The 288,358-nt window shown below is 34.1% G+C and overlaps 1 pseudogene across 1 annotated transcript; it reads right to left on the bottom strand.

The window, feature by feature from the left end:
* Nucleotides 1-70,729: 70,729 nt before the first annotated feature.
* LOC308616300 (small ribosomal subunit protein eS26-like) lies at nucleotides 70,730-246,847 on the bottom strand (annotated as a pseudogene). Its single transcript has 2 exons — nucleotides 246,453-246,847; nucleotides 70,730-70,930 (listed from the first exon to the last, which is right to left on the bottom strand). The product of its transcript is annotated as a small ribosomal subunit protein eS26-like (transcript).
* Nucleotides 246,848-288,358: the final 41,511 nt, after the last annotated feature.

Genomic DNA, 288,358 nt, shown 5'->3' with positions numbered 1-288,358 from the left:
GAAACCTCTTTCAAATTGGGAAGAAACAGTGAATCAGGGACTGAATTTCTGACACAGTTTGATTGCCTTTGATTCTATAAAGTAATTATTAATATTCAACTAAATATCTTAAGAAATTCTATGTCATTATTATCTAAACATTTCAAAAGATCTGATAAGAAATCAGCAATTTTTAGAAAGAGTTGGAATCCTGGAAACAAGCCATGTAGATCACAATTTGTCCTTAAGTCATCCTGAAATTTTATCTGATGTAAATTGGTATATTTTCACAGTAAAATAATATATTTCGATCTCTCAAGATGTTAATACTTGATGTATACCAGATGTGAAGCCCTTGAAATATACTCGAAATCAATGTTAGTTACTGACAGTAAGAAAGTCATTATATTACAAGTATTATTTCAACCATCATTTCAAAACTCATATATGAACTTTGAGGAGTAGTGGACTTGAGTGAGAAAAACAAGAGTTCTTTATTGATTGTCCCCATTTCTCTGTCTTTACTTCTTTATTTTTTACAGCACATTGAAATCATATACAACCAATGATTGTAATTTACACTTTTGAACAATGAATCAAGGTCAGGGAGCAAATTATTGATAATTAACTCTAATGAATATAAAATAGTGTGTGGAGTCACATGTAGTCATTAACACATGTATTTTCCTAACAACAACTTTTATTGCTACACTTGTCTCTGGTATATTAATACATAAAAGAGTACTCTCTACGTTCCAGTTTACAAAATCCTGTATCTCTAATTTTCTCTGTAGAGAGAATATTTGGCAAATATTTTTACTCAAATATTTACCACTACCATACCAAGCATTTCATGTTCAGGGTCTCATCAAGCTCCAAGCTTTTTCATGAATACAGTCTAATTTTTTTCTGTCATAAGGTATGACATTAATATCATAGAACCACAATCATGTCATTAGACAAAAGAATTTTCCCTAGTCTGAGAAAATTTGTCATAAATTTTCAACTCATTTTATGAGCCTCTTACCATAACTGTGGCTTTTTCCCATTTTCACAAAGGAGAGAACAACTTTGAATGATAGCCCCCTAATTTTCTTCTATTTCTCTTCTTTAGCTACTAAACTGAATGCTTATAATAAAAATCATAGTTTAACTCTTACCTTAGGAAAATTCAATAAATTAATGAGAGAGAAGTTTTGTTTGAGAATTAGGAAAAATCTGAGGTTGCTTCTATAAAAACGCCTGTCATTTCAGACTTATGACAAGTCCTAGGGTCACTTTTCCAGTAAAATTTGTTTTTTAAATATTCACAGTATTTGCATATTTTTCTGCTTTTTCAACATCTCTTTACTAGCCAGTTCAATCATCCACCAATTACAAATTTGCTTTTTGTCATATTTTAACCCTGTTTATTTTTACAGTATGTTATAATTTAAGTAAAATTTAATGATAAATAATGCTTTATTTCATTGACTTTAAGATGGTATTTAATGTAAAATTTGTCACTACCTGAGAAAAAGTACTTCCAGTTAAACATATACAACCTAATTTCATAAATGTTAGCATGATATATGGATCAAGAAACTCTTAAACTATGATCTACTTATAATTAATATTCAGAACATTGATCGTATTTCTGAAAATACAATTACTAGTAACAAATGAATAGCACATTTTAAAAAATTCCAATAATTGAAATAACTAAGAAGGAAAGCTTCATTAAATAAATCTACAGAGATTAGCTGAAAAACACTGTTCTTCTAAGAACTTTTTCAGTCTTGAAGATATTTATGTTTGATATGAATATTCTGAGATTTCTATATAAAAACCTCAATTAATCTTTCATTTCAAATCTGTGAACTGTATAGAAACAGAAATACCAGATTGCTTGCAGACTGTTTTCAAGTCTACCACTGATCAATAGTGGGCAGTCAGTAGTGGATCCTAAATTTGAACCCCTAGTAATAGAGCTGAGAACATACCTAGCTATTCACTAAACTTGTTATTTGCCAATCCCAGAAAATACAGGTTTTAAAAAGGGATAGTCCCTATCCTCAAGAAATTTAAATCATGATAAGAACATTGAAAATAGAGCAAGTACCTCTAGGGAATTTATCTCCTTAGTGTTCTGGGTGTTTGTATGTTGAGTAGCTACATGCCATCCATAGGTCCAAATGGAAAAAAAATGTGCAAGGGGAAACATTTTAAGAGGTTTTGATACTTTTGTGTATAATGAAATAAGATATTCAAAGGAACAAGAAAGCAAGTTATGAAGTGTAGTTTGGAGAAATATGGAGCAAGATTAGAAAGTTGGTGCAACATGAATGAATTAGGACTTTTTCTGTGAGTCGTGACAATAAAGTATTTTTTTAGGTGCATCATGGGCATTTTTTTCTGCAATTTAATTGCAGCCTCTCATCACTGAAGTCAAAGGTTAGTGAAGTTAGCCTAAGAAATAATGGCTCTAAGTTGTAGACTTCCAACATGCCATAGGTGAAATTGTCCTAAGTGACTTTACGAACCAAGTTAGAGGTTCTTTCATATATGTGATACTTGATTGCTAATATAAATATACATGGGTATATATGAGAAATAAGACAGTTTTATTTTTAATTTGCTATGACTTCTTTCCGTTAAGCCATTTCATTTAGTTGGTTTTAAATATTATTTATAAACATTTCTCATCTTCCCAACAGTTATCTAAAAATAAATGGGAGGGGTGCATTTTGTCTAGTTCTTGTATCAGTATTCAGAATAAAGTGTTTAAATAATCTTGGGAAGCAAGGAGAGACTTACAATAAGTAATAAGCTGTGCCATACCAGGAAACATTATAACTAAAACTTTCCTTGTTATTTTGATAGATTAATAGGTGTATTCCCATTTTCCATTTTGAATAATAAATTGACGTTTCACAATGAATTTGTGTATTGGCAATTCCAAGCTTGGCATTTGGGAAAAACATATGCTTAGAAAGGGGCTTGGCTGAAAGTCAAATGTAAGCTTTTCTGAAATATTAGAGTCAAGGGATCTGATCTAACATATAAAGTGCTTATGGGAAAAAAACATTCAAAATAAATATCCCAAGAAGTGTGGGAAGGTTAAATGAATCTCCTTGAGTGACCTATCATGGGAGTATACAAGTCATGGTTTTGTAGAACCTGAAAAGTATCAAGGGGAAACTAGAAAACGGTGAAGAAACAAAGAAAAAGAGGATTTTGAATCCCAACATGAAGTCCAAGTTACAGTATCGAAATCAGTTGTGCATGAAGCGTTGTTATACATTTTTTTAAGTTTCATGATGTGTAAAAAAAGTATTGATTTTGTATTTTTGCTCACTTGCCAAGTAAAACCAGGTGAATTGTTTTAAGGGTTAAAAATTATAATTTATGTGCATTTCAAACTGAAATATCAACCACTTGTAGACTACCAAAGATAATACTCTTAACTTTATATCACTATATATATGAAATATTTTATCAATATACTTTAGTCATAAATTTCCAGAACTATAACTTTAAAAGTATTTATATTAACATTTTGATTGCATACAAATCAATTACTAATTTCACTTGCTATTGCATTTCTCTGAGTATAAGTACTATTATCAATACTTAATTGAAAAAGTTCCACATTTGTGAGAATGAAGATATGCCTTTAACTCAAAAAAGTTAAAGGGTCAGTTAACTAATTGATCAATAGTCATTCATTTAAGACATTTAAATTAGGTGAATATAGTTCAAATTATTAGAATAAAAAAACAGGAAAAAATTATCAACTACACATTTAAATTAAAAAAATGCATAGAAGCAGAGATAAATATTCAAACCTGAAACTTCTATGGGTATTCAACTACATGTATGAGTTATATGAAATTCAGACTGAAAGATCTTCTACTTAATGACTTTGTTATGAATATTGAAGAAGTGTTGAGAATTGTTTTATATAAGGTCATATTATAAAATAAAACTTTAAAATTGTACAGAAGATGATGATGGAGTCTCTTTCTGCTTCAGCTGCAACAAATAGGAAATTTATCTCTAAAGATTGCAGAGGATTCAAGCATGTTTTCTGCATGTAGACTGATTTAATTTGCCTAAGCTAAAATGCCTGTGAACTTACAAGCACATGAATTACCTAAAAATTCAGACTCTTTAATCAATGAAAATACTATCACCATACACAAACCATCCCTCAGAGAAAGTATCAAGTATGTCCTCTTTTGATATAGAAACAGGGTAAGAGCCTTAGTGAAATAGAAGATGAAGTATAAAATGACCAACGTTGGGAAAATCAGAACAAAACAAAGTAGGTGTTATTGTATCCTCTCTGTTTGCCATGTTTTCTTATTGTAAGAGTTCTAAGTATGTATCACTGTAATTTTTATACAGAACCTCATATAGGTTGGTAGCTTGACTCACTGTCCTTATATTCTAGTGTCCTATGGTAATTTTAAAACATGCCTGCAAATTGAAAATCCCCACTCCCAAACCTGGATAGATTTGAAACCAGCATAACCAATAGAGTATAAGGAAAATAACACAAAAAAGGATTCCCAAGTCCAGGTTAGAAAGGATCAGGCTGCTTCAACCTTGTTTATTTGAATATTTGATCTGAAATAAGCCAGTTGCCATATCAGGAGGAGTCTGACTGTCCAGCTTGAGAACCCATGTGCTTCTATTACATCTTCTGGATGAAAGCCAGCAACAATGTCGCCATGTTGAGTAAGTGATCCTAGGTATCCAGCCCAAGCTAACCTTCAGATAACTGCAAACAGCTGACATCTGTCTGCACCCTGCACCACAGGAGAGACCCAAACAAGTAAGAACTGTGCAGACAAGTTCTTCCACAATTCCAGATTGTTGGAGACAGAATTCTAAAGTGGTTCCTAAGCACATCCACTCTGGAGTACACACCCTGTATATTCTACTCCTTCTGAGTGTAGGCAAGAATTGTGAATATGATAGGATATTCAGTCCCCTGAATATACCATGTTATATAAGACAGAATAAGATAGTCACTCTTGTGATTATATTACATTTTATAAAATTCTGTGGTAGCATAGCAGAGAGAGATTTCTTCTGCTGGCTTGGAAAATGGAAGCTGTCTTGCTTGACCTTGAGCAGGAACCCAGTTATTTCATGCCCAGACTCCTGACTCACAAGAATTTTGTGATAATAAATGGCTGTTGTATAAAGCTTCTGTTTCTGATAATTGCACAGTAATCAAAATGAATACAGTAGTCCACAAAATTATGAGAAACATAAACTAGTTGTTTTAGGCTGTTCAATTTTTGTAATTTGTTACAACCATTAGTAAACAGATTGAATTTGGAATGATTTGTCATGCAGCAATAGTAAAAAGGAGAATTTATTTTGTTAGACTTTTCTTCCATTGACAAAAGTAGAAATAGGTCATTCACCAGTCTCCAACACTAAGGGAAAAAGGGATAACTTGGAGTACTGCTGTAAGATTCAGATTCATTCACGGAACTATAACATAAAGGTTAACGCAGGAGAAAAATGCAAGTCACATATTTATCTATGTATTTGCCATAGAAATTCCTGAAAATATCTTCTGAAAGTTTATGACCAAGAAGGCAGAGTTCCTTAACTCAGGGATTTATGTCCTCTAATTCCATCAGCTCTGCCAAGTATCTCTTGCACTTTGTACATACAATGGCAATCTCTATGAGGATATGGAGGTCCTAGAGATTTGCCATACCAGAAAAAGCAGCTTTCTTCTTCTCCCATTTCTGACATAATCTCATTATTTTTCCTCTAGACTTGCCGCAATGGGCTGCTTCCACAACTTCTGTGCTCAAAGCAACCTTGTTTTTATCCTCATCATCACAAAAGTGTGTTTGGTTATCAAGCAAAATCTCATCAGGCTTTAAGCAAGTATCTATTCAACAAATAGGCTGATTAATAATATGTGAGAGATGTATATTATCTCAGTGGTTTAAATAGATAAGGTTGTAGGATATTTTAAAAGATATTTGAGTTGAATTAACATATCAAAATTTGTACTTATCACATTCTTTCCTACGGCAGTTATAACAAATTACTGCAAACTGAATGGCTTAAAACAGAATAAATGTATTCTCCCACATTTCTGATGTTGGAAGTTCTGAATCAAGATGGCAGAGCCTGGCTCTCTCTCTAAAGTCTCCAGGAGAAATTGTTGCGTGCCTTTCTTTCAGCTTCTGCTGTTTCTGACAACCTTTGTCTGTAGATACATCATTCCTGTCTCTGCCTTCATTGTACACTGACGTTCTCCCCGTGTGTTCACATTGTCTTCCCTCTGTGTCTCTCTTTTTTTATGACTCCTCTTCTTCCTATAAGGGCACTAGTCATATTGGATTAAAGTTCCACCTTACACCAGTATGACTTCATCTTAATTAATATCTTAATTACACCCACAAAGACTCTGTTTCCAAAAATGTTCACACTCACAGGCACCAGCGGTATGGATTTTAACATACCTCTTAGGGGGATATAATTCATTCTGTGACCCATGTAACCATTAGACATGTTGCTAGTTGAAGGGCAGTGTTAAGGCTTAGACAACACTTTGAATAAATGGTCTGTACCTTCAATGTAGGGGAAACTTGATAACTGGAAGATAAAGGATACCAGCAGCATTTTAATTTAATCAGTACTACCGTCTATCAAGTACATATCCTCTCACCAGGGAGCCCTCTCTGTTCCTCCTAAGGCTGCCCCATAAGGTCATTTGTATAGTATTAAATTTCACTCATTACTGATTTCCTGAGAAGTCATGTATAATTTCTGACTATAATTTCTTGAATATACTTTTGAAATTTCTACAATAAAGTAGGGAAAAGCAGCAGAGTGCATGGTAAAATGGGCACAAACTGTAATGACAGACATGTATATTGATGTACTCTGCTAAAGGAAATACACATATTTATTAATAAAGAATGCTATACTCACTTTAGTATATATGAATTTTAATCCTTTTAATTATTGTCATAATTATTAGTTCAAATTCTCATTATTTTGAAAGAAATATTTTAATTCATGACAATAGTACATATACAAACATGCCATTAAAATTTCTCACTTTGTGCATTTTCTTAAATTTTTCTGAAATTAAAATATTTGAAAATATGGAAAGTATGTATACATGAGATCACTGGGTAAGTCTTAATTTCCTTATGGTGGAGTTTGTCAAGTCAAACCACTCATTCTGAGCCAAAGAGAGGGAAATAGAGAAACAGTGCACATTAAATTCTAACAATGGTACCTGGATAAATGCCTGGATTGTGTGTGTTTCATACACCAAGGACTTCAGCAGTTATGGGTTAGTGCCATTTCTCTTGTCAGAAATATCCCTGCTTGCCTGAGGGAGCCTTGGCTAATATATAGTCTGGTGCTCCATGACTATTTTTGGATATGAAATGTTTTATACCAAAGGAAAAGTGTGTTAGTTGATGTCTGTTTATTTAAAGTGGAAATGCAGAAATACATAATTTAAGCTGACTGGGATGTTTTGTGTGTGCCCATAAATATTTGAGAGGAAACTGTCTTCTCATCCTTATGCACAAATATACACACAAAACCACAATATGTAAATAACTTGCTAGAGTTGTTGCCATCTTTATGTTATTGCTAATCTTTTCAGGCCATCTTTTTCATGGTGTCAAAGTTTGTCTTGACTTTACAGCTTTAGCAGGTGTTCCGTCTGCCACCTTGTGTTATTGTTCTTTGAAAGCTGCAATCATAATTATTTTTGAAGCACCTTCCCTTATGAAATCTGTGATGGAAAAACAAATTGTATTTACTTCAGTTGTATTCTCTTCTATTAACATTTCAAGCTGTTAAATCTCTGATAGAGCTCAACTTTTAAAACCTACCGAAAGCAGTATTTGAAAAACAGCTTTTCCTTTCCAAAGTGCTGCTATGGTATATTAAAGAAGTAAGCTCACTTTTAGACAATTGAACTTTAAATGTTAGATGGAGCCATCATTTTTTTTTTCTAGAAGGAAAGGCTATGTTTTTCTTCTTCTTCTTTCATAATGATTACTGCCCCATCTTTGCACAATTAATGAGGTTTTACTCTGCAGCTGTTATGTGTATTGATTTAAAAATATTTAAATGCTGCCTGTTAAAACAACGAAGGTGACATTTCTTTTCTCTTTCTTCCATGTTTTCTTGCCTTGTATCTACTCCTGAATAACGATTCCACACAAGATGATGGATGACTCTAAAATACACTACGTATTAAAATTAGTGGCATTTTGTCAATATAGATTACCTCCTTGTTAATATAAGAACTATGAAAAAATGACTATCTTAAACATGAAACAATGATCCAGGATCAGATATAGAACTAGTTCTATTCAATCTTTGATCAGAAAGTATTTTTCTTGCCCGCTCCCACAGAATTAATTTTTCATGCTCTGATTTTGACTTTTTTGTTGTTTTTGTTTGCCTGTTTTAGTAATGGGGGCATAAATATCTTATGGATTTATTATAAAATAGGGAAAACCAAACTTTAGTAAGGTATTTTTCTTTTGCATTCCACTTATTTGGTAGAATGGAGATAGGAAGGCAGAAACTAAAAACTGTAAGTTTTCTTTTTGGTGTATTAGAGGGAGAAAAAATCAAATTCCCTTTATTTCCTTGACCAGATCATATTTTCCTGTCTATCCTGTGTCACATCCTCTTAGTAATTTATCTTCCTTAGGATTGGAGGGCTTCATTCTATAGTTTAACTAATTACAGTACCAACTGGAGTGGTAAAAAATTGCATTGATCATAGACCTATCCATCATCTTAACCTTTCTTTATGTTTAAATTTAGTTATTTAACAATCATTTGGAGGAAGGGCCACATAATTTTTTTGCAATTTTGAAAATAACAGTATCATAATTTTTAGATTTTTTTTGGTAATTAATTTTTTAATTGAAAGAATTGGGTTTGCCTTCTAATGAATTAAGATGGCTTTGTGGGGAGGACCTTCAAGATGGCAGAGGATTAAGACGTGGAGATCACCTTTCTCCCCACAAATACATAAAAAATACATCTATATGTGGAACTGGCAGAAGACCTCATACCTCCAAAAAGGCAAGAAAATTCCCACATACCTGGGTAGGGCAAAAGAATAAAAAAGGACAAAAGAATAGGGACAAGGAACTGCACCCTTGGGAGGGAGCCATGAAGGAGGAAAGGTTTCCACACACTAGAAGCCCCTTCGCGGGCGGAGACTGTGGGTGGCAGAGGGGGGAAACTTCAGAGCCGATGAGGAGAGCGCAGCCACAGGGGTGTGGAGGGCAAAGCAGAGACATTCCTACACAGAGGACCGGTGCCAACCCGCACTCACCCGCCCAAGAGGCTTGTTTGCTCGGCCGCCAGGACAGATGGGGTCTGGGAGCAGAAGCTCAGGCTTCAGAGGTCAGATCCTAGGGAGAGGACTGGGGTTGGCTGCGTGAACACAGCCTGAAGGGGGCTAGTGCGCCACGGCTAGCCGTGAGGGGGTCTGGGAAAAAGTCTGGGCCTGCCGAAGAGGCAAGAGACCATTGTTTTGGGGTGCGCAAGGAGAGGAGATTCAAAGCACCACCTAAAAGAGCTCCAGAGACAGGTGTGAGCTACGACTATCAGCGTGGACACCAGAGACGGGTATGAGACACTAAGGCTGCTGCTGCTGCAGCCACCAAGAAGCCTGTGTGCAAGCACAGGTCACTGTCCACACCTCCCCTTCCAGGAGGCTGTGGAGCCCACCACTGCCAGGGTCCAGTGGTCCAGGGACAAGCTTCCCGGGAGAGCACATGGTGCACCTCAGGCTGGTGCAACGTCATGCTGGCCTCTGCCAATGCAGGCTTGCCCCACTTTCCAATTATAACTACTGTACACTTCCCTCCCACCAACATGAGTGAGTCAGAGTCCCTTAATCAGCCGCTGCTTTAACCCCATCCTGTCTGGGTGGGAACAGATGCCTGAGGGTGACCTACATACAGGGAGGAATCAAAACCAAAGCTGAACTCTGGGAGCTGTGCGGACAAAGAAGAGAAAGGGAAATTTCTCTGTGCAGCCTCAGGAGCAGCAGATTAAATCTCCACAATCAACTTGTTGTACACTGCATCTGTGGAATACCTGAATAGACAACGAATCATCCCAAAATTGAGGTGTTGGACTTGGGGTTTGCTGTCTGCAGCTGACTTGTTTCTGATTTAATATTTATCTTAGTATAGTTTTTAGCACTTGTTACCATTGGTGGATTTGTTTATTGGTTTGCTTGCTCTCATTTTATTATTATTATTATTTTTTTTTAAATTTAATAATTATTTAAAACTTTATTATTATTATAATTATTTTTAATTTTCTTTCTTTTTTTCCTCCCTTTTCTCCTGAGCTGTGTGGTTGACAGGCTCCTGGTGTCAGGCCTGAGCCTCTGAGGTGGGAGCACTGAGTTCAGGACATTGGACCTCCAAAGACCTCCCAGCCCCAATCTATATCAATCAGTGAGAGTTCTCCCAGAGATCTCTGTCTCAACAATAATATCCAGCTCCACCCAATGGCCAGCAAGCTCCAGTGCTGGATGTCCCATGCCAAACAACTAGCAAGAATGGAACACAACCACACCCATTAACAGTGAGGCTGCCTAAAATCATACTAAGTTCACAGACATCCCAAAACACACCATCAGATGTGGCCCTGCCCACAAGAAAGACAATATCCAACTCCACCCATGAGAACACAGGCACCAGTGCCCTCCACCAGGAAGCCTACACAAGCCACTGAGCCAACCTCACCCACTGGGGGAAGACACCAAAAACAACAGGAGCTACAAACGTGCAGACTGCAAAAAGCAGACACCAAACACAGTAAGTTAAGCAAAATGAGAAGACAGAAATATGCGGCAGATGAAGGAGCAAGGTAAAAACACACCAGACCAAACAAATGAAGAGGAAATATGGAGTCTATCTGAAAAAGAATGCAGGAATGATAGTAAAGATGATCCAAAATCTTGGAAATAGAATGGAGAAAATACAAGAAACGTTTAACAAGGACCTAGAAGAAGTAAAGAGCAAACAGACAATGACGAACAACAAAATAAATGAAATAAAAAATTCTACAGAAGGAAACAATAGAAGAATAAATGAAGCAGAAGAACAGATAAGTGACCTGGAAGATAAAATAGTGGAAATAACTACAACAGAGCAGAAAATTTAAAAAAAGAAAAGAATTGAGGATAGTCTCAGAGACCTCTGGGACAATATTAAATGCATAAACATTCAAATTATAGGGGTCCCAGAAGAAGAAGAGATAAAGAAAGAGTCTGAGAAAATATTTGAAGACATTATATTTGAAAACTTCCCCACCATGGGAAAGGAAATAATCAAGTGCAGGGAGAGCAGAGCGTTCCATACAAGATAAATCCAAGGAGAAACACACCAAGGCACATATTAATTAAACTATCAAAAATTAAACACAAGGAAAAAATATTAAAAGCAGCAAGGGAAAAGCAACAAATAACATAAAAGGGAATCCCCATAAGATTAACAACTGATCTTTCAGCAGAAACTTTGCAAGCCAGAAGGGACTGGCAGGACATATTTAATGTGATGAAAGGGAATAACTTACAACCAAGATGACTCTACCCAGCAAGGATGTCATTCAGATTCGACAGAGAAATTAAAACCTTTACAGACAAGCAAAAGTTAAAAGAGAATTTGCACCACCAAACCAGCTTTACAACAAATCCTAAAGGAACTTCTCTAGGCAGGAAACACAAGGGAAGGAATAGACTTTCAAAAACAAACTCAAAACAATTAAGAAAATAGTAATAGGAACATACTTATTAATAATGACCTTAAATGTAAATGGATTAAATGCTCCAATCAGAAGACATAGACTGGCTGAATGAAAACAAAAACAAGAGACCCACTTCAGACCTAGAGACACATACAGACTGAAAGTGAGGGGATGGAAAAAGATATTCCATGCAAATGGAAATCAAAAGAAAGCTGGAGTAGCAATTCTCATACAAACAAAATAGACTTTAAAATAAAGACTATTACAAGAGACAAAGAAGGACACTACATTATGATCAAAGGATCAATCCAAGAAGAAGACATAACAATAGTAAATATTTATGCACCCAACATAGGAGCACCTCAATACATAACACAAATGTTAACAGCCATAAAAGGGGAAATCAACAATAAAACAGTAAGAGTAGGGAACTTTAACAACCCACATTCACTAATGGACAGATCATCCACAATGAAAATAGATAAGGAAACACAAGCTTTCAATGACAAATTAGACAAGGTGGACTTAATTGATATTTATAGGACATTCCATCCAAAAACAACAGAATACACTGTCTTCTTAAGTGCACATGGAACATTCTCCAGGATAGATCATATTTTGGGGCACAACTCAAGCCTTGGTAAACTCAAGAAAATTGAAATCATATCATGTACCTTTTCTGACCACAATGCTATGAGACTAGATATCAATTACAGGAAACAAACTGAAAAAATACAAACACATGGGGGTTAAACAATACACTACTTACTAACAAAGAGATCATGGAAGAAATCAAAGAGTAAATCAAAAAATACTTAGAAACAAATGACAATGAAAATATCTAGAAACAAATGACAATTTAGTACTGCAGCAAAAGCAGTACTAAAAGGGAAGTTTATAGCAATACAATCCTACTTCAAGGAACAAGAAACATCTCAAATAAACAACCTAACCTTACACCTAAAGCAATTAGAGAAAGAAGAACAAAAAACCCCTGAAGTTAGCCGAAGGAAAGAAATCATAAAGATCAGATCAGAAATGAGAAAGAAATGGAGGAAACAATAACAAAGATCAATAAAACTAAAAGCTGGTTCTTTGAGAAGATAAAAAAAAATTGATAAACTATTAAAACTATTAGCCAGACTCATCACGAATAAAAGGGGAAAGACCCAAATCAATAGAATTAGAAATGAAAAAGGAGAAGTAACAATTGACACTAAAGAAATACAAAGGATCATGAGAGATTACTAAAAGGAATTATATGTCAATAAAATGGACAAACTGGAAGAGATGGACAAATTCTTAGAAAAGCACAACCTTCCCAGACTGAACAAGGAAGAAATAGAAAATACCAACAGTCCAATCACAAGCACTGAAATTAAAACTGTGATTAAAAATCTTCCAACAAACAAAAGCCCAGGACCAGATGGCTTCACAGGCAAATTCTATCAAACATTTAGAGAAGAGCTAACACCTATCCTTCTCAAACTCTTCCAAAGTACAGCAGAGGGAGGAACACTCTCCAACTCATTCTACGAGACCACCATCACCCTGATACCAAAACCAGGCAAAGATATCACACACAAAAAAGAAAATTACAGGCCAATATCACTGATGAACATAGATGCAAAAATCCTCAGCCAAATACTAGCAAACAGAATCCAAGAGCACATTATAAGGATCATACACTATGACCAAGTGAGGTTTATCCCAGGAATGCAAGGATTCTTAAATATAGGCAAATCAATCAATGTGATACACCATATTCACAAACTGAAGGATAAAAAACATATGATCATCTCAATCGATGCAGAAAAAACTTTCAACAAAATTCAATACCCATTTATGATAAAAACCCTCCAGAAAGTAGGCATAGAGGGAACATACCTCAACATAATAAAGGACATATATGACAAACCCACAGCAAACATCATTCTCAATAGTGAAAAACAAATAATTTCCTCTAAGATCAGGAACAAGACAGGGTTCCCCATTCTCACCACTATTATTCAACATAGTTTTGGAAGTTTTAGCCACAACAATCAGAGAAGAAAAAGAAATAAAAGGAATCCAAATCAGAAAAGAAGAAGTAAAACTGTCACTGTTTGCAGATGACATGATACTATACATAGCAAATCCTAAAGATGCTAACAGAAAACTACAATACCTAATCAATGAATTTGCTAAAGCAGCAAGATACAAAATTAATGCACAGAAATCTCTTGCATTCCTATACACTAATGATGAAAAATCTGAAAGAACAATTAAGGAAACACTCCCATTTACCACTGCACTGAAAAGAATAAAATACCTAGGAATAAACCTGCCTAAGGAGACAAAAAACGTGTATGCAGAAAACTATAAGACAGTGATGAAAGAAATTAAAGTGGATATAAATATATGGAGAGATATACTGCATTCTTAGATGGGAAGAATCAACATTGTGACAATGAGTATACTACCCAAAGCAATCTACAGATTCAATGCAATCCCTATCAAAGTACCACTGGCATTTTTAACAGAACTAGAAAAAATTTTTCACAATTTGTATGGAAACAAAAAAGACCCCAAATAGCCAAAGCAATCTTGAGAAAGAAAAACAGAGCTGGAGGAATAAGGCTCCTTGACATCAGACTCTACTACAAAGCGACAGTAATCATGACAGTATTGTACTGGCACAAAAGTAGAAATATAGATCAGTGCAACAGAATAGAAGATCCAGAGATAAACCCAGGCACATATGGTCTTCTTATCTTTGTTAAAGGAAGCAAGAATATACAATGGAGAAAAGAAAACCTCTGCAAAAGTTGGGCTTGGAAAACTGGACAGCTACATGTAAAAGAATGAAATTAGAAAACTCCCTAACACCGTATACAAAAATAAACTCACAATGGATTAAAGACCTAAATGTAAAGCTAGATACTTTAAAACTCTTAGAGGAAAACATAGGCGGAACGCTTTATGACATAAATCACAACAAGATCCTTTTTGACCCAACTCCTAGACAAAGGTAAATAAAAACAAAAATAATCAAATGGAACCTAATGAAATTTAAACGCTTTTGCATAGCAAAGGAAACCATAAACAAGATGAAAAGACAACCCTCAGAATGGGTGAAAATATTTGCAAATGAAGCAACTGACAAAGGATTAATCTCCAAAATATACAAGCAACACATGCAGCTCAATATCAAAAAAAAAAAAAAAAAAAAAAGAACAACTCAATCCAAAAATGGGCAGAAGACCTAAATAGACATTTCTCCAAAGAAGATATACAGATTGTCAACAGGCACATGAAAGGATGCTCAAATCACTAATCATTAGAGAAATGTAAATCAAAACTACAATGAGGTATCACCTCACACTGGTCAGAACGGCCATCATCAAAAAATCTACAAACAATAAATTCTGGAGAGGGTGTGGAGAAAAGGGAACACTCTTGCACTCTTGATGTGAAAGTAAATTGATACAGCTACTATGGAAAACAGTATGGAGGTTCCTTAAAAAACTAAAAATAGAGCTGCCATACGACCCAGCAATCTGGGCATATACCTGGAGAAAACCATAATCAAAAAAGAGTCACGTACTACCATGTTCATTGCAGCACTATTTACAATAGCCAGGACATGGAAGCAACCTAAGTGTCCATCGACAGATGAATGGATAAAGAGGATGTGACACAGTATATATACAGTGGAATATTACTCAGTCATGAAAAGAAATGAAACTGAACTATTTGTAGTCAGGTGGGTGGATCTAGAGTCTGTCATACAGAGTGAAGTAAGTCAGAAAGAGAAAAACAAATACCGTATGCTAACACATATATATGGAATCTAAAAAAATGGTTCTGATGAACTTAGGGGCAGGACAGGAGTAAAGACACAGAAGTAGAGAATAGACATGAGGACATAGGGAGGTGGAAGTGTAAGCTGGGACAAAGTGAGGGAGTAACATGGACATATATACATTACCAAATGTAAAACAGATAGCTAGTCAGAAGCAGCTGCAAAGCACAAGGAGATCAGCTCGGTGTTTTGTGACCATGTAGATCGGTGGGATAGGGAGGGAGGGAGGGAGGGAGATGCAGGAGGGAGGCGTTTTGGGGATATATGTATAGATATAGCTGATTCACTTTGTTATACAGCAGAAACTAACAAAACACTGTAAAGCAATTATACTCAAATAACGATGTTTTTAAAAAAAAGAAAAAAGAAGAAGGCTTTGGGGGATAATTTGGATGATCCTGAGTTTATTTATTTATTTATTTATTTATTTATTTATTTATTTATTTATTTAGAAGTATAGTCAATTTGCAATGTCATGTTAAATGTGTACAGCCTAATAATTCAGATAGATAGATAGATAGATAGATTCTTTTTCAGATTCTTTTCCATTATAGGTTATTACAAAATATTGAGTATAGTTCCATACGCTATATAGTAGGTCCTTGTTGGTTATCTATTTTATATATATTTGTGTGTATCTGTTAATCCCAACCCCCTAATTTATTCCCCTCTTTTCTTTCCCTTTTGGTAACCATAAGTTTGTTTTCTATGCCTGTGAGTCTCTTTCTGTTTTGTAAATAAGTTCATTTGTGTGTGTGTGTGTGTGTGTGTGTGTGTATATATATATATATTCTTTTTCTTTAGATCTATTATTAATGAGCAATTGGTTTTCTCACTTTGAGCTACTATAAATAAAGCTGCTGTGAATATTTATTTTGGATATATGTGCAATTTTTTTAGGTAAATACATAAAGATACAATTGCTGTGTTATTATTATTATTTAATTTTCAGCTCTATTAGAAATTGCCAGGTTATTTTACAAAATGGTTATAATCGTTTCCACTCCCTTCCCCATTCCTACCCCACCTCCAGCTAGCGGTGAGAGCTTTAGTTTCTCTACATCCTAACCCATCATAAAATATAACAGATTTTGCTTATCTGCTATGTGTTGTAGTAGTTCATTGACGTTTTAATTTATATTTCCCTATTTTTATTAAGGTGGCACTTTTTCATTAGTTCAAAAGCAACTTAACTCTTTATCTTTGGGAAGTTCCTATTCAAATCTCTTGATCATTTTGACGTGTCTTTCTCATTTTGAATTGTAAAAATCTGTACATTGTGCTTATTATTGCCTTGTCAGCAATATATGTGCAAATTTCTTAATTTCTGGTGCTTGTCTTACCATTTCTTTGTGAGTTCCACTCCTAATACAAGAGCAATCTTCCTCGTTACTCCACTCAGTCTCTGGATCTTCAACATTGTATCTACTCTATAAAGTTTTCTTCATTTAAGTTAGCCATTCTCTTATGCATAATTATTCTCTTCCTTTTTGATGAATCATTTCTTCAGTTTTCAAACATGTTGCAATATCAGGATCTTTTCTGGTCTCTGTTGAACCTAGTAGAACATGTAGAAAAATGTTTCATTTGAAATGGTTTCTGTCAATTTCTTTAGAAATTAGATTGTGGCTAATGTACTCATGCGATATTCCTTCTTTCTCATCTATTTAGATATGTTTTTGTCATTTTTGTTGTTGTAGGTTTAAACCTGAAAGTGAATATATAAAATTTGAAAATCTCATATTGTTGCAAGAGTCTAAAGTAAATATACTTGTGTATGAAAAATATCGCCTGCCATAACAGTAAACAAAGGAATTTGCAACCATCCAAGCCATCACATTACAGCCACCAGAAGGTGAACCCTGAGGGAACTGAGGATTAAGGCAGGACCCGCCCCATCTAGCAGTCAGCCATTGCAGCCACCCCCAACAGTTCACCTGAGGAAACTCAGAGTGAGAAAACAGGATGCTGGCCCCAGATAGTCGAGGTGCATATCAAAAGAATGTTTTCAATGAGCCCACACTCTTGTGTCTTCCCATACACAGAAAAGTACTAAATTCCTTAACTTGAGATGGTTGATTTTTTTTTTTAATTAACAGTCATCTTTTGATGTTCTACTTGGTCTTTGTTGAAAGAACTCCTATATATCCTGGCCCCCACTTGTCTCTTTGGAGTGGTCCTTCAGAGCGATCTGAGGTCCTGTCTCCTGGGCTTGAAGTCCTCAGAATGTCCACTGAATAAAACATAACTATCAACTTTTAGGTTGTGCATTTTTTTTCAGTTGGCATACTGAATTTCATGAGATAACAGAGAAACAGTTACACTTAGTGTTATATACATTTTTTTTTCTGGGTAAGAATACAAGGTATCAGATTGCAGGGTCCATCTTATTCATTTTTTTTCTTTTTTAGTATATTAGAGAATTTATAATTGACTATCTATCATTTGTAAACAGTGTGCTTAAACTTTGGGAATGTGAAAATAAAGATCACACCATCGTTTGCCCAGAGAGTTGCAGTTTAGAGGATAGAGAGACTGTGGCTAACAGAAACTGTGGGATAAGAAATTACGTAAAGGGCTATGCACCAAAAACTATAGGAGTCGGGAAGCTGGAGAATCTTCGGAGTAAGGAAAGACGTTCTGCAAGTGAGAGCATCTGCAAAGTCTAAATGATTGAGTTGAGGAATTTAGATGAGTAAAGATTGCAAGGCTACTTCAGGTAGAACAAAACAAACAGTGTAGGTGCAAGAAGCATGAGTCTATGAAGTGTGTGTATGTGTCCTAGATTTTATGTTGTAGAATAACTGTTCTCAGACTTGCGACTACATTAGAATCACATAGACAGCTAGTAAAAAAAAGACTCTGGATGCCATTCCTGGGGTTTCTAATTTGATGGGTCTAAGATAAGGCTTGAGGTTTTCATCTCAAGTAATTTCCCAGTTAACTATGGTACTGCTGGTCTGTAGACTTACTTGAGATCCATTACTGCCTTTTCTTTTTCATTTTATTCAGCTCAATCTGGCAGTGCTATAAAATGTGGATTTGAAGGAGATAAGGGAGAGAGGGTGGCGCACTCAATCTGAATTGTTGCAAAGGGTCTGGAAGAGCCTGAGTAGCATCAGTAGACATGGAGGTGGTAGAATGGATTGAGAAGTGGAAGGGATAAGAAAAAGGAATTCTGGCTGGTAAAAAACAAGGATGAGAGAGAAATCTAGGATAATCTCAAAGCTTCTGCATTTTATGTGCAGATAATTGTGCCACATTCTAAAAAAAAATGAAATAAAGGCAACTGGCCCATTTCAGAAAGAAGATGGTGAGTTCAAACATAAGTGTATATATATAGAAATGTGTAAGCATATTCTCGGTAACCATGCCCTTCAGGCAGTTGGATATTAAAATTTAAAGTTCAAGGACATCATGGGAAGGAATTAAATATTTTGGAGTGATAAGTAAAGATGGTACTTGATAATTACCATAAAGAAGAGGGGAGGTGAAATATTTTTAAAGAGTTACAATAGAAGTGGAAACTTGAGGGAGACAGAGAAAGCTTAGAAAAATAATGAATGTCATTGAAGCTAAATGAGTAAAGAACTCCACATCGAATGGGTAGTTTCAAAGTATAGGAATATAGTGGTCATTGCTGAAATCTTTAGAACAATTTCTGAGGAAGTAAGAGGAGAAGTCAGTATTTGGAAATAAGGAAGAAGAAAGAATTGGGAGAATCTACTAAAGGTCTATGACTGTTAAGGAAAGCAGAATACAGCACAGAGATATTCTTCAAAGAAATAGAATGGTTCTATAAAATATTAGGTGTTCCCTCTCTACTGTATAAATATCTGGTATGGTGGGTGTTCAAAGGCTTGTCTTTAAGCAGAGGCATACTGAAAATCAGGCTCAAGATTCTACATTTGATATTGCATACATTTCTCTATTTATGATGAATTTGCATGCAAAATACTTGCAACAATCAGCCTTCTGAGAAACTCGAGTACGCATGTTGCAAACGCCAAACACCAGAGTGATTTCCATACAGTCTGCAACAGATTACTCTTCGATTTCATTCAATTATGTTAAAACTAAATTGGTTTCTTTCCAATTTGAGATTCTTCTGGAGGTATGCTATGGGAATTTTGATGATGTCCTTTACATACCTACTTTACCTCCCAGAGATGGTACATCAAGGTTCTTTGCTTATCTTAACATTTAAAAAGAATATATATATTTCCTACATTTGATTATGGCAATTTGCTCACCCTGCTTTGACTCACTTAAGCAAAATTGAGAAGGATGACAGGGAGACCAGAAAGAGGTAAGTCAAAGTTGTATTTATTTTTGCATGTACATCTTCAGTAGCTCTGTTGAAGCAAAATAAGCTATTTGTACAAATTGATGTCTTTGTTTTACTTTGTAGTTACTTTTATTGTTGCCAAAATCCTCGAGATGCTCAAGACTTCACTAATTTCTAGGAGTCCAATCTGCACTTATGTTTTACTGTCACCAGGTGTTACAGACACAAGTGTTTTTCTAACTGTCTAATAACCCTGGAGACACTGGGATTTGTTTGGCCCAGGTGCATAGAGATTATATAATTTAGAATAAAATCATCTAAACCCTATGCAGTTTATGTAAAAATTAATAAGCTAGGTAAGAGAGGTCTGTGTAAATTACTCAGGCTATCAAATCACAGTATAGGAAGAGCATGCCAATTTAATAACAGCAATTATTGTCTAATTAAAGGACATTTTATTAAAGTTCTTAAATATTATTACATGCAATATATTTTTATTTGCCAATGAAAAAAATTGTGAAGAGAACTCGGCAAAAAGTATATAACTGTTCAATCAATAGAAATATATTTATAGGGCTTCCCTGGTGGCGCAGTGGTTGAGAGTCCGCCTGCCGGTGCAGAGGACACGGGTTCGTGCCCCGGTCTGGGAGGATCCCACGTGCCGCGGAGCGGCTGGGCCCGTGGGCCGTGGCCGCTGGGCCTGCGCGTCCGGAGCCTGTGCTCCGCGGCGGGAGAGGCCACAGCAGTGAGAGGCCCGCGTACCACAAAAAAAAAAAAAAAAAAAAAAGAAATATATTTATAAATATATTTCTAATTTGTATATAATGGATGTGCATTGTTTAAAATCTGAGTTGCTTCTATTTTAAAATTCTTTTTTGTTCAACTTGAATAGAATAATGTGTAGCAAAACTTTGCCCTGAAATTATATTTAAAATAAGCTAATATTAATCATTTTTTTTTCCTAAAGAAGACCTGACATAGGAAACCAGTTGATTGGCCATGTTGCATTCTAATAGAATAGAGGTTATTTGATTCTTTGCTCTTGGTTGAGCAACTATCATGGTATTGAACATCTCAAGACATTGTTGAGAGGTTATTTTAATGATAAAAATAAATGATTTTAAGGAAATTTATATTTTGTATGAGTTTGTGACAATTTCAGTAGAGGCAATACTAAGAAAAATAAAATTTAAAGTGTACAATATACTTAGTAGAACAATGAAGAACCAAAACCAAATATTGACTCATTATTCATTAGACTGATTTAACCTGTATTATTTCCTTACAGTTTGAGCCCTGTTCTACCCAATACTCCATTACAGAAACTTTAAACACCATTTCTTGTATGGGGCACTGGAGATCCTATGGAAAAAAAGATATTCTTTGCCTTGTTCATGATATTTTCATGACATTTGCAAGCTAGTAAAGAAAGACAAAAGAGTAAATGTATAATTATTACACAGTATGATGGGCTTTCTGGTAAGAATAATCATGGAAAGGGGGGCTTAGCCCAACAAATTAGAAAGACTATGGGATCTTTCACATTTCTAGGACTAAAAAAGGTTTTCTGAGACAATGACTAACCACATTCTGCTCTAGTCCAAAACTGAGTCCAGAGGATGATAATACAAGGATGAGTAGTGTGGGCTAATCAAGTCCTTCTCGGGAGTTAGAGAAACAAGGCTTTGGCTTGTCTGGAGGGTCTCCATGGAAGCTGTGCAACTTCTAAGACAGAAGGTTCAGCTTGGTGTCTGGATCATATTCACTCACTGTTTGAAAAGAAATAGTCCTTTTGGACTAATTCATTCACTTCATAGATAAGGTAGAGGATCCAGATGAAAGAAGAGATCCAGGACTCATCTCTGATCTTTTCATCCCAAACACATTGCTTTTTTCCCACTTCATAATCCTGTCCTTGCATTTCTGATTATCTCAAAAAGAAAATATGTCCAAGTTTGTGAATTATTTTAACTTATTACATTAATCGTGATAAAGGTAAAATGTATTTAATTCCTTTTTTCATCCTAAGGAAATGTGTTGTAATAATAACAGCACTCTTAGTAATCATACAATTATCAGTATAACATGAGTTCTGTGAGGAGGATTTTTTTCTGTAATATTCACTTTAAACACTTTTTATACATTGTATAAAAATGAAATGAAACAAAAAAGTCTTTACATGTAGCTACCAGTACTTAGAATATTATTTTATTCAAAATGGAGTCATAAGTATCCAGGATGTGCACTATGCTGTCTATACAGTTTACACAAACATTTTATACCTAAGATGTGAATTTTCCTTCTTTGCCTATTACTTTGTCAAATATCTTAGTAACAGGACCTGTTCAATATGTCTGTTCTTGTAGTCATAGAAACATGTTTCATTATTCATTTTGTTGTCTTAACACATTCTTCTCTTTTCTCCACATAACAAAAAGACAAGTAAATAAATGACTTCAGTTTATCATAAACAGTTTTCCTTTTATATTTTTTTCTCACATAGGCTTCTTGTAAATATTTTCTTGAAAAAAGTAAATATGTATGGAATAAATCTATTGAGTTTTTAAGATTACTGAAAGCACTATAATTTCAAAACATGAAACTGTTTTTTAGATTTGTTACCATTGTTCCCCTTAAGGTAGTCAACAAAACAAGAATAAATACTAAATCTATGAGTGCTGGGCTGGGAAACTATTCAGAGATCAATTTCCATATGTTCATGTAATTTTGCTTACAATCTGGTGGACTTGATGCGATTGGCACTTGTGATTTGAGTAAAGTCATGGCTGCCTGTTAAATGATGGAAATGTCATTGAACAAGAAAATATCAAAACTGCAAACATACGTGTTATACAGAGCTTGGGTAATTATGAATGATGAGCTGTACAAAGATGTGTGTGGGGTGCTGATGTAAGTGTTCCACAGAGCCCTTGATGATAACCAGTTGTGATGATTCTTTTAGATAGAAGTAAATGACATCTGATAATATTTCAGAAAAATATAAAAATAGAAACCTACCATCCAACAGTATCCAAAGGATGTGGTCCTCCAATTTCATGTAACAGAAGGGGAGTCATATCAAGATTCTAACAAGTAGTCTGTTCTAATTGTTCACCAGACAAATTCCTGTTTAGTGCGTGTATCATAACCCATATTCTTATAACATTTTCCAGGATGAATGAGCACATGTTGAGGCCTAAATCTTGAAGTCAGTTGCTCTTGCCAAGTTCCTATTGGATTAAGTGATCTCCAAGGGCTGGGCTACATTCTCTACATTAGAAATTTGATTTTCTTAAAACAGAATCTAATGATAAAGAGATTTATAAACAGCTGCTGGCCCTTTGTTTGTGTAACTGGAACACAAGAAAGTATCTAAATATCGAATAACTTTGTTCCCTTTGTGGACTTTTGTTGACTGACATAGATAAAGTTTGCTTCTAGCCAGAATTCTTAAAGGTTAAGTGGGGTCTATATTCTACCCATGTTTTTTTAATGAACTACAGAAGAAAATTAAGGTGTATCCAATACAGAGTTTACTTTGTGCAGTCCTGTTTTAACTAGAGGTATCTGTATTTCAGCAATTATTTATTAAGTCCCTATTGTGTTTTATGCTCTATCTGTGTGGTAGGGTAATGGAAAGATGATTACAACATAATGTGTGTTCTAAACTAAAACCAAATGTCATATTAACCTGAAAATACCAGTTAAATAATATATATAATAATCACAATAATATTTGAGGTCTCTTCAGAGACAGAAACACCATCTGTTAGCGTTCTTTGGCCAGGTAAATTACAGAATACATGATAGTTATATCAAGAGGCTTTTAGTTATTTCTCTTAATTATTTCACCGATATACTTTTATTATTTACAATGAACAAGATACTGAAAGAATCATGCTGCGCTTAGAAATACATTTTAGTAAATAATGTATTATTCAGGGAACTTGTAGTCTTTAAGGAATTTAGCTGCTTAAACAGTAAATCCTTTGAAAAAGCTCTTGGGTCACAAAAGCATTGGGTCTTGTGTTGAGATTTGTTGTGACCTGATGAAATGATTGTATCATAGTGTCTTCCTTCTAGATTTTTCATTTGAGAAGTAGAGTGCATAAGTATGATATTGAACAAAATAATATCTTTATTGCCAGTACAGCTGACTAGAAAATGTTGTTTGGACCAAAAATTAAGATGGACTTCCTATATATTTCCCCGTGAATTGAACTTGGTTACAGCAGCTCATGCCTTATAGATCTTGCCTCAAGGGAGAAAGGAGAAGACAGGAAGTCAGAGAGAAGGAAGATCAGAAAGAAAGCACACTCTGACCTAGTCGTGGCAAAGCACAACTTTTCCTATGGAAGGATATTCTAGGAAATAACTTCATGACAATAGATTAGGATAGGAAGAGAGAATTTTCTGCTAAGAAATAATCTACACCGTTAAAGCAAGATAAAGCAGAAAACCCGAACCAAATACTAAAAATTGTAGTAGTAAACAGCAAGAGGTCACAGGAAAGAAAATATTATGGTTGTTATTAGTTACTGACCCAACTTTAATGAAATACATCCTACATTAGGAAAAGAATGACAGAATATACTCTGAGAATAATCAGGAGTGTTATTTCTCTGCATTCTAACTACATGCTCCAAGAATACAAATAATTTCTTTAATTTAAAAGTCTTTCAACAATGTCAAATAGTTCAATTACTTAAAGGTATAAATGTTTTTTTTTAAATGTCAATTTGTAGGGACACTGACAGAGATAAAATATCGCTCATAAAATCTATTTTAAAAAATAATTTACAATTATATAACTTTACAACTAGAACTAACCACAAACCAACATATCTAACTTAGTTCTGCTCTTCATTTAAAAAATATAAAATTTTTAAAAATCTACCTGAAGAGGTTAAGTTACCCCAAATCTTACAACCAAGTTTGTAGAAAATTTAGGTTAAGCCTTGTTCAATAGCTTTTAGATAATAGCATGCTGGATATTTAACTTTTAAAGATGTTCTGAAAATTCACTTATACATATATATAAAAAAATTGAAAAATAAAGAAAAATGATGAGAGGAAGGAAAGTAGAGAAAAAGGGAGAGAATGAAAGAGAGAGTAAAGGAAAGAAGGAAAGGAAGAAAGAAGAAAGAAAGAAAGAAAGAAAGAAAGAAAGAAAGAAAGAAAGAAAGAAAGAAAGGGAGGGAAGGAGAAAGGGAGGGATGGTGGAAGGGAGAGAAAGATAACTAATGGCACATGAGTTGTAGAAAAGACAAAATATAAATGATTTTTTAAGGGAAATAGAATACATAAAATCTCTTCTACACCTGCATATATCAAATGATGATCCCTTTCCCATGGTTATGTCTACCATTTGAGCTCAGTGAGATGGAATTCCAGAAGAGGCAGGGATGGAGTTCTTCTCTAAAATAACTTAGATTTACTGAGTCGTATGCAGTTGCTCAGCTCAAGAAACCCTGAGTTATACACCAGAAAGAAAGCATCAAAATAACTTTGATTTATGAACCCTAATGTTGCCTGATAACTTGTTATGCTAACTCTTCAAAGATAACTTGTGTTGATATCTAGAACATAAAGGAACTGCTTCTTCAGTGACCAAGAAGGCAAGAAAAAGATATTAGAATCCAGTTGTTCTAATTTCTTAGTAGTGTGACCTTTTGGACATGTCACTCAAATTTTGAACAAAAACTGTTTTGTCTTTGTAATGGAGAGTATTATAATACTTAACGCAAATTCGCTGTGATAATCAAATAGAAAAATATATGGGTAGCATGAGAAGGTGGGCTACCTGAAGAGGTTGCATAAGAGGTTACATAAGATTTTAGTGCTGAGAGATGAGTTTATAAAGGAAGTATGATCTAAATTCTGTATGGTGGAATGTGTCTTCATGAAAGGTTTGATTTACTACCAATACAGTAACTAAGGATCATTTAAGATTTTACTTAGACTAGTAAAGTAATTATATTTTTGTTTGTTTTAGAAATGTTTGCTGTTTGTAATTTGTTGAATATTAGTGAAAGCTAGAATAAAGAAAAACCAGGAATGAGGTGGTTACAGATATTTTATGTTGATATTAAGTCTATTTCAGTTTAGATTATTATTTTGATCCATAGATATTTTCCAGTGTTTTTGTGTCTGATATTTGTTAAAATAAGTTAAAAATAAATGGGAAAATAAGCTCTGAATGTCATGACCTCACCATGACAATTGGTTATTGATTTTATGCTGCATCATTCTAGTAATAATACAAAATAAAGGAGAGTCCACTTATGGGGAAAAACAGAGAATATAAAATCATTTTGACAATTTCATATTGTATACTTTGCAATTGACTCTATTTATACCATAGAAAATAAAGGAAACACTTTAATTTTAAATTCTAACTAAAACATTTAACCTTACATATCAATATTTACAACAAAAATGAATTGAAGCTATAATAAATGCTTTGCAAATCTTAATACTTTTTAAACTTAAAAATCATATTTTAATTTTCTAATTTAAATACAGTATAATAAGTTGATTACACTCCATAATTTTGAAGTTAAATGCCTTTTTAGTAGGAGAATCAGAAATGAGGAATCTGATTATGTTTATTGACCTGAAGAAAATTATGTTAAAGTTAAAAATACTACTTTGTAGTTTCAGAGCAAGCACATTAAACTAGATACCTCAGGGACAAGAAAATGTTAAAATACCTTTATTCCCTTTGAGGAATCATCCTAATGGAGTTTTGCATACACTAGGATTACTTTGTTGCAGAAAAGGTAATGAAATATAAATTAGAATGTAGAATGTATCACTGAAAAGCAGTGTTTTCATGGCATATCTGATATGCTGTAATGCTGTTATCCTTCTGATACTAAATCTAAAGAGAAATAAACATGCTTTTTGGTATTTGGTAAGTGTTTGGACATAGTTTTTCCTAAAAAAATATTTGAGGCAACTTTTTAGATGAAGTGATGGTTTGGTCTATGAAAATAGAAGGTTATTATCTTGCTACAGGATTTAAAAATATAATCTACTTGCATTGACATTGATGGCAAGATTCACCATTATAAAGTCTAGTCCCAAAGAGCATTATTCCATTTTACTTAATAATCCTCAACCAAATTAGAGCTAGAAAAATTTAACTGAGGATCACATCAATTAAAAAATCTAGCCAGCTGGAATTCTCTGTGGCCCATTGCAACCAAACCTGATAATACTTTCACAGAGTATGTGGCATCTGTCTAGGGCTACTCCCAACAATCTTAAGAGGTTAGTGCACTGTTTTCCTTTTTTCCTGATGTAGTTGCTAATTCTTATACTAGGATAAATGACTTTGAAAAAAATCAAAACCATCCTCAGTTATAACTCAACCTAACCTGAATTTAGTTATTTATTCCATCTAAATCCAGTCTTGAAAATTCCGCAGATGAATAGTATACTCACAAGTTCAATTACTTCATCACTCAGGCTTGTTTGCATTCTATATTTGCATTGTGTAATTAGACACTTAAAATTTTATCCTAATTAGTTAAAAAAATAATTCCACTCAAAAATGTTACACAATAGTTCTTGGCAAACAGGGAGTTCCCTTCTTACAGATTTTTTCATATATATATATTTCTGTTTATTTTATCACATTCCATAGAAATGGTGTACCAGTGTGCAAGAGCTACAATTCTCATGGCACTATTGAGAATACATAGAAAAAAATGAGAATGGGATAAATTAAAATGTAGACAAAAAATGTGAAGAGGAGGAGTATAGATTTTTCAATGAAGATTTGAGATAATAAAATAAGGAGGTTATACTCAGGATTTGAAATGTGTTCTGTAAATAGCTATAAAGCATAAGCAAACCCCCTCAAAAATGTGTGCTTGAGATGGCTTGACTCTTAATCTGCATATAAAGTAATCTTGGATAAAGATACATGCACAATGCAATACTGGGTATAGACTTGATAATAGCTAAATTAGATAGTTAATAATTTTATATTTCACGTATTTTGGGAGTCCATGGATCACCAGGAGACAGGGAACACCCAAAGTGAGTCTGGAAATTCCTGGACTTGAAAATGGATGCTGAAACTGGCTAAACATAATAATCAATACATACCCCACGCATTTTTTCACCAGACTCTTACATGTATCATTAATAAAATAGAGGTTGAAATTAATTACAAGCATTCATGAAGTTAGTGAATTTAAGTAACATAAGTTTTGGTAAACATTCAGGGACACAGTATGCTATTACATGGAAAGAAGTGATGGCCAACACATTCAGTCTACGGCAAGGTTATTGGTGGCAGAGTCATGGGTGACAATTTTTGAGCTATTTTCCCTGTGAGGACACGTTTCTGTATTATTTTTTATGACAGAGAAAGAAAACTCAACTCCTTGCTTCCCCCAAACAGGATTTCAGGGCCTTAACGGCTTTAAAGGTTTTTATAATCTCTGGGTACTTGTTTTGAGTGTTCCTAAATATATTTTTATTAGTTATAGTTTATGATGACATTCCTCCTTTGTAAGTCATTTAAGCTCCAGATTTCGCCTTCCCTCATCACACCTCCAACCCTCCCCCCCTCAGCTTGAACAGCAAAGGGGGTTGTATTAATAATTACACTAGGAGTCAACCTGGTCAGTCTCACCCACTTTCCTGAGAGATCAGAAGGGTGTTATAAGGTCTGGAAAACTCCAAGGCACAGCTTCCCAAAACAGCTCTCCTAGCACAGGGGCAGATTCATTCACAAGTTGAGGTCTTGCAGCAAAAGGAGAAGAAAATACCCAGATGTAGGTCTCTCTGACATATATATATATATATATATATATATATATATATATATATATATATATATATATATATATATATATATATATATATATATATATGTAAAACTTTTCCCCTCTATCTACTTTTACTGTTTACAGTTAGCTAGACCAACACTATTGCACTCCAGCAGTCAGAATAAAAGCTTATATAAATCAGGTGATGAACAGTCTTTTTGCCCAAGTAGTAGTTGTCACAGTGAATCTTTGAAATCAAGATTGTTCATTTCCTCAATTCTTGTATCTATGGTTAAAACAAACATTTTCAGCATTACAGGATTATGGCAGAAGTCTCAAAGTAGTCATGGTAGAAAGGACAAATAGCAGACCAGATCCTTATCAAAATAGTAAATGAAAAACTTTATCACACTTTTCAAGGAATTATAGAGTTTGCAACTTATCAGATACTTGGAAAATGCAAGGTGAGAATTATTATCACATCATAATATAACTAGCATACTTGATAAATTCTAGGAAATGAGAGTAGAATATTGTAAACCAAATCATTATTGGTTATAATTGTAAATATTGTTCTAGGTGTGAACTTCTTCCAAAGCAGATCAAAAGAGAGCTTGATACTTGTATGCAATCCTAGGGCATTGTTCTTTCTTTATATCTGTTAGCAAAGACCACAAACAAACATTTGATTTAACCAAACGGATACAGCCAACTCTTGAACCCTCTATAATAATCTGGTCTACAAGAGTTTTGATTATCCTCTTGTACACATGATACCATTGTAGTCTTCTATACTAATGATATCACTCTGTTGGACTTGATGAATAGGAAGTAGAAAATACTGTAGATGCTTTGAAAATACTCTTGTATGCCAGTAGATAGAATAAACATGTAAAATTAAGGAATCCATGACCTGAATGATATTCTAGGGATCATGAGGTCTGAAATGTCTTGAGACTCCAAGGTGAAGTATAAATGCTGTCCTTTCACTAAAAGAGTACACATCCTAATGGGTCTCTTTGAATTCTGGAGGAATATATCACATTTGGACATACTCCAAAAGCTTTATTTATTTGTTTTGTTTTTTTCCCAGTTATCCATAAGGTTGCATTTTTGAGAGGTGCCAAGAGGAGGGAAAGGTTCTTCAACAGATTTAGATAGCATGGAAGTATAAAGCTCTAGAAGGCTGCACTAGGAAAATCACAGTTTTGGAAATGACTACTTCTGCAGTTAACTGTTCATATTTTGGAGGAAAAAGCAAAATTGAAGACATTTCCTATATTGCTATATACATCTGAGGCATTACCACAGAAAACCATGAGACTTGAGCTCTGCATTATTATTTGGATATTATTTGACTGACTGAGCTATCAATTTGGGTGATCATAGAAAAATTCCATCCTTAAAGGAAATTGGCATGTATGACATAGAGCTTGAGCAGGTTCTGAAGGCAAAAGTAGAAAGAACAAGTGACTTAGACTCCCATGACTTTGCTGCTATATTGACACCTCTCCTTTCACCCTGACTCATGACCTTGTCGAGTTCTCTACTGTCAGTGCATTAAAGAAATAGAATAAAAACATGGTTGATTTACCAGTGATCCCACACGCATTCAAATATCATCCAGAATGGGAAGGCGGCATCGTTACAGCTCCATACAAGCACCTCTCTGATGGACAATGAGGTAGGGAAATAACCTCATGGGCTGTAGTTATGAGTGGTGCATTTGATTATTCACTTTGCCTTAGGGAGAGAAAGCAGCAGTTACTTCTGGCCGTCACTAGACACTTGGCTGAATAATCAGTAATCCAGAAAGGACAAGATAAAATCGGTAACACCTTGGAAGTCTAGGAATAAAATTTGTGGATGAACCTCTCAGAATGAGTGAGGGTAAAAGTGTCCTTTTGTCCTGTGGGAATCTCAATATGGCATTCATTTCAGTGAATGTTCTCCATCATTAGGAATTCAAAATGACCTATTCTGTGGGTATAAGGTAGCTTCTTTTCCCAGGCATTCCTGTTTTTGCCTAAAGACCATGTGTATAAGGTGGCTCTGAGGGCAGATGTACAGGTAATGCATAGTGTCAGCAATATCTGATCTGTCCAGCTGTAGCAGAGACTGATCCCTGAACCAGTCATCACGCCTAAGAGAACAGTCAGCCTCTCGGTGGCAGATTAATTACACTGGATTCCTTCATATTGGAAGGACAGTGATTTATTTTCCTTGAAAAACATAATTGTTCTGCATATAGATTTGTCTTTCTTCCTTTCAGTTCTTTTGCCAACACTCCTCCCCATGAACTAAAAGAATGTCTTATTCATTGTCATGTTTTTCCACACTAGGGGACTTATTTTACGGAAAGAAAGTGAAGTGTAGACTCATACATTCTGTCTTTATCTCCATGTATTAGAGAGATTTCAGACTGAGTCTTATGAACATATATGTTTCTCTCTCCCTGATTTTGACCTTAGCCATAAATAGAAGAGTGATTATGAGAATAACAAGATTAAGACTAAGTGAATCTCTATCTACATTATTCACCTTCTAAATTCTATGGAATTTACAGCTCTTCAGTTAGACTGTCTTTAAGGAGAGTTTGGATGTTTAACAATCTGGTACCAGAGTAGATAAAAGATAAAATTAGTTTTAAGTGCCATTTTCTGGCTAATAAACTGAGTGAACATTATAAATTGTTGTTCATAAAATATTGACTCAGTCAGTTCCTCTGTTAAGACTTTCTTAAATTTTTCACCTTCTTCCCTTCCCATATACAAAGATATAGTTAGGAGCACAATGACCTAGGGTAGAGTGTCTGCCAGTTTTGAATTGTATTATATAAACCTCTATGATCCTCAATGTACTCCTGTCTAAAACAGACCTGTTGTAGGAACCATGCAGAGTAGAAACCAAAATATATACAGCTCTTATTAATATTAGAATTTTACACACCAGAATAACATGTCTAAACATATCATGCATATTTCTATCTTACCATGTATAATAATTTGGAGATTAAAATCATTTTATTCTTAATGCTCCATGAACACCTCCTTATGTTATAGAATGCATCATATATTTTCAAAAATATTATTTTCTGGCTTAAAATATTATTTATAAGTGTGAAAAATACATTGATATACACAAATAAAAAAGGTAACCACAACAAAATGCTGAATTTAATTCCAATTAAAATATTGTATTATAGCTGCAGTACCTTACAGATAACTCTAAGTGTGTTTATATATAATTGTTTCTTTCTTCTTTCCTTTAATTTTCTTTCTTCCTTCTTTGTTTTCCTTTTCTTCACTTCTTCCTTTCTTTCTATACACACGTGTGTACCTTACTTTTATCTGTATTCATATCTAAATCTATCTATATATGTATATTTTGATCCACATAGAAAATAATATAATGTTTTATGTATTTAAAAATGTATAAATATATGCAGATATAGCTCTGCACATTTATTTAATTGGATCATTCTAGTTTATAAATGAATTTTCTCAATGCTAGGCACTTTACTTTAGCTGTAAGTTGGAAGAGTCACCCCTAACCTAGTGACTGTATTATAGTAAATGCTTAAGAACTGTTATTCAATATACTGTTGCTGTTGTGATGTCTATGCTGGTATTTATTAGGATTATTTTATTATACTAATGCATATCAAATATTTCTAGATAAAATGGTATCCCTATAATATGGTAAATTATCAATATTTTTCTCAAAAATATGACATATATTTATGTTTTTTAAAGGGTTATTACCTTTAAAATTTTTATATTATCTTTATGACCATGTTTTTAATTGCTTTTTAATAGTATTTGTTTAATTTAGATTTTATGATATTTTTCTTTATTTTTAGGGACTTTCTAATACTGAAATCAAGTGAACATTTCTACATTTTTTTCTGTTAATTGCAAACATTATTTAAATTTCTCTATTTTACATGAAGCCTTGTTCTACTTATGGTAGGAATCCACTTCAAAAGATGGTGAAATATGTATTAAATGGAATGGTAATAAATAAGAAGAAAATATATACAGAGAATTCCATATAGTATATTTAAGAAAAAAAACACATGTACAGTGGGCTGAATGTTTGTGTCTCCCAGAAATTTGGATGTTGAAACCCTAACTTCCAATGTGATGGTTTTGGAGATGAGGATTTTCAGGGTAAGTTAAGTCACGAGGGTGGAGCCCTCATGGATGGGATTAGTGCCCTAATAAAAGAGAGCTCGCGTACACTCTTTCTGACACATGAGGACACAAGGAGAAGCCAGGCTTATGACTGAAGCAAGGAGAGCTTCTCCCCAGAACCCCATCATGCTAGCACCTTGATCTGAAACTTCAAGCCTCCAGAACTGTGATAAATACATTTCACTGTTTATAAGCTATCCTGTCTTTGATAATTTGTTATAACAACCAAAACTGACCAAGACAGAGTGCAAAGTTAAATTTCAAATTCTAACAAGTTATCTTTTCTTCCCCCATGCCAGTTTTATTGAGGTATAACTGACAAAAATTTTATGTTAAGGTTCAATGCACTGTTTTTACATATGTATACATCATGAAATTTTTATTACAATCAAGCTAATTAGCATATCCATTACTTTACATGGTTGTGATCCTTTTATGAGTGGTGAGAACACTTAAGATCAATCCTCTTAGGAAATTTCAAGTATACAAGAACTTATTGACATTTTGATCAATCATTTAGGCATCCAAATTTTATCAACCCTTACCTCATGCTATAGAAAATAGTTAGTCTTAGATGAAATGTCTATCTAAATATAAAAGGTAAAGCAATAAAAAATCCAGTAGAATATATAGGAGAGTATTTCCATCGCCTTGTGTGTGTGGGCGGGGTCACAAATTCTAAAACAGGAAGAAAAAAAGAGATTTAATCTTTCATCTTTGGATGATACTAAGATGAAGATTTACTTTTTGTCAAAAGATATAATTAAGGGAAAAAAAATCTCAGAGTGGAAAAAGATATTGCAGCAAGATATATAACTAAGGACTTGCAACCAGATAATAAATACACAACTACAAATCAATAAGAAAAATTCTGAAAATCCTGTAGAAAGTGGGCAAAAGTCTTGAGGCAATTTACAAAAAATATATTCAAATGGACGAAAACCATATGAAAAGTTACTCAACTTTGTTAATCATCATGGAAATGCACATTAAAAACACAATGCAAAACAGCTACACAGACATCAAAATGATGAAAATAAAAAAGGAATACAGATGGTGGTGTAGGAAGATGCAGAGTTAGCACCCCCACAACTAAGATGCCTGCTGGTCCTTGATGGGGGACTCTGACTCCCAAGAAGACAGGAGTAACACCAAAGTGAACAAGTAGGAAATAAGGGTACTGATGTGGGGGAGGAGAAGTGGAGGCCAGACAGGACCAATGCCCCTGAAACAGGGAAGATCAGGAGAGGCAGCTGGGAGGGGCTCTCTCAGAACACAGGAGCAGGAGAGGAGAGAAGGGCATTTGCCCCACCCAGTAAAGCCCAGAAAGCCTTCTGGGCTCCCAGGGGAGGTCTGCTGCCTTCTGAGACCAGGGATAGGGGGCACACCTGGGACCCTTCTGTTCCTTGAGCCTAAGCTCCAACTTCCACAGACCCCAGGGCCTTTTGCAGCCCTGTGGGTCCTGAGCATTGGTCCGGCCCACCACCAAACCTTGTGTTTGCTTAGACCTCGTCCTCCACAGCCAAGGTCACCCCCCCCTTTTTTTTTCTTTTCCCTCCACCTCTTTTTTACTATTGTGGTACTGATGTACATTCTAATTGTTGATTCTTCTGTATTTTTATGTTTATATTCTTCATAACATATCTGTTAGTTTCCTAGTCTTATTTTATTTTTAACTTTGTTATTGTTATTATTATTATTATTATTTTGCTGCCTCAGGCAGCTTGCAGGATCTTGGTTCACAAACTTAGGGTTGGGCCAAAGCTCCTGTGGTAGGAGCTCTGAGTACAAACCACTGGGCTAAAAGAGAACCTCAGACCCAGGGAGTATTCATTGGAGAGGGGTCTCAAAGTGTTCCTCATCTCTGCACAAAGACCAAGCTCTACCCAATAGCCTACAAACTCCAGTGTTGGAAGCCTCAGGCCAAACAATCAGTAAGACAGGAACACAGGCTTACTCAAAAAAAAAAAAAAAATGAGACAGCAAAATAATATCTCACAGATGAAGGAGCAAGGTAAAAACCTACAAGACCAAATAAATGAAGAGGAAATAGGCAATCTACCTGAAAAAGAACTCACAGTAATGATAGTAAAGATGATCCAGAATCTTGGAAATAGCATGGAGGCATGGATTGAGCAAATACAAGAAATGTTCCTCAAAGATCTAGAATGAAAGAACAAACAGAAGTGAACAACACAATAACTGAAATGAAAATTACACTCAAAGGAATCAATAACAGGATTACTGAGGCAGAAGAATGAATAAGTGAGCTGGAAGAGAAGATGGTGGAAAAAATTGCAGAGGAGCAGAATAAAGAAAAAAGAATGAAAAGAATTGAAGACAATCTCAGAGACCTCTAGGACAACACTAAATGCATCAACATTCAAATTATAGGGATTCCAGAAGAAGAAGAGAAAAAGAAAAGTTCTGAGAAAATATTTGAAGAGATTATAGTGGAAAACTTCCCTAACATGGAAAATAAAGTAGTCACCCAAATCAAGGAAGCACAGAGTCACATACAGGATAAACCCTAGGAAAAACACAAAAAGACACATATTAATCAAACTAACAAAACCTAAATTCAAAGAAAAAATATCAAAAGCAACAAGGGAAAAACAAAAAAATAACATACAAAGGAATCCCCATAATCTTATCAGCTGATTTTTCAGAGGAAACACTGCAGGCCAAAAGGGAGAGGTAGGATATACTTAAAGTAATGAAAGAGAAAAACCTACAACCAAGATTACTCTACCCAGCAAGGATCACATTCAGATTCGATGGAGAAGCAAAAGCTTTTCAGACAAGCAAAAGTTAAGAGAATTCAGCACCACCAAACCAGCTTTACAACAAATGCTAAAGAAACTTCTCTAAGCAGGAAACAAAAGAGAAGAAAAAGATCCACAAAAACAAACCCAAAACAATTAAGAAAATGGTAATAGGAACATACATATCAATAATAATTTTGAATGTAAATGGATTAATTGCCCCAACCACAAGACTGGCTGAATGGATACAAAAACAAGACCCATATACATGCTCTCTACAAAAGACACACTTCAGACCTAGGGACACATACAGACTGAAAGTGAAGTGATGGATAAAGGTATTCCATACAAATGGAAATCAAAAGAAAGCTGGATGGGGCTTCACTGGTTGCACAGTGGTTGAGTCCGCCTGCCAATGCAGAGGACACGGGTTTGTACCCCAGTCCGGGAGGACCCCACATGCTGCGGAGCGGCTGGGCCCGTGGGCCATGGCCACTGACCCTGCACATCCAGAGCCTGTGCTCTGCAACGGGAGAGGCCACAGCAGTGAGAGACCCTTGTACAGCAAAAAAAAAAAAAAAAAAAAAAAAAAAAGAAAGAAAGCTGGAATAGCAATACTTGTATCACATAAAATAGACCTTAAAATAAAGACTGTTACTAGACTGTTACTAGAGATAAGGAGGGACACTACATAATGATCAAAGGATCAATCCAAGAATAAGATATAACAATTATAAATGTTTATGCACCCAACATAGGAGGACCTCAATACATAATGCAAATGCTAACAACTATGAAAGGAGAAATTCACAGTAACACAATAATAATAGTGGACTTTGAAACCCCACTTACAACAATGGACAGATCATCCAAACAGAAAATAAATAAGGAAACACAAGCTTTAAATGACACTACAGATCAGAAAGATCTAATTGATATTTATAGAACATTCCACCCAAAAGCGACAGAGTACACTTTCTTCTCAAGTGCACATGGAACATTCTCTAGGATAGATCACATCCTGGGTCACAAATTGAGGCTCAGAAATTTTAAGAAAATTGAAATCGTATCAAGCATCTTTTCTGACCACAACATTATGAGATTGGAAATCAATTACAGGAAAAAAACTGTAAAAAACCACAAATACATGGAGTCTAAACAGTGCACTACTAAATAACCAAGAGATCACTGAAGAAATCAAAGAATAAATAAAAAAATACATAGAAAAAAATGACAATGAAAACAAGATGACCTAAAACATATGGGATGCAGCAAAAGCAGTTCTAAGAGGGAAGTTTATAACAGTACAATCTCACCTCAAGAAACAAGGAAAATCTCAAATAAAATATCTAACCCTACACTTAAAACAACTAGAGAAAGAAGAACAAGGAAAACCCAGTCAGTGGAAGGAAAGGAATCATAAAGACCAGAGCAGAAATAGATGAAATAGAAATGAAGAAAACAAAAGCAAAGATCAATAAAACTAAAAGCTGGTTCTTTGAGAAGATAAACAAAATTGATAAACCCTTAGCCAGACTCATAAAGAATAAAAGGGTGAGGACACAAATTAATAAAATTGGAAATGAAAAAGGAGAAATCACTACTGACACTGCAGAAATACAAAGGATTATAAGAGACTACTACAAACAACTATATGCTAATAAAATGGACAAAGACATGGACAAATTCTTGGAAAGGTACAACTTTCCAACACTGAACCAGGAAGAATTAGAAAATACAAACAGACCTATCACAAGTAATGAACTTGAAACCATAATTAAAAATCTTCCAACAAACAAAAGTCTAGGTCCTGATGGCTTCACAGGCGAATTCTATCAAACATTTAGAGAAGAGCTAACACCTATCCTTCTCAAAATCTTCTAAAATATTGCAGAGGGAGAAACACTCCCAAATTCATTCTACAAAGCCACCATCACCCTGTTGCCCAAACCAGAACAAGATATCACAAAAAAAGAAAATTATAGACCAATATCACTGATGAATATAGATAGAAAAATCCTGAACAAAATGTTAGCAAACAGAATCCAACAGCATATTAAAAGGATCATACACCATGATTAAGTGGAATTTATCCCAGGGATGCAAGGATTATTCAATATATGCAAGTGAATCAATGTGATACACCACATGAACAAATTAAGGAATAAAACTATATGATCATCTCAATAGATGCAGAAAAAGCTTTTGACAAAATTCAACACTAATTTATGATAAAAACTCTCCAGAAAATGGGCATAGAGGAACCTACCTCAACATAGTAAAAGGCATATATAACAAACCCACAGCAAACATCATATTCAATGGTGAAAAACTGAAATCATTTCCACTAAGATCAGGAACAAAACAAGGATGTCCACTCTAGCCACTCTTATTCAGCATAGTTTTGGAAGTCCTAGCCACAGCAATCAGAGAAGAAAAAGAAATAAAAAGAATACAAACTACAAAAGAAATAAAACTGTCACTGTTTGAGGATGACATGATACTATACATAGAAAATCCTAAAGATGCCACCAGAAAAGTACTAGAACTAATCAATGAATTTGGTAAGGTTGCAGGATACAAAATTAATGCACAGATATCTCTGGCATTCTTATACACTAGCAAAAAATCAGAAAGAGAAATTAAGGAAACTCTCCCATTTACCATTGCAATAAAAAGAATAAAATACCTAGGAATAAACCTGCCTAAGGAGGCGAAAGACTTGTACTCAGAAACCTATAAAACACTAATGAAGGAAATCAAAAATGACATAAACTTATAGAGAAATATACCATGTTCTTGGATTGGAAGAATCAATATTGTGAAAATGACTCTACTACCCAAAGTAATCTACTATCAAATATTCAATGAGATCCCTATCAAACTACCAATGGGATTCTTCACAGAATTAGAGCAAAAAAAATTACAATTCATATGGAAACACAAAAGACCCTGAATAGCCAAAGCAATCGTGAGAAAGAAAAATGGAGTTGGAGGAATCAGGCTCCCCAACTTCAAAATATACCACAAACCTACAGTAAGCAAGACAGTATAGTACTGGTACAAAAACAAAAATATAGATCAATGGTACAGGATAGCATGCCCAGAGATATACCCATGCACATATCGGCACCTAATTTATTTCAAAGGAGGCAAGAACATACAATGGAGAAAAGACAGCCTCTTCAATAAGTGGTGCTGGGAAAACTGGACAGCTACATGTAAAAGAATGAAATTAGAGCACTACCTAATACCATATGCAAAACTAAGCTCCAAATGGATTGAATACTCAAATGTAAGACCGGATACTATAAAACTCTTAGAGGAAAACATAGGAAAAACACTCTTTGACATAAACCACAGCAAGATCATTTTTGACCCACCTCCTAGAATAATGGAAATAAAAACAAAAATAAACAAATGGGACTAAATTAAACTTAAAAGCTTTTTCACAACAAAGGAAACCATTAACAAGACAAAAGACAACCCTCAGAATGGGAGAAAATATTTACAAATGAAATAACAGACAAAGGATTAATCTCCAAAATATACAAACAGCACATGAAACTCAATATCAGAAAAAACAAACAACCCAGTTATAAAATGGGCAAAAGATCTAAACAGACATTTCACCAAAGAAGACATACAGATGGCCAAGAGGCGGATGAAAAGCTGCTCAACATCACTAATTAATAGAGAAATGCAAATCAAAACTAAAATGAGGTATCACCTCACGCTAGTCAGAATGGCCATTATCAAAAAAATCTAGAAACAATAAATGCTGGAAAGGGTGTGGTGAAAAGGGAACCCTCCTGCACTGTTGGTGGGAATGTAAATTGATACAGCCACTATGGGAAATAGTATGGAGATTCATTAAAAGTCTAAAAATAGAACTACCATATGACCCAGCAATCCCACTACTAGGCATATACCCTAAGAAAGCCATAATTCAAAAAACACATGCACCCCAATGTTCATTGCAGCACTATTTACAATAGCCAGGACACGGAACCAACCTAAATGTCCATTGAATGGATAAAGAAGAGTGGCACATATATACAATGGAATGTTACTTAGCCACAAAAAGAAATGAAATTTAGTTATTTGTAGTGAGGTGGATGGACCTAGAGTCTGTCATACAGAGTGAAGTAAGTCAGAAAGAGAAAAAACAATACTGTATGTTAAAGCATATATATGGAATCTAAAAAAAAAAAATGGTACTGATGAACCTAGTGGCAGGGCAGCAATAAAGAGGTAGACACAGAGAATGGACTTGAGGGCATGGGGTGGGAGGGCGAACCTGGGACGAAGTGAGAGTAGCGTCGACATACATACACGACCGAATGTGAAATGGTTGGCTGGTGGGAAGCAGCCGCATAGCACAGGGAGATAGGCTCGGTGCTTTGCGATGACCTAGAGTGGTGGCATAGAGAGGAGGGGAGGGAGGCTCAAGAGGGAGGGGATATGGGGACATGGGTATGCATATGGCTGATTCAGTTTATTGTGCAAGCAAAATTAACACAGTATTGTGAAGCAATTATACTCCAATGAAGATCATTTTTTAAAAAATGAAAAGGAATACAATACCAAGTGTTAACTGTAAAAGTGAAGTCACCAGAATGCTCAACTAGTGAGGATATAAACTGCTATAGTCTCTTGAAAACTGTTCAGCAGTATCTAATTAAACTGAATTATTCATAAACTAGGACCCAGCTATCCACTTCTTGTAATACTCAAGAGAAGTGCAAACACATGTTCAAAAGAATCACATACAAGGAAGTTCATAGAAGCTTTATACAAAATTGTCCCCAGATGAAAATAGCTAAAAGTCCATCAACAGTGAAATGGTCAAGAAATTAGGTGTGTTCACACAGTGAATCCAAAACAGCAATGAAGGGGCTTCCCTGGTGGCGCAGTGGTTGACAGTCCGCCTGTCAATGCAGGGGACATGGGTTTGTGACCCGGTCCGGGAAGATCCCACATGCCGCGGAGCAGCTGGGCCCGTGAGCCATGGCCGCTGAGCCTGCGTGTCCGGAGCCTGTGCTCCACAATGGGAGAGGCCACAATAGTGAGAGTCCCGTGTACCGAAAAAAAAAAAAAAAACAAGCAATGAAACTGTATGGGCTATAATAACACAGAGGCATATGGATGAATCTCACACACTATTTTTTAAGGAGTGTGAACTGAGAATATAATATACTGTAAGTTTCCATTTATATAAAGTTCATTAATGGGCAAAACTAATCTATGTAATCAGAACTCAATGTATTCTATGTAATAGGAACTCAGTGTACAGTTTGCAACACACAGTGATGATGAGAGGGGACCTGTGGAGACCTCCAGGGACCGGGGATATTCTGCTACTGACCACACATTGTCACTTGCTGAGAATTCTTCAAGAGGTACTCTTCAATTTGTACAATTTTTGCATATATGTTATGATTCATTATAGAGATAATGAAATAAAACATTTGATGCAGCAAAGTCTGAGGGATGAAACTATAAAAATAAACCTTTGTTAGGAAAGTGATACGCGTTCTTCCCATGCCCGTTAAATGTAGCAGAAACAGTGAAAGGAAAGTGATATTTCCTTGCTTTAAATAACAGTTTTAATATACTACCAAATGTTATTTGGTATGTAAAATGGGAAGGGGTTCTTGGCTATTTTTCTCACAAAAAAACTGATTTTTCACTTCTATAATTTTCTCTAGCTGAATGCTATACTATTCAACAGGTAAATTAAATGTATTCTGATGAAAGACAAATATTTAATGATCCATTTCAGGAAATCATCTGCATGCATTTCTGAAAGATAATGCACAATCAGCAGTTGTAAATTAGTATTAACAGAATTGAAAAGGAAAATATACATACTAATCATATTACAGAATTGCCCTTCACAGGCTTTAAAACAAAGCTAATGTGTAATGTTCCTGAGACCTAAATAATGTGCTTGTTCAAATACTTTAAAATAACACAAACAAGTATCTTTCACTCTCTAGGACACTTGGCATGTTGAAAGAGAAACTAACAGCGGTTTGACTTAAACATTTTTGATATTTTTCATGTCATCAGTACATTGTGCCCCTCAAGACATGCTCTGATAAAGTAGTTTGCCAAAACATTTTGTATTATTGGAGTATTTCTTTGCAAACTGCTCTAGAATACCTACTGCAAAGAAATCATTACTACTAGGCTTCAGGCCAGTATTTTTGTGTGTGTGTGGTACGCGGGCTTCTCACTGTTGTGGCCTCTCCCGTTGCGGAGCACAGGCTCCGGACGCTCAGGCTCAGCGGCCATGGCTCACGGGCCCAGCCGCTCCGCGGTATGTGGGATCTTCCCGGACCGGGGCACGAACCTGTGTCCCCTGCATCGGCAGGCGGACTCTCAACCACTGCGCCACCAGGGAAGCCCTGTACCACACTTTTTATCCATTCATCTACTGAAGGACATCTTGAGTGCTTCAAAGTTTTGAAAATTATGAATAAAACTACAATAAACATCCATGTACAGGCTTTTGTGTGGACATAAGTTTTCAACTCCTCTTTGTTAATACCAAAGAGTGTGATGGCTGGATCATATAAGAAGTGTATGTTTAATTTTGTTTGAAACTGTCAAACTGTATTCCAAAGTGTCGATTTGCATTCTCACCACGTTGCTTTTGAAATAATTTTTTTCAGTATTAATCATATTTTGTTTTATTCAGATTGCCTCTTCTCCATCTAAAGGTTATAAGCATCCTAAAAATTATAATATACATTTTATTTTTTTACCTTTGTGTATCCTGAAACTGTTTGTGTGTCTGCAGCATAGTAAGTACTGAGGATTTATTTGCAGCTTAACAATTGTCTTATCAATAAAATTATGCTTCATATCAAATGGAAAAACAATGCTTTTCAGTATTTGTCAGATTTCATAGTTAAGAAAAGGTTTTGCCACACAGTGATATAATTATTTTTATGAGTCACTTCAATGATTTCATTATGCATCAGACTTTTTACCCTAAATGGAGTCATAAATCAGATCCATATCATATTACTAGATATAACACAATTCCTTCAAAATAATCCAGATTATAATTTTCAAAAAATTGTTTAAACATTGCATTTTTTCTTTCAAAGTAATTATCCTATTTCCAAGCGCTTTTTAAATGCCAAAATCTCTTTAAGATAAATGTATCTAAAATCAATAATTAATGGGACATTGAAATATACTACTGTTGTCTTTATTGTCTAAATTATCCTTTCTTTTATGACTCATTTCTATAACAGTAGTATATACCTGAATCACAGTTATTCTTATGTAGTTAATTTTAACCTCCTTGCATCTTTCTGGTCAAGCTTGATTTTAATTTGACTTTCCTCAAATCACTTCTTTGTTTTTATAAGTCTTCAACAATTCCTACAGTGTTTCTTCAGATATCTCATTTAAATTAGATCTTTTCACCTACTGTCATACTTTATAAATGTTATTTATTCCACACACTGTATATATTCCATTGACCTTCTAATGAATTCTTTAAAATTTTAATACAGAAATAAATTAGATTGAATTTTTTACATTGATGCTTATTTTATATGAAACTATAAAATATATTAAAGCCAGACGGACAAATTGGCAGTGGACAAAAATATGAGACCATTTTTATCATCAACATCAGCATGTCATTTCCAAAGTGGGCAAACAGTAGGAATTCCTTCTCCACGGCTCCATTAGCCAAAATAACAACAGGATCAGAGATATATAGATATGTGAGTGGAATGACACTAAAATAATTCCAAGGTATGAAGTTCAAAAAATTGACTGAGTTGTCAAAAGCATAAGACCTTCGTAGCGGGAATATAAACTAAAAACGTTCATGGTTGTTTTCTAAGTAAAGGTTGAAAGAGTGCTTTCAAATATATTTGCATTCTATACAAAAGTGGCCTGTTAAAAATTTAGCAAGAAGATAGGTGGGAGAATAAGTTATTGTCTGAAAATCAATATAAAGAATGCTTCACGGTGTGCTATATAGTTTTAAATATAGAAAGATCATGGCAATCAGCATATATCCTTGTCTTTAAAATATTGTATTGTTTGTTTTCTACCAGATTACAGTTCTACATTAATAACTACAGTATATTCATAAGTATATCCATATCACTCTTAAGTGTATGTTATATGCTATTTTCTTGTAATTTACAAATGAATCTAAAATCAATCTATTGACTATTTATTTGACATTGAGCATGAATAAATTTAGGTATTGTTGCCTTTGGTCATCGATTTGTTATTCACATCAACGAATATATTAGTTAACTGATGGGAGATACTTGCCTCTGTGCCTGGGACTGCAAGAGTTGAAAGAAAGGTAGCACAATGACAATTATGAGCAAATATTTAATGATAGTTTTCCTTGTCTCCACGTGAACTAATATCAGAATACGTTTTATTAACTTTTTGTCTCAGTAACCGATATTATGCATTCAGACCTTTTCTGCTTCACTGTTGTATACAAAGTGTGTTGATGAAAACTCCCTCAATGTATCTACTGGACATAAGTGAATGAAAGCTCTGCTACGAAGTGATTTTGCTTAGCAGTTCCCGTCAATACCAGGAAAAAAAGGATAGAAATCACTCTAGGCAGGGTAGAAACCTCACTGCCCATTGCTGGGTTATGGAACAGCCTCTGATATGAGAACTAAAATACTGCCTGCCATTTCAGTAAACAAAGGGTGTTGCATCACATTATAGCCATCCGGGCTGCGAGCCCTGAGGGAACTCAGGATGGAGACAAAGGGGCCACCCACTGCCAAGTCCATGTAGCAGTCAGCCACTGCAGCCACCCACAGGGATGCATCTGAGGAGACTCAGGATGAGAAAACACAGGTTACTGGCCCCAGATAGCTGAGGAGCATATCAAAGGAATGATTTCAGTGAGCCCAGACTCTCGCGTCTTCCTATACACAGAAAAGCACTAAATTCCTTAACTTACCTGGTTTTCTTTTATTAACAGTAATCCTTTTCCAACTACCTGGTCTTTTGTTGCAAAAACTTTTATATATCCTGGCTCCCCACTTGCGTCTTCAGAGAAGTTCTTTCAGAGTTATTTGAGATGCTGCCTCCCGAACTTGAAGCCCTAAGAAAGTCTGCCAAATAAAACATAACTCTCAACTCTAAGTTGTGCTTTTTTTTTTTCAGTCGACAGATAGCGTGCTTTTTCAGGATAATGACAATCAGTAAGGAAAGGTCCAAAAGATCAAGTGGGATTTCCTGTTCTGCACCCATGGTTCTGAACAAGGTCTGCATTCCCATTTCTGTGACTGATCCTAAGAGACCAGCAATGTAGGAGAGTCCATGGGGGAAAGGTTTACCTACAGTAAAGGCTTAAAGAAATGGTAAAGACTTGAAAATAAAAATTTAAATGTGTTTATCTCTGATTGTGACATTCTGAGGCGTGAAAACAATTAGCTGGGAGGATTTTTCTTTTTTAATGATAAGAAGGCAGAAATAAAGAAGGAAAGGAAAAGACAGAGAGAGCAAGGAAGATAGAATAGTTAGCCATTTTTTGTTTGTTTGTGAAAATACTCTAATGATAGAGATTAACCAGGAGTATACACACAGTGTATTGTGTTTTATAGTCATTTCTCTATTTGGTTTTAGTTGTATATAAAATGAGTAGTTAAAGATAGTGTAATATGCTGAGTTATATAGTCCATTTTAATTTGCTTGTTTAAACTTTCTAAAGCAAGATTTTATTTTGAAGCATAATATTTCAAACAAAATGTGTGAGTTTTAAAACTACATTGTGTAGAACAGGATGCTCTTTTTGACTATTTAAGGGTGGTTGAAAGACCAGTTTAACTATTCTGATATCCTTTTTGGAAATGATTCCTTAGATATTTTTCTGGGTGTCTTCTACCTGTTTGCTATCTAACTATCTATACATGCCCTCTTCTGAAATATCTCTGCGATGTTCCAAAATGTTAAAATTTGACTTTTTCTTAGTTTAAGTGACTAGTGATAAACAAATTTTGGAAACAACGGTGCTAAGTGTATCTTCAGAGAGGGTTCTCTTCTAAGATTCTCTGCAGAGAAGCACTGTGATGTCTTGAGTTCTTGTGCATCACCTTAATACAATAATAATAATAATAATAATAATAATAATAATCAAACAAATAAAAAAATACCTTGAATTGTATGGTGTGATGTAACAGGTCAAGCACCAGTCTAGAGTTAAGAGATCAAAAGTCCTTGCCTTCTTTGGCACCAAGTAGCACTGTATTATTCAGGAATTTTTTTAATTTTATCTGAACTTAATTTCAATTTTTTTTTTTTTTTTTTTTGCGGTACGCGGGCCTCTCACTGTTGTGGCCTCTCCCGTTGCGGAGCACAGGCTCCGGACGCACAGGCCCAGCGGCCATGGCCCACGGGCCCAGCCGCTCCGCGGCATATGGGATCCTCCCAGACCGGGGCACGAACCCGCATCCCCTGCATCGGCAGGCGGTCTCTCAACCACTGCGCCACCAGGGAGGCCCTAATTTCAATTTTACAATAAACTTTTTTTAGATTACTAACCCTTATACCCCAACATTCTTCAATAATACACTAGCAGTTTTGAGACACAGAGAGAACATAATCACAGAGGCAATAGTAACCCTGAAGATGACAAACCACTTGAAACTAGAAAATGTCGATTCTGGATCCATAACTTTGAACCCTGCACTCAAATTCCACAGAGTGTTTCCCATTAGGGAAAGAAGTAAAGTGCTTGTACTCCAGATCCCTGGCTCCACTGAATGTTTTCTTCAGCCATCATGAGCCCAGATGGGCTAGTTAAAAATATTTTCATTTTTGTATCTAACACATTAAGATTGCAAGTCAGAAATTACAACAATGCTTTCTTAATTTTGGCCCTTCCCTTTTAAATACTTGTATGGAAATAATAATAATGATCAAATATGCAAAGTACCCTCTTCCCACACCTTCAGATAATTCACAGATTTTGTTCAGAATATTTATACAAAATACTTTTCCATGAGACTCTACTTCGTAAAACAAAAAGTTCCAGATTTGTACAAGCCATTTTTTGTTGTTATTGTTTTGTTTTTTTCTCATTAAATATGAAAACTGCTCTGATTTCATTCTGAATTAACCAGTTACTAGCCAGTTAGTCTTGAATACAATACTTCAGACAGATGTTGAGAATAATATAAGAACATGTTTAAACTGACTCCGTTATATAAACTTTGTGTTTCTTTGCTGCTCTAAACATTATTCTAAATTACAATTCAAATATAAAAAATATTTTAAATGTAAATGTGAATAAACCTATATTTTAGATCACTCTAAATGGTGTGCCTTCTATAACTTTGAATAGAAAATTAAGACTAGAATGTACATAGGGTTTCCTAAAGTGTGAAAGAGATTAGAGTATGAATGAAGCTGGGAAATGGAGAATTCTATCACCAGGAATTCTTTGAGAAACTGGTTCCATATGGAAGTCATTTACCCTATGGGAAACATATGAGTTTTCATTTATGTCTAAGAAAGAAATTACAAAAATTTAAGCTATTTTTATCATATATTTATTTGGTTTTAAAAATATACTTATTAAAGTAGTAGTATAGTATATAAATATAATATAAAATACACACACATTTTGAGTGTTCAGTTTTACTTATTTTGTGAACAATCAAAATATTGGAGAACTGTTGGTAACCCACCCTAAATATACCATTACTTTCCCCTATGTACCCTCAATGTCCAGCCACTGTCTGCCATATATTAGATAACTAATAATTAATTAATTAATTATTCTAAATGAAATTTCTGGAGCTGAAAATTTTCAGCAATAAATTATTGTAATCCTATTTGAAAGTTAGGTATTACTGAAAATCCTTCACCATGCATATTTTGCCTAGAATATCCTGTATTTCCTAAACAACTCAGGGATGTATATTTTAGAAGACATGAACTTTTTCAAATCTATTGCCCAATATTCACATATATACCTTTTAGACTATTCAAACACTTGCCACAAACTTGAAAAAATGTCTTGGAATTAATTATTGTCTATGTGCTTGAAGAAATACTTGGAAGGTTGAAATACCATAAATTTGTCTTTTCACATATTTTCCAACATTTCAAACCATGCTATATTCATATACCAAAAATTATTAAGATATTTTATGAAAACGTTTTCTTTACCCTGAGCTTACAGAAAACACTAATACTTCATAAGATAGCAGGAATTGAATATTGCATTCATTTTATGGCATGAAATCATAATTATAAATGTTTATCATGAAAACTACAGTGGGGAATAAACATATGTGTACTTAGACATTTTTAAAAGAGAATCTGAGGTTAGCTATGAGCTGAACATAACCTGGTATTTTAATTAAAAGAAGAGACTATAAAGTCATTTATAAAAGAAGTATTAAGTTAGCAGTTCATTTAATTTTAATTTCATGTTACTTTTCTCACTATGCCTTAGGGATTATTTTGAAAACTGTGCTTGTCATTTTACCATAGGAGATAATATAATATATTCCAGGAAGATGCTCTTTGTAATAAAATTACAAAAAAGTTGTTAGCATTTTAATGAAACATACTATAGATTTATCAACCTCAGTTCCATCTGAATTCAAGTTTCAACTGCCCTTGGTAAATGGTATGCTATTTTCTAATAGAATACCTTTTTCTATTTCCAAAAATAGAAACATTACCAACTTAATGTTATTGGAATGTCTCTATGTAAACTGGCTGAGAGCAATACATTGGTGTTAAATGGGAACACTGTATTCCTATAACTTGTGATAACAGAGTTTTAAAATATTAATTTTCATTACTTAGTTACCGGCTTTTGTATGTTGTGTATATTATACTCAGTCATGACATATCAGACCCTAAGAGCCTATAATGTGCTTTTGAATATTGTCACAAATTATAAATGACCATACAATATCCATACTTGATAGTTCTAAAGTATATATTCAAAATAAGCAATAGAGATTATACGAATAAGCATTAACATTAAAAATAAACAATAGTAAGGGGACAAATGGAATATTTCACTATCTAAAATAAGTACCAAAAGAAGGTAAAATTTTGCATTCCCAATGACTTTTTTTTTTTTTTACTTTGAGTTATCAATAAAAAGGAGTGGATTGTCTGTATAAACAGGCTGAAAAACAATATCCTACCAAGTTATTAATGAATAATTCATCCAAGGGAAAAACTCACCTATGTACTAAAACTTGATTTAGGCAGTGAACCTATTGGCAAAATATGAAAGATATTTCTTATTTTGGTGAAGGAAAATGCCAGCTTACAAAAGAAGTTTTTAAATAAACTTTTTAAAAAGTAGTTTTAAATTTACAGAAAAATTGAAAATAAAATACCAAGAGCTCCTCGATGCCACATACCTAGCTTTTCTTGCTAGTATGGTGTATTTGTCACATTGAACCAATATTGATACATTGTTTTTAAGTAAAATCTATACTTTATTCACTTTACCTGGTTTTTGCTAAATGTCTTTTTTTTTTTCCTGTTCTAACATCCCATTAAGGATATCACATTACATTTAGTTGCCATATCTCTTTAGCATTCTCTTGGCTCTAACAGTCTCCCAGAATTTTTTGTGACTTTGACAGTTTTGTGGTGTACTTGTCAGGTATTTTGTGTACTGTCCCGATAGTGGGATTCGTCTGATTTTTTTTTTCATGATCAGACTGTGTTACGGGGTTTTGAGAAGAAAGAGGTTAAACGTCATTCTCATTATACCATGTCAAGGGTACAAGCTATCATCACTGTTGACTTTAACTTTGATCAGCTCTCTGTGGTAGTGTGATAGTTTTTACCAGGTTTCTAGACTATAAAATTATTCTCTTTCCCCCTTCCTATCCTTCACTGTTTAAAAGGAAGTGGTGGGTTTTCCTGGTGGCACAGTGGTTAAGAATCCGCCTGCCAATGCAGGGGACAAGGATTCAATCCCTCGTCCGGTAAATGCCACATGCCACAGAGCAACTAAGCCTGTGTGCCACAGCCACTGAGCCTGCTCTCTAGAGCTCACGAGCCACAACTACTGAACTCACGTACCACAACTACTGAAGCCCGTGTGCCTAGAACCCATGCTCCACAGCAAGAGAAGCCACCACAATAAGATACCTGTGTCCCTCAATGAAAGAATAGCCCCTGCTTGCTGCAACTAGAGAAAGCCTGCACACAGCTACGAAGACCCAACGCAGCCCAAAATAAATTAATTAATTAAATAAATTTTAAAAATTAAAAAAACAAATAAATAAAAAATAAAATGAAGTCACTATGCCCAGTCCACAGTTAAGGAGCTGGGTGTAGTTCAAAAGTCTTTGCATCACCTGCAAAGTATGTACATATTTAATAACACTCTGCACTTGAAATTTGTCTATTCCTTCCATTTCATTTATATAGTTAATCACTTATTTGTATCTGTATGAACTCATAGATATTTTATATGTCAGGTTATAATCCTGACATCTTCATTTGCTACTCAAATTGTTCCAGAGTGGACCATTGGAAATATGTTCCATTTGGCTCCCTTTGTCATGCTGTCGTGTGTGCGTGTGTGTGTGTGTGTGTGTGTGTATGTGAGAGAGAGAGAGAGAGAGAGAGAGAGAGAGAGAGAGAGGGAAAGAGAGAGGGAGGTTGGGAGGGAGAGGGAGACTTTTTACTTTTGGTACTACAAATCTATATTTCCTGCTCAATCCTAGCATCAGCCTTTTACTGAGGATTCTCGGTACTTTATTATGGGAAAATAGTACTAGAAATAAGGTTTGGGAACTAAATGTGTTTGTTGCTACTGAGGATTTGCTGCTTATAAGTTCTCTCAGCCAACAGAGCAAGGCCACATTTGCATACCAACCTGTGTATACACATATATCTACAAATACTTCTATGTGTAACCATATGTATCTATATTAAGTTAAACAATACTTTATACTTATGTCTCCAACTATAATCCTTTACTACTTGGTTATCCTAGCTTTTCCTTCTTGCTTATCTATAACTTCCCAAATCAACATGAGAAAACTGGCTCCCATCACATGCCATCTATTTATTTAATTGTTCATTTCCAGTATACATTCTGCATTCCATTCTAAGAATCCCTAACCTCCTAAATGCATATACACATTTCTAAATAAATAAGTAAATAAATGTATATTGATACACACACACACACACACACACACACACACACATATATATATATATATACATATATGCATAGTGGTCAGCAATAATTAGACAGAGATTTCCTTAAATGTCTGGAATTGATCATTCTCTCCCAGAGTTTGCTCCATATGTCTGCATGTTGGGTCATAACTTCAATGCTCAAGCAGGCAGGACAAGTTATTTGTACTGAGGTTCTGAGTCAAGACAAATAAAGAGAACCCTGTGCTGAAGAATTCAGCAATTCCTCTTCTGTTAATGATTTTTGAAATGTCAGAAAGGCAGATGAGCTAGGAAGAGGATAAGCTGTTCTCAGATTCACATACCTGCACAATGAAAATGAAACAGATGATGGAGACATTCCTTAGAGTTTTGTAACTCAACGTGCCTTTCAGATACAGGTTTGAGAATATGATGTGGATACAGCCCAAACAGATGAGCAGGTGATGAATCTCTCTTACTTAAAAAAATCTGCTGGGAATTATCCAATCTGAAATTATGGGAGTGGGTAATAAAACAACAAATATGGAATGAAGAAAAGAAGGAGACCAGCAATAATTCAAGTACTTTCTGGAGACACAGAGGGCTACAAAAAGGCAATGGTCTAAAATCATGAACTGTAGAAACATAAATAAATGAATATTGGGAATATATAATTTTATATTTGAGATGTAAAAAGAAAACAAGTCATAAGGTAGTTTAAAAACTGAATATAAAACAGAATGTGTGTAGCTGGAAAAGGTAATGAAAATGTAAATAAAGATTGTAAGAGAACTCAAAAACTATAACAGAATTTAAATATGCTTTTAGATTAAATATGTGTCACATATAGAGACCAGATTCTCCCACATATTTCCACACTATCTTTACCTAAATTATATTTTAAATATGTACATTCACAAATACAAAAAGAATCATGTACAATTTTAGGAAGGCTATGATAAAATATATAATGTTTCTAGAAAGAAGTATAATGTTAAAATTGACTATGAGTAAATTACCATTAATTTATCAAGCTTAAATTACTATCATGGCAAACCACCTATTTTCTTTTCCCATTTCTAAAATTATGGCATTTAGAAGATTTCTTTTCTTTCAAAGTAAAACTTTGCCATCTTTTGTAAACTATAAAACATTTACAAAAAGGGCTTTTATCTGTGGCTGTTAAGAGAAGCTCAAGTAATGTACCCTGATCTCTTTATTCACATAGATGTACCATACAGAGTACATTTTAATTAAAGAAAAATAATGATACTTGAGTTGAAGTTATGCAAATTAAACGTGTTATTCTATAAGTGAAGAAATTGCTTTAGTGCCTCTAATTCATAGAGACACTTTATAATGTCAGCTGTAAATTTTGTAGTTTCTCAAGGGATATTATTTCATGTGCTTTCCATTAGTGTTATCAGCAGTTGGATTGCAGAACTTTAGTTTCATGCTTTAAAAAGGTATTTTCAATTAAGATTTTGTTGTCTGATATTAAAGACATACTTTTAAAATGGAATTAATTCTGACCCTTAGTTTAATAGTTTCTTCTTTAGGTAAAGAAAACCATACAGAATGTAGCTCTATTTGTATACACACCAACTAGGGTGTTTAGTCACCTTAATAAACCAAGAAGGGAAAATCTTGGAGGTGTGTTATAGATATGAACCTATGTAGACATTCAAGGCATGTAGAGAGCCTCCTATTAACTCTTTGGATATAGAGTAGGGTTTTATTGTTGATTATGATATATTTTTGATTATTATATGTGTTTTATTGATAAAAGCCTCAAGAGAATATATAAATTTGTGACATAATAATTTCAATGGCTAGAGAAAAATATACCCTTATTTTGAAGGACAGTAGATAAAATTATGTGAAAATCAAGAGACACTGGCTTCTCACAATAAAACAAATACAATTTACTTCATCCAAGAGTTAATTGCCTTGCATTGAATGATGTGAACAACTCAAGAGCTCAGTTTCACCACGCCTACACTCCTGTGAAATCCATCCCAATACATATATTTCCAAAAATCTATTTCATCAGGCACCCTCACCAGATAAAGTGTATTCTTCGCATAGAATTGTAACATATTATTGAATATGCATGATCCCCATCATTTTTTTAATATATTGAAATGGTAAGAAATGTTAACATTTAGAGAACAGAGGTCTATGCCTGACTCTGTCTGTTGCTGGGTCCATGACCTTGAACAACTTACCAACCTTCATCATTTGCAAACTATTACAAAATAATTGTACATATTTAATAGAGTGTTATGAAATTTAAACAATATGAGTAACCTGTCCTGAAACGTGACTGGCACATAGTAAGCATCATGATGTTATTTTATGATCAGATTATTATTGATATAATCATCATTTAGATAATAAAGTCTAAATATAATGTTGCATTACTCATCTTTTTTTATTATTAACATGTTACAAAGTGCTTTGTATACATCACATGTTAAAATAGATTTATTTAAATACAAATTTAAGACAACAAATATATATTAAGAAATAAGGGCTTCCCTGGTGGCGCAGTAGTTGAGAATCTGCCTGCCAGTGCAGGGGACATGGGTTCAAGCCCTGGTCTGGGAAGATCCCACATGACACGGAGCAACTAGGCCCCTGAGCCACAACTACTGAGCCTGCGCATCTGGAGCCTGTGCTCTGCAACAAGAGAGGCCGCGACAGTGAGAGGGCCGTACCCCACGAAGAAGAGTGGCCTCCGCTTGCTGCAACTAGTGAAAGCCCTCGCACAGAAATGAAGACCCAACACAGCCAAAAATAAATAAATAAATAAATAAATTTTTTAAAAAAGAAATAATGCCAACAAAACAAAAAGTTATTTTTGATTATAAATCCTTTGTTTAGAAATTTAAGAATCCTTCATGATATCATGACAGAAATTAAAATAAATTTAAGTTAGAACAGCTTTAGAGAGTATTCCATGCATAATATGAACATGTTTGCAGATATTAATTTGATCTAAAAATTTACTTTAAATATTTTAAATAACTTCTTATTTAAAATTAACATTTGTACATTTCATTCAGCTATTTCCTAAAGTTGGAATTTCCCGAGTATGTCCTCTTTTACATTCTGAAATTCTGAATTCAGTTACTCTAATTTTGGAACCCACTACTTTCATGATTACGACAAACAGACCCAACGATACAACATCCTAACAATTTTGACGTCCTGCACACTGGAATTATAAATATCTAATAATATGTAGAATATTTAAATGTGCAAGCCATGACCTCAAAATCAACCTACACTTAAATCAGTTATATGATATTAATTTCATTTTCTGCCACTCCCCAATACCATTGTGTCATCAGTTATTCATTCACAAAATTTTGATTACTTCTCCTTGCCCCCAAATCGAGTCAGTTACCATGTACGTTTATGTCTTCTTTTATAATGCCCATCATCCGGACCTTTATTGTCATGCTAGGTGAATGCTAACTAAGAAGAAGATTTCAGTAAAACATCTCCTTTCAATTCCAGAAAATTAAAACACACAAGATCACATAAACTTTGCTCTAAAAGTTCAGTTTTTACTCTAAAAAGTTCTATAATTATCATTCATGGTAGACAGAGTGAGCCATTCCATAGATACTTTCTCCAACAATAAAAATAAAGTGTGTCATTTTGTCTGCATGACTTTAATCTTTTTAGGACTATAGTAGCTCATTTAAGTCTCTCTCAATGGTCTTTTGTTATGATCTGTGTATGCAGGTGGAACAGACTATAAAAATTACTCAATTCAATTATTTTAAAAACGTTCCAGTATGATAGAATTAAAATTTGACACTTTAATCAGTACAATTCTCTTTTTTCCTGTCTTTCCAGTATAGGTTGGTATTCTTTTTGACAGCTGTATTCTCTCTGTCCCAATCAGTGTTCTATGTGTGCTATGGTAAGACAAATGACTTTCAAAACCCCCTTGACATAAAATAGATCACTTCCTACTTGGAGTCAAACCAGCCCACAGATCCCTGTGAATAAGACCCTGAAAGGTCAAAAATATTTCTCTTGACAATAATAGACATTTCTTTTTTATTCACATTACGTTCAAACTCACCTAGTGGTCTCCAAACTTGGTGGTGTATGAGAAAGCTCTGAGATGATTTTACAAATAACATTCAAAATACCCATCTAGATCTATTAAAATCAAAATCTCAATATTGGTGTCTATTAATGTTGTAATTAAAAAATACACCACCAATAAACTCTATTTCAACCAATTTTTGCACCATATTGAGTATACATTGATTTCAAAATGCCATGTGCAATAAAATAATAATTTCCAGCAAAGAATACAATAAAATACATATTTCCTTGAGACAGCATGCATGTAACAATTTTATACAGTGAATTGAAATATGCTTAGTTACTGCAATGGTATAATGATACTACAGATTATCTTATACCCAGATTTCAGCTCACACCAATAATCTACTATTTTCCCCAGGGTTTCTGCATATTATTAAGTGCTTAAAGATCTCAGTTGTCCTCAGTTATAGTGTCCACAGAACTCAGAATGTATTTCTCACTATATGCCTACACAGTTCTTATCTCTTTGATCCATGCCAACCACACTTGAAAATCAATCTCTAGTCTTTAGTAGTTTCAATGTGAACAAGTAAGCAAACATACCCTAACAAAATTTTCGTTTTATAGCGTGCTGGCCTATAAAGCAAATTTTACCGAGGGTTTAGTAGATAGAGGAGCTTACATTGCAGTTGTTCAAATAGCATAAAATTGGATAATAGATCACTCTTTGGTTAGCATATCAGCAGGAATTCCTTTCCACCACTTTTTGCCACACGTCTAAGCCTCTTGCCTCATTGCCTGAGACTGCTGCCTCTGTCACTCCCTGTCTCTTCTCCTCCCTGCCACACCCACAAAGTTCTGATGTTACATATGTAATAATTTACTCCTTGTTTCTGTTTTATAGTCTTCTTATAACACATGCCCTTCTGATCTCATTTGGAAACAAGAGGTGGATAAACTACAGCTGGCTGACCACATACATCTCAGCACCTGTTTGTTCGTTTTTTTTAAATTTAATTTAGTTTTATTTTATTTTATTTTTAAATTTTTATTGGAGTAGAGTTGATTTACAATGTTGTGCTAGTTTCAGGTGTATGGCAAAGTGAATGAGTTATACATATACATATACCCATATGTGTACTTTTTTTTTTTGATTATTTCCCATATATGCCATTACAGAGTATTGAGTAGAGTTCCCTGTGCTATACAGTAGGTTCTCATTAGTTATCTGTTTTATATATAGTAGTGTGTATATGTCAATCCTAATCTCCCAGTTTATTCCTCCCCCCCCATCCTGGGATAACCACAAGTTTGTTTTCTACATCCTGACTCTACTTCTGTTTTGTAAATAAGTTCATTTGTACCTTTTTTTAAAGTTTCTTGGAAAACAGCCATACCCATTAATTTATGTATAGCCCATGACAATTTTTGTTGTAAAAGTGCTAAGTTAAGTAGTTGCAACAGACATGGTATGGATGGCAAGACTGAAATATTCATTCTGTGGCCCTTTACAGAAAAGGTTTGTCAACCACCTTACTAAAGGATTTCTAGAATAGTTTGCTAAACAGAGACTCTCCAGTCCTTAACAAGACTTATGGGCCAGATGTTGCTATAATTATTTTCCCACCCATTTCTCTCTCTCTCTAGGGAAGTATTTGCAATTTCTGAACGTAGCATCTGTCCCCCAAATTCTCCCTCCATGTGCCTCATGGAGTAGGATAAAACATATAAAAATGTGTTTAAACCTCAGGTACTTTCTCCATTTCAGGTTGTTGGCTGTATTTATTTCTTTTCCAACTCAATGCTCAACCACACATTCATTTCTCCTGGTGAGAGGCGAAAGCAGCACTCTGAAAGTTCGACTTGTAAATATTGCTTTCCGACTGTGCCCTATGTCCTGGATACTTAGGGATTTTTTTTGGGGGGGGTGTTTTTTGCTTTTTTTTTTTTGCTTCTGTCAGGGAAGCTGATGCTCCACACCAAATCTCTTCAACTCTCTTCAAAGCCAGGTTTTCTCTAATACCCAGGGACAGTAGGTCAGGTAGATTTCAGAGGCAAGTCTTGGATGACAGGGGAACGCGTCAGTGTCCTTGGCTTAAAATTACTGACATGGAGATTTAATTTTGACTGAGAGGGAAGGCTGTTCCTCTAGACTACATATTCTGTCAGTCCTCTTTGCCACTTCCATATTTCTGAGACTCACAACTTAGAAAAGAGTATTATTAAGAAGTATGAAGAAGTAAAAGACTCCTAGAGACCTTCTATAGTGCCTGAAATTTCCAGGAGTAATTCATTATAGTCATCGCTTCTATGTTCCAACTAAACTTGGATCATCCCCCTGTGCTGAAGAAAATCTTTCAGAATTGCCCTTAGACTAGAAGTTTCTTTACCTTTAACCGTATGCAGAATTGTCCGCTCCTTCTTGTAATACATTGCAATAATTAGCATAAGCAAGTAGAGCACTATGGACTTTAACGCATATAGACTTCCGTAACGTCTTATGGAAAAATCCGAACGAACTTTTTGGCCAGCCCAATAGCTTATAGAGGTTGAAATGATCTGTGTGTCAGTTCAATACAATACTTACTTTATTTGATAAGAGCAAAATGAAGGTTTTAAAAACTCACACAGTATTTTAGGAATGATAACTAAAATTCGCTGTTGTATATGTATATGTTATAAATATTTATGTGATAAAATAAACTACTTAAAATTAGTTTTTTTTTTCATTTTTGCTTCTCAATTAACATATAAGCCAAACCTTATCAACTTTAATTTTCATGAAGAAGGAGCTTCTTGGTCCAAGTCATACTACTAGAAAATTGCATATTCTGGACTATAAAAGTGTATACATTTCATCTCTTAGAGCTGATGGTGTGGAAATTGTGTTGTATCTTCTGTTAATCACAGCTCCTGGAAAGGTGGCAGGTGACAGCACTAGTTCTCAGACTCTTCAGGAACTGTCTGAAGAGTTCTCCTCATCCAAAGGCATGTGTTTTCCCAGTGCATTCTGCAACAAATTACCTGTCATCTCTGGTGCAAATCCCAGTATCCTAGCTCTACCATGGAACATTCTGAAAGGTCACTTCATCTTCAGAGCTCACTACGGGGTGGCTGAGGTCTTTGCAGAGACTGCATTGAGACCAACTTCTCACTCTGCCTAATGGTGTCCCCTTCAAAATGTTGATCCTGAGAGCATGCTCTATTAAACACTCTGCACGGTAGTCTGGCTTAGAGTCTGCTTCTTAGCAATGCAACCTTCCAAAGAGTATTTACACACCATCTTCATGTTATTTTTGTACCTGCAGAGGCTTTGTGGACATCTCCCTACTGAAATCACCAATCTTACTAAAAAAAAATTGGCAAATTTGGATTGATTTTGCGTGAGGCAGCACACCCTTTTATGATAGTTCAAACGTCTTGAATATGGGACCATACATCATATACATAATTCCAGCACCCTCTGAGTGTAGGTGTTTGACATGTAAAAATTATTGCTGAAATGATGTTTGTAAACATTATTTAATTTGTGTTATCTAAGGTGTCAATAAAATATTTTTCTTAACTTCTTGGTGTATGGAGTCTAGTTATTTTGTACAAGGATGATATAAGCATTATCATGCCAATGTGTCATTCAGAATTTGGATTTACTAATCCATATTTTCAGAGCTGTTTGCCAACTAATATGGATAAATATTAATGAAAATAACTAATATTAATAAAATATTTTCATTTTGCAAAAAAAAAGTTCATTATTTTCAGACACACTTCTGTGTTAAACAGCTTCTTCAAAGTAAAAGACTGTTTGTAGATGTCTTGCTTAACTCAGCACTTCTTTCTCATTTACATTCATGGCTTTTTCAGGGTCTATGTAGTTAAATCTCAGAATCCTGAGTCACAACCTTATTTCAGAAGGAATCATTTCAATCCATTGGTGAATATTGAAGTCTGAAGTGACATAATTTAAGGGTATCCTAGGGCATAACATTGCTCTAAAAATATAGAGAATTTGGACTCAGTTCTCTATTGATAGTCACGCTAAGAAGGTGTTTTAAAGATTTGCCAGTCTACACTTTTATGAATATGAAAGGCACTTTTACAATTGACTGTTATTAACCACAAGAAAACTACCAAAATTGTAATCCTTTTACTTTTCAAAAAATGCACAATAAGCTGCCAGCTAATTTATTCATGTATTAAAGAGTAATAAAATCTTAAATTGATATGTAAATATATATATATATATTTAGTAATGTATTAAAATTCATGTCTTAACATGTATCTACATACTTTCTCTGTCACAAATAATTGGAAATAGTTAACCAAAATAGTCTAAAAAATAAAATGTCTATTGTTAGTCATTGAGTAAGAATTACTTTGTTTAAGTATAAAATATGATTTAGTAAATATATAGTGATTTAGTAAATATATTTAGTTCAATAAGGAACTTTATGTTATTACATAAATAACACACATATTATTTGATTTTTAAAACATAGGTATTTTCATATCCAAGCCAATATTCTTTATTGTATAAATAGTTGATGATGCTATGTACGTATGGTGCTATACTATGATCCAATATTTCTCTAACAATTTCCTACTCAATTTTTACATTCTACTCAGGGAAAAGACATATTAGTCTCAGCTTCTGCTTAGAGCGTATGAATTCAGTATGACTTCAACCAGCAGACATCTGAATGAAAGGATATCATACACCAGCCAGTTCATTATCTAAGAATTTTTGTAATGAAACATTTATTTCTATCATTGTGATGGACATTGACAGATGTACCTGGCAAAGTAATGTCCGCTTAACTGGAAGAAATACATTTTCCAATGTATATATAGCAGAAAAATAAAATGGAAATAACACAAAATGTTCACATGGAGTGTCTTTAGACTCAAAATAAACTGATATGCACACATTACTGCTGTTTTATTCTAAACTTCCCAACTCCTGGTATCCTCTCTTCCTCTCTTTCTCTTGCAATGCCTGCCTCTGTAGTCCTTACAATATGGACCACTTCACTGTTCCTGCACCCTTTCTTTAAAGAGTCATTACTAGTCAATCACAGGCATTATTCATGGTCAATAAAACTGTATGCATAAGGATAGCACTGCTCATCCAACCTTAAAGTGGAAAATAAGAGCTGAGAGCTTCTGGCAATGCAGACCATCCTGAAAATACGACTTTAAAATCTTCTGCAGTGAGAAGTACATAAAGTGCCTAATTTCCATCCACCACACCAACAAAAGCCATACTATTAATTTAGTGCCATATTTTTCAAGAGCATGGGAGGTTATCAGGGTTTTGAGTTCGCTATTCAGGGGTACATTTCTGGCACTTAAACTTGTCATCCAGACACACATTTGAAATACATTTAAAAATTACTAAATATATGAAAGCTATTTATAGAGCTCTATCAAGTCCCCTTCTTCCCCACCATATACAGCTGGCTGGAGCTTCTAGGGTAGTGGGTTCAATTCACTTATGGCCCTTCACTCCCCTACCCCCTCATCTTACCACAAACTCGTATTGCATCAACACTATTTTATAAAGCACCCAAATGTTCAACTTAAAGACAAAGCCCTTGTTTTTCTACCTTTGTATTCTCTGTGCCTGCCACTTGGACTTTACTGAATATTTTTGGTAAAAATAATTAATTGGGTTACAGATAACTTGATATAGGAGCCAGCTTTTAATTAGGGCAAATATATATTACACATTTTTCCTTTTCTATCTAACAAAAAATTCCAAATAATTTTCAGTTGGAATCATAGTTTTGACAAACCATTATATCAAGATATTTTAACATGGCCAACTAAGAAATTAATTTGTGAATGTATTTTATTTTAATTAGTTAATTTTTAGTGTAAATTACATCACTATATAAAGCTCCTGGTTACACTATTAAATGGTTTACTTCTAGAAAGTCAGAGAGAAAAAAGTATTTCCACCACTGAAAATTTGGTAACTGAGGAATTATAAATAAGGCATTGACAATGGAGGTCATAGAAAAAAATGAACCAGGAAAAATTATTAAAAAATAAATAAAAGAGAGAAAATAATTTCTTAATGATTGAATCCCATAAAAATAATTTTTCTTTTAAGTATTCAGAAGGGCAGTTAAGTTTCTTATTAGCTGTCCAGAAATCATCAGATGCCCATTGGCCTGTGATAAATATAAAACCACCAACATAATTAAAAATGACTTATTCAAAATAGATAGCTCTCAAAAGAAGAGAAAATAACTTATTTCTTGGCCACTGTTTAAAGCAAAAGATTCATTTAAATGAATTTTCACCTTCTAAACAATTAAAATCATGACCATTAACTCAAGATATTATTTGAGTCTTAATCACAGGGCTTCATGTAGTAGGATTTGGTAGAGTGCTGTGAAGTCACATAAAATTTCCTTTATGTCTTTCAGTTACATTCATTACACTTAAATAAACAAAAATGTCTTAATCAAAACTTAAAAGTATAATTAGACAATTTTTAAAAAAAAATACAGTTATTTTTAGTCACTATAAATTGCAAATTACTGTGATCCATCATTTGAGGGAGAAAACTCAGTTTAAGAAATAAAATTTAACCCCTAAGTAAATTTGGTAAAGCCATCAATAAAACCCTAAACAAATAAATATTTAGCACTGTTGGATTTTGAGGTGGAAAGTTTAAATGTAATACCTAATTACTAATCAAGTTTTGGCATCCAAGACTCTCCATCTTGGATGATAAATTTAAAAATAATAGTATATATAGGATGGATAAACAAGGTCCTACTGTATAGCATAGGGAACTATATTCAACATCCTGTGATAAACCATAATGAAAAATAATTTATATATGTGTATAACTGAACCACTTTGCTGTACAGCAGAAATTAACACAGCATTGTAAATCAACTATACTTCAATAAAATATATTAAAAACCTAACAGACAAACAAACATCAAAAAGAAAACCTATGCATGGCATCCATTAAAAAATAGGTCATGAGAAAGTTATAAAGCAATATGTCAGTCAATAAGAGGATGTCATTATGGAAGAGTATGAAACATCTTTAGCCAAAAAGAGCTTCAGAAATATTTGCAGTTGAGACAGCTCTTTCACCACATGGATGAAAAAATATGCCCTTCCTACAGGCATTGCATATCGTTAGAGAAGGATTCAGAAGGTGCTACACTATACACTTTTCATTCCATTAATAAAATCCTCTAAGTCAGGCCCTCCTGCCTTGGGAAAAGTTAGAGGGAAAGATGAACCAAGAAAGCAACTCATAAAAATGCTACCACTTAGAGCCACAAGGCCAGAGAATTAAAGAGCTTCCATCAAGACAGGTAAGGAAATCAGATAAATCTTGTTAGCATGTTGAATAATTTCTAAGATGTTATTTAAGGTGTTCACTAAAAGCTGATATTGAGTTATCATTTTTCTTTGTTAACAAAGATATTCTGGTGTTGGATAGTGAAGGGTTATCTTAGCCCCAGGCTTTTTTTTTTTTTTTAATATAGGGTTTTCCATCTTTACAAATTGATCTAACATTGGACATCAGTATTACTCCAACCAAACTATTTTGAATGAGGCTTTGTATCAAAGTAAATAAATAAAAATCAATTGTGTCATGGAAAAAGAAACAAATATATTATCTAAACATTAAACTGTCTAGGGTTCATTGAAAGCAGAGATTATTCTAAGATTTTAAACTTTTTTTTTTGCTGTTTACTCCTCTTTCCTTTCTTCACCTTCCTTTCCTTTCTCATCCTCTTTCTCTTCACCATCCTTCCCTCCCCTCCTGTCTCCTCTACTCTCCATTTCTTCTTTTGTCTTTCTTCTCATGTTCTCTCATTCCTTTATTTCTCTTCTCTCCAATTTGTCACTATCTTTCAAGTACACACAGACTGCAATTCATAAATAGAGTTTTCTGAACAGGACAGAAGAACCACCCTGTGTACCTCCTTACTTCAATTCTCAAAGAGAACTTTGGCAGATAATCAAAGGGAATCACTGACAGGAGTATGTCATCAGGCTTATCCCCAAACTAACCCATAACATATAATGTAGCCAGAATTATAGCTTGAGCTATTTACTTTCTGAATGGCCCTCAGTATCATTTCTTTCACGTTTTCAGCTTTACTCTGTGTCCCGCAAGTTTGATCTTTATGAACTCCATCACCCAGGTTCTTTTGCCTTCTGTATCACTTGGATTTGACCAAGGAAAATAACAAGCAGTAATTTGAAGGGAGGGAACAGAGACAGGTTAGGATACTTTATTCCTTCTTTCTCCCTAAGGGGCATCAATTCTAATGGTGTTAAATTGTTCTGTCTATGACCAGAGCTCTTTTCTTGTGAGCTTGCTTTTCTTTTCCAACGGTTACAGCTTTTGCCAGGTTCTGGCGAACCTACTTCCCCTATCCAGATCCAAGGAAGTTCTTAGTCCCATGGCTATTCACCATTCCTACTTGGTTCCCTTAGGTATGTCCATACTTCTCTAAATAAGTCTTTCATTAATTTACATACAACAGTTTTTATAGTTATGTCACCTGTTTCCTTATGAGACTCTAATATAGTGATTTAACATAGATTCCAGAAATGATATCTCAAAATGGATTTTGGATCAAGTTGGTCATATATTTGATGAGCAAGAGTTGGATACCCTCATTATCAGATGAATATGAGACACTGGACATAGGTAACCTACAACATGAAAATGATCCTCTACTATAGTATGGAATGGAATAAAGGAAAAACATTGAGAGATAAGTGGCCATAGAACAATAGTAGCTATAAGACAGTCGTGATTTTAAAGATTATGGGAAGTTTTCGCTTTTTTTAACTCCTCCAAGGAGCATACACAATGTAAAATGCAAATTTAAACATTCTATTCTCAGTTCAAAGAGCAAGAAGGGAATCATAGAGTCTCTCTCTCTCTTTCATTTTAATGCAAACTAAACTATTACCTTCTAGCCAAAGCCAGATAGGGTTGTTACCTCTTTGTGAATGCCCTGGAGGCTAAGAAATATTTTTTTATATATTTAAATGGTTAAAAATACAAAAAAATAATACTTTATGATGCATGAAAATTACATGAAATTTTAATGTATTTGGCTATTAATTCAATTTTATAGGAGCAGGGACATGATCATTAGTTTAAGTGATGTTTTTGCTGCTTTTGTGCTACAATGGCAAAGAAAATAGTTGTGACAAAAAACATATTACTCACAAACCTAAAATATATACTTTTAGAAAATGTATGCTGACTTGCTTTAAAGGAATCCCTTTCTTCTATTACAGGAAGAAAGGGAAAGCTGAGGATCAGGCCTAATGCATGCATATGGTTTACATAATTGCAATAACTCTGGTTACTCAGACTTGGGTATTTACACAATATTGTCTTTGAAATTAATGATGTAAGCCTGTCACTTACAAAAAGAAGGAGGAGGAAAAAACATTCAATGTTTATTGTTGCCAAAGACAAAATTTGAACTATTAAAGCAAAATTAAGTTTTGGAAACTTGTATCAGCCATTGTAACTGTTGACTGATTCCCAATACTTGACTTTTCTGACAAGACAGGGGCAATATTAATGAATGTGATTTAAAAACAAATATTTTATATTGAAATGTGTCAACATATGAAAGAACTGAAATGCTCAGTGATCCAGTGTTTTCTGAATTAGCAATAAATAAAGTTACAAAATCATGCATGAGCAGAAGAGCTATTCAAAATACAAAATAGATCAACGGATTTTAATGTAACAGAGTGCAAAATGTTTACTGATATGGTTTCCAATTCCACAGTGCAATTAACTATTAAGAAATTACAATATGTTGCGTTTTGCTGTAGTAGCACAGAAAAATTTCCATTATCTGAAAAATCTATCAAAATACTCTTTTCTTTACAACGAAATACCTGTGTCAGATCAGATTTTATTTGCATACTTCAAAAAACAATATTGAAACAGACTGAAGGTAGAAGCACACATAAGATGTCCACTACCATCGATTAAACAAGCATGAAGTATATTTGGAAAAATGTAAGAAAAAAGATGTTCTATTTTTGTTACTTTAAAAAATACAGTTATATAGCATAATACATACATATATACCATGTATGAGTTTAATTTCTCAAAAACTATTTCTATCTTACTTTTTATGTCTCCTTTTATATTTATATGTGAGTCTTGTCTTTTTTCTTTAGTATACTATCTTTGTGTTTTAGTCTCTATTTTTATATTATCAGGTTTTCTTACATGTACACTGACACTCTTGTGTTGTTCATTTAAGACTGGGGCTTTAAAAATTTGAGTATCTCCACTGACTGGTGATATTTCTTTAATAGTTCAGTAATAAACTGGGGTGATTTGATGATAGAATTCCTCATGTCAACTTCCACAGGTGTGGCTTCCATCATTCTGGGAGTTCTGTTGGAGAAGTGGATTGAGAATTCCACCATCTGGTGTATAAGAATTGACTTCTCTCTGCATTTTGTGCTTGGCATCCTCATTCTCAGCTTCCCCTTTATCCGTTGATTCAGAGAGCCTTTGCTTTACCAAAAGCTAGATACATTAAACCTTCTGTCTTTTATTGTACTGGGGAAGGGGCACGGTAGAGATGGTGATAGAACCTGGGGATTTACTGAATTTACAGTTCCTCAGTATTTTAGGCACTCCCGTCACACTTCTTTCCTGACATACCTGGAACCACTAAATTTGAGTCTAAGGAATTATAAAGTGAAAATCAGTCTGTTTCTCTGAGATCTTTACCAACAATTTTGGTTACTATGCTGCCTGACAATCCAAAACGTCTTTTATGTTTTTGGTCCTTAGTTTATTGAACTCTATATTTTATTCTCCCAACCTACCACACAACACAGCATAATAATTAAGTTATAATACACACATACAATGCATAGACACTTCTTAATAGGTTCAGGAAATATGAGCTGTAGAACATAACCTTTACTAGGTCAGAGTCATAAAATCTGCCATTTATCCCTGAGGACTACTCCTCTTATATCTACATCCTTTCCCACCAAGAAATTAGTGTGTGATGTTAAAATTCTTCCTGACAACAGAGAAAATTATATTATTATGAATCCTGAGAAACAGCAGTAAATATGTTTATGAGCTTAATTATATGACAATAAATTAAGAATAATTTCCTCTTTTGCCTCTGGCCAACTGGTAGTCTAATATTTCACATAAGCATGGATTTAGGTAATTATTTTAATTAATTTAAATCCTGTCTCTCCTGTGGCTTCATTATGAAAGAAAAATAATTTTACTTTTAGCAGTATGTGTCAATGTTCACCACTGATTTTTCCTAAGTAGAAACTTTCTAAACTTCCATGTGTCTATTTGCTAATATATTGCCACATACAATGGTTCTGAAATTTAATGATTCGTATTACTGAACGGTTTATTTTTTTTAAAGTAACAATGGTCTAAAACTTGGCAGTAAAATATGTATATAAAGTATTAACGCTATTTTCTTTTACTATTCAGGGAAAAGAAAGAATGTAAAAGTATAGGTAGCATAGGACTATAGAACAATGCATATTTTTCTTTCTTTTTGGCTGAAAACTATTCTTTCCTCTTCAAATTTTCAGGGTTATACAAACAGCCCTTGGAAGGGGTTACTGGAAGGGATTTTGTTGCTGAGTGCAAGAGCTTATTGAACCCGTGACCATGGAATTCACGATGCTGGAGACCTGGAATGATCTATATTTTCAATTAGCTAAATATTGACAGATAATCAAAGATATACTCTTATTACCAGATCCAAGCACCATACAAAGTATATGTGAAAGGAGGGTTGAGAATTTTTCTCACTCTAAACAACAAATATCTTTTATCCTGCTCTCCAATACGATTCATGAATATGTAAAAGTGAAAGAATACAGTTGATTTAAAAGCAATATAATACAAGCAGTGGGATAGTACAAGTTGGAGTCAAAAGGGAAAGTCTTGTATAGATAGTTTAGAAATTCAACTTATGTAAATTTGGAGGAATATGAAAAGTCCCTTCAGTTCATACAATATCTTCATATTAAGATATATCTATCAAGAGAAGGTAAGATCAATGAAATGAACTAACAACCCTAATGAAACCTATCCAGAAAATGCCTCAGATTTTTTTAGCAGCTGTCATTTGCTCACACGATTTGCTAGCCCTCAGTGAAGAATATGTAACAAGAATCACATTTGTGAAAACTTTTATAAACGACTAATTTATTTATTGTAAAATGTTTCCTAAAGTTTATTACCAAATTATTTAATTTTGTATATTTTCCAACTTTTGAATTTAAGGAGCTTTGTTTGAGGGTACTAAATTATACATTATTTAAAAAGGAATATTATATGGAGTGACTTGTATATAAGAAGTCTTGTTACTTCTCTAAAATTATGCCAGATGTTCCCTTTTCAAATGACTGCTTAGAGAAAAGCACATGAGACATACTCTTTGATATTTATTTGAAACTTTTTGACAGCCCAATCTGCTTGAACGTACCTGTGCTCCTTAAATCTTTTTCTCTCTCTCGTTCTTTCTCATGAATCACTAAATCTGTGTAGCTCTCTTTTTAAGAATGAGTGAACAGAAAAATCCTTTGAACACATCATCAAATATGTTCAAACACATGATTTGCCTTTAATTGCTTTAAATATTAAATCATGTTTATATTCATTCAGTACCACTTTTATAAAGATCAAATTAAAACTATTGATTCATAATAGTCTCTGGAAGGTTTTAGAAAATTATACAAATTTTAATATCCTTAAAGTTTACTATCATCTCAGTGTAGGATTTAGTTACTTATCTTATTTAGTATTCTTTAATCCATTAAATGTGAATTCTTCCATCTTTCTGTCTTAATAATTCTTTATAACTCTTCATTCAAATACTTCTGATTTTTTTCTCCCCTTTGTGGACTAAATTTTATAATAAGTGAGAGCTCCTACCCATCATATAAATGTTGTCTCTTCTATTTCTGTCTCCAATGTCTTTTAACTTTACTTACATACATTTTCTATCATTATCACTTTATGGCTTGTGATAGAGCTCCCCAACCACATCTTCCAGCTCAAGTATATGCTTATCAACTATCTGTTTTGATACTTAGCTCACCTATGACATTTTACTTTCACCTGTTATATTGTTCGTACCTAGAATTTGAGTTTGATTCAGCATTATATCAGGTATTACTGATTTCTGTTTACATTATCATTCCATAATTTTTGTGGGTGTTTATGTGCTTACGTAAGAATTTTTTTCTCTGTGTTACTTTTTTTGTTTTGTCTATTATTACTTTTCTTGGTGTGTTTATTCATCTTTAATGGCCACTGTGGTCTCCAGAAAACTAGTATGGTTCTCCTGTGAGCTCAAATTCTCTTCAGCTATCAGCTAAATTAGCAGGTGAAATATACAAGAAGAAAGGATCAGCCACTCTTAGTTAGTACGGACAAGTGAGAGGTCCTCCTGGGCAAAGACTGCCCAACTCAACCACATTGTGATGGTTAATATTACTTGTTAACATGATTAGGTTATGGTACCCAATTTTTGGTCACACACTAGTCTAGATGTTACTGTGAAGGTATTTTTTAGATGTGGTTAACATTTATATCAGTCAACTTTGAGTGAAGCACATTACCCTCCATAATGTGGGTGGACTTTTTCTAATCAGTTGAAAGCCTTCAGGGAAATAAAACGAGGTCCCACAAGGAAGAGGGAACTCCACCTTCAGGCTAACTTTGGACCCAACCTGCAATATCAGCTTTTCCCTGGGCCTCCAGTGTGCCGGCCTACAGATTATAGACCTCTCCTCTTATAAATACCCTACCTCACTTTACTCATACCCATCACAGGGATAATGAATCGAAACCTCATTTTTTTCTTAAATAATAGAAAGTATGAGAAATCAGGTTGGCTCAGAAAAACATGGAAAAGAAAGGTGAGCACACATCAAGTGCTATCCTCCAAATTATGTTGTCTTCTCTCCCCTCACCAACTGCCCACTACTGTCCTCACACCGCAGCCCTTAGCAGTAGCCTTTGCACCTTAATGAAAGCCACAGATGCTTTCATCATTTAGAGCTGTTTCTTAGTTTTGTGTAAATAGAAGATCTCCAGGGTTGCGTATTGGGAGGGAATTTGTGAGGCACTATGTGATATTCAGTTACTCATCCTGTCATTCAAGAAAGGGCAAATCATTTTATCTGGTTTATGACAATTTAAAAAAAATCTGACTACAACTTTAAATGTCTTTTTTTCCCACTCTTTTCTGGCAATTTAGTATTACCAGTATTGCCAGTATAAATATCATGAATAAAAATGCTCTCAGAGTATTAGAAACGCCCTTCTGTTGTCTTTACAAATAAACTGCATATTCATGTATTACTTTTAAAAGCAGATATATCCATTTCTTCATTATTAGGAGGACAATACATTATTAAATAAAACACTAATTTGAAGTGCAAATTTTTAGGAGTTACAGGTCACAATCACTAGTATCATTCATTTAAGTACAAGTCCCTTAAAAGGCATCTTTATACAAATAACTCCTTTAGGACAGTTTGACAATAGCAAGAAGGATAAATATTCATTCTGTTTGTCTTATTACATTGCTATTTCAGTTTACAGTGAAACTGAGCATATCCAATAACCAGTTAAGACAGATCAGGTGACTACTTAACAGATGCTTAAAATCCGAGGTTTTAAAATGGACCCCAGTCTGCTCTTTCTATTTCTGAGGATAACAGAAAAGGTAATGTCCTTCATAGAATTTGTACCATAGCAAGAAAAGTTACAATTATGACAGAGATTGTATAGGTGTTGGAGAAACATTCCTCCAAGTATTTTATGAGAAACAAATTAATGTAATTGATGTTTTATATAACATAAAACTTTATTCACACATAGTCATTTGAACATCAATTGTTTTATTCTTGCTATTTAGTTGAGAGCTCATTTCTTTTTTATTTTTTTCCTTTTTTTCCAGTTTGAACATTTATTCACCTCCTAGGCTAGTACCCCAAGAGCTAGGAGTGGTCTCGGAAATGTTCTAGAAGCCAGGTGAATGCTTCTGAGGGTGGGAGAATGGAGAGATGGCTGGTCTCAGGGCCAGTCACTTGTCAGCCAGAGGCTTCATTGGCCTCTTCCCAAAGTACCTCCTGAAGAAACTTCCCCAGGGTCTGACGGTGCTGGTGGAACTGAGCCCCCAACAGCTTGATCCCAACATCAAAGAGGGCGTTGAACTGGATTCCCATCTCATTTTCTGGGCCTTCCACCTGACTTCTTACCTCGGAGCTGAGCCAGCTTTCCAGGGACCGGGCCTTCAGTTTGGCTGCTGCCTTCTTGTGTTTTCGAGCCCAAGTTCGCTCTGCTCGCCTCATGACAGGCCAATAAAACGGAAACAGGTGTAGAGGCAGGGAAGACGACTTCATTAGTAAAGCCTGAAGACCTAGAAGACGGCAGACTACAGTCTCAAAATAACCATCTTATCAGGGTTTGGATGCCAGTTTCTTTTATAGCACAGAGAAGGGGAGGAGATGCGGAAGTAAAGTAGGAAGGCCATACATTTTGTAAATATCCCCTGGAATGGCCAGCCTCGGGGAGGGGATGTGTTATTTCCTTCTTTCTTGTAGCCGTCCACATGTGGACAGGGTCAGGATGCTTCCCTGAACAAAGGCCCTTCGGTTTAACATTCAGGCAGAGGGGCAGGGTTCCCCGAGGCAGGCCATTATGTATAGACGGTATCCTTTTAGTGAACCAAAGTAGCGGGAAGCAAAGGTTAAAGTAAAAGAAACAGATCCAACATGGAGTCAGTTTTGGCTCTTCCCTGTTACACTTGAACTCCAGTCTCTGCTGCACGTTCTGGGGTTTGGGATTCAGGAAGCTGGAGCCCGCCATGGTCAAGTCCACCCAGAGTACAGTGACAAGCGGCCAGCTGCAGACGGTGCCCGGGGAGGGAGTGGCCTCGGATGGCTGGGGACTGAGGGGTCTGAGATTGCTGGCAGGGGTGGTGCCTGGTGGCCGTCTGGTCCTTATATAGGCAGTTTTGTTTGTTTTAAACCAGCAACTCAAGGCAGCCCACCCTCCAGGGGCTGATCGACATTCTTTGGGAACTAAAAATGCTCACGTCATCCTCTGGGTAGAAATTACCAGCGGAGGTCAAATGAACTGAAAGATTGCTAAGCTGGCTTGGGGAGGCCGAGTGGGCTGGCCATCTACGCCTCCTGTCCCCAAGTACGCCTGGCCCTGGTTTATGAGGGAGGGAGGAGAGTGGCGCCGGGTCTGGCCCGGCTTGCTGCTCTGTGGCCTTGGCTTACTGGCCTTTCTGCCACTCCCTCCCTCCCGGGATAGAACGAGGTATCCTCACCCGATCTCAGATCTCAGAGCTTGTCCTGTCCTGGCCCTTGCTGCTCTCCTTGAGGGATGCTGCTCTGGCTGCCACAGACCTTGAGTGCACGGGACCTCAGCTTATGGAATTCTCATGCCTCCCTGAAGGAAGTCCCATTTTTCAGATGAGGAAGCAGGGGAGCAAGGCAGGGACAAACTCCAACAGGGGCTGAGCTCCAGTCCTTTCTTCTGGGTGATGGTGATGGCTCTGCTAGGCTTGAGACCTCTATTTCTTAAAGAGTCACGTTCTTTGTAGATATGCAAAGTGACTGAGGTAAGCAAATTACCATGTCAGGAAAAAGTGTAAGCTAGATGTAAGCATGTAAACTAGATCATGAAATTTAATTTGTTATTTAAAAGTACTCATGTTGTGTGGGAAAATATGAAAATTACATAAAAATCCTTCTATTTTAATAAAATACATCACTCTTTTGATAAAATCTGTGTATCAAGAGTTAAATAGTTTTAAAAAGTAATTTTTTATTCACTCATTAGTACCTCCATGGCAATATTTCTTTGCCATCCAAAAAATTAGGAGGGTTAGTGTACTTTTCCCTCTGAAGTAGGCAATTTTCTAAGAAAGCTAATAAATTTGAGCTTTCCTATAATCATATTAGCTATCTACTTGCTAAGCAAAAACACTAATAATTGGACTGTGGAATAGTAAAATCCATTAGAAATCATTCAGAATTTGTAAAACAGAACCTTAAATATTTTGTTATTGCCATTTGGCTGATTTTCTCCTATGTGTAGATAATTAGGGTGTAATAAAATATTTAGGTATGTGTGATTAGGCCAACCTAATCTATGACAAAGGAGGCAAGAATACACAATGGAGAAAAAACAGTCTCTTCAATAAGTGGTTCTGCGAAAACTGGACAGCTACATGTAAAAAAATGAAGTTAGGACACTCCCTAACACCATGCACAAAAATAAACTCAAAATGGATTAAAGACCTAAATGTATGGCCAGACACTATAAAACTCTTAGAGGAAACAAAGGCAGAACACTCTTTGACATAGATTGCAGCAAGATCTTTTTGACCCACCTCCTAGAGTAATAAAAACAAAACCAAAAATAAACAAATGGGACCTAATTAAACTGAAAGTCTTTTCCACAGCAAAGGAAACATAAACAAGATGAAAAGACAGCCCTCAGAATGGGGGAAAATATTTGCAAACGAAGCAACTGACAAAGGATTAATCTCCAAAATATACAAGCAGCTCATGCAGCTCAATATCAAAACAACAAACAACCCAATCCAAAAAATGGGCAGAAGACCTAAATAGACATTTCTCCAAAGAAGACATACAGATGGCCAACAAACACATGAAAATATGCTCAACATCACTAATTATTAGGGAAATGTAAATCAAAACTACAATAAGGTGTCAACTCACACTTGTCAGAATGGCCATCATCAAAAAGTCTACAAATGATAAATGCTGGAGAGGGTGAGGAGAAAAGGGAACCCTTTTGCACTTTTAGTGGGAATGTAAATTGATACAGTCACTATGGAAAACAGTATGGAGGTTCCTTAAAAATCTAAAAATAGAACTACCATATGACCCAACAATCCTACTACTGGGCATATACCCAGACAAAAACATAATTCAAAAAGACACATACACCCCAGTGTTCATTGCAGCACTATTTACAATAGCCAGGGAATGGAAACAACCTAAATGTCCATTGACAGATGAATGGATAAAGAAGATGTACATATACATAATGGAATATTACTCAGCCATAAAAAGGAACAAAATATGGTCGTTTGTAGAGACGTGGATGGACCTAGAGACTGTCATGCAGAGTGAGGTAAGTCAGAAAGAGAAAAAATATACCGTATATTAATGCATATAGGTAACATCTAGAAAAATGGTATACATGATCTTATTTGCAAAGCAGAAATAGACACAGACATAAAGAACAAACATGTGGATATCAAAGGGTATCAGGGGGTGGTGGGATGAATTGGGAGATTTGGATTAACATATATACACTAATATGTATAAAATAGATAACTAATGAGAACCTGCTGTATAGCACAGGGAACTCTACTCAATGTTCTGTGGTGACCTAAATGGGAAGGAAATACAAAAAAAGAGGAGATATATTTATATGTACAGCTGATTCACTTTGCTGTACAGTAGAAACTAACAGAACATTATAAAGCAACTTTACTCCAATAAAAATTAACAGGTCAAAACTAAAAAAAAAAAAAAGTAAAGGGGTCAAAAGCACAAAAGGTATTAATTTGATGTATGAATTTCTGAACAGACACCTCATGTTATACACTGAAATTGTCCTGATAGAAGTCTGTCTTATTAGGAAACATTTCCCAATATTGCTTTAGTAGCATTTATAGAGTCTAGCAACTGTAGCTCAACATGACATGTTATTCTATGGAGGTAAAAAGAGATTATATTTTAAGATAAAATGTAGCCGTTTTATGAAGAGCCAGGCAGCAGATAGTCTCAGGTAATCTGAGAAATTAATATTTATCTGATACACTATGGCATTCTCCATTACATGTTTTTGAATTGGGTGATTGAAGATTTTTGCACATTACAAAGAATCAAAGCATCAGGGCTTCCCCAGGGTAGACTAGTCAAACTCATTTTCAGAAAGGTCATATTGATGTAGTAACAGCTGTACACTGAAAAATATTTTTACCCAGGCTTATCTTTGGGCTCTTAGAATGTAGATTTTCACAAAATAATTCTGTTTGTGGAATGATACATCCAGAATTTAACTAGAGCCAAAATTGTTGCTTGTTTCAGCTGTTCCCACTGGGGTCATTCATGGGAATATCACTTTGTGCCTTTCCATTGCATTTTAAAAATTGCATGTCCTAAATTGAATCTGGCATTTCATTTTTGAATAGGTAGGCGGTATATATATATATATATATATATAACAAACTGTTAAGGGAAAAAAAACACAACAAAATGAAATTACACAAAATATATAAAAATGTTTACCTTCTCAAATGATCACTTTCATATTACTATTTTAAATAAAATATATTATATTAAGTATAGTAATTTTTATTCATTTTATTTTAAAAGATATATATATATATATATATATATATATAACAGGTTTTTTATCTTTTAACTTCTCTTAATTTCTTTTAGAATAATAGAGAGAGGAAAGTATGTATAGGTGGCAAAATTCTAGGGGATAGGGCAAGAGAAAGTTCAAATTAATGATTAAAGGCAACAATTTATAAATATATTAAACAAAAATTCTAAATATCATTTATATCTGAGAACTTTCAAATATGATGAAAACATAAATTGGATTTAGATCTTGAAGTTATCTATAAATATCAGTAGAAATGTAAATGGAGGACGTGTCCAATATGAAATGATTAAAAGTATTTTTTCAGAAATATTGTTCTCACTTTATTCTGTGTGCATGTGTGTTAAGTGTGAGATGAGAATCACAATTTTAAAGGCCACACATCTCTTGAGTCTGCTTGAGAAGAGATTGGTACATTAAAGTATTCTATATTAAGGGAAAACACAGAAGGATTTAGATTGTATTGTCATTCATTAATTAGAGAGTTAGTCTTTGTTTACTAAAGTTTGAAAGTAAATGATAGTAAATGAACTTGAAAAAATTAACCCTTTGAATTTTCCCTCTTTCTCAACTCATATAAAGATAATAGAAAGATTTTCAGATTATAAAATACTGAGTTCTTTTCACATAATATTTGTCTTCTATCTAGAAGTTCTGCATCTAAGAAATTAAAGTGATTATTTGAAGATTTTTCAAAAGAAAATATTAATTTGATTAAGAACAGTATTGTCTATATTTATTGGACCTGTTTTGTTTCTTTTACATACATTTAGGGATAAGTTGAAATTTTTAGCATTAAAATAATAAAGTTCATTCTTAAGACATGAATCTTTCAACAATTTGTATAGGATGTATCCCAAGTTAAAGTAGAAATGTGTCTAGGGTCTTGAGTGAGGTGATGGGACAGAAGTGACATAGGAACAGAGGGAATTCTGGGAATATAAAGCACAAATTCTGCTTCTAAACTCCTTTCTGCCAACTCTGTGATGTCAGATCCCTAGAGCCAAGTGGCTCCTGAGACCCAGACATCTGATTGTCAGTGAAGCTGTGGTCTTTCTCTGCATCCTATTTAAGGGGATTTGCCCACAATTTTCACTTCATGGGCTGAGGAAATCCTAGATAACAGTGTCAGAAAGGGGTGGGTACTGGGGAGAAGTTGATGATTTGAGTCTGATGGATACCAAACTCATTCCCATAAAAGTTTTAAAATATCATGTGTGCTAGGGATTTCTGGCCCAGAAAGACTAAGAATGTGATCATCAAGCTGAGTCTTTCTTCTTTTGGAGCTGGAAGAGAACAATCAGACCAGAGAGGAAAGGTCTTTTGACCAGTTCACATGGCCTGCCACAGTTTATATCTCATTGCCATGGTAATAAAGACTACATTTCTCTAATAATTTGTGGAAATTTTGTTCTTTAACATTTTCTTATAACCAGACCTTAGTAAAAAACAAAAAAAATTGAACAAGAACAAGAAATTGAAAACTCAATTAAGGGAACCCAGAACACAGAGGTAGAATGGTTGAAATTCAGACCCAGGAAACAGAACTGCCAGAGTAAATTTATGAAAACTTTAATTAAGAAGTCACAGCACATATTGGCTTTTGTGAATACTACTGCAATGAACACGGGGTACAAATATATCTTTGAGATCCTGGTTTCATTTCCTTTGGATAGACACCCAGAAGTGGGATTACTGAATCATACAGTAGTATTTTTGTGTTTTGAGGAAGCTCCTTACTGTCTTCCATAGTGTGTTTACCAATTTACATTCCCATCAGATGAGTGGAAAAAGAAAATGTTCTGTGTGTGTGTGTGTGTACACACAGAAGGATATTATTTAGACAAAAAAAAGAGAAGGAAATGCTGCTGTTTGTGGCAACATGAATGAACTAGAAAGACATGGTGCTAAGTGAAATAAACCAGACACAGAAAGACAAATACTGTATGATCTTGCTTATATGTAGAATCTAAAAGAAATTCAAACTCATAGAAGTAGAGTAGAATGGTGGTTGCCAGGGTCTGGGATCTTGGGTAAAATGGAGAGATGTTAGTCAAACAGTACAAACATTCAGTTATAAGATTAATAATTTCTGGGAATCAAATGTGCAACATGGTGACTGTCATTAATAATATTCTATTGTATACTTGAAATTTTCTGAGTATATAATAAGTGTTCTTACCATATACACAAAAATGGTAACTATATGAAGTGATGGATGTGTTAATTAACTTGATTGTTGTAATCATTTCACATTTTATACATATATTAAACTGCATTGTACACCTTAAAAATGAAAATATCATGTTATACAACCTAAACATATACAATTTTAATTTGTCAATCATCCTTAAGTAAAGCTGGTGAAAAAGAATAAGAACTAATTAATTAAATGTTAGAGCACTAAGACTGAAGGAAAGTAATAATTTATAAAAACAACAATAAGAAGAAATGGTCCACATGTATTGCTTATCTATTTTTTCTTAACAAAGGACTCCAGAAAATAACATGTATTATTATCTCACAGTTTCTGTGGGTCAGGAGTTTGAGCACAGCTTAACTGGGTCTTCAGCTCAAAGTCTTACAGAACTTCAGTCAAGGCATCTGTTGGTATGTGTTCCTTCCTGGAGCACAGTATTTTCTTCCAAAATTGAGTGGCTGTTTTCAGAATTCAGTTTCTTGTGGTTGTAGGACTGAGGTGCCCACTTTCTTGATGGTTGTCAGCTGGGATTTTTTTTTTTCAGCTCCTAGAGGCTGCCTGCAGTTCTTTCCCACATGCTATGCCATATACTATTGGCTAAAAGCAAATATCAGTTTGCACTTGCTCTAAAGGGGAGGGAGTTATTGAAGGTGTTATTCATGGGGTTACCCTAGGGTGTGTTTCTCACTCATCAATTAAATATCTGAGATATTGCTTTCCCTTCATTTTCCAGACCACGAATCTAAGCATAAATCAAAAACTTGAAGAAATGGAACTCAGTAGACAGAAGGTGAAAAGACTAAGATATAAAAGAAACATGGCATAAAAATATAAAATATAACTGATGGAGGAAATAATGATAAAATAAGGAAAATATTTTCTTTTTTGAAGTAAAGTAGTAAGATTTAGCAAATAATTCAAACTCATACATTTCATTACAAAGTCATGAAAAGAAAAGTAATCTACAAATGTGAATGAAAAACAATTTTCAAATTTACATGGGAAACTTTGAAATGAAAAGCAATGTTATCTAACTAGAGAAATAGGAGAAAACAATGGAACAAAATAAGCTTGTAAAATCACAGCATAGATGTTAACACTTATACGTTGTTGTTCTAAACATTCCCCTATGACAGATTATCATGAAAAAATAATATGTGATAACCAGCAAAATATTTATGACTCTTAGAATAACAACATATTTGCAATGAATTTAAAATAAGTTGAAAATAAAGAGGCAAATAAAGATACACAGGCAAATTCAAACAAAAAGAAGGAAAAAGAAACATTAGAAGTCAAACTAAGGGAACCTGAGAATTATCATATGCATGACTAAGTATAAATGATTGAAAGGATCAGTACTTGTTGTAGGAAATGTCACAGAGTAAAGCCTTTTGCCATATTTATTCATTACTGTGTGGAAATTATAGAGAGTATTTGAGTGTATGAGGATTACGACAATTGAGAGATATGATTGGGAGGAAGAACTTGTGTATTTGGCCTTCCCAGGTTCTACTCATTACTAATTTGCGGATGGTATCATATGTTATATTGGTAGCAGACTCTGTAATAGAATCTGGGGGTCTAGAGGTGAACACTTAAATGAAAAGTGTTTCAATTCTCCAAGCATTAACTAAAGGAATAGTCTTATTTAAAATCAAGAAAATGGTGCTCTGAATTATAGACACCTTAGTAAGTCTTAGAAAAAAAACACTTATTCTTGGCAATTAATAAATTGAAATTTGGTGTATAGAGTAAATGTTGGCCTGTTTGTTTATATATTCATATTATCTAAAATCATAACCAAGTGTCTATTCAACCTTGAATGAACTACAAGAACTCTAATTCCCCTACCTGCCTCACTGGATATATCTGGAGAGCCATCTACCTTGCTCTTATATTAGGAATTTCTGTTTCAGTTTTATTTAACTTCAGTACTTGTTAGATAGACAATGATGATAGATAGATGACTAAGAGATAGGTAGAGAGATAGATAGATGGATATGATAGACAAATATAGAGATACATAAAACGTTTAAGAGATTGAAAATAATATGATTTTTTCTACTTATATACACAGTTAACATATGTAAAGATTTGGTATATCAAAGTTTTGTTCAATTGTTTTTTAGTGAACTGGTATTCACTAAATTGATGAGGCCAAATAAGTCCGTTTCACAGGATTTTGCACACACACCCATACACTCAAACCACCACGCTTACAGCACTAGGATAACTCAAATTTGGAGGTGTGAAGTGAGGTGCATTGCAAATATACTATGGTCTATATTCCTAAAATGCCAGTTATTTAAGAGTGTAAGGTTGTTCCTTCTAACAGTAGAGAAAATATGTATTCTATTCATGCTCTGTCAGGCGTAGGCAAAGTTGTCTTGGGAACGTGAGGAGCAGAGAGACAAAACCAAGTCATTGGCTGGAGAGACCCAACCAATGGGCAATTTCTAAAGAGAAAGTTCTTAGTTTTGAAATTATTTCCAAATAATTGGTGTAACAAGGAAAACATGTACCTCCTCATATGCGGTTGGCGGTAGGGCGTCAAGCACTGTCTCCTATGGTATTCTAATAATTTGATCAAGTAAGTACTGGGCACTGAAATAAGCAGATGAAGAACACAAGTAGTCATTGAAGAACTTTTTTAAAAGGTGACTTTTCTGGACCATTAATAATGCTGCTTAATTCCAGGAACTGCAGTAAGTGCAAACTGTCTTATGGTAAAGGTGAAGTTTTATGAGTTAATGATAGTGATGAATTTAAGAGTGGTATTAGAAAACATTGAACATAAAATTGAAGACACATCTAATAAAAAAAAGTAATGTAGCAATGGTACACCTGATTGTATAACATAACTACATTTTCAATTTACAGAGTTAAATTTCATCACCAATGTATTTGAAGATTTTAGAGCATGTGCTATCTAATAACAGTGGGAGTAAGGACATGAGTATTTTTTATATAATAAAGGTCATAATTTAGTAATATTTATTACTGTACATTTTAAAATATATTTCAAAATTCATTTTTGTCACTGGCTAAATTGTCCTTACATGTCTCCTCTTTTTCAGGATTTAAATAGGATGAAAATTAAAACTGATTTTTTTTCTGGTATCTTTATTACTTATCTATACTTGTAATCTAAACAATTGTATGAAAAGAAAAAAACATGAACGAAAGTGGCTGATTAGAAATTGCTTTTATGCATATTTAAAAAATAATAAGAACTAAATAAAAATCCATACACAAAGCTAATGAACTATAAAATATTTGGTAACTTATGACAACTTAATTTATTAGTCAGAATAAACTATGGTGAGCTAAACAAAACCAACCAACCAAACAAACCAGTCGCGCCACCCACTTTCGGGCACTTATAATGACAAAGATTGCCATCTTACTCTTATTGTTACGAAAAGGCCAAACCTGACAGTTGTACTATTTCACGATGTTTTTCACAACTGCTGACTCATTAAATGGAGCATAGAAATCAAAGCACTGGATCATAAATATTTTTGTCTACATGAAATGTGCTCATTCTAGTTACAGACGATTGGTCAGTTAGTAGTTATACAGCATAGCCTACCTCCTCAAGCCTACTGAGAAATGCAGGGAACACATCGTTTCATCAGTAAACATTATCAATCTCTGAAAGAGTCTTCCCCCCTGTTCTTTAAATATCCTTTTGCATTTTTTTTAAAAACATAGAACTGACTATATCCCTGCCAAGGAAAGCAGCCCAAAAGTACCATTCCATCTACTATAGACAATGTTTGAATCCCCCTAAAATTGATAGGTTAAAACCTAATACCCAATGTGATGGCATTAAGAGGTGAGAACTTTGGGAGGTACTGAGACCCTCATGAATGGGATTAATGCCCTTTTATAAAGGAGCCCTGAAGAGAGTTACCTTCCTTTTTTCTCCATGTGAAGACATAGGGACAGAAGGCTGTCTGGGAACCAGGAAGCAAGTCCATTTGGTGTCTACACCAAATCTGCCAGTACCTTGGACTTGGACTTGCCAGCCTACAGAACTGTGAGAAATAAATGTTGGTTAAGCCACCCAGTCTATGGTATTTCATTATAGCAGCCTCAAATGCATCACTGCATCCAGCTTAATGTCTAGGATTTCTGGTTGTTGCACGGAAGTTTCTACATCCTGTCTCAAACTTCCTTTTCTTAATTTGGAAGCTATGAACTAGTAAATCAAGTTATCTTATCTCTAGAATACACATGCACACACATACACACACACATGCACACACAATTTTGAAGTAGGAAGCAGTGAAGACATAGGGCCATGGTAGTTCTTAATCATTTTTATCACATCTGGAGATGGTCCAGATGTATGGTTCTGAAGGTATGAACATTCATGAGTAGGCAGTCATTCTATTCTCTGGAAGGAAGATTCTTGTCCCTCATTCTCCACGGTCATCTGAATCCACATCTGGTCTAGGAGATTCTGCCTGTTTATTACCCTCTTTGGTCCCACAGGAAGAGCATTAATGAGCTAAGTCCTCCATAGACTGTATATGGTTTTCCCAGACTGTTTCCCTTCTAGAGAGATTGTATGCCTAAGGATAAAAACAGTATTTTCTTTTACCAAGGTCTGTGGTTTCTTAAGCAGTACAACAGTCTCAGAACCATAGACATCTTTTTATCTATTTAACTTCTGTCATCTCCACGTGTTGGTAACAGCACATAGTTATTTCAACAAATTGGTAATTAAAATTATAACCTTCATATCTCTAGTTTATTAAAACAAATGCAGGGGCTTTCCTGGTGGCGCAGTGGTTGAGAGTCCGCCTGCCGATGCAGGGGACACGGGTTCGTGCCCCGGTCCGGGAAGATCCCACATGCCGTGGAGCAGCTGGGCCCATGAGCCATGGCCGCTGAGCCTGTGTGTCTGGAGCCTGTGTTCCACAACGGGAGAGGCCACAACAGTGAGAGGCCCACGTACTACAAAAACAAAAACAAATGCAAGGCTATGACATCTTAATATGTATACCAGCATATAAAAAAGGAAAAGCATACACTATTTAACATTTAACTAACTGTAATCTATGGCTCCCATTGAACTGATATCATATTTAAAATGTTTCAATTGATGTAAATGCTATGTTGATATAATTGCTTCAGTTCAATGTTGAAAATGCCTTGAACTTTTGCATTGTTGGTAAAAGCTAGAAGGAGTTCAGATTTACATATGATAAAATGAAATGCTTTCAGTCATCCACAAGATAAAACATGAGTTATCTAACATTCATAATGGATTCCTACAGAAAATATTTTTTGAAAAAATGAAAACAAAGGAACATTATATTAATAATTAAAAATGCATGAAATCAGTTCAGCTTAAACATCTGAATAGACCATCAGGTTAGTTTTGTAAAGTTATTTGATTATTTAGCATTTTATGTGGGTTTCTTTCTCTTTGTTCTTCTTTCAGAGTAGATTGTTTCGAGGGGGAAAGAAAAGAATCTGCTTCTACTATTGATAGAACTTGACTTCTACCCTAAGATGCCATGTTTTCAGATGAATATTCTTAAGTGTGCATATTGTTTTTGTACTCCATGTTCTATTCATGGTTAAATATTACAGAGGTTATGAGTGTGTTTCCATGGAAGTTAAGTATTTAGGCTAAGAAAAGGATTTTTTTTAAAAGGGATTCATTCATATATATATATATATATATATATATGTATATATATATATATATATATATATATATAAATATATATATATGTCAAATGAAATAATCAACTAGAGAAAATCACAAGGGCCTAGCTTGTCCAGTTTCAAAGACTGGGGTAAATGACAACTATTACGGTGCTTATGTTGTTTCCCACTAGTTTCCTACTAAACCATCAAATAAGCAGTGTATTGGATTTATGAGCTAAGTATCCCTGGAAGCTCACAGGTATAGAATAATATTTGTACAGAGGAGGCACACTAGAATATGACTAGAAAGTCATATCCACAAAATACATAAAAATTTTAAAATAATATTTCAAGAACAGTTAAATATATTAATAGAATGAAACTACAAAATACAAAATAATTACAAAATATTAGAAATTTTAAAAAATTAGCCAAAAGAAAGCCTTGAAAAAATCTTACTGACTCATAAAAAAAATGAAAATTAAAGAAAATATTTATGCACAAAGATTAAACTAGAAAGAATACAAGAGAAAAAAATCCAATGTACAATACCATAAAAATAGAAAAAAATTTAAAACTAGAAAACATGAAAACATTTCAAAATTATGTGAATAAAATTAATTTGGTATGCTTAAAATAAATTTTATATGAAGAAACACTAAGAAAACACTAGTATAGGTTCTCAGTTTTAATCTCACTATTATTTTCATTTGGAGACCATGCAATCAGTGTTAAAGTACTAACCGCAGGCAAGGAAGGTGAAAAATGAATGTATAATAGTGTTCCCTACATTAAGTTTCAGACTGATGTTACCTCTAAAACGAGTATTTCATTCTTAGCTTATCTATGGTCAAATAGATATAATATATACCCCAAAGTTTTCCATGAGGTCCTTATATCCAAGGTTACATCAAAATAACCTAAAATATTTTGAACACAGAAACCTCTAAAATTATATTTAACCATAAGACAAGGAAATCATCTCATGAACAGCACATTTAAAATGGGAATAAGTTATTTACTTAAAAAAAAGCAAAACAGAGCTTTAGTTATTGTTATGGAAAGTTTCTGAGATATACATATGTATAATAGTAAAAATTAGAGTATAAAGAGTTCCCATCCAACAAATATCAACACATAGCTATTCTTGGATCATCTCTACCACTCACACACACTTATTAATCACCACTTGTAAAAATGAGGACCTTTTACTATTGCTCATGTTTCCAAGAAAATACAGGTTGCTAAAGTTTCGGGGGGAAAATTCTATAGAATGGCTTAACCACAGAAACATAATGACAGATTGCTGCTTGACAATATTGAAATTTTATGTTTGTTTTGAAGGGAGTATAGCAATAAATATTTTGGTATTCTGTGCTTGATTTTCAAATATCAAAAACAGTGTAACAAATATCATAATATTTAGATTATAGTCAATGCCAAAAAATAATAATAATCTAACTATAATACATATACCATTAGAATGTGAAATTATATTTTAGGAAAAGGAACTGAAACAAACCTATAGTTACCTTATATTTGGCCTTACAGTGCATTAGTAAATCTGTAAATAAATAAGGCATAAAAAGTTTTTTGGTTTTGTCAAAATAAAGATGGCTCTATGTTGAAATAAGAAAATAATAAATTGGATTCCTGTTAGAATTACTAGGCTTTAATTACTTGTAATGACTAAAAGGAGTAATTGATAGTTTGATTGCTACCTGTTATAAATCACATGACTCAATAGGAAAAAAGAGTGTCTTCCTGATTAAAAAAATATTTTGTAATTTCAAACAGTGACTGATTCTATTATTACTACAATCTACCTTTATTATCTTACTATACATTTAAATAGATTCAGTACTAATTATTTAGGTATTTAAATTTTAAAAATGACCAAATTGTCTGTTGAGCTACATAAGAGGTTCAGCTAATCTAACACCATCTCTCTGCATGTCTTGAAATCTTGAGGTAATCATGAGATTGCTAAAGTTTAAGGAGAAACATTCTACTGGATTGCTCATCTACAGAAATATATTGGCAGATTGCAGCCCTGACAATAATGAAATTGTATATGTGGTTTGAATGGAGCATGACAATAGATATTTTGGTATATTGTGCCTGATTTTCAAACACCAAAAATGATGTAGCAAATATAATATTTAGATTATAATCAATGCCAAAAACCAGTAAAAATCTGGACTTCTTGAGTGAACTCCATATTCTTACAGACACAAGATGATTGAAGTGAAAACTTATACAATTTTTCTATACTGAATTGCTGTAGCAGGAGCTGTCAGTACCGCATTCAAATCCTTTGGTCTTTACCATTCTAATGATCCTGTCTAGTTTCCAAGAGTCAGCATCTGGATGTCTTTGCCTGATAACTTTCTCCGTTCACCAGTGCTTGATTAGCTTTCATACACACTATGCTTGCAATGCTGGCAAGCTAATAACCACCATCCTGAAACCCTGCTCCAATAGCTATCAAAAAATGACTGACAAGAGTTAATGAATAAATCATTCTATTGGAGGTGGGATTACCTTTAGGCAAGTGTTTCTATACTGGATTTTAGAGTTCTTTTATTTTATTAAAATTAATTTATTTAATTTTGGCTGTATTGGGTCTTCATTTCTGTGCGAGGGCTTTCTCCAGTTGTGGCAAGCAGGGGCCACTCTTCATCGCAGTGCACAGGCCTCTCACTATTGTGGCCTCTCTTATTGCGGAGCACAGGCTCCAGATGCGCAGGCTCAGTAGTTGTGGCTCACGGGTTTAGTTGCCCTGCGGCATGTGGGATCTTCCCAGACCAGGGCTCGAATCCGTGTCCCCTGCATTAGCAGGCAGATTCTCAACCACTGCGCCACCAGGGAAGCCCAATTTTAGAGTCCTTTAGTGGCAATAAGCTCCAGTGATTGATAAATGAAATTCATTGATAATGCACAGATTACTGTATGCCCTCCGATTTGTGTCATACTTCCTTATTTTATACCAGTGGTTCCTAGAATTAACTACTAAATAAACTACTTCTACTTGAAACCTTGTTTTGGGTTATGATTTGGAGAGTTTAAACCAAGACAACTGGTAACAGACATTGTCCCAGGAAACAGATCCTCAGGATGGGATCCTGGCTTTGGATGCTATGCTAGCCAAATGGCAACCAGGGTCCCTTTGCTGGTTTGAAGTAGGGTGGTGTACAGCATCACAATTTCTAAGACTATCAGGTATTGTGGATTAGGATGGCATCGAATTGGAAGCCTTCACTGGTCAATGCAATATTCACAGTGCTTGGGATGCATAAAAATAAGTATAAGGACTGTAGAGTTGTTGGGTTTTGCAAAGGGCCACTGTGCAAATAATAGGTGTAGGTTAGGCAACTAGGAACTCATGGTTTGGGGTGAAAGCTAGAAGGCATCTGCAGCAAGGTGCTCATTTCCTTGAGCTAGGAAAAAACCGTGCTGATAATCCCAGGATTTGATTGTGTATCAGTTACAAAAAAAAAAAAAAAAAAAAAAAAGAAGGATAAATATGCAGCAGCCTATGTTTTATTCTAGTGGGGGTCTGATAGGGAAGTTAGGGGAGCCTCAAACCAGAATGCTAGTATCAGAGTGGATGTAGTTTCAAACTCCAGATTTCCCTTGGTCCTTACCACTCTTGTCCTTAATTTTGTAATCATTGGCACCCAGTGTCCTGCAGTCATTATCTGTGATAGAAAAAATACTCCTTTCACTTTTGCTAGGGGTAGCAGAATGGAAGGCACATGAAGACTTCAGTTGTAGTATGTGTCTCACAAGGTGATATTTTATACCCTTAAAATTTGCTCCTGGGGTTCCCAGGTGACACAGTGGTTATGAATCCACCTGACAATGCAGGGGACATAGGTTCGAGCCCTGGTCTGGGAAGATCCCATGTGTCACAGTGAAACTAAGCCTGTGCCTCACAACTACTGAGCCTGCACTCTAGAACCCATGAGCCACAACTACTGAGTCCACATGTCATAACTACTGAATCCCACGTGCCTAGAGCCCATGTTCCACAACAAGATAAGCCACTGCAATGAGAAGACTGTGCACTGCTATGAAGAGTAACCCCTGCTCATTGCAACTAGAGAAAGGCTGCATGCATCAACACAGACCCAATGCAGTCAAAAATTAATAAATATATAAATTTATTAAAAGAATCTGCTCCAATTTCACCTTGATAATTAATTATTGAAGGATGAATCAGTTGAATCGATTAAGGAAATAGCATCTCTGTTTAAGAAGGACGGAGATTACTCACCATAATGACTTCAGAACCTAGCCAAGGTAGAGTCTTGTAAACAAGAAACAGGGAAAATGTGTGGGGATGAGTTTTAATGATAAGGAACTTGGAAGTCTAGAATGTAAGCCGAGTATATAAGAACATTGGTGTAGGGGCATGCTCCCATAACTCAAATAACTCAGGATATAAAATTCTAAGAAGGACATCTAGAGCTAGTCCTAAAAAGGTTCCATTGCAGGGGGAGAGGGTGGCTTAAGGCAACAGACATTTATTTCTCACAGTTTTGGAGACTGGGGGAAGTCCAAGATCAAGGTGTGGACCGATTTGATTCCTGGTTGAAAACAACTGTCTTCTTACTGTCTCCTCAGAGGTGTGTCTCCATTCCTCTTTTTATAAAGCCACTAATCCCATTATGAGGGACCCACCCTCATGCCCTCATTTAATTCTAATTACCTTCCAAAGACCCCATCTCTAAATATCATCCACTGGGGCTAGAGCTTCAACATATTAATTGGGGAAGGGGGTACAATTCAGCCCACAGCACCTGGCATTTCTCCTCTAGCCAACTCACCAGCAAGTAATTGTGCTGCTTCCAAACCCCACCTGCTATACCTACCAGACACTCACCCTTTTTCTTCTGCTCATTCTTCCTCAGGTGGAGTAGCCTTGACTCCACACTTCTCTGCCATATCCTGGTCAGCTTCTCTTTATATTATGGTAGCTGTTGATATTGATCACCTGTGCCGTGCTCTACCCTGTTCAGCTCACCCAACTGGTTATCTATAAACTGGCAGTAGGCAACAGGTATAGAGCCTCATGTCAGTCTCTGCAATTCTTTATGCTCTCAAAGGAAATCTTGCAATTTGCAACATAAATGGGCCTTGAGGACATTATGCTAAATGAAATAAGTTAGAGAGAAAAAGAAAAAAAATACAGAGAACAGATTGGTGTTTGCCAGAGAAGGCAGGGGTTGGACGTGGGGGAAATGTGTAAAGAAGGTTGTTCTCCACATGAATTATATGATTAAACATGAATCATATAATTATATTATGCACTTTGTTCTTTAATATTTTTCCAGGTGCATTGATGTCATTTGTGAGTTTTGTTTCTTTTGTTTGTTTTTTTCTTTTTCTCTAATTCCGTTCTCTTACATGGCAACATACATTTTTCAGGGGTTCTCAGAGTCACTTTCTAACTCTTTCTTCTATTTATACTTACCACAGTAGGTAGAAATCACTCTTATTTCAACTAGAAATGAATTAATAAAGTTTTGGAAATACTTTAAAGCATTTAAATGGATTTTTGTTATTTTAACTTTTATTTTGAAAATCTCCAAATCTACAGAAAGGCTTCAGAATAGTACAATAAAAAATGGATTAACCTTTACTTAGGCTCATAAATTTCTAACATATCTTTATTTTTCCTACTGTTTCATAAATCTGAACATACAGTAGCAATTTTTATTTATATTAAAGCATGTCAATTTAAATGGTAGATAACAAGATTCTTCACCCCCAAAATACTTTGTATGAATATCTTAGGAATACAGAGAACATTCCCTTATGAAACCTAAGGGCTATCATATTCAGGAAATGTATCATGGATGCAATATCTCTTGTATAATTCATGTTTAAATGTTGTCCATTGTCTTAATAATAAAGACATTTATAGCAATCTTCCCCAAACCAAACTCCAATATAGAAACATATTTTGCCTTTAATTATAATGTCCTTTTAGTATACCTTTTTTCTGAAACAATTTTTCAGGCTTTCACAACATTGATATTTTTGAAGTATAAAGGTCAAGAATTTTGCAGAAGGTCCCACAAGTTATGTTTCCCTGAATATTTCATCATAACTAGATCCAGGTAATGAATTTTGACAGGGGACTAACATATGTGAAATTTTGTCATTTTCATAGCATTACATCAGAGTGCATCTGGTATCAGTGTCTTTGGTATTTATACCTTTATTGCATCTGGTATCAGTTTAGCCTTTATCAATGTGGTAACTTTGATGTGGCGGAGCCTACCAGATTTCTCCATTCAAAGGTTTCTTTTTTCTTTTAATATTTAGTGAGTAATTTATGGCCAGCAATTTTGATCCTGTTTTCAACAAACTTTCATCTAATGGTTGAGCATCCATCAATACATATCAAAATCAATCACTTTTTATTTTGATGATTCTAACTATCATTTCCCCTATATAGTATATTAGTTGGCATAACACCTTAAAGAAGAGTTTTATTAGATCAAGAAGGATTTGCTTTTATTTTGTGATCCTATAAATTTGATACTTTTTGAAGAGTGAAAACATCTAACAAAAACAGCCCACTATACATACACTAAGCAAAATACTAAGATGATCTCCAATGTAACAAGATCTAGTCTCATAGCAAATTTGAAGGCTGTAATACAGTATTGTTGACTTTACTTACAATGTCGTGACTTAGATCTCCAGAATTCATTTTCTAAATGAATTTAGAGAATTTGTACCCTTTGGCCTACATCCCTTCAAATTCCCCCACCTCCCAGCTCCTGAGAACCACCACTCTAACTCTTTTTCTATGAGTTTGTCTTTATTAGATTCCACATGTAAGTGATATCATATGTATTTGCCTTTCTGTCTGACTTTATCTCACTTAGCATAATGCCTTCAAGGTCCATCCATGTTGTTGCAAATGGCAAGATTTCCTTCTTTCTCATGACTGAATAGTGTTCCATTGTGTGTGTGTGTGTGTGTGCATTATACATTTATCCATTCATCTGTTGATGGACACTTAGGTTGTTTTCATAGCTTAGGTATTGTCAATAATGCTGCCATAAACATGGGAATGTGGATATGTACCCTGAAGTGGGGTTACTGGATCATATAGTAGATCTATTTTTCATTTTTTGAGGAACCTTCATACTGTTTTCCACAGTGGCTGAACCAATTTATATTCACATCAAGTGCAAAAGGTTGTCTTTTCTATGCACTCTTACCAACTTATCTCTTGTCTTCTTTATGATAGCCCTTCTAACAAGTATATATAAGGTAATATCTCAGTGTGGTTTTGATTTGTACTTTCCTAATGATTAGTGATGTTAAGTACTTTTCCATATACCTGGTGATCATTTGCATGTCTTCTTTGTAGAAATACCAATGTAATTCCTACCTAAATCCCAATGACATTTTTCACAGAAATAGAAAAACAATTTTAAAATTCATATATAACAACAGAAGACCCAAAATAGCCAAAGCAATCTTGAGCAACAAAAACAAAGCTGACATTGTACTTCCTGATTTTATATTCTATTACAAAGCTTCAGCAATCAAAACAGTATGGGACTGGAAAAAATAAAGACATATAGACCAGTGGAACAGAATAGAGAATTTAGAAATTCACCCATGTATAAACAATCAACTAATCTTCAACAAGGGCACCAGGAATACAAAATGGGGAAAGAATAGCCTCTTTAGTAAATGCTTTTGGGAAAACTGGATATTCACATTAAAACGGAACCTTATTTACACCATACATAAAAATCGACTCAAAATGGGTTAAAGATTAAATGTAAGACCTGAAACCATAAAACTCCTAGAAGAAAACATAAGGAAAATGCTCCTTGACATTGGTCATGGCAAGGATTTTTTGGATGTGACAATGAAAGCACAGGAAATAGTAGCAAATAAACAAGTGGGACCATGTCAAACTAAAAGCTTTCCATACAGCAAAGGAAACAATAAACAAAATTGAAAAACAACCTATGGAATAGGAGAAAATATTTGCAAAGCATATATTTGATAAGGGGTTCATATCCAAAACATATTGAAACCCCTATAATTTAAAGGCTTCAAAGAAAATAACTGGATTTAAAATGGGCAGAGTTTAAAATTTCTTTACCCAAATTTCATATACCTGTCTCAAAAGCAGTTTTAAGAGGGAAGTTTATAGCAATATGATCCAAGAACAACAACAGCAACAAAGAAAAAAAAAACCCACCAAGTTAGTAGAAGGGAAGAAATGATAAAGATCAGAGCAGTAATAAATGATAAAGAAATTAAGAAAATGATAGCAAAGATCAACAAAACTAAAAGCTGGTTCTTTGAGAAGATAAACAAAATTGATAAACCATTAGCCAGACTCATCAAGAAAAAAAGGGAGAAGACTCAAATCAATAGAATTAGAAATGAAAAAGAAGTAACAGCTGACACTGCAGAAATACAAAGGATCATGAGAGATTACTACAAGTAACTCTATGCCAATAAAATGGACAACTGGAAGAAATGGACAAATTCTTAGAAAAGAACCACCCAAGACTGAACCAGGAAAAAATAGAAAATATGAACAGACCAATCACGACCACTGATATTTAAACTGTGATTAAAAATCTTCCAACAAACAAAAGCCCAGGGCCAGATGGCTTCACAGGCAAATTCTATCAAACACTTAGAGAAGAGCTAGCACAGATCTTTCCCAAACTCTTCAAAAACATAGCAGAGGGAGAGACACTCCCAAACTAATTCTACGAGGCCACAATCACCCTGATACCAAAACCAGACAAAGATATCACAAAGAAAGAAAACTACAGGTCAATATCACTGATGAACATAGATGCAAAAATCTGAAAATTTTCAAATGTGTTTTGTTTTGTTTTTGTTTTAGTTTTACATTTTACATGTAAGTCTGTAATCATGATGAGTTAATTTTTGTGTGTGGTGTGAGATATGCCCAAATGTCTTCACACCATTTGTTGCAAAAGTTGTATTTCCTCTGTGGAATTGCTTGTTCACTGTTTTCAAAATCAGTTGGACATATTTGTGTGGGTCTTTTTCTAGATTGTCACTTCTGCTCTGTTGATCTATACTTCCAATATAACACAGTCTTGAATACTATAGGTATATAATGTCTTGAAAAAGTATGACAGTTTCCTCCTACTTTATTCTTCTTTTTCAAATGGTTTTAGCTCTTCTAATTATTTTGCTTTTCTATATAAATTTTAGAAGAATATTGTCTGTATCTATAAAAATACTTCTAGGATTCTGACATGAATTGTGTTATATCTGTATATCAATGGAGGAGATGTAGCATCTTTACCATGGTGAGTGTTACAATTCTTGAGCACGGTATGTCTTTCTATCTATTTAGATATTCTTGAATCTGTTTAATCAACATTTTATAGTTTTCAATGTATAAGCCAGTTACACATTCTATTTACATCTAAGTATTTCTTGCTGTGTGGGTAACTGTAAACGGTACAGTAATTTTAATTTTAGTGCCCATGTGATTTTTGCTAGCATATTGAAATACAAAATATTTTTGTAGTTTTATTTTATATTCTTTGACCTTGATGAACTCATTTTTTGGTACATTCCTTAAGATTTTCTATGGAGACAGTATGTTATCTGCAAATAGTTACAGTTTTTATTCTTTCTTTCCAATCTGTGTGCCCCTTTTTTCTTGCCATACTAAATTGTTTAGAATTTCTAGATCTAAGTTTATTGAGAATATTGAAAGCAGACACCTTTGCTTTGCTGCCACTCTTAGGGATAATACATTCAGTCCTTTACCATTAAGTCCTTCATCACTTGATATAATGTTACCTATAGGATATTTGTAAATATTCTAGCAATTTGAGGAAGATCCTCTATTTCTATTTTTCTGTGTTTTTGTTCATGAAAGAGTGGTAATAATGTCAAATGCTTGTTTTATTTATTTATTTTTTCAAATACTTGTTTTACATTGAGTGATATGACCACGTCATTGTTTCTTCTTATCTTTGCTAATATAAGGTGAATAAAACTGGTTTTTGTGTATTCACACAACATTGCATTCTTGGAAATAAACCTCACTTGGTCACAGTGAACAGTTTTTTATGTACTCCTGAACATTTTCTGATAATATTTTGTTAATGATATCTGCATCTATTTTCATTTGGGATATTGGTCTGTAGTTTTTGTTTTGGTAGTGTCTTTGTCTGATTTTAAAATTAGGAGGATACTAACTTCCTAAAATGATTTGGGAATTGTTTAATTTTCTGGGTTATATTGTGTAGAACAGATGTTAATTCTCTTTTAAATCTTTGTGGAATTCTTTGGTGAAACAATATAGGTCTGGATATTTCTTTTTAAGAAGTTTTTGTTTATTTATTAAATTTATTTATTTATTTACATGATTTATTTATTATTATTATTTTTTTAAGTAAGTGTCTTATATACAGAGTATGGTTTGGTCAATTTTTAAAACCCACTTTGTCCATTTGTCTTTCAATTTGTATACTTGGATGGGTTATATTTCATATGTTCATTGATATTTTAAACCTTAAACCTGCATTTTTTTGTTTTTTTGTTTTGTTTTGTTTCATGTTTGCTGAATTTTTTTTTCTGCTTTTTGTGTGCTTCCTTTTTAAAAAATCTTTATTAGAGTACAACTGCTTTACAATGTTGTGTTAGTTTCTGCTGTAGAGCAAAGTGAATCAGCTATCTGTATATATGTATCCCCATATCCCTTCCCTCTTGCATCTCCCTCCCACGTTCCCTATCCCACCCCTCTAGGCGGTCACAAAGCATCAAGTTGCTCTCCCTGTGCTATGAGGCAGCTTCCCATTAGCCATCCATTTTACATTTGGTAGTGTATATATATCAGTGCTACTCTCTCATTCATCCCAGCTTCCCCTTCCCCCACCCCATCTCCTCAAGTCCATTCTGTATGTCTGCATCTTTATTCCTGCCCTGTCAATAGGTTCATCAGTACCGTTTTTTTTAGATTCCATATATGTGCGTTAGCATGCGGTATTTGTTTTTCTCTCTCTAACTTACTTCATTCTGTATGACAGACTCTAGATCCATCCACCTCATTACAAATAACTCAGTTTCATTTCTTTTTATGGCTGAGTAATATTCCATTGTATATATGTGCCAAATCTTCTTTATCCATTCGTCTGTCAATGGACATTTAGGTTGCTTCTTTTTTGTTTCTTGAGTATGTATTTTTAACATTCCCTTTTGATTTAACTGGAATATTGTTAAGAGACTTTTTTATTTTATAAGATTATAATTTTTGCTTCCACTAACAAGAATAATTTAGACAGTTCAAGAAGAAATCAAGCACCTATTGTATTTGCTCATCTTTTACCCACTGTGTTCTTTTCTTCTTCCTAATAGTATTAGTTTCCTGTTACTGCTGTAACAAATCACCACAAACGTATTGCCAAAAACAACACAAATTTATCATTTTACAATTTTGGCAATCAGAAGTCCAAAATAGGTCACCAAGTCTATGTTTCTTCTGAAGACTATTGGGAAGAATCTGTTTCCTTGTGCTTTCCAGCTTCCTTAAGCTGCCCACATTCTTTGACCCCATTCCAGAAATGACATTTCTTCCAATTCCACTTTTGACACACACCTCCTGCATCTTTCTTCTATGGAATCTTATGATACTATTGGGTACAGTCAGACAATACAAGATGAGACTAACATCCTTAACTTAATCACGGATGCCAAAGTCCCTCTTACCATATAAAGTCATATATCCATAGGCCTCAGGATTAGGATATAAACATCTTTGGAGGTCATTATTGTGCCCTTTACATTGATGTTGCAAGATATTTTTCCTTTGTCTTTAGTTTTCAGGAGTTGATTGTGATGTATCTTGGTATGGATTTCTTTGACGTTATCTTGTTGAGAGTTCACTCAGTTTCTTAAATCTGTAGTTTTATGTGTTTTGCCAAATTTAAGAAGTGTTCAGCCATCATTGATTTGATTAGTTATTTAGCCCCACCTCTTTCTTCTCTCCTTTAAGGACTTTGTTGACATAAATATTTGATTTTTTGTTATAGTCCCATAGGTCTCTGAGACTCTGTTCATTTTTTTTTTCTGTTTTCTTTCTACTCTTCAAATGGGGTAGTTCTAATGTTCTGTCTTCAAGTTCACTGATTCTTTTCTATATTCTTTCTACTCTACTGTTGAGTCCATCCACTAGGTATTTTTTTTTCCCTCTGTTCTTGGATTATTTGGTCTGCAAAGCTTGATTTTTTTTCTTGGTAATGCCATCTATTTTTAGAGAATCTTTCACCTATTTATTTGCCATAGATTTCTATATTTCCATTTTTTCAGGGATGTAATTGCATATTGAAACTTTTTTATGATGTCTGCTTTAAGGTTTTGTTAGATAATTCTAACATCTCTGACATCTTATTATTGGCATATGCTTATTGTCATTTGTTGTTCAGTGTGAGATCTTCCCAGTTCTTGGTGAGTGATTTCCAATTGAAATTTGGGCAACTTGGTTGTTGCTATGAAACTCTGGATCTTATTTATTACTATCTTATTTTTTAAACCATGTACATGCACATGTTTCAATACTTGAATGATGTGTAGGTTCTTGTTTAAAAATATAGAGTGATTTATCTAAAATATTTATATAAATCATTTTTATATTTAAATGAATATATATATATAAGATTTGATAGAGAAGTTAGAATTTTTAAATAAATGCTTTTTATTACATTTTACACATTAATCTATGTTCATTTTATATTCATATTTTACAACCTGCTAGTTTATGAAGGAAACAAAAATAAGGAAATTTTTCCTAATGGGATGTAAATTGATACTTCATTTGCCAGTTGAGTAAATATTTTAAACCTATACACAAAGAAATGAATATATCATCTCGCAAGAATTTATTTATTTATTTATTTATTAACATCTTTATTGGAATATAATTGCTTTACAATGGTAAGAATTTAGAAACTTATTGAAATTCACTGACAGAACTGATTTAGTTTTACTACTGGAATTTACATATCCACTTAGCATAATTACCTCCACCCTTTTATGAGCTTCTGTAAAGAAATAAATCATCTTTTATGTAAGTATCAAGGAACACATAAACAACATATGATTTCATTTATTTCATACTCTAACAGTGATGAGAAAGGATCATTTGACAATAATGTAATAAATTATCACTATTTTCTAAAGTAATTGCAAAGCTATTATGCAGAAAAAGAAAGATGTATAGAGTAGGAAGGTTGAATTATATTCTACAATGAATAGTAATAATGATAGTATACTTGTTATTATGTGAGAATGACTTGGTAATTTACATTTAACTAGAAAATCATCCATTTTCTCAGTTTGCAAAATTTTCACAAAAATATCATGTGGTATTATGGTTTTATCTTAAAATTATTGTTTCTTTTTTGTTTGTTGTGTATTTTTGCATATTTTAACTTTATCCTTAATAGGAACAATTTCTAACAGGAATGGAATTTTTTATAACACAACTATAACAGCTGCATAATATTTACATGTATAGAATTAACATTTTTATACTTTTAATTATCCAATTGTTTGACACATTATATTTACTACTTGCAAAATTTGTGGTATTTTAATATATTTCAATGTTTCTGCATTTTCTTAGGTAACTTTTAGGAAGTTGAATTGCTGGCTTAATGGTATGAGAGTCTTTAAGGGTTTTAAAATAGACTATACCATAAGCAAATTGTGTTTCTTACAATCTCTATAGCATTTTAAAAGGTGGTAAAATTTATTTTTAGAGAAAATTAGAGTATTTTTAACCGTTCTGCTCTTTTTGACACAGGATTTTAAATGTTAAGGTTGTGTTTGAATATTTTATCATTATTAACATATTACTGGTAATTCCTTCTGGTAATATTACAGGAGCAAACTTATTGGGCTAGATCTTATGAACATTTGTAATAATCTTTATACAAATTGTCAAAGTGTTTTCTAGCATTATATTAAATTTTCACAAATTATTATAATTAAAAACAAAAGTATTAATTTAATAGTTAATATATTAGGATGTCATTATTATAATTTGCAATGACATGGTACTGAGGTAAGACATTTTTTTTCAGCATGTTGAAACATGTTAGTGTTTAGACCTTCTTCTTCCACAAATGTTTATGTCATGGGAAACAAAGATTTAATAACACTGTAGTAGTTCCCTTTCTCCCTCCTTGTGGACTCTGAAGGAATGATTGAGTCAAACAGATGGACCTCTTTGTAAACATACTAATAATACTCGCTGGAGGAACAGTACTGGAAAGTTGTTATCTTTAAAAAATAGATATTTACAAGGACATATCCAGTCTGTTTAAAAGGTTAATACTTAATACACCTGTGATTCATGGTATGTCTAGTGTAATAACTAAAATGAGGATGAATGAGGTCTTTCGTGTTAATAGTATTCTATTTCTAATTTATGTGCTCATTATATGGATGAGGTCAGTTTGTAAAATTTTGGCCAGCTGTACACTTTATTTTGTGTTCTATTGTGCATTAATATTATATCTGAATAAAATAATTTTATTTAAAAGAGGTTTTTTTTGGTTTTTTTTTTTACTTTCCAAGAGATGTTTTAGCTACCAACCTCTTTCCCACAGACATCTTGATTTGCCCTCACTCATCTTCTCATTTACCTATCCATTCATTTAACATATATTTATTCAGTACTTACTGTGTATTCCAGACATTTGTGAAAAGACTAGAACAAGAGAGAAAAGTGTACACTGCTTGCCTAGAGCTTACATTCTACTGGAGATGAACTATACAATAAAATAAGTGAATATATATCTATACATATCTATATCTATCTATCTATCTATCTATCTATATAAAAGATCCAAATAAATGTTGTCTACAGTAGACACTATTTATTTTTTAATTCATGTATAGTTGATTTACTATAACTTTACTAAACTTTGAGTTAGTTTCTGCTGTACAGCAAAGTCATTCAGTTATACATGTATATACATTCTTTTTATATTCTTTTCCATTATGGTTTTCTTGTTTGTCTGCTCTGTTTCTAGCCAACTTTTTTTTTTTAATTGGAGTATAGCTGCTTTACACTACTCCATCAGTTTCTGTTGTACAGCAAAGTGAATCAGCCATAAGTACACATATATCCCCTCTTTTTTGGATTTCCTTCCCATTTAGGTCACCACAGAGCAATGAGTAGAGTTTCCTGTGCTATACAGTAGGTTCTCATTAATAACATATTTTATACATAGTAGTGTATATATGTCAATCCCAATCTCCCAATTCATCCTCCCCTTCTCCCTTGGTATCCATACATTTGTTCTCTATGTCTGTGTCCCTGTTTCTGCTATGAAAATAAGGTCACCTCTACCATTTTTCTAAATTTCATATATATGAGTTAATATATGATATTCTTTTTCTGACTTACTTTGCTCTGTATGAAAGTCTGTAGGTCCATCTATGTCTCTGCAAATGACACAATTTTGTTTTTTTTTATGGCTGAGTAATATTCTATTGTATATATGTACCACTTCTTCTTTATCCATTCATCTGTTGATGGACATTTAGGTTGCTTCCATGTCCTGGCTATTGTAAGCAGTGCTACAATGAACAATGGGGTGCATGTATCTTTTTGAATTATGGTTTTCTCTGGGTACATGCCCAGTAGTGGGATTGCTGGGTCATATAGTAGTTTTATTTTTAGGTTTTTAAGGAACCTCTATACTATTCTCCCTAGTGTCTGTATCAATTTAGATTCCCACCAACAGTGTAAGAGTGTTCCCTTTAATGAATATATATATTTTCAAAGTGAGATCAGCTCTGACTGTCTTGGAACATATGAAGGTATTTAACAAAGGGGTTTGGGCAGCCCTTTCCAAGAGGTGAACTTAGTTGTGAATCTAAGCTCATGAGAAGGAGCCAGCAATGTGAATGACCAGGAAAGGATCTTTGAATTGAACAAAAAGGTCCTAAAGTGATCAACTTCTTGGTAGATATTTGGCATAGAGAAAAAGTCAGCATGATAGAAAGTGTTAGTATAAATGAAGATTAGAGAAATGTATTGGCCAGGATCCCCTGGGTCATAGTAAAATATTCTAAGTACAAGAGAAGTGAGATGAAGAGTTAGGAATTTATACTTTTGACCTTTTTCTTGGAAAACAGTCTTCATGCAAAACCATGAATTATTTTTTTCCTTGTGCTATTGCAGTCTCGAAATTATGTTAACAAGTTTCAGTAATGCCCTTTTTATCAGATTATAAATAATCTGTGGAAATAACTACTTTCCTAAATTGATGACTGTCATACACAAAAATCCATACCACAACACAAAATTTTCATAAGATTTCTGAACTGGTGAAGAAGGTCTCTAAAAAATTGCTTAGGTAATGGAAAAGACCTGGGTTGAGGGCATTTTTTTACTCTAAACACTTCCTAGCAAGCTGCTACTTGGAGGTTTAGTACAAAACAACAGAAAAGTATTCAATCAAATTCAGGGTAATTAGGTATAATGCAGATTATGGTGTTGAATTTATTCAACACACACAAAAGGAAAAGAAAGAGAGAGAAAGAAAGAAAGAAAGGGGAGAGAGAGAGAGAGGAAGGAGGAAGGAAGGAAGGAAGGAAAGAAGGAAGGAAAAGTAAGGTGATTTCTTAGCCAAAAGTTAAAGATAATATTTTGTCTTAATTGGGGTGGGAGTATTTAACAATAGGCCACAGTAATATATTTAACCTTCATTTCAATGAAATGGAAATCATTCTAAAGGAATCCCACACACTAAATAGGCCATGGAGCTAAGGAAGTGTCTGTCTGTATCTAATACAAACTTTTCATATTGGATGAGCCGTCAGCAGAGTTTATTACTCTTAAATAATGTAAATATATAGTAAATTATGATAAAGCTCATAATAAACATTTTATTAAAATGTACATAAAAACATACACATAAAACGTGTTTGTGTATATATCTTTAACCTCATAAAATAAGTGTATGTCCTCATGTTCTCTAATGGAAAAATGTTTGATGATCTTTGTCTATCTACCTATATGGATATCAATAATCATATATTTCCTAAAAAGTATTAAAAAGGTGAAAACCTATATAATGAAAATACAAAGACTCTCATCAACTAGCTTTGTTTCTGGTTTCCTGTCTTTCTTGTCTTGCCTTTTGTTTTTTAAACTCATCTTATGCACACTTTTATGGTCAAACTTGTACCTTATATATTTAAATATTTATATTACACATGCATTTTATTAATCCATATTGTTACCCACTGCTCCGTAAATGTCATGAGATGTATTTATAAAGCATTTACCATGTGTCATCTTTTACTCCACTGGTTATTATGCTGTAATATACTATGGAAATATGTTCCCTCAGTGTGAGTTCCTGCTATAGCTATTAACAGGTTTTCAGCACAAGAATATATCAGGTAACACAGTCATTAAAATCAAGATATAACATTGACAGGGATATATTTTGTCAAACATCTGTCCTCCAACCATTCTAAAGCATAATACACTTTTCCCTAAATAGTTACTAAGGAGAAATTAAACTGGTCAGAGTAGATACTGTAATATCAAGTGTTACTAAGTTTTCTTTATTTTTGACTCTGAGGAAACACATCATAATCTAGTAATTATAACAAAGAAATATGAAAGAGTATTTGTTGGTCGAAAACATACGGGTGGCTCTCACTAAGAGAAAGATGGAAAACCTACTAATATCCTTCAATATTATCTCCACTGAGATGATAAATGGGATATGTAACTAAAAAGAAAATCTGAATTATTACTTTTTAAAAGAAAATGAAGTTCATCATAATAGAAGATATCTTAGAAATATTACATAATGAATCAAAATGAAGGCAGATTAGACTAACATGTGATTTTCTGCATATGTGGGAAGTTAGTGGAACATTCCCCTGCAAAAGCAATAAACTCAGAGTGTCAAGGGCTGGAGGTTAAAATTCAGAGTTGGGGCTCATTATGATCCCTACAGCATCTCTAGGAAGTATACGCAGACTGCAGGGTGGATATACTCATGATAGAAAAAGTGAGGGCTGCCAGGGTAGTCAGAACTGGGAGTGGAAATGTGGGATGTCTAAGATTGTTTGATAATGATTAGAGCAACTGTGATAAGCCAAGAATGGCAGCTCTACCCACGTTAATCCACATCAGCTATAAAACCAAGGAAAATAAACTCTTCAAGGGAGAAAGAAACCATACTGATTGCGATTACCTCCTTTCTAACAAGCTGATGGATATCTGAAATGTTATAGCCTTCTTCCTTGTTCTACACCTGGAAGCAGGGAACCACACTAAGTCCAAGAAAGAGTGCTTTGAATATTAATAACTGATTAACTTAACTCCTGCTCTCTACATATAAATTAATAAGAAAAATGTAGATACAGTGTTATTATTATTATATTATGATTGATATTTACTGACTAATATTGAGGTTTCAACCACTGTAATAAGAAACTTGCCTGCATTATCTCTTACCTCATTTAATTCTCACAAAACATTATGGGTGCCCTATTTTTAATATGCAGAAAGAGAGAACAGAGAAATTTAGACATAACCACATTAACTAAGATGATCAAGCTAGAAAATGACATGGTTGGTATTCAAACATTGGAAATATATGAATCCAAAGCCCATGGTATTAGTAAAGCTGTTCTATAGTTTGTGTTGCACAGAATAGTGTTGCTGCTTTCAAATAAAATAACATGAAGAGGGGGCTCCCCTGGTGGCGCAGTGGTTGAGAGTCTGCCTGCCGATGCAGGGGACACGGGTTCGTGCCCTGGTCCTGGAAGATCCCACATTCCGTGGAGCGGCTGGGCCTGTAATCCATGGCCACTGAGCCTGCACGTCCGGAGCCTGTGCTCTGTAATGGGAGAGGTCACCACAACAGTGAGAGGCCCGCGTACCACAAAAAAAAAAAAAAAAACATGAAGAAGAAAAAATAGTGGGTAAAATTCATCAATGCATTTTAATGAAAAAAAGTAAGCAAAATATAAACAAATAGAATCCAGCACTAAGTGTCCAGCACTAAATGAAACAAGCAATATGTCCTGAATAGGATTGTTTCAGGAACATTAGGAAACTTCACAATTGGAAGATATTTTAATTTCATTATTTTCATGTTTGAAATTAAAAATACTTTATTTTACCAAATGTGCTGTACACACAACAAAACTAAAAAAATCAATATAAATGAAATAAAAGGATATTTATTCAAAGTGATTAGAAATATAAAACTCAAAATAAATATCATATATAAAATATATACAGAAGCATAATTTTGATATAAATAATCACATATATGGCTATTTTTTCCAAAGCTATTTTTTAGGCTTTGACTTAAGCTGTATATATTGAAACAAAAATATTGTATTGTATGAAGATTATCTACATTGAAAACTTTAGGACATGTATTACATCATCTGGATTTCAGTAAGGGCATTGTTTTTTAAAATAAATAAGCAAAAATCAATAGCTTCAATGTGTAACAGAAATTATCAATTAGGAAATATAATGAAAAACAAATTTCAGTCACAAAAGTCATAAAACTTTAAATTATGTAGAAATCGACTTTATAAGAAATTAGAAAAGTCCATACTCAGAAAATCATAAAAAGTTTCACTCTTTTAAAATAAGAATAAATGGTGACACAAAACACATAAAACAGGCCAAATAATAAATAAATTTCATGTAATTAAAAAGAAAAGAAGTATCAACATTCTCCTTTGGGTGGGAAATTGGCAAATTAATTTTAAATTCCATGGAGAAGAATAAATATGTGAGAAGATCTAAAATATTTTCTAAAGATGCTTAATTATATTATATTCCATTCGATTGTGCTACAAGACTATAGTAGTTAAAACTGGCATGTTTCTTCACAGGGAAAAAAGAGTGAATATATATAACAATAGCAAATATAAAAAGACAATTGAATAAATATACAAGTTTTTATTACATGAAAAATGTAGTATTTTTAAATCTACCAGAAAAGGGGTTTGAACTTTAAGTTATGAATTTAGAAGAAAAATATTTCATATCTCTTCTTCACATTAGCTATGAAACTAAATTCCAAATGACTGAGTTTTTAAAACAGTAATATCTAAAAAAACTTCCCTTTAGAACACACACACAAAATATTTTATTAGTTGTGTAAGAAATAGCTTTTCTGTCACAAAAAAGAACAGAACCTGTAATAATAAAAAAGAATTGGCTGAATAACTTGCATAAAATTATAAATCCATATACGCTAATTTTAAAATATAGACAATAACAAAACTGGAAAATATGTGCGATCCATATGAATATTCAAAAGAATGTTTCAGAACAGAAATGAAGGTGAGTTACTGGAGAAGGCAAGGATTTTATATTAAATATTATTGCAGTAGGAGGCAGTGAGGAGTAAGAGCTTTTACTGAACAAGGACCAGAGAGGAAATGTACTGGGAGAACCAGTTCACTGACCCAGATGGTAGGGTGGTCATACATCATGTAATTTTTCAACAATTCCTATGAATTTGTGACCAGCCAACTCCTGTTGAGGAGGGTCCATAGAACCTGTTTGCAACCATCTGCTCCTTGGTATTTATTGTTTCTCAAAATATGTAACAACTAGTTGCTTTTCTCAGTTCTCAAACTGGTCTTCTGTGAAGAAGTTAAAGTTTCTATGTGGAAAGGTGCAGCTTCTGAAAAATGCTTAAATTTATGATTTGTAATTTAGAACCAAATTAAATTGGCTTAAGCAATAAAGGACTTCTGTCCCCAGTATAATCAAAATGTTGTGCCTCAAATAAGACTTCAATTTAAGTTTTTTTCCCTCTGGGGGTCTTTATTCTGTAATCCTCTCTGTGTGTTGACTCCATTCTCAGACTGACTTGGTAGCTACCTGACTGTTAACATCTGGAGTGATCACATGTTTCTTATTCACATTCAGAGATGTGAAGATGGCATAAGTTACCAACAAGTTAAGGGTATAATTCCTGGGCTTCCCTCTAATTGGTCCAAAGTAGGTCTCCTTCTTACCATTAAGCATGGGTCTTCTCCTCCAGGGTGTGAGTATATATTACCAGTAAACAATGGTGGATCACATTTGTTCCATGCTGGTTGGTAGTGTTTGACCCCCGTAACTTTAGGATGAGAATTCCTCACTCTCCAACAGGGTGAATAGGAGGTGATCAAAATAATCCCCATCCTAACTCAATTAAACTCAAAATTCGTTAATTTAGGAGCCTGCTATATAACTCCACAGATGTCTGCTAAGCATTTCAAATGAAAAACTTCCAAAACTGGGTTACAATAATCCCAGTACTAGCCCAAACCTTGGTACACTGGGCAATATGGATTGGGTCAATGCATAGAAACACAGGTTAAGAAGGAAATATATTACTTATACATACTCACAAGTATATTTAAATACAACTAAGCTGTTTGGCAAGGATTGAAATTTTTCTCTATTTAATATCCATTTAATAGTTATAGATGTGTGTATTTGCATTTTGCATATGCTTGTTAACATACAAATGTGTATGTATGAATGTCTTTTTAGTATGTCGTATTTGATTTTTCTTATTTTTTCACTCTAATATAAACAATTCTGAATGATAATTTTACTCATAGTATTTGTCCATGGCTTTCCTTTGCCAGTGTTGATTATGGCATCAAATAAGTTCAGATTTGCCACATACATTTGGGCAAGGTTAGTATTATACAATTTGGCCAGGATTTTATTTCACTGGATTTCACTAGAATTTCAGAGTAGTTAATTAACCTATTTTATATATGCATATAAAAATATACTTTTAGTTCATTTCAAGAAAATAAATAAATATAGGATATTTAGAATATAGAATATTTAATAACATTGAAATTATGTTGGGAATTGAAAACATATAGTGCACGGAGAAACAGAAAAATAGAATCAACTGTAAAAAGCCTTTCTATTAAGTCAACGCTTGCAAACTCTTCCTGTAAAGAGCAAGACAATAAATATTTTCGGCTTTGTCTAGCAGACCATGGTCTGCTGAACTCTGTTGCTAGTATTGAAATTATGTTATTTTTATTGTTCATTTATTACACTTTTCTAAATGTTCAAATTGATGGTCATAATCAGATACTGGTTTTCTAAGAAAATATTAAAAATTAGTAATATTTAGATCATACATTCTCTTTATGATACAAAGATAAAAGATTTATTATTTAGCTCTTAAAAATTAGTTAATATACAACATAAATGATCCCTTCTTTCATTTTTGAGGGCATAATTCAATGATGCATTTGAAAGTTGTTTCTCTAGCCAAAAAAAAAAAAAAAGTATTTCTCACTTATTAGCACCATTTAGTCCTTTTGGCTCTCACAAAACCCATTTTATCCACACATAATTCTACTGTTCATGTTATGCAAAAATTTGGAATGCATTTTCATGTGCTAAATGCACTTCACATGCATTCTTACAGTCAATCTAGGATGGATCAGTAGTATTGGAAAGAGAAGCAGATGTGGAGAAACGGCACATCAGAAGTGATAATCTCTCTGAAAGCTCATGAATTTTCTCCTCAGACAGAGCTTGTCAGACAAACCTTAGTTCATACAGTGAACATGATACTTCCTATAAATGTGACATAGACCTTACCTAACTTTCCTAAGCAGCAGTTTTATCAGAGGCAAGATGGTGATTGTTGTCCCCACCTCATGTATTTGTTGCTATGATAAAAATGCCATTCAACTCTCCTTGCTGAATTTCTAGCATGACAGGCATACACCCTAAATAACATGGTTTAATACTTCCTTGTCTCTTCTCTTTTTTCAGTTCCAGATATATTTCAGGGCAAATTTAGACACTCACACTATAATGTTCTTTCATTTCATTAGAATTCTCTATTAACAGTTCACACTAAAGTTTTTAGTACAATCGTCTCCAAGTCCACTCATCAATAGTCTGTAAAGTAATTTAATCTATGGGAAGAGGCCAGCCCTACTGCTCCCCATACACACACTCCAGATAACAGTCAGTTTTTAAAAATTAGTTTTTATTAGAATATAGTTGCTTTACAATGTTGTGTTAGTTTATTGCTGTACAACAAAGTTAATCAATCATACTTATATATTCATCCCCTCTTTGTTAGATTTCCTTCCCATTTAGGTCACCACAGAGCATTAACTAGAGTTCCCTGTGCTATACAGTAGGTTCTCATTAGTTATCTGTTTTATACATAGTAGTGTATATATGTCAATCCCAACCCCCCAATACATCCCACCCCCTCTCCCCCCTTGGTAACCATAAGTTTGTTCTCTACATCTGTGACTCTATTTCTGCTCTGCAAATAAGTTCATCTCTACCATTTTTCTAGATTCCACATGTAAGTGATATTATACAATGTTTGTTTATCTCTTTCTGACTTACTTCTCTCTGTATGACAGTATCTAGGTCCATCCATGTCTCTGAAAATGTTATTTCATTCATTTTTGTGGCTGAATAATATTCCTTTATATATATAGTACCACATCTTCTTTATCCATTCTTCTGCTGATGGACATTTATGTTGCTTCCATGTCCTGGCTATTGTAAATAGTGCTGCAATGAACACTGCATCGCATGCATGCTTTCGAATTATGGTTTTCTCTGGGTACATGCCCAGTAGTGGGATTGCTGTGTCCTATGGTAACTCTATGTTTAGTTTTTTAAAGAAACTCCATACTGTTCTCCATAATGTCTGTACCAATTTACATTCCCACCAACAATGTAGGATGGTTGATAACAGTCAATTTTAATTAAAGTATGCAGAAAACTCACAGCCTAAAACCTACAAGTCAGAAGGCACCTGCTTTTAGTTGGTAAACCCTTTCTTTGCTTCTGCATCAAGGTGCTGGCTTCTATTCCTGACCATTGCATTGGTTCAGTCAGAACGACTTAGTTTTTGCTTTCACTCCTGGCACCTGTCCCACAGCCATGAACAATCTGCCTCCCATATGCCTCCTCTATCATCCAGGAGTTGACCCTGCTCGCATAAACCTGACCACGGCCTGGTACCCTCTGCAAAATGACTCATCATATAGAATGACCCGAGAGCTATTCAGCCTGATGACAAATACCTATAAATCTACTTCTGTGTGCTTACTCACAGGCCTGAGTCGAATTAAACAATAATGGCCAAATTCTCTACTACCATTTGGAAAAGAAATATCCAACTTCTAGAAGCATGTCTGCCTGGGACCATTTTCTCCAACCCATATCTTGCCCATTCTGATTTATGGCCCCTCCATGAAACACTCTCATTACAGGTTTTACTAAGTAATCACCAAATAATTTCTCTGTCATTTCAGAATAGATCTATTGAGCAGTATGAAAAAAAAAAGAAGACATCTAGAGGACTATGAGTGGTCCTGCCATTTTCTTTCCTTCCATTTTCTTTCCCTAGTATTTTAAAAGTTCCTCTCTCATAGAAAAAGAAGTGTTTTAGTTATAAGGGTAATAATGATAGCTGACATGCTTTCCATGAAAGGTATTACTATTTGGACATGGTTCTTGTCCCACTTTTTATTTATGTGTTTGAGGAAGAACAAAATACTTATGACACAAACTATAACTTAAAAAACATGATACAGATAAATAAAAAGCTACATTGCTATGAGAGTTACTCTAATAGAAAATACATATTTTTTAAAACCTGTCCCCAAGAACTGAAATTACAGCCAGAATAATTTAAAAATTGCATGTACCCATGTTTTTCAGAAAATTGAGTTTGATTTTAAAATCAATCAGTCCCAACTCAGCCATGACATTTTCTAACTAGTACTATTTGCCAAGTTTTTCTTTACATTTAAAAACCCTAATATAAATGTGAAAATAATAAAGGCCACATAACAGGACTGTTGTAATCATGAAATTAAATAGGTAGTTGTGCTGGTTTCTATATACCTATATCTCACTATATGATATATAGTAAGTGTACAGTAAAGGATAATTTTCTACCTTTGTTCTAGTTCACTCGAAGGTTCCTAGATAATTTCAAATGTTTTATGACAAGTTCCTCTACTTGGTCATTTGAAACGATGGTGGAGTGTCGTTTAAGTAGATACAATGTCTATGAAAGTATACTGAAGTGTTATTGCCAATAGCCAGCTTTATAGAGTTGATCCACTTTATTCTATACCAGGTGAAGTCACTGGGTGAGTTGTTTCAGGTGTGTAGACTCAGTGAATTATAGTAATCAAATCTAGAAATTATAAAGCTAAGAACATCTGTGGCTTGCTCTGCATTACTGGGATGAGGTTGTGACCTCTATGTCAACTGCAGGTGCAGATTTATTCCATTTGCTCCAAAATGAAAATTGATTCTCTCTTTTCCCATCACAACACATCATGTAGCAAATTACGTCTTGACTTAGAGTTGGGTTGAGTCAGAATTTTCTACTAATATCCACATCTGAGGGAATTTATGACAGATGACTAAGTTGATGTATCTCTATTGGAAAAGTAGAATTTAGGACTCCACTCAGGAAATGTAGCACAGTTTTGAGCATTACAACGGTTTGCACTTTGAATATATTCCTTAGTTATAGCAACAGTCTATAAAATTTGACATTGCTAAATAATATTATTGGAGATAATTTTTAAAATCGTTTTATTATTTAAATATAGAGTTCTTTTACTGAAATTTGTGGATTTATTTCTCACATGGAAATGTTGTCAAATTTATATGTAATTTTGGTTCTCTTCTTACTTCTAGAAGGAAAATTTTCTACCAGAAAGTATTTTCAAATAATTTTAGATTATATTCTCAATACTATCATCTGATTTTTAAAGTGATAATTTTCAAATGAGAGTTGGCATTTATGACCGAAACCAGGGCAGATGTCTATTTGGGCATCTTTTTGAAACACTCTGTGAACAATTCTGTCTGAATCCATATGTTTCTCTCCTCTCTTTTTCTCCATTTGATTTCAAAATTATTCTCTTTTTCTTGAGTCTTGATGAGTTTATTCTCTGTCATTCAAAACAATGATGTTGTTAATGTCAACATATGTATTCATTGATTCATATATTATTTCTTGTATTCATTCAATCATTCAACATTTATTAAGCAATTACATCATGTCAAGGGAAGACCTAATGAATATGGAATTAAAAGATGAATATTCAATATTTTGCCTTAAATAAGTTTATGTTTGAGCCTGTGAGCAGAGTTTTTATTTAAATAATGTGATCCTGAAATACTGCTGATGTTGGTTTCCAGATAGAATGAAACAAGAAGGACTAAATTTACCCTCCAACCTTAAACAATTAAAAAGTTTACCAAATATATGACACAAAGTTTTCAGAAATTGGAGAACTTGCAAACCAGACTGTTACCCCTGAGACACAGGAAACAAAAATATGAGGTCTACAATTGCCCCAGATTAAAGATTGGAGTTTTCAAGCCACAACATAGGGAAATAAAGAAACTTAAATTAAGGCTAATAATTCTGTTGAGTAGAGGAAACAGTTACATACCAGCAGAGGGAAGGTAGCCAGAATCATAGGCTGAGTACTAAGGAAAATGCTCTCTGCAGAGAGAGAGAATTGTACAGAAAGATCTAGAGACCTTGAGAGAGTGTCCCCTTGAGTGTTTAGTTGAATACCTATCAGCGTGTGCATGTGAAGAAACTATTGGAAGCTGAGGAAAGAAGCACCAGAAAGAAGACAAATGGTGTTCTCTAGAGCTTACATCCAAGACCTGTGAGTTAATATTAAACATCATGTACATAATATATGTATTAGCTCATTGGAATCAAATACATTTCATCAAGAGACCCACACATATATGATCCACTTATCTTGACTAAGATGCTCAAGAAAATCCAAGGAGAAAGGATAACATTTTCAACAAATAAAATAAGATCAGTTTTATAGTGATATGGGAAAAATACCTTCCCAATAAACAATAGACATAATATTCAGACATTCCACAAAGGAAGATATACAAGAGGCCAATGAGCCCATGAAATTGTGTTCAATGTTATTCCTCATTAAGTAAATGTCAATAAATCTTTAAAAGCTCATCATCCCTTCAGACCCACTAGAATGGCTAATACTGAAATGACTGATGATACGAAGTATTAGCAAAGATATTGAACACTGATCTTTTCACACATAACTGGTGGGTCTGCTACAACAACATTGGAAAATATGGGTAATATTTAAAGCTATCATGCTGAGCAAAAGAAGCCAGATTCAACCAGTACATACTCTATTATTCCATTTATATGAAACTTTAGAAAAATCATCAGTAGTCTGGGCTTCCCTGATGGTGCAGTGGTTGGGGGTCTGCCTGCCAGTGCAGGGGACACAGGTTTGAACCCTGGTCTGGGAAGATCCCACATGCCGCGGAGCGACTGGACCCGTGAGCCACAACTGCTGAGCCTGCGTGTCTGGAGCCTGTGCTCTGCAACAGGAGAGGCCACGACAGTGAGAGGCCCGTGCACCACGATGAGGAGTGGCCCCCGCTCGCCGCAGCTGGAGAAAGCCCTCACACAGAAACGAAGACCCAATGCAGCCAAATAAATAACTAAAATAATTTTTTAAAAAATCATCAGTAGTCCATAATGACAGAGTAAGAAAAGTGGTTTCCAGGAGTTGAGTGGTGAGTATGTTGGGGTTGAATTTTGTCCCCCCACTTCAAAGATATGCTGAAGTCCTAACTCCTAGTAGTCATGCATATGATCTTACTTGGAAATGGTATCTTTGCAGAAGTAATCAAAAAAAGATAAGGTCATACTCAATTAGGGTGAGGCCTTGTCCAATAGGACTGGCGTCCTTGAAAGAAGAGAAAACAGAGACATATGAAGGAGAATGTCATGTGAAGATACAGAGGCACAGAGGGAAGATGGCTTTGGAAAGATGAAGGCATAGATTGGTGTTATGCTGCCACAAGCCAAAGAATGTTTGGGGCTACCAGAACCTGGTAGTGGCAAGGAAGGATCTTCCCCTACAGGTGTTGAAGAGAGCATGGCCTTGACAATACCTTGATTGCACAGTTATACTCTCCAGAACAGTAAAAGAATACATGTATCTTGTCTTAAGCCACCAGTTGTAGTACTTTGTTACAGAAGCCTATGAAACGAATACAGACTTGATTGCCTAAAATGGAGCACACGTATCTTTTTACTATTTTTATTTTTCTAAGTTGAGGTGAAATGCATATTACATAAAGCTCACCATCTTTACTATTATTAAGTGTACATTGCAATGGCACTAAGTACATACACATTGTGCAATTTTCACTGCCATTCATCTCTAGAACTCTTTTCATTGTGCAAAACTGAAACTATGCACATATAAACTACAAATTCCCATTGCTTCCTACCCCCTGTCCCTGGCAACCACCATTCCCCTTACTGTCTATAAATGTGATTACTCTAGGTATCTCTAGGTGGATTCATACAGTATTTGTCTTTTTGTGACTAGCTTATTTCACTTAACATAATGCCCACAAGGTTCATCCCTGCTGTAGCATTTGTCAGAATTCCAGTTCTTCTTGAGGCTGAATAATATTCTGTTTTTTGTATATACCACATTTTAAAAATCCATTCATCAGTTGTGAATGGGTTGCTTCTACCTTTCAACTATTGCAGATAATGCTGCTCTTAACATGGGTGTACAGATATCTCTTCAAGACCCTGCTGTCAATTCTTCTGGTCATGCATCCAGAAGTGAAATTGCTGGATCATATGGGGACACAGGTATCCTTCTGTAGTGACAAAATATTCATTCTCTTGATTTTGTTTGCATGTACAGAGTTGCATATGTTTGTCACAAATTAATAACTGTCTTAAAATAAGAATCCTTCATTTTATATCAATTGCAAAGATTTGATTAACAGAATGGCAAACAAATTTGCAGAGGATGTGAGGCAAATGTATTCTCACACATTGCTTGTGTGAATATAAAATTGTTAGTAGAGTTTGGAAAAAAAGTTTTGCTCTTTCTAATTAAGTACTGCACTTAAGCCTACCCCATCACCCAGATATCTCACTTTTAAATATATACTTAAGAGAAATGGGCTTCTTTCCCATAAACACAGCTCATCCTGAACTCTCTACCGACTGGCCTGTAACTTGCAACATTGTGCCTTCTAGAATTCCAGTTCCTCTAATATTCCAGAGTAAATTAAAGTTCAGAAACCCCATTAAAGGCTCTGGCCAAGAGTTTCCTCTTGCTCCTGTATTGCAACCCAAACAAAACCTGAAGCATCCTCTGTGGCCGTGTATGGCATGCAGTGATTCTCCTCTGGAATCTTGTGGCTGACAGGGTCTGGGTGTTCCAGCTGGCTGTCAGGCCTGAGCCTCTGAGGTGGGAGAGCTGAGTTCAGGACATTCGACCACCAAAAACTATCCAGCCTCACATAATATCAATTGGCAATCACTCTCCCAGAGATCTTCCTCTCAACACTAAGACCCAGCTCCACTCAATGACGAGCAAGTTCCAGTGCTGGACACCCCATGCCAAACAACTACAAGACAGGAAAACAACCCCATCCATTAGCAGAGAGGTAGCTTAAAGTCATAATAGGTTCAAAGAAACCACTAAATAATCCACAGGATGTGGTACTGCCCACAAGAAAGACAAGACCCAACCTCATCCACCAAAAGACAGACCCCAGACCCTTCCACCAGGAAGACTACACAACTCACTGAACTAAACTTACCCACTGGAGGCAGACACCAGAAAACAACAGGAACTACGAAACTACAGCCTGGAAAAGGAGACACCAAATACAGTAAGTAAAGCAAAATGAGAAGACAGAGATACACAGCAGATGAAGGAGCAAGGTAAAAACCCACCAGGCCAAAAATATGAAGAGGAAATAGGCAGTCTACCTGAAAAAGAATTCAGAGTAATGATAGTAAAGATCATCAAAAATCTTGGAAATACAATGGAGAAAATACAAGAAATGATTAAAAAGGATCAAGAAGAACTAAAGAGCAAACAAACAATGATGAACAACACAATAAATGAAATTAAAATTCTCTAGAAGGAGTCAATAACAGAATAACTGAGGCAGAAGAGCGGATATGTGACCTGGAAGATAAAATAGTGGAAATAACTACCACAGAGCAGAATAAAGAAAAAATAATGAAAAGAACTGAGGACAGCCTCAGAGACATCTGGGACAACATTAAATGCACCAACATTCAAATTATAAGGGTCCAAGAAGAAGAAGAGAAAAAGAAAGGGACTGAGAAAATATTTGAAGACATTACAGTTGAAAACTTCCCTAATACGGAAAAGGAAATAATCAAGTACAGGAAGCACAGAGAGTCCCATACAGGATAAACCCAATGAGAAACATGCCAAGACATATATTAATTAAACTATCAAAAATTAAATACAAAGGAAACATATTAAAAGCAGCAAGGGAAAAGCAACAAATAACATACAAGAAAATCCCCATAAGGTTAACAGCTGTTTTTTCAGCACAAACGCTGCAAGCCAGAAGGGAAGGCAGGACATGTTTAAAGTGATGAAAGTGAAAAACCTACAACCAAGATTACTCTAGCCAGCAAGGATCTCATTCAGATTTGACAGAGAAATTAAAACCTTTACATACAAGCGAAAGCTAAGATAATTCAGCACCACTAAACCAGCCTTACAACAAATGCTAATGGAATTTCTCTAGGCAAGAAACACAAGGGAAGGAAAAGACATACAAGAACAAGCTGAAAACAGTTAAGAAAATGGAAATAGGAACATACATATTGATAATTACCTTAAATGTAAATGGATTACATGCTCCAACTAAAAGACATAGACTGGCTGAATGCATACAAAAACAAGACCCATATGTATGCTGCCTAAAAGAGACCTATTTCAGACCTGGTGACACATACAGACTGAAAAAAGAGGGGATGGAAAAAGATATTCCATGTAAATGGAAATCAAAAGAAACCTGGAGTAACAATTCTCATATCAGACAAAATAGACTTTAAAATAAAGAATGTTACAAGAGACAAAGAAGCACACTATATAATGATCAAGGGATAAAACCAAGAAGAAGATATAACAATTGTAAATATTTATGCACCCAACATAGGAGCACCTCAATACATAAGGCAAATGTTAACAGCCATAAAAGGGTAAAACGACAATAAAACAATAATATTAGGGAACTTTAACTCCCCACTTTCACCAATGGACAGATCATCCAAAATGAAAATAAATAAGGAAACACAAACTTTACATGACACATTAAACAAGATGGACTTAATTGATATTTATAAGACATTACATCCAAAAACAACAAAATACACTTTGTTCTCAGGTACTCATGGAACATTCTCTATGAGAGAGCATATCTTGGGTCACAAACCAAGCCTTGATAAATTTAAGAAAATTGAAATCATATCAAGTATCTTTTCTGACCCCAATGCTATGAGACTAGATATCAATTACAGGAAAAACACTGAAAAAACACAAACACATGGAGGCTAAACAATATACTACAAAATAACCAAGAAATCCTGGAAGAAATCAAAGAGGAATTTAAGAGATACCTAGAAACAGATGACAACAAAAATACGATGGCCCAAAACCTATGGGATGAAGCAAAAACAGTTTTAAGAGGGAAGTTTAGAGCAATACAATCTTACCTTAAGAAACAAGAAACATCTCAAATTAACAACCTAAACTTACACCTAAAGCAACTAGAGAAAGAAGAACAAAAACCCCAAAGTTAGCAGAAGGAAAGAAATCATAAAACTCAGATCAGAAATAAATGAAAAAGAAATGAAGGAAACAATAGCTAAGATCAATAAAACTAAAAGCTGTTTCTTTGAGAAGATAAAAAATTGATAAACCATTAGTCAGACTCATCAAGAAAAAAAGGGAAAAGACTCAAATCAACAGAATTAGAAATGAAACAGGAGAAGTAACAACTGATACTGCAGATACACAAAGGATTATGAGAGATTACTACAAGCAGCTATATGCCAATAAAATGGACAACCTGAAAGACATGGACAAATTCTTATAAAAGCACACCCTTCTGAGACTGAATCAGGAAGAAATAGAAAATATAAACAGATGAATCATAAGCCCTGAAATTGAAACTGTGATTAAAAATCTTCAAACAAACAAAAGCCCAGGACCAGATGGCTTCACAGGCGAATTCTATCAAAGATTTAGAGAAGAGCTAACACCTATCCTTCTCAAAATCTTCCAAAATATAGCAGAGGGAGAGACACTCTCAAACTCTTTCTATGAGGCCACCATCACCCAGATACCAAAAACAGCCAAAGATGTCACAAAAAAAGAAAACTACAGGCCAGTATCAGTGATGAATATAGATAAAAAATCCTCAACAAAATACTAGGAAACAGAATCCAGCAGCACATTAAAAGGATCATACACCATGATCAAGGGGTGTTTACCTCAGGAATGCAAGGATTCTTCAACATACGCCAATCAATCAACATGATACATCATATTCAAAAATTGAAGGATAAAAACCATATGATAATTTCAATAGATGCAGAAAAAGCTTTTGACAAATTTCCATACCCATTTATGATAAAACCCTCCAGAAAATAGGCATGGAGGGAACTTACCTCAACATAATAAAGGCCATATATGACAAAACCACAGCCTACATCATTCTCAATGAAAAACTGAAACCATTTCCACTAAGATAAGGAATAAGACAAGTTAGCCCACCCTCACCACTATTATTCAACAAAGTTTTGGAAGTTTTAGCCACAGCAATCAGAGAAGAAAAAGAAATAGAAGGAATCCAAATCAGAAAAGAAGAAGTAAAAGTGTCACTGTTTGCAGATGACATGATACTATACATAGAGAATCCTAAAGATTCTACTAGAAAACTACTAGAGATAATCAGTGAATTTGGTAAAGTAGCAGGATACAAGATTAATGCATAGAAATCTCTTGCATTCCCATGCCCTAATGATGAAAAATCTGAAAGGGCAATTAAAGAAACACTCACATTTACCATTGCAAAAAAAAAAAGAATAAAATACCTAGGAATAAACCTACTTAAGGAGACAAATGAACTGTATGGAGAAAACTATAAGACACTGATGAAAGAAATTAAAGATGATACAAACAAATGGAGAGATATACCATGTTCTTGGATTGGAAGAATCAAGATTGTGACAATGACTATAATACCCAAAGAAATCTACAGATATAATGCAATCCCTATCAAACTACCAATGGCATTTTTCACAGAACTGGAACAAAAAGTTTCACAATTTGTATGAAAACACAAAAGACCTCGAATAGCCAAAGCAGTTTTGAGAAAGAAAAATGGAGCTGGAGGAATCAGGATCCCAGATTTCAGAGTATACAACAAAGCTACAGTCATCAAGACAGTATGGTACTGGCACAAAAACAGAAATGTAGATCAGTGGAACAGGATGGAAAACCCAGAGATAAACCCTCACACATAGGTTCACCTTACCTTTGATAAAGGAGGCAAGAATATATAATGGAGAAAAGACAGCCTCTTTGATAAGTGGTGCTGGGAAAACTGCACAGCTACATGTAAAAGCATGAAATTAGACCACTCTCTGGCACCATGCACAAAAATACACTCAAAATGGATTAAAGACCTAAATGTAAGGCCAGACATGATCAAACCCCTAGAGGAAAACATAGGCAGAACACTCTATGACATAAATCACAGCAAGATCCTTTTGACTCACTTCCTAGAGAAATGGAAATAAAAACAAAATAAGCAACTGAGACCTAATGAAACTTAAGAGCTTTTGCACAGCAAAGGAAACCATAAACAAGGTGAAAAGACAGCCCTCTGAATGGGAGAAAATATTTGCAAATGAAGCAACTGACAAAGGATTTATCTCCAAAATTTACAAGCAGCTCATGCAGCTCCATCTCAAAAAAACAAAAACAAAAACAAAAACAAAAAAACAACCCAACCCAAAACTGTGCAGAAGACCTAAATAGACTTTTCTCCAAAGGTATACAGATTGCCAACACACACATGAAAGAATGCTCATCATCACTAATCATTAGAGAAATGCAAATCAAAACTAAAATGAGGTTTCACCTCACACCAGTCAGAATGGGCATCATCAAAAAATGTACAAACAATAAATGCTGGAGAGGGTGTGGAGACAAGGGAACCCTCTTGCACTGTTGGTGGGAATGTAAATTGATACAACCTCTATGGGGAGCAGTATGGAGGCTCCTTAAAAACTAAAAATAGAACTACTATATGACCCAGCAATCCCACTACTGGGCATATACCCTGAGAAAACCATAATTCAAAAAGAGTCATGTACCAAAATGTTCATTGCAGCTCTATTCACAATAGCCTGGAGCTGGAAACAACCTAAGTGTCCATCATCGGATGAATGGATAAAGAAGATGTGGCACATATATACAATGGAATATTACTCAGCCATAAAAAGAAACGAAACTGAGCTATTTGTAATGAGGTGGATAGACCTAGAGTCTGTCATACAGAGTGAAGTTAGTCAGAAAGAGAAAGACAAATACCGTATGCTAACACATATATACGGAATTTAAAAAAAAAATGTCATGAAGAACCTAGGGGCAAAACGAGAATAAAGACACAGACCTACTTGAGAATGGACTTGAGGATATGGGGAGGGGGAAGGGTAAGCTGTGACAAAGCGAAAGAGAGGCATGGACATATATACACTACCAAACGTAAGGTAGATAGATAGTGGGAAGCAGCCGCAGAGCACAGGGAGATCAGCTCGGTGCTTTGTGACCGCCTGGAGGGGTGGGATGGGGAGGGTGGGAGGGAGGGAGATGCATGAGGGAAGGGATGTGGGAACAGATGTATATGTATGACTGATTCACTTTGTTATAAAGCAGAAACTAATTAAAAAAAAAAAAAACTAAAAAAAAAAAAAAAAAAAAAAAAAAAAGAGTCATGTACCACAATGTTCATTGCTGCACTATTTACAATAGCCAGGACATGGGAGCAAGCTAAGTGTCCATCAACAGATGAATGGATAAAGAAGATGTGGCACATATATGCAATGGAATTTTACTCAGCCATAAAAAGAAAGGATATGGAGTTATTTGTGATGAGGTGGATGGACCTAGAGTCTATCATACAGAGTGAAGTTAAGTCAGAAAGAGAAAAACAAATAACCGTATGCTAACACATATATATGGAACGTAAAAAGAAAAAAAGTGGTTCTGAAGAACCTAGGGGCAGGACAGGAATAAAGACGCAGGCATAGAGAATGGACTTGAGGACCCGGGGAGGTGGCAGGGTAAGAGAGTGGCACGAAGTGGCGACTGGGATGAAGTGAGAGAGTGGCATTTACATATATGCACTAGTAAATGTAAAATAGATAGCTAGTAGGAAGCAGCCGCATGGCACAGGCAGATCACCTCAGTGCTTTGTGACCTCCTAGAGGGGTGGGATAAGGAGGATGGGAGGGAGATGCAAGAGGGAGGGTAATGGGGATATATGTATATGTATAGTTGATTCACTTTGTTATACAGCAGAAAGTAACACAACATTGTAAGGCAATTATACTCCAATAAAGATTTTTAAAAAATATTTTAAAAAAGAGAAATGAGTGCACAAGTCCACAAAAATCTTCACAACAGCTTTATTCATTAAACAGCTGTAAACAAATTAAATGTCTATGCAAAGGAGAAAGGAAAACAAATGTGGTATCTTCATACAATGGAGTATTGCACAAAATAAAATATCACTCTTCCAGTTACCTCACAGTAGCACAAAATGAATTATGCCAGAACATGGATGGATCTCTAAACATTAATTTGAGAAAAAAAATCAAGCTATACATTTCTATTCTACAGCTTGTTTTGGATATTGTTACATGGGTGTAAAATTCATTGAATTTGCCTTTAAAATTTATGCATTTTACCCTTTGTAAATAATACCTCAAAAAATAAAAATGACACTTTCATAGTATTTTGACATTTTGGAAAATGTTTATCAAATATTTTCAGGGAAACATGCTTACTGCTCTTCTGTGAGCAGAGAGTGTGGCTTTTCTTGCTTACGCTGGGGTGGAGGTTACAAAGTTTTATGTGTGATTCATGTGTGATTTTTCTTTGATGTCGAGTGTTTAATGCCAATGGGACTTTTCTTTGCATCATATTTATGTTTGGATTATAACTAAAATGGTTTTTGAAAAATCAATGATTCAAGAAACGTCATGAGTTATTTTTGTTTGGCATATTTGCCTGTGGACAATCAGACTCTAATTTGACAGGCTTCATCTTTGGGACTCTCTGTCATGGCCTTTGTGGAAAAAAAAAAAGAAAAAATAATTAAAATTATATAGAGAGACTGCCCATGCAGACATAGTAAATCTTGCCAAGGGCAAGTTATACCTAGTTTATCAGTAACTGAAAGAGAACATGGAAGTGAAAAAATCCTTTCTTTTTGTATAGAGATTACTTTTGAAGAACAGTAATTCTTTTGAAGTTGACAAAATGACAGTAGCCAATTAATATTTGTGTTTGCCATGAAAAATATCTCATGCAATAAAGTAAGTATAATATCCATGTATTAATATGATAATGTTAAAAATCACTTGCAGGAATATAACAATAAAAATATATTAGGGAAATTCTCAAACCATGTTTGTTTCAAACCTGACAAGGAATATGATCAGAAAGACACGAGACAATATTCAGCTTTATGAAATTTTTAAACTACATTAAATGACTCTCACTAAACTCTTCTGAATTTAATGTACTATGTATACTCTTAATCCACATCTGATGAGAAGTCTAGTTCAAGTCCCTTTCTGAACATCTACCTTCTTGTGTCAGGGAAGTTATCAGCCTCAAACCATCACATCTTGTCACACATATTGATCCATTGACTGATAGGAACCCAAGCATGAGTTTAAGGCATCAGTAAAGCCAAAGCACAAAAACAAGTCTGAATTTGAGAAATAACTTGATATTTGATACTTAAAAACATACTAAAGTGATCATCACAGAACAACACAGGATGTGTTAGATTTTCCTACACATGTCTTACTCTGCTCTATTTTCAAGAGATGTAAGGAAGGCATCATGATTTTCTAGAGCCCAGAGCTATAACGTAGAGTGTTAATTGTGAGTCAGTCAACAAAACACTCTATTGCTTATTATCCCTGGATAGGGAGGCAGGCTCACACACAGGATTTATTTCCTCAATTTCTTTTTTTAAAAAATAAATTTACTGGGCTTCCCTGGTGGTGCAGTGGTTGAGAGTCCGCCTGCCGATGCAGGGGACACGGGTTCGTGCCCCGGTCTGGGAAGATCCCACATGCCACAGAGCAGGTGGGCCCGTGAGCCATGGCTGTTGAGCCTGCGCATCCGGAGCCTGTGCTCCACAACAGGAGAGGCCACAACAGTGAGAGACCCGCGTACTGCAAAAAAAATAAAAAATAAAAAAATAAAGATAAATAAATTTATTTATTTTATTTATTTTATTTTTGTCTGCATTGGGTCTTTGTTGCTGTGTGTGGGCTTTCTCTAGTTGTGGTGAGCTGGGGCTAGTCTTCATTGTGGTGGTTTCTCTTGTTGCAGAGCACGAGCTCTAGGTGTGCAGGCTCAGTAGTTGTGGTACGTGGGCTCAATAGTTGCGGCTCGTGGGCCTTAGAGTGCAGGCTCAGTAGTTGTGGTGCACTGGCCCTAGAGTGCATGGGCTTTAGTAGTTGTGACTCGTGGGCCCTAGAGTGCATGGGCTTCAGTAGTTGTGGCTTGCGGGCTCAGTAGTTGTGCTGCCCGGGCTTAGTTGCTCCACGGCATGTGAGACCTTCCCGGACCAGGGCTCGAACCCATGTCCCCTGCACTGGCAAGTGGATTCTTAACCACTGCACCAGCAGGGAAGCCCCTTCCTCATATTCTTAAATAACAAAGACCTTGACAGGTTAACACTTTGATATTTTAGTTTGGAAAGGATCTCTTTCAATTCTGCTGTAACAATGAGGCAGGTCATTGAGCAAAGAGATCACCTTTCTGGGGAAAAAAAAAATACCTCACTGGAGTTATTATACTATAAGTTTAGGATATATGTGTACAAGTCACCATTCAAGGATTCACATTTCATGTATTAATAGGAAGAGCAAATATTATAAAATACCTGTGCTGGAGGTGTTTATAATATTTTTACTGAAGATACATAAGTTATTTTTGAAAAATAACTATTTTTAGGTGACATCTGAACAAAAGAGCAACACCATACACAGAGTATGAAGAGTCAATATTGACTACAATAATCGATTTTAAGGAAATGCTATCACATTTGAACTAACAAAATACTTTTTTTTACAGGGAACAAGATAAACATTTTCTAAAATGTATGGAAAAAAGTTCTATAAATAAAAAAAGACATAATGGCATGATTAACAGGGAAAGAAAGAAAATAAATTTAGAGTTTCAATCTGCCAATTTCAAATTTTATTTTAAAGTTATAACATTTTATGGGCTTCCCTGGTGGCGCAGTGGTTGAGAGTCCGCCTGCCGATGCAGGGGACACGGGTTCGGGCCCCAGTTCGGGAAGATCCCACATGCCGCGGAGCAGCTGGGCCTGTGAGCCGTGGCCGCTGACCCTGCGTGTCCAGATCCTGTGCTCTGCAACGGGAGAGGCCACAACAGTGAGAGGTCTGTGTACCACAAAAAAAAAAAAAAAAGCTATAACATGTAAAAATGTGGGACAAAATAATTATAGCTAAAATAAATTGAGCTCTGAATATCACATACATTTTTCTAGCTATATATATGCATGTATACATACAATATTACATATTCATGAATATATTATATATGCACATATATACATGTGTAGAGATATATTATGCATACAATGTGAAATTCACTTTAATAATGTATTTTAACCTTATGTTTCCAAAGTATTGTCATTTAAACATAGCAACATAAAATATTAATGAGATTTTTATAGCCTTTTTTTGTATAAAGTTTTTGAAATCTAGCTTGTATTTTATACTTACCAGCCCTTCTAAATTCATAGCAGCCAAATTTTTCTTGTTCCGAAGCCACATATGGCTGAAAGTCACTATATCGAACAGTCCAGTTACAAGGAAACTCTAGCTCATAGTCACAAGGAGAGACTGAACAAAATGCTTACTGGTGCATTACTTGTGAGTATAGATTTATTTAAAACATTATTAATATACAACCATGAGAGGTGAATTAAGAAAATATCATGTAACATATAATGGGACCAGCAAAGCATTTTTCTTTTTCCCCCAGATCTCGACTCTACTTATAAAGATATAAAATGGCCTGGGAAAATATATTGTAGATTCAAGCAGTGGTCTTTACAGAGAAAGGAGTACAGGAATTAACTTGGGATAGAGAAAAGCAACTTCTCCATATAAGAAATATTTTATTTTATATAATCAAAATAAAATTGATCAAATAATTTGGTAAAAAAACAATGATTTCAAGTCCTGGGTATTTTGAACAGTATCCTTGATACCCTACATTTGCTACTTTGTGAATTTTAAATACTGCTTGTCACCTATGTAAACTTCATATAGTTCTTTTGAAATTACTAGAGGATCCATATAATTTGAATGCTGCTTCTGATATTACTATATTAGTATAATTATCACTATTACTATTTTATCTTAATTAAAACCTATTCAGTATGACTCCAGATTTTATTTTTTAAGGGTAAATGTTATAAAAACATTACATCAGCTCTGAGGAGAAGAAATTAAGATTTAGAGGAATAGGAAAATGTTTTCTCCCTGTGTGTGTGCTTTTTCTAACATATTTTAATGTTTACCATATGCATGCATGCAAATTTAAAGTTAATTTAAAATTATAAAACACATTTTATAATCCCATGCAATTTGATTTAAAGCTTACAAGCACATTTTTGATCTGCAGAGGAAATTTAGTTTTGATTTATTTTTATTTTTCCTTTTCTTAGATTCACAAAAATAACCAATTTTATTTGAACTAATGAATCTAATTTGCTTCAAGGAAATAAGAAACTATAATAAATGCACTAACTATAAATCAGAAAGTCCTATGAATATAAGGATATAAAAAACTACCTATGTTATTACTAAAAAGCATAGCCAAGAAGAACTTAACTCAAGTTACACTTTTGCCCTTTTTTTCCTGTAATATCCAAGTGAGGTAAGATCACTTCAAAGACTATTGTAGGAATATTGACAGAGTTTTTTTTTAATGGAAAGCAAGTATTTATGGTACAGTGTATTTTAATTTGTTTTCCTACTAATCAACACATTTCTGTGCAATCACACAACTGCCTCTACTTGATTTTCCTCTGCCCTGCATTATCATGAAGATTTACATACATTACAGTTTTCTCTTATGCCAAATCAAGCCTATATTTGTAAGAAGTTGCATCTAAATGACTCATATAAGACATACTATTAAACATGCAAAACTGATTACTGCATGGAATTGCAGCTGAAACCATAACATTTTAGAGCAAACGTAGCACTGTACGAACATTTACTAGAAAACTGTCATTGCAATTGAATCCAAGGCTTTCCCGAGCTATTAAACCATTGAAAGTCAGATGTCACAAACTAAACTGAGTCCATGCAGCAAGATCAACATTTATATATTCAATCTTTAATTGTCATGGTCACAAACATACACAAGAAGTGCAAAGACAAACTTTTCAGGATCATCTTGAAAAGTGTTTTGCTATGGGGAGAATAGCATAGTCCCTCAATACTGAAACATTCATGATATAGCTAATACAACAGTGCTTTTCAAACTATGACCTTTTCTTTTCTTCTTTTTAAATTTTCTCCAGCTTTATTAAGGTAAGACTGAAAAATAAAAATTGTATATATTTAAGTCGTACAATGTGATTGATAAGGTGTACAATGTGATGACAATATATGTATACACTGTGAAATTATTACCACCATTGAGTTAATTGGCACATCTATCAAGTGACCTTCGTAATCCTAGCAGTTTACCAGAGCTCACCTAGAGGAGGAAGGGTCTGCAGATACAGGGATGGGACAGAAGCAAACCCTTCAAGTTTTGTTGATGACCCATACTGGCTGCAATCAAAGCAGACTTTCATTGTTGTCTACATGCTGGGGAGTTAGGTAGACAGTGGAAAGAGCTCTAAACTAACAAGGACTGGGACATCCCAAAGTCTGTGAGTGCATCCACTAATTTTAGAGATTCGGGAAATGACGTCAAGAATAAGTAGTACATCACACACCCAACTAGAGGAGAAGTGATACAAAGCCAGCTGAGCTGGGTTTATTTCACTCCATTTCACTCTGCTTACCTAAGCTGTATGGTATCTACTACTATGTTCATTACTTGACCTAGCATTATCTTCACGCTTTAGGAAAATTATAATTCTCTTTAATATCATGGTATAATATTTTTTCTGTGCTCATACACAAAATCAAAGGCTTTTGAAAACCTGGTGATTTAAGCAGATACTTATTCTTCCTGTGGGAGACTAGATTTTAAATATATTTCTATCAATAGTTTGATATATACACATACACACACACACACATAACTTTTACCTTTACATTTAAGGACAGGCATAGTATCTTTTAAAGACAATTGATTGAAGAATTGCATATAACAGCAAAGGATTGGAAATAATCAATCAATCTATGAGGTACCAGTTCAAATTTTATGATAAATGCACACACACACACACACACACACACAACTTCAAGAGACACTACCAGAATCAGTTGTACCAATCTGCATTCCCACAGCCGTGTGTGGGGTGCAGTTAGAACTTCTCTTACTGTTTCCTCACAGATACTCAGTGTTTTCTATTTTAGCCGCATGATATCATAATTTGGTTTTAAATTGTATTTTCCTGCCAATCAGTACCTTATGCAACATTTCCGAGGCCCTTTGCTGAGCTTTTTTGATAAAGTTCTTGTTCATACATTTTCAACATTATTGGATTATCTCTTTTTAAATTTAGGTGCATGTATTCTTATATGTTGGAGATAGGAGTCTTTTTTCAGATGTTGTGCATCAAGAATTGTTATGTCTGCTCTCTCTATTGCTTCTTTCACTCTCACATTGCTAATGAACATAATTTAATTTTACTGTATTAGTTTTCCTTTCTTCATATTACTCTTGTTAGATGAGATCACTGTAACCAAATTTAATGAAATAACATTCAATTTTTTTGCCACTGAGCTTGCTATTTTTATAGATATTTTTTATCAGATTGAGATAATTCCCTTAAATTAATAAGTTACTAAGAAAGCTAAATTTTATGAAAAATTTACTGCAATTTCTCCTCTTTTGCTATTATGATTAATTATATTAATTAAATTTTCAATGTTGAAGTCTCTTTTTTTTTTTTTTTGCGGTATGTGGGCCTCTCATTGTTGTGGCCTCTCCCATTGTGAAGCACAGGCTCCAGACGCGCAGGCTCAGCAGCCATGGCTCACGGGCCCAGCCGCTCCGTGGCATGTGGGATCTTCCCAGGCCGGGGCATGAACCCGTGTCCCCTGCATCGGCAGGCGGACTCTCAACCACTGCACCACCAGGGAAGCCCAATGTTGAAGTCTCTTGAATTTGTGGAATAAATATTATTTAATCATAATGTATTAACTTTTTATATCATTGGATTGATTTGCTAATATATAAAGATTTTTATAATTACGTTTGTGATAGAGATTGCCCATATTCTCTTTCTTGTGAAGTCTTCATCGGCTATTGGCAGAAAGATTATGCTGGACTCATAAGAAGATTTAGAAAGCCTTCCATACTTTGTATTATTTGAAATAGTTTTTGTAAGGTTAGAGTCAATTCTTCCTTAAATATTTAAAAGAAGCTCTCAAAGGGACCCTTTAGCCATGAGATGTTCTCTGTGGAAAGATTTTTAATTGATGGAATTAATTTCTTAATAAATTATAAAATTTATTTTATTTCTATTTCCTATGCCAGACTTTATGTGTTGTATTTATCAAAGGGTATGTATAATTCTTTGCGAGAATTGTTTTGTGAAAAGCTCTTGATATCTTGAACATCTATATTGAGATCCTTTTTTTCATTCATGATACTGGAAAAATTAATTTTCTTTTATAAAATAGTTTGCAACCCACAAGAAGTTGAAAGTTCAGTACACAGAAAATTCACATTTCTCTCACCTACATATCCAAATTGTTACTATTTTGCCATATTTGTTCCAACGCCTGCCTCCCACTCTCTCTCTCTCTCTCTATCATCTATAATGTGTGTCTATGCAGTATCACCCTAAAATGTCCTCGTTTATCTTCCCCAAAAATGATGGTCCATTACCACCATGCAACCTTGGCAATAAATAAATCAATATAGATATAGAGATACGCCTCTACCATACATGTTCTTTGGCATGCCTATATCCATTAACTTTAGCTTTCAACTGTATCATCTATCACTATAATGATGTCTAAATGGGAACGATTTCTATCATCTTCTATATAATATCAATTGGAATTCTACTTTAAGGAAAATCTTTATCTTCTCAGTTAATATATTAATTTATCTATTCATTTTTGTTAAAATTAGTATGCACTGATGGATACTTATTGTATTCAAGTCACTTGTTTTTCAAATTATTGTTCTGCATGTAGTGTGCTCTTTTAACCTGGTTGTTTTCAAGATTCTCTTTACCCTTGTTTTTCAGCATCATACAAATGTTGGTTTCATTTGTTTTCATTCTTCTTGGGGTTTGCTTATCTTCATAAACCTGTAAATTCTTATCTTAGACCATATTTGTGAAATAATCAGCCACTAACTATCTCTTTAAATACTTTTTTTCTGCCACATTCTTTCTTCCTCTTCTCTCTTTGTGAAATTCTTGTTACGTTCTTTTTAGATCTTTGGATATTGTCCAAAAGTTTCATGAGGAGTTATTCTCTTATGTTTCCTCTTTCCAACATTTTATCTTTTTTTCAGATCAGGTAATTTCCATTAATCTATCTTTATGTTTTTGACTTTTTCCCCCATCAAACCTCTTATGGATTAAACTGTGTCCTCTTGAAAATCCTTATGTGTTAATCCTGACACTTAGCAATTCAGAATGTGACCTTGCTTGGTAATAGGGGTGTGATAAATATAATTAGAGGTCATTAGGGTGTGCTCCAATCCAATATGAATGTTGTACTTATAAAATGAGGAATTTTGGACACAGGCTCACATACAGGAAAGATAAAGGCAGATGGGTGTAATGCTTCCACTACTAGTCAAGAAATGTGAAAATTGCTGGTAACTTGGGGAGCTAGAGGAGAGGCATGCAACAGATTCTTACTCAGAGCCCTCAGGCACCAATCCTTAAAGAACCTTGATCTTGAACTTCTAGCCTCCAGAACTAGGAGACAATACATTTCTGTTGTTTAAGCCACCCCATTTGTGGTACTTTGTTATGACAACCCTAGCAAACTAATACAATCCCTGTTGCACTCTTGAGCTCAATCAGTAATATTTTTCAGATGTATTTCCACTTCTAGAATTTTGAATTTTCACAACTTTTCACTCATGGTGAGCATATTTTCCTTTACAGTATTAAGCATAGTTAAATATACATGTGTAAAAATCTTAATTTGATAATTCCAACTTTGGGTTATTGTATTGTTGATATATGTTGTCTTTTTTTCTTGAGAGTAAGACACATTTTTCTGTTTCTTTTATGCCTGGTAATTCTAAATTGAATCCTGTACTTTGTGAATTAAACCTCTGTGAATTCTGTTATAATTCACTAAATAGTATTGGTAGTCTCATTTGTTTGCTTGTTTTAGCAGTCAAATGAATTTATTTGGTTTAATCTGGAAATGCTGTCTCTTGGTCAACAACTTAAATTACAATTTAGATATTTTATCCATAGCTGAGCTGTTTTTGCTACATCCCATGCATAAGTGGTTCAGGGATTAGCCAAAGAACATTAGACTTTTAAAGAGTTTATACACAGAATACATGACTCCCTGTCTCCAACTCTCTGTTTTCTGGGGTACTGCCTGTCCTTTGAAGCATCTGTGGTGGTCCCACCTCTCTCTTCTATTTCTTTAAGCCAGTATGATCGTGGATATTCTATCAGAATTTTAGCTGCTGCATGTGGAGTGAACTGCAGTGTGCCTTCATGCAAAAAGCTGCTAAAGACAAGATGTCCACCTTCTGCTATTCTGTTCTAGCAAATTTCCACTTCTTTCTAGAATCTACCTGCTTTTATTCATACTAAAGTAACTTCAGATTTTTGTTTTTCTTCCAAATTGTATAGTTCTTATTTTTCTTTACAGTATTTTTCCCTTAAAATTTTCAAAGGATTTAATATTCAACATTTTACTCTATATACATATATATCTATGGTCCCTGGATTTGAAGAGACAAGAATTATATGATTCTATGAATAATAACAAAACTGAAAGTATTCCTTATTTGCTTTAAATTTAAAAATCTACACAACTTATTTGCTTAATAACTGAATGTATTTTTAATTTTCTAAGACTTTACACATGAAATGTCAACTTTTTTTGTCTTATTACATTTTTGAATAGCTTTAAGACATATGCTTCAAATACACAAAAATTCTATTAAGCACATATAAACGTTTAAGTTATAAAAGTATATAATATAAAATTTAAATTGTATATTATAATTTATAAAAATTCTTTTAAAATTATAGCATTTATATAAAATGACTTCAGCACGTCTATTTATCTTATTTGACATCCTGTTTTTTTAGTCTCCAATTCCACTTCCTCAAGTTCTTTGTAAAATCATACTGAGCAAATTTCATGTTGACAGAGACATTGTTTGCCAAGTGCTGGAAAAAGTCAGATTTAATGTATTGGATTGAAATTCTTGAAAAGAAGGAATTGAATGGGCATGTTGGCACAAACTTAACTCCATCAGTGTGAAAAATTGACACTGTAATAAAAACTACATTTGCTTAATTGCAATTTATCTCTTTCATAAAATTGTACAAAATGTTGTCCCAGTGCTGCATTTACAAAATGCAAGACAGTTCTATCCAGCTAATTAAGTTGTTGCATGTAATATCACTAACAGAGAAAGAAGCCAAAAAATAAAGTAAATCCGCATACGTGGCATCACTTTTTTTTTTATTTGAATTTTCAAGGAGGGGTAAAGACTATATACCATGATGTTCTCCATATTCAGGGACTTGTTACGATCTGATTCCAGAAGATTCAACCTCTAAACAATGTAATATGGGAGGTAGCAAAATTCACATTTACCCAGAAAGCAGGTTTACTTTCTGTGAGCTTACAAATATTTAAATAAATGTAAATATATGATGTTTATCTTGAAATATGCTTACTAAAAAAAGAAAGTATACATTTTTACTATAAAAACTAAATATTTTCCATTGATAGTTTCTTTTGTATCTTGAAAAATAGAAAAATCTGTTAACACTGATATAAGAAAATTCCTCAGCATTTAAAAAAATGCAAAGTCAAAAAGTTCACATTCTTTATTTTTAGCAATAGCGATTTCTTAATTTATGGTAGATTAGGATAAATTATCATGTCTTCATTAGAAAGAAATTCAGATTCCCTTACACTAACAAGTATTAAAATCAATTAAACCAGTATACTCAGAGAATAATTTCAGCTATGTTGACTCCATTGGTTTAATCCATAGAAAGGATTTATTTTTTGTAACATTAGATGCTACATAGCCATAGGATTGGAATTTGACATCAAAATTAATTATCTATTCCCCCTCCAAATGAACCAAATCTACCTATATTAACCCCTCCAATTTTAAATTCAGTGTCTATATACTTGGTGCCCAAGGTAATCTATAATTTTAATGAATGAATAGTATCCCTAATATGATTGTATATTTTATCGAGCCAATTTTCTACCCTTGAATAATATTTTTCCAATTTAGACAGAGCCACGTATCCATAATTTTGAAATCTATCAGATTATTTCTTAATGGTTGAATCAGTCATTCTACAATTTATTTGACTTAATTGTCCAACTGATCTTCATATAGACTACTCTCAATTTCCTTGCCAAAAGCAAGTAGAGTGTGGGACTGCTTGAGTCCTGACAAATTGGCTAACACAAAATTTGATCAAACATTTATAAACCTTGGTAATCTAATTTCTATAATCAGCCACATATATTTTATCAATATAATGTATATAACACTAATACCTTTCTATTTAATATTATTTTATACAATTTATATTCTATATATAGTTACATATTTAATATTTTATTTACTTTATCACCATTATGTACATTTAACAGCTTGTTAAAAAGTTTGGAAATAAAACTGGTTTATACTACTTTTGTTTTCTCTCTAACTGTAAATTTGTTGTGAATATTTTTCTGGTATCTTTTGTCTCGTATATTATATTTTTTCCCGCTGCAGCAAGCTGATAAGAAAGCCTGGATGCTCCCTCCTTTGGGGATGTATTGGATTGAAATTCCACTCACCCAAACCTCAGCCCCTAATCACAATCAAGTCCCAGGCCAGTCTCCTTTCCTTGCTCCCTCAAGACATGTCATACTTGCTTGAGGTGCCTGTCCTGCTCTCCCTGGAGACAACAGTTATGTAAGTAACAAACCTTTACATACCATCTTGGTGTGTGTGTGTGTGTGTGTGTGTCTGTGTGTGTGTTGTCATCAGTTTCAAAATCCAAGCCAAATTTTGGGTGAGCTCCGTCTTCTCTCCAAGTTGAACATAATAACAGCCTATCCCAAACCATGTCACTGCAGCAATGCAGTGTGCTACTGCCCCTTCTCTGTGGAGTGGCTGTCCGTATTCCTGCCTCTTTATAGCATTTACACATTTGCAATATAGATCCACTCGTCATCCCTTCCTCCTTGATGTCTCATTATTATATTCACTTTCCACCTTATTTTATTTTATTTTATTTTGATTGGAGTATAATTGCTGTACAATGTTGTGTTAGTTTCTGCTGTACAATGAATTGAATCAGCTATATGTATACCTATATCCCCTCCCTCTTGGACCTCCCTCCCACCTCCCCCCATCCCATGCATCTAGGTCATCACTGACTGAGCTGAGCTTCCTGTGCTTTACAGCATGTTCCTGCTAGCTATCTATTTTATGCATTATAATGTATATATGTCAATACTAATCTCCCAATTCGTCCCACCCTCCCCTTCCACCACTGTGCCCACCTGTCCATCTTATTGCTAAACCCTTCTGTTTCTGTTTTGACACTTTTTCTTGATCTTTATATTTTTGGCATCTCAATAGCACACTATTTGTTCTGCTTCAGGAAACAGCTTTCTCCATCTTCAAACACTTTCTCTAGTCAACTATGCACAATCTTTTTTTGTGGGGTGACTTGCCAGTATCTTAACATGGAATGAGTAAAAACTCCTAGATTTTGAAATATGGGGACTCAGAAAGACAGAATAAAGGCAAACGCTGTCTTAATCTTCATCTTAACACTATCTATTTTAAGGTGACCACTCCTTGGACCTGGAGAATTCCTAATGGCACAGTCAAGAGAGTGCTAATTTCCCTCCAGAATACTGCTCAGTAAATTTCCAGCTTCATTTATACTTTCAGGTTTGATGTTAGAGAAATTTCCCAGATGAAAGGATTTATCCTATTACATTGGGGATTTTCTTTCACCACATTCCTCTCTTCCTAGCACCCATTAAGCTTGCTTTCTTAGGATACTGTTTGTGAAGCAAAATTTTGACAGTGGCTCAAGACCCTAAACTCCTAAGCATCTGTACTGTGGTATAAATCACCTTCAGATGCACCCTCGGGTTCACCTACACCTGAACACGCATGTAGACACACCTTCACACAAAACATGCTGGAGTGTAAACCTAAACCTCCCAGAGGGAAAACCCTGCTCCCATCAAGATTTCCTGGAACCCGTGGCATCACAGAGGCACCCACGCATCCCTGGTGTGAAAACTCCACTCACAAAAGGCTGAGTCAAAGCCTTCGGTCTACAGAACTTTCTTATAAAAGCCCCTGCTCTGGAACACAGGGCAGTTTTGCTCAAAGACCTTCAGGTCCAGGTTACTTGTTCTATGTTTCATTTGCACCTGCTCCGTGTTTGGAGAACTGAAGTGGGAAATAAAGAACAGTTTCTTCTGGGGGTGGCTTCAGGTGAAACTTCCTATTTTTTGGAATTAGACCTCCTTCATTCTGTGGAGAAGGAACTCTTTTCTGGCCAGGATTCCAAAAGAGACAGACAGCTGTAGACAGCAGATACCAGGTAGAAGCCTGAAACGTTAAAACCTAGCACAACACCCTGAGACAGCCAATCCCTACCTTGACTAAGAATGAGGGTAAGAGTTCCTTGAACTCTCTCTAATTGTCCACAGTGCTCCAGAATTGGACAGAGCATAGAGGCTTAGCTAACAAGCCTGAGATCCATTTGCAAGACAAACACACCACCACACATAACAAGCCACTTCAGAACAAGGTTGATGGTACTTTTATAACAAACCTTGTTTATGTTCTTCTCCTCCTCCTTGGACTTCTCTGGCATATACACACGTTTGAGCAGAACGTCATGATTTACTCATCTGCTCCTTGGCGAATTCTAAGAACCTAGCATAAACAAAGAAACCATATAACGAACTAATTTTTCATACACATTGTATGTTTTCCTCTTGCATGTCTGCTTTTTGTTCTCCTTTCTAATTATGTACTAACTGTTAGGTCTCTTGACTATACTCTGAATTTTTCCAGTCTGGGAAAGGACAAATAAAATCCTTGGTATATTTTGTTCTGCTACATCTGCTGTTTTTGGAAAAAATAAGGAGACCAAGCACTGTTCCTCTGCAAATTACATCTTTTTCACCTGAATTATTTAGCTACACTAAAAGAAGGTATCTTACAATGACACAGCTCAAAATACACCCAAAGGTGAATAGCACAAATGTATCAAAGAAAATGTCAATAAACTCTACTTATCCAGTCCCTCTCTCAAAGCCTATCTAATGTGTGCCCTATCAGAGGTTCACATGAGGAATAAATCATATTCAAAAGAAATTGCATTGTTACAGGAAGCTTTAGTCAAATATATAGAAATACATTTCAAAGAAGAATGATGTATTTAAAGACTCTAATGTCAAGATATATATGGCAGAAGAATTGAAGATCTTTTTAATAGAATAGCTCATGAACTAGTAAATAAAATTGATCGTAGTTGGGATTATTCTCCTAACTGAAAATGAATATAACCTGATACTTTTTAAAAAATGAAAAGAAAGAGAGGAAATTGAATCCATTCAGAAACAACTTACAATGTATAAAATCTGTTTTCTGTTTTTTATAAACTCAGCCAAAATTACCCTTTTTCACTGGTTAAAGCAAGGAAAAAAGGTTTCTTGATTTCCTAATAAGTATATAAATATTTTATGACATAGTTTCAGAGAACTAACTACTATCATAGACTTTTGACATTTTTTATATGTAGCAATCAACACTTGATTGTGTATAAAATTATTAACATATACTAAAAAATTTAAAGAAACATTTTGCATTGGTACTGAATTTCAGTATACTAATCAACGAGGAAAAAATACTACTAATATTGTATAAAACATAAGAAATCACAATCTTAATATTCAATGAGCAATATGATATTTCAAAAAAATACAATATTTGACTAAATTTATTCTCACAGTAAATTTTTGAAAATAACCTTGTCACATCTTAAAACTGCTGGCTCACTGTAGAGCTGGTCCACTGATTGATTTCTGAACATTTTCCAAAACTTCCCAATTCCACTTTCATGTACCAAAAACACATTAACCTGGTAGCAGTAAAGTTCTCAGAAGGAATATTTTGAACCCAAATAAATCTAACACCTTAAACACTGCACTGTGAAACTCTTATAACAATGATGCTTTGAAACTTTTATAACAGTGATGCTTAGAAACAATCTAACTGCCAAAAAGTAGTATTTTTAATCAAACTATTATATACCCATAAAATGAACCTGTTAAAAATAGTGATGTGCCTATATACTTGCCAAATTAGAATAGATCTATAACTTAGTTGAAAGGATAAGAGATTTGGGGCACAGCACATTTTAATATGTATGTATTTACATTAAAAATATTGGGTTGTGTTTTTTTTTTTCTTTTTTTTGTGGACCTAACCAGCATGTGCTGTAATGAAGACTGTATTTCTATCTCTTCATAATCATTTCCATCGGCCTTTTGGTTCCTCTACTTCAGATCAAGGTATTTGTACTAGTTTGCTAGGGCTGCCTTAACAAAATACCATAGACTCGGTGAGTTAAACAATTGGAAATGCATTGCTAACAGTTCTGGAGGCTATAAGATCAACATCAAGTTGTTGGCAAGTTTGGTTTCCCTGAGGCCTCACTCCTTGGCTTGTAGACAGCCACTTTCTCCCTGTGTGTTCAGGTGTTTCCTCTGTGGATGTACATTCCTGGTGATACTTTGTGTGTCCAAATTCTCTCCTTTTACAAAGCCACTAGTCAGATTGATTTAAGATCTATATGCTATCATTTAAACTGAATTACTGCTTTAAAAGTTCAGTCTCCAAATATAGTCATATTGTGACATACTGGGGATTTAGGCTTCAATATATGAATTTTGAGGGACCACAATTCAGCCCATAATGGTGTTATATTTGAATGTCAGGCTCCTAATCCTATGATGACATCAAGATATTGTAGATGCCGTCTCTGAACTACCTTGTGACGTCAACCAAAACCTCGTTGTGTCCTTGTCACTCTCATAATTGACTTCTCAGAGCTGCTGTTTCTGGCACTTGTGGTGGCCTTTCCTGGGTGACTTTCCAGGGCTAGCCTCTACGCCTGCTTTCTTACAAGCAGCTTGGCCCTCTACAGCTCCTGCATGTGGAGTGTTTCTGATTCACTCTAACCCTGCAACACAGCCAAAACTTTAAAACATTTGCCTGTTTCCAGTCCTTGAGCCTGATATGCCTAAGATTTGAACCTGGACTAATAATTCTTCTTGTGAATTACTGAAATGCTATCATGTTTGTAACCAAAGCTATGCCTACTTGATTATTGTCTTCATAATTTATCCATCATTTCTATATGACTGGAGTGGAGCATTGAGAGGAATAGACCCATGACCTCAAAATTCCTTTTTGACATAAATTCAGACACTGATGTTACTGTTACAGATTACTTTTTAAAAAATTACATTTCTGTTATACAATGAGTGTATGAATGCTAATTATTTCCCTATTCCATTTTCTCCTTCTTCCAAAGTAATGGAATCCTCAATTTATAGCTAACACCTAACTTTCCAGAAGAAATAATAATAATTAATATCAACAATGTTAAATACTTGGTAGAGTATACCCTATATGATAAGTACTGGTCTAAGTTTGAAACATCTATTAGTAAATTTAAAATTAAAAAATATATATATGAAATAAAACTCTGAGGTAGTACTATTATTATATTCCCATTTAAAATATGTGGAAACTGAGTAATGTTTGATTTGCCCAAATACATAGAGCTAGTAATGGCAAAGGCAAGATAAACTCAGCCTGCTTTCACTCTTTGCGCACCATCTCTCATAATACGATTATCTCTCATAGTAAGATATGCTCAGATCTTGGTCAATTCAGTGTAAGCAAAGATGTAAAGCACTCTTTTCACCTTTTTTCTTCATTTCCTGCTCCTAAGTACTGCCAGACTGTGTTTATGGTAACTGGTCCTGAAACACCTATTAGGGCTATGAGTTGATCTTGAAATGAAAACCATCCTTAATGTGGACATTTGAAAAACAGAGGTAGCAAAAACCTGAGTCTCTGGGGACTGCTTGGACCAGACACCCCATAATAAGCCCTGAATTGCCAAACTTGAAACTTTCATGAGGAAGAAAAATAAACATCTACATTTTGAAGCCACTGTTATTTATTGTGTGAAGGCTCTTTGTTACTGTTTGACAAACGTACTTCTTAATGGTAAATACTGTTACTATCTAAACAAAGTAGTTTAACATGTTTAATACACTTAAAAGCATAAAACATGTGGAAAGAATCCAAAGGGGTCACTTTAAGAATATTACTTACCAGAGCATGATATATTATCCTATGATACACAGAATGGAAACTTGATTGGGAAAATGTTGGGCAAAATCTGAAAATGGAGATGTTTCTTTCCTGATTTTGAAAAGATGTAATCATTGAGAGATTCTTACTGTGACTACCATGTCTTTTTATTTTCACCTATTTAGTGTTTGTAGTTCATCTGGAGACAAGTAACTAGATTGCTGTTAAGGGAAAATGCCCTTCTCCAGAGACAATTCAAACTAATGTACTAATTTCATCATATCACATAATGGTGTACTGACAAATACTGTCTTAAATTAGTATAGTATAAATGTAATAATTATAGAAGTAAACCCCAGAAAAACTAAAAACAGAAATCAAAAAGTCAATTGGTCAAAATGGGGTTTTATAAAGAGAATTCATATATGATATAATGTCTTAAACAACTATTAAAATAGAAACTATAGCATAAACTTTGATATTTATAAAAATAAAAAGAGTTGAATTGATAACTCAGGCCCAGATCAATTAGAAAACTTAATTCCCAATTGTTTTAAAATTCAAAAGATATATACAAACTCCAAGCTCAGGAAAAGTCTGATCTTAAGACCATCAGAGGCAGATCTCCAAAATTATGGATTTGTTCCCACGTTTAGATGAATTTTTAGCTTCAGATTTCACACACAAGTTCCACTCTGAGTAATATATGTGGGAGATTGGCTCACCCACAAAAAAAGAGATCTCTGTTTGAAATTTATTTCTTACATCATTAAATTAAAAAAAATAGTCCACTCCCTAGTCAGTCATGCTCCATAATCCATAATTCCCAGTTTTATTTTCAATATGAAATGTAGACAGATTAGAAACATCCTTCATAATGACTCCCCATGGTATTTCTACTACTGAGCACTAATAGCATATTGGCCTAGGAAGGAACGTTATCAGAGGTCATTGGGTCAAAGTGACCCATTCTTCCCAGGAGTCCTCAGTAGAGAGAATGGGGAAAATATTCCATTATTATTATGTCTCATTATTCTTTTTTATCATGTTAAAAGAAGTAAATGAGATAAACTCAACTATTTATAATGGCTAAATGGAACATATTCTATGAAAATATAAATGATCAATGCTTACTGCAAAAAGATTTTATCAACATCATGAATGAATGTAGTCTCTGCCATTACAGGAAATTTTGTAAAATGCTGGGTAAGAATTTAATTGACCCTAAAACCTCAGCTAATTTACTTTGTCTTTACTTTCCTCATCTGAAAATGGACAGCTTAGGTTAATTTAGAAGTTTTTCAACCTGTGTTTGGTAGAGCTCTATATTTTCTTAGAGATACATCAGAGTTTTTCTCCTCCATCTCACTAACCAAATCAGCTCGACTTTGACACATTTTATTTTGGAGTCCTCAGCAAGACTATACAGAAGATAAAAACATTCCAAGCAAAATAGAAAAGTAAAACAAATCCTCTGTCTGTTTTTAGCTCAAAAAAGTTGATTATTTCTCAGTGTATTTCACTCAAATTAATATTAAACAAGAAAATACAGTAAAGTTTTGTTTATATGTAACAAACTAAACTTGATATTTTAATGTTTAAGTATTTAGGCAAATTATCTATTTAGAGTATTCATTTAACTGTTTTGCCTCTTAAATATAAAGTTATTTTAAACCAATAAAACTTCATCTATCTATCTATTTCTTTAATCTACCCATCTATCTATATTTTTCCAAATTAAAGCATGAGCTAACACAGAGATATTTTGTCAAGCAAATATAATATCTTGGGCCTGAGGGATAGACAACAAATTTCAGCTGGGTATTTATATTATAATAAAGATTATTATTAGTTTCTATGTCCACATTTTTTGTTATAAAACTTTATAAATGGAGATGAGAGTGATGTAATAAAAGTTTCACTTCACATCAAAAACTCAAGCAGTCTCAAACTGCACACTTACTATTAAAAATTTAAATGCAAAGGAGCCTTTGTGTTTCTCCTGATCTCCCTAGCATCATACATCTCTGAACTCATTTGACTGCCATTACAACACTGCTATCACTCTGAGTCATAACACAGTGTGAGAAAATATCACATTAAGTTCTCTTTTTAAAATGTTTCACTGTCCTTTTGTCTTGTAGTTAAATTTCTATGAAGCCCAGAATACACTTTTTTCTTAGTTGTTGGTTTTATTGTTTTTATTAAAGTAGACTTCATATTGTTTACCAGATGCCATACAACTCAAAGCACACTTGTTCAAATGTTAATTACACAAGTGGAAAGCTCTTTCATGACATACATAGTTTACATAAAATATCTCATGCACACCTCTTCTCTCATTGGGGACTTCACATAGTACTTTTTCGAAATAACTTGATTCTCAGATTTAGCCATTCTATAATGGAATTTAGGAGTCTATGTTAGAAGGAGAATCAACAACAAACTGCTTATTGAGGATATCTAGAGAGTAAAGCAAGAGAATTATGGTATTCAATATTTTGTTTAATTTGATAAGTATATGTAACATATCTACCCTCTCAAGAAGTTTCAAAATGCACAATTCTATTATGAAAATGTCAAAAGATAACAAGTCCTGGTAAGAATGTGGAGAAAAAGGAACCCTCATACACTGTTGGTGGAATACAAATTGGTACAGCCACTATGGAAAACAGTATGGCGTTTCCTCTAAAGAACAAAAATATAATGACCATATAACCCAGAAATCTCACTTCTGTGTATATACCCAAAGAAAACAAAATCACTATCTCAAACAGATATCTGCACACTCATGTTCATTGTAGTATTATTCTTAATAGCCAATTTTTCAACTCATTAATACAATCTTTTGCTGCACTCACATTGCCATCAAACAATGAAATACTAATTACAAATACCTCAGTTTTCAATTATAAAACGTCAGTTTTTGTCAGTTTGTTTTATTGTTGTGTCTGTTATAGATATTTTAATAGTCTTTTAAAATGCTCTGTCTTTACATCCACTGGCTCCAGCTTTTCCTACGTTTCTTCTTATTTCTTTTAACACATCCCTAGTAGTTTAAAGTTATTTATTACTGACACCATTATCTGTGTGTTTGTGTGTATTTTAGAAAATTTCTCTTATTAGTCACATTTGTAAATCTGGTAATATTTTTATTATGTATGTTCTAAATGTGTAAAAACTTAAGACAATGCTACTTTTCCTCAAAATTTGTTTATGTTTTTTTCTATATCAAGTCTGAGGAGTCCAGCTCCTGTCTTAAAACGTATATGTGATTTTTTCAAGCCTGAAAATAGGCAATTAAAAAGGCTTTCCCTGGCAGACCTCAGCAGGGAAGCTGCCTCCCCACATCAGACTTGTGGCACAGAGAGTGCATCCAAGTTTTACTTAAGGACTCAGCTCCTTTGTCCAGTTATGCCCTTCACATATTCTCATTTCTAGACCTGAGACCTTCATTTCTAAATCTCTTTATCTGAGGCATTGTGTATATGTCCTCTTCAGACACCTCTGCTGAGGCCTCTTTATGGTGAAAAGAGAAGAAAACTTGAAGACACTTACCCCCCTGACTCAACACCATTCCCCTCAGCCCCCCAGTCCATAAAAACTCTCTGAGGCTTTGGTTCAGGGCTTCCTCAACAGTGAGGTGAGCACCACGTCTGCACTGACTAACAGAAGCTTCTATGCACCAACTCATGCACCTTTCCTTGTTAAGAAAATAGAATACGGGAGTCTATGCTTACTCCAGTTTTAGCCTCTTGCTCATAACATCATAGTAAGTGAATAAAAGCTCAAATCTTTCATTTTTGGATTGTTGCTTTTATAATTGAAGTATAGTTGATTTACAATGTTGTGTTAGTTTCAGGTACACAGAAAATATAATATGATATCATTTATATGTGGAATCTAAAAAAAGATAAAAATGAACTTATATACAAAACAGATAGACTCACAGACATAGAAAACAAACTTATGGTTACCAAGGGGGAAAGTGGGTGGGGAGGGATAAATTAGGAGTTTGGGATTAGCAGATACACACTACTATATATAAAATAGATAACCAACAAGGACCTACTGTATAACACAGGGAATTCTAATCAATATTTTGTAGTAACGTAATAACCTATAAGGGAAAAGAATTTGGCTTGTTGCTTTAATGAGCCACTCCAATAACTGACAGCTCAGCTGAACTCCCAGCTCAGCTGAACTCCTGACAGGTCTGTAGGATGAGGAGCACTGATTTAGCTTGGTTGACACTGTCTGGGTTACAGCTTAATTATACACATTTCAATTCTATTTGGTTTTGAATACTTAAAGGTCATGTTTTTGGTGTCAGTTTCTCCCTTTATTTGTACTTTGTCTTTTAAACATCAGAGGACTACATATGATTTAACTCTACCCTTCCAGACTCTTTCATCCTTTCCCAGCTTGATACACTCTTCCATCATTTGTAAATGTCCCATGATTAAAACTGACCATGCATCTATTACTTTTATAGATTGTTAAAAAAATTTGCCAACCTAAAGGGCCATCACAAGCTTCTCCTCTTCCTATGGAAAGCCTACTGAAATAGCTCAACTCTTGACTTTCAAAAACCTCCGAATAAGCTCATATCCAACAAATATGCCCAGGGTTGAAAATGGTCCACAATCTCAGTTCCACCAGGAATGGCTTTTTCTCAACTGGAACTTTAGCTCATCTGATTCTTTTTTTCCCCACAGCTCTCCAATGTTCTTAAAACACCATAAAAATATATACTTTTTCTTAATTGGATTTTTCAAGTTTCTTCCATAGGATTAAGGTCTTCTTTCATCTTTTTCTTCATCTTCCAAAGGCAGCACAATATTCACAACTAAGCTTATATGTATATTTTGTTATGAATTACTTTGCAAGTCTTTTTGCTTAAGTTAATTAGAGTTAATTACATTACTGTTGGTAGTGGTGGTGCCGTTTTTGTTTCATTAATTTTGTAATAATGTAGTTTAAAAGTATACAATGCATTTTTGTTAATTTGTAAAAGTAAACCATGAGCTCCTAGAGGACAGGAATTTTGTCTTCTTAACCTTTAAAAACATGCCTACATCCCTCAAGGATCTGCCCATCAACAAGACAAGAATGTCCACTCTCTCTACTTTTATTCAACATAGTTTTGGAAGTCCTAGCCACAGCAATCAAAGAAGAAAAAGAAATAAAAGGAATCCAAATTAGAAAAGAAGAAGTAAAAGTGTCACTGTTTGCAGATGACATGTACTATATATAGAAAATCCTAAAAATGCTACCAGAAAACTATTAGAGCTTATCAATGAATTTGGTAAATTTGCAGGATATAAAATTAATAATCAGAAATCTCTTGCATTCCTATACACTAACAATGAAATATCAGAAAGAGAAATTAAGGAAACAATCCCATTTACCATTGCATCAAAAAGAATAAAATACCTAGGAATAAACCTACCTAAGGAGGCAAAATACTTGTACTCAGAAAACTCTATTATACTGACAAAGGAAATCAGAGATGACACAAAAAAATGGAGAGATATACCATGTTATTGGATTGGAAGAATAAACATTGTTAAAATGACTATACTACTCTAAGTAATCTACAGATTCAATGCAATCACTATCAAATCACCAAGAGCATTTTTCAGAGAATTAGAACAAAAAAGCTGACAATTTGTATGGAAACACAAAAGACCCTGAATAGCAAAAGCAATCTTGAGAAAGAAAAATGGAGCTAGAAGAATCAGGCTCTCTGACTTCAGACTATACTACAAAGCTACAATAATCAAAAGAATATGGTACTGACACAAAAACAGATATATAGATTAATGGAACAGGATAGAAAGTCCATAGATAAACCCACACACCTAAGGTCACCTAATCTATGACAAAGGAAGTAAGAGTGTACAATGGAGAAAAGACATTCTCTCCAATAAGTGGTGCTGGGAAAACTGGAAAGCTACATGTAAAAGAATGAAATTTGAACACTCTCTAACACCATACACAAAAATAAACTCAAAATGGATAAAAGACTTAAATGTAAAGCCAGACACTATAAAACTCTTAGAGGAAAATATAGGCAGAGCATTCTATGACATAAATCACAGCAAGATGTTTTTTGACCCACCTCCTAGAATAATGGAAATAAAAACAAGAATAATCAAATGGGACCTAATGAGACTTAAAAGCTTTTGCACAGCAAAGGAACCATAAACGAAACAAAAAGAAAACCCACAGAGTGGGAGAAAATACTTGCAAGTGAAGCCACCAACAAAGGATTAATCTCCAATATATACGAACAGCTCATGCAGCTCAACATCAAGAAAAAAAAAAACAATCAAAAAATGGGTGGAAGACCTAAATAGACATTTCTCCAAAGAAGACATACAGATGGCCAAGAGGCACGTGAAAAAGATGCTCAACATCAATAATTATCAGAGAAATGTAAATCAAAACTACAATGTAGTATCACCTCACACTGGTCAGTATGGCCATCTTCAAAAAACTCTACAAACAAAAAATGCTGAAGATGGTGTGGAGAAAAGGGAACCCTCCTTCACTATTGGTGGGAATGTAAATTGCTACAGCCACTATGGAGAACAGCATGGAGGTTTCTTAAAAATCTAAAAACAGAGCTACCATATGATCCAGCAATCCCACTCTTGGGCATATATCCAGAGAATTTCATAATTTGAAAATATATATGCACCCCAGTGTTCATTGCAGTACTATTTACAATAGCCAGGACATGGAAGCAACCTAAATGTCCATCGACAGAGGGATGGATAAAGAAGATGTATATACATATATGCAATGGAATATTACACAGTTATAAAAAATAACAAAATAATGCCATTTGCAGCAACATGGATGGATCTAGAGATTGTCCTACTGAGTGAAGTAAGTCAGACAGAGAAATACAAATATATGATATTGTTTATATGTGGAATTTTAAAAAATGGTACAAATGAACCTATTTACAAAACAGAAATAGAGTCACAGATATAGAAAAACAAACTTATGGTTACCAAGGGGGACTTGGTGGAGGGATAAATTGGGAGATGGGATTGACATATACACATTACTATATATAAAATAGATAACTAATAAGGACCTACTGTATAGCACAGGGAACTCTACTCAATACCCTGTAATGACCTATATGGGAATAGAATCTAAGAAAGGGTGGTTATATGTATATGTATAAACTGACTCACTTTGCTGTACAGCAAAAACTAATACAATGTTGTAAATCAACTATATTCCAATAAAAATTAATTAAAAAAACAACAACAAAAAGAATCTGCCCATCACTACTGTTCAAGCAATGTATATTAAATAAACAAATTAAGTAATGTATGAATACATGTATGAAGTATCTGAATGTACAATATTCTGTTCAAGGCATTGAGTGAAATAGTGTTATTGATACTGGGTAATATTACCTCTTGAAAAAAAATACTGTGAGCACATTAGAATATGCACAGATTATCATTTTAGAGGCATTGACATGATCCTTCAGGATCAGAGGAGAAGGAGAGGGTTTGGGAAGAAGTAAGAGAGCCTTGTCTTAAAGGTGACATACAATCTTGTTTTTATATCCACAATACATTGAAAGATCTCTGTGAGTAGGAACCAGGCCTGATGTATTTATTCATTTCCTAAATTTGCCAAACAATATTAAATTCATAAATTGAATAATTTACATTAGCAGCATTGATTTAAAACGTACACATTCATAACCATGATTTCAGAAGAAAATTAGTATATACAAGCACAGCAATTTTTGATTATTCAATTTAGAATTATATCAATTATAAATAACAGAGTTCGCAACTAACTGTGGCTAAAGAAACAAAGAATTAATTATCCTACCACCAGGGGATATTAAAGAAGGTCAACAAATTAATCATTCTATTCCTCACCACTGTGTGTGTTGCCCTGAATCTTATGATGGCTTTCATTCAACACAACTTTTCATGCCTAAATCCAAAGACGGTGTGAGTTGTAAGCAAATATGTTTATATTGGTATGTATGGTTTTATGGCCATGTCTAGTTTGCAAACCAAGCTGAGAAAGTAAGTATCTGGATAAGTGACATAGGGTTACTGTTGTCATCCAGAAAAATGTTTTCTTTTTGTTGTTTGTTTGCACAAAGAAGGAGATAAATGGCTGTTAGATAACCAAATAGTATTGTCTGCCATGAAGTACACAAGTGGTGCTGACTTACTACAGAAGAGAAAATGTTGAGCACAGGTACTGAAGAACTTAATCTCTGTTTAGCATCTTCTACATGCAAACCCTGTGAAAGGTTTCTGCATATGTTGTCTGATTTGGAATTCTGACCAGTCAGTATGCTGTTTTTAAGATGGCTCTGATACGTTGGCTGGTGCTGATATCCCTTGCTTTTCTTCCTTGTTTCTAGCCATCTCTATATGTCTCAGTTTTGCCAGTCTCTGGATGGGGTGAAACTGAAGCAGGTCCTTCATGAGGTGCCCCAAAAGGCTGGGGAAGCTAGTTACTCACTCTGCTCTCCCCATTCTGGTAGAAGAAACTCTTGGTTGAAGAGTTGCTTCTGGACACTGAGCAATGCTGGCTTGAAAGATGGGACTATACAGGCAAAATAGAGCTGTTTTTCCTTCACTTTTTGTGTGGTTATTTTCAGGGTTTGTTTTTGTTTTTGTTGTTTTTGTTGTTTTGCTGTTGTTGTTCTACTTTGCTGAAGTTTCTTAATTGGACTCTAGAGCTCGCCCAGGGAGTTTTTGTGTGTGTGTGTGTGTGTGTGCGTGTGTGTGTGTGTGTGTGTGGATACTGTCTGTTGACCTTTGTCAGTGGACAGAGGCTGGGGTATTACTGACATCACTCTTTCCATTTATTCAAATAACTTGATGAAAGTTCAAATAAATATGGTTGACTCTTGTTGAACTACCTATTAACCTCCTTATCATGATTCTTGTTTGATCTACTTATCTATCAGAATGACCCAAGCTGCTTGTGCAAATAATATGAAAAGATAATCAGTATGAGGTGTATATGGCAGCCAGGGCTGCCCCATCTTTAAATTGATGACCTCAAGTACACATTCTGATTGACTGACAATAAACTAAGCATTATTGTAAGAAGAATAAAATCTTATCAACAAAAACATGTGTCTCCTGATAGCTGTAAACATATATTTTTCCCTTTGTAAGGACTGTGCTTCCAAGAAGTTGAATGTGTTCTATTTATATCTTTCTCCTGTCTTAGGAATGCATGCTAAATTTTCTATTTCAGTAGTTGCAGGGCTCTACATAAAATGCAATGAAATTCTTATTTCTCTTGAATAGGGAATAATTAGAGCAGAGTACATGATTCTATGAGTCTGGCCAAGAGGTATTTTTAAATGTTCTAGCGAATTTTAACAACCGAGTGAAGAAAATCAGAAATTCTTGGTATTTTTCTATATTTTATTGTTTTAAGAGAAATAATACTGACATGAATATAAATATTTTATTGTGCATCCTGTTTCAAAGGATAGTTCAGAGGCTATAGATATACACCACATACATAAAAATGAGTTAATATTAAGATTTTATAAATTCATAGAACTCCATTGTTTACCACCTAATCATATGAGTGATATTTCTTTTGATATTATACTTGTTAGCAGGTAAGTATAAACAGGCAATATTATCAACATTTTTTGAGGTTTACTTTTTATTGAGGTAACATTGGTTTATGACATTATATATGTTTCATGTGCACAACATTATACTTCAACACACCACAGCATGGTCACCTTCAAAAGTCTACTTTCCATCCATCACCATACAATTGACCCCCTTTACCCCTTTTGCCCTCCTCCCAACCCCGTTACCCTCTGGTAAACTCAGTCTGTTCTATATATCTATGTGTTTCCTTTCTTTTCTTTTGTTTTGTTGCACATATGAATGAACTCATACAGTGCTGGTCTTTCTAGATCTGATGTATTTCAGTTAGCATAATACCCTCAAGTTCCATCCGTGTTGCACATGGCAAGATTTCATCTTTTCTTAATGGCTGAGTAGATTCCACTGTATAAATAAACTATAATTTTTATTCATTCATCCATCCATGGGCACTTAGGTTGTTCCATATATATATATATATATATATATGAATATATATATATGAATATACATATATATATGAATCACTTGGCTGTATACTTGAAACTAACACAACATTGTAAATTAACTATACTTCAATTTTTAACAAGTGGATTTCTGGTAGACACACAAAAAAGTGGAATAGTTGGATCATATGTTAGTTCTAGTCTTAATTTTTGAATGAATTTCCATACGGTTTTCCATAGTGGCTGCACAGATTTACATTCCCACCAACAGTGCACAAGAGTTCCCTTTTGTCCACATCCTTACCAACACTTGTTATTTCTTGTCTGTTTGATGATAGCCATTCTGACAGGTGTCAGTTGGTATCTCATTGTGGTTTTGATTTGCATTTCCCTAAAATTTAATGATGTTGAGCATCTTTTCATGTGCCTGTTATCCATCTGTGTGTCTTCTTTCAGAAAAAAATGTCTATTCAGATCCTCTGCCCATTTTGAAGGTGGATTGTTGTGTTTATGTTGTTGAGTTGTTTGAGTTTTTTAATAAATTTTGGCTCTTAATTCCTTATCAGATATACGATTTACAAATGTCCTCTCCCGTTCGGTAGGTCATCTTTTCATTTTGTTGATGATTTCCTTTGCAGCAGAAACTTTTAGTTTGATGCAGTCCCACTTGTTTACTTTTGCTTTTGTTTCCCTTTTCTTTTTTTTTTTTTTTTTTTGCGGTACGCGGGCCTCTCACTGTTGTGGCCTCTCCCGTTGCGGAGCACAGGCTCCGGATGCGCAGGCTCAGCGGCCATGGCTCAAGGGCCCAGCTGCTCCGCAGCATGTGGGATCTTCCCAGACCGGGGCACGAACCCGCGTCCCCTGCATCGGCAGGCGGACTCTCAACCACTGCGCCACCAGGGAAGCCCATGCTTCCCTTTTCTGAGGAGACATATCCAAAAAGATATTGCTAAGACCGATGGTGAAGTATGCACTGCCTATGCTTTCTTCTAGGAGTTTTATGGTTTCAGATGTTACATTCAAATCATTAATGTATTTTGAATTAACTTTTGTGTATGGTGTAAGATAGTGGTCTAGTTTCATTCTTCTGCAAGTGGCTGACCAGTTTCCCCATCATTTATTGAAGAGATTTTCCTTTCTCTGTTGTATATTCTTGGCTCCTTTGTCATATATTTATTTTAATGATGAGTAAACTGAAACTCATAAATGTTAATTGGTTTGTTTTCTGTTACATAGCTTGAGAAAAGTAGAGGCAGGATTTGAATCCTAAAATGCATTATATAATACTTAATAATACAACTCTTGACAGAGAGAGATGAGAAGAGCTGAATTACAGTTAATAATACTGTGTTGTGCACTTAAATTCTGTTGTGTTCTTATCCCAGTAAAAATAATAAATAGGGGCTTCCCTGGTGGCGCAGTGGTTGGGAGTCCGTCTGCCGATGCAGGGGACATGGGTTCGTGCCCCAGTCCAGGAAGATCCCACATGCTGCAGAGATGCTGGGCCCGTGAGCCGTGGCCACTGAGCCTGTGCATCCGGAACCTGTGCTATGCAAAGGGAGAGGCCACAACAGTGAGAGGCCCGCATACTGCAAAATAATAATAATAATAATAATAATATTAAAAAATAAGCTGGATGCATTAAAAGTTTAAAAAGAAAAAGAATCCAGCTACAGTACAGCTGAGACAATTCTTCAATATGACACTGGGATATCACAGTGTCAAACAGCGCACCCTTCTCATTCAAAGATATGAAAGTATACTTGGCACCAAAGATTACAAATATCCCTTCAATGGCATGATACCAATAAAGTCGTCCTAAGTGTCTGCTGCACCCTTGGGTGCAACCATATGCTTGAAGCTATTCTCAGGAGAAAAAGAGTTGACTAAGGTTTTGTTTTTTTGTAGGCAAAAATTTGGGAGATGTCCATCAAAGGGCAATAATATTCTAAAAGTAAATTATTGAGTCTAAATTGTGCATTGCCCACATTAATCTGTGCCGAATTCAGCTATATTCATCACCAGTTTTCACTTCATTTGTCTAAGAATTTCCCATGCTACCAAAAGCTTTCATGGTAATCAATAGCTCTATGAAGAAGTAGGAGCATTTTTGAAATAGAATATGTCTACCTGCTTGTTAAAATGCCGATAGAAATTTTACATATTTTAAAAATTAGAATGCTAATTTTATTAGCTACATAATGGTGCCCTCACAGAAAAACTGATGATTTCATGCAAAGAAACAAGGCAGTGATAAAATTACATGCAAAGATATTTGAGAGAAGTATTATTTTAAAACTTGTACAATGAACACAATCTTGGCCTTCCTATTCAAAATTATTAAATTTATAAAATCCAGATTGTAAAAATGTTTCAATAACTTTTAAAAATAGTACCACTTTTATAAACAAGAGACAGTTATACTCATTATCTATGCATATGTGTGGTCCATGTTTTCTCCAGAAGCAGAGTAAAATGAACAAAACTAGACAGCTGTATACAGCATATAACATGTTTCTGGAGCTGCTTTAAACACTTAATAAATACATCAGCTTTACCTTATGAAATAGGTTATCTTACCCTGGTTAACCCTGGAACCACAGTCTAGGATCCCATTCTCTGCTCACTTCTCATCACAAGCCAGATTATCACTCTGTCTATAGCTAAGGGACTATTTGAGCTGGTAAAGAGACAGAGATTTAATCCTAAAATTTCTGAACTCTGCACAATAAAATAATATAATAAAGAAAAGAGTACATTAATTTTCAGGGCAGAATACAGAAGTCTTTAAATTACACAATGGCTACAATATAGCTATCTATATACACATATATATATACACATTATACATAATTATATATTATAATACACTTATAATTAATCATATACTAATAACACTTATAATACACATATTTATAATTATTATAGTTATCATACTTATTATAAACTTACAGTTTAATATACACTACTTATTTGTATTTATATTTTATTTATACATATTTTATTTATATATAATATAATTTATGGGTTGATTTTCCTTAATCCTAGGCACTGAAAAAAAAGAGTATTTATTTAAGCGATAATTGAAGTACTAGAGAAGTCATATTAGAGACACACCATTGTACTGTTACTTTGAGTAAATTATTTAATTTGTTAAATATCTGTAATAAATGTCTATAAAATATTAATGAAAATATCTACAGATTTCTTGACATGGTTCAATTAAATGTCATTTAAAGGCACATTTTTAGTTAATATTATTTGGAATGCCTGCTAAAACAATACTTTGATAACACTTTTATGAATATCACACTTTATATTAAATTATTTTATGAAGCAGTTTATTTCAAAGAAAATAAACATATATGTCTTGTAGCTTAATATGCTACTCTAGGAAAGTTTGTTAAATGCTGATGAGTTGAAAATCTATCACAGCCAGAAAATATACAAGAAATTGGATCCTGGGCAATATACATTATTTTTTTTTTTAGTAGATGGTCTTTAAATCATCAGCAGTTAGATGATATTTAAAATTATGAAACTAGTTCATAATTCATTTCTAAGATAAGTTCACTGAGAGAGTGAGTGTGGATAGAGATTTCACAAGACATATCCTATGAGGTTGAAAAGATAAGGAGAAAATGGCAGAGTAGGTTAACAAGGGTAGTCAAATTAGAGAAAAAAAAAGGAGAGTGTGTTTTATTACAGTCCAATTGAAACACTGGTTTAGATGAGAAAATACTGTGTTAAATGATGTTGGCAAGTCATGTAATGTAGTACTGAAATATGAATTAAAAATAAATTGGAAGAGTAAAACATTGCACAATTTATTTGAAAATCAAGATAAAATGTATACAAAATCAAAAATTTAAGATGCACAATAGACAGGTTGAAAACCAGAATTAATCAATAAGGATAAAATATCCTATAATAGTGATCAAAAATCTCTTCATAAAGAAGATATTAAGAACACTTGGCTTTATGACTGGACACAACCAACCTGCTAACTGATGTCATTGTTCTCTAATACAAATATTTCTTGAGTATAGCTAAATCTCTCAAGTCTTATCACTGGACTATCAAAACATTGACAATAATACTGGACAGTGACAACACAATAGTAGGAAATTTTATAAAAAATTTTATGAATATCAGAGCAACCTTCTTTAATAAATTTTAGATAAAAATATTCAATAGACCATGTTTAAAAAATCCTATATTCCACAAATATAAAGATGATCCAAAAAGGACCAAGGAGGTATATATATATATATATATATATATATATATATATATATATATATATATATATATATATATATATCACACTAATAAAGGAATTCATATTTCTCCCCACACTAAGAAACACACTAAGACACTATATTTCTCCTCTCATGGTCATCTTTCATATATGGAGAAAATAATTTTCCATAATTCAATGCCTATTAAAGATAGAAAAGATCAATTGAAGCAAGGTATACAGTAATCCTTTATTTTACTATTGGGGGTCAGTACCATGAAGATGCCAAATGGCCAGATGTTATGCTGAATTTAAGGAATCATTCTGAGCTTTGAAATAAATATTTCACTCCTTGGAATTAAAATATCAAAACCAATAAAATGCAAAATACAGGACAAGGAGAATTTTGAAATTAGAGTATTTTTAGGTATATGAATAAGAAGACACATTCTTACTTGGAATCTTGATTTCCAAATTCATATATTCTGGCTTTTGGAAAAAACCAGACCAAAACGTTACTATCTGATTCAAAGCATTTATCACATTATTGCTACAACAGCCAAAAATCTGCTCATTTCACACTGCTGTACAGTGGTTTTCTTTTTTAGAAGGAATGCTGTGTAGGACACCAGAGTAAATAAGAGGAATTCAAAGAAGACTGTGGTAGTATAGAGATCAGTTTAAAATCTTCCCAAAGTTACTAGAATAAGAAAACCAAAACTCCATGGAAAATATCTGAAAAACCCCTGGATCTGTTCCAGTTATGTATTGCCACTTAACACACTGCCTTAAATAAAAGAGCCTTAAAAACTCCTTTTTATTATACCTCACATTTTTGTGGGTCAGGAATTCAGGCTGGGATCAGGATGACAATTCTTCAGCTCCACGTGGCATCAACTAAGATCTCTCAGTGGTATTCAACTGACAGTTAGTCTGGTCTGAAGGGCTAAACACAGCATCCTTTGCACCTCTGTAACCTTGGATGGGATGAATGAAAGGCTGGGATTAGCTCAAACTACCCACTAGTTGACTTACTTGAGGACTCTCCTGAATGGTGATTGAGAGGTAGTAAGATTTCTTACGTGGTGGCTCAGGGCTTCCAGATAGAGTATTCCAGATAGAAGTAGAAGCTACCAGTTTCCTGAGGACTGGTATGATGTCACTTTAACTGTGTGTTATTTGTCCAGGCGCTCATCAAAACCTGACAAATTAAAGATGCAGGGTGTACACTCTTCTTTTGATTGAAATATTGTTAAGAATTGGCAGCCTTGTTTAATCTGCCACATTAGGTGACAATGAACACTAAGAAATGTCAAAATATGAGCAACTGAGAATAAAATAGAATCATAGTTATTCTTACATTGCTATGAGAAAAGAAGCCCAGGAAAGGCAGAATTACTTGTGATAGCCCAGAGAAAAAGAGAAAGCCAAAATCACTGCTGGAGTATCACTGAATATTCTGGAAGCAGAAATTTGGGAAGGCAAACTGCAGACTATACCCAAACCCTTGCTTTTCTCCCCTTAAGTTCCTCCAAGAGTCTTTTTTATCTCTCTGAAAGGCACCCCTATCTTTCTCCTTGTTCCATTTTTCCCTCTCCAACCACACATTCAATCCATACTAATCCTATTAGTTCTAACTTCAAAATGCAAAGCCTGTTTCTCTTCACCTCCGCTGTCATTAACCCTGATTGAAGCTACCATCATCTTATACCTCTTTGATTTTGATACATCTCCTATCTGTCTCTCCTGCTTTCTCGTTGATTCCCTGTTATTGACCACACCCAAGACCTCAACCCTTTGCCAATTATCTCTTAAATGATAATTCAGATACTGGTTTGTTGGTTTGTTTGGGGTTTGTTTTTGTTTTGTTTTGTTTTTGCCAAGCCACGCAGCTTGTGGGATCTTAGTTCCTGACGAGGAATCAAACCCAGACCCTGGCAGTGAAAGTGCTGAGTCCTAACCACTGGACCACCAGGGAATTCCCTTCAGATACTGTTTTTAAAGAAAGTCAGATTAACGTTCCTTTGAAAAGTAAGTCAGTCACATTCACTCTTCCCCTAAAACCTCTCCCAATCTCTCCCATCCAACTCAATATGTAAAGACCAAGCCCTTTAGCACACATGACATACAAGATCTTATAAAATCTGCTTCTTTCCAGTGCTCCATTACTCACCTCTACTGCTCCTTCCTTAGCTTACTCTGATGTGGCTGATGGACCCCTCAGTATTTCTAGAGGACACCTCACAAGAGCCCATCTCAAATCCATTATGCTGTAACCTCTTCTCTCCTATATGTATAAGGTTCCCCTCCTCAGCTTTTAAAAATTACCCCCGTTATCACTTTGTTGGTACATGAATCTCTGACTGATTACATTTGTAATCCGCTTTTGGCCTAGCAGTCCCTAATTTTACCTTTTGCACCGAATATAATTTAACATGTTTTATATTTAATTATTTTGCATATTTTCCAACATTTCACACTAAAACGTAAGCACCGTGAACTCAGGGCTACAGGAATATTTATTGGTTTTGTTCATTACTCTAAGATCAGTGATTAGTACAGCATTTAATACCTAATAGATGCTGAGTGTTGAATAAACTTGTGAATGGATGAATGAATGACAAATCACCAGTGAAATTGTAATAAGATTAGAAAATCACCATTTTATTTCATATGTTTCCAAGAATATGTTTAGAATTTTAGCAATTCTTTTCAGTTTTGAACTCTGATGATACTGTAGGAGAATACTTTTCTAAGAAGACATTTTTAAAATATTGTAATTCATGTTTATAGTTTGTGAGAGTTTTCAGCTAACCTTACATGGAGCACAGAATTAAATATATTTGGGGATTTTATTTCACTGCTATTTTTTTTAATCTGATTGAATTTTCTGAGGTTTATGAAGCCATGAGAACTAGTTCTGCTCTAGTCCTCTAGGGACAAAAGCTTCAGAAGTATCCATAGACCCCCCGGAGGAAGGTGGCGGAAGAGTAAGACGCGGAGATCACCTTCCTCCCCACAGATACATCAGAAATTCATCTACACGTGGAACAACTCCTACAGAACACCTACTGAACGCTGACAGAAGACCTCAGACCCCCCAAAAGGCAAGAAACTCCCCACATACCTGGGTAGGGCAAAAGAAAAAAAGAATAAACAGAGACAATAGGATAGGGACGGGACCTGCACCAGTGGGAGGGAGCCGTGAAGGAGGAAAGGTTTCCACACACTAGGAAGCCCCTTCGCGGGCGGAGACTGCAGGTGGCGGAGGGGGAAAGCTTCGGAGTAGCGGAGGAGAGCACAGCAACAGGGGTGCGGAGGGCAAAGCGGAGAGATTCCGGCACAGAGGACCGGTGCCCTCAGGCACACACCAGCCCGAGAGGCTTGTCTGCTTGGCCGCCGTGGCGGGCGGGGCTGGGAGCTGAGGCTTGGGTATCGGCTTTCAGTCGGAGCGCAGGGAGAGGACTGGGGCTGGCGGCAGGAAGAGAGCCTGAAGGGGTTAGTGCACCACGTCTAGCCCGGAGGGAGCCCGGAAAAAGTATGGAGCTGCCGAAGAGGCAAGAGACTTTTTTCCCTTTTGTTTCCTGGTGCGCGAGGAGAGGGCATTAAGAGCGCTGCTTGGGGAAGCGCCAGAGACAGGCGCGAGCCGCGGGTAAGGCGCGGACCTCGGAGACGGGCGTGGGACGCTGGGGCTCACAACGCCGCCGCCGCCGCTGCGGGGCCTGTGTGCGAGCGCGGGTCACTGTCCGCCCCGCCTTCCGGGGGGCCTGTGCACCCCACCACTGCCGGGGTCCCGGGACCCGGGGACGGCTTTTCCAGGAAAGCGCACGGAGCGCCTCGGGCTGGTGCAACGTCACGCCGGCCTCTGCCGCCGCAGGCCCGCCCCACACTGCGCGCCCCTCCCTCCCCTCTGCCTGAGTGAGCCAGAGCCCCCGAATCAGCGGCTCCTTTAAACCCGTCCTGTCTGAGCGAAGAACGGACGCCCTCCGGCGACCTACACGCAGAGGCGGGGCCAGGTCCAAGGCTGAGACCCGGGAGCTGTGAGAGCAGACAAAAGACAGGGAAATCTCTCTGTGCAGCCTCAGAGGCAGCGGATTAAAGCTCCACGGTCCGCTTGATGTGCCCTGCGTCTGTGGAGTGCATGAATGGACAGCAAATCATCCCAAATTGAGGAGGTGGACTTCGAGGACAAGATCTAAGACTTCCCCCCACCCTTTTCCTCTTTTTACAACGAATTATCCCAAATTAAGGAGGTGGACTTAGAGAGCAAGATTTCAGACTTCAGGCCCTTTTCCTCTTTTTACAACGAATTATCCCAAATTGAGGAGGTGGACTTGGAGAGCAAGATTTTTGATTTTCCCCCCTGCTCTCTTTTTGTGAATGTGTATGTGTAATCTTCTGTGTAAGATTCTCTCTGTATAGCTTTGCTTCCACCATATGTCCCAGGGTTCTATCGGTCCGTTTTTTTTCAATAATTACTTTTTAATTTTAATAACGCTACTATATTTCATACTTTATTCTATTTTACTTTACCTGCTCATTCTTTTTTTCCTACCTTCCCTTCCTCCCTCCTTCCCTCCGCTCCTCCTTTCCTTCTTTCTTTTTCTTTCCTCCCTCCCTCCCTCCCACCCTTCTTCTTTCCACTTTCTTTTTCTTTCCTTCCTTCCTCCCTCCCTCCCTCCTGTCTTTCTTTCTTTCTTTCCTTCCTCCCTCCCTCCCTCCCTTCTTGAATTCACTCTTCCTTTTGCTTTCATTCCTCCCTCCCTCCCTCCTTTCTTTCTTTCCATCCTTCCTCCCTCCCTCCCTTCTTTCTTTCTTTCTTCCTTCCTTCCTTCCTTTCTTCCCTTCTTCCTTTCTTTCCCTCTCTCTTTCTTTCTTCTACTAATTCTTTCTTTCTGCTTTTTCTCCCTGTTATTCTGAGCCGGGTGGATGAAAGGCTCTTGGAGCTGCAGCCAGGAGTCAGTGCTGTGCCTCTGAAGTGGGAGAGCCAACTTCAGGACACGGGTCCACAAGAGACCTCCCAGCTCCACATAATATCAAGCAGCGAAAATCTCCCAGAGATCTCCATCTCAACAGCGGCACCCAGCTTCAGTCAACGACCAGCAAGCTACAGTGCTGGTCACCCTATGCCAAGCAACTAGCAAGGCAGGAACACAACCACACCCATTAGCAGAGAGGCTACCTAAAAACATAATAAGGCCATAGGCACCCCAAAACACACCACCAGACGTGGACCTGCCCACCAGAAAGACAAGATCGAGGCTCAACCACCAGAACACAGGCATTAGTCCCCCCCACCAGGAAGCCTACACAACCTACTGAAACAAACTTAGCCACTGGGGACAGACACCAAAAACAATGGGAACTACGAATCTGCAGCCTGCAAAAAGGAGACCCCAAACACAGTAACATAAGTAAAATGAGAAGACAGAAAAACACACAGCAGGTGAAGGAGCAAGATAAAAACCTAGCAGACCTAACAAATGAAGAGGTAATAGGCAGTCTACCTGAAAAAGAATTCAGAATAATGATAGTAAAGATGATCCAAGATTCTATTTCCAAGATCCAAAATCTTGGAAATAGATTAGACAAAATGCAAGAAACAGTTAACAAGGACTTAGAAGAACTAAAGATGAAACAAACATCGATTAAAAACACAATAAATGAAATGAAAAATACTCTAGATGGGATCAATAGCAGAATAACTGAGGCAGAAGAACGGATAAGTGAGGTGAAAGATAAAATAGTGGAAATAAGTGATGCAGAGCAAAATAAAGAAAAAAGAATGAAAAGAACAGAGGACAGTCTCAGAGACCTCTGGGACAACATCAAACGCACCAACACTCGAATTATAGGGGTTCCAGAAGAAGAAGAGAAAAAGAAAGGGACTGAGAAAATATTTGAAGAGATTATAGTTGAAAACTTCCCTAATATGGGAAAGGAAACAGTTAATCAAGTCCAGGAGGCACAGAGAGTCCCATACAGAATAAATCCAAGGAGAAATATGCCAGTACACATATTAATCAAACTGTCAAAAATTAAACACAAAGAAATCATATTAAAAGCAGCAAGGGAAAAACAACAAATAACACACAAGGGAATCCCCATCAGGTTAACAGCTGATCTCTCAGCAGAAACTCTACAAGCCAGAAGGGAGTGGCAGGACATAATTAAAGTGATGAAGGAAAGAAACCTGCAACCAAGATTACTCTACCCAGCAAGGATCTCATTCAGATTTGATGGAGAAATTAAAAGCTTTACAGACAAGCAAAAGCTGAGAGAGTTCAGCACCACCAAACCAGCTTTACAACAAATGCTAAAGGAACTTCTCTAGGCAAGAAACACAACAGAAGGAATATACCGACAATAACGAACCCAAAGCAATTAAGGAAATGGGAATAGGAACATACATATCAATAATTACCTTAAATGTAAATGGACTAAATGCTCCCACCAAAAGACACAGAGTGGCTGAATGGATATAAAAACAAGACCCATATATATGCTGTCTACAAGAGACCCACTTCAGACCTAGAGACACATACAGATTGAAAGTAAGGGGATGGAAAAAGATATTCCATGCAAATGGAAATCAAAAGAAAGCTGGAGTAGCAATTCTTATATCAGACAAAATAGACTTTAAAATAAAGACTATTAGAAGAGACAAAGAAGGACACTACATAACGATAAAGGGATCAATCCAAGAAGAAGATATAACAATTGTAAATATTTATGCACCCAACATAGGAGCACCTCAATACATAAGGCAAATACTAACAGCCATAAAAGGGGAAATCGACAGTAACACCATCATAGTAGGGGACTTTAACAAGCCACTTTCATCAATGGACAGATCATCCAAAATGAAAATAAATAAGGAAACACAAGCTTTAAATGATACATTAAACGAGATGGACTTAGTTGATATTTATAGGACATTCCATCCAAAAACAACAGAATACACATTTTTCTTAAGTGCTCATGGAACATTCTCCAGGATAGATCATATCTTGGGTCACAAATCAAGCCTTGGTAAATTTAAGAAAATTGAAATTGTATCAAGTATCTTTTCCGACCACAATGCTATGAGACTAGACATCAATTACAAGAAAAGATCTGTAAAAAATACAAACACATGGAGGCTAAACAATACACTACTCAATAACGAAGTGATCACTGAAGAAATCAAAGAGGAAATTGAAAAATACTTAGAAACAAATGACAATGGAGGCACGATGACCCAAAACATATGGGACTCAGCAGAAGCAGTTCTAAGGGGGAATTTTATAGCAATACAATCCCACCTTAAGAAACAGGAAGCATCTCGAGTAAACAACCTGACCCTGCACCTAAAGCAATTAGAGAAAGAAGAACAAAAAACCCCCAAAGTTAGCAGAAGGAAAGAAATCATAAAGATCAGATCAGAAATAAATGAAAAAGAAATGAAGGAAACGATAGCAAAGATCAATAAAACTAAAAGCTGGTTCTTTGAGAAGAGAAACAAAATTGACAAACCATTAGCCAGACTCATCAAGAAAAGAAGGGAGAAGACTCAAATCAATAGAATTAGAAATGAAAAAGGAGAAGTAACAACTGACACTGCAGAAATACAAAACATCATGAGAGATTACTACAAGCAACTCTATGCCAATAAAATGGACAACCTGGAAGAAATGGACAAATTCTTAGAAATGCACAACCTGCCAAGACTGACTCAGGAAGAAATAGAAAATATGAATAGACCAATCACAAGCACTGAAATTGAAATTGTGATTAAAAATCTTGCAACAAACAAAAGCCCAGGACCTGATGGCTTCACAGGCGAATTCTATCAAATATTTAGAGAAGAGCTAACACCCATCCTCCTCAAACTCTTCCAAACAATATCAGAGGAAGGAACACTCCAAACTCATTCTACGAGGCCACCATCACCTTGATACCAAAACCAGACAAGGATGTCACAAAGAAAGAAAACTACAGGCCAATATCACTGATGAACATAGATGCAAAAATCCTCAACAAAATACTAGCAAACAGAATACAACAGCATATTAAAAGGATCATACACCATGATCAAATGGGGTTTATTCCAGGAATGCAAGGATTCTTCAATATACGCAAATCAATCAATGTGATACACCATATTAACAAGTTGAAGGAGAAAAACCATATGATCATCTCAATAGATGCAGAGAAAGCTTTCGACAAAATTCAACACCCATTTATGATAAAAACCCTGCAGAAAGTAGGCATAGAGGGAACTTTCCTCAACATAATAAAGGCCATATATGACAAACACACAGCCAACATTGTCCTCAATGGTGAAAAACTGAAACCATTTCCACTAAGATCAGGAACAAGACAAGGCTGCCCACTCTCACCACTCTTATTCAACATAGTTTTGGAAGTTTTAGCCACAGCAATCAGAGAAGAAAAGGAAATAAAAGGAATCCAAATTGGAAAAGAAGAAGTAAAGCTGTCACTGTTTGCAGATGACATGATATTATACATAGAGAATCCTAAAGATGCTACCAGAAAACTACTAGAGCTAATCAATGAATCTGGTAAAGTAGCAGGATACAAAATTAATGCACAGAAATCTCTGTCATTCCTGTACACTAATGATGAAAAATCGGAAAATGAAATCAAGAAAACACTCCCATTTACCATTGCAACAAAAAGAATAAAATATCTAGGAATAAACCTACCTAAGGAGACAAAAGACCTGTATGCAGAAAATTATAGAACACTGATGAAAGAAATTAAAGATGATACAAATAGATGGAGAGATATACCATGCTCCTGGATTGGAAGAATCAATATTGTGAAAATGACTCTACTACCCAAAGCAATCTACAGATTCAATGCAATCCCTATGAAACTACCACTGGCATTTTTCACAGAACTAGAACAAAAAATTTCAAAATTTGTTTGGAGAAACAAAAGACCCCGAATAGCCAAAGCAATCTTGAGAACGAAAAACGGAGCTGGAGGAATCAGGCTCCCTGACTTCAGACTATACTACAAAGCTACAGTAATCAAGACAGTGTGGTACTGGCACAAAAACAGAAAGATAGATCAATGGAACAGGATAGAAAGCCCAGAGATAAACCCATGCACATATGGTCAAGTTATCTTTGATAAAGGAGGCAGGAATGTACAGTGGAGAAAGGACAGCCTCTTCAATAAGTGGTGCTGGGAAAACTGGACAGGGACATGTAAAAGTTTGAGATTAGATCATTCCCTAACACCATACACAAAAATAAGCTCAAAATGGATTAAAGACCTAAATGTAAGGCCAGAAACTATCAAACTCTTAGAGGAAAACATAGGCAGAACACTCTATGACATAAATCACAGCAAGATCCTTTTGGACCCACCTCCTAAAGAAATGGAAATAAAAACAAAGATAAACAAATGGGACCTAATGAAACTTCAAAGCTTTTGCACAGCAAAGGAAACCATAAACAAGACCAAAAGACAACCCTCAGAATGGGAGAAAATATTTGCAAATGAAGCAACTGACAAAGGATTAATCTCCAAAATTTATAAACAGCTCATGCAGCTCAATAGCAAAAAAACAAACAACCCAATCCAAAAATGAGCAGAAGACTTAAATAGGCATTTCTCCAAAGAAGATATGCAGACTGCCAACAAACATGAAAGAATGCTCAACATCATTAATCATTAGAGAAATGCAAATCAAAACTACAATGAGATATCTCACACCAGTCAGAATGGCCATCATCAAGAAATCTAGAAACAATAAATGCTGGAGAGGGTGTGGAGAAAAGGGAACACTCTTGTACTGCTGGTGGGAATGTGAATTGGTACAGCCACTATGGAGAACAGTATGGAGGTTCCTTAAAAAACTGAAAATAGAACTACCATATGACGCAGCAATCCCACTACTGGGCATATACCCTGAGAAAACCATAATTCAAAAAGAGACATGTACCAAAATGTTCATTGCAGCTCTATTCACATTAGCCCGGAGCTGGAAACAACCTAAGTGTCCATCATCGGATGAATGGATAAAGAAGATGTGGCACATATATACAATGGAATATTACTCAGCCATAAAAAGAAACGAAACTGAGCTATTTGTAATGAGGTGGATAGACCTAGAGTCTGTCATACAGAGTGAAGTAAGTCAGAAAGAGAAAGACAAATACCGTATGCTAACACATATATATGGAATTTTAAAAAAATGTCATGAAGAACCTAGGGGTAAAAGAGGAATAAAGACACAGACCTACTTGAGAATGGACTTGAGGATATGGGGACGGGGAAGGGTAAGCTGTGACAAAGCAAAAGAGAGGCATGGACATATATACACTACCAAACGTAAGGTAGATAGATAGTGGGAAGCAGCCGCAGAGCACAGGGAGATCGGCTCAGTGCTTTGTGACCGCCTGGAGGGGTGGGATTGGGAGGGTGGGAGGGAGGGAGATGCATGAGGGAAGGGATGTGGGAACAGATGTATATGTATGACTGATTCAGTTTGTTATAAAGCAGAAACTAATATATAAATAAATAAATTAATTAATTAAAAAAAAAAGAAGTATCCATAGCAGCCACTAAGACACTAAGACAAGGTATAGAGTGCAAATAGTTTATGTGGACTCACTGGGGAGGAAAAGCAATAGATAATGTGTGACTATCAAGCACGTAACCACTGAGAGCACCTGAAGCTAAATTCTGCTGGAGAACACATCAGACAGTGGAGATCATAGGTTTCAGATTATCTCAGAAAGGAATACAAAGAGCTGAAGTATTGATACACCAGTTCCCATCAGTCAAATGATGTGGTCTGCTCCTCTTGGAAAGATTTTCCCATTGAGGTGGAAATCTACCTCTAGTTACTTTTTCCTTATCAATCCTTGTCTCCTTCAGAACCATACATGTTACATCCAATCCCTTTGGACACTACAACTTTAGAACTTCTGGAAGATAAATGGTGCTGTTAGAGCTGGCTCATGTGACCAGTGAGGGTTAATGGCACATTTCTTTCCAACTCAGAGGTTAGTGATGTCATATGGGTAGTTTCAAATCGACTGTGATGTATTTTCTTTTCAGAGACTGAAAGAAACAATACAAATCTGAGCTTCTTCTGAGAGCTAGTTGTTAGACTTCTATTAGCACACCACTGAAGATAGCTTCTACCTCCAAGGTCTGGATGGTAGCTGGTGAAATTCACTGTCTAGAGAAAGGGCACAGCCTGATCTGAATATATTTGCTAGATTAATTCTCAGTTGCCTCTGTTTTTCCTTTAATGTTATGAAACAAATGAAAATTGTCCATAAAGAGTGTCATCCATCTTATGAACTTTTAATAAATTTCCTTATAGGAGTATCAGAAGGAAACTGATCATTATGGCTCTTACTTTGTATCAGTTGCTTAGTAATCTATCATGATAATATTATTACAAGTTAATGTTTCAGTATGATATGAGGGAAGAAATACTAATAGGGAAATACCATTATCTTCTCTGGAGAATGACAAAAAAGAGTTTTAACATTTTTTTCATCCACCTTGATGCTGATGAAATAAAGTATAAGACAGAATCTGTTGAAATATATCTTAACCAAGTTTGAAAATCACTCATTCTTAATAAACAACAAGAGCCCTTCTGTGTCTTCTTTAATTCCTGTAAATAATTTATCTCTCAAATCTCCCCTGCCTCTAAGTTATATGGGGTAAGTTATAACTATATTTTTTTTCTTCTTCCCATGCCCTTTAGCTTATAACTACGTCAAAGATAGATCTGAGCTGTTCAGAATAGATGCCTCCATTTCAGAATACATGCCATGTTATTTTTAAAGATGTTAACAACATGGCTTATTTGACAAGACCACAGGAATTATTTTAAGAGGTAAAAATAGCACATTCAACATTGGCTTTGATTTTTATTTCTGCATTTAACATGGCTTTGGAAGAATAAGCATATTAATTTGGTCTGCTAAAAATTTTGTAAGTAATTGTTTTTCTATGTGAAGCTATGAAATAAGAAGAAAACTGAATCTTTGCCAGAAATATGGATGAAAATGTCTGTAACAGACACACCTCTGCTCACATGTATTCATGAGCATTACTCACATTCTTCAATTTGCAATATATAAATATAGAATTTTCAGTGAATGAGGAAATCCTTATTTTTGTTTTAGCTCTTTACTTAGCATTGATTTAAAATAAATAAAATAGTCAATAAGCCAAGCACAAATCATAAGTGAGAGTATACGTCAACTATTATTTTAGGTTTAGTAAGCCTAAAGCATCAATTTATTTCATGGGTCCTGAAGATTACTTTGCCCAGCATTTGGGATGATACCACTTTTGGTCACAAGAATTTTAGGTTTTGATGAGTTCTATTATAAGTGAAAAAAGATAGTGGGCTTCCTTCCAATTCTCTTTGCAAGCATAAGCTTGACTATAAATTTCATCTACTCTTCTAAGACACAGCACCCATATTTAATTCAGTTAAATATCCGTGGTTATTTTGTGGTAAATTTGTTTAAAAATGAGTTTAATACAATGAGGAACAATTATTACTTGTTGACACGTCATTTCTGTAAGTAGGATAGAAAGAGAATAATGAGAAAAATATACATTAGAAAAATGGATTACAGTGTCCCAAAATTCCATTCAAAACTCCAGATCAGGATAATAACTCTACTCATGTTCCAATATCTTTACTTGGTTTTCCATGGACACTACAATACTTTTAGGTACTTGCTTAAGATCATGTCGTTCTCCCATCACAAGAATACAGAAATGATGAATCTGTGGTTCCTTTTAAGAAGTAAAGTACTATAAGGGGTGCTTAGTGTTGGAGATATTCTGTACTATGATTCTAAGAGATGGCTTTTAAATGTATTACTTTGGAGTGTAGTTACCACTCAACATACAAATTAAAATAACACCCCTATTATCACAAAGAGACAAGGGTGTAACTTTATATTAAGACATTTAATCAAGTTTTTCTGAGTGAAGATAGGATATGTTAATAACATAACAAAAAAATGAGGATATAGTAGTTGGAATGTGTCATTGTGATTTCTACATTTCTAAAGGATGTGTTCTTCTAATGTTTGCAGTGAACTTGTCATTCCACTTTTTTTCCTGGATGGTATTAATGTACATGATAGTGCATCTTACTACATGTCAGTATCTATAATTATATTATGTAGTCTAATATTTTTGTATGCATTCATCTCTTTGCTGGATTATATCCTCCAGAGAGGCAGGTATTTTTGTACTAGATCTTATCCTTTTTCATAATTTCAAAGAAATCATTCATGAAATTCTATCCATTTTTCCTGAACTTTTTGCATTTGCTCATGCTAGTCAGGTTTTCTGTGATAACAAAATCTTCAAAATCTCAGTGACTTATAGAATAGATGTATTTATGATTCACGGTCCATAGCAGCAACTGTGGTTTTACTGCTATGGCTACGGGTCTGCTTAACTTTGCTTGGTTCTTGTCCATGTGTCTTCTCATGCTGAGATCCAGGAGGAAGTTGCAATCCCTCTCTGGGACAGCTCTGCTGTGCTCTCATGGGGTAAGAGAAAGCAAATGGAGTTATATAGCATGTACTGTTTTGGCTGGCTTCTTTTGCTCAGCAGCATGTTTTTGAGATCAACCATAACAATGTGTGCATCAGTAGTTCATGTCTTTATATAAATGGGTAGTATTCCACTTTACAAATATATCCAAATTTGTTTATTCACTTATCTGTTGATGGACATGTGAGCTGTTTCCAAATTTTGACACTTAAGACTAAAGCTACTATGAACATTCATGTAAAATAATTTACATGGAATTAAATTTTCTTTTCTCTTGGACAAATCCCTAGGAGTAGACATGCAGAGTAATATGAATAATGTATGTTTAACTTTATTAAAAAAACTGCCAAATTGTTTTCTAAAGTTGAAATATTTTCCATCTCCACTTGCCATGTATAGTGTTCCACATATTTACCAACTCTTGATATTATCCATTTTTAATTTTAGCCATTATGTATGTAACAGTATGGATTGGTATAAAACATGTTTCGATTTTCATTTTTCTGATGACAAATGAGGTTGAATGATTGTTTGTGTGTTTATTGGCTATTGATAGTGTCAAAATGCCTGATCAAATATATTGTCGATTTTTGCTTTTTTGTTCTTATTTTTAATAATTTGAAAAGTGTTTAATATATTATGTGTACAAGTCCTGTAATCTAAAAATAATTTCCCAGTTTGTGTATTTTTAATTCTTGTTTTCTGATGGTGTTTTAAAGAGAAGATATTATGTTGATTTGTTTATCAACTTTTTATTGGCTCATGTTCTTTATCTTCAGAAAAAGAAATTTTGCTTGTCCAAAATTCATGGAGATTTTTTCCTGTATTTTCTCCTAGGACACTTACATTTTAGTATGGATTCTTGGGTTTGTGGTTCATTTCAACTAGATTTTCATTTATAGCTTAAAATGATTTTTGGAGTTCTTTTCCATACTGACATTCAGTGGTTCCTACACAACTTGTTGAAATGAATGCCATTTCCCCATTGAATTACCTTAGTACCTTTAGCAAAGCAACTGGTGAGAAAGAATGAATGAGAAAAAAGAATAATTAAAACAAAATTGAATAAGGGTGCAAAAAATTGTATTAGGGGAGTACCACTGGGATAGCTTTGTAGTCAAAAAAACTACAGAAGCAAGAATAAAGAGATATAATATTTTTTTGTTCAAAATTGAAAATGAGGAACTGAAAGAAAATATTTTAAAGATTATGATTAAGGCAGTGGGTTGAATCATTTTTACCTCCATAAATTTGGAAAGGATGCCTTGACAATTGATGAATTAACCTTGTCAACACCATCCCTGAATTAATTGATCATCATGAAAAAGTAACTGCAGCCAGACTGTATTATTTTTTAGAAGATTTTCTGTTGACTCTTCACTTGGTGCACCTGTAAAACAAACATTGAGAAATGATGTACCCGCAGTGGAGGTGTGTCTAATGGAGATAACAATAATGATAAGATCAGTTCACTCAATGAAGTGGCAGCCACACATCTCCAGGTATGTATCTGTGGTACCTGGAGGAAAAGAGGAGACCCAGAAAATATTCGTTGAAATTATTAATTTGGGGAATGAATTTTTTAAACACAGTAAATAAATTGATTCTATCATAATAGTCATCTCTTGTATTATCCTGCAAACACCAAAAGAACAGATTAATATTGTGTGATGAAACTATATATATATATATATATATATATATATATATATATATATATATATATGGATAGTAAATGTCATGTAGGAAAATTGCAAAGAGGTAACTTCTTCTGTTCCAATGCCCACCATACACGGCTTAGCATCATATAAGTTTGAATTAGCATGTCATATTTTTCCATTGTGGTGCACTGCCACTGTCACTATACGTTGAGTGTTTTAAATATCTATATAGTATAATTTACTTGTCCTGAAGGTCCAAGAAGTTGGGTGTTATGGTGACATAGTCAAGGAAATAGAGGTTCACAGGGATTGAATAATTGTCTACATTTACCAGCTGCCAAGTAGGAAGAAAAGTGTGAAAACCCAGGACTCTCTGACCCAGAAGGTCACTTTCTTGCCTCTGTATCATGCTGCCACTCATTAATGTTATGATTGATATGCGAAGAGAGAAACATTTCTAGCAGAATGATAGATCATCTGGTTCTTTTTCACATAATCCAGCCATGCAGGGCATCCTCAACACATATTATATTCCTAAGATATCTGGCTGGATGACTCACTGACCTCATTTTTTGTACTTTCACGTAACTCACTTTCTCAATGAAGCTTACCCTGACCACCTTAGTGACTACTACAAATAGTCATCCCTGCCCCACACTATCAAACAGCCTTAACTTGCTTTGCTTTTCCTTTTTTTAGTAGCACGTATCATCTTCTAATATACTATGTCATTTAGTATTTAGTATAGATCGTTTCTGCTATCCTAAACTGAGTATAAGCCCCACATGGCAGAGATCTTTTATTATTATAATTATTATTAGAATATTTACTTAGGTATCTAAAACTGTATCTGGCATACAGTAAGCATTCGATAAATTTTTGTTGAAAGAAAGAGAAAGAAAGAAAGAAAGAAAGAAAGAGAAAGAAAGAGAAAAAAAGGAAAGAAGGGAAGGAAGAAAGAGGAGGAAAGAAGGAAAGGAAGAAAGAGGAGGAAGGGAAGGAAGGAAATGTAATGCAGGAATTCAGGAGAAAACAATATTATTCTTTAAATTGGCTATTTCTTCTTACAAATATGCTGTAATTATTTTATTATCAAAGTTGAAATCTAAGAAAGAGTAGCTAAATTTAGTGGATTTTATTTCCAATTATAATTTTTATAATTACATAAATGTGCCGTATTTACCACATAGATGGTGGTCAAAGTCAGCTATTTTATCTTAAAAGGCATTCTGTATTGGCTCAGATTTTGTTTGAGTAAATCATTTGATGTGATTCTTAAAGTACTTTTGACATCAAGACTTTCAAAATGAATTATACATCCCCTCAGTGTATTGCACTGAAATATAATTTCCTGTCCTCCTGACAGATGATAACAGAAGGAAGCCATCAGGACAAAGAACGGGGATGCTCACCGGAAGACAAAAGGGAAGATCAATATAAATAGCATCAAAGACAGAAGTCAGAGAAGTGAGACATTCACAAAAAGTGAATGAAGCTGCCGTGTGACATGGGTTGCTGTAAATTCAGAAAGACTTATAACTTCTTCTTTAGTAAAATGGATGACGAGGCCTGCTTTATGAATTTATACCCCGATGGTGTAACATGCCCAGGGATTCTTTAGAGGGAATGTTACTGACTAGGATACTTAGTAGCTTGTTAGGTTCAAAGTTGTTCATGAAATAACACTTGAGATCATGCAGTGCTTCACCAACTGACTGTTAAAACACATTCACAGATTTGATTATCTTAAAATTCAATCTGAAATTACATTTTGATAGACTCTCATGAGCAAGTCTAATCTGTCATCATAGTAAGATGTCTTTTACAGTTTTATGATGAATATCCATAAAAATGAGAATTGCCTTCTAAATGAATATAATGCTATCCAGGTAAATAAAGACACCTTGTACCTAAAAACCTGATTCTAAACAGTCCCTTCCAAAAATAAATACCATCTTGCATGCAAAAATAGAGTTCTTTTTTTTAAAAATAGAGATTTCTTGTTATGTTTCACTCAATCAAAAGTATAATCATCTGACAGCATTTTAATTAATGTAGAAAAAAGAAAAGTTATTGATAGTTTATTGAAATAATTCTCAATAAATGCATTCTGATGTCACAGCAGTGTTTTAATGTGTTGGTTTTATCTCTGCCTTCAGTGACAAGAGGTGAAGTGCATATTGACTAAACAATAAAAGTGGAGGTAATTGAACTGTAACTCATGAATCTCATGTGTAAACAAGTTGAATGTTGTATTTATGCTTTCATAAAATGATATTTATCATATCTTGATGCCAGCATTTTAAGCTGCAAGTATTTCAGGATCTGTCCTGTCAGCATGAGCCTTATAGACAGAAACATAGCCTGAGATTTTTATTTAAAGGTCAATCAATATTTCCATTACAAGTTTCAAAGCTTTTTACTTTGTCATGTTAAATTACATGGTAATATAATGTGCTCTGTTTCCATTTGGATTTCAGTTTAATAAAAATAAGACAATGGAAAGCTGATGATTTGACAAATTTTAACATTCCCCATTTCTGGGTGCTTTTTATTGCTGTTTCTTTTGGAGGCAAAGAGTAATAAACCAAAATATAGAGAAATAGGTCAATTCTATTTTATTGTGTTTAAGATTTTGGCAAATAGATTTAGAGAAATTCATGAACAATGGGCTAAAGTAGACATTCTTATTTTCCCCAGAAAATATAAAATGAAAGGATATAAGCTTGAAACTCTCTTTGACAATTGTTATCAAAATGTCCAGAGTAAATGTAATTTCAAAGTGGTAAAAATTAAACTTTGATTTGTTTTCATTTTCTCCCATAAACCTTAAGTAGTTGTAGTAACTGTGGACATTGAAAAAGCATGTGTACGTGAATAAACTTAGAGATAGATATTAAGGCTTCTCTCCTAAAAACACACTTAAAAGCTTTATAAGTTAAATAGAAACTTTTAGTTCTCTTTTAGAGAGTATGCAAAACTTTGGTAGATGTAACATCATTTTATAAATTGAACCTAAATTAAAAATTAAAGGTAGAATTCCACTAAATTATTTTTGTATATATATCTTAACATCAGTTATTAACTTAATATAAATAGGAACTAAATGAAAATAAATTTTCACAAAGTGATTACTTTTGGTTACTTATTCTTGAACTATGCACAACATATACCAGATTTTGTATAAAGAGAAAACAAAAGTAAACTAGAGCTAATCAATGAATTTGGTAAAGTAGCAGGATACAAAATTAATGCACAGAAATCTCTGGCATTCCTATATACTAATGATGAAAAATCTGAAAGTGAAATCAAGAAAACACTCCCATTTACCACTGCAACAAAAAGAACAAAATATCTAGGAATAAACCTACCTAAGGAGACAAAAGACCTGTATGCAGAAAATTATGACACTGATGGAAGAAATTAAAGATGATACAAATAGATAAAGAGATATACCATGTACTTGTACTGGAAGAATCAACATTGTGAAAACGACTCTACTACCCAAAGCAATCTACAGATTCAATGCAATCCCTATCAAACTACCACTGGCATTTTTCACAGAACTAGAACAACATTTTTCACAATTTGTATGGAAACACAAAAGACCCCGAATAGCCAAAGCAATCTTGAGAATGAAAAATGGAGCTTGAGGAATCAGGCTCCCTGACTTCAGACTATACTACAAATCTACAGTAATCAAGACAGTGTGGTACTGGCACAAAAACAGAAAGATAGATCAATGGAACAGGATAGAAAGCCCAGAGATAAACTCACGCACCTATGGTCACCTTATCTTTGGTAAAGGAGGCAGGAATGTACAGTGGAGAAAGGACAGCCTCTTCAATAAGTAGTGTTGGGAAAATTGGACAGGGACATGTAAAAGTATGAGATTAGAACACTCCCTAACACCATACACAAAAATAAACTCAAAATGGATTAAAGACCTAAATGTAAGGCCAGAAACTATCAAACTCTTAGAGGAAAACATAAGCAGAACACTCTGTGACATAAATCACAGAAAGATCCTTTTTGACCCACCTCCTAGAGAAATGGAAATAAAGACAAAAATAAACACATGGGACCTAATGAAACTTCAAAGCTTTTGCACAGCAAAGGAAACCATAAACAAGACCAAAAGACAACCCTCAGAATGGGAGAAAATATTTGCAAATGAAGCAACTGACAAAGGATTAATCTCCAAAGTTTATAAACAGCTCATGCAGCTCAATAACAAAAAAACAAACAACCCAATCCAAAAATGGACAGAAGACCTAAATAGACATTTCACCACAGAAGATATACAGACTGCCAACAAACACATGAAAGAATGCTCAACAGCATTAATCATTAGAGAAATGCAAATCAAAACTACAATGAGACATCATCTCACACCAGTCAGAATGGCCACCATCAAAAAATCTAGAAACAAATGCTGGAGAGGGTGTGGAAAAAATGGAACACTCTTGCACTGCTGGTGGGAATGTGAATTGGTACAGCCACTATGGAGAACAGTATGGAGGTTCCTTAAAAATCTACAAATAGAACTACCATATGACCCAGCAATCCCTCTATTGGGCATATACCCTGAGAAAACCATAATTCGAAAAGAGGCATGTACCAAAATGTTCATTGCAGACCTATTTACAATAGCCCAGAGATGGAAACAACCTAAGTGTCCATCATCGGATGAATGGATAAAGAAGATGTGGTACATATATACAATGGAATATTACTCAGACATAAAAAGAAACAAAACTGAGCTATTTGTAATGAGGTGGATAGACCTAGAGTCTGTCATACAGAGTGCAGTAAGTCAGAAAAAGAAAGACAAATACTGTATGCTAACACATATATATGGAATTTAAGAAGAAAAAAAAAGTCATGAAGAACCTAGGGGTAAGAGAGGATTAAAGACACAGACCTACTTGAGAATGGATTTGAGGATATGGGAAGGGGGAAGGGTAAGCTGTGACAAAGCGAGAGAGTGACATGGACATATGTACACTACCAAACGTAAGGTAGATAGCTAGTGGGAAGCAGCCGCATAGCACAGGGAGATCAGCTCGGTGCTTTGTGACCGCCTGGAGGGGTGGGATAGGGAGGGTGGGAGGGAGATGCAAGAGGGAGGGGATATAGGAACATATGTATATGTACAACTGATTCACTTTGTTATAAAGCAGAAACTAACACACCATTGTTAAGCAATTATACTCCAATAAAGATGTAAAAAAAAGAAATAAATTGACACTGAAAAAAAAAGTAAACTGAAATAATCCACTCTATTTTTAAATAGTGTTAAATTTAGATTCCAATACTATTGATATGTTTTCTCTTTACAAATTACATATGTACACATATGCACACACATGCAAACACAAACACACATAGAAGTACACAATCTATCCCTTTGCCTTTATTGACCAGAATAATAGGCAGTCTTCCCTCTGCCTTCACAAGTCAGCGAGCTCTGCCTTTGGGATGGTAGACAGCCTCTTCCAAATGCCACTAAAGCCATATCATTAAGGGATTCTTAAATGCATGCTTCTGTGAGATTTTTTAAAAAGCTTTATTGAGGTATAATTGACAACTAAAATTTGTATATAATTAAAAAGTACATGATGTTTTGATATATGTATACATTGTGGAATAATTACCACAATCAAGTTAAACATCCATCACCTCACAGAGTTACTTTTGTGTGCAGCAAGAACCCTGAAGATCTTTTTTCTTTTTTTTTGATAATTTGGTTATCTATTTCCTTTCCCAGTATCTATTATAATATTTTCTCCTCTATTTTCTTATTGATATCCAATAATTCTATTGATTTTTTTAAAATTTTAAATTTAAAATTTTAATGCTGACCATGTACTTGGTAAATCATTTTATTATTTCTTATAGTTTGTATGTCTACCTAAGTAGATAAAAATCTCTCTAAACATAAAATTTATTAGTGAATTCCATTATTATTTGAAAACCCTAAATCTCTTATTGTATTGATTATCGCCTCCAATATGATGGTGAATAGAGATGGTTGGTGGGAGCAAATGTTGTTTCTTTATGGATTTGACAAGAATAATATGAAATATTCACCAAGATGGATGGTATTTACTAAGGGTTGTACATAGAAAATGATGATTGGGTTAAGAATATTTATTTATCCTTTGTAATTAAAACTTGAACATGAATTTATATTTACTTTTTACAATTTGTTCTACCTGTAGGGTGAGATAATCATGGCAGTGTTTTTCCTCACGTAAAATCTTTTAAGTGAATGTTCTTGAATTTCTCACATAAAAATCTAGTAAGAAAATGGACTTGAGGATATGGGGAGGGGGAAGGGTAAGCTGTGACAAAGTGAGAGAGTGACACGGACATATATACACTACCGAATGTAAAATAGATAGCTAGTGGGAAGCAGTTGCATAGCACAGGGAGATCAGCTCGGTGCTTTGTGACCACATAGAGGGGTGGGATAGGGAGGGTGGGAGGGAGACGCAAGAGGGAGGAGATATGGGAATATATGTATACGTATAGCTGATTCACTTTGTTATAAAGCAGAAATGAACACACCATTGTAAAGCAATTATACTCCAAAAAAGATGTTAAAAAATCTAGTTAGCAGTGATGATTTTATTTTTTCATTAGTAGACTTAATTTGTTCAGTTTTATGTTTACAGAAATATTGCACAGGGAATGTACCCAGAATTCCTATATTCCCTTCTACCCTCCACACAGTATCTCCTATAATTAACACCTTGCATTACGTGGTAATTTGTTACCATTTCTCAACCAACACTGATGTGTTATTAGTAACTAAAGTCCATATTTTACATTACAGTTCATTCTTTGTGTTGTACAGTTCTATAGGTGTTGACAAATGTGCAATGTCATGCATACACCAATACAGATTGATAGGGAATCATTTCACTGCTTCAAAGATGCCTCGTGCTCCACATATATAGCCCGTTCCATCCACCTGAACCCAAGAAACACTGATTCTGTGACTATGGCTATAGTTTTGTCCTTTTCAGAATATCATATAGCTGGAGTCATAGAGTATGTAGCTGTTTTAGACTGGATTCTCTCACTTATCAGTTGTGTGGACTGATGTGTGTCCCCAAAAATTCATATGCTGAAGTCTCAACTGCCAATGTGACTGCATTAATAGATATGGTCTTTAAAGAAGTCGTAAGGTTAAATGACGTCATACGGATGCAGCCCTAATCCAATAAGACTGGTGTCCTTAAAAGAAGAGGAAAACACTAAGGATGCACAAGCAGAGAGGAAAGGTTAGGACAGAGACAAGGCAGTCATCTGCAAGCCAAGGAGAGATACCTGAGGAGATACTAAACCTGCTGACAACTTGATAGTGAATTCCAGCCCTCAATACTGTGAAAAAATAAATTACTATTGTTTAAGCCATCCACTCTGTGGTGATCTGTTAAGGCAGCCCTAACAAACTAGTATAGCAACATGCATTTAAGTTTCTGCAATGTCTTTACATAGCTTGATAGCTCATTTTTATTTCAATTCATTCACCTATTGAAGTGGTTACCCTACAGTTTTAAATGAAAATGCACATTTACAGCTAATACACGTCCACTTTTAAAAAACACCACACTATCTCATAAATAGTACATTACTTTATAATAACAAAATACTCCTAATTCCTCCCTCCTGCTCCTTATATCACTGCTGTCATTTCAATTATACATAAATTATGATCATTGTGTACAATGTTGTTATTATTATTTTGAATAAACTGTTATATTGATTAAGAAAATGAAAAAAAAATTGTATTTCACCTTTATTTATTCTTTCTTGAACACTCTTCTTGTTGTGAATCTGAGTTTCTGACCCATATCATTTTCCTTTTATCTATAAAACCTCTGAACATTTCTTGTAAAACAGGTCTACTGTCAAAAATTTTCTTCATTATTTTTTGAATAATTATTTCTCCTTCACTTTTGAAGGATATTTTTGATAGATTAACAGTTCTAGATTTTGAGGGTTTTTAATTTTTTTTAACATTTTAAGTATTTAACTTCATTCCTTTCCTGTTTGCATGAGTTCTAGAAAAGCCAGATATAATTCTTATCTTTATTCCTCTATAGGTAAGGTCCTTCCTCCACCACTGGCTTCTTTCAAGAGTTTCTGTTTGTCTTTGATTTTCTGTACTTTAAACGTGATAAGCTTAGCTGCTGGTTTGTTTGGTCTTTTGTTTGTTTGTTTGTTTTTTGTATTTATTCTGCTTGAAGTTCTGTAAGTTTTCTGGATCTGTAGTTTGGTGCCTGCCAATAATTGTGATGGTTTCTCAGTCATTATTACTTCAAATATTTTGGTTTTTTTTTTTCCTTTTTCTCTTTCTTCTCCTTTGGCTACACCCATTATTTGTATATTACACCTTTTGTAATTTTCCTAAAGTTCTTGGCTATTCTGTCCCATTTCGTTCAGTCTTTTTTCTCTTTCTTTTTAAGGTTGAGAAGTTTCTATTGACATATTCTCAATGTCACTTATTCTTTCCTCATCTGTGTGTGATCTACTAATCCATCCAAAGAAAGTATTATTACTTTCTCTTACAGTGGGTTTTTTTCTAGCATTTTATTTTTATTTATTTTTTGATTATCTTTTAGAGTGTTCCTCTCCCACTTATATTACCCGTTTGTTCTTACATGTTATCCACTTTTTCCATTAGAATTCTTAGTGTATTAACCACAGATATTTTAAATCTCTGGTCTGATAATTCCAAAATTTTGGACATACTTGGTTCTGCTATTTGCACTGTCTCTTCAAATTTTTTGGTAATTTTTGCCTTTTAATACGGCTTGTAAGTTTTTGTTGAAAGTTACACATAACATATTGAGGAAAAGAAACTGAGGTAAGTAGGCCTTTAGTGTGAGGTTTTATGTTTATCTGGCCAGGAGTTAGGCTGTGTTTACTGTTTGCTATACCTGTAGATATCAGAGGCTTCAATGTCCTCTGTTCTCCTTTTTGTCTCCTTTGAAATCTTGGGGTTTTCCCAGAGACTCCTTATTATATAGGTTCAGAACCTTGCAGATTTTTCAGCTGTAATACTCTGTTATTTTAGAGGATCTCTATTAAAGATGTGTAAAATGCAGGGGAGGAGAAACCTTCCATAATTCCATGATGAGCTCCCAATAATGAGTGAGCCACTGTGCCACTGTGCTGTGACCTCCACAACTGCTTCCCACATTTTTGATTTGTTTATTTAGTTTGTTTTTTAAGTCTTATGTGAGCCAGAAAGATTCAAGGGGCTAGAATTGGGTGGTTTCCTTCTGACTCATGAGTTAGGCTCAGCTAAAACTTATGTTTGTTATTCAGTGTAATAGTTTCCCTTGAGGTCAGGCCCTTGTTAAAGAGCATGAACACTCTAAGCATATTTCTAAATGGTTACTTTTTCTCTTTCTCTGCTGGAAACATGAGAGGATTTTTCTCCAACTCACACAATTAGCATCTGGTAGGAATTTTGAGAGTAAGACTTATGAAAATGTGAGATCATCAAAAGACTGTTCCTCCAGGAGCTCTTAATCTCAAACTTGTCCATGTTTATTATACAGCAATTAGTAAATTAGCCTTTAAGTATCCCTACTCAATATTGGCTCCAGTGATGGTTTCTTCTCCCAGTAAACTAGGATTCCCTTCTTCTTCCCATATCTTCAGTTTACAAGGTGGGTGCTTGCCCTGTGATTTCAATTCTCTGATCCTTTAAGAAGAGTTGTTGATTTTCAGGTTTTCAGCTTTTTTCATCTCTGTGAGGATAGGAGTGATGACTTTACATGTTGGACCAGAAGCCAGACGTTAGTGATGGATTTTTAAGTACTAATCATATATGTTGTTTTCCAAACTGGTAAATTTATGGTTAACTCAAAATATTTACACTTATGTTTATAAATGAAGAGACCTATAATTTTTTTAAATTATTTGAATAACTTTAATGTGAACATAGAGTAAATTCATAAAATAATGTATGTTTAAATTTCTAAACATACTAGGACTTGTCTAATTTTGTTTGTTTATTTATTTATTTATTTATTAATTATTTTTTTGCGGTATGCGGGCCTCTCACTTTCGTGGCCTCTCCTATTGCGGAGCACAGGCTCCGGACGCGCAGCCTCAGCGGCCTTGGCTCACAGGTCCAGCCGCTCCATGGCACGTGGGATCCTCCCGGACTAGGGCACGAACCCGCATCCCCTGCTTCGGCAGGCGGACTCTCAACCACTGTGCCACCAAGGAAGCCTATAATACGTCCATTTTATCATTGATTCAGGAAGATCTAAATATGTTAATTCTACCAATAGTATCATATTTTATAGAATTATTCTTCTACTACTGCCAATTTACTTTTTGAGTGTATATTAATGCCTAAAAGAAGTCCATGGTTATTTTGCATTCTTGTGGAATTACTTGCTCTTTTAATTTCTATACTTTCCATTCTTTAGTTATTATATCTCCTGTCATTTTATTTTAATTTTTACCCAAAAATAGCTTGTTAGAAAAACCTTACTACATTCTAGTCTAAATATTTTTTTTAAATTATAATTACTGATCTACTTCTAACATCACTTTTACATTTTCCTTTTAAAGTAAAAAATTATTTTGATAAAATTTCAAACTTATAGGATAGTTACAAGTATAGTACAATTTTTTCCCTGTATATATATTTTACCCCCTTCCCCCCATGTCAAGTATTCTACAGAATTTGCTGTAGCTTTTGAACTCTCTTATGTTCTTCTCTCTCTCTGTCCTCCTACCCTCTATATTTTTCTGGCAACAAGTTGCAGAGTTGCAGACAGGATACCATTATCTTATATAGAATATCCTTTCAATTAGATTTTTCTGATTGATCTTCATGATTTGACGCAGGTAATGTATTTTTTGAGGAATATCACTGAAAAGATTTTGTGTTCTCAGTGCCTCAGAACAGGCGATACATTGTATTAATGGGCCTCATTAGTGGTGACATTAAATTTAGTCACTTGGTTAAAGAAGCATCTGCCAGCTTTCTCCATTGTAAATTCCTATCTTTCCCTTTGTAATTAGAAAGATGTCTGTGGGGAGGTACTTTCAGCTCATTTATGGGATTTCTCTTTAGAATGAGTTGTCAGTGTAGTGAAGTATGGGGACTTTTGTTTATTCAGTTCTGTTGATGATAGCATAAAAGAAGGTTTTTTGTTTTGCTTTGTTTTATTTTGTTTTTGGTATCTTTTTTTCTTCCAGGAAGCTAAACTCCCCATGTTTCTTCTTTTTCCTTTCACTGCGTGTTTTCTCAAATTTAGCTCTGTCTTTTTATACTCTTCTCTCCTGGAGCATCCATCACCTCTGCTGTTTTAGGAGCTATACAACATATTTCATCTCTATAGGGTCTACATAAAACTGTTAAAATTCACATTTTAGTATACTTTCTAAAAGTTTAAAATATTTCTAAATATCTACTCTTTTCCTGTTTATATGTCTTAATTTACTTAAACTAGCACCACAAAACCTCAGACCCACACCCCTGAATGTGTCTTTTTGTGAAATCTACAGTGTTCATTTCCTTTTAAAATTATTTTTAAAATATTAATATGTTTTCAAGGTCAATAATTTATTACTGTTTCATGCATTAGTGAATTTATTTGCCCATTCTTATTTTTTCTACTTGCTTATATATTCTTATTGGTAAAGTGCATTCTTTAATAATTCTTTTTGTGAGGGTATGATTGTGGATGTGTATATTCCCCGTGTCTCTGTATATCTGTAATTTTTTAATACATTCTAGGGTGAATCCAATTTCAGATTCTTATATGTCTTCATGTAATTCTAGCTTGAAGCTTTATCTTGTGTGCCTTTCTATGTACTTGCTTTTAGTTTCTTTTATCTTGTCAGCCTTCCCTAACTCTTGTCTGATATCATGAGGCATGTACTTTCTGGGAGCTCCAAGGGGCCCAGTTCAAAACTAGACCTTTGAATTCTGCTTATAATATTTAAAATCCAGTCACTCAGGCTGCTTATGTTTGACTCAATTCCTGATAACAAGGCTGTTCTCTGCCCTGCATCTTCCTTGGACTACACACTTCATGAAGCCATGCCCCCAGTCAGTAAAGGGAAACAACTTTGTCAAACTTTTTCATGAACAAGAGAACCAACTCTTCTCCCACTCACTTTGGCTGAACTCCCAAATTTCACATCAAGCACATTTAGTATCACACTCCTGGAGAGAAAAAAACTCACCTTCCCCACCTTTCTTTCAGGTCAATAATCCAGAAGACCTGTAGTCTCAACGTTTTCTTATGTTTTTGCATATCTGACTTGTTTCTGGTCTAAAAACACGTTTGTCTTGTTTTTGAGTGTCCCTATTACCATTAACTTCTTTTTGACATATTTCTGTTTAAAGAATAAGATGTGCTTCATATCTCATATTCATGTTTTCTTAAAAATGTTTATACATGAACCTCTGAATTTTTTCTAAAAACTAAAAACATTCTTCCCAGAAAACGATTCACTTAGATACACACACACACATACTTTCATTTAATATATGTTTGAATAATATAAAATAACCACATAAAAATTAACCCAAACAAATATTAGGTGATTTAGCTACTATCAATAGAATAATTATGGATGAATACCTGGCTCTAAGTCCAGCTAATACAGGTCAAATTTAAATAATAATAATCTAAGTCATAAATTTGAATATGTGTGTCATTCCCCCTTGTTCTTGCAAAACTGAATTCACGATTGTTTTAAAATAGAAACAAGAAATATAAGACTATGAAAGCAATAAAAAAATTAGAAAATATATATTTTAAAAGAGTCATGAAAAACTTCTCATAAAATGTTCAAATGCAAACCATTAAGGAAAATATTAATCAATGGGACCATAATCATCTCTGGAAAATTTGATATGAAGACATGAAGTGTAGTTTGTGTCTAGTTTGTTCATTCTCTATTTTCTTGCTGGTGTTCTGCATATTTGTTCTATCCAATATTGACAATGGAGCATTCAAGTCTCCAATGTAAAGACAGATCTTTCTATCATACAATGTCTACCTTTATATCTAGTAATATTTTTTGTTTCCGTGACTCCTGTGTCCAGGATTTTAATAGCCACTCTGACTTTGCTATGGCTGCTGTTTGTAAGGTACATTTTATTTCTTCCTTTTGATTTTAACCTATTTGAATTTAACTGCATCTCCTTTAGGTAGCCTGTAGTTGGATATTGTTTTCTTATTATCCAGTCTGACAATTTTTACTTTTTGATCTGATTGTGTAGTCTATTCACATTTAGTGTTATTATTGACATACATGGATTTACTTCTGTGATTTTTCTTTGGTTTTCTATATTTTCCATGTCTCTTTTTTTGTGTGTGCCTCTATTCCTCCTTTACTGCTTCCTTAGTATTAAATAAACATTTCCTAGTGTGGGACAATTCTGATTACAGATTCAACCACCTTACTAATAATTGGTCTGTTCAGATATTCTATTTCTGATTCCATCTTGGCGAGCTGTATGTCTCTAGGAATGAATTAAAGACTTGAATGTAAGAACTGACATAATAAAACTCTTAGTAGAACACATGGGAAAAAAGCTTCTTCACATGGGTCTTGGAAATAATTTTTGAATATGACACCTAAAGCACAAGAAATAAAATAAAATAAAATAAACAAGTGGGACTATATTATACTAAAAAGGCTTCTGCACAGCAAAAGACCCAATCAACAAAATGAAAAGGCAAGCTATGGAAAGGGAAAAAAACATATATTTGTAAGTCATATATCTGATAAAGGGTTAATACCCAAAGTGTATAAAGAACTCATACAACTCAATAACAAAAAACACAAATAATCCAATTAAAATGGACAAAGACACTGAATAGACATATTTCCAGATTGGATTTTCAGATGGCCAACAGGCACATGAAAAGGTACTCAACATCATTAGTAATTAGAAAAATGCAAATCAAAGCCACAAGGAGTTATCACTACATTCCTATTAGAACGACTGGCATCAGAAAGACAAGAGAAAACAAATGGCCAGTGAGGAAGTGGAGAAATGGGAACATTTGTGCACTTTTGATGGGAGTATAAATAGGTACAGCCAGTATGGAAAACAGTATGGAGTTTCCTTAATAATGAACAATAGAACTACCATATGACCCAGCAATTTCACTCTGAATATATATCTGAAAGAAACAAAATCACTATGTTGAAAAGGTATCTGTACCTTCATTCATTGTTCCTCACAGCATTATTTATAATAACCAAGATGTGGAAACAACCTAAGTGTCCATCAACAGATGAATGGATAAAGAAAATGTGGTTTATATATATATATATATATGTGTGTATATATACACATATATATATATATGTGTATATATATATATATATACACATATATATGTGTGTGTGTGTATATATATATATATATATATATATATATATACATATATATATATAATGAAATATTATTCAGCATTAACAAAGGAGGAAATCCTGCCATTTGTGACAACATGGATGAACCCTGAGGCCATTACGCTAAGTGAAATAAGTCAGACAGAGAAAGACAGATACTGTATGATGTCACATGTGCTATCTAAAAAAAAAGGCAAGGGTTGGGGGTGGGGGAATTAGGCAAAGGTGGTCAAAAAGTACAAAATTCCAGTTATAAGGTAAATAAATACTGGGGGTATAATGTACAACATGATGACTATAGTTAACAATGCTGTATTGGTATGTTTGAAAATTGCTATGGGAAGAGATCCTGAAAGTTCTCTTTACAAAGAAATTTTTATTTTTTTAAATTTGTAACTATATGAGAATATGAATGTTAACTAAACCCATTGTGGTAATCATTTCACATTACATAAATATTTTGAGTCATTATGCTGTACACCTTAAACTGTGCGGTATGTCAATTATGCCTCAGTAAAACGGGATGGAAAAACATCATTCTGGTAAATAAGAACAGACCTAAACTCTAACTCTAGATTCTGAACATTGGAATTGAAAAAAGTTTAAAATTGTACTTTCAAAATTCTGGGATATTATAATGTAAGAACATTGGTATAAAATCGAGGAAATTTAAATTTCAGCTATGTATTTTATGGGCTATGTTATAAAACACAAAATAAGTAAATAAATTGTAATTTCTTTTTAAGTAAAATGAGGCTAATAAAATGCAGGTATGTAATGAGATGTACCATAAATATTAAGGAAAACAGATTATCCTGAATAATATTCTATTTTATAAAAAATTTAAAAATGCAATTATATATGCATATGTATTTTAAATTACCTCCCTTTCTATTAATTATAGGATATTTCAAGGAAAATTAGAATGATAAAAATGTGTTGGCATAGTCTAAATTTAGAAACTGCTGGCCTTTTCATACTGTTCATGAAAGAATGTTCAGATGTGACATATGGTCAACATAGCTGTCCTGAATGACATAGTAGATGGTGTCAAGTTTGGAATTTTATTCTTTGTTCTAAAAATAGAAAAGTAGGTGAACTGATAGCTAAGTCATCACATCTAGTGAAGATAAGCTAGTTCATTCAACCAAAATGACTTAAGCTATTTAAATCAATAATCATCATGCTTAAACAATAATTAAATTGTTAAAATATAGCCAAACATCTTCAATAAATAGTCCAATCCTCCATCCAACTGGCAATGTATAACCCATGACATTTATTACTACATTAAAAAATGTCAGTGGAGCTATAGGTTTGGAAATATTTATATACACTTTTGTTAGATTACCAGAGTGTAAGGCCATATTGAAAGAGGTTTTAGACTTCAGTTAGAGAGTCTGGTTGTGATATATTCAAAGCCATATAGGAAACTAAATAAATAAAATAAACCTAAGATAACAATAAAATGCAGAAAAGAGACCAAATATCTTACATAAAAAGAAGTATAAATGTGGTACAATGTGTGGTCTATGTGAAAATATTGTTTATATTGTTCTACTCATACAAATATTTTATAATTCAACTAACTGTATATCTGTCTATATATAGAAGAGAGAGATAATTATATAGTATATGATTAGCTTAAGAAAAAGGAGCATCTATAATGGAGATATGTGTATAAGATTTAACCCTAATGTTCTTTAGCTAATAATTACTGTGTAAATTTGAAAACTTATATATAAATATTGGTCTGAGCATATTATTTAGAAAAAAACTTTATATGTATATATATAGTTTTTGGTAATTTGGGAGATGGTGCCTGGGAGATAGGGAGTGATCTTTTTAATGATAAACTTGTAGCATTATTTGATTTTTAACTATGTACACAATGAGATAAAAATCATGTAAGATGAAACAGTTTATAAAGAGTATATTTTAAAATAAAGTATGAATAATTGAAATGATAAAGTCATTTACGTGAAATAACGTTCACCCTTTCATGTTTATCCTTTGGACATTGATAATCTTGCTTCATATTTGCTTTTATCTTTATTCCTATAGCAATTTTCAGTGTAATACAGCACTGTCTATGCACTAACATTTGTTCTAAAGAAAACAAATATAACTTAAAACAATATAAAACTATAAAAATATTTGAAAACATTTGTAAAAATATAAATATTTATGAAATGATTGTCTCCAGATACAGGGGCAGTAGCAATACAAAAAGGGGAAAAAGGGCATGAATTCCCTTACAACAGTAAAACAAACCTCATTTATGAGTAAAATCCAATGAGCCTTAAAACAAACAAGCAGAAGGCAGAACTCGACAGCAGCCAAGCAGGATGTAACCCATTCGGGAAATCACAAAGAGGCAGAATAGCCCGGGAGAAATCTAAACTGATGGCCAGAGCATATAACCTAAAGGCATAGCCCCAGCTGTCAGAAACTAAAGTGAGATAGCAGCCATCAGGGGAAAGTGGTATTTAAATAACAGATACACTCAAGAAGGGGGAAAAAAAAACCCTAAATAGAGTAGTGAATATGTACACAGACAAATAAAGAGTCACAAAAGCAGTAGGGGCAGCAAATGTTAAAACAAAGAGAACATGAAAAATGTAATACACTAAATCTGAATGCAAGAAAATTGCCTCAGAAAAAAGAGTGAACAAGCCACAGCAGGAAATCTACAGAAGATTCGAGTGTAATATTGTCTTTCTATGTCCTTCACAATATATAGTAGACAAGGATGAAACCCAATATATGAACAAAATTAAAAGTGCTTAGGGAAGATAACAAATGTCATTGGGCAAATTGACTATTTTTTTTTGAATGTGTGTGAAAAAAATCATGCTTAAATTTATCAGTTATAGGTGAACTATTGTATAATATCTTCAAGCTGATTTCAATGTTGACTTGACACTACAGTTTTAAAATTCTAAAGAATAACATCAACCAAAGAGTCAGCAACATTTTGATTGACACATAACAAATTAAGTACCATATATTTCCTATATGAAATTTTTTTAAATTTATCAGGGATCTATGGCAAACAATAGAAGATATAGCTATATGTTAGATTTCTTTTAGGACAGAATTAAATAAGATAAGAGAAAGATTATTTGGTACTATGTAATGTAATTACAAATCCTTATTACATAGCTACTCACAAAAGCCACACTCCTAATACTTATTTTCCATGTGTGTCATTGGCCAGTAGATAGAGGCATGTTGTATTCTGTTAAACACATTACGACACAGATAATGTAATTCTTAGCCCATTTTCCACACAGGGGCATGATAGATACTTAGTCCGTTGCGCAAAAAGGCAGATACTTTGGTTGACTGTTGCATTACATTTTCCTTTAAAACCTCATCCTTTAAAAATATGAAGTTATATGAATTTATGTTAATATCAAACAGAGAGAGACAAAGAGACAGAGAGACACTAAATAAAGAACAAAGTGTACAATAAACGTGGAAAATTATTAAGGTTAAGTTAATAAAAATTAAATATTTATGAAAATTAAATATATATTATGACACAGTTGTTAGATTTCTGAATCTGTATTTTTTAAATTAGTGATTGTGCTAGCAGTCAAATGGACCTAACAGTGACCAATACAAGGGGAATAAATAAGTAAAACTCCATTGATAATCATTATGATATATTTCATACAGCATATAGAAGCCAATGTCTGTAACTACATAGTCCCAAACATATTATAAAACATACTGTTCAGTGAAGAATATAAATTGAATGAGATTTGTATAACAATACCTTTTAAGTAGATTAAATTGTATACATACAATATATAACCTTTGAAATTGAAGTATGCATATGTATCCAAGGACATGTGCACCAAATACCAATAATGAATTTTTTTTATTGAAATGGAATATAGGTGTTGTAAGTCCTCTCAGGGATTGAATTAATGACCGTGAAAGTTTGAAGAAATGATGAAAAATGTTTTGTCAGATGGTCAAACCCTTGAGCAGAACAAAATGTATAGGCTTATATTTATTTGTAAGAAAATTCCATATTTTAAAAATATATATTGAGTTTTTCTTCTTAGGATAAAAGCAACACTAAAAAGCACTCAAAGAAATTTTAGTCATGATGTTAAAAGTGGAGAATTTATAAGTGAGAAGTGAAGGCAGCTAATCATAGTGCTATGTTCCTGGGATACTCCTCTCTTGTAGTCAGTGCAAGGTCTACTTTTATGGGGTTTCTAACAAAGTTGACATAATTTTACTACTGTAGAACTTTTGAGAATTGTATGATGCTATGATAATTTATAATTTTCCATAAGAGGGAAAACATTTTGTCTTTTCCAAGTATATATGATCCCAGACATTTCGTATTTTTTGATTGGTTTTTGGTTTGTTTTGCTTTGTTTGTCTTAAATATTATCTAGCAGAACAAGATTCCTTTGGATATACTTTGGCAAAGTGTGGTCTGTAAAAATATATTTGAATAAGTTTTGTAGTAGGTTTGGATCTTAAAATTTTAGGTGATGTGTTCATAATTTGTTAGAAAAAATAGCAACCTAGAAGGGATCTTATTTTCAAAATAACTTATTATGTGCCAAAATGGATTGACCATCTCTCTCCTCCACATTCACTGATTTTATTCAATGATTGTTTTTGTTATTCACTACGACTCAAACTTTTCGGTTCAGCCACTGTTTTCTAGTTACATGCATCACTTGAGTACCTGAAGAGTTATTTTTTGCTTTTATAGGCTATATACCACAAAATCCTAACATACTTCTTTAATACAGAATAAAATATATACATTCATTGCCTTACCTAAAATAAAAGATTGTTAATCAACTAAATAAACATTTTAATTAAAAGTAAAATATTAAGTAAAATATTAAAAATCAATGAAATTAAGAATTTAAATTTTATTAAAAGCAGATATAAATGATTTTTTATGTCATTATGCAAAGTTTCACTTCATCAGCATAGAATATTTACTTTCCTATCTGCCTGCATCTGTTCTTCCCTTGCATAAGTACTGAAAATTATTCTCTCTTTCATTACATTTTTGAAATCTGCAACAATTTTAATTTTTTTTACTATGTGGGAATCATTTTATAAAAACTGGTTATCTGTAGAGTTAATTTAATATCTAATAAGAGTGATAAGATGACACTATTTTACATGATTATATTTGAGTATTATATTTCAAACAATATTTTATATAAATGATACTCATAAATTCTTTTAAAGACTTAGGAACACTTGAATATTCAGTAGTTACCATAAAAACATTGGAGTTTTTAAAAGAGTTCTATGTTTTAAGAAGCAACCAAATTACTTGTTTCATTGCAGAAGCCTCAGTTTTACTTCTGTAGCAAAAAAGAACATTTCTTTGCAGACGGTAAGGGATGCTGTGGGCCACCAGCAGGCTTTTCTCCGTATACGCTAAGCTTTCCAGGCTTTTGGACTGGGAAACTGTGACATAGATGATAGTTTTGTCCCCTGTGAGCTAGAGGTGTTGGGCAAATCACTTAATCCTTGTGAATTTACTTAGTCATAAAATGACAAAATAGCAATGTACATGTCATGAGGTTGTACAAAGATTAACAGACATAATGCAAAAACAGTGCTTCCCACTGATATTGGCCTAATGAATCTCTTTGATATTTATATGCTATAATAACTGGTTATCTGTTAATTTATATTTAAAATATCATCAAAATTATCTGTTGATCATGTACAACTTTTATAGTAGAAAATAATATTAGTATATTTGGTAGTCCACTTTTGAATAAAGGGAAAATAAGAAAGGACTTGGAAAATAAATATGTCGTTATTTTCTAATTTCAATTTTAAGTTCTTTTTTTGACCCGCCTGTTGTTCAAGAGTGAAATGTTTAATTTTCACATATTTGTGAATTTTCTAGTTTTCTGTCTATTATTGATTTCTAATTTCATTCCACTGTGGTCAGAAAAGATACTTGGTATGATTTCAGTCTTCTTAAATTTATTAAGATTTGTTTTGTGACTTAACATGTGATCTATACTGGAGAATTATTCCAAGTGTCCTTAAGAATGTGTGTCCTGCTGCTATTGAATGGAAAGCTCTGTATTAGTCTGTTAGGTCTATTTGGTCTATAGTGCTGTTCAAATGTGCTATTTCCTTATTGATTTTCTGTCTGGATATTCTAACCATTATTGAAAGTAGGATACTGAAGTCTTCTACTATTATTGTACTGCTGTCTGTCTTTTCCTTCAGATCTGTCAGTGTTTGTATTTTATATTTAGATGCTCTGGTGTTGGAATATATATAATTGATACATCTTCCTGATAACTGATCCTTTTATGATTATATAATGACCTTCTTTTTCTCTTGTGATAAGTTTGTTCTTAAAGTCTAGTTTGTCTGAAGCAACTATAGAAACCCCTGATCTCTTTTGGTTATTATTTTCATAGAATATCTTTTTCCATCCCTTCACTTCTAGCTTATAAAATCATGTTTAACATAGACATTTAAATTGTATTTTAGAACAATTCTAGTCAGTAACTGAGGAACGTGAATTTTTCTGTTGAAAACAACCTCACATCAATGTCATATGGCAATTTGGCAGGAGGCTGTAGTATTTTTCCATGACACATCTGGGAAGAGAGATAAGATTCAATAAGACAGACACACCAATAAATGTGATGTCAAAATCATCACCAAAAATAATCACATCTTTGGCTATAGTTTATCTTTCTTTTTTTTTTGTCAACTGCTTTACAATATATTTAATGATAGGTTTCATTCTTCTTTTAAACAATGTTGTTAAGCCAGTCTGGGCTGAGCACATATAAGGTATATTCAATAGTTCCCTGTGGCCACACAAGGCAAACCGTGCACAAGGCAGAATGCTCCAACTGAATTTAGGCTGTTTGGAAACCAGAATTAGGCCATTCTATTTTTGGCTTAGTTAGGAATTCATGCAAAGCTTTTGACAGAGGTGACTGATCATTTGGAAGTTATTCAACAAATATTTATTGAGATATGACTACATTTAAGGCGTGTGAGTGATGAAAATGTGAACAATTCAAGATAAAACTTGTACAAGACAAAATTATTGTAATGAACATAGAGATTATAGAAAAGCAGGGAACAGTGGTATAATTTCCAGATAGTTAAAGAGAAAAAGGTTTTATAAATAGGGTATCACGATTTTTTTGTGTTTTAGGAATAGAATCTATTTAAGAGCAAGAGATGTATAAGAATAGGTACAACTAGGCAAACACCTAAGCTTACAAAGGAAGGACTGATAGTGTGAGCTTCTTAGAACACTGCCTAGACCTGATAGGAATAGATTTTGGCCTTAAAACTTGGATTAGTGGACCCTAAATGCAATTTTATTAGGTAAAAGTAAAAAAAAAACCATTTATATATATATATATAGATAGATAGATAGATAGATAGATGATAGATAGATAGATAGATAGATCAGGCTTTGTAATACATGTCCTTTAAACATTTGGTAGTTGTTCTATGGTTATAAAATATTTGACAGTTGTTATAGACTCAACGTTTGTGCTTCTCCCCTCTCCCCCCAATTCATATGTTGAAAACTAATCCCCCAAGTGATAGTGTTTGGAGGTGTGGTTTATAATTAGACTTAGATGAGGTAATGAGGATGGAGCCCTCACAAATGGGATTAGTGTCCTTATTAAAGAGACTCCAGAGAGCTCCCTTGTTTCCTTCTGCCATGCAAGGACACAGGGAAAAGACAGCATACTGAAAGTCCAAAGAGGACTCTCACCAGAACCCGACTATGCTGGCACCCTGCTCTCAGATTCTAGCCTCCAGAACTATAAGCAATACATTTCTGTTGTTTATAAGCCAGTCTATGGTACTTTATTATAGCAGCCTGGACAGACGAGAACAACAGTGATGGGTCTTTCTGAGTACTAATATTCAAAATCAATACTACAAATGAAAGTGGATATATAGATAGTATATCTCATAAGATAAATCTAAATACATTTTGAAAGAATATATACTCTTAACATATGTTCCAGTGTTTCTCAACCAGTGTGATTTGGCTGAACAGGGAACATTTGAAAATATCTAGAGCCACTTTTGGTTGTCACAGCTGGAGGGTGTTCTAGGGGTCTAGTGGATGGAGGCCAGGGACACTGCTGAATATTCTACAATGCACAGCACAACTTCTTACAACAAAGAATTATCCAGTCCCAAATATCAATGGTGCCAAAGTTGAGATAAATCTAGTTTATTCCTTATAACTAAAGCATATACTTTTTAAGATATAATTTTTAATAAAACAATTTCCATCTTAAAATACTCTGATAAAATTTCTAGTCATCAATATATGTGTATGCAAATGCATTATATATTTATTTTTAAGTTTTATTCCTAAATATCATTAGAAATGATACATGCAAAGTGTATAAATTATGTATTATTCTTTATGTATTAGAAATTTATACATTTATAAATGCAAAGGCTTGTGCAATAGGGGATATTGAATAGTGATTGTAAGCATAATGCTGAAACATTGCACTTAAATATTATTTTTGAAAATTCATTTTAAAAATAGAGCATAAGATATTGTGTACAGGGTGATAGAATGCTAAATAATAAAAAGCTAAGTTATATATATATATATATATATATATATATATATACATACACACACATACATATATACATATATAGAGAGAGAAAACCTCACACTGCAAATCAAATCATACATATGTAATATAATTTTTTTTTTGTATATTGTGAGTGTTTTGTTTGAATATCCATTGCCTCATAAGTTTGTACTCAATAATGAATGCATTAGGTTTGGCCAAAAGAAGTTATAGTTTTCTCTAATAAATAAATGTATTCACTTGTAAGTACAGTCAAAATTGAAATTCATCATATTCTATATAAACTAATACTATTAGCTCAAGCTGGAATTAAAAGAAATAATTAAACTTATTTGGTGGGAATCATACTGACTCTTTTTTTCTGTCTTTTAATGTCATCTGTATAAAGTTAATAATGCCTGAATACCTTAGAGATAACTCTAAAAATAGTCAGCTAGGTACTTTATATGTACTCCAAATCAGAAAAAAATTAACTCCTCATGCATGTTAGTCTAATCTACTTATCAATTTTTGTAACAATTTTTATATTCAATATCTCATAAAAATTAAGAAATTTGTTAAAATTTTATTGTAAAAAGCTGTTTTACTTTTATCAATTTCTATGCACAATCAATCCACAAAGATTTATGAACATCCTCTGCTTAAGTTCCAGGAATGAATAAAGTTAAAAGATTTTCATTCTATTTATCACTTTTGCCATCAAAGAACCAAGATTATTTCATATAGTTTATTACACAATCTAAGAGTTTTGTCTTGGAAATTGTCAATTATAGAGTCTGAGGGAATAGTGTAACTCTTACTTTCTTTCATAATTTCTCCTCTTTCATAGGTTTCTTTATTCAGTTCTTATATGTTCAATCACTTCTTTATGTTCAATGAATATCCCAGCTTGAATTAGTCAAATATATATTTCTTGTAATGCTAAAGAGCTGCTTCCATCTTTTATAATATAATAAATGTATCAAAAGAAATTTAATCTTTATTTTGGTCAAATATTCAAATACTTCCTTAACCCTATTCCTATAACAATGAATATTTCCGATAGGGCTTCCCTGGTGGTGCAATGGTTGAGAGTCCGCCTGCCGATGCAGGGGACATGGGTTCATGCCCCGGTCCGGGAAGATCCCACATGCCGTGGAGCGGCTGAGCCCGTGAGCCATGGCCTCTGAGCCTGCGCGTCCAGAGCCTGTGCTCTACGACGGGATAGGCCACAACAGTGAGAGGCCTGCGTACAGCAAACAATAAAAACAAAAATAAAAAAATAATTCAGATATTAAAATTCTATCCTGCTTTAAATATCCTAGTATCAAAAAGCTTCCTATCAAACTAAGTCTTTTCTAATTTTTATGCTTTTTTAATACTTTTTTTAAAAAATATTCCTTCTTATTAGTTTTTATTGACATGTAGTTGACATAGTATTATATATTATATCCAAGTATATAACATAGTAATTGGACATTTATATACCTTATGAATTGCTCACCATAAGTATGCTGTCGCCAAAGTTATTACAATATTATTTACTGTAATTCCTATGCCATATATTACATCCCTTTGATGTAATATATTTATTATTTATCCCCTTATTTATTTTATAGTCAGAAGTCTGTACCTCTTAATTTTCCTCACCTACTTCACCCAATGCCCCACCCCCAAATTTCTATACTTTTAAAGCCAACTTTTAAAATATATTATTAAAATCTCTTTGACCTTTTCTTGTGAAGATTAGAAAGCATAAAATACACCTATAAGAGACTTAATGTGATTTAATTGATTTGTATCTTTTATTTAACCTCCACAGATAAAGAGACTAACCTAGAGATAAAATGAGACCTTCACTCCGTAACTTTTCTAAAAATTTAGCCAGAGCTCCAGGTTTTTACACTTAACATTACAGTGTAATTTTACGTAAACAAATGTGGTAAGATTTTTTAGTGAAACCATTGTCCTTGAGCACTCACTGTCCATAATTTCTTATATATTATTTCAAATGTTCCTTCCAGGCCCTCAAGAAAATGAAAACCCAATATATCATCTAAACTTTGAAGTTTACATTTTAAGAAATCCAAAACAACACTTATCCTTGACAGAGTTGAAGATTTGTCAATTATCATTATATCTTCCAAGCTATTTTCTCTTCAAGTAGATATGTGCTTTGCCACAAAGCAGATAATAAATCTATGACTATATTAATATTTTTCATATAGTTCTTTCATGGAAGTTGTATTAAATACTTAATATTTTCCAAACACTTGATTGCTTTTTAACTAAAAAACAGAGTGTTAAAAATCCTGATGGAATTTTGAAATTTTTTTATTATATATATATCAACATTCTTTGAATACTTTCAAATTATTTCATTATGAATATTTGTTGTGTTACTGATTCAGAATTTTCTTTTTAATTAATTTTAATTGATCATGGCAAATTTTATTTATTTGTACTCTATAGCAGACCATGATTATTTTATTTATTTAATTCATGTTTTGAATTTTCTAATTCTAACCATAATAACTTTTAAGTACAGTTTCATTAAATGTATTTATGGCATCAATAAGACACAATTTTGCATTGAAATCATCATTTTAGTTTTTATTACACAAATATAAATGAAATTGTACTTTTTCTGATTATTGCATTATATAAAATGCCATTCTTGGTTGTTCTAATTTTTGCATACTCTCGTAAAATATTCTGGGCTAAACTCATCACTAATATTATGGCTTCTTTGTTCTTCCACTGATTCAGATAATGCATGTTTATGATGTTTAAAGGGAAAATGAAGAAATTAACTATAATTTGGTGGTTATTTATAAGATACCACAGAGTCTGTTGCAAGAATTAAGTGACAATTCTTATGAAACACTTAGAAAAACAGGCCTATGCTGTGTGTTATGTAAGTTTTGATCTCATTAATATATCATCACTATTGATGTAAAAAGTGTTTGAATTAAAATTTTCCAAAAATCACTAGCTATTTACTGTATAATTCAAAGGAATGATAAACTAATTTCTCTTAAATTGAAAATTTTATAAAGGGTGAGCAACACAGCTATGCTGCCTATAATGACATGACTGTAACTGAATTATATGCAAAAAAATGCAGTTAACAAGACAGTGTTCCATGACCATTAGCATCAGATGAATTTGCGACTAAAAAATATGTTTACGCCATATTCCATCCCTATAGAAAAAGTTAAGAGGCAGATACATTGATAAACGTTAGGTGATAAACATTAATTTTATTCTTCCTCTGGCTTTTAAATCATTACAGTCATTTAATTACATCAGCTTATCATGTGAAAAACTAGTTCATAAGTTTAGGCAGATTTTAATATCCTTGTTGAATCTACAAGATTAACATTTCCATGACATTTTGCAATGTTTTGTTATTATTGCCATGATGGGCCGATGGGTTTTTTTTACTTGTTTGATGCTTTAGAATCTTTGTGAAGCTCAAATTGTAATGAATCAGCTATGAGGAATTGTTTCAATCTGTATTCTTGACAAATTTCCACTAGTCTTTGAATACTGTCTTGCTTATGGAAAATAGGATGTCTTAGGCACACCTTGTCAGTTTCCTGCTGCAGGTCTGTAATCATTTTTATAGAATGCCTTGTTTCATTTAGTATATAGAAAAAAAGATCTGGACAGCAGGGGTACTCAGGGCTTTTGGAGTGCCACTCTTTCTAGGATGAATTAGTGAACAATGTTTACTTCTCCTTAGTCACAATCTGTATTGATTTTAGCCTACCTCCTACTACACTTATTTGTGCAACACTATCTAATACACGTAGGCACACATAGACCCACACATACACATATTCCTATTTTCCATTTTTCATACTCAAAATGTAGCATTCCATAATACTCTTCTGCAACCCTTTCCTTTACCCACTTCATTTTATGTGTATATATACATATCTCACTCATAGATATTTGCCTTACTATTTTTGTAGCTCCACAATCAGCCCATATGTTCTCTACTGAAGGACGGGTGGTGGTTTCTAATCTTTTGTTATTAAAAATAATACTGCACTGAGTAATCTTTTCAAATGCTCTTATGTAGTTTTGGAGGCATGCTCACCTGTAAGTTGTTGTAACCTGTTGGTTCCTATAAGTGCATTCTCTGGGTCAAAGGGTAAGGTATGTAATTTTATTGAACATTGCCAAATTCCCCTTCATATAAGTACCAAAGTTTCTTTTCACTATTTCCCTGTATTTTCTACTTAAAATACTCAAAAGAAACAAAGCATATTTGAAATTATATTTGTATGAAATTAAGGACTAAGTATAATCATTGTACTCTCTAAATGAAATTTTATATGGTTATATATGCATTATAAGTATACATATCGTATATAGGTATCTTATATATAACCCCCCAAACACTTTTGTGTTGACCAAAAATGTCTCTTCTCTGCACACTGCTAAATGTTCCCTGGGTGGAGCTGGGACAGAAAATAGTCCCTAGTTGAGGAGCTTTTGTCTACTGTGAGGTATATATGTATTTTGTTTAATGTTTCATCCTGGTGTTCCCTTGGTCTCTGATTATATGAACATCTGCATGTGAAAACCAACAAAAACAAGAAAGAAGTTCTTGTGATATCTGAGCCAGTTTCGAGTTCAGCAGATTTAAGATCAATTTAAAAAGGAAATCTCATTGCTCTTGAGCCTTCGTAACCAATTAGGTTAAGTCATATAAAAGGAAAAACAATTCTCAATAGCATTAAAAACTATAAAACATATAGAAAGTATTCTATACAGAGAGCATTCACAGAGAAAGTAAGATTAAATGAAAGAATTTAAAAAATGTGAAGAGATTGAGTTGTGGACCATTTATATAGATGGGCTTATGTAACACTGATTGGAATTGGCCTGTGTATTGATGTTTTTGCATTGGCTTATCATATATAAGTGTTAATGTTTTCTTTGTGTCATGAAAATAATTTGGACATTTTTCTTCATTTTATGCCCTCTACAACAATGTATTGAGCACTGAGCCTGTGATCTTTGAAGACCAAACTCTCTGAGACTGGTGCTTTAATGAGGTACAGTTTTTTAATAACTATTTTTCATCTACAAAAATTGATCTCTTTCAGCTTTTTATTTTTAAAGGGTCAAATTTAGTAAATTATATTGTATTATTTGATTTCTGTTTTCAAATTTATTTCCATAAAGATTTCAAAGGATTCTCTTAGTTTTTATTATATTTTACTTCAATAATTATTTCTTCTTGTCCTATCTTACTTTTTTACATGTGTACCCTATCCTTTTTTCATTTGTTAAATTAGATAGTGGATTGTCTTTCCATTATTTTTATCAAAAATAAGACATATATTAATTAGTTCCTTTTTTAAAAATCTGTCTCATAAATTTCTAGAGTTTTTTGAAGTAAGGTTGATTTACAATGTTGTGTTAGTTTCTGGTGTACAGCAAAGTGATTCTGATATTCTTTTTCATATTATTTTTCCATCATAGTTTATTACAGGATATTGACTATTCTTCCCTGTGCTATACAATAGACCCTGTTGTTTATCTATTTTATATATAGTAGTTTGTATCTGCTAATCCCAAGCTTCTAATTTATCCCTCCCCATCTGGTTTTATATTTATTTCCATCTTTGTACTTTCTTTTTTGTTGTCTTTCAGATTGGATTTGAATTCATTTTTTACTCATTTATTTTCTTATTTTTGTTTGTGTTTAGGGTTTAGATATGATTCCATTCCTTCAAATATGCTCCATAAATAGTGACATGTTTTGTCTTTAACACTATGCTTTTTAACAAATTCTGTAATTTTAGTTTATATATCCCATTTCAAATATGAGCTGTTTAATATAATAGAAGATTTAAATTCTTTTTGTTTTTAAATTCTAAAAAAATTAGAATTGGTTTTAATAAATTGTGATGATAGGAATATCTATGTTATAAACATACTAAAAATATTAATTTTAAACTCTTTAAAATTATTTTGAAATAATTTTTGACTTAAAGAAGAGTCTCAAAACTAGTACAGAAAGTTCTCATATACCTTTTGCTCATATTCCTCTAATGTTAATATCTTGTAGTTGTCCTTAGCTGCCCCCTATTCCTCTAGGTGAGACAAACTGTATTTCTGTATTGTGTTATTAAATCACCAGAAACAACATGCTTGAATCCTGTGATCTTAATTCACATAAAGATGCTGGATACTGTGTTAAGATTTTGTTATATTATCAGTATTTTTTGTGTTCATTTTTTTTAAAATGGGCATTTCATTCACGTTTAAAATTTACATAATTTTTCAGTGGTCTTTAAAAGGGACCACCATTAAAAAAATTTCTCTTTGAATTCACTAAAAGATCCTTCAAATTAATGAATGTTTTCTTATCCTAATCAGAAATATGTTAACATAATATATTTTATTTGCTTTACCTACCAGGATAAATTGGCATAAAATAGCCTTTTGGTTTATGAGTTTTATTAGATGTTTAATTTTAATGCATTGATTTTAGAGATTTTTTAAAAAATATTTCTAGTATGCTGTATGGAATTTACTCATGATCTCTTTATAACCCTATATATGAGCAATTATTGTGAATGCTCAAAACACACATAAATAGAAGGCATAGTCTGTCTTACTGAGATATACCATTTGGCATATGCATGTACAATCCGCCTTACCAAAATGTAGTTAGGTCTTCTACTTCCCTTTACATTTTGTTAATTTTATTTGTTTTATGCTGATATTTGTGGATTAATATCTTACAATATTAAAACATCTTTATTAGTGTATTTCTATCTACAGCTCCTTGAATCTACAGCAGTTTCTGATTTTTAAAGTAGCTGTGTTATCTGATGCTTGCATATTCCTGTTTATAACTTCTTTTTAAATTGTAGCTTTAACATTAAAACATGTCTTTCCTTGGCTCTTTACATGATTTTTGGCTTCCATTTTAATTAGTTTGATGTGGAGATCACAAGTCCTGTTTTTCTTTCATTTTGATTTTCCTGTCATGACTTTGATCATGCTTTATTTTTAACCATTTGAATTATTTTGTGTTAAATGTTTGTGCTTCATATGCAGCATATAGTTAGGTCTTTGTAGGTGAAATTGAAAAGAATTTTATGCACAGGCTCAGCCGCCATGGCTCACAGGGCCAGCCCCTCCGTGAACATGTGGGATCTTCCCGGACGGGGACACGAACCCATGTCCCCTGCCTCAGCAGGCGGGCTCTCAACCACTGCACTACCAGGGAAGCCCTGAAAAGATATTTTAAAAGGTAGGAAAATGTCATTTGCATTTATGGATAAACTCGATCAGTTTGATGTCTGCTCTGTCTTATTATTCTATGAATATTATGCTTGTTGTGTTTCATTATGTGATGTGTTTTCTTTGTTCTTTATAAATTGTTTTAGAATTTAAAGATGTTCCAGTTTTTTTCTAGTGATTACCTTTGAGCTTCTACCTTTCTGATGCCCTTACTTCCCTACTTCCTTATTTAATCTTTCATTACCACTCTGTTGGTGGTAAATATTTCTTTCACTCCCACCTACTAGCTATACTATTAATGTGTCTATTCTCCTTCCTTATATCCCACTTTGTTCCTCTCCCATTGTTTAGTTGAATTATTTCTATTGTAAAAGTATGTAAAACACCTATGTTATTTTTCTGCTTTTGTCCCTCCTATATTGGAGTCATTAAATATGCAATTAAATGCACTTACTCCTCACCCAATACCCTTTGCTCACATCTTGTCCTTCAGGACCATGAACTTCCCTCTCCTGTTTTCTTTTTTTTTTTTTTTTATCATCTTGTTTCAGGGCTCACCTCCGGCTTCATTTATATCTGCTCTCCTTCAGAAGCATCGTCTTCCCAAAACTGCCCACTTGTGTCCATGTATCGCTAAGTCTTCTCTTTTCCATACAGCTTTGTTGTTGTTTTTATTTGTTTATTTTGTTTTTTATCTGTATTTTATTTTGATTCCCTAGCTCTCCACAAATCTTGCCACATGATCTCAAGTGTTTTCTCTGATAGAAATAGAAGTTTATTTTTCAACTTACCAGTATATTAAGGTTTATAAGAGTCTATCTCCTAATTTTTCTGAAGGCATGACTTTTTGTATAGTTTAATGTGATGTATAAAGTGCATTGGAAAATTATGTAGCGGTTTATGGTGATCTTCACCATTAACTTGCCACCACTAATTTAGCTATAAAAATATAACCATAATATCATCTTATAAGTGGAGATGTTTTGCTTATACGTTTTGCTTCAGATGTATTATTTTAACAAGCTACCTTTTTGTTGAATATTGTATAACATTTTTGCTGCTTCTCCAAAATCAACTCTTCCTTACCCTTCTTTCCTCCAAACAGAACTTGTTTTATTCCATTATTCATGCTTTTCCCATGCACCACATGAGTTCTAAGATAACATGACTCTGCATCTATTTCCAGGACTAAGTCATGATAAAATGCATCAGGATAGTTTCATAACCCATGTTACAATATTTGAGCAAAAAATACATGTGGTCTACCTACTTGGGCCAGTGATATGTGAAGAGAGGCACTTTTTCATCTTCTGGAAAGGAAGATGACTTATCTTTTCTGGACTTCAGGAAGGATCATTATCATCTGGCAGGACTTAATGAGAAGCATGTTGACATGAATTTTACTGCAGTAATCCCATTACCACAAGGACACCAGTCATAGTAAGAAAGGATCACTACACAGAGATAATAAGAGTCAGAAAGGCTCTTAGGCCACTTCTGAATCTTCTGACATCTATTTTATATAAAAATTGAATTTGTATGAGCCAAGAATTATCCTAGTCTTTCATAACAATTTGTCTTTTCTGTTACTTAATTTCAAACTCGTATTAACTGATCCCCACTTATATTAACTGTTTATTTATTTGTAAAACCATACTTTATTATACTTTATATCCAAATTAAACATGTATTCCCTAGTGAGAAGTAGTTGGCATAGAAATAAAATAACAAAATTATATCATTAAATGAGAGTTTAGAAATTTTCAAGACTTATTTTCACAATAAAACAAGTAAATGGGAATTTAAGCACTGTATGAATACTTAGAAGGATTATAAGTTTGCTAGTTTAAAAGGTGGTATAACTTCTATTCCTGGAGAGGCCTATTTTTTTGCCTCTCACTGCTGTGGCCTCTCCCATTGTGGAGCACAGGCTCTGGACACACAGGATCCGGACGCACAGGCTCAGCGGCCATGGCTCACGGGTCCAGCCGCTCCACGGCATGTGGGAACTTCCCGGACCGGGGCACGAACCCATGTCCCCTGCATTGGCAGGCGGACTCTCAACCACCGCGCCACCAGGGAAGCCCAAGATCTATTTTTAACCAGCTACAATGCATCTGACGGGTTAGGAAAATCACAGGTTTTTTTGTACTTTGCACAATTTTACAAAAATAAGAAATTCCAATATGCCACCTCATTCTTATGCAGAAGAGCTGTATCTCTCAGATAAAAGCCATTGTTTTGTTTACTGTATAGTAATTTTTCTTATCAAAGTGAATTTTTATATCCATTTGAGCATGCCACCTCCGGAATCACAATGGTTACCATAAATCACGTATAATAATATTTTTTCAATATTCAGTACAAATGACAAATGACTTTATAAGTTTTAATTTTTTGCATTTTTTAACATGGCCTACAAACATATATAATCCTATAATGGTTTAATTATTTTAAATGCCTTGTGAATGCTGAATCTGCTGTTTAAAATTCATTTTTATAAATATAATTCATTTTTTTACATTATTTAACAAGTTGATCGTCATATTGTTTTCATAATTTAACTTTGTTTCTGTGATGCATCTTGATTTTTCTATTTTATTAATATAAACAGTAGCAAAGTTCCATTCCCTCTTCTTTTAATTATCTTTATGGATACATGAAATGAAACATTTGTGATGGTTTTACTGTTCTTTCTATCTGAGATGTTAAATTTTTCATTTTGTATCATGGCCCCAGGAAATTTTGAAAATAAAATAGAAAGGTCTGTATTTTTATTAGAAAGCTTAAGTGATGATCTAATGTAAATGTTTGTCTACTTATTTTTTTTTTCTGATTAAAAAGTCATCTAAACTAACTCTTCTCAGAATGGTGATAAAAATAGTGACATTTACAAGCCTTTTTTATTCTAACTGTATTATGACATATTATGTTCAAAAAATGACTGGTTTAGATAACATATTTGCTTTCATTTCATATTGCAGTTAATATAAAACAAATATTAATAAGTAGCCAGTTTAGGGGCAGAATTACGACCTGAATTAAGAATATTTACTCTTCCAGTCCACATCTAAACCAACATGATATTGTGTCTCAGAATAAAAGAGAATTTTCTAAAAATGTGTTCATTCTCTTTTATAAGCCAAACAGGAAGTTTTCAATATCTTAACATGAGAATTATTATTTCTCTCCTTCCTTCTATCTCTCTATCTCTCTCTGTATTTAACACACAAAAAGGAGAGCTGAATAAATTGAGTAATACAACATGTTAATAAATAATGAAAATCTCATGTGGATTTTCATGGAATTTGAGAGTAGAAAAGTCAACAATAGCTCACATAATTTTAGAGAAAAAAACTATGTCTATACATGCCAAAAGAGACATCACAATATTTCAACATATATAAAAATGTGTGTATATGACATAGAAAATATCAGAAATAGCTGGGTTTTTTTTTAATTCCAAATGGATGCCAATTATTACATCCACGGGAAAATGTGGACTGAGGAATATTTACCTACTTTGTTTTATTTTTTTTAAATGATACTATACTCAGGTTAGTATATTACTAGAATGAAAAATGTATTAAAAAGTCTGCATTAGTACATAGAAAGTTCTTTGAACAATGCCTATGCCTTTCTCAAACAAGCAGTCAATTCATTTCAGCTATAATTACTGTTATTTTTAAAATATAGTTCTGAGCAGACTGATATTTTCCATTTCATCTTGACCTGCTACTAAATCTTACTAGATCTTTCAACTTTATTTTCCTTCTGAGAGTCAGAAGCCACTGTTAATAATACATTGTGTGCCAATATTTCTTTGCCTCACATACTGAAACTTAAAGAAAACCCTCTGTATAATTCTTTTGTAGACTTAACTTCTATAAAATAAGTTCTGAAATTTTCTATAAACCTCCCTCGAAGGGGAAAATTAGAAAATTTTTACATAGGCAAATAGAATCATTGCTACAGTAAACTCTTCCTGGAAGAACCCCGATAAAAGTTAAAATAACGTGGGGAAGAATAATATTGGGATTAAGACAGAGCTTAATAAAAATTGGATTAGTTTATCTGCACCTGGTACTGAAGAAACCATTTCTATCTGCAGAAGGTCGTTCTGACCTGGCTCAGTAAAATGTAGACTTCAGAATTATTAGTAGAGGTTCCTCATATAAATCTGGATCTCCTACAGCCTAATTGTGTACCTGTGTATCTAACAAAGTCAGGGAACTGCCTTAGAGGCGTTGGGCTTTGTAGGGCGACTTGAGCAACTGTCATCCATTAGTTTTTGTTTTTTCCATGTTCCTGCCTTTTCGCTCAATTGCCCATCTTGACTGGTCTTGACTCAACTATAGGCCTCTCTCTCTCTTTTTTTTTTTCTTTTTTTTTAAGACAGCCTATGAGAGTCACTTCTTTTTTTAAAATTTTATTTGTTTATTTATTTTTGGCTGTGTTCGGTCTTCATTTCTGTGCGAGGGCTTTCTCTAGTTGTGGCAAGCGGGCGCCACTCTTCATTGTGAAGCATGGGGCTCTCACTATCACGGCCTCTCTTGTTGCGGAGCACAGGCTCCAGACGCACAGGCTCAGTAATTGTGGCTCACGGGCCCAGTTGCTCTGCGGCATGTGGGATCTTCCCGGACCAGGGCTCAAACCCGTGTCCCCTGCATTGGCAGGCAGATTCTCAACCACTGCACCACCAGGGAAGCCCTATAGCCCTCTCTTTATGCATCTTTAGTCTATGAATTGTAATTTACCTAGGAATTTATGATCCAAATATTTTATTTATCTGGCCATTGGTCATTAAAATTAACTATGACAGTGTCAGCCAATTTCTAACACAGCAGCAATTATAAGAAGTTTTCTGAATAATTTAATTACCTATACCAAAAGGAAAGCCCAAATCAATTGAATAAGGAATCATTCATTCCCCTAAATTTAAGATGGATTTGGTCATGTTTTCATTTATTTATGTAAATTAGCTCATTGGTCCATGGGCTCTGACTCTGCTCCATACTCTTCATAGTTAGGAAACAGGTAATACAAACTTTTCTTTCTATGCTCCAGTTACCTATGTTGCCACTGATACTCAGAGTGCATATAAAGGTAGTAAATTTTTGTCGGTTTGGTGGTAGAGAATGTCCTCACTCTCTTGCAGCTTACACACCTACACACACACACACACACACACACACACACACACACACACACGGAGAGAGTGATGCTTCACCAGATAAAACAAAATAAAAAACATATGCATTTCTGTATTAATAAATTCCAGGCTTTAGGATTCTTGAGTCAGTCACAGTCCAAACAAGAAATATATGGCATACTCAAATTAAGAGACTTTGAGGAGATTTTACTAAAAGGGTTGATTTTGTAGATTTGGACAAATGGTGGCAAACTCACACAGGACGTTGGGGTACCCTGGGTTGGTCAGTTGGGCTGTTAGTAACTCTGTGCCTGATGGCTGTTTTACCTGGACCCAGAAATGGAGAGGATTGTGTGGAAAGGACCACCTGAAAGGTGGTGAGATATTCTGCTACATCGGCAGCCAGCTAGAGAAAAGCAGACTTGCAGAGAGGGATGCAGGGTTACAGTCGGTCACACTGACCTTACTCTCCTATCCCCATTTAGTTGTTAACACTGTTTGCCCTTGACCAAACACAAAAAGAGGGCAGGAGTCAAGGAAGAGCCTTGATACTATCAAAACAGGTCAGCTTCCCATATGTGGAAAGCAGGTAAAGTAGGGAGAGTCTATCAAGAGAGGCATGAGGTACAACATCAAAATGTTAAGTAGAACTGACCAAAGCTTTTCCAAGTTAGGAATTTGGAAGAATCTAGTCCTCTTCCTTAAAGAAGACTTACTCTCTCTGACCTAGGGAGGAAACAAGAAAGCTTACTTCCCTATTGTCCAAAGCTCTGCCTTGGAAAAATTAATCTGCAAGTAAATCAATGAATGGCTGAAAATAAATGAATGAATAAACAAAGCTTTGACATATTTCAATGCGGGTGCTCAATTTATAGATGTGGCATAAACACACTGACAAGTATCCTTAGATTGTTAAAGCCCCAGGGACCTTGAAAACTCCATGGAGGGACTTACATAAATCAGACAAACATTTCTGCTCAAATGAGACCACAATAAAAAAAAATCACTATTATTCATTATTGCTCAAAATCTGATATGTTCTAAGAAATATTTTGTTAATTAGTGACAAAATATTGGCTTAAGGACTCTTAAGGTTTGTCTCTTCATGACTTTATTAGGGACTGAGATCTAGTTAAAGAAAATTATTTTTAAAATAAATCTAAAATAAAGTCTCAATCATCAGTAACTGAAAGAAGAGGAAATATTCGCTTTAACTAAACAGGCATGGATTAAAATGTAATAAGCTATAGGTTTCTACAATCTTTAGTACTATACACTTGGAAGAGCTATCATACAACTTCTAAATAGTAACCAAAACCTTGTCCCTATGCTTTCAAACTACGTGAATGCTTGCACGTATCATCTTGCTAGATGTTTTAAGATTATACTATAATTGCATTGTTAAAAGTCCACACATGTTATTTCATACCTGACCTTTACTGAGATGAGAGGTTGGTCTTTTTTTTGCTTTGGAGTTTTAAACATATTTCAAATTTACTAAATATTAAATAAAATGATATCCTTGTTTTCTTACATATACCAGTAGATTTTTTTTTCAACCATATTACTGAAGGCATGTTTCAAAATGTCTACCTTTGGATAAATAGGCCATCAATCATTGTGTGTATTTGCATTATTTGCAGCAAACTGTATGCATTACATTTTGACTATTTTCCTCCAGTTCCACATTATTGAGAAAAATCAATAGATGTCAGTGAAATTAACTGTAAAAAAAAAAAAAAAAGCATTTGAGGGATTCCCTAGTGGCGCAGTGGTTGAGAGTCCGCCTGCTGATGCGGGGGACACGGGTTCGTGCCCCGGTCCGGGAAGATCCCACATGCCGCGGAGCGGCTGGACCCATGAGCCATGGCCGCTGAGCCTGCACATCCGGAGCCTGTGCTCCGCAACGGGAGAGGCCACAACAGTGAGAGGCCCGCGTACCGCAAAAAAAAAAAAAAAAAAAAGGCATTTGATTCTGTCTCAAATGATCTACTCATCAATCAAGTGAAAAATCGTTTAGGCTCTGATGCAGCTTTGTGGATTTCCAAATGATCGAAGGATTATGCTAAAGAGGAGCTCAGAGTCAATCTAAAGTAGAAACAATAATTATAATAGACTTTTGTCATTTATATCAATAGCTTGATAATGGGATTGAATTTTTTTTTCAATAAGGACAAGACTCTCACTAGTTTGGGAGAGTTCCATAACATTTCAGGTCTCTGGGGAAATTATCGAAGGCATGCTCCGTAGGCCCAATAATTCTGACCGAGTCTGAAAGTTAGGCCTCTAGTGGAGGTAGTGGAACTGAGCACAGGAAGAACAGAAGCCTTTCCACATTCCAGTTCACATCCCAGACGAAATACTTCAATGCAGCAAGTGATCACATTAACTTGCTATTTTGATAATTTGGAGACATACTGGACATTAAAGGCAAGGTCCAGAGACCAAGTCATATTAAAAGGGTGGCATCCGTTGTGAGAGAATTGCTACAAGACAAACGACACAGCGCTGACCCATCGTTTAAAATGTTTAAACGTGTGGACAGTAATTTCTAGGTGATTGACAGTTCTCTCAGAGTTTTTTAGTGGCAGCTATATACAAAAGGAAGAAAAACATTTTTAGATTGAGTCATTGTTAATTAAAGGAAAAATAATTTTTATACAAAAAAGGAAATAATCATACTAGACCACTTGGTCAGCATAGACTGTGATATTCAAAATGATAATAATGTAAAGTGGTAATAGCATAAAATCAAATAATGTAATGGAGCGGAATTTTAGGTGGTTGAGGAAAACAGAGATGAGAATGATTTTATAAATGAGAGAAATCCTTTAGCTGACTGATTAAAAGCCAAAAGATATATACTGTCTAAAATTGATAATGTAAGAAAAAAAATCATTAACATACTGCCTAAAACAGAGGGAACAAAATAAATTAGTAAAAATCACTAAATCTGGGGAACAGACTGGAGCCTAGGCATGTGGATTACAATAAAGAACTTACATATTACGCTAAAACTCTTAGTTTGACATTTAAACTATTAGTCACATTTCTGCACTTTGTACCACCTGTAAATGTGTTGACTGCAAAATTCTGGCACAACCAATAGCGCATCTGGAAGTTAGATTTCTCAATAAGCTAAAAATAGGACCCATGGTTAACCTAAGTGTGTTGGCAGTTCTCTAAGAAGGACGGATTAAAGTGCTGTTAAAGACTACTGAAGTGTTTACAGTTTAAACACACCTGAGGCACCTCTTCATCTCCTGCTCTCTTGAGATCCCCTAGGTCCCAGTGTGTCACCTGGGTTGAGGATTATCCACTCACAACTTCTAACGCACAGTTTGGGAACTCTCTTTGGAAGAACATTATTGAAAGTCATTTATAAGATATTCGGATTTTTGGTATAAAATGTCAAGCAAAGACTTTTTAAATACCTGCCACACGGCATCTTAGTCGACCATACACAATCAAAATTACGTCTTAAACTCATTTTTTCTCTGATAGTACTATGTTTCTGTTGCCAGCAGAATTGTCTACAGTGCCAGCTGTAGGCATGCCTATATTTAAAGGGTAAATATATATTTTATAAATGAACCCCCTGGAACCACTTCTAAAGGCTAACCAGGATTTATTCAGTTCCATAAATAAATTTCTGTGTTATTGCCATGCTGGGATTTCAGAAATCACTTACAGACCTTAATGCATGCAACGCTTTTTTGGGTGTTACCAATGTACGAATGACAAGACCCGTAAACCACTGTTTCGGCATCGTTCAAATAAACAACTAAAGAATCCAGAGGAGGCAGTAACTGCTCCAAATCAGGAAGGCAGTGGATCTTTCCTATGAAACTATGAAAAGGGTATAGGGTGAGTAAAGGCGTTTGAAGCCTTTACTTCAAACGAGGGAATAACAGGGAATAATAATAAGACGGAATAATAATAATAAGAGGGAATAACACGTACAAGGGCATAGAGCAGTAAAAATGGTTGTCCTTGGAATAATGTTCAGGTAACTGGGAGGGGTTCACTATGGGCAGAGTATATTATATACGAGGTGAAGTGTCGTGGGATAAAGTTACTTAAGGGACTGATGTTTTGAACACCCATTATATACAGATGCTGCCCGATGTGCTTTGTATATGACAACTCATTGAATTGGGACCAGACAGTAATACATTATTAGAAAAAGAAATCCACAAGATTTTTGAGGAGAGAAGTGATGCAATAAGATTTATTTTTAGGAAAAAAATGCTGGGGGCAGTGATGAGGAACGAGTAACTATGTGGAATATCGGCAACACATGTCTCAAAGGAAAAAGAAATACAAATCACTGCTAACAGCTTAATGATGAAACTTACAGCACGATCAATGAAGGAAAGAATGATTATCAATATCGTAGAGATAAAGAAAGAAATAGATGTATTAAGCTGTTACAGGATTCTTACATGTTGCGTAAAGTGTTAGCCATTAACTCCAAATAGACAATGCTAAGTTAATGGTGATTCTTTTATATTCCCAGAACAATCAGTAAAATATAAATAAACAAACAAACCAATAGGTTAGCTAAAAGCCAATAAAGGAAATTTAATGGAACACTGAAAATAGCAATCATCCTAAAATAAAGCAAGATATTTGAAATAGAGAATAAGAAATAAATTTAAAGGGGAAAAAACATAGGAAAATTGGAAGTTAAGTACCCAAATAACAGTAACTAAATTAAATATAAATGGACTAAGCATGCTAATTACAAGGCAGAGATTGCCTTTTGTTTTAAAATAAAACAAGACCAACTATAAGCAATCCACAGGAGATGCATTTCTAAAATTAAGATGCAGATAAGTTTAAAGTAAAATGATGGATAAGAATTGAGCATAAGAAGGCACTAGTGGTTACATTAAATTCAGTCAAAATAGATATTCAGGGATAACATATATTAGCGTAGATAAAGCCAACCATTTCAAAAAGACTAAGGATCCATTCATAAGATATAGCAATGAATATACTTTTATAGGATAACAAAACTTGTTAATACATGTAACAAACACTGACATAATCAAGGGCAGATATACTTATTGTAGAGTATTCATTCAACTTAACAGATTTGAGAGAAAAGGGAGAAAAAAACTGAGAAATACCAGATTGAATAATAAGTTAAGGGCAATATTCATACATTGCTTGAGCAAGCATGATTTGTTTTACATAATTTGGAAATAATTGACCAATATTCAATCTAATTCAATTTTTGCATATCCAATGATTGAACAATTCAACTCTAGTTTCATTGCAACATCCTTTTGTAGCAGAATTCAGAAATAGCAATGTCCAAAACTAGGAGAATGAATGAATAAGTTGCATTATCATAACTTTGTTTATTGTAGAAACAGTTGAAAGGAATGAACTGCACTTTTAACACTGGCTAGGTTTCAAAGTCAAAATATTGATCATTAATAGATCCATATAGATAGAGTAAAAATTAACAGCATGAATTGTAAATAAACATATCAGATTAAGAACAGTGAAGCTTTGTAAAGCATGGAAGAATGAGGAACATAATTTGGGAGGATTAAACATAAGTATTGAATATTTCAACCGTATTTGTAAAATTTGCAGTTTATGTTAAAATAAACAGTTTTGGTCAAACATATTAAAACTTAACATTGTATTTCATTCCTGATAGACTATCCATGAGCGTCTGTTATAATCCCTTCCTAATTATGTATAATTAACAACTTTTCAAATTAAAATGAAGAACAAATGCATACACCTCAACAGAACTAGAAAGAAAACCGAAGGTAAAAGTATTATCTTGAGTCATAAGCAAGATCTTAGCATGTATGCAAGGAATTTGGTATGATGTCACCTATCCTCTCTTTCTGAAAATGTAAGTTTGTGATGTAGAAAACTATTTAAAAAGAATGGTTATTGTCAAATGTATTTGCATATGTTTTAATACATAAATTAATTATAAGTATAAAACAGAAACTAAAAAGCCCTTATTTTTATTGAGGTATAATTGACATACAGCATTATGCTAGTTTCAGGTGTTCAACATAATGATATGATATTAGTATATATTGCAAAATGATCTCCACAATAAGTCTAGTTTATATCAGTCACCATATATAGTTTACAGAATTATTTTTCTTGTCATGAGAGCCTTTAAGATTTAGTCTCAGCAATTTTCAGATATGCAGCACAGGGTTATTAACTCTAGTCTCCATGTGTGCATGACAGCCTCATGACATTTATTTTATAACTGGAAGTGTATGCTTTTTGATTACCTTCACCCATTTTGCTTCTCTTCAACCCCCAACTCCTGCCTCTGGAAACCACTAATCTGTACTCTATATCTATGAGCTGGGTGTTTTTTGTTTGTTGGTTGGTTGGTTTTGTTTTGTTTTAAACAGTTAATATTTTTAAAGTGAGAGAATATACAAATACAATTTGTACTATAACAGTCTAGTCGTATATCTTAGAATATGTTAACACATCTGAAAAATATATTTGCTTTGTACGATTATTTAGAAAGAATTTTTGAAGAAAAGAGCATAAATGTGGGGTACTCTTATCTTTTACTTAATGTTATTAAAGTGAACATCTTAAGACCAGATGCCAGAATTTTTATAAATAGATTTGCTTTAAAAGATATCAAATCAAAATTTATAGTTGCAGACAATTTTATGGATGGGTAATTTCAAAATTCTAGATGTAAACATCCTTTCTTTGTAAAAATTTCTGAATGATAAAAAGTACTCTCCAAAATTTTATATAAGATTACAGATTGAATCCAAAAGCTAGTAAAAATCATATGAAAGAGAATCCGTTTTAAATAAACCTTATTTTTGAAGGGATAGTAATACTTTGTTTTAAGTTTCCTTTTGCAAGCATAGTGATCTCTGCTGGGTGTTGCCGTATTTAGCACAGCTATTCGACTCTAGTTAATGGAGATTTGAAAATTTTGTTACCACTTCTGAGCTCTGGGAATTGTTTGGGTTACAGTTGCTTCATAAATCTTTTTCAGGATTCGCTTATCCTTCTTTTATAGAAATTCACCTTATGCGTGCCAAAGGCTCCAGACCAAACCTATACAGATTTTTGGACTCTTGATTGTTGGGTTTTATTTGCGTTCCTCCTCCCTCAACCACTATGTAGATATTTCCATGGCCCAAATCTCTGGGGAAACATGGAGCTCACTTTGTTAGCTTCCTATAGCTCACGAATCTTATCTCCTAATTTCTAATTTCAGAAAGAAGGTTTCTGATATTTTGTTCAATTTGGAGGGTGTTTAGAAATGTGATTCTGAACACTATTGCACACTCAGAGCTGGAAGCAACATTTGTCTGCTTATTATTTTTATAAGATATACTAGTAGTATATAGTAGTGTAGAATTCAATCATAATTCTATGTTTATTCCCCATTATTCCGTTAGACAGAGATATTCAAAATACTGCAAATTACCATATAAGAAGAAAATTTTTTTTGTATTACATGCAGAAAACTACGTTCAACCCCTAATTACAAATACAAAAACTGTCTATAGTGAAGCACAGAAGTAAATGATTCTCTCTCTCTCTCACACACACACACACACACACACACATGAGTCGTTGGAACCAGTGTGTATAACCCAAAAAACGATTTCCAGTCTTATATGATGAAATTATTAGTACATAAAATGTTTGATAATATCTATGCCCTTTCTCTTGGTGAAAATATAAATAACTCATGTAGAATCAAATACAAAAATGATTTTTTCTTAAAATATAAAAAGATATTTGAGGATTTTGAAGGAACTGCATATCATATTTTCTAGAGTGATATTACATTTACATAGAAGGATTATTTTTAAAATTGAAATACACAAAGGACTTAGGAGATTGTTTGTCTTTATATTATGTCATTTACTAGACAGGCTGTGAATCATAGTCAAATTTGTGATGGAAAAGTATTCAGTTTATTAAAAATAATAAAAAATTAACTTTCAAGATGTGAAATTTAATTTTGTTAAAATGCTATAATAACCAGCAAACAAAATAAGCACAGGAATTGGCAAGTAGATAAAATAAAAGTACTTTGAAAGATAAAAAAGCTCTAAAAACAAAGAATACCTTCCATAAGAGAAAACATTCTGAAGAGTAAAATATAAATCCCTAAAACAAAATTTCCAGGAATAAAATGCAAATGAATCTAAAAGAAAATAAAACTTAGTGGACATCCAGCAACAGTGATTATCTGAAAATATCATTGAAATATCAAGAATGATGTATCAAGGTAATAAATTCACAAAAATATGCAAAGATAAAATGCTTCCATCTCCCAGAGGAAATATTAATGAATTTTTGTAAGCCATTAAAGCCAAACATTCCATTTCTCTATTCCAGTATTGACCCCAGTATTGACTACCTTGATACAGCCCCGATTTGCAGTGTCGGAACTGGCAAAACCCCAAGGAAAAAGAAAATTCAAATCATTCAGGCTCCCTGTGGTTCTCACCACTCCAGAATCATAGTCCCTTGGTCTTTTGTGGTTCTTTAATTTTGTGAAATATTTGATTGGATGATAATTTTATATAAACATTTTATTGACATACAACAATCATGAAAAACAAAGCTCAAATCACAAGTATACTGATGTTAGAATTTTTTACATGATTATTACTGTGCAATCATGGCTGAAATGAACAACAATGGCAACAGTACACCATTATTGGATCAAATCCAGTTCTAGCACTCTTCCACCACAGTAGAAATATAGCTTATTAATCATAAAGACTACATTGCCTTACTTTGAAGTATATATAATGAAGTCTTTGACTTTATTTACTTAATATTAGATTTGTAAGGTTTATCCATGTTGTTGAATGCAGTGTTCGTTCATTGTCTTTTATTGCTATATGGTTTTCCAGTGTACTAAGTATCATAATTTTTAAATATCTTCCACTATTGATGGGCACTGAGTAGTTTAACAGTTTAGAAAATTATGAACACTGCTGCTATGGTCTTCCATATATTATATATATATATATATAGGCAAACATTTACATGTGTTTCTGTTGAGTATATACCAGGAATAGAATTGTTAGATCATAAGATATTCATTCTCTCTCTCTTTCTCTCTCTCTCTCCCTCAACTTGATTCGCTCTTCTTGCTCTTCTGTTTTCCAGGCAACATCTTTAATATTCACATCTTCCATTTTATCAGGCCATTGAGTTAGAGTTAATGTCTCTACTCCTTAATCAGCTCTAAGTTTAAACAAATACCCATCTCTTGGAAGCTCAGTATGTAAGAGTATGGGGAAACTGGATAAGGCTTTCTTTGCTTCCCCCTTCTTAGATCTAGAAAGAATCAATCTGGGAATTTCTTCTTCACTGATATGAATTAATGAGTTACCTCACTACAACCCATGGGTATGGGAAGAAAAAATAATTACAATTACCATTTATACTTTAAATTACATATCATATATATTTTTGATACAGTATTGGTTAAGAATATGTATTTTAGAGACAGACTGCTGAGATTGAATCCCAGCTCTGTCACTCATTATTAGATATTTGATATTTAGATAACCCATATACAGGTTTGGCATTTTTTTATTCTATTCTCAAAGTGATCTCAAAAAAAAATACTTTAAGGTATTTTTCTAGTCTATCATGGTCTAATATCAACATTAAACTATAATTTGATGCCAACAAGTAACAGCTTAATTAGACAGTAACTAAAAGATTGAATAAAATTTTAACATTTAGTGAATTTAAAAAGTTTTTAGTATTATACATTTCATTTTAACATATTTTGCACATTGTAGTTTTAACAGAAGCAATTTCATAAAAGAGATTCTAATCTCACTGTCTATAAAACCTCTTTTATTCTTGATAAATTTTTATACAGCATTAAATAAAATGATCTATTTTAATTTATATTTAATAAGTAGAACTTGTGTTGTTTAAAGCAACTTCTTTTCTTAGACTTTTCTTTTTCCTTAAATAAAAAGACATTGTCCCTATCTATCAACAAAGCAGTACCTTTGAATGCCTGACATTTTCATTCTTGGAATATTTTATTAAATTGTATGGGTTTATGGAAAAGGAAGATTTTTAAATTTTCTCATACCCAAATTTTCTTGTAAAGTATCAGTGTTTTCTGGGAAAACAATTTTTTTACTAAAGCTAAACTAAACTCTTGGCATTATTTTTGAAGTTCTAAAAACTGAATCATTTTAGATTATTGGAAAGATATTTTGTTTAAATTCAATCTCAATTCTAAAGTATATTCTCACTTTATTAGAAGGTGTAATGGTATAAGCCTTTATTTATGCAAGTGAAAAACTTAACTGTTATTGTTCAAACATTATATGAACTATATCCAACCAGTGACAAATTTGATATAATTATTTCAGAGATTATTTACCATCAAATACTTAGAGAGAAAAAAAGGTCTTGTGAAAACACATTATTTGCCATCTTTTAGTAACATGAATTACAGTAACGTGAATCTTTCTAATTCTTTGTTACCATTTCTGTATAATAGAATTTATATTTCTTCTCATAATTCTAGAAATGAAACTAGTTTGCTGATTCCTAAGAGGATTTGGGAATAGAAACTGTCTAGAACAAGATAGAATGTAAAAAGTTGAGACCTTAGAAACATTAATAAGGTTACAGAATCAACCATCAATTTGATATTAGATTACTATTTATTTGGTAACAGGGTCAAATATGCACAAGAATCTTCAATTAATAATAGAATAACTTAAATGGACTTGCATCGTGGAGTGAGACTGCACATCTAGGATGTTACAACTATAATATTATCACACTTCCTTGTTACATTTACTAAAACATCTTTCTTTCTCCTTTTGTCCTTTTTTCAGCTCTTTCCAGGGAACTTAAATTTTCTTAAAATAAAAGTATTTATTGATATCTGTAAAAGAGCTAGTCTGATAATCAGACATCATCAGATAGAACTTTGTGCCACCTGTTAGGGAAATTGCTGGTTTGATGCTACAAATTGTAACACAGACCCTATACTGTACTATATTAAGTAAATTCAATAACCATATACATATTGAATAATGTGTCACACTTTGAATTCCTGATTACATGAACCTATTTTAAAACAAGAAAAATAAGTATAGAAGAATTACTATTTGAATTTCAAACAATACCGGGTGGGGGGAAGGATTCTAGAATCTTTGTAATGTTTATAAACATAAATCTTTCTGAAAATCAAGGGGTAATATTAATGGTAATAATTTTCAGACTCGAATGTATTATCATTCAAATTTTGCAGGGAAATATATCAAAAACAGCATAAAAAGCTTTTACTACAAACTTTACTTAGCTAGAAAAGCCAAAAAGTTGTGTGGATTGCCTGACATGAGGCTCTGGGGAAATAAACGTTATTTATGTGAAGCTTGCCTAGTGTTGCTGTTTGGATTGTGGCTGAACAAAAGCCAAGTGCTCTAGAATTTTACATCAGGAGATAAAACTTTCACAGAACTCAGTAGTCACAAATGTGTACTCTTCCCTCTTTTGGCCAAAGTTCCCTATATTTATGAATTTTAAACTGCACTGTTCTAGTGTTTCATTTCAGCAAATGAGATTTTTTTTGAGAGGGAAAATAATTCCCAAATTAATCTCCTCATACTTAGTGAAAACATGTACTTAAAATGAACTATGTTGTATTTCATATTACTTTTATTTGTCAAATGAAGTAAAATGAATACATAGTATAATGTTATTGCATTAGTAAATATACTAAATTGCATTTGTATTGTGATAGAAATGCTCTATATCTTGAAGTGAGTTGTATATTTAAGAATTTGTTTACTTATGAATATTATACTATGCCTCAATAAAATTGCCAAAACATAAATGTAGTCAATTATAAAATATTTTATTTTGCCTTTCTTTTATATGTATCTATTAATCTTTTCTTATACTTTGACATTTCGTTTTTGTGTCATGTTGCTGTTATACTCCTCACCACCTTTTTCCTATGCTGTTTCATTTTGCAGAAGGTTGACACTTTCCCCCCAAAATTTCTGGCTTCAGGTCAGGCCCAGCCAGGTTGATTTCTTCCATAACTAGAGAAAAGATTGGAAAATGAGTGGTGACCTCTCCAATAGCTGCTTGTTCAGGTAGCTCTTCCCTTTATGGCCTGAGTTCCCATTGGGCAGCCCCACTGTAACTCTCTCCTCTGTTGAGCAACTCCAAATCCTCTTATCTGGTTTCATCCACTACTCCATTCTCCCATTAAATTCTATTTTGCTGTCATTAATATCACAGTTCTCTCTTTAATATACCCTTTTAGCTTTTCTATCAGTTTTTTAACCAGTTACCACATTAAATTGCATGGATTAAGATATCTGGCCAGGATTTTGTTTTCTTGAATGGACACTGTTTTGTACAAGCTGAAAAAATATTAAAATAAAATAAAAAATTTAAACTTTATATTCAGTTACTCTTTGAGTGTACACTATATGGTAGGGTTTTGGGGTTATTATTATTTTTTTTTATTTTTTTTATTTTTGCGGTATGCGGGCCTCTCACCGCTGTGGCCTCTCCCGCTGCGGAGCACAGGCCCCGGACGCGCAGGCCCAGTGGCCATGGCTCACGGGCCCAGCCGCTCCGTGGCATATGGGATCCTCCCAGACCGGGGCACGAACCCGTATCCCCTGCATCGGCAGGTGGACTCCCAACCACTGCGCCACCAGGGAGGCCCAAAATGTGTTTTTTAAACTTGTATTGATATTTATTCACTCAGTATTCTATGTGAATTTTGGGATGCCACGTTTTGTGTGAAATTCTGCTGGTATAGCAAAACATTATAGATTAATTTGAGAAGATTGATGTCCTTTTAATACTTTAGGTCCATATCCATGAACATTGTATACATCTGTATTTCTTCAAGAATTCTGTGAAATTTAAAATGCTTTCTTATTACTCAGTGAATACACCACATACATATTTACATGGATTAATCTATACTGTTTCTATTCCCTGTTATCATGAGTAGATTGTACACTCAGTTATAATTCAAATCTGTGTATGAGTTATAGATTTTTTTATATGTTAATCTAGAATCATACTCAGTACAGATTGTTAGTTGATTTATACAGTGTCTGATTTTTTTCAGTGTACAATCATAATATCTCTGAATAAAAATGATGTTATTTCTTTTCTTCAATCCCAATGATTTTATTTTATTTCTCTATGTTAATGGCATTGAATTAATCCAAATGTACTGTGGTGAACTGATACAATTACAGAGGGCATACTTGTTTTGCTCCTAACCTTACTGGGAAATTTCCCTAGGGGAAAAAGCTGGTTTTAAATGTCTGATATATATTTTTTAGCTGTTTAAACAGTTCAGCTCTCTTCCTGGTTTTCTAGGAAATCATTTTTTTGTTGTCATTTGTGAATGAAAGCTGAATTTAGTTATTTTTTATTTGCTACTTTATTCTTGATAAATAGTATCCTATAATCTTGAATATTATTTTGTTTATAAGATCATTATTTTACTTTATTTTATATATTTATTATATATAGTCTTAAAACACGTGTAACCATTTAAAATAAAACAAATTTAGAAATCTATAATTATTCATGAATATATTACACCTTATTTTCACCAAAAAACAAATTTCATCTTCGGAAACCAAATACAAAATTCATGTATCAATTTTAAATTAGTCTGTGTAATTCATCTAATTAATTAAATTAATATGTAGATACCTGTGTGTAGAGAAACACACTCCTTAGATCATAATTTTTTTTTGCAGTCTTTCCAAGTGTCTCTCTGTGTGTGTAATTCTTGGTGAAATAAAGCTGGATAAAATTTTAATGAAGATGCTACAGTTTTTAACTCTTAGTTTTTCTGATACTGAAATACATCTGTATTTGTCATTAAATGATAGCTTAGCTAAGTAAGAATATGTAGTAAGGCAGAGTTTCCCGTTATCACTTTGAACATATAATTTTATTGTTTGTTGTTTTGTCTCTGACACTAAGTCAACTATCAGTCTAATCGTAATTTTTTTTAATAATCTGGTATTTTTCTTTGGTATCTTTAACTAATGTCTTTAAACTTAATTTCTGTAGCTTTACTTTTGTGTCTAGATATGGATTGTTTAAATTTTTAGTTTGTATTCAGAACTCATTTTTTCCCTAGGATTCATGATTTTTCTTCACACCTGAATAATTCTCAGCAACTATTCCTTCAAATTTTACTGCATCACTCTTTCCCCTTGTGTCTCATTCTAGGAATCTTATTAGATGTTTTCTCAAGTTGTTAAATTTGTCTTTCATTTAACTTAATATTTTTATATATTTTAAATTTTTTGATATCCGAGCTTTGTTCCTAGAAAATTCACAGAAGAATTTTAACATTCTCTTATATTTTTCCAAACTAGAATTTTTTCCATATATCTATATTTTCATTGTAATAAATGTTTTAGATTATATTATCTGTTTTATCCTTTTTGTATCTACTGATTTTTTATTTCTACCTATATGTTTAACATTTTCTTATGTTTTCATATAATGCTATCTCTTCATTTTTTGACATATTTGAAAAATATGCCATAATTTTCTGTTTGATTGTCTTGACTATCTTTTTTGTATTGAGAATTTTGTTTACAGACTAATTATTTTTTTAACATCTTTATTGGAGTATAACTGCTTTACAAGTGTGTGTTAGTTTCTGCTTTATAACAAAGTGAATCAGTTATACATATACATATATACCCATATCTCTTCCTTCTTGCATCTCCCTCCCTCCTACTCTCCCTATCCCACCCCTCTAGGTGGTCACAAAGCACCGAGCTGATCTCCCAGTGCTATACAGCTTCTTCCCACTAGCTATCTAGTTTACATTTGGTAGTGTATATATGTCCATGCCACTCTCTCACTTTGCCCATCTTACCATTCCCCCTCCCCATATCCTCAAGCCCATTCTCTAGTAGGTCTGCCTCTTTATTCCCATTTTGCCCCTAGGTTCTTCATGACCACTTTTTTTTTTTTTTTTAGATTCCATATATATGTGTTAGCATATGGTATTTGTTTTTCTCTTTCTGACTTACTTCACTCTGTATGACAGACTCTAGGTCCATCCACCTCACTACAAATAACTCAATTTCACTTCTTTTTATGGCTGAGTCATATTCCATTGTATATATGTGCTACGTCTTCTTTATCCATTCATCTTACAGACTCATTTTTTATGTGACTTTCTAGGTATTGTGATTCAGCTCCCTAATTCTATAATTGTACTAAAAGCATACGAAATTCAGTCTCAAAATCAACAGACAACAAAGCTCTGATCCTGAATGCAATCAGTTAGAAAATAAACATGGGTATACAGCTATCTCCTGCTTTTTGAAAATTTGCTTTACATCACTTCACTTTTATAAAAGACCTACATGAGTACCTGTGTGCACTAACTGAAAGAAATCCAAAGAAAATATTCACTTTTAGCAAAACAAGTCAAAAAGCAAAAGAAGCCAGAAGGCATTTGTTTTGCAGAAAACCATTATAAAGGCAGTGTGCACCCCAAGCAGCAAGATCGGCACCTCCAAGCTCCTTCCTTGGGAACTACTCTCAGAATCAAGATGCCATAGCTTTGAACTGTCTGTGAGCATCTGTGCTTTACCCAGATTTATTTTGTGCATCAAGCAAGATGTGTCCTAAGGTAATTACTTCTTTGCTTTATGCCATTTCAAGAATGCTCTACTTTCAGATAGCGGGGCAAACCTGTACTTAAAATACCCTAGAAGGACTTCGGGTAGCAGAAGACAGTTTTTGGTGCCAAAAGTCAGTGTCATTTTCACATTAAAGACAAAATGTATAACCAAAGTCTAGTATAATATTTAGAAAGCCAAGAATGAGTCTAAATGGGAAAACTAAATTTAATTTGGTACTTCTGATTATTTATTTCAGTAAAACTTTACAATTATGCAATAGTGCTAAACATTTTAACTGTGTACACTTAATAGAGAGTATTTTCAAGTCATGTCCTGTTTTGATTCATGTGTTTATTGTTTAAATACATTGTGTTTTAGTGCTTGAAAGGATGATATTATGTATGATGGGTGCTGTCATTTTAGGAAAGCTGGAAAAGTTATTTAGATGCTACATTTTACTTTCTATTTGATGGACTTAAACAGATGATCTATGCAAAGCCTGGTATATAGCTAAGAGGGAAAAACAGACTAACAGCAAGAAATATCTTGTATCAGCAGAAGGACATGGAAATTGTTGGATGGTAGCCAATTGCATGAAAAGAGTGATGCAACTTTAACTTTATCTAAAGTTCTTAGTCATCTAGAAAATTGTTAATAATGATCTGACAATCCAGGATGGAATATGTATACAAGGATAATAGAAAAATATAGAAACAACACAAAAGCAAAACAAATATAGCTTTAGAAGAAGATTCTGGCTATTTAAAGACAATATAAATGGGTTCATTGAACATGTATCAATATAAAGAAGATGCCTACCAATGAATCTTAATGGACATAAACACTAGTTAGTAAAGTTATTCTTTATCTTCCTTGCTTTGCGGGGGGGTGTGGTGGTGGCATACACTATGACTAAGTTTCAGTCAAAATAAATCAATACAATTGATAAGGCAAAATAGCAATATTAGTGCTATCAATAAAGATAAACTAAAGTGGAGTTTGAATGGGACTCAGTATTGTAAGAAAAAGGAGGACTTTGATGCCAAAAAATACAAAAAAAAAAAAAAACTCCCAAACTTGTGCAAAAGAAATGCTTAAATATATTATGCAGTACCGTTTTATCCCACTGTAAGACTAAAGTCACAAAGTAATAAGGAGGATTCATTTGAAAGCAATGCCAAAACTAAAAGTATAGGAAAATACCGTGTAATTTAACTAATTATTTATTTTCTAATTATCTAAAGATGGCTTGTATTTAAAAGGATTCCCTGTAGATCGCAATACCCTTTTGTCTGGACACAATTTCCTTAGAAATATTGATTTTCCTTGTACAAATATGGAAATAATCTAGGTAAGTGACCTTTCTATCCTGGAAAAAAAGTAAATCATTTAACCTCTCAGCCCAGGATCAACCAGAAAGTAGTACTGAGGCAAAAACTGGTTTATAAGTCCTTTTATTGAGGAATTTGATCCCAAAGGCAGGATTAAGGGTCGAAGGAGAGAGAAATGCAAGGAAGGAAGCAGATACAGTAAAGGAAACATTATGAAGTTGATTGCTGCTGAGGGTGACTACTGGTTAGATACATCACCGGGAGACAGAATTAGGGATGCATTTATCCATTAGCTCTTACTACTCACTGTGCAAAAGTTTACCCAATAAAGCATTAACTCTGCTGATTTCCTATTGGTGCTGAATAGGTTTTCTCAGAAGCCCATACTACAGTAATAACAGAGATGTCCTAAACACAGGAGCAAAATAAAAAGTACAACACCGTCCTCTGTCAAAGTACTGTCAATATCCACTTGTGTGAAGATGGAGGGAAGCTGTGCAAAACTAGCCACTGCAGGGATGCCTTGACTAAGAAAGAAAGTGAGGTCAATTATTTAGAAGTGATGGAGAAGAGCTGTCCAGTACATAACACTATATCCTGGGCATAAAATTATAGCTAAATTTATGTTAATTTCAGCTTTCCTGATGACTGCTTGATATAATTTATTTTGATAAATTTATTTGTCAACCTTCAACTTTTGTTCCCTTAGAACTAAATATATTTATTAAGTCTCCATATGGACACCAAGGGAGGAAAGCGGGGGTTGGGGGGGTGGTGGTTGGATGAATTGGGAGATTGGGGTTGACATATATACACTAATATGTATAAAATAGATTAACAAGAACTTGCTTTATAAAAATAAATAAATAAATAATATTTGAACAAAAATTTAAAATAAAGTAAATAAATAAAAATGGAAAAATAATTAAATAAATACATTAAGTCTCCAAGCATATACTTGGATCTCAGAAGAATCCTTACCTAGAACTTTACTACTTAGAGTGTAGTTCATGAACCAACATCATTGGTACATGGGCACTTATAAGAACTGCAGAATTTTGGGTCCATTCCCAGATCTGATGAATTGGAATCTTTATTTTGACAAGATTCCCACATGACTTGTGAACTCATTGCATATGGAGATGCATGAATACAGGTGAGATCTTCATTAACTTTACTTCTAATCTTCTTTATCACAAAGATATTTAACTTGAGGGTTAAATATATGGAAATGGACCCAAAACTAAAAGCATTCACCCCTGAATTAATTCATTGTTACTGAAGACTTTATAAAAAACATACTAAAAAAAACCATTCAATTTGTCATTGGCCATGATATATTAATACTCAGTTGTATACAATGTTAAGGAATTTTGAAACTATATTCAAAATTTATAATCCTATTCATAACATAAATCATGATTATGTTAAACATGTTAAAACATATGTTAAAAACACATCTCTTGAGAATGATAATTATGTATTTGTGAAGTATGAAAGATCTTTTTGAAACAATTTTTTTGGTATAAAACAGATACATTTTTCTCCATGTCAGTAAGATGGTGGAATAGGAGGTCCCAGCACTCATACCACACAGAAATATTAATTTAATAATCATACGTGGGCTAAAATACCTTTATGAGAGATTTAGTTTCTAGTTAAGAAGTTGCAATACCCCGGACAAGCACAGAAAACAGTCGCCCTGAAATGGGAGAAAAAGAGCCAATGTTGGTTGAATGTTTATCGAGCTACACTAACCTTTCACTGCACTGCCCTACGGAAAACAAGTGGTGGCTTATTGCTGTCAAATCAGCTCTGAGAGATAGGGATAAGGCACACACCCCTAAAACATCTCCCCCAGAAGGGAAGGAGAGGAATGGAAGGTGTGCATACATAGAAATAATCCCAGGAATCTCTAGCTGGGCTGATTGGTGAAGATCTTTCCCTGTCGAAGCCTGTATATAAAGATGGGAAGAGGTGATCTTTTGCAAATTTGCAGACACCAATACAAAGCATAACCCTACAAAAAATCAACAAAACCAAAGGAAGACAGCAACAGTGGGAACAAAAATGTCGAATGAACTCTAAGATAGGCAGAAAACAACAGTATTTCCTTCCCAATCGATAATTACTTTAAATATAAATGAATTAAACTTCCCAATCAAAAGACATAGAGTAGCTGAATAAAACAAGATCCAACTCTATGGTTTCTAAAAGTGAATCACTGTAGCTTTAAGTAAATATACACAGGTATAATTTGGAAATATCTTGGATTCATTTCCAGACCACCACGACAAAGCTAATATCACAATAAAGTGAATCACACGAATGTTTTGATTTCCCAGTGTGTAAGAAATTTATGTTTACCCTATACTGTATTCTATTAAGTATGCAATAGCATTGTCTTTAAAAAAACAATGTTTATACCTTAATTTTAAAATATTTTATTGCTAAAATCACTACCATATGAACCTTCAGCAAGTTTTCTTGCAATAGTAACATCAAAGATCACAGACACCATAAGAAATATAATGGAAACGTTTGGAATTGTGAGAATTATCAAAATGTGATGCAGAGACATGTAGTGAGCAAAGGCTATTGGAAGAATGGCATCAGTAGACTTGCTTGACTCAGGATTGTGACAAACCTTCAATTTGCAAAAAAACACCATATCTGTGAAGCACGATAAAGCAAAGGGTAATGAAATGAGGTATGCCTGTGAACTCTAAGTGAAGGGATGGTAAAAAGATACTCTATGCAAATGATAGCCAAAAGATAGTAGGAGTAGCTATACTTATATCAGACAAAATATACTTTAATCAAACACTGACACAAGAGACAAAAAGTACATTGTATAAAGGTAAAAGGATCGATACATCAGGAAGATACAATTATAAATAGATATGCACCCAACATCAGGAAACCTAAATATATAAAACAAACATAGACAGAAGTGAAGGGAGAATTATACAGCAATACAAACATAGTAAGACATTTTAATACCCTACTTTCAACAATGGATAGATCGTCCAGAAAGAAAGTCAGTATGGAAATAGCTCACTTGAACTGTATTCTATAACATGGATGAACCTTGAGAACATTGTGCTAAATGAAATCATCCAGTCACAGAAGGAGAAAAACTGCGTGATACCACTTAGTTATCCAAAATACTCCAATCCATAGAATCAGGCAGAGAGTAGAATTATGGTTGCTAGCTACCGGGGAGAAGGGGAAATAAGGAGTTGTTCAACAGGTATAAAGTCTCAGCAATGCAAGATGAATAAGCTCTATTCCTCTGTTGTATAGCATACTGCCTATAGTTAATGGTATGATATTGTACACTAAACAGCTTGTTAAGAGTTTAGTTCCCATGTTAAGTGTTCTTACAACAATATAAATAACAAAATGAAATAAAATGGTAAATAAGTTCATTTGTACCAGTTTTTCAGATTCCCCATATAAGTGATATATCATATGACATTTGTTTTTCTCTATCTGACCTACTTCACTCTGTATGATAATCTCTAGGTCCCTCCATGTCACTGCAAATGGCATTATTTCGGTCTTTTTTATGTTTGACAGAAATAGAGTCACAGTTGTAGAAAAGAAACTTATGGTTACCAGGGGAGAAGATGGGGGGAAGGATAAATTGGGAGATTGGGATTGACATCTACACACTACTATATATAAAATAGTAGATAACTAACAAGGACCTACTGTATAGTATAGGGAACTCTACTCAATACTCTGTAATGACCTATATGGGAAAAGAATTTTACAAAGAGTGGAGATATATATATATATATATATATATGTATGTATATAAACTGGTTCATTTTGCTGTACAGCAGAAAATAACACAACATTGTAAATCAAATATACTCCAATAAAATTTTTAAAAGATAAAGTAAAATAAAATGGTAAGGAAATTCAAAAAGTAAATTTATATTAATACTGCACCTATTCTCATTAAAAATGAACTTTATTTTTGTTACTATCTCTTATACTCCATTTCTCACTTTTAATATATTTATCCTCTCTCTCTTTCTCTCCCCCTCTTCCCCCCTCTCTCTCTCTCCCTTTCCCTCTCCCTCTCTCTCTCATTCTTTGTGGAAACTGTGTTTTATGGAAATCTCAGAAGTGTTGTATATTTTTTGAACAACTTGGTGCTTTGTTTTTCTCACATAAGACAACTATACAGCTTTACTGATTTTGTGGTCTGTTCTAGAATCAAGAGAGTCTGACCTTTGTAAACCATACCTAACATGGAAGCACATACTTTCATGAAATAATACTTTTAATTCTTCCAGGAGAATAAAAGAGCAATGATGTCACAGTAACTCTACTATTTCTCAATTCTTCCAGGTCATTTACAGCTGAGAACCTGCATTCTCCAGTGAACATTCAAGGGACCAGGGAAAGGCCAATAAAGATATGGTGCATATTTAGTGGCCACCTTATTTTTATCTTTTAATTTTTCCATTTTTTTAAAACTTTTTCTTAAACAATATGAAATGTACATGATGAACACACAGTTTGTGCGTTCACAAAATGAACAGACTCATGTAATATCACTGAATCCAAGAAAAATATTACTAGCACCCCTAAACTTCCCAGCTTTGTCCCAGTTTCCATTACTAAGTCACTACCTCTCCAAGGATCACCAATATTGTGACTATGTATGTATTATTTATAAATATGAGGTCATACAGCACATATATATTTTTGGTATAAAGCTCCTTTTTGCTTAATATTTTGGTTGTGAAAATTATTTATGATGTTTTGCAGTGGTCTTTCTCTTTGAGGTATAGGGTTCCGAAGTGTGAGTATTCTACAGTTTATTGTGGTTTTCAGTCAATCTAGTTCTCATTTGTATAGTATTGTTATAAAACTTCCAGTATGAGTGTTTGGTGAGTATTATACATGCATAGTTTTTGAGTATATGCTTAAAGCTGTTGGGTCATATGTATAGGTTCAACATTAGTGGTTGCTGTTAAACTGTTTTCCAGCCTGAAATATAGGATTTGATTCCTCTGTGTTCCTCAATCCTTCACATCCAAGTAAGGAGCAAGTCATGCCATTTTTAACTCAAGAATATATTCTGAATCTATCTATTCACTTCATTCCATTCCCACTGCCACTACTCTAATCCATACCATCATACTTCCTTGTCCATTGTACCTTAGCAGTAATTTCTTAGCCTTAATTTCCTTCCCTTCTTCTAGTCTTGTTACCACACAACAGCAAAGACAATTAGATATTCCTACTATGATGATCACTTCTGGAAAAAAAGTCAGAGTCAAATTTTACCCTTTTGCTCCCTTTCACAAGGCCCAGCCTAGGGTCTGATTCTGCCCTTCTCTGAGCAGCCCCTGAAGCTCAAGGCATCCCAGCCCATCCTGTCCCTGCCCCACCCTCTGGACCAGCACTGACCCCACCCTCACACCTGAAACTTCTTGTTGTACCCTGCGAGCTCCCACTGCCCTTTGTCTGCCTTCCTGGGAAACACAACTCTCCACCCACTCATCCCGGCCTCTGGTGTCATCCAGGGTATTCAAAAGAGGAAAACATCAAGTAAAACAAGAAAAAGAAAAAAAAATCTTTGAGGAATCAAAGTTGTGACTATTATGTCTAGAAGGTGTTTTAATACTTGAAAGTCTGACCCTTTCATCCATAAACATTCATCATTTTCTAGACAATACCTTGATACCCTAATTTCTAGAATGTGCTTTTAGACTTCCTGTAATTTTTTCAGGAGTTTTGTATCTTCAGTTCTCCCTGTTAGAGTCCCTATGACTTGTAATACATTGACTCCAGAAAAAAAAAAAAAAACAGTGACACTATTTTTATGATAAGAATCTTCCCAAACAAAATAAATCCACAGCACATGATATCATAATCTTAAAAGAAAAGAATGCTTGCCCTTTGACCAAAACACAAAGCCTCTTTAGCTGTTCATTAAACAGCCTCTGACAGGTCTCCGTGGTGTAACTGTGAACGTGTATTGGTTTTGTCCGGAAAGCTTTAAAAATAGGTTTTGCTCAGACATGTATATTTGCTTTTGTTCAAGAATTTTGGGGATCATTACATCACCTAACTCACAGAGAACTGCCCAAGAACAGATATTTGCTTTCTATTGAACTCCTGTCACATCCTTTTGAGAAGGTTAACAGAAATATCAAACTGTTGATTACTACATTTCAGGTTATTCACTCCCAAACGGATTCACTCCAGGTTATCATTAAAGTATTTTATTTTATTTCCAAAGAAAGGACTCTATCTTTGAGTTTAAATAAATTAATCATATCATTTCATGTGGTTAAAAAACTCAGTATTTAAAATCCCAACTGATGCAAGTGTAGTAGTTATTTTCATAAATAATCAATATGCATCTACATCTAATTATTTAAAGAAAATTTAAAAACCTAGACATTTTCTGTGTGGATGGAATTCCTTATATAACATAATCTATGAAATTTTTTTTGTATTCATTATAGAAAAATATAATTTTAGAAACTCTCTTAGAAAAAGTTTGTTCCCAAAACCTAATATTTCCCCCCAAATGTAATTATTACCACTAAGAAGAGATAATAAATGAATTGGGTTACTTGGCCTTAAGCAATTTAATATGAATGTGTAAAATCACTTGTATTATTTTAAAATATATTGCAAACTTATTGGAATCAACCTTAAAATAAAACCAACTCCACAACTTTTTGTGTGCAAATAAGGTTATTTTTTAATTGAAGTGTAGTAACTGTACAATATTATATAAGCTGATTCCTTATCTTAAAGTAGGACTAGAAAGCTGTATTAAATCTTTAGGATGTAATCAGTGACTCGATTTGGTTATGTTTTACCAATATTTGAAGCATATAGAATTTAGGCTGGTGTCAAAACCTATGAGGTGGGTTATGAAAAATCTCTACTTCTTTTTTTTTAAACTCAATAACTTGATTTTCTTTATTTTCTTCTATAAATCAGTGCTTCTAGTAGCTACTAAAATATGACCAAAACTAATTATTTCAGTGAAAATATACTCGTGGTTGATGAAAAATAAACCATAAAACAAGGAATTTCCAGGTATCTCTATAAAGATAATTTTCTAATCCCTCTCTCCATATTCTCACACTGCTGTCATAGATCTGTACCAAGATTAAAATCATTATTTCAGTTAACATGGTGATCAAGACCCTAGAAGTATATTGACTACATTGGTTCTGATAATAAAGAGGGAAACAATTTGGTCCTATTGTCTTGGGGTCTGCTTATTTAGCAACAGATCAACGGATTGAATCTGAGTGTCTAAGGCAATGAGTGCACTGACCAGAGAGAGAGAGATTTAATGAATCTATAACTTTGTTTCTTTAATTTTGATACATAGCACCCTGCTCTCCTAAATATACTGTACTGATGGGAGTTTTTCTCAAGTTTTTCTTTTATGGGTATTTCCTGCCTATCTTTTATCAGAGCTCCTCAGTTCTCCACACTCAGTCCTTTGAAGAATTAATGCACTCCTGGTTTAGCTATCATTCAGAGAAGTTATGGATAAATAGCTAATTATAATTTGATATAGTTTGATAAAAATATTTCACCCAGATATAGGTTTGAAGATTGAAAAACCAAAAAAAAAAAGAAAGAAACATATGCATCATTTAAAGATGGAAACTTGGCAATGAAAGCCATATCAAGATGTTCCTTCTTATTTCATTTCTCATACATATTTTCATTCCCAACCTGGTGTTTGTGGTAATGTATTGATAATTATAACTTGTTACATGTTCCTCTTGCAGAGAGGGAATTTAGGTCATATAGGTCATACAGACTCCAATCTGTCTCAAAGTTGCAAAGTGCTATGAAACTAAAGTCCAAGGCTTGAAAGAATATCAGAGAAAACCTGACCAAAACTTGCCTCAAGATATAGAAATTTTGGAAATTGATTTTCGTAGACATCCAAGGGCATTGATTGATTTTGATAAGGTATATTCTAACTTAAAAGCAAGAGATAGTGAACCAAAAACACAGTCATTGTGTATCAGTCAATATAGATAAGCTAAATTATGCTGCAGTAACAAACAACATCAAAAATAAAGTAGCTTAAAACAAGAGAAGTTTATTTCTTGTTCACACCATAACCTTCAAAGAACACTTGGGGGCTGGCTCACCTCCCATTTTGTTCTTGATCTCTCTCCAAGACGCATGCTGATGGATCAGCCAATAAACTGAAACATCCTTATAAAGCAGAGACAGAGGTAAAGAGCCCTCTAGATGCCTTAAATCAGCATGAAACACACCAGCCCAGAAGTGACACATTTTGTTTTCACTCCCAGCTCATCAGACACAACAAGATACACAGACAAACCTAACCACTAAGAGAGCCAGAAATTATACCCATGCCATTTAACTGGAAAAGGTTGGGGGTACCAGAATACTGGTAAAATCTCTCACTATATTTTGCCTTCTGCGCTACACTCCCAATCCTGACAGTAAAGACGAAGAAATATCTCATGGAACGATAAAGATGCTAGAAAAGCAGGAACACAAGAATATTGCTAAACAGAATAAATAAAAGCATATTGAGGAGAGCGACTGCCTTTGGCTGGGAAAAACCATGGAGGGTTGCTATTTGCAGTTGACACCTAGGTGATATAATGACAACCACCTTCAATAGTGTCCTTGAAAATGGATAGACAAATCCAACTGAATTTAGAGATGTATATTTGGAATATATCCCCATGATATTAATTGTGTATAAAGACAGGAAACTGGTAAAGGGCAAATAAAACATTAGTGTATTTTAAGGCTAACAAGCTTGAAAAACAAAGACCACAGTAAACAATTATCTGGCAAAATCAGAGAACATGGATTGGATCTCTGATAAATATACACGTTGGCTTTCTCTTGTAGTGATTCATATCTTTGAAACAAACTCTCAAAAATGTTTTCTATATACTGTACGTAAGAATGCAGGCAAATTCATTGACCTAGTTGAAGGGGAAGAACAAAGGAATTGAAGGAAAGTCATCTCTGATAAACGTGGAGTCATGGACTCTGAGATCTTTTTCCCAGGGAAAGAAGCAGGTGGGGGGTGGGCGGGGAGGAGGCTGGGAGTTTTGTGCAAAACTTTTTGAGGAAGAAACAGAAAGGAAGCCATTTTATATAACATTGTTACAAAATATTATATGATATAGATAAGCAATTAAGATGTTTTGAGTTTTCTACTAGGAAAGAAATGTTGGATATGCATGCTTGCACACATCACTTGGATTTGCGTGCACCTCCTTCACTTTGGTATTTATCGAGAAGAGGACGTGCTAGAATGTAAAACATGCCAATTTCTATTTTACTGCAAGTACCCAGGTTCTATTCAACATGGCTATATGAAACTGTACTCCAGTCAAGATGCGTGAATTTTCACAATTCGTCCACAGAAATTATATTGTTTAGATAAATCTACAATTTGCTGATTAGTGGGTTAGAGCATTTTTCTAAACAGTGATTCATTTTCAGTTTCATGTTAATACTTTTTCAATAATTTAAATTGGTTTTTTTGACTTGACTTAATCAATTAGAAGGTTTTCTTCAACTTTTTCGGCCACTGAACCTAGTCTATTATATCTATTTGAAAAATCTATTCCTTAAGATTCACTTATGGAACTGTACTTTGTTATAAGGATAATTTAATATACTAAAGTTTGTTGTTGTTTCCAATTTAATTTTTCTTGAGCCCAAGGATGACATAGGAAACTTGGAATAAACTGGTGATCCAAGCTATAGGCATGTGATTATATGAACATTGCTATGTGACAGAAGAAGTATCGAAAATCAGTGGAGAAAATAATGCACTAGTCAATATATGGTTCTAGACAAAGTTTCTCCATATTGGATATGCGTGTGTAGTTATATAGTCACATATAAGAGTTATAGTTATATTTCTATTACACACCATGTACAAAAAAAATGTATTCCAGATGGATAAAAAGACTTAAATATAAAGAACAATTTTTTAGAATGAATAAAGGATAATATAGTTATTGTATTGCAGTAGAATAATAACACAAACAACACAAATCACTAAAATTAAAAATCATGATAGATTTGTATCAAACAAATGCTTTTTAAAATTGTGTATTTAAGATCGTCTAAATAAGATCATCTATACCAATTTTTTCAGGTCTTATTTACAAAGCAGAAATAGAGGCACAGACATAGAGAAAAAATGTATGGATACCAAGGGGAAAAGGAGGCGTGGAATGAATTGGGAGATTGAGATCGACATATATACACTATTGATACTATGTATAAAATAGATAACTAATGACAACCTACTGTATAGCACAAGGAACTCTATTCAGTGTTCTGTGGTGACCTAAATGGGAAGGAAATCCAAAACAGAGAGGATATATGTATACGTATAGCTGATCCACTTTGCTGTACAGTAGAAACTAACACAACATTGTAAAGCTACTATACTCCAATGAAAATTAGAAAAACAAACAAAATTGTGTATTACAAAACAACACTGTGCAGGGTTAAAAGGTAAGTGATTGTGTGTAAAAATATATTTGAAAGTTTATAAGGAACAAGGATTGGTATCCAGGATATATAAACAACTTTAAACCCATAAGTAAATTTAGGCAACTCAGTAAAAGAAAAGATAAATGGGCAGTTAATTCGAAGGAAAGGGAACCTTAATACTACAATAAACATAGGAAAAAAATGTTCACTCTCACTTGTAAGAGAACAAAAGAAAATATAGAACATATTTTCACAACTTCTGTTGACTCGTTTCAAAATTTAAATTAGTTGTTTTTATTTTCATTTGCTTTGTCTGACTATGAAAAAGGAAATGATATTAACTCATTGTTAAACATGTCATCAGTTACAACCACTTTGAATATTACTATCACACCATCCAGTACAATAGAAGATTTGTGTCTTCCAAGACCAACAATTTCAGTTCCAGAGCCATATCACTAGAAAAAATAACTGTTGAAAGTTTTCTGCAGATCTGTTTTAATAGAGAAAAGTAAAGAACCCACATACATAATCTTCAAAAGGGAGAATATGAAAACATATATGACAATAGGAAAAGAAATACAACAACAAATAAAGTAGATGGGAATACAGAGAACTATTGTAAATCAGTAAATAAACTATGATGTGTCATTGTAGATGTCCTCCACTTTTCATATTTTTAATAATTACCACTAAATGAAAAAATTATCTACTGATACCAATAAATATATTGAATTATAAGAAGACAGGTTGAGAGTATAAGTATATATTTAAAGGTTGTGATTATGTCTTGGGAGGGAAAGAGAATGGAAGATAACAATGGTCTATTGAATCTAAACTTTTCATTAAAAACATTAATTCAAACATGAAACATGTTAAAATCTGTAATATTTAGGCTGTGATCATAAAGATATTTTTAAAAATATTATTCGCTATAATCTTCTGCTGTTTAACATATGATATCATTATTATTTGAACAAAAATTAAGTCAGTTCTTCACTATACTGTCATTCTTTAAAACTTTTACCAAATTCCTACGTAAAAAGATCTCTCTTATATACATATGTACACATTTTTCTTCTCAGTATGCCTAGAGGCCATCTGTATAGGACAGATGATATCTCATAATATCCTGGATGTGTCAAAAAAAAGAAGATATTTTTAGCAATAAATTAACATGCAGTGTCAGCATGGTGGTGTTATCTGGGTCCTAGCCTCCTATCTAGGCTTGTTGATGTTACATTAACTGTCCTATCCATTCCATGATCATGGTTCCTGAGCCTTATTAATCATAAAAAGTTGGAAAAAACCCAGGTAGGAGAGGTCCACATTCTAGAAGGTATTTAATTCATTCCAAACCCATCGGTGACTGAGGCAAATAGCTGAGAGCCTAACAGCTCTATGTGGTTCAGGATAATGTATCTCTCGTTGTTCCTTACTGGGCAGAACAGGATACAAAGTCCAAATTATGCTTTTTGAAAGAACACATTTGGTATCTGCTTACTGAAACAGTTTTTCCTTCATTTGTGAAGATCAGGTTTTCATATACCTGCTGAATTTATAACACATATAAAGGATTTTCTGTTTGTTTTGTTTTGTTTTAAATTTTTATTGAATATAGTTGATTTACAAGGTTGTGTTAGTGTCAGATACAGCAAAATTGTGTTAGTTTCAAGATACAGCAAAGTGGGGACTTCCCTGGTGGTGCAGTGGTTAAGAATCCTCCTGCCAATGCAGGGGACATGGGTTGGACCCCTGGTCTGGGAAGATCCCACATGCCAAGGAGCAACAAAGCCCGTGCACCACAACTACTGAGCCTGAGATCTAGAGCCCGCGAGTCACAAGTACTGAAGCTGGTGCACCTAGAGCCCTTGCCCAGCATCAAGAGAAGCGACCACAATGAGAAGCCCATGCACCACAACGGAGAGTAACCACCGCTTGAAGCAACTAGAGAAAGGTTGCACACAGCAACAAAGAACCAATGCAACCAAAATAAATATATATATATATATAAATAAATTTTTAAAAATTAAATTAAAAATTAAAAAAAGATACAGCAAAATGATTCACTATAAATCTATACATTAATATAATTATTCTTTTTTTACATTCTCTACAAGTTATTACAAGAATATTGAGTAGAGTTCCCTGTACTATACAGTAGATCCTTGTTTGTTATCTCTTTTATATATAGTAGTGTGCATCTGTTAATCCCAAACTCCTAATTTATCCCTTCCCCCACTTTCCCCTTTGGAAACTGTAAGTTTGTTCTCTATGTCTGTGAGTTTATATTGGTTTTGTAAATTATTTCATTTGTATCATTTTTTTAGATTCCATATATAAGTGATATCACATAATATTTGTCTTTGGCTTACTTCACTTAATATGATAATCTCTAGCTTCATCCAATGCTGCTCTCTAATATTAATATTTATTTATGCTTCAACTCTACCCAAATGGTGGCATATAATACCCCTGTGTACCCTCCGTGTGGTGCGAAATCAAGGCTTTTACAAATTCTTTGCCAACACTAAGAGTATAATAAATGGGATTCACTGTAAACAGTCACCACATACCTAGAATTTCCTCTGCACTTTTTCTGAGTCTGCTAAACTTGGGTATGATGATATCTGCTGGACACCATTAAGATTTTCCTCCTGTATCTTCATGCTGAAATCCTCATATATTCACAAATTTAAAATATTGGCTCATAATTTCTCAGCTGATGGCTTGAAATATGTGGACCAGATAAAGTTAAAACTATGACAAACATATGAGAAACCCAGTAAATGAGAACAAATGCTAAAAATGTTTTATGTAGAAAAAAAGTGACAATCAATTCTGACTGTGGACCCACATTTAGAGGCAAATGAGAAATTGGACCAACACTACCTGGTCTCAAAACCAGGATACAAAATATCATAGGCAACGTGACTTTGGATAAATTTCTGAACTTCTTTACATCTCAACAGTTTTGTTTACAGGATGGGAATTTTTAAAGTTTAAATCAGTTAAAGAATGTTAACCACTTATAGTAGTGACTGGAAGATATTAAATGTTATTTAAAAGTTATAATTATTATTATTATTACCATAATTACCCCCAGAGATTTAAGATGTGCTCTTATTGCGACAGCAGCAACAACAACATATACTGGTCACATACATAATATTTAGTAAGGTTAATTGCTTTAAGACTTCTTAATACTGTGAGTTGCACTTACTAGTGGTGTTCAGCCTCCCAATAAAGATGGTACTGATGCCTTTTTTTTTCCCTAAAAGGCTCTTCTCAAACACCTTTCTTAAATTGGTTGTAACTGCAAGGACTGCAATACATCTATATGAGTTTCATTCTCACAGAAGCAATGCTATCAGTTTGACTTTTCACATCAGTTCTCCACTGTACAACCTACAGTGCATTGTCATAAGATACAAACAGATAATCATGAAATCAAAGTAAAATTGAAAAACCTCCATCTTGCACATTTTTTTGTCTATTGGTTTAAATTTTGTCACAATGTACATTTCAATACTGAGTGCTATTCCAATCAAATAGTAATTCTTATAAAGGACAGAAAGATGATTCTCAACATTATGATCGAATCATATGTTTTAAAATATCATATTTTAAGGATTCAAAGGTACCAATCCAATATATAGTTTTTTTTAATTTCAATAAACACCCAAGGAGTAAAATAAACGTTCAGAATTTGAAACATTGGCTGCAATGTACACCTGCCTCAATGTTTCCCCACTGGGTCAAACTAACACTCATTACTACAAAAATAATACCAGATATTTTATAAAAGTTACTGCTCTCTCACTACTTCTAACTGTAAGTCTAATTAGCTTTGAGAGAAGAAATGAAGGTTAAAAAGGTAATCATCACCAGTGACATGTTAAGAATGGCACAAAATATTACACTATAGAGTGATCCAGACAGGGCTATGGGAAATGAAAAGTCGGCATTAAAAGCAACATGAAGACCTTGATGCAGTTTGTTTCCAAGAAAAGCACATTTGAAATATATAAAGCCCATGTTTACTGAATGCATAGACGTGCTATTCTGCTCGTGTCCCTATTTCAAACTATGTTTGTCAATAAATTATTTGGCTCACATTTTCCTCTGAAGTCATTTGGAGGTTAACATGGCTGCCTTAAAGAAAGGATATTAGCTGATACTCAAAAGATTTTTAATATTAGGTATCTTATTTTTTCATCCTTTACTTTTCCACTCATCTCTCTATTTCATCATTCTCTTCTTCTTGACCTCTGACCTCAAACCGGTTACTTCCATGTTACCTTTCCTTCCCAGATACCAAAGCATCTACTGCCCTCATTACATTCCTACATTGTCTGCCAGTGGAGGGGGGAAGTGCTCTAAATATAAAAGAAGAGGTTGGAGATGGCAGGTAGCTTCGAAATTGATGTATTCTGCTCCTAATAACTAATGCCTGTAGCACTGCATTTACCGAAAGCCTCTTGCTATGATCAAACTGCCACAGGAAGCTGTCTCTGACCAATGTCTAAATGTGGTATAACCTAAGGCCGAAGACCCTTTATATAAGGTTTGAATAGTAACAGGTGACTTTATAGGTCAGAGCCTACCTGACTTAGCAGAATCCTTTACAAACCACAAAGGTCTAAACACGAGACTACACGGAAAAGACCAAAGGCCCAGGACACAGGAGTGCCAATGTCTGAGAGTAGGAGATGTATGTCCCAGCTCAAGTAAAGAGAGAAAATGTGCCCTTCCTCTGCCATTTTGTTCTGTTCAGCACCTCAGCAGATTGGATGATGCTCACGCACACTGATAAGAGTGATCTTTACTCAGCCTACCCATCCATTTTCTATTGGCTGTTTTTGTCTACTATCTCTCATTTACTCAGAAAGGTACCCTCAACCTTCCAATATTTTTAGGGATTTGTCTATTTACCCTTTTAGTTTCCATATTTCCACTCTATGCACGTTGACATTATGTTACTGGGTATATATATATTCAGAAACGTTATAGACTCTTGATGAACTTTTTGTTTTCTATAACATTACCCCAACCTTTAAAAAGTCAATATGTGCGTTTCAAAAAAAATAAGAAAAATAATTTGTAATCATAAGCTATTTGTAGTTTAAGAACTGAAGCATCTGGCTTAGCCCTTGTGTGTATAAACACACAATTGAGCATACAATTTTTATGTGGTTGAGATGGTACAATATATCATGCTTTACCACACACCAAAAATATTTATTTAAGCTCTGAAAGCAATGAGTATTGTGATAACAAAGTATATACTATACCAATTTACTAAGGGCAAAAATATAATCCTGCCTCTCATTGGGGCAAAAAATTCATAGTATGGTATTAGACATCTGGACAAAGATATTGGTTGAGTTACAGCAAATTACTGCATTCCTTTAGTGCTCAATGTCAAGTGACACATAAAGAACTAGAATATAGTAAGTATAATGCCTCCAAGATAATTATCAAATATATTATTAAAATAGTAGAAAAATAGGTTTCAATTGAATTATTTAGTAATATATTTATATAATTCAGCCAAGAAATACACACGTACAACAATGATTAAAATCAGAAAGTACTTATGAATACGTCTGAGTGTCTCACTTCCCTTGTGCTTCTTTCTGTCCCACTGCTGCCAACCCAGTGAACAATTCCTAATGTATACTGCTCAAAGGTGGTCCAAAAATGCCTTATCCAAGATGTTTCTTTTCTATGAACTATAACAAAAGGGATATTTCAGGTTTGTTTATTTACTAGTTCTACATTTTATCATACATTGTAAACTCAAGATATTTTAAAAGCTTAGATGTTACAAAACAAAGGATGAACTCTGTCTACAACAAATACATGCACTTTACCAAAAAATGCACACGGGACATCCTGCCCTCCACCCTTTCTCCTCTTCTTCCTTTACCATCCCAATGACTAGTACACAAACGAGTCCAGCTCCAAGAGAAGAATTAACAATGGTCGCTCTCTGAAGGCAATCCTTCCTAACAAACTAACAAAAGAACATTTATAAAGAGGTTGTTTTATTATCTGTCCTTCTAAAATGCTTTAGATATTAGGACATTGCATTGTCAATATACACAGAAACAAGGAATAAAATGTACACACAAACAAGGGTTAACATGAAATGTCTTCTAACTTTTACCAGTCTGGCATAGAGCTCTCTCCCTCTGAGTACCTTCTGCTCCATCTTCTATAACCTATGAACCCCTGTGGACGTGTAGTTCCGGATTCAGTTCTAGAGACGGCCCAACAACTCCATTTCCAAAAGAAGATATTTCTTGGCAATTCTCTGGTGGTCCAGTGGTTAGGAATCTGTGCTTCCACTGCATGGGGCCCAGGGTTCAATCCCAGGTTGGGGAACTAAGATCCCATCCCACAAGCTGTGTGGTGTGGCAAAAAAAAAAAAAAACAAACAAAAAAAGACATTTCTGTACCAGGCTGTACCTGTGATTTGTAACTCTACCTCGTCATATGTCAGAAGGTGTCGCAGTAACAAGTTTCCTTTTAAAAGGTTGGAGAGTGGAGGGAAGTTGACAGGACTTTTTCTATATTATATGAAGAGACCTTCCATAAATGTCCAATAAGTTGTCCCATAAGGTCATGGGCTAGATATGGTAAGTTGTTCTATCGTTTCTCTCCTCCCATATTAAGGTCTGGTGCATCAGACTGCCAGGCTACCCTGCAGTAGCCCACACACCTGCTTCCCATGGAGGCCTTGGTTCATTGCTGTCGAGCACCATGTGAAAACAATATAGAAAAAGTAAAAATAAACAAAAACCAAAAGGAAGAAGCTCTAAACAGTGATGAACTTCTAGGGTCGATTTCATTCCATTGCATGTAATCAAGAATAGATTTAGGTGTTTGAAGGTAATAAAGGTAATTCAAGATTTTCCTTTTTGAAATGCTCATGTTTATGTAACCAGAAGCTCTTAACTTTTGGCCTTTAGAGCATTTTTTAAAGGGATTTGATAATGATTTGGTAACTATGTTGGTAACAACCATCTGTCCTCTCCTGTAATTCCCAACATAGATGAAAGAAACAGCAGATGCAATGGGAATCACGGATTACATCATATGGAAAAACCAGAACAAACTCTTTGGCCAACCCAATATTAAGAGAGGCCTCATGCCTCGTAATGTACAGATCTCAGTGGTCAAGCTGGCCTGGAGACCACAGATGGGCTGGAGGACAAAATCATGGATTCAGAGGACAGCACGTCCCTCTGCCCTCACTTCCAAGCTCAACCTTAGAATTCTCCTGGCTACACAGAGTTTTGTGGCCACCATGAAAACCCATCTGATGTCACAACCGAGACTAGGAAATAGCACAGTGCATTTGTATGTGTTGTTTCTTTCTATGTGGTCTGAGTGGAAAAAGACTGTGTTATTTAGAGGTTGCAGAAAATTTAGTGGAATTTTTAAAGTGAAAATGTTGGGTGGCTAGAACTCTGGCAAAGGAGATATAACAAGACCATTCAGCAGTGTGCAGGTTCCAACTCTGGTCCTAACCATGAGTCTATAGGGTGACAGCAATTCTCAAACATGGAAAAGGCCTACAGGAGTGTGTTAAACCAGAGCTGATATTTTCTCAGACCATGTATAGGGGCATTAAGGAGAGAGTCTTTAACACGTTGTCAAGCTCTTAGTTGTAATGGTAATCATGGAATCTAAGTTGTTTAGTTAAAGAACATAAGATACTCCTTCTCAGAGCCATGAAACATGCACTAAAGTTGATTTTATTTACCTCAGAGGGTAGTTGTAAAAGAGAAATGCACAGAGGTGTCCCACAAATTTAATTACTTTATCTGCTAATCCAAAACATCTATTAAAATACAAAAAAAATGTTAAAAATCTACATCTTTTTATTGCCTTTAAAAAGTCTTTAATTTTTTGTGAGGACAATTAATTTCTTTTTTAAAATAACTGATTTGGCTGACACAATGATGCATCTGGATGTATAGTTGTTGATGTGCCCACACTCCCATGAGGAAAATCATGATGCAACACAATTTTATTTTTAGTCTATTGAACACTTACCTTTTAGGCTCAGCACAACTCATATGCTGACTATTTAATGTTAAAAAAGAAGATCGATGATATTTCATATATACTTAAAATTTACACATAAACTGAGAATAATGGGAAATGTAAGTGAATAAAGAATACAGCACTAGGTGGTTCAAATATATTAAAAAATTCCATGTTTCATTGATCATTCTTTCACATATTAACTCAGGTTTAATACCTACCATGTTCTGGGTAATTAATTATTAAATGTACTTAAATGAAGAATGAAACTAATACAAATTCTCTTCCTATAATTGAATATAGTCACTGTATTTCTCCCTCTAAAACTTGAGATTATAGACTTAGAAATGTTTGTAAGACTGCTATTGAAAATAGAATCACGAGGAATGAATAGGAAATTTTAAAGAGCAAATATTGTAAGAGTTTCCCACATTCTATTTAGTATTTGTAATACCACAAACATTAACAAACACAACACAAAGCAAAAATCATTTGCATCTTCCTAATTAGATATTGGCAATTTAAAAACAAGAGATTAACAGCATCCCAAATGAATGCTCAGTTATTGATACAGACAACAAAATCATATGTTGCTTTTAAAACAATTTTGAATTGCAGACAGGTATTGATGAGAGTGAGCCACACTTTGAATTAAATATTTTTTTCAAAATAGTGCCGTTTATTGGCTTATTACTTGCTTAGAAAAAGATCCAATTGTAGTTAACATTATACTGCATTGTAAAGATAAGAGACTGTTAAAAAAGTAAAGATGCAACAAATGAACTGTGTACACCCCTGTTGTACACAGCCCGATTTAATATTCACATTATAGGATACAGTAGACTTTATATAGAAGTGATTTACATTTTAGAATGAGATAGTGGCCTCCTTACTATTTTTCTGAAATTGATTTAAAGTTCTGTTGTGATTAAAGTGACTATAGACAAAGAAATCAAGTCAGAAAATTAAAGTGGATTTTTGAATTGATTACATCATTTTGATGGTCTGAGTGTACCCTTTGAGTGACTTACTGTAAAGCTGAAAGCTGTAGTGAGATAACATCCGACCAGAATCACTTACCATGCACCTGCCTGAGGACAAGAATGAGGTCTGGCTCATTCTCTAGTTTGCTTAAAGTCTGTCCTTACCCATAACTGAGTCATTCCTGTGAAATCTCCCATTATTCATGAAAAAGAGTTGCTATGTTGGTTCAAGTGTGATTTAGACTTTAAGTAAATTGAGGCTCCACAAACTGAAAAAAAGGAGATTTTACCATTCATTTCCTTTTAAATTAAAATTAACCAATTATATATAGCTACTAGTTTACATGGTTGAGAATAAAAGTGTTTATATCAGAGTTATAACTTACATTCTTTCCTTTGCAATGCTAATGAACATAGAGTCCCTAGGTAAACATGTGTTTCAAAGATTTTGATTAACATTGCAGAGACTAATAACCAGCACTTGGATAATCAAGGATTTACTCTGTGCAACATGGAATGTAGGCTGTGTTATATGTCAACAGATTTTCAGATGTAAAATAATAATAATAATAATAAATGTGTACCTGAATTAAAATTTGTCCCATATATTCTATGGATGTTTGGAGTAAAGAAATCAGTTTAATTTGATTAACTTACCAATTACTAGACTTATTTGAGAACACTATTGTTAACTCTAGGAATCCATGCTCTAAACATTTTTTTCTGAAATCTCCGTAGTATTATAATACATTAAACATTAATTATAAAAGCAAACACTTATTGGTGCTTACTACATGTTGGGAATACTTCAACTTTACAGGAGTGAACTCATTTTATCTTCAGCCAATAGTGTTTTCATCTTCCTTTATTTGGATAATAAAGGAGAGTCCTGAATGCAACCACCAGACACTCAGGCTGATTATTCAGCTTTATATTTGTGAATTTCTATGCTGCCAAAGTTTTCTAATAAGGCAATGTTTCTTAAGTTGGTAACTAATACAAAATCTTTTATCTCTCACCTACGTACATTTTATGGTATTTTTCCCTAGTGCATTTTTGAACAACTTAGAAAAAAACTCAATTGTTAATGGTGATTTAATTCAAATGCTTAAAATTCTAATGTAGAGATTTCTTTTTCCAAGTAAAAAATTATGTAACATTGAAAGCTAAATGTATTTATTTTTACATGAACAGATTCTTCTGTCAATTTGATGTAACTAGCTGTTACAGAAAACCTATAAATCTCAGAAAGCTTTACAAATAATCAAATGTATTGAATTTATTATTTATCATAAGGGCATATAAGTCTCCATGGCCTGCTTTCAGTTCCCACTCTTACATATTAGTTTAATTTAAAAAGTAAGCTGACATTTATTGTAGTAAGTACATGATCTTTTGTCTTTAATAGGGCTCTGAAAATATTCTATAATTCTTGAAACTCTGAGTCTGTTTATATTTCCAAATAAAGCTGTTTTGAAATTTTTACAAATGATATTCCTATTTTGTTTTTTTCTTTTTGTATTATTTTTTGTTAATAATTCTGCTCTGCTTGACAAAACTTTCATTTCAGACTTAGTACCATACTTTTCCTAGAGGAATCTAGATTAAAATACACAGATACACATGTATATATACCCACTATTACTCTCTAGTTCAGAAATAGGGTAAAGAAGCTGCAAAATTCCATGCAAAAACAATCTCCCAAATCTATACAGAAACATTCTTCCAGAATATCCCTGAGGTTGTGAGATTGAAAATGATTTAAACAAAGATACACTCTCCTGTTCACTAATTAAAAGTTAGTTTTCCTTGGGGGAGAAATTTATTGATGGATCTTATTTTGTATATTTTTTCACTCATATTTATGATTCTGGTAAATTCTCCTATTTAATCATCACTTTTTATAGTTCATTTTCTTAACTCAGACTTTTATTCATTTTGCTATATTTTTAAAATCATAGTCTACTTAAGATACATTATATGGTACCTACAATTCCTCAAAATAAATATAATTCAAATTGTGAGCATATGTCATTCTAAGCATTGTGTTCAATTTCCAAGTGAAGAAAATGGACACATTAGGGTTTAGATATTATCTCTTGAATTTTTTCCTTTTCAGGTTCTCAAATGTTTTTTACCAGACAGTCTCAACTATTGAATTGTTACACTGCCTGTCATAACCTGTATGGTTTTATAGATAATGAGACTTCACTTCACTTTCTATTTAATTCCTGGAAAATTATATTCTAGTGTCATTTTGTCACTGAAATTGTCAAACGGAGAATCATTTTCTATGCTTTTGAGTATTTGACTCTGGGTATAATAGTCCACTCATTATTTTTAATTTGATATATGACCTTATCATTGTCCACTTTGTTACACTACCCTTGTTATACATACTCCCTTTGTTATATATATTAAAGGTAAACTCTGTCCTTTAAAAATATTTTAGGCATCTGAACAGCATGTTAAATCATAATTTTCTTATGATATTTTAAAAAACATATCAGGTTCTGGTGATTCTTTAATTGCTGTATGATAATCTATATATAAATCTTGACATAATTTTCTGAATTTACATTCATTTTTCTCTTTTATGATTTTTGTGAAACAATCTACTATGTGTGTTATATTGCCCAGAGGAATCACTTTTGATTTTTGGCATCTCTTTAGCATTCAACACTTCTTGGTTTACTTTTCATTGTTTCTGAAAAATTATTGTGAGAAATAGTTTCTCCTCTTCGCTAAATAATGAAGATTTTTCTATTCCAGTTGTTTTACTTTTCAGACCATTGCCATATAATAGCTGTCTAATCTAATGACGGTTTTAGTTTCATATAAAAGTTGTTCTCTAGAAAAGCTGACCCTAAGAACAAAACTGAATTCTATTTAGATTAAATATACTCCAGTTAGTAAGAATCTGACATGCATTCCATTTTTATACAAGTAATTCATCCTCTTGAAAGAGAGAGGAAAACATAAAGGGTATGTGTGTGTGGGAGAGAGAGAGAGAGAGAGAGTGGAGAGAGAGAGAGTGAGAGAGAGAGGAAGGAGGAAAAGAAGTAGGAGGAGGACGAGGAGGGTGTGGAGAAGAAGGAGAAGGAAAGGACGGAAGAAAGAAAAGATATGATACATGGTCTGTAGAAGATTATTTGAAAACCTATATGAATTATAAAATGGTCCTCTCTCAGCAATTCTCTGTCTATGAATTTTTGAAAAGGAAATACTAAGGACTATTTACAAATGTTTAAATATAAATGCTTCTTTATTGAAACATTACTGATAATATTGTAAAATTTGAAATACCTTAAATGACCAACAGTTGGGAATAAATATTAGATATAGTATGTTTACTACATACTTCAGTGAAATTAAAATAACTTCATGATATAATTCCTAGTAAGACTAGTAAATGCCAAATAAGTGTGACTTAATATGGCATTTTGCTAAAGAAATACTTTTCCATATAATTCCTATATATTTAGCACTAAAAATATTTCAGCTATATTAGTAGGAAAAAAATCAGTAATCATTTTAACTTTTTAACCCAAACTAAAAAAAACATTTATTGTCAGTCACACAATCTTCCAAGCACTTTCATATATTAACTCATTAAATTTCTCAACAACCCTAGAGATAGGCACTATTATTAAAGATGAGGAAACCATGACACAGAGAGGTTAAGTGATTCACCCAAAGTAACACAGGTAGTACATAGTAAAGCTCAATTTTGAACTCAGCAGTCTAGCTGCAAAATTAGTGCTCTAAATCATTACACGGTTATGAAGTTATTTCTGATATATGAAAATAAGAAAACATAACAGATTGATTTATTATTCCCTAACATCTTATTTAAATAAGAACATTGACACTAATAAGAATAGTCCTTGTAAGCATATTTTTTCCTAGCACCAAACTTGGAGTGGAAGAACAATTAGCAATGGCAACTTCTATGTTGTCTGTCTTTATTCTTGTTTTAAAAGCTTTGTTTTGATTATTCATCACTTATATTTCTAGAAGTTTTCAATACTATTGAAAGACAGATTTTCTTAGGAATTTTGTAGAAAATAAAATACAAAACAAAGTTTGAAAGCTGAGAACTTAGAAATTATTTCTATCCCTCTGTAAATGGTTATGTGACAATCGAAAAATATGTCTTAATAACAATGACATAAATTTTTAAAAGTATAGTAGACCCCTCTTTACTCAAAACTCTGTAACATTTTTTTTTTTTTTTTTTTTTTTTGCGGTATGCGGGCCTCTCACTGTTGTGGCCTCTCCCGTTGTGGAGTACAGGCTCCGGACGTGCAGGCTCAGCGGCCATGGCTCACGGGCCCAGCCGCTCCGCGGCATGTGGGATCCTCCCAGACCGGGGCACGAACCCGTGTCCCCTGCATCAGCAGGCGGACTCTCAACCACTGCGCCACCAGGGAAGCCCCGAAAACTCTGTAACATTTAAAGCCACATGTCAGTTAGATATTTATTATGTATAAACTAGTAACATTATTATATCAGCTGACCTTGTATGGGTATATATTATCTTCCTGCCTAGAAAATTAGTATTTTGAGGAAGGATTAAATGTTATATTTTGAATCACTTATAGCGACAAGCATAGTAACAGATGGTAAGTAAATGTTAATTTATCACTATTATTTTCAGTTGAATACCGTATTCTTACCCTTGTTTTTAAATCTATTAAATTTCAGAAACAAATGTATTGCAGATATCATATATCCAACCAAACATTTCTCAATTATTTAAATTATTTTTTCAGTCAATATTTTGAAGGTAAATTTCTTCGGCTAATGCAAATGAAGATAGAGATTAATCAGGACCCAAATCCAGTCTTGAAGACATCTCAAGTTGGTACCAACAATAGAGAACTTCAATAAACTTTTAGAAAACTTAGAAAAAGTGATGAACAGAATGGGAGACTGACAAGAGCTTGATAGGGAACTTCAAAGGAGAGAAGTAGTGAGATCAGGGTAGAGAAGCTTAGGGAAATCTAAAATTGGTGTCTAGGCCACTGCACTTCAGTATGTACTGCTTATCTTGGTGATGACTATTAAAATTTGTCCTCATTAATTACAAATTCACCTTGCAGTCACAAAGCAGGATGTCTCCAAGACTGCCATTATCATTCAGTTAATCAAGGTTGATTAATTTTTACTGAATGATTCCAAACTACTGAAAAGAATCTTTTCCAAGTTAAAATGTACGAAAAACTGATCAATAGAATGGTTTCAAAATAAAAGCCACTAAGCATAGATATATGACTATCTGTTTTCAAAGTTTATTTGAAACAAACTGGAAACCCAGTTTTTGTTGTTGTTTTGTGGGAGTGTTTATGCTGTTCTTACATATTCATGCAACAGAGACACTAGTGGGCTATTTAATACATCGATATAAAAACAAAATGTTACAAGGTGAAGACATTTATAATAATAGTGTAGTTATTCCAAAGAGGTATTTTGTTCAAAGTATGGAAGTCTTACTTGATTCTAAATGGGACACAGTCTTTTCAGCAATTTTAATATTTTCATTATTGTTTATGTTCAAAGATTTCATAAACTTACTGCGTTTTTAAATGGACTATTTTTAAGAAAGTTAACTTAGAAAAACAGAACCCAAGAGCAGGAATACACTCCTAATGAGTAAAAAATGGAAAAATCGATACAAATTAAATTTAAAGCAAAGATCTGTACCATTAAAATTAAAGTGGAGATAGCAATAATCAACTATTGAATTGTATTAATGTTATCACATCCTTGCTGCTGAGGAAATAATCCTATCAAGTCCTGTTTATGAGGCAATATGAGTATTTAATTACACATTTTTCCTAATTAAATTAACTTAATTTCTCAGAAAAATAGAAGAAAATGCAACAAAATTAGATTTTTTTTAGTCACATGAAAATATTGCCATTTTTAATTTCATCTGCGATTTGTTAGCTTCCTTTTGCAATTTCTAATTTATCCATGACTTTTTCATAAGGTATCAAAAGGTATAATTTTTTGCAATGACAGAGGTAAATTATAATACATGATGAATAAAGGCTTATTTTTCTTTAAATACAATGTTTCCTTGAAAATTCAAGTCTGATTTCCTTTAGTCTTGATAAATGAAAAATGGAGAACAAGTAAAAAAGAGTTATAATTGTGCATAGAATATGGTTTATTTAAGAGAAATGGATATATTCCATGAAGAAAGTGTGGAAGAGAAATGTAAACTTTACCCTCTCCCCAGCTTTATTGTGATAAAATTGACATATAACATTGTGTACCTTTAAGGTGTACAATGTGATACTTTGATACATTCATATGTTGTGAAATGATTACAGTAGAGTTAGTTAACACTTTCATTACCATACCTAATTTCCTAAATTTTGTGTGTGGTGAAAACATTTAAGATCTACTCTTAATAAATTTCAAGTATATAATAGAGTGTCATTAACTATTGTCACTATACTATACATTAAATTCCTAGAACTTATGGATCTTATAACTAGAAGTTTGCAACCTTTCACCAACATCTTCTCATTTCTCCCTTAGCCCCTGGCAACCACCATTCTATCCTCTGTTTCTCTGAGTTCAGCTTTGGTTGTTTTTGTTGTTTGTTTGTTTTTTAGAGTCTACATGTAATTGAGATCATGCAGTATTTCTCTTTCTCTGGCTGACTTATTTCACTTTGCATAATGCCCTCAGGGTCCATTCATGTTGTTGCAAAGGTCACAAATGGCAGTATTTCCTGCTTTCTCATGACTGAATAATATTTCACACTAAATTTCATTGTATAAATGTGTATGTATACACAATGTGGTAAATATAGATATAGATATGAATATAGATAAATATATCCCACATTTCCTTTATTCATTCACCTGCCAATGGACACAGTTGTTTTTATATCTTGGCTCTGATAAACAATGCTGCCATGAATGTGGGAGTGCAAGTATCTCATCAAGATAATGATTTTATTTCCTTTCTATATATGCCCAGCAGTGGGATTTCTAAATAATATGTTAGTTCTATTTTTAATTTTTTGGAGGACCCTCCATACTGTTTTCCATAGTGGCTGTACCTACTCACATTTCCCCAAAAGTATACAGGGGTTTCCTTTTCTCCATGGTCTCACTAACACTTGTTGTCTCTTCTCTTTTTTATAATAGCCATTCTAATAAGTGTGAGGTGATATTTCATTGTAGTTTTGGTTTGCGTTTCCCAGAAGATTAGTGTTATTTTCATGTATCTGTTGGCCATTGTATGATTTCTTTGGAAAAATGTCTAGTTAGCTCCTCTGTCCATTTTTAAATTAGAGTGTTTTTTTGTTTGTTCTTTGTAACTGAGTTGTATGGGTTTGTTCTATATTTTGGTTATTAACAGCTCATTAGATAGATATTTTCTCAAATAAATTTCCCCATTCCATAGGTAAGCATTTTGTTGATTGTTTCTTTTGCTGTACAGAAGTTTGTAGTTTGTTATAGTCCCACTTGCTGATTTTTGCTTTTGTTGCTTTTGCTTTTGGGGTCATAGTCAGAAACGTGTTGCCGAGTCCAACACCAAAAAGCTTTTTCTCTGTGTTTAATTCTAGGAGTTTTACAGTTTCAGATTTTACATTACATATTTAATCTATTTAGAGTTAATTTTCATGTGCAGTGTAAGATAGGGGTCCTGTTTCATTTTGCTGCCTGTAGTTATTCACAATACCATTTATTGAAGAAACCATAATTTCCCCACTGAGTGTTCTTGACTCCTTTGTCAAATATTAGTTGACCATGTAAGTGAGGGTTTATTTCTAGGCTCTCAATTCTGTTCCATTGGTTTATGTGTCTATTTTTATGTCAGTATGATACTAGTATGATTATTATAGCTTTGTAATATAGTTTGAGATCAGGACATGTGTTAGCTCCAGCTTTGTTCTTTCTCAGGATTGCTCTGGCTATATTGAGATTCATTTGTGGTTCCATACAAACTTTAGGATTGTTTTTCCTATTTCTGTGAAAAATGCTAGAAATTTATATGGATCCCATTGAATCTACAGATCAGTTTAGGAAGTATGGACATTTTAACAATATTAATTCTTCTGATCTCTGAGCACAAAATATCAATACATGAATTAAATCTGGAAAGATGTTGATGGCATATTTTTTAATCATCCAGAAGATGAGGGAAAAAAATGAAGTTGAGCAAACAAAAAAATTTGATTAACTTGATAGCAAACAAACAGTCCCCTTCCCTAAAAAATGAAAGAGAAAAAGAAATCAAATTTTAGAAAAACATAAATAAGGTGACAGATATCAAGGATTAGATTTAGAAGTATAAAATTAAAAATTACTTTAGAAATGAATAATAAAGTAACAAAGCAAAACAAATGAGTTACTAGAAAAAAAGATAATGTAATACTTTAAGAGAAATGTTAAGCAAGAAATAAAATTTAAGAAATGAATGAGATAAAATTATTTAAGAGAAAGTGACAAATATCAACTATAGGCAAAAAGATCCAACACATGAAATATAACACTTCACAAGGAATAAAAATAAACTAGAGAACAAAACACTACAAAGTATAGGTTCCTGGAATAACATTTATTTACCTCAGTTTCCACAGTCCTAGACAAGATGTTTAATGCTCAACAAAAACACAAAGCACACAAGAAAAAGCAAGACAAAAAAGACAACACACTCACAAAGAGCAAAACAATCACCAGAACTAGGCTGAAACAGGACACAGATTTTGGAAAACTCTGAGAGAGAATTTAAAATAACTGATTAGTATGTTAAAGGTCCTATCATAAAAAGTGGACAACAATTAAGATCAGAGAAATAATAAAGTACAGAGAGATAAAAATTATAAAAGCCAATGGTACTGCTAGAAACATAAAATAAAGTAAGAGAAATGAATAATACCTTCCACTGCTCAGAGACATGGCATAACTGCTGTGAATATATGAACTCGGAGATAAGTCTAAAAATTATCCAAATGTAACATAAAGCAAAGAGAGATTTACTATTGAAAAAAAAGTGCAACAGAATATCCAAGAGTTGTGTGACAATATTAAGCACTCTAACAAATAAATAACTTGAATTTAAAAGAAGAGAAAAAGAGTACAGGGCATCAAAAATATTTTAGTAAATATGAAATGAGAAGTTTCCATAATTAATACCAGAGACACCAGGGAGCAAAACAATGATTCTAAACTCTGACAATAGAAGGCAGGATAAATTCAAAACAAAATAAAAACAAAACACTCAAGCATATCATATTCAAACTCCTGTAAACAAAACACAAAGAGGCAATCTCAGAGGCATCTAGAGGAAAAAAATATACATTATATAAAAATGAACAAAGATAAGAATTATATCCTGCTTTTTTCCTTCAGAATCTATGCAAAAAATAAATAAATAACAACATTAAGTGTTGAAAGAAAATGTCAATCCAGAATTCTACATCCATTGAAAACTTATTTTAGTAAAAACTATTTGACTCATTCATCAAGATCTGTTACAATGTTAAATCATTTTTAAAGTCTTTTATTTTAAGTATAATTTCTTTTTTACTGTCTTCCCAGGGGACAGTATTTCTTTAGTTTTTAAGGACTTAGCTCCTTGCATGGGATTTGGTGGAGGTCATGGGGCAGTACCAGCAGGTCTAAATTGGGGTGGAGGTCTACAGTCCTTCCGCGCTTCCCGAGAACGATTCCTGACTACCTTGCTATGAATGGCACAACTCACGCAGTAATGCAGATTCTCATACAGCTTGGGAAGCACATAGGCATTGAAAACACTTGTTTCAGAAATGCCCTGACAGCTGCATCCTCTACAATGTGCCGAACAACGAACTTCTTAATGGCCTTATCCTTGGGCACACTGCAGGCACAGTTGGTGCTGTGACTAGGCTGCATGTGGCCGTGCCCCTTTTTGGCATGACCATTATTCCTTCTTTCCTTGGTCATCTTGGAAGCGAGAAGGCGAGAGAACAAGTTTTATAAAAAACTAAAATTGTGCTACCCCATGCTGTAAGCATTCAGGTTTTAACCTGCACACCATATTTTCCAGTATATGATATCATTAATCATCTAATTGTTTAAGCCAAAAACTTGGAAGTCACTTTGATTTACTCACTTATTTATTCTTCTCATAGCCAATCAGTAGCTCTCGCTATATCTTTCTCTGGAATAACCTTCATATCATCTCATTTATTTTTCATCTGAACCATAAGTACCAAGTGAAAAACATGTATGCTTTGGATTCCTACAGTGGCTTTCCAACTTGTCTCTTTGTATTCATTCATACATTTTTCTGATAACTATGGGTCTAAATGGTATCCATGATCAATTATTATTTTAAATGTAAAGTCATTTATATCTCATCTATATTGTCTCATAGGAAAATTTTCCCTAATGAGTAAAACTGTCTATTTATTTAAAACAAGAAAAATAATTTATATGCTTATTGAGTATTAAGATCCTGGTATTATATAATATATAATATTAATATTAAAATGTTTCATAGTGTGTTATGTTACTATTGCTCTACTATTACTATTGTTACTATTGTATTTAACACAGTGTATTTAGTATAGCTTTTAATTTTAATATAGCCTTTAATTTGGATTTTAATTAAATACTAAATAAAATAAACTTTGAAAGTGTAGCTATATTTGGTGCTTCTATAAGAGAAAACACTTTATAACCCCGCAATATTAATATTCCCTGTAAAAGATAATTTGCTAGAAGAACTAATTTATTTACAGTAGGTCTTAGATGCTGAAATAAAATAGGTGCAGTACCATTTTTAATTTTCTCTTAAGAAATCCTATATTTCAATATCTTGATAAGCTGGTGTTTGAGATGCTCTATGAAATTTATAAAATGAAAAAAAATGATCACAAAGCTAAGATAATGCATTAATGCTTTTTCGTTATTGTTTTTTTAACTTGTTCTCTATTTACAGGTTTCTTAAGGGTTGGCAGGCATAATATTATATTTTTAAGCTGCAAAAACAGATAGGGCATGACTTATGCCCTCAGTTAGCTGAAGTAAATATATTATATTAAATTATTATATTGTTCATAATTGTAGTATTCAACATCTGATCTGGCTTTTGATATTTCCAAATTACGGTAAGACAGGATTCATTAATTATAAAAAAAAATTAGATTTCTAGTATTAAGGTCATTGCCTCCAATATATCAGAAAAATAAAAGCATAACAAGCAAGCAATACTAAAAATATCTAGCTCTATTTCAGAGGGGAGTGGAATATAAAACTATATTTGATTTAAAATTTTTAAAAGTAAGATGGATTTTAAATATATTATTTCTTCATTTGAATTCCCATGAATTACATGAGAAAGTAACAAAGGAGTTACTTTCAGGAAAAAAAAGAGTGCAGTAACTGACAACAATCTTAGAACAATGTGTTCAAAATATTCTCATAAATTTGATCATGTAGAAGATAACAGCAGAATTATTTCAGCTACGCTGATAGCTAGCTCCACCTGATGCATTTTACCCACTGTGTTGTGATCACTGTTCATCACTTGTCTTCTTGTGTAAACTTCACAACACACTTTACTAAAAATCTTTACTTCTTAGACCTTTGCATATACTTGCTTACCTCTGCCCCAAACATTGCCAAGTCATGATTTCATGAGAAAATTGGATATTAAATCATGTATATGTGACTTACACATTCAGTAATGATCCACCCATGTGAAGAGACATGTTTCCAGAGAAGAGACAGCGGAGAATCATCAATGAGAAGAAAAGAGAATCTTCTTCCAAGTCTTTTTAATTCTAAGTTTAAACAGCCTTAGAGGAGCTTACAACTAATGACACCTTGATCAACAGAACACATGCATTTATCTTTTTTTAACATCTTGACTGGAGTATAATTGTTTTACATTGTTGTGTTAGTTGCTGCTATATAACAAAGTGAATCAGCTATATATATATACATATATCCCCATATTCCTTCCCTCTTGCATCTCTCTCCCACCCTCCTTATCCCACCCCTCTAGGTGGCCACAAAGCACCAAACTGATCTCCCCGCGTTATGCAGCTGATTCCCACTAGTCATCTATTTTACATTTAGTAGTGCATATAAGTAAATGCCACTCTCTCACTTCATTCCAGCTTACATTTCCCCCTCCCCATGTCCTCAAGTGCACTCTCTACATCTGTGTCTTTATTCCTGTCCTGCCCCTAGGTTCTTCAGAACCACTTTTTCTCTTTTTTTAAAGTCCATATATATGTGTTAGCATACAGTATTTATTTTTCTTTCTGACTTATTTTACTCTGTATGACAGACTCTAGGTCCATCCACCTCACTACAAATAAGTCAATTTCATTTCTTTATATGGCTGAGTAATATTCCATTGTATATATGTGCCACATCTTCTTTATCCATTCATCTGTCAATGGACACTTAGGTTGCTCCATGTCCTGGCTATTGTAAATAGTGCTGCAATGAACATTGTGGTACATGATTCTATTTGAATTATGGTTTTATCAGGGTATATATCCAGTAGTGGGATTGCTGCGTCATAAGGTAGTTCTATTTTTAGTTTTCTAAGGAACATCCATACTGTTCTCCATAGTAGCTGTATCAATTTACATTCCCACCAACAGTGCAAGAGGGTTCCCTTTTCTCCACACCCTCTTCAGCATTTATTGTTTGTAGACTTTTTGATGACGGCCATTCTGACTGGTGTGTGGTGATACCTCATCATAGTTTTGATTTGCATTTCTCTAATGATTAATGATGTTGAGCATCTTTTCATGTGTTTGTTTGCAATCTGTATATCTTCTTTGGAGAAATGTCTATTTAGGTCTTCTGCCCATTTTTGGATTGGGTGGTTTGTTTTTTTTGATATTGAGCAGCTTGTATATTTTGGAGATTGTTTGTCAGTTGCTTTGTTTGCAAATATTTTCTCCCATTCTGAGGGTTGTCTTTTGGTCTTGTTTATGGTTTCCTTTGCTGTGCAAAAGCTTTTGAGTTTCACTAGGTCCCATTTGTTTATTTTTGTTTTTATTTCCACTTCTCTAGGAAGTGGGTCAAGAAGGACATTGTTGTGATTTATGTCAAAGAGTGTTCTTCCTATGTTTTCTTCAAAGAGTTTTATAATGTCTGCTCTTATATTTAGGTCTTTAATACATTTTGAGTTTATTTTTGTGTATGGTGTTAGGGAGTGTTCTAATTTCTGACTCTGATTTTAGATCTTAAATGCGAAATCTACAGGTCCACTCAAGTAGTAACAACTAAAAATACATGTGTTCAGCCACATGTAAAAGAGCACATGTATTTTTAGTTGTTACTACTTGAGTGGACATGTAGACCTTGTATCTAAGATCTAAAATCAGGGTCATGACTATTCTACTCATTAATTCAAAAAAGGCAGAATAAAGAAAAATGTCACTAAAGAATAAGCTTCCAGCAATTCAGAAGATATCACAACCTAAACTTTTTTGTAAACTACAAGTTGACAACTAGAAATAAGCTCATTAGGAGAAAAGCTCAAGAAGTGAAAACCTGCATAATTCAATTCCAAGTTAAAGTTTGAGAAAACCTAACTAGCCAGAAATACACAGTAAATATCACACATGCAATATATGTAACTGAGTCTTCTAAACAAAGTCAGGTACATTACAAAATGTGTTGCAAAGTGTGCAAAGTTATCAATTTCCCCCAAAGACAGTAGAGAATGTTTTGAGAAATAATACTTCAATAGCTGTAAAGATGTTTGCAAACAGGTCAGTGGAAACATTTCTAAGAACAGAAAATTTCAGGCTTGGGATGTTTTAGTATATTTTGTACCCAGAGTGAAGATGACTCATGCTTTTAGAGCTTGTCTTGTCACTGCTCCAACCAGGTTGAAATGTTTATTTGCACATTTGTTCCCATCCTTTAACTATGGTGACATTTTTGTTTTTTCTGGGAAGAGCTGATAGACTATGGAACAGTAATGAGCCATAGGCAAATCTCCAAGTCAGCCCTAATTCTAAACATAACCTATGATGACCACTCTCCCCAATGTGTTGAACAATACCTCCATCAATCCAACATGAAACACACCAGGACTCACACAAGAATAAGACTGAAGTGAAGACAAGGAATAGAGAGTACAAAGCAGAAGTCTTGAGGTAATGGAAGCAAAGAGAAAACCAATTTCAATTTCAACTCCTTGTGAAGAAAAATAAAGAATTAGAAAAAATCAGGATAAATATTATATGAAGACTACTACCTATTGAGTTGATAGCTATTAAATTGTACATACATACATAAAATTTAACCTGAAATTGCTACTTTCTCTAGAACGATTCCTTATTCTATAAAATCTAGTTCTGATATTTTTGAGGAAGATAAATTGTGTACACTCTTGACACAGTTATATTTTAATAACATATTAATACTATAAATAGAATAAAACATATGAAAAAAATTTGATTTAACCACCTAATTAGCATTTATGCTAAAAGAAATACAAGATAAATGATTCTTATAATAAATATAAAATGATTTATTAATTATGTCCTCCACCATGATATTGGCCAATCAGCAGAAGGCCTAACAGGGGCAACAATATTTAAATTCAAACGCCTTTGATAGTGGTTAACTAGCAGTCAGATGCACAGATCACTTGACATACATTTTTCAACTTTAATGTTATAAAGATTAATCTGTCAAGATAGGAAGAGAAAACATATCTTATTTAATAGTTTCTTAGCATGATTTACAACTTAGAAATTGTGACATGTGGTGCAAACACTTCCATTTGTTCTGCTTTCCTAAGTCCCACAGAGGTTAGGGGTGAGTATATATCTGAAGTGAAATTGATTTAGAGGTATAGAAAACTTATTTCTATGTTGTTGTTTTCTGTTTGTTTTTTTTTTTTTTGGTACACGGGCCTCTCATTGTTGTGGCCTCTCCCGTTGTGGAGCACAGGCTCCGGACGCACAGGCTCAGTGGCCATGGCTCACGGGCCCAGCCACTCTATGGCATGTGGGATCTTCCCAGACCGGGGCACGAACCCATGTCCCCTGAATTGGCAGGTGGACTCTCAACCACTGCGCCACCAGGGAAACCCTATTTCTATGTTTAAGTGAAGAAACTCATTGTTCCATTAACATAGTTACATTATGTAAACAATAAATGGTTTTGCTATGTAAATTTGCATGCAATTCTAATACATTTATTCTCATTTTAAATGCTTAATGATATTAGGTTGGTTTGATTTTCCAAATATAAAGACAAAAACATTTTTCATTGCAAAAGTATCCCCATGATTACTGTAGGTAAACATATAGAATGTAATTCTTTTTAAAAATTTCTTCTTTTGTCTTTGTGCAGTAGATCCTGATAAGAACAACATATCTTTCAGTTGTTTTTATCATTAAAATCATAAAGCATTATAATAAAATGAGAGCCTATCATTCATGACTATGGTTACAGATGGAAAATTCTGTAATTACATTTGTATCAATTAATGTGTTCATCGGTTTTTGTATATAGAACTCAGCACCCTATTAGGTCTTAGAAGGATGCAAGACAGATAAGTAGGTGTTCCTCACATTAAAGATCTACTGTGAAAGTAAGATTTGAGTTAATCCTTGAGTCATCAGTTAAAATTCATAAATAAATACTACAAATAAACTGGAATTGGCAGTAACAACTTACTCCTCCCATGATTATTTTGGGACAGTTGTTACTAATTAATTCTGACAAGAAATAAAACAAAATGTATCACTTTATTTTCCTCTAAGGTACATCATTATCAATGAGAAGAAACTTACAAATTACATAATAGATCACAGATAACTTTTTTCCTTCTTACAGATTAGGAACTTCTAATGAGAACAGTTAACTGCAGAAGTTACTGGGTAGAAGTTTCAGAGATTTTTTCATGAATATTTTCAAATAATAAAAATTATCATAAACCAATCTGAAATTTATAATCACAGCAAATGATGACTGACTATATACACATAGTATATATAGTCATTATATACGTTGCAAAGTAGCAATTCAGAATGAACTGGTATTCATGGGATTTACATACCTTCTGTGTCAGGATGATTTATTTGCCAAAGAATAATGTTACAAATATGTTCTAAATTCAAAATGTTTCTGCTTCACTACTAACTGATTTAGAATGAGTGGGATATATAAACAAATAGATTCACATTGAAAATTTCAAACTAGACAAATAAATCACATTTGGTTTTGGACAAAAGAATTCAGAGGAAGATGGTAAACAACAGAAACATGATCAGTGGCTCATGTCATTGGACATGGTGACAGGAGAAATAAACAAAATACCAGGCTCTTAAAATATTTCATTTGCATTTAGGAGTAAAAGAGTGTCCAGCGACAATACATGGTCTGTCCATGTGGATCTCCTTGTTATGAAAAGACATCCTAGAGCTTTTGCTCCAGCAATATCCAATGAATTACTAATCCTGCAAGTACTGTGTGTCATCTTACTCATTATCAAGTCTATCTTGATTAAAGGAAATCTCAGGGATCACATAATTTTCACACAGCGTGGTTAACTTCTTTTGCAGGGAAGAAAGTCAATTTACAGGAGCTGTGCCAGACTCACGAATAAATCACCTGTTCTAGGCCATGCATATTACTCGGAGCCTTGGGTACTTTTCCAAAGTCATATCAACATTGGATTTGTTAAGTACGGATAACATCAAAAACTGAGAACATTGTGGTTTTCCTCTCATGTTCTGTTTGAACACATTAATCACTGCAGGAATTGTCCCTATTTCCAGTTGGCAACTTAATGAAGTGGCACAACAAATATCTACTACATGTTGTTGGTGGTGGTGGTCATGCCGTGGTCTTTTGATTTGAACTGTTGTTTTGGATGTCACTGTATTCTTTCACTACTTGATGAATATTCTAAACTTTTCAAGCTTCATAGACAACACATGATTCCCTCCCCACTGCTACCTTGCAAAGTATAGGAAAGTCAGTCATAGAATACAGATTGAGGGCATTATAAACACTAACTGCTACTACAAGGGAATAAATATATTTATTATTTGTAAAGGCATGCATATATATCAAAAGGTTGTTTTGTCATTTTTAATGTTTTTTTGTTCTCGAATCATAAATTTCACCTTACAATTGTACATCAAATTTTATTGACAAATGAAAACATTTTTCTCTTAAAGACATGGGAAATAGTCATGTCCTATTTTTTTCTGATTGTTTTTGGCATTGCAGACTTTGTGCTGTCACTTTTATTTGGATATTCACATTTTCCACATATACCAATTGTGCAAAACAGTAATCACCACGTTTACCTAATTGGTAACAGGACTCTCATTTCAGAACTATGGACATTTGAAAAAGAGAAGATTAAAAGATTGTATTAACCCTAAGTGCACAAAACGTATGCACTTAGGGTTATGTATGACTCAGATCCCTCCCATCAACATAACACCAGAATCCGGAATATGATTGTCATGGTGTGTGTGTGTGTGTGTGTGTGTGTGTGTGGGTGGGTGTGGGTGTGGGTGTGAGAGGGTGATGGTTTTCTGCCTCTAGGATACGTGCTCTCGACAGTCTTGTGAGATCTCATCTGATCCTACTATTTTGGGATGCTTAACCTGAAATTTTGGTAACAAAGTTTTACTTTTGTGTTTTCAAATTGCATCCAGTATTAATAAGATTCTTTGCACTTTGAGGTTCAGAAACACTTTGGACCAGCAAATCGTACATATACACATGCACTGTGTATATATTCAAAGCATCACAAGACTTCGTTAATGTCAAGTATGGAGTTCTCTGTTGGTTCCATGTATTCTCGGTTAATAAAAGAGGAAAAATTATCACTGCAGTGTCCATTTATTAATTACAGACAGGCAGACTACCATAGTTCTAATCCTATCTATTTGGGGCAATAAATAGGAAGTCTTCTGAATTAGAGAAGACTTAACCACAGGCCAATTTCTAAATAGAAAATCAAACACAACTTACCAGTTTCATTTAAAATAAAATTATTACCAGTATGTAACTTAAATGATTATCCAAGTTATCAAAGTACTTGGAGCCTGGACTATACTCTGAAGTGGAAATTAAAAGGCATGAATCACTGATGAATTCTTCCAAGGCTTAGCATTATTTTCTGAATTGTCAAGGATTATACTGAGGGTTTCTAAGCAAGACAAAGGCAGAGTTTGTCTCTAGTTTCATATACCAATCAACAGAATCAAGAATGGGAAAGGGAAGTTGTGTATCAGTCAGTTGCCAACAGCGCTTCAATTGTTTGAAGGTAAAATATAAGAATTTAAGAGGTGTTTCTTCCTTTCAGCCACAGGGTGTTAGCCATGAGGAAATCATCAATCATCTTCTAATTCTCTTATGGATAAAATAAATACCAGAGGTTTATTTACTCAATAGACTAGTTTCCCTTTTGAGAAACAAAACCCTCCTCCTAAACAAATGATTTGTCTGTGGAAGTCAGTGTGTTTCTTAGAGCTTGGAGTGTGAGTTTGTTTTTTAGTTTTCTTTTTTTTTTAACATATATACATTCATTTTCTTATTCTTTTCCATTATGGTTTATCAAAGGAGATTGGATATAGTTCCCTGTGCTATACAGTAGGGCATTGTTGTTTATCCATTCTAAATGTAATAGTTTGCATTTACCAACCTCAAACTCCCAGTCCAACCCTCCTCCCCTCCCCCTTGGCAACCACAAGTCTGTTCTCTATGTCTGTGAGTCTGTTTCTCTTTTGTAGATAGGTACATTTGTGCCATATTTTAGATTCCACATATAAGTGATATCATATGGTATTTGTCTTTCTCTTTCTGACTTACTTCACTTAATATGATAATATCTAGTTGCATCCATGTTGCTTCAAATGGCCTTATTTTGTTCTTTTTTTGTGACTGAGTAGTATTACCATATGATCCAGCAATGCCACTCCTGGTCATATACCTGGACAAAACTATAATTCAAAAAGATACATGCACCCTTATGCTCATAGTAGCTCTATTTACAATAGCCCAAACATGGAAACAACCTAAAGTCCATTGACAGATGAATGGATGAAGAAGTTGAGGTACATATATACAATTTTTTTTTTTTTTTTTTTTTTTTTTTTTTGCTGTACGCGGGCCTCTCACTGTTGTGGCCTCTCCTGTTGCAGAGCACAGGCTCCAGGCACGCAGGCCAAGTGGCCATGGCTCACGGGCCCAGCCGCTCCATGGCATATGGGACCCTCCCGGACCGGGGCACGAACCGGCGTCCCCTGCATCGCCAGGCAGACTCTCAAGCACTGTGCCACCAGGGAAGCCCTGTTTGTTTGTTTTTAATCAACATGAATAAAGGGAAATAGAATGAAGCAATGACACATTACAATGGAGGACCAGGAAAGCCTCTGCCAACCACGAAGGATACTCTGGATTAAAATTGCCCTTCATCTTTGTTTCACATCAGACCAAATTGGCCAAGCTTTTTATAGCCTTGGGAAATGTGGCTTTACCTCTGAGGCTGGCTCTGAAGGAACTGACAGCAGGAGGAAGTCTATTGACTGCACTGCCTGAAGGATGACATAAAGCCCTTCCTTGAAGAGAGAACTACATGGGGTGACTTCCTGTCTACTACACCAAAGGAAGTTAAAGCTGTACTCATAATGCCCTACACGTGGGGACATGTAAATTCTGATCATTATTGGAATGAATAAATATAATGCAGTATATCCATATGATGCAACATTATATAACATTTATGCAAGAACAAATGTGTTTATGCAAGAACATAGGTACATTTTACAAACATATTAATTAGAAAAAAAGAGATAAAAGAATATCTATGATTCCATTAATATAAAATTCAAAACCAAGCAAAACATACCTATGATGTCACAGTAAGAATAGTGGGACATTGTGTAAGCACTTCTCCCTTTAAAAAATAGGTCAGACAGGACTACAACCACTTCTCTTTCATCCAGACTGCACTTAATTAAAACCAGTGCCCAGTGCTCAATTTATCTCCTTGATTACTTACTTATACCAGTGCTCAATTTATATCACCAGTTTGGTTTTGGAGAAACTGAGAAAGGTGGATAAATTAGAAAAATGTTAACAATTATTTTATAGTTAACTCTTGTTTTTATTCAGTTTTTTACTACACCAAATTTCCTTTAGGGGAAATAATAAAAATTAAGATTCATGAAGAAACAGGAAATAACCTTTTGGTGTAGTCCTATTCAGTGACATTTAATGAACTGTTGTTGAATACCTATCTAATGTCAAAACAGTGTCATTTAATAAGGTTGATAATTAATCACACCTGATTTTTACATCCCAAACAATTTTCATTCTAACGGATGATACTGAGAATTTCAATTCAATTTAATAAATCTTAGTATGGTAGAACGTACATGGTCTTCAATTAACATATTAAAGATAAATTAGTTAAGCCTGGTGATGTGGCAGTTCATCAGTGACACCTAAACTGTGACAATTGAACTTAAATGGGAAGAAAAATTTTTAAAAATAGATTTTAATACTCAAAATCATTCTACATTATTGTGGGAGGTATACATGACAGAAACTGAGTTATTTAATTAACATGAAAGTTTAGGAATAAGAATGCCATTTAAAGTACTTTTTCTACCAGGTTGAGCATTCAACATTAAAATTAAAATTGCATTTGGGAAGGTGAAAAAAAAATGGGTACAGAAGAAAGGGAAAGAAAAAAGATTATTGCTATGAGGAATACATCATTTCTCATGAGGAAATGTGCCTTTCACACAAGTAATCTAGTTGCCACACTGCAATGATTCACCTGACAATAGTGAATCATTATCTTTTATTTTCCCTCTATCTCCAGAGATTATGCACATTATTGAGACTAGCATTGTATACACTCAAATGGAAACAAAGATCTAATTAGAATAATCCAAAGCATAGACTGTGCTTTAATGAGAAATACAATATTTATTCAGACTTCATGTCCTCCTTCAAATATTTCAGATAAAATTTCTAAGACTTTCACCTCCACTTATGATTCTCTTTGACTCTGTAGAAAGTGACAGTGTAAAAAAGTTCTGAAACAGCAAAACTGAATCTGTCTTACGTGTTTAATTTTTTTCACAAGTGTGCCATACTTTTTTTAAAACTGATCCACAAATTCATTTTGATGAAACTACTGACATGTAAAGTTTTGTAAGTGATAAAACACTCATAAATTTTTGAAAGAATGAAATATTGGTCATAAATAAAATGGAAATCTTGGTCTTCTTGGAACATAATTCATTTTATTGTGGAGCAAAATATGTGCAAATCAAATTATGTTAACATAATGTAAAAATGCAGAGTTTGAGATGATCTGGCTTTTTTGATGAATGCAGATGAAATCTGAAGCACATTCAGTCGAATCCTATGGCTTCCAAACACAAAAAGAATTTTAAATATTTACTGTTTGGGGGCTGTTAATAACTTTTTAAATTTATTGTTCTTATTTGTTTGTTCATTTTTTTGTTGCTATTATGATAAATCATACTATTCCTCTTTCTCCACCTGAGGCTCTTGACTAAAAAAAACAATGCCCAAAAGAAACAGTATTCAGAGAGACCTTAAAGATGGTGGAGATCACCTTCCTCCCCACAAATACAGCAAAAATACATCTACATGTGGAAAAACTACAGAACACCTACTGAACCCTGACAGAAGACCTCAGACTTCCCAAAAGACAAGAAAATCTCCATGTACCTGGGTAGGGAAAAAGAAAAATGAAAAAACAGAGATAAAAGAATAGGGATGGGACCAGCACCTCTGGGAGGGAGCTGTGAAGAGGGAAAGTTTCCACACACTAGGAAGCCGCTTCACTGCTGGGGACAGGGGTTGGGCAGGAGGGAAGCTTCAGAACCATGAGGAGAGCACAGCAAGAGGGGTGCAGAGTGCAAAGCGGAGAGATTTCTGCACAGAGGATCAGTACTGACCAGCACTCACCAGCCCAAGAGGATTGTCTGCTCACCCACCAGGATGGGTAGGGCCTGGGAGCTGAGGCTTGGGTTTCGGAGGTCAGATCCCAGGGAGAGGACTGGGGTTGGCTGCTTGAACACAGCCTGAAGAGGGCTAGTGTGCCACAGCTAGACAGGAGGGATTCCAGGAAAAAGTCAGGACCTGCTAGACAGGCAAGAGACCATTGTTTCGGGGTGCACAAGGAGAGAGGAATTCTTCCTCCAGGTACCCACAGAAGGCAGAGTACTGGCTAAATGAGTTCTAGAGACATGTGCAAGCCACAGCTATCAGCTCACACCACAGAGACGGGCATGAACCACTAACTCTGCCACTGCTGCCACCAGGAATCCTGTGTGCAAATGCAGGTCACAATCCACACCTCCCCTTCCAGAAGCCTGTGCAACCTGCCACTGCCAGGGTCCTGTGATCCAGGGACATCTTCCACGAGACAACACATGATGTGCCTCCGGCTGTTGCCATGTTACACTGGCCACAGCCACCGCAGGTTCATGCCGCATTACAATTATGACTACCATACAATTCCCTCTACCTGGCCTGAGTGAGCAAGAAAGCCCTAATCATCAGCTGCTTTAACCCACTCTTGTCTGGGTGAGAACAGATGCCTGAAGGCAGCCTACACACAGAGGCAGGGGGCCAAAACCAAAGCTGAACACCAGGAGCTGTGCAAACAAAGAAGAGAAAGGAAAATTTCTCCCAGCAGCCTAGGGAGTAGTGGATTAAATCTCCACAGTCAACTTGATGTACTCTGCATCTGTGGAATACCTGAATAGACAACGAATCATCCCAAAAGGGAGGCGGTGGACTTTGGGAGCAACTGTAGACATGGGTTTTGCTTTATGCATCTGATTGTTTTTTATTTCATGTTTATCTTAGTTTAGTTTTTAGTGCTTGTTACCATTGGTGGATTTGTTTATTGGCTTGGTTGCTTTATTCCTTTTTATTTGTTTATAATTTTTTTTCTAAATTTTTAAATATTTTAAATATTTTTTATTTTTAAAATTTCTTACATTTTTTCCCTTTTTCTCTTTTTGTGAGTGTGTATGTGTATGTTTCTTTGTATGATTTTATCTGTTTAAGTTTACTTTTACCATTTGTCCTAGGGTTCTGTCTGTTCATTTGTTTGCTGTTGTTTGTTTGTTTTCTTTTTATGAGTGAGTGTGTGAAAGTTCCTTTTTGTTATTTTGTGTGTTTAGTTTTGCTTTTACCATTTCGTTTGGGGGTCTATCTGTCCTATTTTTTTCGTCTTCTTCCTTTAAGTCTGAGCCATGTGGCTGGCAGGGTCTTGATGCTCCGGCCGGGTGTCAGGTCTGAGCCTCCAAGGTGGGAGATCCAAATCGAGGACATTGGACAACCAGAGGCCTCCCAGCCCCACATAATATAAGTCAGTGAGAGGTCTCCCAGAGATCTCTGTCTCAAAGCTAAGACCCAGGTCCACTCAGCGAGCAGCAAGCTCCAGTGCTGGATGCCCCATGTCAAACAACTAGCAAGGTAGGAACAAAACCTCACCCATTAGCAGAGAGGCTGCCTAAAATAATAATAAGCTCACAGGCACCCCAAAACACACCAACAGACACGGCCCTGCCTACCAGAAGGACAAGATCCAACCACACCCACCAGAACATAGACACCAGTCCTCTCCATCAGGAAGCCTACACAAGTCACTGAACGAACCTCACTCATGGGGTAGACACCAAAAATAATGGGAATTAGGAACATTCAGTCTGCAAAAAAGGAGACCCCAAACATGTAAGTTAAACAAATAAGAAGACAAAGAAATATGCAGCAGATGGAGCAAGGTAAAAACCCACCAGACCAAACAAATTAAGAGGAACTAAGCATTCTACCTGAAAAAGAATTCAGAGTAATGATAGTAAAGATGATCCAAAATCTCAGAAATACAATGGAGAAAATACAAGAAACATTTAACAAGGACCTAGAAGAACTAAAGAGGAAACAAACAATGATGAAAAATACAATAAATGAAATTAAAAATATTCTAGATGAAATCAATAGCAGAGTAACTGAGGCAGAAGAATGGATAAGTGACCTGGAAGATAAAATAGTGGAAATAACTGCTATAGAGCCGGATAAAGAAAAAAGAATGATAAGAATTGAAGACAATCTCAGAGACTTCTGGGACAACATTAAATGCACCAACATTTGAATTATAGGGGTCGCAGAAGAAGAAGAGAAAAAGAAAGGGTCTGAGAAAATATTTGAAGAGATTATAGTTGAAAACTTCCATAATATGGGGAAGAAAAGAGTCAATGAAATCCAGGAAGCACAGAGAGTCCCATTCAGGATAAATCCAAGGAGAACCATGCCAAGACACTTATTAATCAAACTATCAAAAATTAAATACAAAGAAAAACTGTTAAAAGCAGCAAGGGAAAAGCAACAAATAACATACAAGGGAATCCCCATAAGATTAAGAGCTGACCTTTCAGCAGAAACTCTGCAAGACAGAAGGGAGTGGCAGGACATATTTAAAGTGATGAAAAGAAAAACCTACAACCAAGATTATTCTACCCAGCAAGGATCTCATTCAGATTTGACTGAGAAATTAAAACCTTAACAGTCAAGCAAAAACTAACAGAATTCAATACCACCAAACCAGCCGTACAACAATTGCTGAAGGAACTTCTCTAGGCAGGAAACACAAGAGAAGGAAAAGACCTATAATAACAAACACAAAACAATTAAGAAAATGGCAATAGAAATATACATATTGATAATAACCCAGAATGTAAATGGATTAAATGTCCAAACCAAAAAAACATAGACTGGCTAAATGGATACAAAAACAAGACCCATATATATGCTGTCTACAGGAGACCCACTTCAGACCTCGGGACACATATAGACTGAAAGTAAGGAGTTGGAAAAAGCCTATCCATGCAAGTGGAAATCAAAAGAAAGTTGGAGTAGCAACAGTCATATCAGAACAAATAGACTTTAAAATAAAGACTGTTACAAGAGACAAAGAAGGACACTACATAATGATCAGGGGATCAATACAAGAAAAAGATATAACAACTGTAAACAGTTATGCACCCAACATAGGAGCACCTCAGTACATAAGGCAAATGCTAACAGCCATAAAACACCCCACTTTCACCAATGGACAGATCATCCAAAATGAAAATAAACAAGGAAACACAAGCTTTAAATGACACATTAGACCACATGGACTTAATTGATATTTATAGAACATTCCAGCCAAAACTACAGAATACACATTCTTCTCAGTACTCATGGAACATTCCCCAGGATAGATCATATTGTAGGTCACAAATCAAGCCTTGGTAAATTTAAGAAAATAGAAATCATATCAAGTATCTTTTCTGACCACAACACTATGAGGTTAGATATCAATCACAGAAAAAAAGCTGTAAAAAATACAAACACATGGAGGCTAAAAAATATGCTATCAAATAACCAAGAGATCACTGAAGAAATCAAAAATTACTGAGAAACAAATGACAATGAAAACATGATGACCCAAAACCTATGGGATGAAGCCAAAGCAGTTCTAAGAGGGAAGTTTATAGCAATACAATCCTACTTCAAGAAACAAGAAAAATCTCAAATAAACAACCTAACCTTAAATCTAAAGCAATTAGAGATAGAAGAATTAAAAAATAAAAACCCAAAATTAGCAAAAGGAAAGAAATCATAAAGATCTAGATGCAAAAATCCTCAACAAAATACTAGCAAACAGAATCCAACAACACATTAATAGGATCATACAACATGATGAAGTGGGGTTTATTCCAGGAATGAAAGGACTCTTCAATATATGCAAACCAAGCAATGTGATACACCATATTACCAAACTAAAGGATAAAAACCATATGATAATCTCAGCAGATGAAGAAAAAGTTTTGACAAAAATCAACACCAATTTATAGTAAAAACTCTCCAAAAATTGGGCATAGAGGGAACCAACCTCAACAAAATAAAGGCCATATGTGACAAACCCACAGTCAACATCATTCTCAATGGTGAAAAACTGAAACCATTTCCTCTAAGATCAGGAACAAGACAAGATTTCTCACTATCATTCAAAATAGTTATCGAAGTTTTAGCCACGGTAATCAGAGAAGAAAAAGAAATAAAAGGAATCCAAATTGGAAAAGAAGAAGTAAAACTGTCACTGTTTGCAGATGACGTGATACTATATACAGAGAATCCTAAACATGCTACCAGAAAACTACTAGAGCTAATCAATGAATTTGGTAAGGTAGCAGGCTACAAAATTAATGCACAGAAATCACTTGCATTCCTATACAATAATGATGAAAAATCTAAAAGAGAAATTAAGGAAACACTCCCATTTCCCACTGCAAGAGAAAGAAAAAATACCTAGGAATAAATCTACCTAAGGGGACAAAAGACCTGTATGCAGAAAACTATAAGATACTGATGAAAGAAATCAAAGATGATACAAACAGTTGGAGAGAGATACCATGTTCTTGGACGGGAAAAATCAACATTGTGAAAATAACTATACTACCCAAAGAAATCTACACCTTCAGTACAATCCCTATGAAACTACTAATGACATTTTTCACAACACTAGAACAAAAAATTTCACAATTTTTATGGAAACACAATAGACCCCAAATAGCCAAAGCTATCTTGAGAACGAAAAATGGAGCTGGAAGAAGCAGGTTCCCTGACTTCAGACTATACTACAGTATAGTAGTATATATAAGGCTACAGTAATCAAGAAAGTATGGGGCTGGCACAAAAACAGAAATATAGATCAATGGAACTGGATAGAAAGCCCAGAGATAAACCCACGCACATATGGTCAACTTATCTTTCATCAAGGAGGCAAGAATATACAATGGAGAAAAGACAGCCTCTTCAATAAGTGGTGCTGGGAAAACTGGACAGCTATATTTAAAAGAATGAAATTAGAACACTTCCCAACACCATACACAAAAATAAACTCAAAGTGGATTAAAGACCTAAATGTAAGTCCAGACATTATCAAACTCTTAGAGGGAAATGTAGGCAGAACACTCTATGATGTAAAGGACAGCAAGATCCTTTTTGACCCACCTCTTAGAGAAATGGAAATCAAAACAAAAATATACAAATGAGACCTAATGAAACTTAAAAGCTTTTACACAGCAAAAGAAACCATAAACAAGACAAAAAGACAACTCTTAGGATGTGAGAAAATATTTGCAAATGAAACAACAAAGGATTAATCTCCAAATTTTACAAGCAGCTCATGCAGCTCAATATCAAAAAATCAAAAAACCCAATCCAAAAATGGGCAGAAGACCTAAGTAGACATTTCTCCAAAGAAGATATATAGGTTGTCAACAAACACATGAAAGGATGCTCAACATCACTAACCACTAGAGAAACGCAAATCAAAACTACAATGAGGTATCACCTCACACCTGTCAGACGGCCATCATCAAAAGATCTACAAACAATGAATACTGGAGAGGGTGTGGAGAAAATAACACCCTCTTGCACTGTTGGTGGGAATGTAAATTAATACAGTCACTATGGAGAACAGTATGGAGGTTCCTCAAAAAACTAAAAATAGAACTACCATATGAACCAGCAATCCCACTACTGGGCATATACCCTGAGAAAACCATAATTCTAAAAGAGTCATGTACCACAGTGTTCATTGCAGCACTATTTACAGTATCCAGGACATGGAAGCAACCTAAGTGTCCATCAACAGATGAGTGGATAAAGAAGATGTAGCACATATATACAATGGAATATTACTCAACCATAAAAAGAAATGAAAGTGAGTTATTTGTCGTGAGATGGATGGGCCCAGAGTCTGTCATACAGAGTGAAGTAAGTCAGAAAGAGAAAAAACAAATACTGTATGCTAACACATATATATGGAATGTAAAAAAAATTGTTTTGATGAACCTAGGTGCAGTACAGGAATAAAGATGCAGATATAGAGAATAGACTTGAGGACACGGGGAGGGGGAAGGGTAAACTGGGATGAAGTGAGAGAGTAGTATTGACATATATACACTACAAATGTAAAATAGATAGCTAGTGGGAAACAGCTGCACTGCAGTGGGAGATCAGTTTGGTACTTTGTGACCATGTAGAGGTGTGGGATAGGGAGGGTGGGAGGGAAGCACAAGAGGGAGGAGATATGGGGATATATGTGTATGTATAGCTGATTCACTTTGTTATACAGCAGAAACTAACACAACATTGTAAAACAATTACACTCCAATAAAGATGTTAGAAAAAGAAAAGAAAGAAACAGTATTCAAATGGAAATACTGACTTCATGGCTGGAAAATATAAGAACCCCTCCCTTCTCCTTCCATGCACAGTTCTGATAAGTGTTGTAGTGTAAAATGCCATGTAGCTCTGAGAGCATTTGGTATACTTTTTGACCTTTCTCTCCCTCCAGAGAAAATGATTACTTTTGCTATGCAAATCTTTTTTTAAATTAATTAATTAATTTATTTATTTTTGGCTGCATTGGGTCTTCATTGCTGCTCGTGGACTTTCCCTAGTTGTGGCGAGCACAAGCTACTCTTCATTGCAGTGCACAGGCTTTTCACTGGGGTGGATTCTCTTGTGGCGCATGGGGCCTAGGCATGCGAGCTTCAGTAGTTACAGTATGCAGGCTGAGTGTTGGCAACACACGGGTCCTAGGGTCCATGGGCTTCAGTAGTTGTGGCACGTGGGCTCAGTAATTGTGGCTCGAGGGCTCTAGAGTGAAGGCTCAGTAGTAGTGAAACAGGAGGGAAGGAGGCAGGACACACCTTTGAAAGAATGACATAGCCTGAGGACATAATATCAACTGATTAGAACCAAATGGGTCCAAGATGGCAGGAAAGTTGACTTCCGCTAGACCTTGAGCCTCAGTATACACTCACATCAGCAAGCTAAATGACAAACCCACAGCTTCCATGACAGTTCCAAGACGGACCATAAGCATCAAAAAATGGGCGGTGGTCCAATTCCTGGAAATCCCCGCCTCTTCCTAAAATAGTTGAAATACTCCTCCCTCTCAGCTGATGAAATTAACCACTCATTAACCACTGACAACCCCATACCCTGGTGCCTTTCTCACCTTCGGAGATGACCCACACTCTGTCTGTGGAGTGTGTTTTTTTCTAAATAAATCCACTTCGTACCTATCACTTTGTCTCACTGAATTCTTTCTGCAATGGGACATCAAGACCCTGAGCTTCATTAAGTCCTGAAACCAGGTATGTGATCTCAGTTGGAAGACTGTGGGTATCGGCCGGGTTTGAGTCCCAGCCATGTGGGTTCAAGTGCCATTCTGTATTTTGGCCGGGTTCAAGTCCTGGAACTGGGGTTCAAGTCCCAATATGAGGTTCACGGTTTCAGCTGCTGTGTACAGGCTTAGTTGCTCCGTGGCATGTGGGACCTTCTCGGACAAGGCATCATGCCCCCTGCATTGTTAGGTGGATTCTTAACCACTGCGCCACCAGGAAATTCTGCTATGCAAATCTTGATCTGACTTATTTAACCAATAGCAGGCTCAGAGAAGACTGAACCAAAAAAAAAAAAAAAAAACACAAACCCAAAAACTGACCTTTGAAACTGGGCAATTTCATGCCCCTAATATTACCATATGGTATTATAGAAGAATGCTTTGCTAAAGAAGTCATCATCATAAAAGGCATCTTTGAAAAATCCACACCATACTTAGTGGTGAAAGACTAGATGCTTTCCCTCTAAGATCTGCAAGAAAACAAGGATATTCTCTCTTGCCACTTCTACTCAACACTGTATTAGAAGTTTAATCTAGAGTAATTAGGCAAGAAAACTAATAAAAGACATACATATGGAAAGGAAGTAGTAAAACTATATCTATTCACAGATGACATGACCTTGAACATTAAAAATGCCTATAAAAACTCACTAAAAAACTATTAGCACTGATAAAAAATTTCAACAAGATTGCAAGATACAATATGATTATAAAATAATCCATTGTATGATTATCACTTGCAATGATCAATATAAAAATGAAATTACAATTTCATGTAAAATAATGTTAAAAGAATAAAATGTTTATGAAAAAATTAACAAAAGAAGTGTGAAACTTACAGTCTGAAAACTATAAAACATTGTTGAAAGAAAATCTAAAGAAATATAAAAAAATCTCACACTCATGAATCAGAAGACTATATATTGTTAAATGGTACAATACCCCCCAAATTAATCTACAGATTCAACACAATCCCTATCAGTCTCAACTAGTTTCCTGTAGAAACGCAGCCAGTCCTAACGTTTACATGGAACTATATAGGACACTATCAAGAAAATGAAAAGACAACCCACAGAACGGAAGAAAATATTTGAAAATCACAATCTTATAAATATTTGTACCTAGAATATATAAAGAATCCTTATAACTCAGTAATAAAAAATGTAAATAAATCAATTTTTAAAATGAGCAAAGGATGTGATTAGATATATTGTACAATGGCAAAAGGTTCCACATCATTCATTACTTATCAGAGTAATACAAATCAAAGGTACAATAAAATACCACTTTGCACCCACTTTGTGTGTGTGTATAGGATGATTTTTCTATGGTAGCTATAATTATAAAATTATATAGTTGTAATTATAAAAAATGAGATAAATATTGGTTGTCTAGGATGTGGAAAGTTTGGAACTCTCATACACTGCTGGTGGGAACGTAATATAGTACAGCCACCTTAGAAAGCAGTCTGGCAGTTCTTAAGGTGGTTAAACATAGATTTACTATATGATATAGTAATTTCACTCTTAGATATATTTTTAAGGAAAATGAAAACTAAATCCTTGCAAAACCTTGTAGAGTATTTACATGTTTTTCTGGCATTTACATGCCAGAATTATTCTCAATATTCAAAATGTGAAAACAACCCAATGTCTGTCAATTGATGAATGGTTAAATAAAATGTGTCATACACATATAACACTATCATTTGGCCATAAAAAGGAATGGGTTACTGATGTATGCTACAGCATAGATGAACTTTGAAAACATTATGGTGATGAAAGTAGCTAGTCACAAAAGACCATACAGTACATGCTCCATTTTTATGAAAAGTCCAGAATAGGAAAATTCATGGCAATAGAAGGTAAATTCATGGTTTCATAGGGCTGAGGGCATAGGGATCTCAGAAGGTGATAGCTAAAGTGTTTAGAGTTTCTTCATGAGATGATAAAAATGTTCTAATATCTACTGCAGTGATGGTTGGACATACTTGTGAATATACTAAAAAACATTGAATTATACACTTCAAATGGGTGAATTGTATAGTATGTGAGCAATATCTCACTAAAGCTGTTATTTTTAAAAAAGGGGTCATTATCAAGATTTGACTGTATGTAAGTTTAAAGCATCGTATTTAACAGCTCCATGATTCAGTGAGATACATTATTGAACAGAATTCCAATTAAAAAATACCCCACTACCGAGAACATACAATTTTACCCTCCATTACTGTTAATAGAAGAAAAAGAGCATCTATTTTTAAAGCCCTTCAAGTATACATATTCCTATAAACATTATTTGCAAAAGCCACCAGTATTTTTTGACATCTTTCAAAAGGAAACCCAAAGCTTTAAATATGATATGGCATTTCTTCATTCTTGATCCATGAACCAAAATAAAAAGAAGAATCACAAGAACAGGTCATGGCATAAAACAATAATGTCCTCAGACAAGATAATTCAAGAGTGCTTAATACAGCAACCTATCTGAAGAGGAGTAATCCCAGTAAAGACAGAGGCAAAGGCTGGTGAAGCACCCAGAGTCTAACAAGAGTGAGAGAAGCCTCCAACATCTTAGACTTCTAGTGGTGGTTGTAGAAAGTAAGGCTCTGTAATATTTTTCAATGAAAAAGAAAAGAAAAGAAAACAAAACCTTTTGAATCTGACTTGGAGAGAGTGGCTAAGATAAAATGGAAAACATGTTCATGAGCAGAGGGTCAAAAAACCAAAATTCCACATGGTGAGTGTGACTTCAATATGTGGTCTCATGTAAACTCTGATGAAAAAATCCAGCTGCATTTTCTGTCCCCATGATAAGAATTTGTGACAGATCAAGGGCTGAAGTTTTCCAGAATAACAATTTTCATTAGACCAGCTACAATAATGATGACATGTAAAGTCCTGTGGTTTGTAAACACAAATCCACATGCACACACCAGTTTTGTCCAAGTCTCCAAGTGTACCAATAAATGCAATTAATCTAGGCCCTTTGATGGTAAATTTTTTAAAAACTATGAATTCACAAAATTAATTATCCAATGTCCATATGAAGTAGCATTTAACTTTCCATTTACTTTGCCCAATATCGTTCAGTCCCCTATCTTCTTCTCAGAAGAGTATTAGCAAGAACTATTTCTACTATGCAAAGTAATAGTAGAACACAATAACAACATTTGGGTAACTTACAGTGGAGTAGGAGAAACATCTCTATAATTTAGATGTTTTAACTTAATATGCAACATTTGAGACCACTAAAAATTATTATAATATTTTTCATCAAAGTATCCAATATTTGGAAACCAAAAGACATTGAATTTTTTAGATAATTCCTGATTGTCACAAGCACCCACACACAACATTCTTATAAGATTAGAACACTGTAAGCATATAAAGATTTGTTGCTGGTGGTGTGGGATTTCTTTAAGAACTAATAATTGCAGGACTATCCATAAAATTGTTTGAGAGATCCTTTCTGATGTTTTGACTTTATCAACTCAATATTACTCCTTGTTAAAAGTAAGTTTATATGACTCATGAATGTTGATTTGTAGTAATTTAAGGAGGAAATTTATATTTATGATTCTAGCTTCAAAAGCAGCATTAGGAAATTTTAATATTCTACAGATAATTATTAAAACCTGGTCTGTAAGGAATACTTGTTTGAATTTAATAGACTAGATTGAAGTATAAATATGTAAGCAATAATAACTTCACTATTAAATAAAATAAAAATGAAGCAGATTAACTTATATTTATAATTTCAAATAATAAGAAAGAATGGTTTTCTCTTGCATGCAAACTACACCCCCAATAATCATCATCACCACCGCATCTGAGTTAACAGATTCATAAGGGTATGGATTTCAGAACTTGAGGCTATGAAGTAATTAACTTTTATATAAGTATAGTTTAAGTTACTGGACAATCAGACATGGCATATGTGGCAATTACTTAATAAGAGTAAAATTGAAAAATTTATGGTGTCCTATGTATGTCCTGATCAACTCACACATGCTGTACTTTAAAATAACTTAAGAGAAATTCAAAAGCAGGAGTTGCTATCTTCAACAAAATGTCAGATGAATCAAGAGTAAGCTAAATAGAGAGGAAATAATATCAATAAAATCAAATTGAAAGAGAAAATATACATCTCTGACTATGAAAATAGAGGAGACATCATATTATATACTTTATGCAATAAAAATATTACTGTTACCAATACATATTAGCTCATATATTAATACATAATACTGTAATAGATACTGATCACCATTCAGAGAAGGGAAAATGGTTGAAGTAACTTACCCATGTCCTGGTAGCTCAGTGACAGAGCCAGGAATTGAAATCAGAGAGAAGAGCAGCAGCAATAATAAAGCAATCTGGATGTAGCCACTAGTGGGTACCAAGATGTTCCCAAAGAAAGAACCGTCATCAATGCCCTTATGTAATGATAAACTGTAACTTGTTTAATGAAAACATGCATAGTTTACTTAATCTTTCAAATTAGAATGTACTCTTTAAATCAGGGAAGACATAACTGCCCTCCTTAAATTTCTCATATGATCCAACAATCCACATCTTAATGGCTGAAATGTGTTGAAAGTTTTAGCAATATTGAGAACCAGGACTCCTGATTGAGATAATTATCTATTGCGTTATCTAATACAGCATTGAAATATCCTATGGCCTTTGAGATTGTCAAATAACATCTTAATAATAAATATTCAATTGAAATAAAACTATTTCATATTGAAGTTTTACTTTATATGTTGACTAAGACACAGGTGTTCGTTGGACTTCTAAGAAATTTCAACAATCTACTTTAAATTCATAATTATACTACGACATTCAAATACAGACTAGAGCACAGAAATTTAAACAGAAATTGTGTACTTAAGTATCATAAAAGTATCAGCTACCTGGTAAATATTTTTATATAAATCTTCAATTACAATTATAATACTTCTAGTTGGCATTATTACAAGTGTTAGTGTGCCCTTTACATTCATCTGAATATAATAGATATATGAATAATTGAAATATTATCTACTGTCTAAATGAATGTTAAAGTATTATGGTATCTCAAGATCATATCAAAATAGTTCTGAGGAGAAACTACCATTAATATTTAAGTGGCCTCTCTTCTATATTACGACAAAACAAAACTAAAGAAATGAAATTAGCATCTATGTGTATTTTTCATTTCCAGTCTAAAAGGTGACCCTGTAGATTTACTGATGTATGCTATTACATATTAACTTCTTACTCAATAATTTTTTTCTTAATACTAGTAGCTGGAATGACTTGACAGAACTTAAGGTTTATATGACCTTCAGTTTTAAATAATTTGACACTCACCTGGAAATGTCTTTGCTGGATAGCCATTTGCCATATGTTTACTCCACATACTGAATTTATTAGAGAGTGGAATTTGGTAGTCATTGAATCAGTAAAAGGACTAATTGGGCTTTCTCTAAAAGAATTTACATTATTAAAGTTCCCTAAAATCATTAACATGGAATGTCTTTTCTTTGTGATGAGCAGTAATCTTTTTATGCTCGCTACATATTTTTTCCCAGCAAAAACAAAAACAAAAGTTCATGTATATCTATATTGCTCCTCTTCAATCCTTAGAAGCAGTTTCTCACAGCAATCTGAGAGGCTGGCTCCTGGGCTATAGTCTTCAGTAAGGTACCGTAATAAAATTAACTCACGACTTTTACGTTGTATGTTTTTCTTTCAGTCGACCCTCTCTGCCCATGACTTCACAGTATGGCCCCAGGTGTGCCACGTCATTTTCAGGACCTGTAAGTAATAAGCTTTGTCTCTTTCAAAGTTTCCTAGTGGTTATTTCTGAGGGCATCCTGCAATCGTAAGAACTACAAGAGCCGATCCAGTCACAACGTTGATTATCGATAGGCTAAGACAGGCGAAAAGACCCAATAAAGTATTTATCAACCTATTTGAATTTGTTAGGGATCATTTGATTGCCAAGAACAGAAATTCAACATTAACTCAGTAAAAAGGAAATTTTTACAAGTAGTAATAAATTAGTTTAAAGAATGAAAGAAGATTCATCTAGAAATTTTGAGAAGGCATATCATAGACACTTAAGTGTTGGATTGAGATACTGGAGCACCTTTGGGAATCTTTCTTTAGTTTGTGCTATTTTTTATATATTAGCTGCCCAGTATATACATTTCTCTTCCTGTATACACAATGCAGGAAAAAAACTCCTGCTGAGCATGATGCAAACGTCCTACGTGATTTTTGTGTGTTGTTGTTGTTGTTGTTTACATGTTAAAGATAACCAAAGTAAACTAAATCATAGACAAATAACAGCAAAAAATGACTTATGTATAATATCCATGGTAAAGATCAGAAACAGAGGCCCAAATCATGATGATGATGAGCATAGAATATATTCAAAACAGAAGTTCATAATAAATAATTATTACCTTTCTGGTGGATTGCAGTGTTAGCATTGAGTTGGAGGTCAAGCCTTTAATTCTCAGAATTAACAGTTTTCCATGTGGATCAAGCTTCATGACTATATGGTGAGTTTAGTTCCAAATAAGCACTGCCATTAACTCAGGACAAATCTCTGTTAAAAGAAAGTTCATATCACTTTTTTTTTTCTGTCAGTATTGGAAGTGTTTAATATAAAAATTTAAATTTAAATGGCTCATTAAATAATCTGGAAATTCAATGCTAGTCTCTAAGGAATACATAAAACCTAACATTATACCTCTGAGTCACATAATGAATTTTTATGGCCAAAATAATAAAGCAGCAAAAGAAAATATATTTTCTTGAGAAAAACAGATATTTAAATAATTCCTTAGTTCACTTCCTCAATGGTCATAATATCACCTAAATTACACTCACATATTTAAACAAAATTGTTTCATTTTTCTAAGTCAACATACAAAGTAATACAAGCATAAAATTATAAGGTAGTAGTTTTTATATTTCTCTATATTGTTACCTTTATATATTTACAATAGCTTTTCTTTTTCTTATACAAAATAAATACAGTTTTAGACCATAAAGAATATCTGTGAATATACAATTTGTATGGTGAGAGCTTTGCTTGCCCCTAACAAATTGTTTATGAAATTGTCTCTGTAGAGACTTGAGCTTCCAAAAGCTGTAATGAAGCATGAAATTGTAAAAAAAAAAAAAAAAAAAAAAAAAAGGAACAAAGCACACCGTCCCTGAAACTGAGTCCCCTAGAAGCAATATTCCTTACCGAGTTTATGAGTATATGATTAATCTCTCTATCCAAAACTTTGTTCCCTTTCTTGACCCCTCTGTCCTCAATCTTGTGCTAACTGAACACTACTCAACCGGAGTCAGATGACTAAAATTGCTGTTGTTGATAAGATAACATCAGTAATATACTAAAATTGTTATTATAGATATCATTGCTAACATACAAACTCAGGTTGTCCCTCCAAGGTAACATGAGCTAGTAGATTCCTAAACCATGGACCACCTGGCCAGAGAAACATAAACCAGAGACATCCTGACTCCCAAAACTATGATTAACAAATGTCACAAGATGAAGATTAATCCTACCTTCTTTGTTCTTCCCCTAAGGAAAAAAAAAAAAAAAAGCTTGACTCAAAGACAAAGTTGGAGTGGATTGGAGGCTTATCCCCCACTCCCTTGCTTGATTTCCTGTAGTTCCCTTTACTACAACCCAATTATGGTCGATTGGCTTTGCTGTGCATCAGGCAAGCAGACCCACCTTTGCTTGAGTAACATCCTCTTACAAAGGGTTAAATCACAGCCCACTGTAGTCACCCACTGACAGTGCACCTTGAGGGGAATTCAGGATGGAGAAAAACAAAATGAGGCGTCCTGTGTTTTGGATAAATGGGCCCCTAGGTAGTCTAGTTGAGTACCTAAGAAGAACTTCAATGACCCCAGATTCTTGCATCTTCCCATATATAGAAAAGCTTTAAAATTATTAACTTGAAATATCTGGTCTTTGAGATAAACAGTAATCTTTTACCAAGATGTATGCTTGAATACATGTTTTCCCTAGCCAAAAAAATTCATGCATATACTGGCTCCTCCCACAGCTCTTTAGAGTAGGCTATCAGAGTTACCTGAGAAGTTGTTGCCCAGGGTATAGTCCTCAGCCAGACCCTGAATAAAACTCAACTCACAGCTCTTACATTGCATGATTTTCTTACGGTCCACAAAATCATATTTAAAATATGATCAGGATTATTTAGAGAGGTTACATACAAATAAGATAAAATATGAAATGCAATACAGGAAAGAGTGAAAATGGTGAATAAAAATGAGGATTTATGTGTTTCTCTAATGCCATCGCCTACAGCTTCCCCTTCCCCAATGCGTTGGAGTTGCAAATGGTCTATGTGTGGGAATCCAAATATTCAGATGTCAAATTTGAAAGAGTTAGAATAATCCATTGTTAACTTTTGCAGCATCCACTCCCCTAAATATTAAATACATACAGGTAGGGAGGAAAGACTAAAGAAAAGGGTAGACTGAGTATTAGGGACCTTTCCCTTAGTTGTCCTCTTCTACTAACTAGTATTCTAGGCAAATAATATCTGAACTTGTTGTCTAAGGTCAAATTAGAATTTAGGCAATAATAATCTCATGGAATTTATTGCCTAGAATTAGGAACAAGGAAAAAACTACAAATAAATAAAATTGTGAGATAGACTACAAAGGAAAAACTAGGATGTTAACCTAGAAATTAATGAAGGACAGATGGTTTATAAAGCACTTTTAAGTTAAGGTCAAATAATAAGTTTCACTACAAAGAGAAAAAAAGTCCCTGAATTATAAAGACTTAACCATGTTAAGAGAACATAAAGGATGCTACTGTAGCATGAGATAAGTGGATAAAGAGGAGTAAGTTCAAATTCTGATTAGTATTAGTTTGTATAATTGAGTAAGGAAATAGAGAATTGGACAAATTTGAGGTTTATCTGGAGGTAATTATGAAACTGTAGAAAGCAAAGAGAATTGGCATAAGACCAAGTCAAAAAAATATCTATTTATAATTAGAGGTCAAATACAGAAACACAGGACCTTGAAGAGGAGTGCCTTGTGAGACAGAAGGAAGTTTCTTGTGTGGTCTTAAGGAAGTCAAGAAGTACGCATGTTAAGAAGAGCACATGGTCACCCCCAGAAAATACTGCTAATGAGGGACTAAGAAAAATGAGGAGGGAAACATGTACACCAGAAACCTTGATAGAGGAAATTTTAATTGACTGATTAGAACATAAGGTCAATTAGAATGAGATGAACAGAAAAAAGGGATGTGAGGAAATGAGGAGAAAATTATGCAATTATTTTTGAAGTTAGTCTGTGAAAGGGAATGGAATAATGGGTCATAGAAATAATTTTAAAAGCTAAGTGGATTACAGATTGTTAATTCTATGTTTGTTGGTTTGTTTCATTTGTTTACTATCCTATGTGGCATTTACTATAGACCAGGCACTGTTCTAAGAGCTTTAAAAATTTTATGCATTGAATCTTCATAACAACTACAAAAAAGAGGTTAGTATTCTGGATCCAATCTTTACCCTTCTTCATGCCTTAGAGTATATAAAAATGATTTCTGAACCATGTGATGTATCTAGTGATTGCAGAGATACAAGAATTAAGGAATGCCCAAAAGAATTTCAGAAACAACCTTCCAGGCATTGTGTAACCACAGAACCATGGCAGCAAGAGTTCATCTTCAGAACTCTTGGTTTGTAAGAAAAACACACCATTATTTAAACTACCCTAAGTCTAGACATTTTTTTGGTACCTAAAAAATTGTAACTATTAAGATAGGTTATATGATGGTATTTAAAAGGAAAAAAAATGTGATGGGATATATACCCAACCAGCAGAAAGAGAGAGAATGATGATCTAGGACAGAAAGTGTTAAAAGTGGATCAAATACCTGGACAATACGGGGTTGATAAACTTAAAGGGTGAAGTAGATGGTCATTGGTTCCTTCATTGCAAAAAGAGGCAGGAAAGAGAAAAAGGCACAAATACAGAGTGATGTGCAGATTTGTTGATGCGAGGAATAGATATATATGTCTCCATGATTTTCTTTGTGAAATATGACACAGCAAAGGCATTAATGGGTGATGCATATAGATAGATTATGGGTGTTTTTAAAGAAGTCATTCATTCAGTAGTCTCAAGAGACTTCTTGTGAAATGAGAAAGAAAGTCTGTTAGTGCAACAGGGTTGGTAGCGATATTGAGGGTTCCTCTCTGTTTCTACCAAATCACTTAATTTATGGTAGGCATTTCCCCCTCCTCCGCCTATGCTCTTGTTTAGTTTCTTTAAAGTGCTCTTTTTACCCCCTCCCCTTAAATATTTGTCTTCAATTTTCTGTATTCTCTTAACAATCTACGTGCTATTTCTGGAATTTGCACCTTTATCCATAGCTTGTGATTACTAAATTATCCTCTTTTGTTGAGAACCTGTTTCTGAGCTCCAAAGACACATAGCTTACAGTTTCTTCAATAGCGCCTCCTGGGTAGGTTACAGAATGTCCAATTCAATCTATCTAGAGCTTGACTCTCTTCCCTTCCTTCCTTCTGTCCTTCCGTCCTTCCTTCCTTCCTTTCATCTCTCCTAATTCCTGTCACTAGACACTTCGGAGAGCTGGAAATTGTCACAAAAAACACAAAATTAAGATGACTCTTTGACAACATCCTCATCAAATCAAGCCAAAACAGCCACAGTTTTATTATACAAACACCCATCTTCCACCCTTTCTATTAAATCAACATTTCCCAACAATTCTGTCTCCTAAACCTCTACCAAGTCTGTCCCATTCTTCCAAACATATTTAAGTGAATTATTCATGCCTACTTCTCTGCAGGAGCCTCCTAAGGAATCTCCCTGCTTCCAGGGCCATCATACCTTCCATTTGCCTCTATATAGTTTCAGTAATTTTTTTTTCGGATATGCAACTATGGGATATGCAAGTATGATCATATAATTCACTTGCTTCAACTCTTCAGAGATTCTGCACAAGACGCAATAGGTTGAGGTATATAAAGTGGAATGGTTTTTTAAACTTCTTTTTGGAAATTATAATACTGCTATTCTTTTCCTTCTGAAGGCTACATAAGAATGGAAATTATTACTCTAATTTTGATTACAGAGCATAGATATATCATGTCTAAAATGATTGAGAACAGCTTAGTACAGCATTACTGAACCCAGAGGGAGAATCTGATTTTCTAATTCTATTTCTATTTTCTATTTCATTTGCCTGACATCCAAATCATTAAAAGATTGTCAGATAAAGTTGTTAGAGGTATTTAGAATTCAAGATAAGGCCATTAAAATATTTTAAATGTTGAAAAATATATTAAGCTTTAATGTAATGTAGTATTCAAATAAGTTATAGAATTAGTTACCTGCAAGAGTGTGTGTGGATTTAAATCTATTCTAATCAGATGAACACATTATATATGGAAGTAATTAGAACTGGAAACTGAATGCTTGAAGTCAATCTCGATGTAGTCGGTGGAAACTTTAGCAATGGAGATATCTTGTATCATGAAAATGACAAAAATCTCTCAGAGTGTTCATGTGTAGCAGGAAATGAGTCACCTGAAGAAATGCAGCTTCCAGGACCTCATTGAAACTTTCGTCCACTTGAGATCTTAACCATCACATGGTCCTTAATATTTGAACTAGTAATTCCAACTACTTGATATAGAAAACCTGCTTTCCTAGGGGATACATGATTTTCTAGGTTTGCTTTAAAAGGGAGATAAATATAAAGGTGAATAAATAGATCAAATATATCACATTACCCACTTTTTAAAGTTAGGAATAATCTGTCATTTGAAGTATTTGTTATGCTTGAAAGATTTTGACTTATTAGAGAACCCAGTAGATCAGTCCTATGATCTCAGTCTAAAAATATAAAATTGATTTCAGGTTTATGATTTTAGTTTGAAAGATATAAAATATTTTTAATTAATGCACAGAGTGTTTGAATATTTTAGCAAACTACTTTTTACTATATTTATAGCTTTACTTTACTAGGTTTACATACGTTGCTTAAATAACTTTGTTCAACTTTATTCAATCAGACATCAATTGTTTAAAATAAAATCAAGCTTAAAAAATTAATAAATGCAGTGTAAAATGCTTAAAGGAAATTAATGAATTAATTTTAATTGTGGAACTAATTTATTTATAAGAAATGTACACATGTAAACATTAATCAAAGCCCTCGTAAAGTGATTGACTTTATATGAAACTTACTTGACTTTTAACTTGAAATTAAAAGTAAAGAAAAACAAACAAACAAAAAAAGTAAAGGAAAACCAGGTTCTTAAATCTGTAATCTTCGGAAACTATGATTCTCTTAAACCCAAGCAATTATTTTAGCCTAAAACTGTTACTCTTTGATATTAAATATCTCACATTGATATCTAAATGGATAAAAAATTCTATGTTGTTTCAGGTCACAGTAAGTGAAACTGTCACCTATGTCTGACAAATGTATACTGTTGATTTTATGGATATTTAAAAATTTCATCATATTTCAGTATAGTAACCCAATATATTTTGTCTGCTAATTCATGAGGACAATCTATTCTTTTTTCAATTCTCTCTCACTCTTAAATCCCAAAGCTATATCTATGTTTCAAGCATGGGGTCAAAATAAAAAGAGTTAGAAAATAATCTAATGTGTGCATTCCCACAATGTGATTAAAACAATAATTGAGACTTGGTTTTCTTTCCCCTGGGATTCTTTCTCTATGTTTCCTTACTGCACAAACTCCAATGAATAGCTTGTCTTTATGTTCAATGCCTTCAATCTGGTGATATTAAAATCTTGCTCCTCTGGATGTCATTAGATCTTAAAATAATTTTGAAAAAAAATTGTATTACCTTTAATTCCCAACATTTAGAGGCACTTTTTATTAAACTTTTATTTTTTATTTTTTTATTTCCAGTCTTTGGGGGTTGGTCTCTTAAATTGCCTGCTTATGTCATATTATCTAAAAATTGTATAATTTGCCCCCAAAGAGCAGCTTTTATTTAGCATATAAAAAGTTTGATCATCTATATCATGAAAACTATAGTTTAATTAGAAAAACAATTTGAAATATCTATGAAAATCCTTGATCCTATGAGTAAGATTATCCTTACATAAAATTATATAAACACACAGGTCTGTCTTAGTATCCCCTACCCTTGTAAAACATTTTTTTTCTCTTATAGTTGCTTCTTACTTTCCACCAGACCTTCCCTTTTCCTGCACCATAAGTGTAATTCTTGCAAAAGTGGGTCTTTTCCTATGCAATAAAATCTCTTATATCCTTAGAACTTACCTCCCCAGAGCAGAGCTTGAAGCAATGACATAGGTGGAGGTATGGGGAAATAACTGCAGGAAGGAGGAGGGAGATTGCAAGGAGACAGTCACACAGAGGATGGAGAAGCCAATGAGGGGAGTGCTTTGCCCAGACCACAGTTGTAGAAAATGGGATTGATTTTGTTGATACCTCCCAAGCAACGTACAAAGTTTTTCTTGAGAATTTTCCTCCTGAAATACAGGGAAGCTGGGGAATATATCCATATGCCTAAAGGGTAATCCTGGGTATCTCAGCTCTCCTACATTCTTTGTATGTATTGGAAAAGAACTTAGAAAGGCTTTGGAGTAGAAGGTTGTATGACTTATAGTTTAGGCATTAGATGGGATGCCATCAGCACAAGCTGATCTTACATGAAATTGTCCATTACAGTGGCTGAAATCAGAGGTGTTCTGAGAAGATGGGACATATAGCATTGGTCTCATCTGTGTCATCACTCCCTTATCAAAGAACAATTATATTATTATGCATTCATTTGTAACAAAAATTTACCTTAATCCTTGAGAGGGAGAATAAAGAGCTTTCCATGAAATGGGTAAGGAATGTGCAAAGAGGGACAGCCTCTCACTCATAAAACATCTGGTTTTGTGAAATGCTGATTACTGGACTACAAGTTCTGCCAAAATCCAAACACCTTTATCTCCAGGACATTTCTTAATGGGGTAACCCATTTTCCAATAGACCTGTATACACTTAATCTCCCAGAAAAAAAATGGGGCAATTTTGACCCACTAGAGAGTTACAATGTCATTATGAGAGAGTTATGTTCAATAAACACAACTGAATGGTGACAGTTAGTGACCCATGAATTTATATTCGTTATAATTTGTAAAGTTATCAAGAGTATTTTACACTAGGTAAAGCAGATCCTGTGACATATATTTATCTTCTACTGTATTTTAGGGAGTACAACCTCAGACAAAAAAAAGACAAGGAAAAATGGAGTGAGACAGGGAAGGATAGAAAGCCATGCAAGTAGCCATCACTTAGTATCAAGCACTACTGACTACTCAGTCTTGCAAGATCCTCTTCTAAGAAGCCATGCAAATGATTGTCAGTTTGACCTGTTGGGAGATGGAAGGAAGAAAAATGTATTCACCAGTTTTATCTCAGATTGATTTAGATTTTGCCTTATGGGGCATTAATTCACCCAAAAGTCAACATTGTGCATAGAAATCTGTCAGTCCCGTGGCTTCTCCTGCCTCAGGGTCAACAACAATGCCCCAGGGTGGGAGGTAAAGTGTGTGTAGTATGAGAATGAGGTGGACACTCTTTGCATTATGATACTTGAATTTGTCCAGAATCGACAAAATTTTGTCCCAGTATGTAGCCATTCCAAACTGAAAATTAATGCCAAACTTTGCTACCTAGCATGTAGCTACTCTCTCCCTCCATGCTCCTGATCTCTCCCCTTTCTCTCCACCCTATCTCAGCTATTTTAAGAATGATGGGATCTAGCTGTCCTGACCACACAGGGTTCTGAAGGTCATACATCTATCTGCTCAAATAATACCTTATTTAGGTCTCCATTTACTGCCCCATTTAAAATTGTAACCTCAATTTTAGTCAATTCTTATGCCCCTTCTTTCCTTTTTTCTATAAAGCATTGATTATCTTTTAGCATCCTATGTATACACCTAATCATTTTTGAATTTATGTCTACCCCTCTGGAATATAAGCTCTGTAAGGAGGAATTCTTGTTTTTCTTCTCTGAAGTAGCCTCATTATACAGAAACTTTTATACAGAAAAGTTTCCTGACACATTGTAATCATTCGATGAATACATTTTTAAAATACTAGGAATGTTTGAATGAATATATCTTCATAACTATTTAGTCATTTTCTGGTCTAAATAGACTGGGTAAAATACCTAGACACATTTCGAATGAGTGTATTAGAGTCAAATTATTATTCATATTAAACATCTTTATTTTAAAAAATATAATTTTTGCATTCTATCTTATATTTATCTTTTCCATGTTTTTTTACCTGCAATTCTACTGAAATGGACATTTTTCACAGGTATATTTTTTAACTTTGAGTAGGTGAATGTTTTACTTCCTGAAGGCTTGGGTTTGTCAAACTCATCTTCATTTTGTTTTGTACAGCGGATGACATGCCAACTGGTCATAGAATTTTGGGGGTTATATTTACTTCTTTTTCATACATCGTAGAGATTTCTCTGCTGTTATCTGGCATCTGAAATTGCTGAGAAATTGAAAATCATCTGATTTTCCTTTTTAAGTGACTTCCTTTTCTTTTCCCTGGATACTTGCAGGTTTTCATCTTTAAACTTGAAGATTAATGACTTTTCAAAAAAAGCCTCAGTCTTTTTTATCTTTGTTAATGATTTTTTGAGTCACTGAAATACAGTGAGTGTTTTGAAGTGCCTATGCAGTTTTTCTTTTATTATAGGAAATGTTCTTATATTTATTCTGGATATTTTCTGTATCATTTTCTTGGTCTATATATACATTTTCAAACACATCAATTACATGCACTTTATACCTGCAGTGCCTCTATCCAGAAAAATAATCTTCTTGAAACTCATTTTTACCTGTTTGCTTTCTCTCCCTCCTCTGTGATATTCTAACCTATGTCCCCATTGTTGTTCCTATGACTGTTGTACCTAAAGAATCAATTTTTCAGGATTTCATTTTCCCCTATAAAGAATATTAAATATCTCAATTTTATTGTCATCTACTTGCTTTCTTTTCTTTATTCTAACAAGTATGCCTTCAACGTATTCTAAATGTCATTTTAGTTCATGTTGCTCATGTTTTGTTGAGTATCTGTAATGCTTCAAAACTTTGTACCATAAAGTGTACTCTCTTATAGAGTGAATTTTTGAAGCATCTTATCAGTAACTTTTTCCTTGATAATAAAGTATTTTTCAGCTGTTTTTCCCATAATTAGTATTATATGAGTATTTATATTTGAGTCAGCTACTTCTATCTGCATCCCCCACTTCCTTCTCCCAATCATTACCAGATAATTATTGGTTAAATTTTTAAAATTATTTTATTTTCAGATGTTCATTTGACTGATAGTGATGAAGAGGATGCTGAGGTTGTTTGGGGAGATTCTGAGGGACTCAATAAATAACACCCCTCTTCCTTACCCATGTTCTAAAGAAATTATAAAATAATATAAAGAATGGTAGAAGAAGAATAACCTTTATTCTTAATAGGAGTTGATTTGAAGCACGTAACTCAGCGTGGAAAACAAATAGACATGCTATAGAAATAGAAAATTAGGCAGAATCCCATGCACATTCTGCACGTTCTTAGAAAAGCCAGATTTATCCTTGTCATGAGGCTGCCTGTTGACATAATAGCTGAGTCGCTTGCTCCTGCCAAATGTGGTGCTTTCTCCTAACAGGAAGAAGGGCAAAACAACTATGCCTGTCTAGTTTTTCATTCCTTTTTAGTTTTCCAATCAGATAAAAAAAATTAGTCTTAAATTTAGATAGAGTGAATAAAAGATTCAAAAGGGAGATCCATATTTAGACCAATTTTCTCTACAGGGAAAGAACCATATGGATTTGGGAATACTTGCCCGCCCCCACTCCACACCCCCACAGTAGTGGACAGGTGAAGTCTAGGAACATTTTACACACAATTCCTTTCTCAGTTCATTGAAGTGTATGTTCTATAAACTAGTAGCTAGTGTTATTGTTTGAAGTTTTATTATGATATGTGTCTGAGTATTTCTCATACTTCATTTTATCTGACTGAGCAGGTGGATACTTACACAGTTGATACAGCTAACATAGTTATTGGTATATATAAAAACCTTAAAAGAATTTGAGGGGGGGGGGAGAGAGAGAGAGAGAGAAAGGAAGGAAGGGAAGGAAGGAAAATGCTCAAAATTACTAATCAACAGGGAAACACAAATCATAACTACAATGAGATATCCCTTCACACCTATCTATTATCAAAAACACAAAAGAAAACAAATGATGGTTGGGAAGTAGAGAAAAGGGAACCCTTGTACACTGTTGATGGGAATGTAAACTTGTACTACCACTCTGGTGAGCAGTATGATGCTTCCTCAAGAAATTAAAAATAGAACTATATGATCTTGCAATCCCACTTCTGAGTATTTTTCCAAAGGAAATAAAGTCACTATCTCAAAAAGAAAGTGGTACCTCTATGTTCACAGAAGCATTATTCACAATAGCCAAGGTATGGAGACAACATAAGTTTCTGTCAATGGATGAATGAATAAAGAAAAAGTGGCTTATATATACAATAAGTATTATTTGGCCCGAAAAAAATAAGAAATCCTGTCGTTTGTGACAGTGTGGATGAAACTGGAGCGCACTAAGCTAAGTGAAATAACTTAGACACAGAAAGACAATTACTGCATGTTATCACGTACACGTGAAACTTTAAACAAAAGGTTAACTCATAGAAACAGAGAATAGAATGGTGGTTGGCATGGGCTGTGGGGGAGGAGAACAGTGGGGAGTACAATATAGTAATAAAGTACAAAGTTTCAGTTATACTAAAGTCTGTGGATCTAATATATAACATAGTGACTATAGCTGATAATAATGTGTTACATAATTGAAATGTGCTAGAAAGTAGAACTTAAATATTTTCATCTCCCACCCCTCCAAAAAGGTAAATATGTGAGGTGATAGATGTTTAAATTACTCAGTGGGGAAATCCACACTGTACACTACAACTATCTCATAATTTTATTTGTCAGTTACACCTCAATAAAGCTGAAGAAAATCCAAATAATTTACGTAAATACTCCCCTTTCAAGATGGTAGAGCATAACACCTTACTCCTTAAAGTCACATAGTGACTTTCTTCTAAAGAACACAGCAAGGAGAGAAGGAAAATAATAACTTCACAATGGAAAAACCTGGCAAACACTTCTTCAGCCAGATAATCAAGGTCAACATCAACAGCCATAAACCATGTTGATAATATGTACCCTTGATATGGTTGGATGACAATGACCCTTTACCTCTTTGCTACTCCTCCCCCAGGACACATAAACCTGACATAATTATGAGAAAATTATCAGACGTATCTCAGTTGAGGGACATTCTACAAAATTTCTAACCCATACCCATCAAAACAAGAAAAGTTTGAGAAATGGTCAGAACCAAGAGGAGCATCAAGAAACATGATGACTCAGTTGTGATGTGGTATTCTAATGGGCGCCTGGAAACAGAAAATAGACATTAAAGAGCAACTGAGGAAATCTGAATAAAATGTGAAGTTTCATTAATAATAATGTACCAGTAGTGGCATATTAATTGTAATAAATGTACTATACATACAGAAGACTATATTATTCAGTGTGAAGTATGTCAAACTCTCTGCACTATCTTTGCAAATCTTTTGTAAACCTAAAACTCCCATTAAATAAAGCTTATTTTTAGAAAAACAGTAGAGGAATATCTTCAAATTTCTAAAATAAGATAATTTTGAACTTGCCATTTAATTTGAAGCCAAATTAATATTTACATAAGAGGGCATATTATGACCGAGGGTGTTTCCCATGCAAGACACTTTTTGAAAGTATGATTCCAAAAAAATAATATTGCAACAAAACCAAGATGAATCATCAGAATATGATAAAATGAGAACAGCTGTTTCTGGTAAAATACATAGTTTTATAGAAGTAATTATTTTAAAAGTTAATAAAAAGATTTGTTCACAATATAACATAGAAAGAGTAAGAGGGGGACATAAAATAGTAAAGCTTAACACTCTACCCAGTCCACTCAAATTAATCTCGAGAACAATTTTTCTAACTATTTCCTGTGATGCACTTTATATTCACAAATGAGACTCATTGCCTCAGGTATAATCAATGATTCTTACTGCTGTTTTGTTTTGTTTTTCTTTTGGCTCTAATTTTCTTTATATCTTAGAAATATTTTGGAACTCAACTGTACATACATTTCCTTTCCTGATTTACATCAGGTATATAATCTACCTCCTTAGATAACCTTTAATTTCAAAAAGATTGTTATTGTTGTTTCCCTTGTGTTATTTGTATTTAATCTTATTATAGTGGTATAAGTATCAGTTTTAGCTGCTTCGCATCTACCAGAATTAGCTTCTTGATGGGTGTTTTCATTTTCTCCTTAGCTTAGTATTTCTCGAAACGTTTACTCTAGAGGTCTGCATACAGGCTTCATAAAAGAGGGTTAATTAACTGATTAAAAGGATATATAGCCATGGTATATTTCATGAATGAAGAAAATTATTTAAAGTTGACAACTTACTTTTAACTAACGATCACCTTGAAGTGTGGTCTATTATCATAAAGGTGATTCAGAATTATCTAATGATAAAAATATCTCACTATATTCAATACATACAGCAGAGTAAAGCTATATTATATTTGGAAAGCCCATGACAGAGTCAAAATCACATCCATGTTATTATATCAAGAAGGTAGACTTTATGCATTGTTTCCACTTTCTCCCCTCTCATTATCCCATCTGTACACATTAGTTATGTTTCTGTCCCCTGTAATCCACTGAATATGCTCTTTCAAGGTAGACAATGACATATCTCTTGCCAAATCCAGTGGTCACATCTTTCTGTTACCTGAATACTCAAAAGCTAATTTAATTCATTAATCCAATTCTCCTTCTTGCAACTCCTTTTTCCTTCAGCTTCTAAGGAAACACATAGGTCTGGATTACTTCTTCCTTCATTAGACATCTTTTTGAGTATTCTGGTGGGCTCTATTTTTTTCACAGCTCTAAATGTGAGGAGTTCCCAGGGCTTGAGCCTGATCTTCTTTCTCTGTATCCATATGTTAGCTCTGTGCCTTCATCTAGTGCCAGGACTTTGATACATGTACTCTTTAAAGACCTCGGTTCTCAATCTCCAGCTCTGATCTCAATTCTGAAGTCCAAGCACATATGTCAGAATCCCTATTTGACATCTCCACCTCCATATCCAGTTGACATCTCACCCTGAACATCTCAAAATAAAACAACTGGCTGACCTTCCTTAACCCCACAGAAAACAGTTTCTCTCTCAGTGGTATAGAAAAAGGTGGATGGAATTACATATGTTTTGGAAGTTGAGGTGACTGGACGTCCTGGTGGAGGTCATATTACCAGGGTGCCATATTTGTTATCATGTTAGTTTCCAAAATTATTCCTCTTTCCCTAAGTGCATTTCTATAAAGTTTGAATTATAGTATAGATGATTGAATTGCCTTGTTCAAGAGCAGATCTCATTGAATTATTTCTTTTTATGCTACTGTATGTAGGAATTTGGTCTTTCTTTTGTTTTCATTGAAAAACAAAAACTAGGGGACACACACACACTATCAGATCTGATATTATTTATCAGGAATTGGCTTGTTCTCAGCTAAAGTTATCTTCTGTTCATTTGATAGTCATAACACTATTAAACCTGGGATTTCGTGGTCACCATCAAATCAAGATATTAGTGATTCTGTTGTATCCTAGGACACATTATCTAAAATAATTTATTTTCCACTGAGGAATAAAGAAAAAAATAGAATGTTTGCTGCAGTAAAAATGTTATATAACAACTAATGCTTACTACCTTATGAATATTTCCACGGTAATTTTTGAGTAGTCTTTTAGTGGCTAATATTACCTATGCTGTAATAAAGGATTATTCAGGTATATCAAATATGCATAATAAATATAACTCATTGTGTCTTGAATCAAGCTGTTGAACTAAATATCTAAAAACTTAACTCAGTAACTTGTCTTTGAATTTCACTGGAATTAGCATAAGGAGGAGTGTAGGAAAGAAAATATAAATCTATCTAGGAAAAATGTTAAATGAGAATCAAATAACATGAAATTAAACATATACCTTTTAAGCTATTTTTAGCATTTCTTAACAAATAATTGAAGTTGATTTAATGTTTTCACTCAACATTTTCTTGTTTTACAAGGTTATAAGAAAACAAAGCACCTAATAACTGTGGGTTGACCCATATATGTGACAGGGCGAGTTACTATGGTCATTATAAGCTTTTAAAAGATACCAAAGGAACTACTACAACAATTAAATTACTCAACTAACCCATGTAACTCTTTGTAATAAAATGCTTTCAAGATTAATTATATAAATATATGTTTTAGTAACCCATTTATTATAAACTCTAATGTTAACTACCCTTAAAAATGTAAGACTTGTCCAGCACTAGAATCATATCTTTAGAATAGACTTTTTATGTTCTATCTGGGGATGATAATCAAGAATAGAGCCATAATCCACAAAATAGATCAATCTTTATTTTTAAAAATGAATCTCCAATATAATTACTGATTTCTACTGTATACCCTGAACATCAATTGAGATTATGCTATTTCAAGATGAAAATAACCTTTTAAAGATTTAGAAAATAATATAACAAAGTGGAACGGAGGATTATTGTCTTTCCCAAAGTCATGACCAAGAGGACCTTGATGTTCCCTTTGGCATCACTAAATTTGGACAGATTTCTTCCTGACTGTTGGATCCTGATTTCTATTGTTTTAGACTATTTAAATTAGAAGACTTATAAATGCAAATTCTTTCCCTGCCCTTTAAGGAGACTTAAATCTCCTTAAAAACTTTTTGCCAGTTTTATAAACCACTTATGTTTTTCTCAATAACTTGGTTACCATCTTTTTGAAATGTAATCATCCAGGAAGCTAACATTCCCATCTTCCAGTCTGTGTGATAGAGTCACAGCTTTACTTTACTAGGCACCAGCTAACCAACACAGGTGACATAATAGCAGAGAAAAACATTTACAAATTCAGGACCAACTTAACTCCTGAACA

This window comes from Mesoplodon bidens (genome assembly GCF_964165515.1).
Source record: "Mesoplodon bidens genome assembly, chromosome: 4".
Lineage (NCBI taxonomy): Eukaryota > Metazoa > Chordata > Mammalia > Artiodactyla > Ziphiidae > Mesoplodon > Mesoplodon bidens.
This window is presented reverse-complemented; position numbering and strand designations above follow the sequence as displayed.